Source organism: Elephas maximus, chromosome 16, assembly GCF_024166365.1.
Source record: "Elephas maximus indicus isolate mEleMax1 chromosome 16, mEleMax1 primary haplotype, whole genome shotgun sequence".
NCBI classification, from domain to species: domain Eukaryota; kingdom Metazoa; phylum Chordata; class Mammalia; order Proboscidea; family Elephantidae; genus Elephas; species Elephas maximus.
The window spans coordinates 81,687,915-81,893,116 of record NC_064834.1 but is presented as its reverse complement, the minus strand read 5'-3'; the positions used below and the strand labels follow the sequence as shown (position 1 = coordinate 81,893,116).

The following is a 205,202-nucleotide window of genomic DNA, read 5'->3' as shown; positions in this document are numbered from 1 at the left end:
TGTTACTCACCTGTGTTGGGTCCTCTGCAATAGAGATCCATCACAAAGCATTCTTACTCATTAGCAGAAATTCTGTGGCCTTCTAGATTATTGAATTCCTTCTCTTCAGGTTCACATCTGACAAACAGCTACAGGAGGCCTCACCTGTGGCTGACCTCTGCCAGGTGCTGCGGGCACCTGGAATTTCAGAGTGTGTTCTCCCGGGATGTAGATGCTTCAGGATGAGACTGCACAACAGCGGCACCCCCTCCCAGGGGGCACCTGGGCCCCTTTCTGGTGGGGACAGAGGCATGCTTGTCCTGAGAACAAACACTGGAACACATGAGTGGCTAAACAGAGCCCATACGCCCAGACTCAACACATCACAGGGGAGGAAACTCTGATGTTCTGAGATTTAAAACGATTTTTTATTAAAACTGTACAATGATTTACAAATGAATAAAAATTCTCTGGTATATATCATAGGAATCACAATACAAAAATATGTTTAAAATTCTGTAGTTGACCACCATACAAACCTGTCCCAAGCCCGTGAATACTGTTCGGCACTGACCGGAAGGTCACATGTTCAGAATGCGGTTATTAAGGATTGCTTCAGAGAACACAAATGCCATCATGACTAGACAGTCCTAACGTGTGTCTGCATACATTTACAATAGTTTTGTTTTTTAAAAAATATACAGTATACAAATATATGATTCGATACATATATTCACAATATGATTTTCCTGAGCCTAAACTTAAATCCATTACTGTGTGAAAACACACAACCCAGCATGAGGTGTCAATGACAGACAGTGATGCTAAAGGGTGATTAATGCAGAAATGCCCCCGGCCCACTCTCAGGCCCACCCTCTTCCGTGGCTGCCAGTGTCGATGTTCAGCAGCCGTGTAAGGCACGCGGGGTATCCTGAAGGCCAGAGCACTTTAAACGCCAACCGTGGCCTCACAGCAACTTGAACTCTAGCCTGTGGAACCAAGGCCCATGACACACCAGTGGCAACCACGAAATCTGCTAGTCCAGGGATTTCCAGTCCAGACAGACACGTGTGTCATTGGGCATGTCGTGTACATGGTATGACTAATGTTGACAACCGCTGTGCTGTACAGGCGTCTGCATCTTGGTTACCCGCATACATTTCTGGCACCTCCTCAGGGTCCCTCCCCCCGCTCCACCAGGGTGATGCATTTATATATAGATCCCCCCTGTCTGCAGTGCTAGCAGTCTGAGAGCCCAAATACTTGCAGGAAATTCAACGGAGCCCACTGGTTTTGAATAAAAGGTATGCTCTAGGGGTTTTTTTTTCTAGGGGTTAGGAAACGCACCTCGTTCTAAAACATTTGAATTCTTAAGATGCTCACTGGACTGGCAGGAACCAGGGACAATGGTTCATACTTGCCTCCCCCTTTTCAGAAGCAGCTCAGCTCCGTAATCAGATGAAAAGTAGGTGCATACTATGCATGAATAAAAACAAAGTCCGACATCTACAGAGGGGAAGTGACGTCGCCACGAAGCCTGTGCATCCAGGAAGACGGCAGGGTGTGGACCCAGGCGGCATGTGGGGTGTTGTGGAAACACTGAGCCATTCTCCCTTTCCTGTGAGCACCACGTTCACAGAGAAACAGCAGCAGCTTCGTAGCACTGTACGTATTTACATGCTTAGCGTCCTCATACGGTTGGCTTTTTTTTTTTAATTACAAAGCTATGGTTAAGAGTGTCTGGGGTGGGTGTGAGGGTGTATGAAGACCTCCAGACATCATACAACATGCAAAGTCATGGTGATCCAAATCAACAAGGATGGGAATCCGGGCTCGGTTCAAGCGCACGGGCTGTTTCCATGTGTGTGCACGCCGGGCCTGAGGCTCTGCCAGTGGAGGGCGGCCGCAGGGAGCAGCGTGGAGTTAAGGCATGCTTCCCGGTGGCTGCACAGGGCAGGCCACCCACAGCTCCGAGGAGGCTTTTGTTAACACAAGGCTATTGCTTGGCATTCCATTCTGGATACAGGGAACAGGTCAAGACGACGCAGTCATGGAACAAGACAGAACTACATGTGAAGGAGGGGACAAGGCTGAAGACGTGAGGTACGAGCCCTGATGTCGGGCTCAGCTGGGGAGGCACTGAGCTGGCTCAGCTCTCATCCGTGTGAGTAAGCGGCTGTGGCTTTGATGGCAACAGGAAGGGACAGTCCTACTGATGGTGCGGTTCCCAGCAGAAAACCTGCACCCGCCAGAGAAAAGTGTATCTGTGTGATCCTATAAGCATCCCCCGATTCAACCTCAGGCGTCACCCTGGCAGGCAGCTACTGTGTCCTCTGCACCAGAAGGGACCATTTCTTCCAACACAAACATGAAACGAACCTAACACTTGCAGACGCTGCTGCCGTCCCGCCCTCCTCCAGCTACCATGGAATGCTGCTGGCTTTTCTGTCTACAATGTGGTCCGTTACAGCCACAGCACAGAGCACTGTATACAATGTGGTCCGTTACGGCCACAGCACAGAGCGCTGTATACAATGTGGTCCGTTACGGCCACAGCACAGAGCACTGTATACAATGTGGTCCGTTACGGCCACAGCACAGAGCGCTGTATACAATGTGGTCCGTTACGGCCACAGCACAGAGCGCTGTATACAATGTGGTACGTAACGGCCACAGCACAGAGCGCTGTATACAATGTGGTACGTAACGGCCACAGCACAGAGCGAAGATCCTGTGCTCTGTACACACTCACTCACACGCACACACAGCCCTTGTCAATTCAGCACGAGGAGCACCCGACCACCTTAGACCCCGGAATATGAGCACAGCAGAACCATCTCCATGGTCGAGCCACGTTCCATCCCAGGGGTGGAGACTTCCCTGGCTTGTGGAAACCACACTTAGCACTGGCTTTCTCGAGGCGCTGTTTTCTTTCTGAAAAAGAGTGAAGACAGGCGCTGTTTCAGCATGAGCTCCTGAGGCATTCCCAGGGACAGTGTGCATCATGGCAACACTCAGAGTGGGGGATCTGGAGACGCGCCACGGTGAGACTTCAGCAGGGTCTGGCTCTCCATGTAGACCGTGGGTGGAGGGGACAGGGGTGTTCCCACTGTGGGTCTAGTGCCAACCAAGGCCCCAGTCTGAGCCTCCAGCTTGAAGCCCCCCACTTCCCATGAGCTCAGGAGGTGCAGACATGGGTCTATGCCGACTAAGCTCTCTGTGGTAGTGCCCTGGACCTTTCTGCAGTGCTGGGGCACTTCTTACTTAGAACATGGGCCTCTGCTAGATACTAATCTCCCTTTTAAATTTCTAATGTCTTTGAACAAGTTCTGGAGGAGCGGCAAAGGTTCCTTTAACAAGGCGCCTGGGCCCTGGAGGAGCCCAGAGGCGGCTTCAGCAAGAGGCTGTTAGCTCCAACAGGACAAACAGTAACACAGTGGGATCACACCAGCGCTAACTTCTCCACAGTCACACACAGCAGCTAAACTCCTGCTGCCGTGAAGACAACACACACTCTTTGAGCCTTTGGTTTGATTCACTTCCAAGTAAGCTTCTGTAGAATCACCTGTTTCTGGAACGCCGGAGAGGAAGGTGACCCTCCAACCCAGCCTTCTCACTTTGCATATGGAAATGCTGAAGCCAGAGGAAAAACAGGATTTCCCAAGGCCACACTTCCGAGTGGCAGCAGAAGCCAGGGGTCCTGACCACCTACCCACCACGCCCCACCCCACGTCACTGCCTCTCTGAGTTACGAGGTCCGGGGGCTCGGGTGTGAACCACGCGGGTGCAAGGCGGTTTTTAATAATTATTCCCCAAATTGAAGGGCTAAGACGACAGTGTTGCTTACCTGTGACACCTGGTCCCCTCTCCTTAAACAGCTGTGGCCCCACTTGCTAATGCACTCCATTCACACCCAGGATGGCTGACTTTCTGCCCTCGGCTGTGACCACAGTGCACGCACACATACGTGCACTTCCCACACGCACGCACACACACATGCACGCCCACACCCACGTACACACACTTGAACTTCCCACACGTATGCATACACATGCGCTTCCCACACGCATGCACACACACGTGCACTTCCCACATGCATGCACATGCATGCACACACACGTGCACTCCCCACACATATGCACACACACATGCACTTCCCACACACATGCACACACATGTGCACTTCCCACACGTACGCATACACATGTGCACTTCCCACACATATGCACACACACGTGCACTTCCCATATGCACACACACATGCACACCCACATACACCCACATACACAACCCCCACACAGACGCACACGTGCACACACGTACATTCACACATGCAGTCATTGTTCTATTTCCAGGTTTCCAAGCCTCCCAGACTCTTCTGCCCTCCCATCAGGCCCATCTCCTCTGGGGGTGTGATGTCTCCACCGCCCCTTTCTGGACGCTGCCTGACTTCCTGACTGTCCTGCATGTTCATCAGGTGGAGGTCACAGGAGAGGTGGTGTTCGGTCACTCTGTGTCTGACCAGAGTCTCTGCGACCAGCCAAGTTCCTCAGTGTCCCAGCAGCCCTGGCCCAGTGCTAGGTTGGGGCCCCAAACACCTCTGGTGCCAGTGAGAGTTTGCAGTAGACCTGGAGCTGCTGCTGTTGGCAGGGCCTGCTTACGAGGTCGGCCCCTAACTAGCGTCTGGGAGCTTGGCTTCTGGAACATGCCTGGAGTGATAAGGCTGTTCCTGCTGTGCCAGCGTGCCCAGGGTGTTTGTACAACAGTGGGATTTATGATGAACCCTTGCTTTCCTCCTGGAAGTCTGGAATTCCAGTGGACAGGGGTGTCTATATAAGCGGCCCTGATAGCAGCCCTGAGCTCTGAGTCTCAGATGGACTCCCTGTGCTGTGACAAGTCCGCACCGAGGCAAGTCTAGGGGCTGAGTCCTGAGACTTCTAGTTGATCGCTGAACATGGGGGGGTCTTGAGGACCCTAAAATGCTCTGCTTCCGCTGCTACCAGGAACTGCAAGAGGCCGTGAAGCCGAGAAAGGGGTGAGCCATGCTCCTTGGCCTTAATGTGCTCATTCACTCACTTATTCGCTCATTCATTCAGCAACTATTTATTGGCGTGTGTCTCGGGGCCAGGCACTACGCTGGAATGGAGGGTTCCACAGTGAGCAAGCCAGGCATGTCCCTGCCGTGGGAGGCTCCTTGTGGTTCTACCTGGGTGAGCACCACGTGGCAGAGCCAGACATGGCAGGAGCTGGCAGCACACAGTGGTGACGGTGGGGGCCCACCCTGCGCAGAGCTCCAGAGCAGAGGCTGGTAAACACACGCGGACCTATGATGGCACGATGTGTCACAGCGGAGGTGGCCAAGAGCCAGCCTCACCTTTACACGCGGGTCATGTGATGTAGTTTTTATACTGGGCTGCCTTGAGGGTGGATAATAAAGCGCAGGAGCAAGCTGATAATCAATGTCATAAATCTGGTCAATTTCATGGAACCCACGTGAACGGGTGATCCAACCCATCATGCTTGGTAAAGTAGAGGGTCAGCAAAAAAGAGGAAGACCCTCAACAAGAAGGGAGTGACACAGTGGCTGCAACAATGGGCTCGAGCATAACAATGATTGTGAGGATGGCACAGGACCAGGCAGTGTTTCGTTCTGTCGTACATGGGGTCGCTATGAGTCAGAACCGACTCAATGACACCTAACAACAACAATGTGAACAAGAGCAGGGACAAAAGGGCACAGGCGCGTGACAGGACTGGTCGTGTGGTCGCAGGGGCGTTTGTGCGTGATGGCGCGAGATCCCACGGTGGGATGAGACGCTGCGGCGGCAGAACTCCACCCAGTAACGCCCGTCGGGAAGCATGCCAATGGCACCGTGCATGTGGGTTTGGAAGCAACATTCTGATTCTTGTCAAAACAGAGCCCAGGAAGGGTCCCTGCCAGCTGTGTTTGTGGTGGGGATTCCCCAGGAGATGAAGGCAATGTCTGGAAACACAGAGCTATTGGCAAGCGAGACAAACACCTTCCCGTGAGTCCGAAGTGCCTGCTGGGATTGGAATCCACCACAGATGGTCAGCTCCATCAGAGAGCTCCACGCCAAAACCTGTGGCCTCACTTGGGGCTCCAGGATGCCCACACTCAGGATGCCAGCGGAGGCCTACTGCCTGGCACTTGGGAGGGGCGACAGCCTGGGTCTAGACTTGTGCTCACTGACCCCAGAAAACCCACACAAATATACACGTCACCAGCCTATGGGACAAGCCAAAACAGGACCTTTCCCCATAAGCTCTGATGTTCTCAAACAAAACAGAAACAAGCTAGTAACCACAAAACCTGTTTGGGATAACTGTCCCTTCCTCCAAAGGGAGGACCAATCAAAAAGTGAGACGGACTCATGCAAACCCAGGCATAGCCACCTCTTCTTCCTCCTCCAAGAAGCTGCCCCCACTGCCACTGAGTTAATTCTGCCTCATAGAGACCCTATAGTACAGAGTAGAACTGCTCTATAGGGTTTCCGAGGTTGGTGGATTTGAACTGCTGACCTTTTTGGTTAGCAGCCTGAGCTGTTAACCACTGCATCACCGGGGCTCCAGGAAGCTGTGGACCTAGGCTTTTCATCACCCTGCAGCCAGGTACTGGTGACATCAACTCTGCAGCCCCTGCTCCACCACTGCTTAGCTGGGGAGGAGGGTGGCTGCACCTGTTCCCAAGGCCACCCAGAAGCCTGTGCTGTGGTCCTGGGAGGGCCATTAGAGTGAGGGACTGTGCCCGGTGGGGTGGGGGAGGGGCGGGGCCTCTCTTCCCTCTGCCCCTACTGGCTCTGCCCATACCCTCCACATCTGACTGAACACTCAGGGTCCCACTGGTCCAGAATCGGCCAGTGCCAGGGCCAGGCGCCTAGTTACTGGCTGTGTGGGCATGGAGAAGGCAGTATAGCCCTCCCCCTGGAGAGAAGGTGGGCTTGCACTGAGTGTGGACAATCCCCGTGGCCAGGCAGGAGGTGGTGTACAGAGACGGACCCACTGCCCAGCCCCAGGCCTGAGCACACACACCACCACTTGCACAGATGTGTGCACGAACACACGTAGGTATGCTCAAACATTCACGCATACACTTGCCTGTGCTCCCTGCTTGCACACACCCATGCACACACGTTCACTGCTGTACGTGGTTCTCGGCTTTCATCTGCCTGAGATTCGGCAGCTGCTCCCCCGATCCTACGGGGCTCACTCCCTTTGCTGACACTGACTTCTCCCTTATTAATGGCTTCATGGTCATGCGAAAGACCCATTATTGCTTTAACCAAGATGGTTACATTACGGATGGCAAGACAGCTGGTGCACAGGCCATAGCTGCCAGCTGAGGACAGGAATCAGACAATGGAGCCATAAAAGGGGGGAGGGGCAAGCAGGAGGCGAAGCACTTGGTTTCAAGCCAGATTTACAATTTACGTCTCAGCTTTCATAAAAACCACCCAGTAACATTTGAGAAGCATCTTTGCCGTGAGGTAAAAACAGAAGGATTCTAAACAAAGAGCACAATGAACAGCTCCAGATTTGTGCCCTGGAAAAACGACTGGCCACATCTGCTCAAGCTGACACTCACACCCCACGACCCAGTGTTCCTCGGTGGACACCAAGAGATGCTCGAGCAAGTACCTCAGGAGACCTGGCAAGATGTTCAAGAAGCACTATTCACAAAATAGAAACCTAGCAATAAGCAGAGTGTCCTTCAATGGGGGGGTCGAGCCACTAATGACATCACCATATCAGACAAGTGGATGGCGGCGACCCACACAGCTTGAATGGGCCCTAGCTTGATGGTGTTGGGTAGAAAAAGTACGTCCAAAGGGTCCATGCAGCATGGTACCTCTTTTTACAAAGATTTCAAAAAAACATTAAAAATCACACCTTTTAGAAGCACACCTGTCTGCTATAAAGCTCCACAAAATGGGGGATCTGAGTGGATTTGGGTAACGGTCCTCATGGGGAAGGGGCTGGATGGTCAGAGGCAGAGTTTTGCTGTGGGTGGTGGGATCACAGCCATCAGAAAAGCAGGCCATTTGCAGGCCAGGGCCAGAGTGTGCCACACACGAGAATCAGGACTGACCCAGTTCCGTGCACTGAGAAAATGAAAACAAGCAACGTCCCTCGTCCCTCGAGGGGGTGCCATGAACGGAAGGAGCAAGGCCTGCATGCCATCTCCCAGCCAGTCAGCTCTATAATGGCGAGGGGTGTGACCACTGGCTCCTGGGGACTAGGGTGCTGCAGGGTGTATCACCTGGGATCGACCTGGGCCTCATCATCCCCTCAGCTGGGGCTGAAGGCCAGTCCCTGAGAGCACCCTGCCCAAGCACGCCCCTCGGCGTGGGGTCTGGGAGACCGTACCACCTTCTCCAAGTGGATGCCTGCACTTGGGCTCTGCGGGAGGCCAGGGGAGCTGGGGTGGACAGTCTCAGAGAGCTCACTGCTCACACTTGGATAAACCTTTTCTTCCAGAGAAAACATCCATCTTACCTTTGGTTCCATGTCTTTTTTACAAAATACATAAGCTCAGTAAGAAGCAAACTGCATTGGGCTGTGATGGGGAACATTAAGTTACTAGAAAAAAGAGAGGCTTCTGTTCCCTGTGCGCACGCAGCTCCTTAGCCAGCTGTGTCTGCAGGAGGGCAGCTGGTCCCAAGTCTCAGAGGACAGCGCGGCCGTCACTGCTGCCTGGACCCTGAGGTCACTCTGCCACAGCAGCTGAGCTGGGAGGAGCTGCTAGTCTGAACCCGACAGACAGGGGATGGGCGCTGTCCCTGGAGACAAATGGGAACCGGATACGTCTGTTCTGCATGGCCTGCTCAGGGGACCCAGCAAGCACAGCACTGCCCCCCACCCCGGTTCCCAGTGTGGGGTGACAGGAAGGGGGGGCACTCCAGCCAGGATGAGGCTGACCGCAGAAGGGGGAGTGGTCCAGGCTGGCAGAGGGGTTTTAATCAAACAAAGGAAGAGTTCTTAGAGTGGGCGGGAGGGACAAGGATACTCAGGGAGGGTGTCCGTGTGCCCAAGAATGGACTTCCAGCCACAGCTGGCACCCATACAAAAACTGACTCAGTACACCACGGATCCCATCGCTCTCGGGTAAATGCCTCGTTTTCTGACACTTCTCCAGGCAGAGGAAGCAGTGCACCTTGGGGAAGTGCTTGATTCCAGACTGGAGCACTAAATACATGGGATGCTGCTGGGAAGCGAAAGTGCCCAGAAGAGGAAGGAGGTGTGCTCAGCAACACGACACAGCGCCAACCTGAAGGGGCTCCCGCTGCCGAGGCCGGAACAACTTCAGTGAGAAAATAAATAACAATAGTACTGGATTATAACCCAGGGAATAAATGACAAATCATTAGCCCATACTGCCATAAACACTGAATAAAGAAAGAAATGGGGGGGGGGGGATAGGGAGGAAGGGGTGGGTCTCTTTTTACAGAAAAATCCTAATGAATAAAACAGAAGGAGTGAGGGAGTAGAAAATGAGGGTCAGAAACTTCAGCAATAATTGCTACAGGAAAGCCCACTGACAGAAGCTAAGATCACGGGCAGAAGTTCAAAGGGAACCAGAACCTGCACAGTCTCAAGGTAACCAGCTGCCGTAGAGCCGGCCCCGACTCAGGGCGACCCTGCGCGTCAGAGCAGAACTGTGCTTCACAGGGGTTTCAATGGCTGATTTTTCGGAGGCAGATTGCCAGGCCTTTCTTCTGAGGTGCCTCTGCGTGGACTAAAACCTCCAATCTTTCGGTTAGCAGCTGAGCGCTTAGCCATTTGCACCACCCAGGGACTCCAGTCTCAAAGTATCTCCCCCACCCGCGCTGTTGTTAGGTGCTGTCAAGTCAGTTCCGACTCCTAGCGACCCTAGGTACAACAGTGCAACAGTCCTGTGCCATCCTCACAACCAGTGCTATGTCCGAGCCCATTGTTGCAGCCACTGTGTAAACCCATCTTGTCAAGGGTCTTCCTCTTTTTCGATGACCCTGTACTTTACCAAGCATCATGTCCTTCTCCAGGGACTGGTCCCTCCTGAGATCACGTCCAAAATACAGGAGATGAAGTCTCGTCATCCTCCCTTCCAAGGAGCACTCTGGCTGTATTTCTTCCAAGACAGACTTGTTCATTCTTCTGGCAGTCCATGGTATATTCAATATCCAAAGGCATCAATTCTTCTCTGATCCTCCATATTCATCACCTTTCCCCCGCCGTGCTCAACCCTGATATGTTAATTACAGAGGGAAACTTTTCATTGGAGAAACCTGGTAGAAACCGCCTTAACCAAGTGGCCAAGGCTAACATCACCAGTAATAAGACATGGCAGCATCACATATCCCGTGAGAGGGTGTACCCTTCTGTGGCATTCTCACACAAAATTCACAGTCTCCACCTAATCCTGAGAAAAGATCAGATCAAATTGAGATGCATTTTACAAAACAGCTGACCTGCTCTTATCAAAAGTGCCAAGGTTGAGGATGACACGGACAACTGAGGAAGAGTTATGGACCGGAGGGGGCTGAGGAGACTGGTGTCAGTGGGATCTTGGGTGGAAGAGGACCCCACCATGAGAAACACAGGCAGAATCTCAACACAGCCTTGGCTCAGTGTAACAGTACTGCACCAGTGCTAATTTCTTCGTTTGTAAATTGTACCATGATTATGCAAGACAGTCACACCATGTGATTGTTAAGGGTGTGTGTCAACTTGGCTGGGCCATGATTCCCAGTGGTTTGGCAGATGCAATGTAGTTGGGCAGTCATATAATGATGTGATCACCTCCATGATGAGATCTGATACAATGTGATCACCTCCATGATGAGATCTGATACAATGTGATCACCTCCATGATGAGATCTGATACAATGTGATCACCTCCATGATGAGATCTGATACAATGTGATCACCTCCATGATGGAATCTGATACAATGTGATCACCTCCATGATGGGATCTGATACAATGTGATCACCTCCATGATGGGATCTGATACAATGTGATCACCTCCATGATGGGATCTGATACAATGTGATCACCTCCATGATGGGATCTGATACAATGTGATCACCTCCATGATGGGATCTGATACAATGTGATCACCTCCATGATGGGATCTGATACAATGTGATCACCTCCATGATGGGATCTGATACAATGTGATCACCTCCATGATGGAATCTGCTGTGAGTAGCCAGTCAGTTGAAAGGGAGCTTCCTTGGGGGGTGTGGCCTGCATCCAACGTAGGGGGACTTTCTGGCAAGGCTCCTGGCTTTTGTTCACTCTGGATCCTGCAGCTGGCTCCTGTTCATCTAACCTCCAGTTCTCCGGACTTGAGCTAGCAGCTTACCTACCATCTTGGCTGCCAATCTTGGGATTTGTAGGTCTCTGCAGTCTGTGAGCTGGAGGCCTGCTGTCTGAACTTCCGATCTCAGGTTCACTGCCCCTGCAGCTACGTGAGTCAGGAGAAGCCTCTAGCGTGACCCATGGAGTTGGAACTTTCCAGCCTTTACAACCGTATGAACCATTTTCTTGATACAAATCTCTTTCTACTTATACGCTTCACTGGTTTTGCAACTTTCTGAAAGTCTAAAATTACTTCAATGTAAACAGTAAAAAAAAAAAAAAAAAAGCTAATCAGGGTGAAAAGAGAAGCTTTGTTAGAAGGCACGGTGACTTCGCATATTAGGCTGCAATAAAACTTGTGCTAGACGCCTCTGATACAGAAGGAGCCTGGCCACCTGCACCACCATCCTCTGGACAGGCGCTTGGCTGGTGGGCCCACCTGCAGGTGGCCACCAGTTTCCATCAGAGCTCCTTCCTTGCACCTTCCCATCCATCCTGGAGGCTGACACACGGACACAGTGGGCGCGGGGGTGGGGATAGGGCACTAAAATAGGGCCGAGTATCCTTGGACGGATGGACCCTGGTCTCTGTGGCTGATGGTGCAGCAGCCCCTGACAGGATCCTGAGGGTGCCCTGCTGGCCTCGGCTCACTCGCTGGACACATAACAGAGCCAAGAGAGAGGCAGGGAACAGATCCTCCCTTGGAGCCTGCAGAAACTGCCCACACACTGACTGGGCCCTTCTGGCTTCTGGGCATTTCTGATGCTGTGGTGCTTGTTATGGCCGTCGCAGGAGACACCTGGGGGGCAGGATCTGCTCCCAGCTCAGCACACACAGAAGGGCCCCTGGTTTGCAAGGCCCACCTGGCCTGAGCACTGTCCAGGGGGATGCAGAGTGAGCCCTGGGTTGTCTGGGAGTACAAAGTGTGGAGATGTGGCTGGCAGGGCAAAGTGACCCACTGCCCCAGGTGGCCCTGAGACCCTGGCAGGGCATCCGTCTATTGGCTGTGCCATGGTGCTGGGCAGCATCAAGGCCAGACGGACTGAGCTGCCCCTGGGATGACAGTCTTGACTGTGGACTGTCCTTGCCAAGCACTTAGAAACGCAATCCCAAATGAAGTGCGACACAGCTCACCGGGCGCCCAGCATCAGTGAGGGCTTGTTGGGTTGGAGCGCCCCTGTGTGATCGGCGGGTCATCTCCGGGATGCACAGGTGGGCTTCTCCATTTTAGAGCAAACCCAAGAGTTATCTGTCCAGCTCACACACTGGGGAGGCGATGGGCCACAAACTGCCCTGTGCCCTAGTGACAATGACATGTGCGGGCTGTCCTCTTCAAGGCCACGCGCCTGCACTTATTGTGTGGAATTTGACGAGAACCTGCCCATTGGTCTCTGCCCTGCAGAGTGTTTCCCCTTCCTACACAGATACCCTGTTGTTCTGGAGCTCCCCTCATCCAGTCCTGCTGAACAAGCTATGGGTGCTCTCTGATAGGGCGTGTGACTCAGTGGGGTCAGTGGTTATGGGGTGGCCACCACTGCCTCCACTTCCCCGGAGAACAGCCAGCTTGCTCCCTACCACAAGACTCAAGAGGAGATTCTGGCTGGACCCCACAGTGTGGCATCTGTCCTGCCTTGGCCCCCCACCTGCCCAGCCCACAGCAGGCAGAAGCGGGGTGAGTGCCCCTGTTCAGCTGCACAGAAAGTGGGCAGAGACAGAGAGGAGCCTGGCCCCCAGGAACTTGTGGGCCCTGCTGGGTAGTCCCAGGCCCAGGCAGGGATCTGACTTCTAGTGTGTACAGGACCCCTGCCCTGTGTGCCCCACAGCCCCTCCCCCACCCCTCCAGCAGACCCACCATTCTCCAAGGGGCACACCCCTGGCTTTGCTGGGCCACAAGACAGGTGACCTGACAAGGAGGAACCACAGAACCAGCCGAGCGCCAAGCCTAGAGCCCACAGACACCTGCTGCTGGGCGCCTGGAGACGCCAGAGACCCTACTGCTGGCCAGCCCCTACCCTGCCACTCTGGGGTCCTGGAGGTGGGAGGTGGTTAACCAGAGGGATACTGGTCCCCAAGGTGGGCGACCCCATTCCCTTCTCAATAGGGCAGCTGGAATCTGTCCCACCATCTTTCAAACAAACCCCAGAATGAGGCCTAGGAGAGTTGCCAAGAAACCTCTGTTCTCGGTAACCCCACCCCAAGTGGCAGGGACCCCCCTACACATCACCTGGAGTGGGGCGGGGGTCCTCCCAGCAGACACCTGCATGAACCCTGTCTGTGCAGCATCTGAAGGAAGACGGCTGGTTGACACTCCAGCTGTGCCATCTGCTTTCTCCAGACAGCAGTGAGGGAGGCCCACTTCCTGGGGAAGAAATCTCTGCCCCTTCCTGGCTCTGGATGAAGGAGGTGCGGAGGGCGGCCCGGGACTAGGGGGAGCCCGTCCCTGCACCCAAATGTGCCCAGGGGTCCCGGCTGAGTGTGAGGGTCAGGACTGGAGCAATGGGTTCTCCATGATTGAGAGAGGGGCTTTCTTATTTGGAGTTCTGGGAGCAGCCAGATGGGGGGCAGGAGCCCTGGCATGGTCTCCACCCTGGGAGCTCATCCACATCTCCCTGGATACTCCTGGTGCCCTGGGCAGTGGGTAGAGAGGGGGAAAGAGAGCCTGGGACTGGGCCCGGAGGCAGAGAGCAGGGTCAGCATGGTGGGGGGGCGGTGCATGCAGAAACTCTTCTAGGGGAGCAGGGCATGGTTGGGGTGACAGGGGACACCAGGCTCCCGCTGCGGGGGGACCTCCATGAATTCCGTGATTGCTGTTGACGGCACAAATGGCCACGTCTGACTGAGCAAGACCAGGAGAGAGAGATCCAAAAGGCTCAAAGGAGCAGTGTCTGCTCCCCAACCAGGCACCCATCAGGCAGGAAGGGCGTGAGGCCTCGGTGGTGGGCATCTCCTTACCTGAGGCCAGTGGGCTCGGGCTCCCTCACATCCACAGACCTGCAGGTGCACGGCCAGCCTGCGAGGGTCCCCGGGCCATGCGCTGTGGGCCTCTAGTCCTGGCTGCCCTGTGAGGCAGCCCTGGCCTCCCTTCTCTGAGGGGGCCTGGCTCTTCCTGTCTGCCTCTGGCGTCGAGCTCCTGAGCCCTTCCCCAGCTCCAGGCTGGGGGCGGCTGCGGCACAGCTGACCTCATGAAGACACCCATCTTGATAGTTGGCTGTTGGTTCTCCCTTGCCTGTCTGTCCGTCTGTCCTGCAGGCTCAGGACATTTGGCGAGCTAGCACAGCGATGTCCCCGAGGTCCTGTGGTGTCTTGGGGAGGCCTCCTTGGGGACGTTATGGATGCCCCCACGTCCTCCATGGAGTCACCACCACAGTCACAGCCTTCACCTGGTCATCAGGGACCAGTCTAGTTCTTCCCAAAAACCTTCCTCAGAGACACCATCTACAGTTACTAAGGGCAACCAAGGGGGGTGGGGGGGAATGTGCAGAAACTGAGCTCCTTACAGAAGCGACTTGGCCCCTGCACAGCAGGGAGGCTCCTCTCAGGACAGGGCAGGGCTGCGCTGTGGGGGCTCCTTCTGGGACGGGCTGGGGCTGGGCCGAGGGGGCTCCTCTCTGGATGCCTGTCAGCAGAGTTGGTCCTTGGCTCTCGAGAGGAGCTCTAACTCTGGCTCATCAGACACCGACCACCGATGGCTCACTCAGGGGCTCCAGAAAGTTCCACCATGGTGCGGGCCCCCCTTCCTCCCTCCTCCTCAGAGGGAGGAGGTCCGAATTGGTCAGGTCCTCTCCGGCCTTCAGGGACAAGACGCCAAGCCCTGCTTTTCCACCTGGGTGACCACTTCTCCCTTGTCTGGCTGGTGGAGAGGGATCTGAGCTCTCCGGAGGCTGAAAGGATGGAGATGAGGTGAAGTCAGGGGAGCTACGGTCATGGGAGGTGGAGGGGTGCAGAGCGAGGTCAGGCTAGGCTGTGGGCACAGAAGGCTGGGTTGGGGGACATGGGGAAGGGGATGATCATGGTCTCAGGGAGGAAAGGGCCCCTTGCGAAGCTCAGAGCCCAACCCCGCAGGGTACCCTACAGACCGAGATGGAATCTGAGGCCAGGTCCCACTCCCCCGCCTCGTGGATGGCAGCCAGGATCAGCCTTGGAGGGTGGCCTGGTGTGACAGTGCAGTGGAGATACTGCAGCTCAGCCCCACTATACACTGGTGAGAGCCAGCGCGGCCCCAGCCAGCCCAGCCGTCTCTGGCCGAACACTGTGTCACCCAGCTTGTGCTTGACGCCTACCCAAAAGGAAACCAACCACCGGCTACCAGAACTGCTTCCTGCCAGGCACCTCGGGGGCACGTACCACAAGGAACACACCAGAAAAGCGCCATGTGCACGCGTGTTTTCCTAGGAGGGGTGGGTTGCCACAGGGGGCCTCTGCTCTCCTTCCCCAGGAAACCAGGCCTTTGTGTCTCTAGTTAGGGCAGACTCGCTGTGGACCCTGACCCGGGGCAGGGACTGCAGGTTCTGAAGGGTGCCAGGGTCTTGGACCACCCTGTGGAGCCCTGGGTAGCCAGCACCACCTTCCTGACGCCCTCTAATATGGGACCAGAGGCTGCCCCCTGGGCCCCTAGCGAGGCTGAGGTGGCCTCAAGGACGGAGCAGGCCTGGCTGGGGAGATCAGTCCCTGAGATACTCACCACATCAAGGAGCCAAGACGAGCTATGACCAGAGAATGAAAGCTAGGGAGAAAAATAAAAACAAAAATAGAAACTGAAAAGGAAGGGGAGGAGGGAGAAACGGAAGGAAAGAGAGAAAAGAGAGTTGGTAGTGTTTTTGGTGAGAAATAACGCACGACACAGACAGAATAGGAAGAAGCAGCCAATGGGGGCTCGTGGGGGTTGGTGAGAGGGGGAGGCAGCCAGGGAGTCAGCTGGAGGGGGTGGGTGGCGGTCAGCAGGCGGTTCAGCTAGGAGGTCAGCCACGGAGGAGACCCACGCCACATGTGCTGAGGGGCTGAGGCCCCGTGCTGCTCACTTAGGAGGGGTTTTGGGGAACCGAGTCTGGGTGTGAGTGGGGGGCCACATGCCCGTCCCCAGCACAGTGAGGCGGCTCCAGTCTCTGGGGCTCAGGCAGAGTGGTGACTGACAGTCACGGAGGGCTTGTGGACAGACAGGAGCACAGGGATCCCCGTGCATGACAACACTCTTCTCAGTCCTGCTCAAGGCAATCAAGTGTGCCCCATGCCCGAGAGATTTAGCTCTGCCTCAAAGCTTCCTTCTGGTTGGGGGGTGGGCTCCAGACCAACTTACTAAGAGAAAACCCGGCAATGGTGCGACTGTTTGGAAATGCAGAGCTACTTCAGCTTGATTAATAAAATAAATGCCCAGTTTAAAAATTCCAGTCTTAATACAACAAACAACCACACCTGGAGCTGCAAAATGGAGGGAGGGGGCCCTCAGTCTGGGGGAGACATAGACCCGCCGTGGAGGCCTGAGCCCTGTAAACCTGAGCAAGCCCACGGGACCCCCAGTTGTCCCTGTGTTGCAGGCAGAGCCATCCTGTGGGCTGCCACGGGAGGTGCAGGGCACCTGGGCGTCTGGTCGGCAGTAAGGGGTCCAGTGGGATGGGGACGGGCAGGGCTGGGGGGGCAATGGGGAGGACCAGCTGGGCTGGGGGCTGCTGTGGTCATGGGCCAGAGGAAGGGCAGGGCTCCCCATCCCCCCTGGCAGGAAAGGACCCCTGTGGCGGGGGGCATCTGCTGACCCAGCCTCAGGGAGGGCCAACACTGGGAAGAGCCCAACCACACCAGCCTCCTGCTGTCTCTGAAGGGACAAAACTGGGAGGTGGCACCTGACTGGCCAGTCCGCCCCGTGCCCATTTCAGTGAGACCACCCCACAGTGTGACCCCCAATTCAGAGAGGAAAACCCTCCAAAGCTCAGCAAAGCCCTGCAGGGAGCATTGGGGTTTCCTGAGCTCTGTCTCCTTGACTGGGGCTGGGGGTGGGGGTGGGGAGACTGTGGTATTCATATACACAGCACAGATCCAACAGCCCCCAGACAGGGCCGCCACCTCACAGAGCCCTGGACAAGCCTCTCGGGACAAGGCTCCACCTGACCGGAAGTCAGCCCTCCGAGCTCCCTAAACCTGCAGCAACTGCTTTAGGTGCTCGTTGAACGGGTGGCTCGTTCTCAAGCCGAAGAGTTCAGTCTTTCAGAACGTGCTTTTTAGACCCACAGGCCTGGGGTACTTGGGGGGGTCTAAGGCTTTAGCACAGCCCAGGGCATCAGTACTGAAAAGGCCCAGGACATTGGCCCACAGCACCCGCTACAGATATGGGAACTGGGGCCACGAGAGTGGGACCCCTCTGAGGTTTCCGGGCTGGCCTACCACCACGGGGATGCTCCCAGGCCTGGCTCTCCTGTCTCCCAGCCCCAACTCCACGCAGCCACCACCCTGAAAACTCTTTCTGTTCAACTCCACTCTGAACTTGGGTGTCTTCTGCTGGTGACACGTCCACTTGCTCCCCAGGGACCTGGCTCCGAGTTACTGTGTCCTCTCCTGGCCGCTAAGTGCCATCAGGACACACCAACATGTGCATTGCCTTTACCTTTTCCTCCAGCTCCTTTATTTGCCTCTTCTGAGCTTCTATTCTCTCTTCCAACTCTTTAATTCTCTGCAATATTAAAAGCAGGACAGTCCTCAACAATCGCAGCACTTGGAAAACCAAGTGGGAAAGAGTCTGTTAGGATTTTCTCACGTGCATTTGGTCTCATAGTCACAGAGTGGCAGGCATGCTGGGTGCTGGTCCTGTGACTCACAAGGCGTCTGACGCTTGTCTCTTTCCAAAGCTTGCCTGCACCCCCATGTTCAGAGCATGACAGACAGGCTGCGGTCAGAGGGGGGCCAGAGCCTTCAGCTCGTCCTCTCTCATGGACTTTGAGAACGCTCTGGCTTATGAGAAGGGAGTGGCTGGCTCTGTGTCGCCAGACATAAACCTTTCTCTGCCTACTGTTTAGTTCCAGCAGCTGAGCTGAAGGCTTCGTGGGCACCACTTCACGTGGCTGGGTCAGTACTTGCCAGTCTCCTGCAATCTCAAATCATACACCGTAATGCTGAGGCTAAGGAGATGGTGAGACGTCAACACTCAGCCTTCCCAGCCTCAGAGAGAAGCAGCTCAGAGAGCCACACAGCAGTGAGTCACAGGAGGATGTCCCTGTCAGGGTGGTGCTGCGTTCTGAACCCCAGTCTTTATTTTGGGGCCCTGGTGGTGCAGTGATTAAGAGCAGGGCTGCTAACCAACAGGTCAGCAGTTCGAATTCACCAGTTGCTCCTTGGAAACCCTATGGGGCAGTTCTATTCTGTCTTATAGTGTTGCTGTGAGTTGGAATTGACTCAATGACAATGGGTTTTTTTGTCTTTATTTTTGTACAAAGTGAAATGCCAATTAAATGCAAGTTTTGCGTGTCCACTCTGGACTTGGGCACCCTGCCAGGGGCCCTGGGAACACTGTGAACTTAGTCCAGCTGACAGAGTGCGGTGGCTGAAGGTGACCCTGACGGCCACTGAAGACCTGATGGGCATGTGGGGAAACTCACAATCACAGGAGCCAGGCAGCAGACGTCCTGGTGACTGACCAACTCTTTGGTCAGACATTAACCCACTCACATTAACTTTAAATTTTAGTAACTAGTTATTTGATTTTGCAAGTTGATCATTTTGCATTTGGGGTTTTTGTAACGTAGAGTAACACTTCTACAAAAGTCACTGCCAGGCCAACACGGCCCATACGGAGGTGCTGAAGCACGTCCAGTCAGCCGGGGTTGCCTCACCTCTTGCTGGAAGTGAACCAGCCTGAGATCACGAAGTGTCTCTGAGGCCAAGAAAAGGCTCTGCCACTCCTGCCTGCCTGCATGCACCTGGCCCCAGACTGCGCCCACACCATTGAGGGAAGCAGTAAGGAAGAGTCCAGGCAATCTGGGGACTGAATCCTGAGGCCTCAGGTACATGGCCCAGGAAACTGGTCTGGTGGGCAGGTGCAAGGGTGTGGCACCAGGGCTGGGAGGTCCTGCCATGGGAGGGTCTTGTCATTGAAGGCCCCGGTCATTGGAGAATCCAGGCATTGGAGGCTCTGGCCATTGAAGGGCCTGGTCATTGGATGCCCAGGTCATTGGAGACCCTGGTCATTGGAGGCCCTGGTCATTGAAGGGCCTGGTCATTGAACGGCCTGGTCATTGGAAGCCCTGGTCATCATGGGAGCATGGCTTGGCTCCAGGCAGGCATCTGGCCTGGCCTTGCCCCACTCCTCCCTGTCCTGCCACCCAGCCTGCCCGCGCGCACCTGCTGTGCCAGCTGCAGCAGCTCCATGCGCTCCCGCAGGATCTGGGCATCACGCTCCCGCAGCTCACTCATGACCTGGCGCTTCCACTGCTCCACGGCAACCTTGAGCTTCTCACGCTCCTCCTCTGACAGCATCTGGCACACCTTGGCCCCGGCCTCCTGCTGCAGAGCGTCGTACAGCATGGCTTCCAGCTCCAGGATGTGCTGGGGGGATCCCAGGAGACCGTCGGTCCTCACCCCCTCCCCAGACCTGCCAGCCCTCCCCAAGAGGCACCTGAAACTGACAGGGCAGTGGCCTGAGGTCCCAGGATGACAGCATCCCCCTCACCTGGGCCCACAACGCTCTAAACAGCAGAAAATCAGCACAGGGGCAGGGGTGGGGGGGTGGTCATTTCACTTCCATAGGAGTGCCAATGGCAAAATGCTTGTCATGTCATTAAACTTAGGAAAAACGTGGTCAGCAGGTATTTCCCACTAGAGTGAGATGATAACCAGAAGGGGCAGAGTGGGTGGAGAGGGCTCGCCTCGAGGAAGAAGTAACAGAGGAAGGGCCTCTGCCTTTGCCCCAAATGCCATCTGACCCTCCGGACCCCTGGCTTCATGTATTGTCCTTCATGAGGAGGAGGCACAGCTTTTGCAAAGATTTGCTTGACATTCACAGGAAGAGGGACCCGTCCTTGGCTCTCCACCCAGCCAGGCAATCTACCCACACATCTCACCCGGCCACTGCCCACCCCTCCTCGCCCACCCATCCCTCCACTGTGGTCCTCTCTCTACGGCCCACTCCACCTCCACACAAGGCCTCCACCCTTTCCCCGGCCTCAGCCATCACTCCAGCTTCATTACCTTCCACTCTCCCGGCGATAAACAACAGGATTCCAGTCATTCTATCTCCCACCTCTTCCATGAGGCAGAAGATCTTACTAGCCTAGTTTACAGATGAGGAAACTGAGGCACAGAGAGCACAGAGTGTTTTGCTTGACATCCTGCAGCTAATAGGGGGAGGCCTGGGCCCCCAGTAGGGTCCGGAGAGTGCTCTTCCCACTGCCCATGCGGCCTCCCAGCACTCAGAACCCCCATCATGCTGCCATGGGTCCCCAACAGCGGGCCACCCACATCACATCCCTGTGACCATGACTGTGGTCCTCAAACATCTGCAGTGCCCTTCTCTAAGCTCTCCCGACAGGCCCCTACTGTGTGGACGGCTTGGGGCCGGGCAGTCCTGGCCATTCGGGAAGAGCAATAAGAATGGGAAGAGAAGGGTAGTTAGGGGTCACAGTCCTCATCATGAATGTCTGCGGATGAACTTGAACTGCAAAGACCCTTTCTCTTATGAGAAGACACACAAGAGGCAGAGAAGTTGACTCGCAGAGTAGGGACAGGCCCTTGAATACCCTCACCCATGAGAAGACCTGTGGGAGGCAGAGCAGCTGACAGGGAGTGGGCACAGGACTACGAGGGCACAGGACCCAGCTCATGGATGATGTCATGATGCTGAAGATAAAGGAAGAACTGAGCTACGTACCATCATGGGAGCAGAGCTGGTGTGGATCTGGGGTGGATGGGGGTTCATGGAAGCCACGGCGACACAGGAATGAAGCAGGCCAGGGGTGTAGCTCCCCCTTGACGTTGCTTTTACCCAAAATCCATACAATCAGCAAGGAACTGCCAAGGACAGACACAAGCTGTCCCTTCGCAGTAACTCAGCAGCAAAGACACAGCCCTTTGGATGAATTCCTAACCCAACGAGCTGTCACAGAATTGGCTCTGACTCATGGAGACCCCACGTGTGTCAGAGCAGGACTGTGCTCCACAGGGTTCTCAATGGCTGATCTTTGGGAAATAGATTGCCAGGCTTCTCTTCTGGGGTGCCTCTAGACTTTGGTTAGCAGTCAAGTCTTTGACTATTTGTACCAGCCAGGGACTCCAAAGATTTATCAGTTTGATCTAGGGCAGCTTAAACCTTTCCCTTGGGAAATTTTACTGACCACAATTTATGAAAAAGGGAATTCTCAGGTTACAGGAGAAATCAACGTTCCCTTTCCTTCAGGCAAACAGATCACGAAAACTCCTTCCGGTTTGGTAGGAAGTTTAGGAAATGAAAGACCATGTTTGACGTAACCGACATTTTATCGTTCTGACAGCCACAAAATAAGCTTCCCACAGTGGGCAGGCCCAGCTCACAGGACCCACAACAAAGGCCACTTCTTAGGGCAAATGGTAAGCTTCAGCTCCTAAAAGAGATGTGGTGGACCGCTGGCTTAGACTTAGAATCACAATGGCGTCGCTGAACCAAGGCAGCTGATGCTAATCCGGCCTTTCACACCAAGAGTAAATCCCTAAGGATGGGCGAGGCGACCTCTGGAGGACCACTCCTGCGCTGCTCACGCTGCTCTCCCATTTTATGGACTGGTGGCTCAGTGGTTAAGAGCTCAGCTGCTAATCAAAAGGTTGGCAGTTCGAGTCCACGAATCACTCCTTGGAAACCCTATGGGGCAGTTCTACTGTGTCCTATAGGGTCCCTATGAGCTGAAATCAATTTGATGGCAATGGGTTTGGTTTTTGTTTTCTTGTGCTTAGAAGTCCCTGGGTGGTGCGAACAGTTGAGCACTGAAAGGTTGGAGGTTCGAGTCCACCCAGAAGAACCTAGGAAGGAAGGCCTGGCCATCTACTTTAAAAAAATCAGCCACTGAAAACCCTATACAGCACAGTTCAGACGCACATGGGGTTGCCATGAGTGGGGGTTGAGTCGACAGCAACTGGTTTCTTGTGCTCACAGAGCAGAGAGTGTATGAAGACCCGCAGGTACCCCAGGCTCCTGCTCACCTGGGCCACTTGGGGCCCAGACTGTGCCACCCATCTGGTTGAGCTCATGAAGGACCGATTAAAGGTGCAACAAAGGTTTGTTGTTCAGGGAAAAGTCCAAAGCAAAGACCAGATGAGTTGTGGAATGACTTATTAAGGACATCATACATGAAGAAAGCAAGGGGTCATTACAAAGACAAGAAAGAAAGAAAAGATCAAAATGGATATCCGAAGAGACTTTGAAAGTTGCTCTTAAATGTCGAGCAGCTAAAGTAAAGGGAAGAAATGATGACGTAAAAGAGCTGAACAGAAGATTTCAAAGGGTGGCTCAAGAAGACAAAGTATTATAATGAAATGTGCAAACCCTTAAATAATGACTTAAGAAAACAAGGTGGCAAGACAGAACATGCTGGCCTTCCTCTTGGAATCTGGAGGATGAGACACTGACCAGCCATGGCCCAGTGCTGCCCCCAGAGCCCTGACCTGGAGGGGCACCAGGGCAGGTGAACGCAGAGAGATGTGGCCTAAGTGTGAGCACAGACTCCAGTCTGAAGGCACAGTCCCCCCTGGCCGAGGTGGGGGGTCCCCTGGGGCCCCAGAGGGTCTGCTGGGTGCACATATTGCCCTCACCTTGTGAGCCTGGTCCAGAGTCTGCTTGCGGTAGTCCAGCTCCTCGTCCAGGTAGCCCTTCTGCTTACTGAACAGCTCCTGGGAACAGAGAACCGGCCTTGGTTGGCACCTGGGTGGTGGCGGCACTGTGGGGCACCCACCAAGGCACCCACCTTTTCACTCTCTAGGTCGGCCATCTTCCTCTGCAGGGCCAACTCCGTCTCTTCGATCTGCTGGAGCCACTGGGCACAACAGAACGAGCAAGTCACAGGGACCCTTGGGGCCTTCTCTGTCCTCCAGCTCCTCCTGGGGAGGAGGGCGCTGGGCGGGATCCTGAGCTCCGTGGCCCCAGGGTGTGGCCAGGTCTAAGCTGCCCCTGCCCCAGTGCCCTCCCTCCCCCCCAGGGTAGGAGGATGCTGGCTTGGGGTACAGGGGGCAGAGTTGGCCTGCAGGGCTCTGGCTGGAGACAGAGGGGTGAGCTGTCTTCCTGAGCCACATCCTCCCACCCTCTCTCCTCTGCCCCTTCCTGTTGAAGAGATTGTAGAGGCCGCCCTGACCACAGCCAGACAGGTGGCCCCAGGGTGTGGGGAGGTCAGAAGGGTGGCAGCTATGGGAGCAGGAAGCTGGGGGGTTGGGAGCCTGGGGGGACGGCCCTCAGAGGAGGGTCTTACAGGCCTAACAGACTGTTTTGCAGGCCCAACCTCAACATCCAGCCTTTTGGGGGAAGCATGGCTGAGTTGGCCTGCACCCACATCTCCCAGGGCAGGGGGCTGGAATGACCCTCCCCAGGTGACCCCATCATGGAGTGTGTGCATGGTCACCATTACCTTTTCGGCCAAGGTCAGGACGGTCCTTGCTTGGATGACAACCACTTGCTCATCGTTGGTCAGATTCTGCCCCAAAGCAGAGCACAGTTAGTCAGGGCGACAGCTCCTGGGGTGTGTCGGGGCTGGACCACAGTGAGGGGTGGCTCCTACTGAAGCCCTCCTGGGCTCTGACCCCACACTTCTGGCACTGTTTGCTGGGTGCCCTGACTGCTGGTGACGGGGCAGTCTCGGCTAACAGCTGCACAGGCCCGTCAGAGCCACCGGTGGCTTAGGGAGCAAGCGGCCACGGGCTCTTCAAGAGAGGAGGGCTCCCCACTCTGGCCCAGCCCAGCTCTCCATGGGCAGAAGCCTCTGCACTGTGGGTGGAGGATGCGCTCACAGCTGGGAATGGCCCCAACGCCTGCAGCTGGCCTCCCCTCATTCCCTCCCTGCCTCCCCCAGGAACCCTCAGGCTTTGGGACCAGCACTACCACTCACGGGCTCCCCAGGCCCTGGCACCTGACCCTTGGCCTCACCAGTCCAGTGTTCTCAGGACAGCCAGGCTTAAGACTGGAGGGGGAGGAGTGAGGGGAAGGAGGAAAGAGGGGAGGAGAGAGGAAAGGAGGGAGGGGAGGAGAGGGGAGGAGGGAGGGGAGGAGGAGGGAGGGGAGGAGGGGGGAGGGGAGGAGAGGGGAGGAGGGGGGAGGGGAGGAGGGAGGGGGAGGGGAGGAGGAGGGAGGGGAGGAGGGGGGAGGGGAGGAGGGAGGGGGAGGGGAGGAGGAGGGAGGGGAGGAGGGGGGAGGGGAGGAGAGGGGAGGAGGGGGGAGGGGAGGAGAGGGGAGGGGGGAGGGGAGGAGAGGGGAGGGGGGAGGGGAGGAGAGGGGAGGGGGAGGGGGAGGGGGAGGGGAGGAGAGGGGAGGAGAAGGGAGGAGGGGGGAGGAGGCAGGGGGAGGGGGGAGGGGAGGAGGGGGGAGGAGGGGGAGGGGAGGAGAGGGGAGGGGGGAGGAGGCAGGGGGAGGGGGGAGGGGAGGAGGGGGGAGGAGGGGGGAGGAGAGGGGAGGGGGGAGGGGGAGGGGGGAGGGGAGGAGGGGGGAGGAGAGGGGAGGGGGGAGGGGGAGGGGGGAGGGGAGGAGGGGGGAGGAGAGGGGAGGGGGAGGGGGAGGGGGGAGGGGAGGAGGGGGGAGGGGAGGAGAGGGGAGGAGGCAGGGGGAGGGGGGAGGGGAGGAAGGGGGAGGGGGGAGGGGGGGAGGGGAGGGAGGAGGGAGGGGAGGGAGTGGGAGGGGGAGGGGAGGGAGGACAGGGTAGGAAAGGCACAGAGGACGGAGGCTGGGGCAGGGACTTGGCAGATTGCTGCAGTGGAGTAGGCTCTCACAGCACCCCCAAGCCTGTCAGGCAAGGGGAGCCTTTCGCTGGGACACCCTGCGTCCCTCCACCTTCTGCAGCGCAGCTCCCTGAGGGCTCCTCCTCAATTTTCTCCCCCCACCCCGCGCAGTCAGCACGGGGGTTCCTGCTGTGGGAGCTGCTTCGAAGGCTACAGGTAGAGGTGGTCTGTCTGTGTGGCCTCTGACTCTGGCTCCGCAGGGGACTCTCCCACAGGGCAGGACTACTGGCTAGGGTATGACGCTCCTTGTCCCTCCTGCTCCAGGAACCCGGCCAGGTACCTCACTCCTTGGCCAGGGCTTTGTGTGATGGCCAGGCTCGAGAGGGGGGACTTGGGGGTGGACAGGGGCTGGGAGCTGGCTTCAGGGTGACTGTGGGACTCCCAGACACAGTTAAGCTGGGCTGACACCTGGTGCGGTTAAAGCTCTTCTCCTGCTGCCCATGTGCAGCAGTGGTGGACAGGCGTCCGCTCCGCCCTCGCCAGCCTCTTCTCTCAGCTCCCAGGGCCCTGCCCGCTGGGGGCAGCAGGTCAGGGTTAAAGTGCCCACAAGGCTGTTGTGGGCGCTGCAGCATTCACTGGGGTGGGACTGAGTAGTGAAGGCATCTGTGGACTGGTCTGTCCTGTCACCTGCTGGTGGCCTGTCTGTCCTGTCATCACTGGTGGCCTGTCTGTCCTGTCATTGATGGTGGCCTGTCTGTCCTGTCATCTGCTGGTGGCCAGTCTGTCCTATCACCTTCCTCACCAGCAGCCCGCTCTTGGCTCCCAGATGGGTTTCGTAAGCTTGGACCCTGCACAGCACCGTCCTGGGTTACTGGCATGTGTGGTTTCTGCTTGTGTGCTCAGCAGTGGCCTTGAGGTCAGACCAGGAGGACATCTCCGCTCATCCGAGGAGCTGTTCTGTGTGGCCCTGAGCATAACACACAGAGGTGTGCCCAGTCCCACTCACCTCTGAACTGGGCTAGAAGAAGCTCAGAGCCCATGTGGTGTGGGGTGGCCACGCACACTGGCTGTGCTGGGGGCTCCGAGGGGCCCTGAACCCGTCTGTGGAATGGCTCCACCTGTCCTTGTACTGCCGCTAAATCAGCTCTGTGGCCCTCAGGGCCCCCAGGGCCTCACTTTGTCCAGGTGGGAAATCCTCCCAAAAACCCTGGTGGGGCCAATGCCCAGGGCTGGATCCGGAGCTCACTGCCTGAACGGGTTGGGCCTCCCATCCCCAGGGCTACGATGGAGCCCCATGTCTGAGAGAAGGGTGATGAGGCTGGAAAGCACCCCCACAAGGGTCTCCCTCCTCTTCTCCTAGCTGCTCCCCAAGTGAGGGCAGGCATGGGGGGGGGTCCCATCAACACAGGGCCTGGTATAGGGGTGGGGGTGATGAGTGCAGATGGACAACCCAGGGCAGATGAGGGGCACGGGCCCTCTGCCACTGGGAATTCACACTCCTCCACGGAGTCTGCAGCAAAACCCAGACTCCTGACCAAATGAGGTCTGGGGATTTCTGTGGACTTGGTTTCTCTAGCTGTTGCCCCCCACAAGTATAATCTAAGGTCTGGCAATAGGACGTGCCCCCCCCCCCGCAAGAGCCCCAGGTGTCCTGGACTGCCAGGTGGCAGCAGTACACCCCCACCCAGAGTACGAAGGAGTCTGAAGACTGGGGCAGAGGTGTGTCCCCGGGGTGCTATGGTCCATGAGCAAGTACAGGAGCCACGGGAGGAAGGGGAGAGCCCCTGCATGCAAAGGGGCCATTCCAGGCGCTCCAGGCCGGGCAGGGGCTGGGACTTGGGCTCAGGGCATGGGCATGCACAAGTCAGGAGAGCGACATACACTTACGGCGTTATCTCCCAGGATGTCAAGCTTCTTCATCAGCTCTGAGACCAGTATGTCCTGGGGCAGAGGGGAGAGCGGTGAGTGCAGCCAGGCGACTGCAGGGTGAAGGGGGTGAGCAGAGCTGGGAGACAGGGAGATTGGGAGATGGGTGGTGAGAACAGGGTGAGTGTGGTGGGGTTACTGGTGGGGTGAGCAGGGCTGGGAGATGGGAAGGCGGGGAGGCGGGTGGGGAGAACAGGGTGAGTGTGGTAGGGTGAGTGTAGTGGGGCTACTGGGGGTGGCGAACAGGGCGAGGGTAGCTAGACGGCTGGGAGGGGATCCCAGGGGTGGGATTTACCGTTACGCCCTCGGCCTCACAGTACACCTGCAGAGGGCTCCTCCCGTCGTCCACAAAGGGCACGGGCACGTGGTGGAAGTTGATGGCAGGTGACTTCCTTTCTCTCTCCTGGGACAGGGGAAGAAGCTGGGCACAGGTGGGCTTTGGCCACCCTGTCTCCTCCTCCAGGGGCTGGGCCAGGGTGGGCCAAGGAGCAGGGTAGAGACACAGGCCACCGAGCGTGGGGTCAGCCGGGCGTTCCTAGGAGCTCAGCCCCCTGCGCAGAGCTCTTGAAGGGAGCAGGGCTCCCCTAGGCTAGAAGGGCAGGGTGACCCTGGCATGGGCCTCGCAGGAGCCTGGCACTGTCACCTCAGCCGTGTGGCCTCGGGCAGGTCGCTGAGCTCAAGCCCAGTCCTCGTTGCTCACCCATCAGGGTGGCTCAGGTGACGGGCTCAAGTGGGGGCTCAGATGGGGGGCTCAGGTGGGGTTCAGGTGGGGGGCTTAGGTGGGGGCTACACGAGCCTAGGAATACTCGGGTGTGAGCCCTTCCTGCCCCTGATGTCCGAGGCGTGGAGGTGTGAGCCCTCCCTGCCCCTGATGCCCAAGGTGTGGAGGTGTGAGCCCTCCCCGCCCCTGATGCCTGCAGCGCACGTGCACCTCAAGCTCTAGGATCCGGAACTCCAGCAGCTCGTTTTGGTCTTTCGCATCCTGGACCTCGTGTTTCAGCCGTGCTTCCTCTGTCTCCATCTCTTTTATCTGGGAGATCAGAGGTCACTGGCCTCAGAGCGAGCCAGAGTCTCCTACCCCGAGGAGGCCATTTGTGGCTTTTGGGCAGAGCAGACCACCTGTGTGCAGCTGATCTGCCCCATGGGGATGGAACTAGTCCCTAGAGGCCCCCCAGAGTATTGGACGGAGACCTCACTGCAGACTGTGTCCTTGAATGTGTCCCATGAGGCTGCAGGGACCCCGTCTCCGTCTCTCAGCTGAACTCCAGGGCCAGTACAGGGGGCAGGGAGCCCTAAGGCTGAGGGGCAGCCCTGAGCCTACCCTGGCCATGCAGGAACAGATAGTGGGAGGAGACACCCACTGAGGGCAAAGGCAGGAAAATGTCCTGATCCACTCCAGGCCTCGCTGGACACCAGCGGCCAAGGCAGTGTCTCCATCACTCACGCTGACCCAGCACTGAGGGTGCTCCCACCACCTGGGCCCTGTGCGGGGTACCTGGCTCCCTCGGCACTGCCTTTGCTTAAGGGGCTATTTAATAGGACCATGATGCGCGAGCACCATGTGCGAGGCCCACACTGTCCCACAGTTCCCTGTGGACGGACAGGGAAAATGGCCCCCGAGGGCCCAGCAAAGAGAAGTGGCTCAGCCCACCCCCCTAAAAGGAGGTCAGGTGACAGAGAGGCTGCTCTGATGCTGGAGGGATGACAGGTTGAGATTCGCCTAGGAGCAGAGGCCCCAGGTGGGCAGGTGAGGGCCTTAGGCACAGGCTTCTTGTGCTGAAACACATGTTGGCGGCCCACAGGGAGCCCCAGGTGCTCACAGTTAAGAAGGGGACCGGCCCAGAGCACGACTCCCATCGGGTAAGGGTTTAGGTTGGGGCTGCCGGGCTGAAACTGTAGGCAAGCTGCTTGTGTTCAGAGCTTGGCCATCCTGGCTTCCAGAAGGCTGCTCCCCACCCGCGGCCACCCTGCCCTCTGAGGGTGGGGGCACGGCCTTCCCAGGTTTCTCTGCCAGGGGATGAGGCAACCACCAGCTGCTGGGGAGAGGTGGCAGGGCTGCTGCCGCCTGAGTGACTCTGAGGCCTGGGGCCTTCCTGCCTCTGGACTGTAACCAGCCCTCCCATTTCACATGAACTGCTCAAACAGTTCTGGGGTCTTATTCCCCAAATTGGAAGTGTCATCTCAGTGCTGTGATCACCTGTCTCCACCTTGGCTGAAGGAAGGGCCCCGCTAGAGGAGGCCGTGATGGAGAGGGGACTCTGCTCTACCCTGACTGCACACCCCAGTGAAGACGTGGGGCCTTTGAGGCAGAAGCTGAGGCCATCGGTGAGAACAGCCAGCTGCCCACTATGCTTTCTGACCAGCCAAGCTAGTGTGGGGGTGACAGGGACAATGTCCAGGGGCCGGGAGCCTCTCAGTGAGCTGGCTGCTGGGTATTCCAGAACCATACTCCCAGCTGCCCAGCAGAGATGGAAATGGACACCCAGGCCTTCCTTGTGGACTTTAAAGGACGTCTTCCCTGAGGGCCACGCGGCCTCTGAGAGGGACCTGGTTAGACACAGGCCCCTGACCCAGCCAGGCTTTCAACTTGGACGATTCCAGTGGCTTCAAAAGGCCACTCTTCCCAACGTCACAGTCACCAAACACTTGCCAGCAAACAGCAGGAATCGAGAAGCCTGCAGAGGCAGGGCTGTTCATGGGAGCCAGCCCCCAGGCCCCCTTCCAGCCCATCATCACCCCCAGAGGCAGAGAGGAGAAAAAGTCAACCCAGAGACACTGACAGGCCCTGCAGAGAACAAGGCACAGAAGGGCCTTGGGCAGGGTGGTCAAGAACCCAAGCCCCCACCCCACCTAGCACCACAGGCCCCCACATCTTCATGGGCCCTCAGGGAGCCTGGACCCACTGGGCACCCAGATTCGGACGGGGCCTGGGATATACCTTCTCCACAAGCTCTTGATTTCTCCGGTACAGGGCTTGCTTCTCTTCAATCCACTTCATGTCCTTGAAAATGGAAAATGAAGAAACGAACACACTGCAGAAAAAGTAATCTCAGAGCTCCCGTAGGACCCGCCTGGCACCCCATTGGCTCCCAAGACGAGGTGCCCAGAGCCCACCCGCCCAATGGACATCATGCTCCAGATGGCCCTAACAGTGCCCACCCATGGGAGCCACAACACAGCTGGAAGAGCAAGGATCCTGGGACCAGCAGGAGAGCCACTCTCAGCGCAGGCTTCCTGGTCCACTGCGCATGTGGACCTGAGGTCAGAGGCCAAACCTGCGCTCTTTGGCCCAGTGTGAGGATGCCTCGATGGCCAGCCTCAAGGTCAGGCCTTGGACGGCATCCGCATCCTGAGCACACGCCTCTTCCTCCTGAGCTCTGTGGCCTTCCCACCACCAGCAGCACTTGGAGTACAAAGCACAGTGTCAGGAAGAAAGCTGGCTGCCTCAGACACTGAACTTTGTTCTTTTCATCAATCTACATATCCTTTCCAAGTCTTAAAGACTTGTTTTTCCAGATGAAAGGAAGCTGTATTCTCCTTCCTCTCCTCTTCTTCCTCCTCCTCCCCCCTCTACCTCTTCCTCCTCCACCTAGTTTCCCAACCACCTTGGCCACCTTCTTTTCCAGCATAAACAATGTGATGGCAACATCTGCAAAATGGCCTCAAACACTGAATTAGGCCTCAGGGATTTTGCTCTCCGGGTCAGGGACAGGCTGGGCTCCAAAAGCACCATCCCTGCAGCCCGTGTGTGAGGAGGTTCCAGACAGGCTTCGAGGTAGCCCTGTGGCGTGAATCAAGCCCAGTTACAGGGATTCTGGGAATCACGCATCGGTAAAGGACCTTGGCAATGTGGCCGACACTTGTGTGGTTCTCTGTCCATCCACGAATTAACATGTATTTACTAAGAACTGCTGTGGGCCTCCTGGACAGATAGATGGTGACCCCGAAAGTGCCTGGGCCCCCAGGGCACCTTCCATGTTGAAGCCGTCCACATGGGGGTAAAGTTGGCTCAGTGTGCTGACCTCACAAGTGGAAGCAAATCATGCGTGTCACGTGCATGCCCATGTTCGCTGCCCTCCTCAAGGCAGACACTTTGCAGCCCCCTAGGTCCCCCTGCACCCTTCCCGGTCCTGCTCCAGCCCTCACCTGCCCCTGCTCCGCCAGGGCCTTCTCCAGGTCCTCGATCCGTGTCTGCGCACACAGTACTTCTGCTTGTAGCTGCTCACGGGTCTGTAGGATGGGAGGAGAGACATCAAACTTTCTCTACAAGCCAAGAGGGGACAGACGCTCACGGGTCTGCAGGATGGGAGGGGAGATATCAAACTTTCTCTACAAGCCAGGAGGGGACAGACGCTCACGGGTCTGCAGGATAGGAGGAGAGACATCAAACTTTCTCTACAAGCCAGGAGGGGACAGATGCTCACAGATGGGGACGTCTTAGGAGGACAGATCTGCCTGGGTTTGTCTAATCGAGAAGTGGCCACTAACGGACTCCTCTGGAAGAAATGCTCACAGAAGGGAACCATCTTAAGGCCTACTTGAAGAAAGTGGTCTCACTCAGATTCTAGTGGAAGCTATACATTAATTCTGAGAGATCTTGAGATAAAATTCTAGTTCACAGGATTCAACAGCCAATGAGAACAACCAAGATCCTGTTGTGAGCTCTGCTTGGTGCTGGCCAGGGGCTTTGTCTCTGTCTCTTGTGATAAGGATGAAAACTCAACAGAAATGACACTCACATACCCACTCACATAGACATACAGACACTCATATACATACACTTCACACAGATGTACAGACACACATACATGTACACTCACTCACAGACATAGACACACAGACCCATTCACACAGATATGCACACACACTGAAACACCCATTCACACACAGATACACACACACCCATTAACACTCAAATATACACATACATATACACACACAGATGTACACTCACCCATACATAAACACATGTACAGTCACTCACACATACACACACCCCTCAGACACTCTTACATACATATACACACTCACACACCCATTCACACAGGTATACAGACACACACATACATGTACACACATACACACCCATTCACACAGATATACACAGACTCACAGATGTACATTCACATAAATACACACTCACCCAAAGACACACAGACAAGCCCACATATACTCACACACCCACTCACACACACACATAAAACACACAAACACACACATACATACACTCGCATACACATAAATGTGCACACACATATACATACACTCAGACATGCACACATACATGCTCACACGCACATGCACATACACATTTACACTCACATACACACTCACATGCACACACACACTAGCACACACTAACACACACACACACATACACTTACATGCACACCCACACAGACCACCGACATACACTCTCACACTCAGTTTTGCTCCCTGAATGGTCTGCCCTACAGCGCCTCCAGGGGGCACCATCACTGCGCAGGCGCCTTGGCACCTCTGGGTTCTTTCTATCTGCAGTTTGCTTTCGCTTTGGCTCCTTTCTCCCAGCCCACCAGATGTTCAGAAGAAGGGTAGCCCTGGGGTGTAGAAGGCCCCACCTGGTCACCCTGACTTCCAGTAGGGCTGCATTCATCAGCTCTCATGGAGCCGAGTGGAGGCAGGCACGGCCTGTGAGCTCAATGAGTGCTGAGCGGGGGGATCAATTTAGCAACTTCCAGTACCGCTCGAACAAGCCCTCCCTCCTGTGCATGCAGCAGATTTGCAAGGAAGGTGAGTCCATCTCAAAGGTCTGTGTCCCTGGTCGGGGTGGCCTTCTGGGAGACGGCTCCCCTGGGGACCATCCTTTGCCCGTGTCCAGCCCGCTGTGGTGGATCGTCCTCCCACTGCCCAGGTGGACCCCAGGCGGCCGGTGCACACTGATTTCCGATGCCCGTGAGTGTCCCAAGAGTGGAAAGTGCCCATAGGGGCAGCAGGCCCGTGAGGTGGGCGGCCACGGGAGCGTCCCTGCAAAGTCTGTGGCCGAGAGGGGAAGGCTGTGGCCCCAACATCATGGAATGGAAGTCATTTAGACCTTAACTTCTCGCTCAGCATCCAGAGTCCCTCCGACCTGCTCCTGCAGCAAGGCGTAGGCGCGCTGCAGTGCCTGGTACTCCATGGTGAGCTGTCGGAAGCGCAGCTCTGTCTCCTCCTTGGCCACACCCTGTGTACAGAGACAAGGTGGCATTAGGACTGGGAGGCCAGCTCACAGGATGTCCCCAGTCAGCAGAGAGACGGTGCAGAGTTAGGACTGGGCTTGCACGAGACAGGCACGCAGAACACACCCAGTCAACAGTGACGCCCCTAACCTCCTTTCCCTCCTCATGAAATCCACGGAGCTCTTTCCTCTTCAGAGATCCTTCCCTCCAACTGACTCTCCAAGTGGGTGGTGGTTATTGGGGGGAGATACTGACCTGTGACCCCAGCCCTATTTGGAGGCAGAAGTGAGCCCTGAGCCCCAGGTGAGAGGCTCTGAGTTGAGCTGGCTCCCCGTGGAAGCCTAAATGGCTGGGGTTCCTGGTGCCAACCAGACCACCGTACACCCTCCATTACTATGTCAGCCCCCTCCGTTCCCGCGCCAGCCCCCTCCGTTCCCGCGCCAGCCCCCTCCGTTCCCGCGCCAGCCCCCTCCGTTCCCGCGCCAGCCCCCTCCGTTCCCGCGCCAGCCCCTCCGTTCCCGCGCCAGCCCCCTCCGTTCCCGCGCCAGCCCCTCCGTTCCCGCGCCAGCCCCCTCCTTTCCTGCGCCAGCCCCCAGCAATACTGTGGGCTTGCACAGGCTCATGGAGGCGGCGTGGGCAGAGAGCTGGACTTGGGGACCTGCTCAAAGCTGCCTGCGGTGGGGGGTGTACGTCTCCATTTACAGGCTCACTTCCTGCAGAGTACTTTCCAGAATGCATCCTTCTAGCTGAAATGATGCCTGCTGTGCCCTGGTAGAAGGCCGGCAGTAGCTGGGTCTGGGAAGGCTACTGCTGCCCTCAGCAGGGCTCCATGGACCCTCAAGAGTTTGCTGCCCAGAGGAGAGGCCAAAGGCCTGGCTGTGGAAGGGCAGCTACGTCTCGAGTGGCTGACCTGGGAGCCCTCACATGGCCCGGCCCATCCCTCCCTCTGCCTGGTCCAAGAGACTCTAAGGGGGTCTTTGGCCAGCGCTCAGCCACCAGGACATCCTGGTGGAGGCCTATCCATGGCCTCAACCCACAGTGAGGAGAAATGCACCACATGTAAGCTCCTGCCCCGGGCATCACAGTGGTGGCCTGGGTTCAAGGGCAGCCGTCATTCTGAAGAAGGGCTGGGGTGGGAAGGCCAGCTGTGCTTTCAGCAGGAAGCAAGCTTCTTCTCAGGCCTCTGCTGCCCTTTGCATGTCCTGAGGTAGGTACGTGGCCTTGGTACTGACCTCCACTGACCATTCAGAACTCTCCTCGGCAGCCCTTCAGGAGGGCAGGGTGAGCGCTGTCCCTTCTACAGGAGAGGACACTGACACTCGGGCCCTGCAATGGCTAATTTTATGTGTGAGTTCAGCCAGGACCTGGGGCCCAGGTGTTTGGTCAGATGCTAGTCTAGCTGGTGCTATTCAAGTGTTCTGGAGGTGTGGCTAACACCTACAATCAGCTGACCCTCTGTAACCTGAGCGAGCCTGATCCAATCAGTTGAAGGCCTTAAGGGCCAAAACAGAGGTTTCCAGGAAAGAGAAGGATTCTGCCTCAAGTCTGTAACACAGAAATCCTGCTTGAGTTTCTAAACTGCTACCTGCCCTACAGAGTTAGGACTTGCCAGCCCCAACAAGTGCGTGAGCTAACTGCTTAAATAAATTTCTTTTCATATATATACGTACATACACATATACACACACACATACATATATATATATGTACATACGTATCTCTGTTGCCATTGAGTTGACTCATATGACAGAGTAGAACTACCCCATAGGGTTTCCAAAGAGCAGCTGGTAAATTTGAACTGCCGACATTTTACTTAGCAAATGATATGCATACAGTAAAAGCTGAGAAAGCCGGAACCTATGTAAGGCAGAAATCTGTTAGTGAAGGAAAACTTAAATATTTTCCACTGAAAGGAGTGGTAGAAAAGTGGTAAGACTTGCACCCTGTCAAGGGCAGAAAACTTTTGAGACCTGGAAAAACAAGGCAGTCCCATTGAGTTCCAGCTTTCACAGGTTTCACTATATACATATCTAATCTATATATTTATATATCTGTATCTGTCTATGTAGCCCTGGTGGCATAGTGGTTAAGGGCTTGGCTGCTCCTTGGAAACCCTATGGGGCAGTTCTACTCTGTCCTATAGGGTCGCTATGAGTCGGAATCGACTCGACTGCACCTAACTACAACATACATAAAAAAAAAACAAACAAAAACAACATACATACATATATATCTATATATATCTCCTGTTGGTTCTGTTTCCCCCAGGGGACAAGCCCACTGAGTCACAGTGCCCCCTGGTCCTAGAGGCCCTGGCAGACGCCCCCTCCCCTCTCGCCCCAATGTGGACACCATCAACCAGGAGCTGCATGGCAGGTATGAGCACTAAGGAAGGGTGGCCTTCTTGGTGACAACCCATTGAGCGATGTGAGGCGTGCTCCTCACTGTCCCACGGCTCAAACCATAGACAATTTATTAATGCAGGTAGAAACGTCCACTTTCTGAGAGAACTGAGGCCCTGGGAGGTGGGCCAGGACTTGCACCTGCTCTTTGGCGCCCACTCCAGCCCCAATTCCACGCCCAGCCTGTTAGAAGCGGCGCCCATGCCCTAGCACCCAGGAGCAGCTGAAGGAGCTCTAACATTACCTCCTCCAAATCATCTTCGGGGGTGCACGGGGTTTGGTCCGTTCTGTCTGTTTGATAAGAGATGGATGAACCATCCGACTCCAGGGAAGCTTCTTCGTCATATCCAAAGAAGGTCTCCACGACGACTGGCTTCTGACCAAAAGGCAATGTTAGTACAGACCCAGACCCGGGGCACCCTCAGAGGCCTCTCAGCTTCCTCCTGCCTCCCCTTCCTGTGTCCTGGCTCTGATGCTGTCCTCCTCACAGACCCATGCCCCACTCGGTCCTATCTCCACCCACAGCTGCCTTATCTTAGGCCAGGATGGCGGCCTGGCTGTGAAGGTGGCAATTTTGGTTGTCCTGGAAGCAGGGCTGGCGAAGGCCCAAACGGGAATGGCCTGGATTTCTACAGATGAGCGGTTCTGGACTGGCCTTCATTGTGTGACACAGTCTCTGCAGTTCCCTTTGGGCAGTGGCCCTCAACTGTGGCCAGGTGCCAGAGGAACGATAGGAGCCCTGATGTTTCAGCACGTGGTCAGTGCTCCAGTGGTCCTTCTTTGTTGTGTTTTCAAAGCACCAGTCCCTGACACACTGGAATTAAAGAAAAGCTGGGTCACTTGCCAGCCAGTGTGAGAAGACTTACCGAGGAGCCACTCAAGGTCACCCCAAGATCACCGCCAGCTTCTGCGTCCAGGCTCTCTCTCCCCTGCCTGTCCCTCACTTTCTACCTTCCGACCCGAGACTTTGTCATCTAGTTTTAAAAAATCGTACAAAATCCAAAAGCTTCCTCTTGTCCTGGCCCTGCTCTCAATCACACTCAAGGCCTCCTTCTTCCTTGGTCAAACTCTGTGGATCTGCCATCGGCTGGCACGGCTGGGTCCTCCACCTGCAGGCCTTGGGACCACCCATCGGCCCCACAAACCACTCTCACTGGCCCCTCTCCCACATGCCTCTGTAGAGCAGTGGGGACCCCTGGCCTGGGCACGCTGTGCCCTCTGACAAAGCTCAGTAACCCCTAGGATCCTGGAGAGTAGTGATGGTTAAAGAAACCCCCCACCTTTTGAGTTTTGAAAAGTGGCTTGCTGCAAGGAACTGGGTGGGATGGCCTCAATGGTCTCCTCTGTGTAAATATCCCCCTGTCCGTTCTCTGTCCTTCAGTCTTGAGGATCCCCACTGCCTAACCAGAGGACTTCTCATCTCCCTGGGCCTCTCAGGATCCAGCAGCCTTTTCACAAGGAAAGAAACACTCAGAGCCAAAGGGCCCTGATTGTAAACTTGGTGACTTACTCGCCTGTCCCAGAGACCAGCCTCCTTCAGTTTAAAAACCTCGTGTCTTTGCTTTCAGCTGGGCAGGACCCACTCCCCACTGCAACAGCCTCCTTCCCTTCTCTCTGCCAGGACCCCTCCCCCTGCTTGTCCTCCCTTGCCCACCAACCACCTCTCTCGGGGCCAGAAAAGCTGTTAGCTGCCTGCATCGGTCCCCCACTCACGGCGACCCCACGCACAAGGGAACAAAACAGCACCCATTCCTGCACCACCCCTGGGATTGGTTTGAGTTGGACCACTGTGATTGACCAGGTTTTCACTGGCTGATTTTTGGAAGTAGATTACCAGGCCTTTCTTCCTGATCTGTCTTAGTCTGGAAGCTGTGCTGAAACCTCTTCATCATTATACCAACACGCAAGCCTCCACTGACAGATCGCTGGTGGCTGCACACCAGGTACATTGGCTGGGAATCGAACCCAGGTCTCCTGCATGGGAGGCAAAAGTCTTACCACTGAGCCACCACTGCCCCTGTTTACCACTGAGGAGTATCTAATAACCTGTATGAGTAATACCACTGATTGTTCTTCAGAAATAAAACAACACAGATTTTGCATGAAGTGGGAAATTCCTTTGGGGATTCCTCTAGATTCTTCCTTAATAAACATCAGAGGCTTCTCAAAAGGACTGTGCTGCAGAGAGATTACCGCAGGTCTTCAAATATCCCTGGGGAGAAGACCTGCCTGTGTGGGGCCTGTGTGTGTCAGTGTGTGCAACTGTGTGTGTGTGTGGGGGGCTGTGCATGTGACTGTGTGTGTGTGGGGGGGGCTGTGTGTGTGACTATGTGTGTGTGTGTGTCTGTATGAGTGTGTGTGCCTATGTGTACGTGGGGAGCTGTGTGTGTCAGTGTGTGTGACTATGGGTATGTGTGTGTGTCTGTGTGTCTGTATGAGTATGTGTATGTAGGGGGCTGTGGGTGTCAATGTGTATGTGTGTCTGTGTGTGTGTGTGACTGTGTATGTGTGTGACTGTATGAGTGTGTGTGACTATGGGTATGTGTGTGTGTCTGTGTGTGTATGAGTGTGTCTATGTGTATGTGTGTCTGTGTGTGACTGTGTGTGTATGAGTGTGTCTATGTGTATGTGTGTCTGTGTGTGACTGTGTGTGTATGAGTGTGTGACTGTGTCTGTATGTGTGTGACTATGTGTATGTGTGTCTGTGTGTGTATGACTGTGTGTATGTGTGTGACTGTGTATGGCTGTGTGTGTCTGTGTGTATGAGTGTGTGTGAGTGTGTCTGAGTATGTGTATGTGGGGCTGTGTGTGTGCGTGACTGTGTGTGTCAGTGTGTGTGACTATGTGTATATGTGTGGGCTGTGTGTGTCAGTGTGCGTGTGTGTGCCAGTGTGTATGTGTGTGTGGGGGCTGTGTGTCAGTGTGTGACTATGTGTGTGTGTGTGGGCTGTGTGTGTCAGTGTGTGTGACTATGTGTATGTGCGTGGGCTGTGTGTGTCAGTGTGTGTGACTACGCGTATGTGTATGAGGGCTGTATGTCAGTGTATGACTGTGTGTGTGGGGGCTGTTTGTAAGTGTGTGACTATGCGTATGTGGGGGGCTGTGTGTGTCTATGTGCATCTCTGTGTGTGTATATATGACTGTATGTATGTGTGTATGAGTAGGTGAGTCTTTGTTGGTACATGTGACTCTGTGTGTGTGTGTTAGTATGTATACGTGGGGGGAGCCTGTGTCTGTCCGTGCATGTGTGTGTGTGACTGTGTTTGTGTGTGTGTCAGCCTGCAGGGCAGGATGGAGGCCAGGGAGTTTGGTGGTGGGCAGGTCCACAGGGGGTGTGTGGCACCAGTGAGGGCCTCTCCACTGAAAACAGCCACACTCGGGGCTGCAAGCCGGCTGTCCTTGGAACAGTGCACCACACAGAGGTGGGCAGGAATACCCCCACCACCAGTGCCCTGTGGCTGAGTCCTAATATCGTCATTAATTCACACCTACTCTTGGAGGTTTAAAAGCAATAAGGTTAGATTTTTTAAATTTAAAATCAAACACAGAATATTTCCTTGGGTCCTACTTTGAGTTATTTCACAGTAACAATTCCTAGAAAAAATAAAATCACTTCCTTTCCATTTACAAAGGAGGAGGCTCACCTCAGTTAAAAGTAAAATACAGGTTTTAGGACCACAGACATCACTTTTTCCTTTACCTTGGGGAGTTTTGCCATTTTCTTTCTTTGTTTCCGATATCTTAGAAGCTTATCTCGCTCCTGAAAAAACCAGTTGAACAGATTTTTTAAGTAGCTGAACAGCTCCTCCAGTTGTAAACACACAGCTCACTATTCCTGTATCATCATTTGAGCTGACACAGAAGATGATTTCAAGATTGGTTCGTCGTTCATATCGTTGTGAGTACGCAAAAGTGGAAAGCCCTCACTCAGGCTGTCTCTGTCTGGAAGTCTGGAGGCTCATTGTTTCTGTCGGGCTGGGGCGCAGGTCCCCCATGCACCAGCCTCCCTGCACGGCCCAGGTTTAGGGCTGTCTGAGGGTCAGGCACAGAAATGGGATGCTCCAGAAGAACCGATGGCCCAGCCCTCTCTGGGCAGGGGCCGCAGAGACAGCCTCCACACACATATGTGGAGTTGGGCTCCCTTACACACACTTCCTGGAAGCCATTCACACTTCTGTGGCAGGAGCACCAACTCCCAAAGGGGGAGAAACCCGTGGAGAGGGGAGGCCCCTGGAGGAAGCCCTTGATTCCAGGCCTTGAAGAATAACCAGAGCTGGGCACCCCCCTGCGGGGCTGCACAGGTGACCTGGGTGTTTGCAGGGCCCCAGCACCCATCTGACCCTCATGGAGGCCTCGCCACCCCCATTGCAGCCTGGGGGCACGTGGTGCCATGACAACACAATCCATCCACAGTGCAGGTACAGCTGCTCTGTCCACACTGAGTACACCCTGGTCCACACGGACACCCACACCAGAAGTTCGTGTCAGCACAGGAAGAGAGGATAACAACTGGTACTTACTAACACACTCTTCACATAGCCGGCAGTTTCAAGGGTCTGGGAAAAGAAAACAGCACGTTGCAGCACTTGTAATGTGGATCCTGGCCCTCAGGGGACTGCAGTCCCCTAGGCCGGCCACCCCAGTGTGGGCGCTCGGTAACTGCAGGCCCTCCTGCAGACACTTCCAGGCCAGCACCATCCTGAGACAGGTGTTTCCACTCTGCCCTGGGGCCCCTCCTCCCTTAGCTAGCCCCGCTAAGAGCAGCAAGGGCTTGTAGAAGCGTGGGGCTTCTCTGCACGGCGGCTGGGCTTCCACTCTCTGAGCAGCAGAGAGGGGCCTTGGAAACTGAGGTAATCGCATTTGTAATTGACCAAGGTTTCTTCCTTGTCTTTTTCTCCTTGTTACTCTTAAGGCTGACAATCACTATGCCGTTGAACAAGAGTCATCTGGGGTTAGCTCAGGTAGGGCTGTGTGGGTGAGGCTCATCATGTGGCCCCTGCCTACAGGGCATCTGCTCCTCCCCTCCTGGAGGCTCTGAACGCCACAGGCCAGTTTGTCTGGGTGGGGGGCTGCACCTGTGGTGGGGAGGGTTCTTTCCCCCTCTTCTGCAGCCTTCCTGCAGGTACGGACTGTCCCCGGGGATCCAATCTGTCGAGGTGTAGCTCAGGGTCACAACAGTAAGTGGGTGACACACTCAAATTAGGATCTTTTGAGGAGGCTTTTTTTTTTTTAGTCATAGACTATTTGCAACTCTGTGCTGGGGGGCAGTGAGGGCACAAGGGTAGGGCAGTGCAGAGGACTGAATGGCAGCCCCCAGTAGACAGGTCCCATCCAAATCCCTGGAACCTGTAAGTGTGATCTTATTTGGGGAAAGCATCTTTGCAGATGAAACTAAGTGAAAGATGTTGAGAAGAGATCATCCTGATTTTCCTGGTGGACCCTAAAGCCAGTGACAAGAGTCCTTGTAAGGGACACAGGCAGGAGAAACAGAGGGAGGAGAAGGCTGTGTGGAGACCGAGGCAGAGGCCGGAGATACGCTGGCTCAGAGCCTGCAGAAGGAGGGAGCATGGCTCAGAGCCTTGAGGGGGAACGTGGCCCTGCCAACACCTGGATTTTGGATGCCTGGCCTCAGAGCCATGACAGGATGAATTTCTGTTCCTATAAGCCTTCCAGTCTGTGGCATTTTGTTACAGCAGCCACAGGGGACTACGACAGGCAGTACTGCTGATCTTGAATCCCGAAGTGACGAAGAGGGGTGTGTTTCACAGACCCCAGAGCAGAGAGGGGTATGTGGAGGGCCACTTGACAGGACCATTGCTGGTGTGGGTGAACACAGCCAGCCTGATATAACCCCATGGGGTCCCTCGCTCTCCTCTTCCTCCCATCCATGCCAGGCCGCCACTGACCAGACCAGAGGGCAAGGGGCTGTGGGAGCAAGCTTGATGGGGCAGCAGGGAGCAGGGTGGGAGAGGAGAGGGGGCCTGGTTACCTTGGAAAGTTCATCTATGAGGTTCTGCTGCTCAACAATCTGAAGCTTCAAGAAGTCCACTTCTCTTTCATCCTGACTTTGATCAAGGTCATTTAGGGAACTTGGTCTCTTGATAATCCCGGCTCTTTGTCTCTGAAAAGTCAACCAGGTCATTTTACAGGTGGTGGGCTGGTGGGGGGTCTTCTCACCCAACATGCATCCAGCCAGCAGCCCCATCCCTGCCCACCCCTTGGCTTGGGTGAGGAGGCCTCTCTGCTCAGGCCTGGAGCAGACCACTCAATGCCGAGCCCACGAGGACAAGGCCCGTGTCTTGGCCGCCCTGTAGCAATGGGGCTAAGCTGAGAGCCTCCCCACTCCCCTGCCCCCCTGCTGAGAATGTCACAGGAAGCAGCCTGCTGGCAGGTCTGGCCAGAATAGGACAGTGTTGTGCCCCTGAGTATGCAGCCATTGGCACCACCTGTGCCATGTCACACCCTACCAGACTGTTCCTGAGTTTGAAAAGAAGGGGACTTCTGCAGGGAGGGTGTTTAGGGCACCCTTGCTCCAGGGCCCCCACATCACGCTGACTACTCTTTGGCAAAACTCCCCCTTGGTGGCCTCAGGAGCCCTCAGGATTGGAGGAGCAGACCAGACACTGGCTGTTCAAACGCACTCGCCACCAATGGGGAGCCACCTGAGACAGCAGGGGCTGCCCCATCCGGTGTCTGAGCCCAGGCTGCCTGCTCCTCTCCCTCCCACAGCCGGCCCTCAGGGTAGCCTCAAAGGGCCACTGGCCGAGATCTCGAGTTGGGAGACCACTGTCCAGGCCTCCTGGGACAGGCCCGGAGGCAGGGAGGCCTGGCTGGTCAGTCACCTCGTAGCTTGTCTCTGCTTCTGTGCTGCCACTCAGCACCCTGCCTGCTGTGCCCCTCCTCAACTGGCCTGGCACCTTGTCTAAGCTGTCCTCTCCTGACCAGTAGGCTGGCACCAGCTCCTCCCTGGAGGCTGAGCCAGTTGCATGAGGCCAGAAAGCCAGCCCAGGGACTGTGTCTTGTTATCACACCTTGAGCGTAAGAAGGGGTGAGACTGTGGATGCCCGGGCCTTTTACCATTTCTATGTTCTCCTGGGTGACAAATTTTAGCTTGTTTTCCATCCGTCGTAAAGCGTGCGACAGGTCTTCGTTTTTCCGGGTGAGGCGTTTGTTTCTGTCCAGCAGCGGCTTATACTGGCTTTCAGCCTCTCGTAGACGCTTTAACTGAAAAAGACAGAATCAATTATACAGCACAGTCGAAATGCCGAGTCACACACTGACCAACACAAACTCCAGCCATAACTACACAGCTATCCACCAGCTATCTGGAGCCAGGAGAGTTCAGTTCAAGTCATTGTGGGATACCTGGTCAGCTGCTCCTCCTCCACCCACCCAACACCTGGGTGGACTGGCGGCAGATGGGTGGGCTCCATGTCACAACATGAACGAGGACCAAGTTGGGGCCACACTCTGAGGTCAAAGCTCTATTTTGGAAAAAGAGCTGAAGAAAAATCACTGCCTGGCCCTGCACACTTGACTGTCCGGGACACTCTGAGTAGGCCACCCGCCCACCAGCCCACATTCCAGGAATTTGCAGAATTGAGGATACATTTGCCCCAACAACACAGAGCAGGGCTCAGACAACCAGAGCCGAGGGTCAAATCTGGCCCTCTGCTTGTTGTTATGAATAAAGTTTTATTGGACACAGACACTTTCATTCATTTATACTGTCTGTGGCTGCTTTTGCACTATACCGAAGAGCTGGGTAGTTGCTGCAGAGACCCTGTGTCCTGCAGATATTTACCGTTTGGCCCTTTACAGAAAAGTCTGCTGACCCCTGCTCTATAGAGTTCGCACAACGGTGTTTTTTGCCCTAACGTACACACATAATGCCCATGAGTTCTCATTAAACTTTGAGCACTTTTTAAAGCCACCTTACTGAGGTATCATTTACGTATCACACAATGAGCCTATTTTAAGGGTGTCGTTTGATGATAAAAAGGGCCTCAATGAGCTGGGTGCTGTTTCCAAGGCTGAGCCACTCTAAGCCTGTCAGGAGCCTCAGCTTTTTTTTCCTTTTGACAGGCTTTATTTTCTAAATCAGAAAGTACAGAGTTCCCATATACCCTCCCCTTTTGCTCACTGTTTCTTCTTTTACCAACATCCACCTTCCAGTGGTGCGTTTGTTACAATGCATGAAGCAATGTTGATACACGGTTATTAGCTCAAGTTCCTAGCTCCCATGAGGGCTCACTCTGTGTGGCAGTCCTAGGGCCTTTGACAAACACATGATGTCACATGTTCACCACGTATCACACAGAACAGTTTGCGCTAATAAGGCCCCTACTCATCCCTTCCCCCCCCCCCCGGCACCCACTTTTCGCTCTTTGTAGTTTTGCCTTTTAGATACTTTTTCCTGAATTGTCTGGACAAAGTGACCGGGGTCCCATTCACAGGGAAGCACTTTCCCAGTCCCCAGACGCCCCTCAGCCCCGACACCCCACAGCCCACAGCCACTGAGGCCCTCCCGCACGATGCCTCAGTCCCCAAACCTGTCCCCAAAGCCGGCACTAGCTGTCTTCCTGCCAGTCTGCAGGGTGGGGGGTGGGGCTCAGCTGGCAGCAGGGACCCCCACCCCTCCCCAGCCCAGCTCAGGGACTTCCTCATCAGCCCTCCTTCTGCCATGGCAGGACTGACCATCTAGGGGCTCTCTGACCCCGACGCACTGTGGGAGTCAAGGGGGCAGGAGTCCTCCTTCCACAGGGGTGCCCTGGACCCCTCTGCAGCTGCACCCTCCATAGGAACTCCCCTACCCACCAGCTTGTTCCTCCATGGGGACCCCCAGCTCCCTCTGTGGCTGCACCCTCCATGGGGCCTTCCATTGGCTCGTTCCTGTCCTCCACGGGGACTCCCTAGCCCCCTCAGCAGGTGTACCCTTCACAGGAGCCCCCTCCATTCATCAGTTTGTCCTTCCACTGGGACCTACAGGCCCCTCTGTGGCCACACCCTCCATAGGAGCCCCCCTACCCACCAGCTCGTTTCTCCATGGGGACCCCCAGTCCCCTCTGTGGCTGCACCCTCCATACGGCCCCACATCACTCACCACCTTGTTTCTCCATGGGGAACCCCAGACCCCTCTGTGGCTACCCCTCCATAGAAGCCTCCTGCCCCATCACTCACCAGCTCATTCCTCTCCTCTGAGAGCAGGGCATTGCGGTCTTCCAGCTTTCGGATGATGGCGCTCAGCTCAGCGATTTTCAGCTGGAAGCGCCGGGCATCCTTTTCGTCCAACTGCTGTTCCTGAAACAACAATCAACTGCAAATACCCGTGCACAGAACCAGACACGCCAGCACCCGTGGCCATGGACCCCCTGCCTCACACTCTCCTCTGACCTCTGGTAGGTGGGCAGCATGGCCTGGGGGTAGGGGGGGGCCACGCCCCAGTGCAATGGTCACGCAGATTGCAGGATGGGACAGAAGCCGAGAGGAGCGGAAATGTCCAGAAGGATGCGGATGTGGAGGGTGGGTGTGTGCGATGTGGGTGCCACAGCGCTGGTGGCACTGAAGAAGCTCTGACAACCAACTCCACGTTCTCCTGGTGGCCCCCTGTGCTGCCAGTGGGGCTGCTCTCCTGGGGTTAGTGGGAGCCCAGGAAGACACCCATGCAAGACTCTCAGCAGCTGTCTCCCTGAAAAGTGCGCCCCCAAGTTGGGCTTCTAAAAGGTCGCTTTGGGAACCACTGGAACTTCATTCAAAAGCCAATGGAAACATGTTAATCCAGTGTCGGAATCTCTCTGGGGCTACTGCAGCGGTCTAACATGTTAATCCAGTGTCGGAATCTCTCTGGGGCTACTGCAGCGGTCTACCAAGCACCAGAGCAGGGACGCTGGCTTTAATGCATTCAGACCAGCGGAAGCTTAGTACGGTTACAAATGTCATGCTCTACTCCTGAAACGTCTGGGGGGGACTGGACGTGGCTCTAGCTCCTCATTCAACAGGTGCAGGAGAGGCTTGGAACCAAAGAACCAAGGGTCCAGCACCGAGGGCCCATGGAATTTAGATTTTTTCCCCCAGAATATTCCAGAACCACTGCAGAAGGACCCTGAATGAGGACCAGCAATGAGAAGATGGATGATGTCACAGCACATGCGCTGGGGGCGGACCCCTGCTGTCATTCCCAGCCCAGGGAGGAGGAAAGAGTGGCACGGTCACATGGAAAGCCGGGGGGAAGGTGACTGGGGACATGCATGCCAGGAACCACCGTGCATGATCAAAGCCAGAGAAGCAGGCAGGCAGTGGTCAGCCAAGTGGCCTTCCGGGCAGGAAGGCAGAAGCCCGGGCATGTGGGATGGAAGCAGCAGGTGCTCAGACCGGCCTCCTCTCCTGCTGGCACCAGCAAGTCCCAAGGGCTGCTAGCAGCCGGGGCCTGGCAGCGGGCACACAGACCCCAGTGGGAATCTCAGGGGCCACTGGCTGGGATCAGATGGAGGCCCGTGCTTGCGCTTTGTTAACGAGTAAGGGAGGAAACCAGCATCTATCAGCCCTTTTAGCTGGACGAGCTGAGGGGTCCAGCTGGCTGGCTGCAGACAGGCAGGAGGGTCTAGCTTGACCTGGGCCCAGGGCTCCCGGGAGCTGCCCCGTGCACTTGGTGGGTGGCTGGGAGAAGCGCAGGCGGTGCTTACAGGGCTTCCTGAGTGGTCTGAGGCATCTCCTGCACCGCTTGCATAAGGAAGTTCCCGTCTGGGGCTGCCCAGGTGCCGGTCGGCCTCCCTGGCCTGGGACAGCTGCTCGTCTAGAGCCTCTTTCTGCAGCTGCAGTCTCTGAGCGTGCCCGGCTTGCACCCCTAACTCTCTCTCCAGCACGAAGACTGCTCTGTCTTTAAATTTTATCTCCTCCATCTACAAGGAGAACAGAGCACAATCACGGCAGGCAGGGTACAGACGGAGTTACCATGGAAACAGGCACAAATGTGGGGGGTGCCCAGGACAGCCCTGCTGCAGGCAGGCCTTGAGTCCAGAAGGACAGTGAATCCGTGGGACTGGCCCAGGGAGGAGGTGTGGCAGGCGACAGCAGGACCCCCATCCGCCTTGGCGGAGCCTGCTCAGATCCATTGGGTGCCAGCTAAACCCATCTTCCTGCCAGGCCCTGCGCCCCTGTGAGGCTCCCCGGGCTGCCCGGCAGGACCATCCTTCACAGAGGTGCCACACTGGTCAACAGGAACCATGGGCTGAGAGTCTGTAAGCAGGCTGTGTGGGTGTGGGAAAGTAGAAGCCTGGGCGTGACAGCCCCCTCCTTTCTCCTGGCCCTGGACACGACCCCACCTCAGGGGCAGCTGGGGGGTGGGCCTAAGAGGGTTGAGCAACAGCACTCATCCTATGGCGCCCCTCCTTCCTCAGCACCGCTCCTTTCTTTGATCCCCTAATCCTATCGCCCTCTCTTTCCTCCGAGCCCCTCACTCTTCTGCACCCCTCACCCCCAACTCCCCCCGCCCCGCCCCACAGCCGCCCACGTCCCCCTGTGCTGAGATGGGGCTGCTTTGCTGTAGAGCAGCATTTTCAAAGAAATCTTGCTCCCAGCTGAGGCTTTCGGGTGGGGAGCACCCCTGACTAGCAGGCTCTGTACAGGAGGGGAGCAGTGTGCCCCACCCCTCAGGTCTGCACACTCCCCGCCCTCCCTAAAGCTCTTTCCCCTCAACTTACTACCAGCTTCAAGAAGCCCCTCCAGACACAGCTGCCCCTGCCACCAGCCTCGTCCCCCAGAGGGTGGGCTGCCGCACTTGGGGCGGAGGAGGCAGGCTGAGCCAACCCCTACCTATTCTTCAAAGTACAGGCCCTGGTCTTGGGGCTTGGTTACACACGGCCCTGGTTGACAAGAAGACAGCATCTGTGGGATGAGCGACTTGGCTTGAAAACATACTTTCAAAGGGCAGCGTGACTAGGATATTTCGCTACTTTACGTGCTGTTTCCGGTTAAAAGAAACTAATAAATTAGCCATCTAAAGGGAGCTTGGAAACAAAGAGATTCCAAGTCTAATTAGCTCAGATCACAGAACTCATGGGCAAGCCACAAACTGAGCAGAACAAAGGAAATCCTTAATTGCTAAAATCCCATTTACTGGAGCCCACAGAAACACTGAACGAGGCAACACAGCACATTAGTGGGAACAAAGAGGCCAGAAGACAAAGTCACGCTGATAAGCAGCCCAGTCAGTGATCTAGTACGTACACCTGTGCACACACACATGCGCACACACACACACACACACAGTTTAGAAATACTATTTTTCTTTTGTTGAGAAACAAGAAAACGAGAGTCTCTACACAGAGACCCCACAAAAGTTGGCGCCAAGGAGCTGGTATGGACCACGAAGTGGGACTCCTCCTTGCACACAGTCTGTTCTCGGGGCCTCCAGGCTCCTGCTGGGCTGCAAGCTGAGCCTCGTGACTCACCATGGGGACATGCCAGGGGAGCTGCTGTCACAGAGGTACGGGATGTGAGTTTTACAAGATGGGTAACTCACTCAGAACAAGATCTGAGACAGCAAGACAGTGTCTGAGTGAGTCCTCCCCAAGACAGGGGCGCCTCACAGCGACTCCATTGTGCCAGAAGCGCCAAGACTCCTGGTCAAGTGCTCGGACTGTGCTTCCCCACCTGTGGCTCTAAAAGGAGGGACTGGTTGTGGGGCACGTGGAGGTATGTGTAGGCTGGTAGGACGCCTAGTCATGCTGTGTGGGGTTCCCACTTCATGCACAGTGGGCCGTTCCAACTCGGGGCATCCCCACGTTCGGATCCAGGTAACTGGAGACCACGGACGTGCCCACCAGACCTGGAGAAGCCCAGCGCCAGCACAAAATCTGGAGGCCCCCCCACGTGGATGCAGCACCCCTGGATGCGTCTCTGCCTTCCTGTAATGGAGGCCTCCCTCTGAGGGCCAGACAGCAAGCAGCCAGGCATCTGTTGCCCAAGTCAGAGAACTGAAGCTCTGCAAGCTGGCCCGAGCCACCTGGCTACAGCCTCCTTCCTCCCAGGGCTGGGGATCCTGGAGGGCAGTATACAGACAATTCTGGGCCACCACCCAGGACTTTCAGGGCTAAGACTGGGGGGTCTGGGTGACCAGGATGAGTTGGTCACCCTGCCACCACCTCCCCTGGCCTGGAGCACACAGTGGCTCCCAAAGGCCACCTGCGTCCACTCCTGCAATTGCTCCAATCTGGTTTCCTCACAACCAGCAGTGATCCCTCAAAAAGCATGAACCAGCTCTCATCACTCCTACAACTGAAAACCCTCCACCAGGGATTCTGAATCGTGTTCTGAGTGGAGGGGGACTGGGTGACCGGCGAGCTGCTCACCCCGTGACTGGGACCGCGCTTCTGTTCCTCTGCTTCCCTCATTCAGGAACTCTCTGCCAGTTCCTTTCATGGTGGGAGCCTCAGGGTCCAGCTCAGACACTGTCCTCACATCCTCCCTGGCCAGCTACTGAAAGTTGCAGCCCCTGGCACTGTTCTACCACACACTTTGTCTCCAATGGGCTGCCTCCTGCCTGTCTGCTGGGTGCGGCCTGTCTCCCTCAGCAGGAAGGAGCGTTTGTGGGTAGTGACACCCCCACACTACTTAGCTCCTGGAGCAGGACCTGGTGCGTGGCGATGTCTGCAGGTGCTAAGCAAGACCCACAGCAATTAGGACAGCATGGTGGTGGGTAAGGACAGACACACTGACCAATCAGGACAGCATGGTGTGGGTAAGGACAGACACACTGATCAATCAGGACAGTGTGGTTGTGGGTAAGGACAAACTGATCAATCAGGACAGCGTGGTGGTGGATAAGGACAGTCATATCCATCAATGGAACAAAATGAAGAGTCTGGAAGTAAACCCTTATATTTATGATCAGTTGACTTTTGACAAGGGTGCCAAGGCAACTCAATGGGGAAAACATGATCTTTTCAAAAAATGGTGCTGGGTGAGAAAGATTCATTGAGAGCCTTACCTCACACCATACACAAAATTTATCTCAGAATGACTCATGGACCCGAATGTAAGAGCTAAATTATTAAACATCTCAAAGAAAACACTGGAGAAAGCCTTCACGGAACTGGGCAAGCAAAGGGTTTTTAGCTATGACACCAAAAGTACAATTCTGTGGTGGCGCACACCTGCTTTTCAAGCAGGGACATTCCCCTGGCATTTGGAGCTGGACAGCCTCTGCCTTCTCGATCCAGAGAGTTCTGTAGGCTCCATGGAACCATTTCTTTATGAAGTGTGTGACTCAAGCCATCAAAACATGAACGCCCCCTTGGCTTGAAATCTAACCTGGGACTCTATGAAGGGGGACACCGTTCATAAACCCTTTTTGGGGGAATGGCTAACTTGTAGATTTCTTGTTTTAGCCCAAACTAGGGAAAAAAAAAAAAAGGCATTTGCCCTGGAGTCAGCTCCAGCTCAGGGTGGCCCCAGGTGTCCGAGTGGAACAGTGCTCCATAGGACTCACCGTGGCTGATTTATCAGAAATAGACAGCCAGGCCTTTCTTCTGAGGCACCTCTGGATGGACTTGAACTGCCAACCTTTCGATTAGTAACTGAGCAGTTAACGGTTTGTGCTACCCAGGGACTCCAGCCCAAACTAGGCATGGGGAGTAGAAGAGGGGGTGGCAGATGGGGCAGAGGGCTAGTGTTTCTCTTGCCCCGTGGGCACCTGACTCTTCTGAACTGTATTCTGCTTTTGATAGTCTTGCATCTCTAGAGCCCTGGCAGCCCACAGTGGTGGTGTGCGGTACATGGTGCTGGGAACACAGGCCAAGGGGGAGGCCAGAGGACACCCGCACCCGGCCCAACCGCCCACCGTGCCCAGCGCCACGTACCAGCCTGCGGATGTCACGCTCACACTCCTTCTTGATCCTGGTGATCTCTTCCTGGTGCAGGTGGTAGACGCTCCGGATCTCAGCAGCCTTCATCTTGTCGGCCTGGATGACGATCGTCAGTGCCTCCTCCACCTGCTTCTTGGCTCCTCTGAGCTCAGAGATCTCCTGCTGCATTTTTACCTTCTCCACCTCGAACCCCTTCTTGGCCTCCTCCTTGGCTTCGGAGAGAAGCACGGTCTTGACCTTGTCGGGTGCACCATCGCGCAGGGTGTTGAGCAGGGTCTGCAGCCTCTGGTTCTCGTTGTCCTTGATCTTGATGACCCGCAGCAGCTCAGCCTCGTGCTGCCGCAGCAGTGCCTCCCGCACAGCCTGCAACTCCTTCATCTTCTCCTCGTGCAGCTTGGTTTTCAGCTCGGTGAGCAGGACGGCATTCTTGTGCTGCTCGTGCTCCCGCGCCTGCCGGATCTCCTGGTTCTTCTCCCGCTCCACCCGGCTGACCTGCAACACCAGGAGGACCATTAGTGTCGGGGCAGCCCACCAAATTTATATGCTGGAAAGACGTTTTTTGTCGGGGTGCAAATCAGGCATTAGACAACTTCCGTCAAAATATCCATTAGAAACTGTAATCAAACCGTACTGGTGGTGAAATGAGTGTGCACCTGTGGGAGTTCCACGAGGATGCATGATGTGGAAGAACTGTCAACCTGGAAACGTGGACACACAGGCCCACAGAAATCTGTTCTGCAGGAGGTCACACAGCAAAACTGTTGCCTCTCAGGTAAGTCTGCTGAGGAGAGTGGAAAAGACTCCCCTTGGACGCGCCACGTGGGGAGCAGGCCGCAGGTGCTGCGCTCTCTAGCTAGGTGTCCTCTAGCCAGCCCCTGCCCACACCCTTCATACCCAAACAGCGGGGGTGCTGTGCTCACACCCTGTGACATTCTTGGCAACAATAGGGAAACAAATCTAAGCAGCTGAGCTGTCTCTCGATGGTGTCTAATATCTAGATGTTTGGAAACGCTGAGATTTTTGGACTGAATGTTTGTTTCCATCCAGATGCTTAAGACAACACTGCCAGAGCCTTCAGCTAAATCATCACACTGCCCACAATCTGGCACATAGCAGGTGCTCAAAAAGTGTTTATGGAAGGCAAGAACGGCTAGAATCCAGACCTGCCCTGGGAAGTGTCAGGAGGTGTTCACGCCCCAAGTTCACACCCCTCAGTGCCTTCCCTCCCTCACCACCCGTTCCAGGCTCCTGGTCCTGCCACCCCACTGACCACATGCACACACACAGAGATGAAGAAAATGACTAACTACCTAAACATGGTGTGAGGACAGCATTTGTGATCAGATCTCCAAAGGCAGAATCCATAAAAGACAAGACTGATCAGTTTGATTTGTTTAAATTTTTTTAAAATTTGTAAGCGAAATGAAAAATACTCACCTGTGCGCCGCCCACCTGATGGGCTGCGCCCTCCCACCTTCTCTGCACCCCCATCTTCTAGCCTTTCAATGCTGGGACGCCCACAGCCCATGACCAGCCTCCTCTCACCTCTACCTGGCCACTCCATGGAGCACACAGACATGCTCAGGAGCACTGGGTGAGTACAGCAGGACTCATGTGTCAGCACCAAGATGACGCCCTGACCTGGCGTGAGGTGCGTGTGGCCCCGCCCTGCATGCCCCATTGGCCAGGAAAGGAACTCTGCCTTTGGGTTCCAAGAGCCTTTAAAAAGGAGTTCTTGGAGCACAGACAAACATTTCTCCGCTTTTCCCCGCCCACCTGTCGTAGCCATGAGGACAAGCAACAAGTGAAGTGGCAGGTGGAAAGCTGAGCCCTTGAAGCTGATCATTTGGGGATTTTCAGACTTGCCCTTTTACCTTTCCCATATCCAGAGGATGCCTGAGGAAATGACTGCATGGCTCACAGTTACTGGGCCGACCTGTGTAAATCTGGAGAGGTACAGGGACAAACAGCAGAACCCACTGAATGGAATGACACAAAAGCCAATTAGGATTCTTCAGGAAAACTAAAATGCACTAAAACTGATGAAAAATACAATGGACTATTTCAAAAGGAAATAAAAGACTTTAAGAAAATTACATAAGACATAAATAAAAACTTAAATCAGAATTAGAAAAATTTATAAATAAATGTGCCAGGACATATGAAAAAATTAGAAATAAAAGAAAAAATATTTTAGGAATTAATAGTTAAATAAAAGGAACACTAGAGCATATAAACACAACAAATAATGCCTTAAGAGAAATAGAAGGTAAAAAGGAGGGTAACTTAAAAATAAAAAATCAGAAAATAGATAAAAATAATGTGAGAAAAAAATGATAAATACTGACGATGGGCAAAGATAGTCCGACCTAACGAATAACAGGAGTCCCTGAAGAAGAAAACTGAAGCAATGAAGCAACGAACTCGAAAGACTAAACACCCACTCTTCACTTACCGACATGGTAGTTTTCAAAGACCAGGTTATTATGCAAAAATTGGTGTTAAGCAAAAAGGGAGGATGACCACATCAGATCACAAAATAGAGGATGACTACATCATTACTTAACTGCCAAACCACTGAGCATTATGGCCCAGCCAAGTTGACACATAACCTTAACTATCACAGCCAGTGTTACTCTTCTCGCACTTCAGCGTTTTTTTACTGCCAGACGTACATCGTTCATGTACAAAATAGTCAGATGGTAGGTTTTTTACTATTATCGTAAATGCAAAATGTCAGATTGTGAGATAGTCGGTAGGTGAGGAGTAGGTGCAATTCAAGAAAAATTTCCTAAAGTAAGAAAAAAATTGAAAATACTTATTGAAAGAACTCACTATGTACCTGGGAATATGACCTAGAACAACCAACATCAAAACATTTTATAGTAACTTTAAAGAAAAAGAATATTTGGGGATCAAAGAAAAAACAAGTGCATGACTAAAAATGAAAAGAAAATTAAATTATCACCAGCCATTTTGACAGCAATGGTTTATACCAGAAGACAATGAGTAACATATTTAAGATACTCAAGGAAAGCAAATGTGAGCCAAGGATTTTGCATCTAGTGAAATCAATATTCAGGTGTAAAGGGCATGGACAAGCTGTCATCAATATGCAAGAATTCAGGAAGTATTGCTCCCATGAGGTTTTTGTAAGGCGATTTACTGGAGAATAAGCTTCAGAGAACCAAAATGACCGCAGAGACATACACATAACAACAGCAACAAAAACAAACCAAACCCACTGTCGTCGTTGATTCTGACTGATAGCGACCCTATAGGACAGAGTAGAGTTGCCCCATAGAGTTTCCAAGGAACGCCTGATGGATTTGAACTGCCGGCCTTTTGGTTAGCAGCCATAGCACTTAACCACTGTGCCACCAGGGTTTCCAGGTATAATACAGGAGAGGTTAAATAAAACCCTGTAGTCCTCAATTTGAATTGGAAATTGTAAATGTCAGTACGAAATTAAAGGTATTTTATCCTCACATATATGTATACACACACACACACATATATTACGTGTGCTATTAGGTGCCATTGAGTCAGTTCTGACTCATAGTGACCCAATGTACAACAGAATGAAATAATGCCCGGTCCTGTGCCATCCTCACAATCATTGCTACATTTGAGCTCATTGTTGCAGCCACTGTGTCAATCAATCTCCAGGGTCTTCCTCTTTTTCGCTGACCCTCTATGTTACCAACCATGACGTCCTTCTCCAGGAACTGGTCCCTCCTGACAACGTGTCCAGAGTACAAGACACAAAGTCTCGCCATCCTCCTTCTAAGGAGCATTCTGACTATACTTCTTCCAAGACAGATTTGTTTGTACTTTTGGCAGTCCATGGTATATTCGATATTTTTCACCAATGCCATGATTCAAAGGCATCAATTCTTCTTTGGTCTTCTTTTGAATGCATACGAGGTGACTGAAAACACCGTGACTTGGGTCAGGTGCACCTTAGTCCTCAGAGTGACATCTTCGCTTTTTAATGCTTTAAAGAGGTCTTTTGCAGCAGATTTGCCCAATGCAATACTGTGCTTTAAGTGACAGTTTACAGTTCAAGTTAGTTTCTCATACAAAAATGTATACACACATTGTTATGTGACCCTAGTTGCTTTCCCTGTAATGTGACAGCACACTCCTCCTTTCCACCGAGGATTTCCTGTGTCCATTTAACCAGCTCCTGTCCCTTTTTGCCTTCTCATCTCACCTCCAGACAAGAGCTGCCCATTTAGTCTCATGTATCTACTTCTTTTTTTTTTTTTTTATCTACTTCAGCTAAGAAGCACTCTCTTTACGAGTATCATTTTATGACTTATAGTCCAGTCTATTCTTTGTCTGAAGAGTTGGCTTCAGGAATGGTTTCAGTTCTGGGCTAACAGAGAGTCTGGAGGCCATGTCTTCTGGGGTCTGTCCAGTCTCAGTCAGACCATTAAGTCTGGTCTTTTTACTAAAATTTGAGTTCTTCACCCCACTTTTCTCCTGCTCTGTGAGGGACTCTCTGTTGTGTTCCCTGCCAGGGCGCTCATTGGTGATAGGCAGGCACCATCTAGTTCTTCTGGTCTCAGGCTGATGGAGTCTCTGGTTTATGTGGCTCTTTCTGTCCCTTGGGCTCATATTTTCCTTGTGTCTTTGGTGTTCTTCATTCTCCTTTGCTCCAGGTGGGTTGGGACAAATTGATGCATCTTAGATGGCTGCTTGCTAGCTTTTAAGACCCTAGATACCACTCACCAAAGTGGGATGCATAATGCCTTCTTGATAAACTTTGTTATGCCAATTGAACCCAGATGTCTCTGGAAACCACAGTCCCCAGTCCCCCACCCCTGCTACTCTGTCCCTCGATATATTCGGTTGTATTCAGGGAACTTCTTAGCTTTTGGTTTAGTCCAGTTGTGCTAACTTCCCCTGTATTGTGTGTTGTCCTTCCCTTCACCTAAGATAATTTATCTATCTAGTTAGTGAATGTCCCTCTCTCTCCTTCCCCACACTTGTAACCATCAAAGAATGTTTTTTTCTGTTTCTTGAGTTCTTATAATAGTGGTCTCTTACAATATTTGTCCTCTTGTGACTGACTGATTTCACTCAGCATAATGCCTTCCAGATTCATCCATGTTGTGGGATGTTCTGAGGATTCATCATCGTTCTTTATATCATTGCTTAGTATTCCATTGTGTGACTATACCGTCATTTGTTTATCCATTCGTCCATTGATGGGCATCTAGGTTGTTCCCACTTTTTCCTATTGTGAACAGCGCTGCAATGAACGTGGGTGTGCATGCATCTATTCATGTGATGGTTCTTATTGCTCTAGGGCATATTCCAAGGAGTGGGATTGCTGGATCGTATGGTAGTTCTATTTCCAACTTTTTAAGAGAGTGCCAAATCAATTTTCAAAATTGCTGTAACATTTTGCATTCATTCCCACCAACAGTGTATGTGTTCCAGTCTCTTCACAACCTCTCCAACACTTATTATTTTGTGTTTTCTGGATTAATGCTAGCCTTGTTGGGGTAAGATGGTATTTCATTGTAGTTTTGATTTGCATTTCGCTAATGGCTAATGATTGTAAACATTTCCTCATATATCTGTTAGCTGCCTGAATGTTTTCTTTGGTGAAGTGCCAGCTCTTATCCTTTGCCCATTTTTTAATTGGGTTATCTTTTTGTTGTTAAGGTTTTGCAGTATCTTGTAGATATTAGAGATTAGACACTGATCGGATTTGTCATAGCCAAATTTTTTTTTTCCCAGTCTGTAGATTGTCTTTCTACTCTTTTGCTGAAGTCTTTTGATGAGCATAAGTGTTTGATTTTTAGGCGCTCCCAGTTGTCTACTTTCTCTTCTGGTGTTTGTGCATTGTTAGTTATGTTTTGTATTCTGTTTATGCCATGTATTAGGGTTCCTAGCATTGTCCCTATTTTTTCTTTCATGATCTTTATCATTTTAGATTTTATATTTAGGTCTTTGATCCATTTTGAGTTAGTTTTTCTGCATGGTGTGAGGTACAGGTCTTGTTTCATTTTTTTGCAGATGGATATCCAGTTATGCCAGCACAATTTGTTAAAGAGACTATCTTTTCCCCATTTAATGGACTTTGGGCCTTTGTCAAATATCAGCTGCTCATTAGGTGGATGAATTTACATCTGGATTCTCAATTCTGCTCCCTCAGTCTATGTATCTGTTGTTGTACCAGTACCAGGCTGTTTTGACTACCACAGTGGTATAATAGGTTCTAAAATCAAGTAGTGTGAGGCCTCCCACTTTGTTCTGCTTCTTCAGTAATGCTTTACTTCTCTAGGGCCTCTTCCCTTTCCATATGAAGTTGATGATTTGTTTCTCCATCTCAGTAAAAAATGCCATTGTAATTTGGATTGGGATTGCATTGTATCTGTAGATCACTTTGGGTAGAAAAGACATTTTCATAATGTTGAGTCTTCCTATCCATGAGCAAGGTATGTTTTTCCACTTATGGAGGTCTCTTTTTTTTTCTTGCATATGTGTCTTGTATTTTTCTTCATACAGATATTTTACTGTCTTTGGTTAGATTTATTCCTAAGTACTTTATCTTCTTGGGGGCTATTGTAAATGGTATTGATTTGGTGATTTCCTCCTTGAAGTTCTCTTTGTTGGTGTAGAGGATTCCAAGTGATTTTTGTATGTTTACCTTGTATCCTGATAAAAAACTTTGCTGAAATCTTCTATTAGTTCCAGTAGTTTTCTTGTGGATTCTTTAGGGTTTTCTGTGTATAAGATCATATCATCTGCAAATAGAGATACTTTTACTTCTTCCTTACCAATTTGGATACCCTTTATTTCTTTTTCTAGCCTAATTGCTCTAGCTAGGACCTCCAGCACCATGTCGAATAAGAGTGGTGATAAAGAACATCCTTGTCTGGTTCCCAGTCTCAAGAGGAATGCTTTCAGACTCTCCATTTAGAATGATGTTAGGTGTTGGCTTTGTATAAATGCCCTTTATTATGCTGAGGAATTTCCCTTCTATTCCTATTTTGCTGAGAGTTTTTACCATGAGTGGGTGTTGAACTTTGTCAAATGCCTTTTCTTCGTCAATTCATAAGATCATGTGGTTCTTTTCTTTTGTTTTATTTATGTGATGGATTACATTCATTGTTTTTCTACTGTTGAACTATCCCTGCATACCTGGTATGAATCCCACTTGGTCATGGTGAATTTTTTTTAATATGTTGTTGAATTCTATTGGTTAGAATTTTGTTGAGGATTTTTGTGTCTAAGCTCATGAGGGATATTGGTCTATAATTTTTTTTTTTTTTTTGTGGTATCTTTACCTGGTTTTGGTACCAGGGTTATGTTGGCTTCATAGAATGAGTTTGGGAGTATTCCATCTTTTTTTATGCTCTGAAATACCTTTAGTAGTAGTGGTGTTAACTCTTCTCTGAAAGATTGGTAGCATTCTCCAGTGAAAACATCAGGGCCTGGGCTTTTTTGTGTTGGGAGTTTCTTAATTACCTTTTCAATCTCTTCTTTTGCTATAGGTTTATTTAGTTGTTCTACCTCTGTTTGTGTTAGTTTAGGTAGGTAGCGTGTTTTTAGAAATTTGTCCATTTCCTGTAGGTTTCCTAAAAAAAAAAAAAAAAAAAATTTTTTTTTTTTTAGAGTACAGTTTTTCGTAGTATTTTGATTCTTTTAATTTCAGTTGGGTCTGTTGTGGTATCGCCCATCTCATTTCCTATTCAGGGTATTTGCTCTCTCTACTGTTTTTCTTTTGTCAGTTTGGCCAATGGTTTGTCGATTTTCAAAGAACTAGCTTTTGGTCTCGTTAACTCTTTCAATTGTTTTTCTATTCTCTATTTCTTTTAATTCTGCTGTAATTTTTCTTACTTGGTTTCTTCTGGTGCCCGAGGACTTCTTTTGCTGCTCTGTTTCTATTTGTTTGAGTTGTAGGGTTGTTTTGATTCTGGCCCTTTCATCTTTTTGAATGTGTGCATTTATTGCTATAAATTGACCTCTGAGCACTGCTTTATCTGTGTTCCGAAGGTTCTGGTAGGATGTGTTTTCATTCTCATTTGATTCTGTGGATTTCTTTATTCCGTCCTTAATTTCTTCTATAACCCAGTAGTTTTTGAGCAAGGTGTTGTTCAGTTTCCATGTGTTTGATTTTTTTTTTTTTCCCTTGCTTTTCCTGTTATTAATTTCTACTTTTATGGCTTTATGGTCAGAAAAAATGCTTTATAATATTTTGATGCTTTGGATTCTGTTAAGGCTTTTTTTATGGCCTAATATGTGGTTTATTCTGGAGAATGTTTCATGTGCATTGGAAAAGAAAGTATACTTGGCTGCTGTTGGCTGGAATGTTCTGTATATGTCTATGAGGTCAAGTTGGTTGACTGTGGCATTTAGATCTTCCGTGTCTTTATTGAGGTTCTTTCTGGATGTTCTTTCCTTCACTGAGAGTAGTGTGTTAAAGCCCCCTACTGTAATTGTGGAGCTGTCTATCTCAGTATTCAAAGCTGTCAGAGTTTGTTTCATGTATCTTGCAGCCCTGTCACTGGGTGCATAAATATTTAATATGGTTATAGCCTCCTGGTATACTGTCCCTTTAATCATTATATAGTATCTTTCCTTATCCTTTGTGGTGGATTTAACTTTAAAGTCTATTTTGTCAAAAATCAATATTGCCACTCCTGTTCTTTTTTGATTGTTGTCTGCTTGATTTTTTTCCACCCTTTGAGTTTTTGTTTGTGTCTTTAAGTCTAAGGTGTGTCTCTTGTAGGCAGCATATAGACGGATCATGTTTTTTAATCCATTCTGCCACTCTCTGTCTCTTTATTGGTGCATTTAGTCTGTTTATATTCATTGTAATTATTGATAGGTATATGAATTTAGTGCTGTCATTCCGATGTCTTTTTTGTGTTTGTGTTGTTGACAGTTTCTTTTTTCCACTTAATTTTCTGTGCTGAGTCGTTTTCTTTTACGTATTATCTTTTCATTTTTTTCTTGTTGCTGATTTTGTATTCACTAGTCTTTATGCTTTTCTTGTACTTTATTTTGATGTGTAGGATTGTTAGATTTCTTTGCGGTTACCTTAATATTTACCCCTATTTTTCTAAGTTTAAACCAATCTTTTATTTCTTTATATCACCTTGACTTTCTCTCCATATGAAAGATCTATGACTACATTTTTAGTCCCTCTTTTTTTGTTTTAATGTTGTCATCTTTTACACATTGACATTTCTGCTTCCCTATATTCAAGGTTTTTTTTTTTTATATTCAATGTTTTACCTTTGGTTTATTTTTGTGACTTCCCTATCTGGGTTGATATCTGGTTGCTCTGTTCTGTGTTCTAGTGTCGGATTCTTATCTGATGTTATTGCCTTTCTAACCGGAGGACTCCCTTTAGAATTTCTTGTAATTTTTGCTTGGTTTTTGCAAATTCCCTAAACTTCTGCTAATCTGGAAATGCCCTAATTTCACCATCATATTTGAAAGACAGCTTTGCTGGATATAAAATTCTTGGCTGGCAATTTTTTTTCCTTCAAGGCTTTATATGTCGTCCCACTGCCTTGTTGTCTGTATGGTTTCTGCTGAGTAGTCTGAGTTTAGTCTAATTGACTCTCCTTTGTAGATGTCTTTTCGTTTATCTGTTGTTGTTGTTGTTAGGTGCCATCAAGTCAGTTCCAACTTATAACAACCCTGTGTACAACAGGACAAAACACTGCCTGGTCCTGTGCCATGCCCACAATTATTATGCTTGAGCCCACTGTTGCAGCCACTGTGTCAATCCATCTCGTTGAGGGTCTTCCTCTTTTTTGTGGACCCTGTACTTTACCAAGCATGATGTCCTTCTCCAGGGACTGATTTCTACCGACAACATGTCTAAAGTATGTAAGACCTAGTCTTGCCATCATTGCTTCTAAAGAGCATTCTGGTTGTACTTCTTCCAAGACAGGTTTGTTCCTTCTTTTGGCAGTCCACGGTATATTCAATACTCTTCACCAACACCACAATTCAAAGGAATCAATTCTTCTTCTGTCTTCCTTATTTATTGTCCAGCTTTCACATCCATATGATGCAATTGAAAAATACCATGGCTTGGGTCAGGTTTATCCCTAACCACTCTTAAAATTCTCTCTTTATCTTTGGTTTTGGCAAGTTTGATTATAATATGTCTTGGTGACTTTCTTTTGGGATCTACCTTGTATGGGGTTTGATGAGCATCTTGTATAGCTATCTTCTCAGCCTTCATGATATCAGGGAAGTTTTCTGCCAACAAATCTTCCACAATTCTCTCTGTATTTTCCATTATCCCCCCAGCCCCACCCCCATTCTGGTACTCCAATCACTCATAGGTTATTCCTCTTGATAGAGTCCCACATAATTCTTAGGGTTTCTTCATTTTTCTTTTTAATTCTTTTATCTGATTTTTCCTCAAATAAGTTGGTGTCAAGTGCTTTATCTTCAGTCTCACTAATTCTGACTTCCAGTGCCTCAGTTCTGCTCCTATGACTTTCTTTTGAGTTGTCTAACTCTGAAATTTTATTGTTAATCTTTTGGATTTCTGTTTGCTGTCTCTCTATGGATTCTTGCAGCCTGTTAAATTTGTCATCATGCTATTCTATAATCTTCTTAAGTTCCTCTATTGCTTTGTCTGTGTGTTCCTTGGGTTTTTCTGCATTTTGCCTGATTTCCTTCCTGATCCCTTGATGAGTTCTGTATATTAATCTTTTGTATTCTACCTGTGGTAATTCCAAGAATTTATCTTCCTTCGGAAGGTTTCTTGATTCTTTGTTTTGGGAGCTTGCTGAAACCATCATGGTCTGCCTCTTTGTGTGATTTGATATTGACTGCTGTCTCCGAGCTATCAATAAGTCATTTTTATTTTATGTTTGCTCACTGTGTCCTACCTTCTTGTTTTGTTTTGATGTTGCCAAATAGGCCGCTCATGTGAGCTAGTTTGATTATTTATGCCTTTGAAGCCCTAACATCCTGTCACCAGGTGGTTAGATTTGATGCTAGGTATGTGAGCCCAGGAGTCCATTTATTTTTCTTGTATGGATTCAGCTCAGGTGTCCGGATAGTTGGTCACCAAGTGTGTGGTACAGGCTCTTACCTACAGTCCTAGACAAGCAGGGGCGATTGGAGTAGGCTCAGGTATCTGGCTGAAGTAGGGGGGTCACGTGCTGAGCAAGGCTGGGGGCTGACAGCTGCCCCTGAATGTCTGGGAGGAAAGTGTGTCCCTGTTCCCTAGAGTGTGTAGGTGGGTGGGTCTTGCAGCCAGGCTATGGCCACCAAATCCTGTTGGCTGTAAAGACTGGGAGGCACCACTTAATCTTGGACCCTTGCTGCAGGTGGCTAGTTGTCATGGGTGGAGCCACCAGTCCTCAGGCCCCTGATATGGGTAGGTGAGGACCCTGCTTAATGGGCAGAGTGGTGTCAAATGTCACAAACCTGCTACTCCACCATATAGCTGATACAGTGAAGTTAGTATATACCCTATTGTACTGTGCTAATGAGGGCCTATGCTGTTGAAATGGGCCCCTACAGGTCTATGCAGTGGTGAAAGGCATTCAAAGTCGTTGGACCCCTTATGCCTGTGCCTAGACAAAGGGGCTGTACCTGCCCTGAGTTCTCAGCTTGGGGAGCTGGCAGATTATTTTTTACAGTTTGCTAATTTGTTCCCTCTCCCAGGCCTGGAGAATGGCTCAGGGCACATGATGGGTCCTACTTCTGGCCCAGGGAAAGTGGCAACTGGTAACTGCTGAAGCTGGTCTGGCATAGTGCAAAGTGAGGAGGGAGCAGGGAGTGTTTTTTGATCTGTGCAGTAGGTTAAATGCATGTACTTATGTTTTGCTGAGTGAAGTCTGCTTCTCACTGGTTCTGGAGGGTTGAGCTGACTCTTAGCTGCTCCGTCTCTCCCAGCATGGAAAACTCATCCCTAATGCCACTCCTTGCCTCATTGCGCTCGCAGGGTGCCAGTTCCTGCCAAGTCAGGTCTGGTAACTCCTCACTGCTTCCAAACTGTCTCTCCCTCCTCCTGCCACTCAGTCTGATTCCTCAACTTTGCCTTTGATGTTCAGGGCTTCTAGATTGTCATATATAATTGATTCACTTGTTCTTTTGGGTCTTTGTTGTAAGAGGGACCACCAGAAGCATCTAACTACTTGGCCATTTTGGCCCTGCCTCCACCCTTTGATTTCTTAACTGCTGCTTCCATGGATGTTGATCGTGGACCCAAGTAAAAAGAAATCCTTGACGATGTCAATTTATCTCCTTTTATCATGATGTTGCTTATTGGTCCATCTGTGAGGATTTTTATTTTCTTTAATGAGGTGTAATCCACACTGAAGACTGTGGTCTTTGATCTTTATCAGTAAGTGCTTCAAGTCCTCTTCACTTTCAGCAAGCGAAGTTGTGTCATCTGCATAACGCAGTTTGTTAATGAGTCTTCCTCCAATCCTAATGCCCAATTCTTCTTCATATAGTATAGCTTCTTGGATTATTTGCTTAGCATACAGATTGATTAAGTATGGTGAAATGATTCCTTAGTGTGTGTGTGTGGATATTATCCTATCACTGACAGCTTCGTATTTCAGGATAAATCTTGAAATGTTGTTTTTGATGATGAATGCAAGGCCATTCCTCTTCAATTTATCCTTCTCAGCATAGCAGACCATGAGATTGCTGGATTCAAAATGGCCAACACCAGTCTATTTCAGCTCACTAATGCCTAGGATACCAATTTTTACGTGTTCCATTTCATTTTTGACTACTTCCAACTTTCCTAGACTCATACTTCGTACATTCCATGTTGTGATTATTAATGGATATTTGGAGCTGATTCTTGTTATTTTGAGTTGTGCCACAGCAACAAATGAAGGTCCTAAAAGGATTTCTCCATCCCCATCATTACGGTCGACTCTACTTTGAGGAGGAAGCTCTTCTCCAGTTGTATTTTGTGTGCCTTCCAACTGGAGGGGCTCATCTTCCAGCACTGTATCAGACAATGTTGTGCTGCTATTCATAGGTTTTCACTGGCCAATTTTTTTTTTAGAAGTAGATCGCCAGGTCCTTCTTCCTAGTCTGTCTTACACTGGAAGCTCCACTGAAACCTAACCACCATGGGTGATCCTGCTGGTATTTGAAATACTGGTGGCATAGGTTCCAGCATCACAGCAACATGCAAGCCAGCACAGTACGAAAACCGACAGATGATTGGTGGTTATTATGTGTATGTATATATTGCCCACCTGTCATAGTTTGAGCAAATATATGTGCCTGTGTATATGTATGTGTGGTATGTGTGTGTATACGTAAGTGTACAAACGCTGTGCATATATGTATGTATGCATGTGTGTGGTATGTATATGTATACATGTATGTGTGTGGTTGTATATGTATGTGTGCATGTGTATGTATGTGTGTGTATATGGATGCATGTGTGTGTGGCATTTGTGTGTATGTGTGGTTTCTGTGTATATATTCTTAGCTCTAGCCACTGAAGAGGCCTTAAAACAATGACCGGCCCAGTAGCAGTGCATACCTCTGGTGCCTGATTGTGATCTTGAAATACCATTGACCATTCAAATAAATTGGAGAGAGTGGAGAAGAATGCGAGGCAGGAAATGAGCAGGTCGAGCCTGGAATACCGCAACACACCAGACAGCAAGGAGGGCTGCTAGGTCATGTCAAAGGATTCAGGGACCACCTTGAAGAGGCTCCCACTGGCCAAAAACAGGACACTTTGAGCTTCAATAAAGACAAGATTTGCAATGAATTGAAACTCATCAAACATATTTAAACTCATATAGTCCTGTCCTAAGGAAACAATCAGTCACCTTCTCAGGTTGACAAGGAACCTTGAAAACTGGGTAAATAAAATTAAAGGATCGAGCATTCACCCTGACTTTCTACTGGGCACCCAAATCACAGCTAAGAGGAAGCATCTACCCCTGAAGGAGGAGACCACCAGCCCCATCTTGTCTTTAAGAGCAGGTGGAAGTTGGAGACAGCATGGAAGAAGGAAACACCTCCAAACACCAGTGACACATGGCAGCTGTGCCTTCCCCAGCCGTGGGCCCAAGGGGACTGTATGCTCTAAGAAGTTGGGGACATTTTGCTGCATCAGCCAAAGCTCTTGGCTTTAATAAGGCCCCAGGAGGCTGAGTCTATGAAGGAGGCAGCTGTGGGGCTGTGGAGAGACATCTCTCAAACGCTTTCTTTGTGGAACAATTTTCTCAAGTTACAATAAAGCTGCCTTGTGTTCCTTTGTAAAGGCCTGTGTCATACAGAGTTGTTTGGGCAAAACTCCTTATACGGCTTTGGTTGGCTCATCATTTTCAGTGCTGGTTTGGCGGGGAGGTGGGGGTAGAAAGCTTTGATCCACCCACTCGGTGTGTGTGCTAGTTTGTTCTTTCTCTCTCATCTGACCCATCAGAGTTCACTGGGATAAATGCTCAGTAGGGCACCCTCTGTGGGAGCTTGTCTGGGGACCGTGCAGGAACAGCCGGGAAGCAGGGGCTCCCAGGAAGGGCTGGATGAAGACTTCAATGGAAGGACGATGGTGCTGTTTCCACTCCCTCACCGCCCACACAACTCAAAATAAAAACAAGACTGTCCTCCAATGGGAATGGCCAGAAAAGCTCTGATCTCCCAGCTGGCTATTTCAACATGTTCCTGAAATAGCAAATTCCTTTTCCAGATATTTTTCCCGTTAGTGGGTCATGGAGTCCTGGTGACTGCTTTCAGACAATGTATGATTCTCGCTGTAAGTCATGCCAAAAAGAAAGGTGTGAAGGTCACTGTGTTTCACACAAGCAGGTAGGGGTGCGCTGCTCTAGAAACACGCAGTGTTTTGTCTATTTCATTATGAGAAGCAGGGAACAATGGCAAAGCCAAACAGGGCGGAAAGGAAAGAGAGAGGATTCTGAGGCTGGCAGGTGGGAGGCGTCAAGGCCGCTTCGTGTGGGGCTGGGGGCGGGGAGTGCCGAGACGCCTGTCTTTGCCCATGGAGAGACGTGGCAGTGGATAACAAGGAGGGCTACCTCCAAATCCCCAAATCCCAGTCATTCCCAACACTTCTTATGGGAAATAATGTCAGTCTTTCGGGCACAGGAGCATTAAGCTTCCTCAGGGAAAAGGCTGGAGACGTCCTCTTTAATGGAGACACTGATACAAATCTCTGTGGGAACAGTGACTAGGGATTTTATAAACAAAAGTAGCAAGGACGATAGCACGACTGAACAAAAGAATGGGCCAGAAAAAAAGGGTGCCTTCTCTTAAGGGTTATTCTGTGAAGTACAACCAGCCTTGAAAGAAAAAAAAACCAGATGGGATGCCCAGGAAGCAAGCATAATGGGGATGACCGGCACAGAATTAGAGAGCCTAAGGCTCATGTACAACTAAGGTGTCCCCCACAAGTTCAGGGGAAAAGGGGGTTGCAGACCCGTGCACAGCATGCTGCCTTTTGTGCCTCCCATCTGGGAAGGGGTTCGGGGGGCCAGGGGAGGGAGAAAAGGGACTTTTTTGCACTGTGCCTCTTCTTTTATGCCTTTTGGATTTTGTTCCCAGAGTGCTTACTGCCTCTTCAGAAAGTAAATAAATATGTCCTGTAATGATAACTAGAGGGTCCGAATTGCCTGGCCTCCAACACCAGCCCCAGGGGTCCTGCCTGGTGGGCTCTGACCCGAGGCAGATGCGGGGTGTCTAGATGAGCAAGGGTCCACTCACACCCACGGGATGCTGGAGGAGGACGTGCTTAGATAGAACGGCATGGGAAGTATTGATAAATATCGGTGCTGCTGCTATAACTAGGTGGACAAAAAATCTGGAGACGAAAAAAGCTCTCTGCTCAGCTCTGTCCGTGAGGTGGCACTTGACTCACGATGGTTTTCGCTCAGTGAAGCAGCGGGGTCCTGACCATCACCCTCTTCGCAGGTCATCTCTTCTTTCCCCTCATCCGCAAAATGGGGAGGGAGCAAAGACCTGTCTGGGGCTCCTGCGTGTGAGGTCAGGAGACTATGCCGGGTGCCCCACACACCCAGGGGCCCCCAAAGGGGGCGGGAAGACCTCTGGTCAGCTTCCCGAGCCAGAGTCGCCCTCCGACACACCACGAACCTTCTGGTGAAGAATAAGTCGCCCTCACAGGGCAAGAGCCGGCCGGTTGGGCGGGCCTAGGGGAGGGCCCGAGAGCCCCTTCCTTTGCAGCTGAGGCTGCCAGGAAGGCGCCGACCCCAAATCTTAGTGCCCTGCACGGTCAAAATCCTCCCTGTGCAGGCAGGAGACCGAACTCCGAGAGGTGGGGGCTGCCTGGCCAGACCTCGAACCCGGCTCCTGGTCCTGGTCCAGGCCCCCACGGCTGCAGTGCACACTCATCTCTGGTTTGGGGGGTGATGGCCATTCTGCCCACGGACACGGAGCTGCCACTGCCTGGGCACAGAGCCCCCACTGCCTAAGCACCTGCTCCTGCCCCAGCTGTCCACCCCAAGCCACCTGGAGAACTGTTCCTGGCCCTACACCCCCTGGGAGACCCCAGGCCCAGGAAGGCACTGCCCCAGGCAGGGATGCGGCGCTGGGGGGGGCCCACCTTGCTCTTCTCCTGCTGCAGCTCAATCTGGATGTCGGTGAGCTTGGCCCGCAGCTCCTCATTGGCGGCTTGCAAAGCTGCGAACGCCTCTGCCTTGTCCCCCCGTGTCCGGCTGCTGGGCCCCTTCTTGGACATCGTGAGGCTGGGTGGCTGAAGGCGAAGCCTCGAGGGTGCACTCTGTCGGTGGGTGTCCGCACCAAGCTATGGGTAGGTGGCCTGGGCCGGCTCTGCTACATCTTCTTACTCACCTGGAGGGAAAGCACACCTGTTGAGTGGATGGAGAACAGTGGAGCTGGGTGCCCAACACTGAGGGGTGTGTGCCAGGTGGGGCTCAGGGTCCCTGACACTTGGGGCGTGTGCCAGGTGGGGGCTCAGAGTGTCCAACGCTGGGGGGCATGTGCCAAGTGGGGGCTCAAGGGTGCCCAACACTGGGGAGTGGATTGAGAGCAGCTGGGCACAGGCGCCTGACACTGGGTGGGGTGTGCCAGGCAGGGTTGCAACAGACTTCTCACTGCCTGTCCAGCCCTGTGTTCCCTGACCCAATAGCGCAGGCTGGGGACCAGCCCCAGACCACAGTGGCTGCCCGCCTGTCAACATAGGATGCCTTGCACAGAGCGTGTCTCTGTGCCAGGACAGGTGAGCGCTCGGTAAATGTTCACTCTCCACCATTTCATAAATGGGGGTGCGGCTATCTGACAGCAAGGGCCAGTGTGAAAACAAGCTTCCCAGATTACTGCATGGAGGTCGTGGCCCCTGGGGTCCCCACAGACCCTCAGACCGGCTGGTGAAGAGTGGTGTTGCCCAGGCACACAGAGGCCAATTTGTGCTCTGCAGTACCCAGTGCCACGCTGAGGAGGCCTCATGACCCCCGAGCCACCTCCCCTTCACCATGGACCCTGCACTCCCACCCTTGTATGGAGATGGGGGGACAAGTGTGGATCTCCCCAAGGCACTGGGAACACCCAGGGCTGTGCTTGACCACGCCGAGCTGGGATTCCCACAAGTTCTTACTTCCCACAGGGCCCCTGCAGGTTCTCAAGAAGCGTTTGAGGAGATTGTGGCAGGAGGAGAAAGAAGGGGACCTCCATCTGTCACCCTGTGTCCTTTTTATACCAAATACTGTAGGGAGCAGCTGGCGCTCTCTAAGTTTTGGATAGTTAGAGCTTTGGAGGAAGAGGTGCCACATCTGCAGTCCACCAGGCGGTCTTCGGGGGACCATGGTGACAAAGACAGCTGGAGCAGTGTGTGCTCCGAGGAGGGTGGCTGTCCCACCCCATTTCACATGCTTCCCTAGTTCTGTGGCTTTGCCCAGCACACGTCCACACTGTGAGTAACCAGCCACTGATGATCGCAAGGAGTCCCTGGGCCATACAAAGGGTTAAGTGCCAGGCTACTTGCCGAAAGGTTGGCAGTTCAAAGCCACCCAGAGGTGCCTTGGAAGACAGGCCTGGTGATCTGCTTCTGAAAGATCACAGCCTGGAAAACTCTATGGAAGAGTTCTTCTCTGCACACATGGGGTGGCCAAGAGTTGGCATTGACTTGACGGCAGCTAAAGACGGCAACAAGCCCATCTCAGGACATGGTATATTGAAGGCTGTGTCTCCCCCTCACCCCAGGCTCTCTCCTCTTTACTGTCATGCACACCCTCGCAAGTCCCAAGGTCTTCAGTTTCCCGGTGTCCACTCAGCTCAAAGGACAGTGTCAGGAACGGTCTGTGCTGGGGGATGGGGAAGCTGCAGGGTAGGGGGACTGAGAGAAGCACTGCTCACACATCTGACTCTGTGGAGGCCCTCGGCACATGGGGTACAGGGAGTGGGAGACACACAACACTATGATGCAGGGCCGAGGCGGGGCCGAGGCGTGGGGTGCAGGGACCGGGCGGGGCCCATACAGATGAGCACCACTGAACACCCTGAATGGCACCGCTGTCATGCTCGGAGTCAGCATGCTGGCGCCGGGCCTCTTAGAGATTTGCTGAATTGCATCTGACCCTCCCATAAAAGGGTCACGGGCCTGTTTGTTCAGGAAAACCTGAGTGTGGTGGAGCAAAGTGTTTGCATTCAGCACCTTCTGAGTTCCTCCTCTGAACCTGAGTGTTGCTCCCCCCGAGGGACTCATCTGCTGAGGCGGCCTGCATCTCTCATCTTTGCCTTGGTAGTCATTAAATTAACAGCTCAGATTGCCCACCTCTAGGTTCAGGGTCTCCGAGGAGGTAATAAATTCCACTTGCTGAAGACCCATCTTCACGGCGCCTGCAGCTCGGGCCTGGGTTTATGTGAGAGGCTTAAAGACTGGAAGCGATATTACCACTGATGAATGTCACTGGTAAACCCGCTGCTCACAGGCAGCAGCGTCACTGTGAATGGGGGAGCTGCCCCTCTCCTGGGGTTCCCCATTTACTGAATGTGAAGCCCTGGCTTGGCTCTGGTGCCCCCGTATAAGATGAGGAACCACAAAAGCCAGTGAAAACTGTAACCGTCTGTGGTGTGATTATTTTTGTGTGGCCTTTCTAGCCATGGTCTTGTAACTCCCACCCAGGTGACTGGGCAGGACTATGTGATAGGGTAATTGTGACCCACGAAGGGGACTGGTCTGTTTTGCCTTAAAAGAGAGCCAATTCCAGAGCAGAGAGGAAGAGCCCACCACTGCCAAGGAAGGAGAGATCCAGCAGCAGAGACCCAGCAGCAGGAGAGGGGGCGGTGGGCTTTCCGAATTTTGGGCAGAGGCTGAGGACCAGGGAGAGGCGTGCCTGTGATCACAGGTGGGGAGAGGCTGTCCTGATGACAAGCGTGTATCCTGAGTGTTCCTGAGCCTGAATTGTAACTGGTACTTCCCTTATAATAAACCCCATAACCATGATTATGGTCTTTGAATTCTGTGTGACTGTTGTAATGAATTACTGAACCCAGCAAAGAAGTAGAAAGTGCTGTGTGAGGGATACTTGGTGTCAGAATTGGTAAATATGGCAGAAAGAGGAGGCTTGTCTGGCTTCCACCTCATGGGAGTCAGCCTTGTGCTGTTGATCTTGGTTCTCCTTCCCCTCTGTGGGGTTGGAGGAGGTCAGACATTGCTCCCAAATCGTTTTTACATGGTCTAACAGCTGTCACACGCAGCCCCCTGTAACTCATGAGCACCCCGGGCTGGAAAAGGTCTTGTGTGACTTTGGTGCCTTTATAAAAAACTAAAAAAAAACATATATATATATATATATATATGTTTTTTTTTTGACGTTGTTCCCAGGTTCCATGCTTTATCTGTGGAGAAGAAAGGCTGGCCTCACAAAGGCTTCTGGTTCTTGTCATCTCTGTAAAAATCCAATGTGGCAGCAGAAGGGGGTGGGGGCAGGCAACCCAGGAGGGGCAGCGGCACCCCTGATAGATGGGAGGCCCCCCTGGACCTGTGGAACATGGGATGGCGCCCCTGCGGGCCACAGTGTGACAAAGGCCATCCTGTGCGGCTCTGCCCAGACTGGAATGTAGAGGGAGGGGAGGACAGGGTGTGGGCTGTGGCTGAGCCTTAGGGCAGGACACACAGGCCATCGCCTCCAGGTGCCTGGGGAAGCCAAGTCCCCTCTCCAGAGAGCCTGGTGGCTGAGCTGTTGCAGAGAGGAGAGGCTGCAGAGGGAGGAGCTGTGAGGAGCTGTGGCCTCACAGCTGACTCCTGGCTTTTCTCCAGAGCAGACCAGGTTCAGTCTCCAGCTGATCCCCGCATAGACATACCTCTCCCACTGAAAATTCATTTTCTTGGAAAACACAAATACCACTACTTAGACAGTGGAATCAACTGGCTACCCATGTCTGGGTGCAAATTTTGTCCATCAGAGAATCGGATCCACCGTGAAAAGGGAAGCATGCTGGATTCAGCTCTGTAGACTAGGAATGATGACTCACAGTGGGCGTTTCCAGGTTTACAGTAACAATGCAACTCGACTAAAATCAATGTAAAGATCGTGTGCATGATCCCAAATCACTTTTCAGAACGACACATGCCCAAGTTTTTGACAGCCACTTGAATTGTTGTGAGATGAAGTAGCGTCAAGCATCTTTATCACCCACTGTACCAGCCACCAGGCCTGTTGTAGAAGGCAGTGCCTTGGCTGGCTCCAGGGGTAGTGGGGGAGGGTAGTGTCATCTCACCCAGGAGCCATGTGGCTGCCTGGAGCCCCCTCCTCTCCTCGGGGACCACCATGCCACACCAGGGCATCGTGTGGTCAGTAGAAGCCCCTCTTCCAGAGCCCGATTCCCAGTACTTCCCTGACATCAACCATTTTAAAATTAAAGCTCTTCTTTAATTTTTACAGTATTCCTTTTTCTTGTTGAGATTCTACCAACTCCACAGAATAATGTAATACATACTGCCCCCAGTGTAAGATTTTTTGGGGGGGGGGAGCTGGAAGCCTTTACCTGATCACCGGATCACATCTTTAAAACACAAAACGTACACACATGGAAATTTAATTTTTTTCCTGTGGCCTTCAGTCTCTGAAGTTATAAAAATGTCTTCTAGGTTGACTTATCATTACAACTACTACAGCTACCCAGTTGGTTCAAATAGCACCAATAAACTACAAATCCTGATAAATTATTAAATATGAAAGTGCTGTGTCATTGGAAATGCATCCTGAGGAGGCAGGTGGGCGGGTGGTCCAAGTGCCCTGATCGAGGCTTTCCTGCTCCCTGGGATGGGGCCTGGAGGTCCTGCGCTGGGGTGAAGCACCATGGTAGAAGTTGGGGGGCGTGGGAGGGGCGGCAAAAGGAGAGGCAAGGACGGAAAGCTGGCGAACCTCAGGACGGGCTCAGCAACCTACCTATGGGGCGACCCACACCCCTTACTCCTGGGAGGCAGCCAGAGCAACCCCAGCAGTTGGCAGACTGCAGTTGGCGCCCGCTCGTGTACTCCATTGCAAAGCCTGGGTAACCGGCCTCAGGACAAGTTTCATACACTGCACACAAAAAGGGCCCAGAATGCAGGAGCCCAGAGCAGAAAATGAAAACCTGCTGTCTGCCGAGATCTCACAGACCAAGCACGTCTGGCACCGTGGCTGGTGGAGGACAGCCAGGCCTTGCGAGGAGGCACACCCCCACAGCTGGGTTCTCCCACTTCCTGGGGAAGACCCCAGAAAGTCACAGGGCGTCAAGAGTTTCTAAAAGCCCAGAAGGACAGATCCCAGTATCAAGAGTTAAGAGCAGCAGGAAGAAGAGAATGTTCTGGAAAAGCCATCAGCAGAATCCCCTGTGGCTCCACTCCACAGGAGCAGGACTGATCTCCATGTGGGAAAGAAGGAGCTGGTCTGTAAGTAATGTCCACTCCTGTGAGCCCTGAGGGTCAACGAGCGCAATCAAAGGCACCTGAGAACCTCTGTCAGATCCTGGAGCAATACCAGCCAAACCCTTTAAGGGGCCTTTGCCTGGTTCAGCCCCAGAAACTTTGGCCAGGGAAGATGCCTCCATCTGGCACAGATGGACACGCCAGTTCTCATGTTCTCTTGGCCCTGACTCATTCCTTTTACCGCCTAAATACAGAAAATTGTTTCCTATTTTCAAACCCACATACAGCTTCCCTCTCTAAAGCCCCACAGCCACTGAACTGACACGCAGGGTTTCAAGGCCTGACATTTGGGGTGTGTTTCTGCATGTGTTTTGATTCCCTGGCCTGACTGAGCACGGTGACTGTGGACTTCTGAGGGGTCACCTCGAAGCTCATGTGGACCCCTCAGGAGCCTCGGCTGAGGGTGGGACCCCAGCCTCCAAGCCAGCAGTCCAGGCTTGAGGCCAAGATCAGAGCAACCCAGGTGGGGGCAGGTCCTAATTCAGGAAGACAGCCTGGGAACCAATGAGATTCAAGGTCATTTCTACCCAACTGCTGGGCCAGATGAAACAGAAAGTAGCCAATCAAAACAAATAAGTGGATAGACAGATATATAGATAGGTAGGTAGGTAGATGATTGATAAAAAGGAAGGAAAAGAGGGAGGAATGGGGAAGGAAGAAAGAAAGATGGATGGAAGATTGATAAAAAAAAGAAACAAAGATCGACGATGAATGGATGGATGGACGGATCGAAGCAGTCCTCTGTAGTCTCCTTCCTGAAGATTATTTAAAAAAAAAAAAAAAAGCCCAAACCCATTGCTATTGAGTCAATTCCGACTCATAATGACCCTGTAGGATGGAGTAGAATTGCCCCATGGAGTTTCCAAGGCTGTAATCTTTACAGAAGCAGACTGCCATATCTTTCTCCCCCGGAGTGACTGCTGGGTTCAAACAGCAGACCTTTCAGTTAGCAGCTGAGCACTTAACCACTGTACCACCAGGGTTCGCTCCCTAAATCTCCTAGAAGTTCAGCTGAAGTCTGGGTGAGGATCTATCCACTTCAAAGGGAATTCTGTGTTTTATTACTGAAAAACAAACATCAGGCATGTAGTTTTGCACATATACTCACTCTAGTTAACAAGACACCATGTGGCCTCGATTAAGGCTGCCCTGCGACTGCTGAGATGTGTGATTCTCTGTGCCCTACATGTCAGGAAGGGTCAGACCCACTGAGACTCCTCAGAAATCCAAACAGAAGTGCTCAGTAATTCCAACACTAACCCTAAAACCCGTATGGAAATGCAAAGGGCCAAGGATGACTAAGGCAATATTGAAGGTGAAGAAGGAAGCGGAGGTCTTACGCTCCCAGATAGCAGCACCTTTCACAAGGAGCTGTAGTACAGACCGGGCTACCAGGACAAGGGCAGGCAATGGTCAGAGGCACAGCCTGGGGCATTCAGAACGGATAGCACATTACAGTCACCTGATTACGACAGACTGACACTGCAGTGCACTGGTCTTTTTAATAAATGGTGTTAACTGGACACCCTCAAGGAAACATATATTTTGCCTCCTACCTCACACTATAGACAAAAAATCATTTGCTAACAAAACACAGACACAAATGTGAGAGGTAAAACAATAATCTTTTAGAAAAGATTAGGAGGTCTTCATGGCTTTGATTCTTGATTGAGAAATGGCAAAGATTTCTTAAACAGGACCCAGAAAGCACTACCAAAAAGGAAAGACGTGACAGATTTGTTACAACTTCTTTAGTGAAAGGAGACCACTAAGAACGTGCGAAGGCAAACCACGGAATCAGAAGATATCGGGAACACACATGTCTTAGAAAGGACTTGTGTCCAGAATATATTAAGAACTCTTACAAATCAGTAAGAAAAAGACAACCCAGTAGGAAAATGGGCTCCAGGTTTGAATAAGCCCTTCGCCAAAGAGGGTACCCTAATGGCCACCAACACGTGGCAGGAGGCTCCATTTTACTAGGTGTTAAAGCCACAGTGAGAAACCACTGAACACCCACCAGAGTATTCTGGCTAGAATTAAAACCACGAACAATCCTAAGTCTGGGCACGGATGTGGAACCACTAGAACACTTGTGTAAATTTGAACCACCACTTTGGAAAGCCCTTTGGCAGTATCCACTATAGCTGAACACACGTATAGCTATGGCACAGCAATTTCACTCCTAGGTACATCCAACAGAAATGTGCACACAGATTCACAAAAGACACGTGCAAGGATGTTCACAGCGGCGCCATGGCAACAACCCCAAACAGGAAATGATCCACTTGACTGAGGTTTCTCTTGATTTGGGGTCACACTTTCCTGCTTCTGCACATGTCTCTTAATTCTAGTATTGCGTGCCGGGCACGTGCTTGCTGATGGTGTGATTCATTGTAGGGTGTCTTCTTCTACAGAACATTGCCTTTTGTTCTGGCAGACAGATTTCTGAACTTGTCTGTTGTCCTGAAGGCTTGGCTTTATTTTCTGCTCCCTCTCTCTTCCCCTCCTTCTTCTCCCCATCCTCCTCCTTCTTCTCTTTTCACAACCCTTAAAAAATGTAAAAACTATCCTTAGCCCACAGGCTGTACAAAAATAGGTGGCAGTCCAATGTGGCCTGTGCGCCTGTAGTTTGCCAAGCCCTCCTCCTGAGGACAGTCCTTACCACTATGGCATGGCTGTCTGGGGTCCCAGGCTAGAGCCCAAGGTGTGCAGCCAGGTCTCTGCCCTGGGGGGCCAGGGCAGCAGCACTCCCACTGCTGGACCATCTGAAGCTGTGAGCCCTGCAGCAGGTGGTCTCTCTGGGTCTCCAGGGTCTGCCCAGATGGAGCCCAGCCACAGCCAAGGGCCCATTGTGAATCCCCATTCGGACTGCCAGGGCTCCCCCTCCACACGCCCCCGCCCTCGTCCAGGCCCCATGAACTCCTGCAGCCCCCACAGTGTGGACTCCCACCCCTGCCTCTGCAGCCCCACCTGGGCAGAAAAGCTGCAGGCCAGCTGGTCAGTGCGCCTGTGGGGGCCACCACGCACCCTGTGGAGCCACCTCCTCACTGGGTACCATCCCAGCACTGCCTGCTGGTCAGTGCCGCAAACAACTCACCACTCACGCCCCACTGTCGGCAGTTTCCAGGTGTTGATGGCAGAACAAGCTCAGCTCCGGTTACTCCATCTCTCCTGGGAGACCTGCTGTTCACAGACAGCCTCTGGGCACCAGTGTTTTGTAAACACGATGTGGGGGAATGCTATATAACCAAAAAATGAAACCTGACTCATAGTGACCCAAGAGGACAGAGCAGAACTGCCCCACGGGATTTCCAAGGAGCACCTGGTGGATTCGAAATGGCGGTTGGTAATGAGTACCCTCTGTCTAAAGTAGCAAGAAAAGACATCTGTGTCCCGTTAAAAGCTCTGTCTGCTTATAACACACTGGGTTGTAGGGGGTGGGGGGAGGTCCTTATCGAAGTTGGGAAATCAGAGCTGGAAGTGTGTAGCCAGGACGGGCAGTTCCAGCGTGTCCTGAAGAGCCTCGGCCACGTCAGTGGGGGTGGGGAGGGTGGCGATGCCTGAGTCTACAGGCGTTTCACTCTGGAAATAGCTCCTTAGATGCTTGCTCAGGGTGGCATCTATCAACATCTGATGAATGGCAGACTTCCTCCGGGGGTGCCAGGTGGTCTTTATACTACAAAGTTCCACGTATTTCATGGGTTGGGGATGGACGGGGCTTGCAATGTGTATGCTGCGCTCGGCTCTGAGAATTACTAAGAGCCAACACTCCAAACACAAAACACAGCCAGGAAGACCCGCTGCCCCCAGCTATGGCCGGTGGCTCAGGAAGTTCTGCTTTCTGCTCGCGTCTGGAGGTTGTAAACTGAACTGCAGTTTGCCTTGAAGGTCTGGGGACTTCCCACCATTGATGTGGACTGACATTTTCAGATTTTACTCAACAGAGTTTGTGTTTGATTTTCACTTGTCTTGCTTAACCAGTATACATTTTTTAATTATTGGTTGAAAATAAACTTACAGTTACAAAATGCTTTTATTTGTGAAATTTTGTGGAAAATTAAGTTGCTATAAATCTGAAACTTTTAGTTCCCTGCCATTTTATCCACAGGAACAGTATATTTTGAAGAGTATTTTTTTTAATAAAAGATTTCTTAGAAATACAACTGTACTATCACAGCAAAATGCACTGCATTGATTTAGGGAAGAGGCCAGTGGTCAGGCTGTAGGTACTCGGTGAACACTCAGGGGACACCAGGGAAGCTCAGTGTGGCCGGCAGAATAATGCCCCCCCCATACTGTCTATGCCCCGGAACCTGTGTGCATCTTACCTTACGTGACAAAAGGGACTTTACAGATGTGATTAAGGTTAAGGACCTGGAGATGACCCTGAGTTGTCTGGGTGGGCCCAGTCTGATCACAGGAGTCCTTGAATGCTGAGAACCTGTCCTAGGTGGGGGCAGAACCCCATGATACAAGAAAGACTTGGTCCAAGGTTGTTGGCTTTGAAGACGGAAGAAGACAGCCCCAAGCCAAGGACTGACACAGCCTCTAGAAGCTCAGAGTGGCCTTCAGCTGTTACACAGCAAGAAAGGAGGACTTCAGTCCTGTGGCCACAGGGACTGACATCTGCTAACAACTCAAGTGAGCAAGAATGCAGGTTCCCTTAAGTGAGCGAGGACTCAGCTTCCCCTAAGTGAGCGAGGACACGGGCCTCCACAAGAGCCTCCAGAAAGGGGTGTAACCCTGCCAACACTTTGATTTTAGCCCATCCGAGGCGTGTAACTACGGAACTGTAATGTAAATTTGACTTGTTTGAAGCCCCTAAATCTGTGGTAATTTGCTGTGGCAGCAATAGGAAGCTAACACACATCAGGGCCAGAAGCCAGGCTGCAGCTACAGCTGTCCACTTTCAGGTGGTGCAGCTTCATCTGTAAACTGGGCCTGAGCTTTCTCTTCCTACATCAGTGGTCACAGGGAACACTGCATGAAGCCCTGGGTGCAGGCTGGGAGAGGGAAGGTAACGCAGCTTGAGTAGGGGCTCTGGGAACTTGGGCCACTGCCTCCTGCTACTTAGTTTTTCCTTCAGGGCCTGTTCAAACGGCAAATTTTATTCCTAACAGAAAAACAATTTCTCTAGTCTAAATAATGTAATTTTACCAAATTAAAAAAAAAAAATCACATCGATGGCTAGATGACTGAAAAAGATCACAGAATCCAGAAATAGGCCCTGTATTAGACACAGCAAAACCTGCGAAAGCCAGAGCCTGTGTAACTCGGTATAATGGATTGAATTGTGTCCCCCTAAAATGTGTCAACTTGGTCAAGCCATGACTCCCAGTATTGTGTAACTGTCCACAATTTCGTGATCTGAGGTGTTTGTCCTACATGTTGTGAATCCTAACCTCTATGATGCTAGTGAGGCAGGATTACAGGAAGTTATGTTAGCAAGGCAGGACTCAATCTACAAGATTAGGTTATATCTTGAGTCAATCTCTTTTGAGATATAAAAGAGAGAATCAGGTAGACAGGAGAGGGACCTCAATACCACCAAGCAAGAAGAGCCAGAAGCAGAGCTCATCTTTTGGACCCAGGTTCCTATGCTGAGAGGCTCCTAGAACACGGGAAGACTGATGACAAGGACCTTCCTCCAAAACTGACAGAGAGAGAAAGCCTTCCCTTGGGGCTGGCACCCTGTATTTGGACTTCTAGCCTCCTAGACTATGAGAGAATAAATTTCTGTTTGTTAAAGCCATCCACTTGTGGTACTTCTGTTACAGTTGCCCTAGATGACTAAGACAGGTGGAAACCCGTCAGAGGAAAACTCATGTATTTTCCACTAAAAGGAGAGGGGTAGAAAAGTGGTGGCTGCGACCTGAAAAGGCGGAAAACTTGTGAGATCCAGAAAAACAAGGCAGTTTCAACTCTCATAGGTTTCACTGTATAAGAATATAATACATTACATCCAATGGGAAAGAGGAAAATATTATTCATGAATATTGGGGCAGTTTGTTGACTAATTATGAAAGAAAAATAAAACTATGGAAATACTGGCTTTCTACCATAAAATTTTAAATGGATTAAAGAGAATTAAGGGTGAAAAATCAAAGCATTAAAACTACTGGGAAAAAAGCAGAAACGAGCACTTATCAAATCTCTGGAGGGAGAGGCTTTTCTAGGCTTAAAGAAAATAAACAGAATTCTCAAAAGGCAAGATGAATAGATTGAACCACATTAAAATTTCACATAACTTTATTATAGATATGGGAATCAATCATGACTTGAAAAACAAGTTGAAACAATATTGGCAGTAAATACAACAAAAAGTGCTTTTATTTCATTAAGAGATTGCAAAACAATCATAAAAATAGGAAGATCTCACTAGATAAATGAGTGTGATGGTTAAGATTGTGTGTCAGCTTGGCCGGGCCATGATTCTCAGTGTTTTGGCAGTTGTATAATGTTGTGATCACTTCCCTGGTGAGATATGATATGTGGTCATTCCCATGACGGGATCTGCTGTGAATAGTCAGTCAATCAGTTGAAAGGGAGTTCCCTTGGGCGTGTGGACTGCATCTGAATAGAGGTGCACATTCTGGCAAGGCTCATGGGCTTTTACTCACTCTGGATCCTACAGCTGGCTCCTCTTCCTCTGACCTCTGATTCTTGGGACTTGAGCTAGCAGCTTACCAGCAGTCTTGCCTGCCAATCTTGGGAGTCACTGACGTTCACAGCCTATGAGCAAGAGCCTTGCTCTCTGACCTGCTGATCTTGGGTTTGGCAGGCCTTGCAGCTATATGAATCAGGAGAAGCCTCTATCTTGATCCATGGACTTAAGACATTCCAGCTTCTACAATCGTGTGAGCCATTTCCTTGATGTACATATATTTATATGCTCTACTGGTTTTGCTTCTCTAGAGAACCCAGCCTAAGACAATGGGTAACTATCAAAATGGATAATTTTTTAAAAAAGGAAATAAAAATGATTAAAAATCCTACAAAGGAACCTCCTCTGCTTTGGTATTTGTTATTAGATGCCATTGGGTTAGCTCCAATTCATAGTGATCCTGTGCACAACTGAACGAAATATTGCCCAGTCCTGTGCCCATTGTTGCAGCCACTGTGTCAATCCATCTCCTTGAAGGTCTTCTTCCTTTTCACTGACACTCAACTTTACCACGCATGATGTCCTTCTCCAGGGGACTGGTCACTTCTAATTACATGTCCAAAGTACATGAGACAAAGTCTCGCCATCTTTGCTTCTAAGGAGCATTCTGGCTGTACTTCTTCCAAGACAGATTTGTTTGCTCTTCTGGAAGTCCAGGGTATATTTAATATTCTTCACCAACACCATAATTCAAAGGTATCAATGCTCCTTCAGTCTTCCTTATTCATTGTCCAGCTTTCACATGCATATGAGGTGACTGAAAACACTATGGCTTGGGTCAGGAGCACCTTAGCCTTAAAGTGACATCTTTGCCTTTTAACACTTTAAAGAGGTCTTTTGCAGCAGCTTGCAATATGTCATTTGATTTCTTGACTGCTGCTTCCATGGGTATTGACTGTGGATCCAAGTCAAATGAAATCCTTAACAACGTCAAACTCTTCTCCATTTATCATGATGTTGCTTATTGGTCCATTTGTGAGGATTTTTGTTGTCTTTACGTTGAGGTGCAATCTATACTGAATGCTGTGGTCTTTGATCTTCATTAGTAAGTGCTTCAAAGTCCTCTTCACTTTCAGCAAGCAAGGTTGTGTCATCTGCATATTGCAGATTGTTAATGAGTCTTCCTCCAATCCTAATTCCCCATTCCTCTTCATAAAGTCCATCTTCTCTGATTATCTGCTCAGCATACAGATTGAATAAGCGTGGTGAAAGGATACAACCCTGACACACACCTTTCCTGATTTTAAACCACACTTTTCTGTTTGAACGACTGCCTCTTGATCTATGTACAGGTTCCTCGTGAGCACAATTAAGTGTTCTGGAATTCCCATTCTTCACAATGTTATCCATAATTTGTTATGATCCACACAGTTGAATGCCTTTGCATAGTCAATAAAACACAGGTAAACATCTTTCTGGTATTCTTTCCTTTCAGCCAAGGTCCATCTGACATTAGCAGTGATATCCCTTGTTCCATGCCCTCTTCTGAATTCAGCTTGAACTTCTGGCAATTCCCTGTTGACGTATTGCTACAACCACTTTTGAATGATCTTAAGCAAAATTTTATTTCTGTGTGATATTAATGATATTGTTTGACAATTTCCACGTTCTGTTGGATCCGCTGGATCACCTTTCTTTGGAATGGGCACAAATATGGATCTCTTCCATTTGGGTGGCTAGGCAGCTGCCTTCTAAACTTCTTGACATAGACAAATGAGTACTTCCAGTATTGCATACATTTGTTAAAATATCTCAGTTGGTATTCCGACAATTCCCAGAGTCTTGTGTTTTGCCAATGCCTTCAGTGCAGTTTGGACTTCCTCCGTCAATACCATCGCTTCTTGGTCATATATCACCTCCTGAAATGGCTGAAAGCCGACTTTGTGTATTCCTTCCATCTTTTGTTGCTTTTTGTGTCGTTCAATATTTTGCCCATAGTATCCTTCAGTATTGCAACTAGGAGCTTGAACTTTTTTCTTTAGTTCTTTCAGCTTAAGAAATTCCAAACATGTCTTCCTTTTTGGTTTTCTAACGCCAGGTCTTTGCACATTTTATTACAATACTTTACCTTGTCTTCTTAAGCTGCCCTTTGATATCTTCTGTTCAGCTTTTACTTCTTCATTTCTTCCATGTACTTTATCTACTTTATGTTCAAGAGCAAGTTTCAGAATCTCTTTTGATATTCATTTTGGTCATTTCTTTCCTTTCTTTTTAATGACATCTTGCTTTCTTCATGTATGATGTCCTTCATGTCATCCCACAACTTGTCTGGTCATTAGTGTTCAGTGCATCAAATCTATCCTTGAAATGGTCTCTAAATTCAAGTGGGATACACTCAAGGTTGTACTTTGGCTCTCGTGGACTTGTTTTAACTTTTTTCAGCTTCAACTTGAACTTGCATGTGAACAATTGATGGTCTCTTACATAGGCAGCCCCTGGCCTTGTTCTGACTGATGGTATTCTGCTTCTCCATCATCTCTTTCCTCTGATGTAGTCGATTTGATTCCTGTGTGATCCACCTGGCAAGGTTCATATGTATAGTTGCTGCTTATGTTGCTGAAAAAAGGTACTTGCAATGAAGAAGTTGTTGGTCTTGCTAAATTCTATCATGCAATCTCCAGCATTGTTTCTACGACCAAGGGCATATTTTCCAAGTATTGATCCTTCTTCTGTGTTTCCAAATTTTGCATTCCAAACATCAGTAATTACCAAGGCATCTTGATTGCATGTTTGATCAATTTTAGACTGCAGAAGTTGGTAAAAATCTTCAATTTCTTCACCTTTGGCATGAGTGGTTGGTACATAAATTTGAATAATAATTGTATTAACTGTTCTTCCTTGTAGGTGTATGGATATTATTTTATCACTGACACGGCTGTACTTTAGAATAGATTTGGAAATGTTCTTTTAGATGATGAATGTGACATCATTCCTCTACATTTTGCCATGCCTAGCATAATAAAACATATGATTGTACTATTCAAAATGGTCAGTACCAGTCCATTTAAGCTCACTCCCAAAAAACACCGTTGCTGTCAAGTTGATTTTGACTTACAGGAACTCGATCAGACAGAGTAGAACTGCCCCATAGGGTTTCCAGGGAGCAGCTGGTGGATTCAAACTGCTGACCCTTTGGTTAGCAGCCGAGCTCTTAACCATTGCACTACCAGGGCTCCCAATACCTGGAATATCAATCTTTACCTGTTCCATTTCATTTTTGACAACTTCCAATTTTCCTAGATTCATACTTTGTACATTCCATGTTCTAATTATTAATGGATGTTTGCAGCTGTTTCTTCTCATTTTGAGTCGTGCCACATCAGCAAATGAAGGTCTTGAAATCTTTACTCCATCCACATCATTAAGGTCGACTCTACTTTGAGGTGGCAGCTCTTCTTCAGTTATATTTTGAGTGCCTTTCAATGTGAGGGGCTCAACTTCTGGCACTGTATCAGACAACGTCCCACTGCTATGCATAAGGTTTTCACTGGCCATTTTTTTAGAAGTATGCCACCAGACCTTTTTCCTAGTCTGTCTTAGTCTGGAAGCTCGGCTAAAACCTGTCCACCATGGGTGACCCTGCTGGTTGTTGAAACATCGGTGGCATCACAGCAACACGCAAGCCACCACAGTACGACACTCTGATTTTTTTATCTGCTTAGGATGTAAAAAATCCCAAGAGAATATCACTTCCATCCCGAAAATGAGAAAAAACCACATAATCTAAAAACTCATAACTTTTCTTGAACCCCTGAAAGAGTTGAAGTCACAGGTCACCAAGGGAACTGAATTCCCAAAAATGACAAGCCCTTTGAGGAGAGACAGGCTACCTGAACGACTTGGCCTTTGCCAGAGCACAACAGAAAAAGGGGCCTGTGATAGAGCTGGTTAAGAGGAAATCAGCTAAAATGGCAACAAATTCCTAAGGGTCAAGTTTGGGCTAGCGTAGCAGGAATAACTGGGGGTCCCAGAGACAAGCTCCTCTCCAGGAAGCTCCACCAGGGCCTCACAAGAAGTACTGAGAGCAGGACAGAAGACCGGAGGAGCCCTTCTGGCAGTTGTCAGCTGCCACTGGAGACAGGCATAAAGCACTCCCCTCTTCCCAGAGCCCTCCTTTCACACAAAGCAAAAGCCTTTAGCCACTGGAAGAGAAGGAAAAGTAAAATCCCTCTTTTCTTCCTGCCCCAGGAACCAGACAAAGATCTACCACTTTAGAGAAATAACAGAACCAAAACCATCTGTCCCTGGGGTAGAAAAAAAAAAATTATTTTTTTTGAGGACAGGAAAATGTCTTGGACTCAGGCTCCCGCATCAAGAGGAAGCAGAGGTTGGCTACTGACAGAAGGGTGGAAAACTCCCTCCCACCCCAGACCAGAAACAGAGACAAAGCAGAGTGTGGCTGCTATTGGGAGGAGGAGCAGGGATGCTGAGAAGCCCCTCTGCCCCAAGTTTAGGCACTCACCTTGACTAAATCTAAGGTGGGACCAGGAGAATAAAGGTTCCCCCTTTCCCAGTAACAAGCTAGCACTGAGTAAGAAGCAACAGTAGTCTATCACTGGACAAGGACCAGGAGTGTAGAAAGGCGCCTCTTCTTTGGCACAGGTGTGCAGGGACTATTGAAAGCTGAGGGTGGGACAGGGACACGGAAAAAGGCCCTCCAGGAAGGACACTAAACACAGCTAATGGGAGCCTCCAACTGGAAGAATCTGAAACTTGTGATTCGCTGAGGGTAATCACAGCAACACAAAGAAACCCTAACCCAGTTCAACTACTACCTAGATTGACTCAAACCCACACGTTAAGAGTAAAACAGATGTGCCCATTTCTGGGTATAACTATTTACCACAACTGCTACTGTTTGACACACAATTTCTGATATTCAGTAAAAATTATAAGATGCTGAAAAAAAAAAAAAGCAAGAAAAGCAACCCATAAAATAAAGCAATCAACAGAACTAGATTCCAAAATAATCAGTTGTTGGAACTATCCTAGCGACCCTATAGGACAGAGTAGAACTGCCCATAGGGTTTCCAAGGAGCGGCTGGTAGATTTGAACTGCTGATTTTTTGGTTAGTAGCCAAATGCTTAACCACTGTGCCATCAGACAGAAACTTCCAAATAACTACGATTAATATGTTTAAGGAAAAGTGGACAGCGTGTATGAAAAGATGGATATTACAGCTGAAAAACAGAAACTATAAGAAAGACGTAGAAATGCTGGAAATAATAAAGAAGATGTCAGAGATGAAGAATTCCTTTGAATGGCTCATCAGTAGACTTGACACAGCTGAGGAAAGGCTCAGTAAACCTGGAGATGGGTCAATTGAAATTATCCAAAATGAGACACACGGACACACAGAATATCTAAAATGGCTGGGCAATATTAAGTAACCTAACATTTGTGCAACGGGAGTCCCACAAGTAAAAACAGAGCGAACAGGGAGAAAAATATATGAAGAAATAAAAGGAAGAATTTTTGAAATTAGTGAAACACAAAAAAAACACAGAGATCCTCAAACAGAAAGAAAGAAAAGAAAAAAAAAAAAAACAACTTACATATCATAGTTAAGCTTCTGAAAACCAAAACTAAAGGAAAGGCATGAAAGCAACCAGAGGAGAGGAGTTGGCACATAGCATTCAAAGAAACAGCCAAGAATTACAGAAAACTTCTCATCAGAAAAGGAGCCCTGGTGTGGCAACAGTTAAGCGAAGGGTTGTCAGTTCAAGCTCACCCAGTGGTTCCACGAAAGACCTGGTGATCTGCTTTCATAGGATTATAGCTAAGAAAACCCTATAGGGCAGTTCTGCTCTGTCACATGGGGTCACTATCGGTAAAAAATCAACTCAACGGCACTCAACAAAAACAACATCATCTCATCAGAAACTATGCAAGTTATAAGACAATGGAGTGGTATCTTTAAAGTGTTGGGCTGGTGGGGGCGGGGGGACAGTGGGAAGAGGCTGTCTAGCCAGAAGTCTGTACTCAACAAAAATATCTTTCAAAAATGGGGGTGTCTGGAAACGTGATACACTGATGTCAGGAATGTAAGATAGTATAACCACTTTGGAAAACACTTTGTCAGTTTCTTCCAAAGTTCAGCATGCACCCACCACATGATCCAGTCCAGGTATGTACCCAAGAGAAGTGACAGCAGGTGTCCATACCAAGACTTGAATATCAACGTTCATAGTAGCTTTAATTGTAATAGCAAAAAACTGGAAATAACCCCCAAATCCGTCAGCCTGTGAATGGATAAGCAAACCAGAGTGTGTCCATACAATGAAACACTACTTAGCAAGAAAGGGGAAAAAAGAATTAACTATTGATATATGCAACAATATGGATAAATCTTAAAATAATTCTGCTTTGTGAAAGAAGCCAGGCCAAAACCAAAAAGCACGTACTGTTTGATTCTATTTATGTGCAATTCTAGAAAATGCAAAATAATTTATAGTGACAGAAGGCTGATCAGTGGTTGCCTGTGATGTAGTGGGGTTGTTGGGGGGAACGAAGAACTACAAAGAGAAATGAGAGAAGTTTTGGAAATGATGGATATGTTCACTATCTGGATTGTTGTGGTGGTTTTGCCTATACACACATATGTCAAAATTTATCACATTGTACCATTAAAAAGAAAGCTTTTAAAACACTCATTCGGAAATATGTTAAACCGGTTACTTTTGGTCATCTCTAATGAGAAAGGCCAACTGATACGGTTTTTTTGGAAAACAACACAATAATAGCTATCAAAAGTCTTCAAAGTGCTCCTAACTTTTACCCTAGAAATTCCGTATCTAGAATTCTATTCCAAAGAGGCAATTCTAAATACAGAGAAAACTTTATGCTCAGAGGTGTTCCATGCAATAGCGTTTACAGTGGTGAAAAGCTAGAAACAGCCTAAATAGTTACAAATTAACTAAGTTTCTGCACAATGAAATACAGTGCAACTGTAAAGTGATGCTTAATAAGATTTATTCTAAAATGTAAAATGAGCATCTCATATAAAAGGGAGGAAAGCAGAAAACAAAACTGTAATTGATAGAATGATCTTAACGATGTAAAAAAAAAAACAGAAAAAATGAAAAGAAAAAAATTCTAAAATTTAAAAAATTTATTTTGTGGGTATTGGGAAAATGTGATTGTTTTTATCTTTTCTTTTTTAGAAATTTTCTATAATGAGAATGTATCAGTTTATGAAAGAATAAAAACTATTCTAATAAGAAAACACATCTGATGGTATTCTCAGCACTCTGAATAACCATCGAGTGCCTCCTGTGCCCAGTGCCCAGGAACGATCCTGAGAGGCTGAGAGGGCTGGGAACGTACGTGGACGCCGGGCTGCCTGATGACTGGACCGCCTGATGTGCAGATGGAAGCTGTGCATCTAGTGCCTGTGTTCCTGAGCCCCAGGCCTGTCCATCAGAGAAGACCTGTCTCTTCTTCCTTCCCTGGGTTTGCTCCAGCAAACATTCCCATTGCACCGCCATCTTGCTATGACCCACACCATGATGTGATCTTTGGCATCGTTAGCATGGGACTTTGGAGGCTATTTTAAAAGCTGTGACGATTAATCTCTTCTTAAATCAAACAAACATCCCTGAAAACATGGAAAGGTGGGTGCTGGATTCCCCTCTCCTTTAAACTTACAGAGGGAGAAAAAAGAAGTAAGTGAAAAGGCCTCCTAGGAGCAATCCAGATCTGCTCCACATGGCAACGGTGATCCGTTATCAGTGATGTGAAGAATTTTGAAAGCGGTGGAGTGATTAAAGAGCACTTTTAAAAGGTGACAACACTGTTTAGACAGAGCGGCAAGTTGGGTAGAGACATCCATGACAGTTGGTGTGTGAACCGTCACAGGGAGGGACACTAGGAACAGCACCTTCATCACCGCTTCTATGCGCCATCGGCTACTTGCCTGACGCTGTGTTACCTTCCAAGGCACTAGGGAGCCCGCAGAACTCTCTGTTTGTGTCAGACCCTACTGAAGCTGGGACTGCGACACCTCTACTCCCATGGGGCCTGACACAATGTCCACACGTAGGAGATGCTCAGTGGAAACTTCCTGGATGGATAAATAGTAGCTATGGGCTCGGTAAACTCCTGGTGGCGCAGTGGTAAGAGGTTGGCTGCTAATCAAAACACTGTCAGTTCAAATCCATCAGCTGTTCCTTGGAAACCCCATGGGGCAGTTCTACTCTGTCCTGTAGGGTTGCTCTGAGTCGGAACTGACTTGATGGCAACAGGTTTTTTTTTTTTTTTTTTTTGTATGGGCTCAGTAAAGAACCCAGGGCTACCAACCTTTCCAAACCAATGTCGCCACCAGTCTTTACAGTTGTCCCTTGGTATCCCCAGGCGGTCGGTTACAGGACGCTCCCCCCCGCCACCTTGGATACCAAAATCCGCAGATGCTCAAGTCCCTTATACAAAATAATGCACCGTGTGTGTATAACCTAAGCACATCCTCCTGTATACTTTAAACCATCTCTAGATTACCTGTAATATCTAACATGATGTAAACCCAAACCCAGTGCCCTGGAGTCGATTCCGACTCATAGCGACCCTATAGGATGGAGTAGAACTGCCCCATTGAGTTTCCAACGAGCGCCTGGCAGATTCAAACTGCCGACCCTTTGGTTAGCAGTGATGTAAATGCTATGAAAACAGCTGTTTCATCCCAGTTGGAGACTTGCTCTGGAAGGTATCATTTCTCTTCTGAGTGTCTCGAGCTCTTCTGGGAATGCTGACGCTGCCTGGGCCTCTGGGATGCTAATTCTCCCATGATCTTGAAGTTCTGGAGGCTGCAGCGCTTTCCAGAGCTAACCAGCCATCCTTAAGGGCCTGAAACTCCTTCCTCTTGCTCTCCTCAACCCCCTCACACTTAGCCTTTGAGGGATTGCTTTGGCCACTTAGTTGCTTTTTAGGAACCTTTTTTTTTTTTTCACGGAAACAAAGGGAGTACACAACCCAAGAAATGAACAAATGAGACACGAGGCAAACAACGCTCAACCAACCAGTGCTGGAGAGAGACTCAGATCTGTGAGATGGTGGGAGGCTACAGCAGGGAATACCTACACATCTTGTCATTCACGTGGATTCCTTGTGATGCTCAGCACGCAGCAGTTCAAGTTTTGCTTTTTGGAACTTTGATTTTTTTTTTCCTGAATATTTTCTATTCGTGGTTGGTTGAATCAGTGGATGTGGAACCTGCAGATACAGAGCACCAACTGTAATTCTCTTTTCTAAATTCCACTGGAAGATCCTCCTGGCCTCATATTTTATCTTCTTCCTGATCTAAAATCACAGTCACAGCACAAGCTATCAAGTAGTACACCCCTGCCAATTTTGCTTTCTAATAAAACTCTGGAATTGGTGCGCCAGCTGGCACAACAAATTTGAGGTGAACATCAGATTCAAAAATGTAAAGCCATTTCAACAATTCCTTTGAAACCCATACATCTATGGCCAATTGATTCTCAACAAGGATGCCAAGCCTATTCAACAGTGAAAGAACGGTCTCTTCAACAAATGGTGCTGGAACAACTGGATCTCTACATGCAAAGAATGAAGTTGAACCCTTACCTCACACCATACATGAAAATTAACTCAAAATTGATCAATGACCTAAACATAAGAACTAAAACCATAAAATCTTTAGAAGAAAACATAGGGGTAAAGTTTCAAGACCTTGTTTTTGACAATGGATTCTTAGATATGACACCAAAAGTATGAGCAACAAAAGAAAAAACAGAGAAATTGAACTTCATCAAAATGAAAAATTTTTGTGCACTGAAGGACTTTATGAAGAAAGTGAAGAGACAACCTACAGAATAGGATAAAATATTTGGGGACCATATATCTGTTTAGTGTTTAATATCTAGAATATACTAGAACTCCTATAACTCAACAGCCAAAAGCCAAACAACGCAATTTAAAAAATGTGCAAAAGACTTGAACAAACATTTCTCCAAAGAAGATATACAAATGACCAACAAGCACACGAAAACATGCTCAATATTATTAATCATTAGAGAAATGCAAAACTACTTCACACCCACTAGGATGGCTATTATCAGAAAAACAGAAAATAACAAGCATCTTGGAGGATGTGCGGAAATTGGAACCCTCATGGACCGTTGGTGGAAATATAAAATGATGTAGCCACTATAGAAAAGTTTGGAGGTTCCCTGAAAAGTTAAACATAGAATTCCCATATGACCCAGCAATTCCACTCCTAGGTATGTACCCAAAAGAACTGAAAGCAGGGATGTAAACATGTATACCAAGGTTCACTGCAGCATTATTCACAATAGCCAAAGGATGAAACAAGCAGAGTGTCCATCAACAGACGAATGAATAAACAAAATGTGGTCCATCCATACAATGGAATATTATTCAGCCATAAAGAGAAATGAAATTGATACATGCTTTTTTTTTTTTTATGACATGGGAGGACCTTGAAAACATGATGCTGAGTGAAATAAGCCAGACACAAAAGGACACATATTGTACGACCCCACTCAACGTGCAATATTTAGAATTGGCAAATGCACAGAGACCAAAGTTTATTAGTAGTTACCAGGGGCAGATGGGAAGGGAAAATGGGGAGTTATTCTGAAGGGACATTGAATTTCTGTCTGGGGTGACAGAAGACTCGTGATGGTTGCACAACTTGGTGAATACAATGTCACTAAATAACACACTTGAAAATGGTTAAAATGGCAAACTTTTTGTTATCTATATTTTACCACAATAAAATGAAAAAATTTAATTTAATTCAAAAATTCTTTTGAGATTTAGAAATAATACACACTTTTTAAGTCTTCCTGTTTTGAGTTCATTACAAAAATGCATGAGCCTACTAAGAAGGTGGTCTGAGGTTCCTAAGTGCAGACATGGCAGAATTTAATGTTCTTCCTGTTCTGATCCCTCCCTCATCATCATCAAGTTAATTCTAGATCTCAGCTTAACAGTAAACAACAGACATAGTGAATTTGGGAATACGCGTTCCCGGTGGCATAACACTGCCACAACATTCCTTTTGTGATCGAGCCGTAGCCTCTGGCTCATCAACCTTCCCACCTGGAGGCTGCTCATCCCTCAGCCACCCCACCACTGACCTCTCCACAGGCAGAAAGACCTCGGTGGTTCTTCAAAGTCGAAGTAATGCTATTGCCACCACAAAAGGCAGAGTTCTAGGAAAATCAGCCACTCAGAGAGAATTCCATTACACTCATGGCACACGGAGAACACCACTCAGAATAGGATTCTCCTCACCTAGAATCAAATATCTGATCAGTCCAGCTCTCCCTCTAGCCTCAAAATCAACAGCATGCTAATCACAAAGGTGACCTGAATCTACAACATCTCTTGATCTTGAATCCTGAAACCCAGCATTCACTACCTTTCCCCTTGACTAAACCCTTTATCCTAAGCTGAATAGAATCATATGAGAATTCCTTTCACTAGGCTTGGATTCTGGCTTCACTTTGAGGTCATGCTTTTCTTGAAACCAATTTTCTGTGTCACTAATGAGGTTTCCTATGGCAGCTGTTATGGGTTGAATTGTGTCCCTCAAAAAGATGTGTTGAAGTCCTAACTCCTGGCACCTGTGAAGGTGACTTTGTTTGGAAATACAGTCTTTGAAGATGTTATCAGTTAAATAAATATGAGGTCATACTGGAGTAAGGTGGGCCCCAGTCCAACATGAGTGGTGTCCTTATAAAAGAGGAAAAGAGGCACAGAGAGACAGACACACAGGGAAGACGGCGATGTGAAGGTGGAGGCAGAGATGGGAGTGATGCAGCCACATGCCAAGGAATGGCTGGGGCCACCAGAAGCTGAAAGAGGCATAGAAGGATCCTCCCCTAGAGCCTTCTGAGGGAGTATAGCCCTGCTGACACCTTGATTTCAGACTTCTGACCTCTAGAACTGTGAGAGAATAAATTTCTGTTCTAATAAGCCACCCAATTTGTGGTACTTTGTTACGACAACCCCAGGAAGTCAATACAACACCCCTTCAGCTGTGCCTCCTTGGAAAATGACAACCACAAGTATGTTCTGGTGTCATTTCCTGAAATGTCATGAAGTGCTTACAAAGGCCTTCAAGAGGGACGCCCAATGAAAACAAACATGGTCGCTACCCTCAACGCAGTCCTGTACTCAGTAAATAAGACCCAGTTTGCAGCAATGCCTTGAGTAGACCCCTCTGCAGGGGGAGCAGACCTCGGCAGCACCCAGCTCCCAGATGCAGGAAGAGAGGTGTCTCTTGGTGGGGGCTGTGGCTCCTGGGGCCCATCTCACAGCTGCCTAGAGCTCAACTTGGGGTGCTGAACTGAAAGAGCCATGCTTTGAGACAAGACCCACGTGCGCAAGAGGCTCAGGCAGGAGGGCAGGGTGGCAGACATGGCTTTGTCAAGAAGACATGTTGTCTCTGCAGCCCATGTTCTGTACTTTCTCATCCTGCACGAAGTGGGCTGCCACAGGGTAAAAAAAAAAAAAAAAATTTTTATGGATGGAAAATGACATCTCCACCCACCCCACAGCTGGCTGGCAGGTCTGGAAGCTGAGGAGTCAGGATAATAAAATGATGTGGTGCCTGTCCTTCATGGAATTCCTGGCTCACAGAAGCCATGGTTGAGATCAACCTTCAAAGACCTTCTACAGTATGCTAACACTTATCTTAGTGGGGCTACTTCCTAAATTGGAGGGCTGAAAAATAATTCTTACTTTCTCCTTTATAGGTCCCTAATAACTTAGCAATAACTAAGTTGTCTTACTGATACTTACTGAGACATACCTGAGACTGGCTATGTAAGTGGACTAGGGATGTAACTACTTGTCATTGTTTTGATTCTGCCACTCGCCCTTACCTGTGGGAGAACCACCCAATTATGTAGACATTGTCAGAAAGGATCTAAAACGGTGGGGGCTTACAAGAAGTGCCTGAGTAGTAACAGGAACTGACAGGATCTCTGCTAGGTACATGCCTTGAATTGGAGAGGTGTGCTCTCAAATCATAAGGAGGCCTGGTGGCACAGTGGTCAAGCACTCGGCTGCTAACCCAAAGGTCGGTGGTTCCAACCCGCCGGCTGCTCTGCAGGAGGATGACGTGGCAGCCTGCTCAGGTGAAGACTTACAGCCTCGGAACCTTCGGGGGCAGTTCTACGCTGTCCCACAGGGTCACTGTGAGTCAGAATCGACTCAAGAGCAACTGGTTTGGTTTTGGTTTGGCTCTCAAATCATAACAGAATCAAGGAAAAGGAAACTTAGACACAAATACACACGCCCACATGTTCCTCACCTTAAGCATGAATGCACTGTCTACTTTCTGGAATCCCCAGAGAGCCTCAAACCAACACAGACCCGAGAGCTCTTTATTTGTGATACTATGAATATAAATGAGGCTCATCCTACGGCCTGGTTCACTTTTCTATTGCTCTGCTCCCCTCAGAAACTAAGGTAACACTTTACTACTCATCTGCTCAAAAGGCTGAGATCTACCAAAAATACTCTCTGAGCTAAACTCCGACCTTGATTTTAGCTGAGAAAAATCTTCACTGGAGCTTGTTACTGGTTCTCGCCTGGTATGGACCAAGAGCAGAATCAAAGACAAAAGCAAGTACATATGCCTTTTTTTTTTTTTTTTATGCTGTTAGCCACTCACGCACGGCCAGTCTTGGGCACATCTCAACAGCATCAGTAGAGTGCTTACTCGTTGCCAAGTTCCCTGTGGTATTTTTTTCCACCACAGCCCTGCCCCCAATCTGGGGTCACCGAGGCCCATGTGGTAATGACCGCTTCTTTCAAAGGAAAGTGATGGAAGTCAGCTAATAAGCTCTTGTTTCCCAAAAACACTTGCGTCCCTTGCATAAGAGGTGATGTCAATGGACAGATGTGAGTCCAGGCTAGGTTGTACAGAGAAACACCGTCCAATCAGAGAGCAGCTGGGCGGTGCTGACCGGAGCCACAGACCTGCCCTCTCCTTAAAGACGAAAGCAAGGAGCCAAGGAAGTCAGATCTAGAGCCCCAGCCCAGGGAGGAATCAGGGAGCTGAGGCTACGGGCTATGCAAAGAAGCCCTGGGGTGCTGTGTTTAGCCAGCACCACACCTCGCCCACCCTGCCAGGTGAACAGTTACACGCTTTGAAAATGTGATAAGCATCATGTGATAACAGCTCCACCTTCCACACCGGGGCACGCAGGCCCAGCCTGCTGTAAATGCAGGCAGGAGTGCGAGCATAAAGACAGTGTGCCATCATCCTTACACTCGAAGATGACCTGTCATCCAAACCATCAGCTTGCAGGCTAACATGCATGAACACTAAACACAGGCAAGAATACAAATGCAATGAACCTGTGCAGAAAGACCTCAGCCCCAAATGAAATTAAACAAGCCTCTGCAGTTTCCAAAAAGCACACACTCACATTCCCAAGCCCTGCCTGGCTACGCACTGCTCCCCCGTTTTCCATCCTGACCGTGGGGTTCTGCTCCGTTCCTCCAACCTCTGGGCGTGGATGCCTGCTCCTGAGCTTCTGTGACTCAGCAGAGCACTGGGCTTGTATTTTCAGATGGAATTTACCACGCTGCGGCTGAGCTGGGGGAGGAGACATTCCCTGAGCCGTTTCTAAGCTGAATCCTCTCGCCAGGCTCCCTGGAGCTCTCTCCGTGTGTGGGAGCGCCGAGCACAGAGACGTCCCTAACTCGGTGCTTTGCTCAGTTCATGGCGAGCAGGGCAAGGACTGGGGTGGTGTCTGCAAGCTGCCATGTTTCCCTATATTCAGAAAAGGAGGAAACGTGGCCCCACGGCTTGGCCGTGGCCTCACAGGAGCAGGGGCCGTCTGGGGACAGCTCTTGCCAGCAGGGTCTTCCCATTCCTGGCACTTCAGGATGACCGTCCTGCCCCCTTTCCTCTGGGTCAGGGAGTGCCCCTTGGAGTTTGAGTAGCTTTCAGGTCGACAATATGAATGAATGGTAGTTTTACTTTAAACAGTGAGGTTTTAGAAGGGCTTCTTACTCACTAGACTCAAGAATGGAAACGCACAGATAAAAGGCAGTGAGGACTAGCCCTCTTGTAGCATTGAGAAGCACCTGGCCCAGCGCCCCCCGCTGCAGATCACAGCCGACTCATTAACGAACCTCTTGGAAGGCACAGCCCAACCAAGCCTGCTCGAAAGAGGCGCGGCCATGCAGGATCCCACGAGGGAGGGTGCTCAGGGCCCCTCTGACTCCATCAAGGAGGCTTATGACTCTGGTGCCAGAGGCCTCCATCTCCCTGCTCAGACCCAACTCCCAGCCTGCCCCATCTCCCACCCTCTTCCATCTCCCCACCTTCCCCCATGCCCCACCCTCTCCCATCTCCCACCCTCTCCCATCTCCCCACACTGCCCCATCTCCCACCCTCCCCCATCTCCCACCCTCTCCCATCCCCCACCCTTCCCCATCTCCCACCCTCCCCATCTTCCCACCCTCCCCCATCTCCCACCCTCCCCATCTCCCACCCTGTCCCATCTCTCACCCTCCCCCATCTCCCATCCTCCCCCATCTCCCACCCTGTCCCATCTCTCACCCTCCCCCATCTCCCATCCTCCCCCATCTCCCACCCTGTCCCATCTCTCACCCTCCCCCATCTCCGACCCTGTCCCATCTCCCACCCTCTCCATCTTCCCACCCTGTCCCATCTCCCACCCTCCCTATATTCCACCCTGTCCCAACTCTCACCCTCCCCCATCTCTCATCCTGCCCCATCTCCCCACAAGGCCCTAATTCCTGACCCTGCCAGGGTGCGGCGAATGGAGGCTACACTTGGGTCCAGAACTGATCCTTGTTCTCAGCAGGCCATGCCCCACGGCTGGCTATGAGGACCCTACTTCCCCACTCAGCTTCTGACTGTGCCCTCCGTGACCTTGCCCACGCCCCCTCCAGGTCTCCCAGTCGACCCAAACATTGTCTCACCCCAGGACAGCCTGGCATCACCATTCTGACAGGAGCCCAGAGAAAATGCCAACAACACGACTGTGACACTAACAAGGCAGGAACCTCAGCTCTTGTTGTCCTTGCTGTTCGTCTGGATCTGGTTCATGCTCACAAGTTAGAACAAATCCCAGTTGCGGCCATGGCCGTCCTGGTGATAAAAGGACGACAGTGACATAGAGCACCCTGGTAGCCTGCACACCTAGTCATTCCCTTCACACTCACAACGACCTGTCTGCTGAGCCAGCGGTACTTTTCTATTTCACAGGGGAGGAAACTGAGGCACCAAGAGGAGTCGGAGCAGGATCCAAACGCAGGGGGCTGGCAAGAGGTGGAGGTCTCAGTCACTGCCCCACACTGAAGGCACAGGTGCAGCCACGAGACACAAATGCTTGCACTCGCGAGAAGAGCCCCCATCCGCCACCCGGCCCATCTCAGAGGGCCAGCTCCTCTGTGCGTCTCAACGTCAGGTGCAGACGGCCCTGCGACTGGGAACAGGGGGCCACATTCTGAATGTGCCTGTCCTTGCCCAGCAATTTCACTTCCAGGAGTTTATCCTAAGGACATGACACAGTAAAGTGTGTGCGCACAGCTTTTATCGTGTTTAACAAATACTTTCACAGCACGTACCCTGTGCCAGGCACTGCTCTAAGTACTTTAAATATAACTCATTTAAGGACGATTATGGCAACGTTGCCTATAACGTAAAAGTGAAAAATTGGAAGCCTCCTAAATGGCCAACAAAACAGAGATGATTTACAAAATGAGGGAATGCTCACGTCCCAGGATATCATGTCGCCGTCTGAAACTGTCACAAGTCTACGCTTACTGCTGTGGAAAGATGAGCACACATATTGTTCAATTTTTAAAAACAGGCTGTGTAAGTGAAGTAAGTCAGACACAGAAGGACAAATATTGTCTGATCTCACTTACATGAAGTATCTAGAACAGGCAAATGCATAGAGACAAGCTTATTAGTGGTTACCAGGGGCCAGGGTGGGGGGAGTGGAGAGTCACAGCTTAAGGAGTGCTGGGTTTCCATTTGGGGGTTTCTGTTTGGGGGGAGGAAACGGATACTGGTCACGGCTGCACCACATGGTGAATGGAATTAATGCCACTGATTCTACACTTAAAAATAGTTAAAATGACAAATGTTTTGTTATGTATCTTTTACCACACTAAAAATTGGTTAAAATGGGAACTTTTTGTTATGGATAGTGATATAAAAATACTACCACAATAATTAAAAAAAAAAAAGGCTATAAAATGTGCGTAGTACGATCTCATTTCTGTTTTTAAAAATAAGCGTGCGTGTGTTGCAGTCACAGACACAGGTCTAGGTGTCCACACCAACATGCAGCCGTGGCTCTCTGTGGGTGACAGGGTCTCTGTGGGTGACGACAGGGTCTCTGTGGGTGACAGGGTCTCTGTGGGTGACAGGGTCTCTGTGGGTGGCTGACAGGGTCTCTGTGGGTGGCTGACAGGGTCTCTGTGCGTGATTGACAGGGTCTCTGTGGGTGACTGACAGGGTCTCTGTGGGTGACAGGGTCTCTGTGGGTGATGACAGGGTCTCTGTGGGTGACGACAGGGTCTCTGTGGGTGACAGGCTCTCAGGTGACTCGATGTGTGCTTTAGATCTTTGTGAATTGTCCCAGAGTGTGCGTGTTCTAACAATATGTATTCAGTTTTGGAATCCGAGGAAACTCTGTTTTCATTTTCAAACAAACATACGCATCCTCTCCGTGCCTTTTCTTGTTCTGACCACTGTGTACTTACAGACTCCCCCCCCAGGGAACTCAGGGGGAGCCAGTCGTTGGCAAGGCCTCACGACAACTTGGGGTAAGGGTGGTGTCACCAAGAACCATGTTAATCTACAAAACTTGAGGAGCAGCTTGTTCATTTAAATCACATCTGTACCTTAATTATTAAAATAAAATGTGCTCATTCTAGGAAATTTGGAAAATAAAGGAATATATAAATAAGAAACAAGGTCCTTCACCATCCTTCTTCAGAGGCTGAATGTTGAGTGGGGCTCGTGGGAGGACTGCCAGCTTCAATCCCATTTTTCCAGATCTCAGACACTGAGACCTAGCTCTCAAAGGTGCGCTCAGCCGGGCTCCACAGCACAGCCACCTGAGTGACGAGGACATTCTGAGGGAAGGAGGTTTACAGAGATGTTCCACAGAAGTCCTGGAATCTCTGGGAATCCTCCATTCACTTCACGGTAGAAGTGGGCTTCCGGCCAGGTGCCATCACCCTGAGCCCCTAGTCGCCTCCCTCTTAGCCTTCCTCCTCCACTAGCTCCACCCCCGCTTACCTATGCTCTTCAGGGGAGCTTGGCTGCCACCGTGATCCCCCAATCCACAGCTCTGCCTCCTCTTCTCTGTTATACCCGGGGCCACACATGCTCCTGCTGGCCAGGTATCCATATCGCCTTCAGACCAGCACGTCCAGAAATAATCTGCCCCTTCCCCAAAGCCCCTCCTGTTTCAGTTAGTCACTCCGCAGTCCAACAGTTACCCAATAAAGACCTGGCTGTCAGGTTCCATTCCCACCCAGGGCACCTCATGAGCGGCCACCACTCGCCTGTCAGAGGAGGCTTGTGATTCTGAGCAGGTTTCAGCGGAGCTTCCACACTAAGACAGACTAGGAAGAAAGGCCTGGAGATCTGCTTCTGAAAATAAGTTAGTGAAAACTCTGTGGGTCACAATGGTCTGGCCCACAACTGATCATGGGATGGTGCAGGACCGGGCAGTATTTTGTTCCACTGTGCATGGGATCACCACGAGTCATGGATGGACTCCACAGCAGTTCACAGCAACAATCTGGCTGTCACCCCTGCCCCCCTCCCTCCCTGCTGGACCTGCACTTTCCCTCCTTTCTGGTCATGAGACCCCTGGGTCCCACCCCCATCACTCCAAGCCACCCCCTCCTCTCTGGTCCAGGCCAGGACCCCCTCTGGGGTGACTCCAGCTACCCCCTTCCTCACACACTCCCACCCACCACAGTCTCTTAGGGCTCAGACCTATTTTTATAAGAAATAGAGTGTTATAAACACAGCTAACCACCCACACCCCTCCGGCCCCACCAGGCAACCACTAATCTAAACTTGCTATTATCAGTGGTTGGTTTTATATTTTCACTCTATAAGTGTACATTCGTGATCATATTACTGCTTTATGTGTTCTGAAAAACAGCATACATGGTATCGCACTCTAATACACGCTTTTGCAACGTCCTCTTTCACTCAGCAGCAGTACGTTCTCCAGGTGTATCCAGACTGAGGCTTGCAGGTCTTCGTTCGTTCTCACTGTGCTCCTTTGTATGAATGAATGAAGGAATAAACCGTGTTTATGTATTCATTTCCCACCTCTTCCCCTGCTGGTGGGGAGTTAAACTGTTTCCATGTCCTCATTTTTCCAAACCATGCTACGATGAACAGTTTGCTCGCATCTTGTGCACATCTGCACAGATGTGTTCAGAACGGGTACCTGGGAGCGGGGCACTGGGGCGTAGGCACTGGGGTTTCTGACTGCTCGTTACTGCACCCTGCTCCCCATGGCAGCTGCTAGTCGTGGTGAAATGCCCCCCCATACCTCACCAACTGCTGACAGCGGCCAAGCATGAAGGGTCTCTCCCTGTTGCATTTAGCTGCTTTTCCCGACCACTGACATGGTCCGGCCTCCTGTGGTTTGCTTATTTCACGTTCCCATCTTTGGACTGTCTGGTCCTCCTTCAGCCTTGCTGGGTGAGCTGGGTTACTTGGCATTCATGTCTCTGAAGGAGGCCCTCTCAGGTCCCCGGGATGCATCCTTTGTCAGTGAAATGGGCCCCACACATCTGCTCCCACTCTGCGTAGTCTTTTTCTATTTTGTGTTGTTTTCCGTCATATAAAACCAAACCTGCTGCCGTCGAGTCGATTCCGACTCGTACCATTTTCCATCCTTTCCTTTGTGTTTTATGATTTTCCTATTTCTTGTTTAGGAAATGCTTTGCTGGTATAAAAGGCATTCTCCCGTGTTCTCTTCTCAAGGATTCAGTTTTCTCTTCACCACTGGGTCCTTTCACGTGGGAACCAATGTTCATGCCACACCCTCCTTGTTGAGAGCTGGCTCCTCCCGTGGTCTGTGGGGCCAGCATGGTTGCAGGCATGACCCTGTTTCTAGGGAACGTGATGCTGTCTGTCTGCCGTGCTGGTCTCTCCATCACTCTCTGCCCTCACTCCCACTGCCCTGTCTTAGTTACACGTATTTGCGAGTTGGGGCGGGGAGGGGGGGCGGTTCTCTTCCACCTTGTCATTCTTTAAATTTGGTTTCTCTTGACCATTTATTCATTCTTCCATGTCGGTTTATCAAGTTCAATGAAAACCCTATTTGAATTTTGACTGAAATGCCACTGAATTCAGAGATTAACGAGGGGAGAACCTACATCCCTTTGCCTTATACCTGAACGCAGTACAGTTCTCCATTCATTCAGGTCTTCTTTTATGTCTTTCCATGAAAAGTTGTACGCTTTCTTCCTTTTTAGGATTGCACAATTTTTATATATTTCTGCTCCCTCTCCTCCTCTCTGTCTCCCTCCTGTAAAGCTGAGCTGGAGAGAATGCTACTTACGTTTAATCCAGCATCCTAGCGAGTCTGCGAAGAACGTTGTTCAGGTTATCTAGACAATGATTCTACCCTGACAAGAAAAGCTTTGAAAAATGACAACTTCCCAGTTCCTCTCTGGATTGCTACGGTAAAGTGAACGCACCCTTCCTCTGGACATTCAAATAGCCATGAATCAAAATGACCAGTGAGTCCAGACTGGCCGTCGTGGAGCCTGGCTCCCTGTGGCCAAAGTCCTGCCTCTGTCCCTGAGCTGAAGCTCCGATGTGCCCACCTGCTTCTGTCCCTGCGGACTGGGGCCTCCGCAGCCATCCCTGAGACTTGCTGCTGCCACCTTGATCCCGAGGCTGCCTGACACCCTCTGATGACCAGACAGCTTTGGGGCGTCCCTGAGGCCATACATCCTGCAGGGACACCCCCAGCACCAGGAGTCAAGGAGCAGAGCCGAAGCAGCATCGGGGCTGCCGACCTGTCCCACAGGAGGACCGGTGCTCACTGTGGCTCAGCCGCCACATTAAACCCTTTACTTGGAAACAGATCAGCACTGGCATCTCCGACGTCTCCTCTGACTCTGACAAGTCAGATGCCCGTCCTCCAAGAAAGGTTCTTTCTGGCAAGTATCACATCAAAGGCATCTGTGCCACGCCTGCTACCAGGAGGACAAAGGTCCCCTGGCAGGCATTGCCAAAGATGCTTCGTTGTGATGACCCACATCAGTTGTTCCCCTGAAAGCTGGCACTGCTGTGCCGCTGGGGCAGTACCAGGGACCTCCTGAATGAAAGCTGACCTGAGAAGGGCTTCTCCTCCCAGCCTGCAGGGGCACTAACAAAGGCCAGAGAGTTTCTACCAGGGACGCTGCAGCAGAAAGTCACCACAGGGCAGAAGCCAGGATCTTTTCATCTGTCTGTGAACACCTGTCAGTGTCAGACGAAGAGAACTGTCATCAGAAGGTTGGGTGGTGAGCGGTCACACACCGGGGCCTTTGAAGAACATGCGCCTGCCCTCTGATGTCTCTATTCCACTGGGAGTAAAACGCCTGGAGGCACTGGACAAGAGACCAGAGGAGCCACGGTGGAAAGACGGTCTCAAGGCCCCTGTGGAAGCGAGGGGCAAACAAGGCTGGCTCTCCTGAAAGAGCTAGGGCAATGCGGCTCATCAAGCAGTGCCCCAGAGCAACTAAGGGGAAGAAAGTGGAGCTCAGTCGGGGTCCATCAAGACACCCAACAACCTGGGCGTGCCCCTTACCCTGCTTTGTGAAACCGACTTTATTAGCCTGTACACACGCACGGGTCCATATAAAAGCCAACATGATGTAAGGGATCCATGAGAATTTTAAGAAGAGTCTCTGTTAGCCTTGCTGGGTGGACTACGCGCCTCTGAATTTCACACCCCAGTGTGCATTGTGTGCTCCCTTCTCTGTGACACCAGCACCCCTGCTTCCATCTGGAGGCCACTCCCACCCGCACGCCTGCTGCCAGCCACCCACTTAAGCCTGCTCTGTCGGTTCACACAGTCAACAGTCACTGACTCGTTCTGGGCTCCTGCAAACCGGCTAACCACTCACATCAGAAATTAGTTCCTCTGCCCTCGTTCTGTATTTTCACAAACAAATGAAACAAACACTTCAACCAATGAAAGTCATCTTGTGCCTGAAGTTACCCCACCCTCCCGCACCATACTGGGCACTGAGACCCTGGCTGTGGCCCTGTGCCCCGTTCGTCTGTCTGTCTCACAGGGGTCCAAAGAGCATTATCACCAGAGGGTTTAACACACTCACAGCCACCAGACGCCCGAGTCCAGCCCTCGGTCAGGTGACGGTGAGAAGAACCTGGGATGGCCAGCCTAGCTCTCGGATTTGCAGGTCCTGGCAGAGCCCCTCGTTGGTCCGGGAAGTGGCCTGGTAGCAGGTCTTGCTTGCTTGTCTGTGACCAGAGGCCTCTCCCATCTTATAGTGTCCAGTTGAGAGTGAAACACAGCACCATTGTGTTCACTGCTAAGTGGGGCGTTTGACCCAAACTACAGAAAGAATAAGCTACATTCATGACAGGTAGAGTGACGCGGATGGCTGTCCCAGGCTAGAACTGGAGATGACACGCCTTTCATCTGGGTTAAAACCACAAGGCACAGCTGCTGGCATCCCAGTCCATGAGTGTCTTGCACCAAGAATCTGACAATCCTGCTGCCTGAGGCCTCTCATCCCTTCGGAAATGGAATACATCGCTGCATATGAGGCGAGAGAAAGGCGAGGTAGAAAAAAACGGGAGCAGTGGTGGTTCAGCCATGAATGCAGGAGACCCAGGTTCGATTCCTGGCCAGTGCACCCCATGTGGAGCCACTACCCGTCTGTCAGTGGAAGCTTGTGTGTTGCTATGATGCTTAACAGCCTTCAGTGGTGCTTCTAGACTAAGACAGACTAGGAAGAAAGGTCTGGGTCACATCGGTCCAAACTGCAACGGGTCATGAGGATGTCGCTGGACCAGACAGCGTTTCGTTCCATTGCACACGGGGTCACCATGAGCTGGGGGCCGACTCAGGGGTAGCTAACAACAACAGAAAAACACATGGGCTACTGTTATTAGAATTAGTGACAACTGCCAATGTAATTGTGCTTTGCGGTGTGCTGAGTACAGCCCTAAGACAGACCGACGGACAGGGGCACCCCACCCCCAGGTGCCCTGGAGTTGCAGCACTTAGAACTCAGGTTTGAAGGATGTGCACATGGTATGGAGAGTGGAGGGGTGGAGGCCGCTGAAACCCTGCCTCCGGATGCTTGAACCAGACCCCGAGGGCAGAGGAGCCAGACTAATTACGCCCCGCATCACTGCAGGCTGTCTGGCTGCAGGCGGGAGCAGGGTGAACCCCAGCATGAGTGCACAGCAGGGAGGGCTGGTGCTGGACACCAAAGGCAGCTCATTACTCTCCTGCTGACCAAGTTCAGACAGAATTTAAGATGTCAAAAAAAAAAAAAAAAAAAGGAAGAGGCAGTGAAGTGAGAGAAGACATTAATTAAAGGTGAGCGTTTGGCACTCGCAGGGCTCCTGGCTCCGGGCAGGTTGACCAGCTGCCCCGTCAAGCTCTCTTGCGGGGAGCTCCCTTCCCACTCCTCTTAATTTGATTTCTTCGAGGCCTGCAGTCTTTTTGGCAGAGCCTTCTTTGCTTCAATTTCCTTCCAAATGTTGGCAAAAGGAGAAGCTGAATTTTAGTTTATCCTCACCACTTCTCAGGCCAGTTCCTCCTGGTGACTGTTCTCGAGACAAGTGACTGCAAAAGCAGGGCGTCTACACTGCACTTGACTGTGGGTGGCACTGTGTCCTTGATGTCTGGACGATCCCCTTGACAACACCTGCTTCTGCCTTTCTGAGGCTTAATTTTAAAGATCCTGAGAGGGGTCTACATAGTTCTTTAATGACGCGTTTGCTCCTCCTCCCAGGGAGAGGGACGGCTCCTAGTGGAAGAAGAATTTGCCACCCACCCCACAGCTAAGAACTTTTCGAACTGCCTATCGGGTTCCAGGACAAAACAGACCCCAACCATCCTAAGAAATTTGCCCCTCGCAGAGCCCAAAAAGCAGCCAGTGCCCTTCGGATACACCATAGGGTCCAGCCTGCCTTCTTCTAGCACAGGTGGGAGTGCAGGAGCCTCCCCGACTCCGGCCCCTCCAAGTACCTGGGTAGAGGAAGGCAGAGCTGCCCGTTGGAGGGGCTGCCCCCATCCCAGCAGGGACCGCCTGGCCTTTGGAGGGCTGTCCCTGGTGCTGCCCTTCTCATTCTGTTCCTGACTTCCGCTCACTGCCCGCCCATTAGTCTGCTCTAGCAATGTGTCTGGAACCCTAGTGGTAACCCCACCATAACCTACACTACCAACCAGTCCTGCCCCAACTCTGACCTATGGCCATGCTTTTGGCATCAGCTCTGCTATGGACTCTGTTCAGGTCATTTGTTGGTCTGGAGAGTGGGGGCTCTGGTTGAGACTCAGGCACACCCTCCCTGCACCATGCCCCATCTGGCCCAGTCAGCCTGACCACTCACCTGCCTCATATTTGCCAGCCTAGCCCCCGATGCTGGTCTGTGCCCCTGTGGGTAAGTGGGAGAAAAACTGTAACCCAGAAGTTATTCTGGACCTTGTTCACAGAGAAGGCTGCAATTCTTAGAAAACAGAAACTATTGGGAAAAAGAGAAGGGCATCCAGGCCTTTCCCAGACATGTCCTTTACACAATCAGAACTCTCCCCAGGCTTGCTGGCTTCTCCATGCCATGGTTTACAGGGGCACTAGGCATTGGGATTAGAGGTGACTATATGATATGAACACCTCATTCCACGTCATCTTTGAGGCTCACCCTTGGCCGTCCCAAAAATGAACTTAAAACACAGAAACATCACCTGGAGCTTATAGTCCTGGAGTTTACAGTCTTACTTCAGGCGTCCAGCTTTTGCTCTCACTGCTCCCCCCGGGCAGAAACCCACATCTCCACATTATCTTCCCCTCCCCAAGGAGGCGAAGATGAATCTCAGAACTCCTTGCCAGGTAAGGCTGGGCCAGGTTAGGTCAGAAAGACTCAGCTCCCGCTGAAGGCGGCAGAGGCTGAGAGGCCATATGCTGGTGGTCAGCCTCGACTGCGAGAGGCAGGCACTGGTGAAGGACCAGAGCAATATGGTCCTAAAAGGGCCGAAGTACACATGCTTGGACCTCTGCCCACGGCCTCTTGTAGGGTGGGGGGCACAGGGGACATGTGGTGTCAGCAGCTGCTGTGGGGCAGGAGAGTCCACTTCCACAGGCAGCGACTCGTGGACTCTAGTGTGGCTTCTCATGTGTGATGGTTGTGCTCCTGGAGGGAGCATCCCAGAAGGCCTGGGCAGAAGCTGCAAGGCTTCTTACTACGCAGCCTGGGGAGACTCCCAACATCACAACTAGCTCCTACAACCAAGGCAGCCCAGACTCCAGAGACAGGAATCAGACGCCACCTCTCCAGGGAGGAGGGGCAGAGAGTCTGCTGCCATCTTAAATCTGCCACAAAATACCCAGGGTGGGGCCAAACCACCATCACCAATACCCATGTGGTCTGAGAAACTGCAGGAGCCAGCCAGGGTGAGACAAAGGGGCTTCTGATGGCTCTGGAAGCTAGAGAACTCAGAAATCACTAACGAGTCTTCACCCTGAAAAGGAGGGATCCCCACTTAAAGCAAAGGCGTGGTGCGCCAAGTCAACCTTGATCAAAGGATAAATTTTTATGCAATTTTGCATGAAAAGAGAGAAAAACAAAGAAAATCCCACCATAACCAAAGTTAAAAGATGACAAAACAGGAAAAAAGGTACATGCAACTCAAATCAAAGGTAAAGGGCTAATATTAATATATAAACCAAAACCAAACCCGTTGCTGTTGAGTGGATTCCAACTCACAGCGACCCTACAGGACAGAGTAGAACGGTCCCATAGGGTTTCCAAGGAGTGCCTGGTAGATTCAAACTGCTGACCTCTTGGTCAGCAGCCACAGCCCTTAATCACTACGCCACCAGGGTTTCCAATATTAATATATAAGTAACTTCTAAATATCCAGAAGAAAAAGGCTGAAAAACCCCAGTGCAAAATGGGAAAAAAAGGGCAAGAGATATGAATAAACTGGTCACATAAAATGACATGCAAGCACTGTTTACAATAGCAAAAAGATGGAAGCAACCAAGGTGCCCATCAACGGATGAATGGATAAATAAATTATGGTATATTCACACAATGGAATACTACGCATCAATAAAGAACAGTGACGAATCTGTGAAGCATTTCATAACCTGGAGGAACCTGGAAGGCATTATGCTGAGTGAAATTAGTCAGCTGCAAAAAGACAAATATTGTGTAAGATCGCTATTATAAGAGCTCGAGAAATAGTTTAAACAGAGAGGAGAATATTCTTTGATGGTTACGAGGTGGGGGAGGGAGGGAAGGAGGGCGAGAGTTTTTACTAATTAGATAGCAAATAAGAACTATTTCAGGCGAAGAGAAAGACAACACACAATACAGAAGAGGTCAGCACAACTGGACTAAACCAAAAGCAAAGAAGTTTCCTGAATAAACTGAACACTTTGAAGGCCAGCATAGCAGGGGTGGGGGTTTGGGGACCATGGTTTCAGAGAACATCTAAGTCAATTGGCATAATAAAATCTATTAAGAAAACATTCTGCATTCCACTTTGGAGAGTAGCGTCTGGGGTCTTAAAGGCTAGCAGGCAGCCATCTAAGATACATCAATTGGTCTCAACCCACCTGGAGCAAAGGACAATGAAGAACATCAAAGACACAAGGTAATTATAAGTCCAAGAGACAGAAAGGACCACATAAAGCAGAGACTACATCATCCTGAGACCAGAAGAATTAGATGGTGCCGGCTACAACTGATGACTGCCCTGACTGGGAACACAACAGAGAACCCCTGAGGGAGCAGGAGAGCAGGGGGATGCAGACCCCAAATTCTCATAAAAGACCAGACTTAATGGTCTGACTGAGACTGGAAGGACGCCAGTGGTCATGGTCCCCAGACCTTCTGTTAGACCAAGACAGGAATCATTCCCAAAGCCAACTCTTCAGACAGGGATTGAACTGGACTATGGGATAGAAAAATGATACTGGGGAAGAATGAGCTTCTTGGACCAAGTAGACACATGAGACTTATGTTGGCAACTCCTGTCTGAAGGGGAGATGAGAGGGTAGAGGGGTCAGAAGCTGGCCGAATGGACATGAGGAGAAAGAGTGGAGGGAAGGAGTGTGGTGTCTCATTAGGGGGAGAGCAATTAGGAGTATATAGCAAGGTGTTTATAAATTTTTGTATGAGAGTCTGACTTGTTTTATAAACTTTCACTTGAAGCACGATAAAAAAAAAAATTACAAAAAAAAAAAGACATGCAAACAGCCTTTAAATACAGGAAAAGATGCCTAGCCTTACTCACGTTAAGAGAAATGCAAGTTAAAACTACTCTGAAATTACCATTTTTCCCGTCTCTGGTAGGCACCCAAGAATCTGACAACACTGTCTGCTGGTAAGGTTGTGAAAAGCACATTCTCCATACACCGCTGGTCTAAGTCACAGTAAAACTCCTGTGGAGGGGATTTTGGCAATGTTCAGGAAAATTACAGAGCCATTTTCTTTTTGACCTGGAAATCCCACTTCTAAGAATATATTCTAAGATATGCTGGAAAATATATGAAAGTACGTATGCCCAAGGCTATTCACATGGAACTATTCCTAATAGCAAAAGACTGGAAACAAACCAACTCTTCACCATAGTAAATTAGGTGACTTGGCTAAGAGGTGGCCCCATGATGGAGTGCTATGCAGCTACAAACAAGGAATGGGAAGGTCTCTACACAGTGGTATGGAGTGGTCTCCAGGATATGGTGTGAAGCAGAACAGGGTCAGAGTAGGGTACTTTTCACCTAAGAAAGGGGAGGGGATATGTACACCCATAGGCATTTGCTTAGGTTATCTTTAAATGGAATGATAAATTAAAAACTTTTTAAAAAATAATACCCAAGGGTAGGGAGAACAGGGTTAGTAGAAGGAGGATGAAGAAGTTAGTCTTCCCTGAATGTGCTTTAATTTGTAACTTTGTATATGTTTGAGCATACAACTAAAACAATACTAAACCAAAGGGAAAGAAAAACAACTAAAACAACACTAAACCAAAGGGAAAGAAAAACAACTAAAACAACACTAAACCAAAGGGAAAGAAAAACAACAATCCCTAAACAGTGGAAGAGGAGAGAAGCAAATGAATCCAGTGAATAATGTCCTCAAGATAAAAAGAAATGCAAACTTTTTCATTGAGCAGACTGTTGTAAGACATTGGTATTATTATTCTCATACTATTATGTATATAGTGGAATAAATCAAAGAAGTAATCATAATAATATCATTAAAACAAAACAAAACAAAAAACCGTTGCTGTCAAGTCAATTCCAACCCGTGGCAACTCTATAGGACAGAGTAGAACTGCTCCATAGGGTTTCCGAGGAGCAGCTGCTGGATTCGAACTGCTGACCTTTTGGTTAGCAGCCAAGCTCTTAACCACTGTGCCATCAGGGCTCCATTAATGTCATTAGGAACCAAGAATTTCACCTAAGGGAAAAGACACAGAAACATAAAATCAAACAAGTAACTTCCCTGTAGCCTTAAATTTGAATTGGAAATATCAGTATCCGCTCACGATGTTCTGGCCTCTGAAAATCTTGGAAGTCTTGGCCAATGCAGTAGCAATGAGCTCCCCTGGACCTCAGCTTTGTGGAGCTGTAAACAGCATTTCCCACTAAAAGGAGCTAGAGCTTCTAGAGGAAGGGCTGATTCCAGGTGTACACAGGACATGTATAAGATGATTCTGGGACATCTTGTCAATCAGGAAACAAGGAAACTGTCAAAGACTATTGGGATCCTGTCAAAAGGACAAATGAAGAAAACAGGAGAATATTGTTTTGACTTGGAGGTAGGCAAGGACTTCTTTGACATAATGCAGGAAGTGATAACCATAAAAGATAAAAACTGATTAATCAGACTTTATCAAAATTAAAAACCTCTACTCATCTTTACTCATCAAAAGGTACACTTATTGAAAAGACAAATACTGTATGATCCCACTTGGATAAAATATCTAGAATAGGCAAACGTATAGAGACAGAAGTCTATTAGTGGTTACCAACTGTGGGCAGGAGGGAGGAGGGAAAAGCAAAGAGGGAGCATTGCTTAGGGGTACTGAGCTTCTGTTAAGGGTGATGGAAGTTTCTGGAAATGAAGAATGGTGATGGATGAACATAATACACAGTTATGGATACCTCCTAGACACAACCAAACACCTCACGGGATTGGTCTACGAGGTGAGAAGGATTAGAACCATAGTCTCGTGGGGCAACTCAGTCAACTGGCACAATATAGTCCGTGAAGACAATGTTCTATATCCTAGCCTGGTAAGCAGCATCTACAGTCTTAAAAGATTGTAAGCAGTCATTTAAGGTACAACTACTGGTCTCTACTTGTTCGGAGCAAAAGAAAAAGAAGTAAACCAAAGACTCAAAGAAGTAACTAGTTTATAGCACCAATGGTCTACACCAACAAGGACATCACCTACCTTGAGAATGGAAGAACTAGATAGTGCTTCGCTACCACTAACAACCATTCCAGACAGGGACTCAATAGATGGTCCTGGACAGAATGGGAGAAAATTGTAGAACAAAACTCAAATTTCTTAAAAAGACCAGACTTACTGGATCCACAGACACTAGATGAACCCACAAGACTGTTGCCCTGAGATACTCTTTAAGCTTGAAACTCAAACCACTCCCAGGGGTCACCTTTTAGACAAATGACAGATTGGCCCTTAAAATAAATATCACCCATGAGTACTGTGCTCCTCAAAATAATCATCTAAATGAAACCAAATGGTATACATTTACCCCAGACCAAAGATGAGAAGGCAAGGGGGGGGGTGGGGAGGGGAGACAGGGAAGCTAGAATAATGGAACTAACAAACCCATAGAATGACCAAAATACTGATAATGCTGATAGAGTGTGAAAAATGTAACCAATGCCACTGAACAATCTGTATAGAAATCATTAGATGAGAACCTAATTTACTGTGTAAACTTTCACCAAAATCACAATAAAACATTAAAAAAAACAACATGATAAACATAATTAATGTTGCTGAATTGTACATGGAAAAAATGTTGAAGTGGCAAATGTTTTGTTTTATATTACCACGTTATTTAAAAAAGAAATGTACACTTGAGAAAATGAAGAGCAAGCCACAGACGGGGATAAAATAGTCACAAAACATATATTTGACAAAGGACTGATATCCAGGATATATAAAGAACATTAACAATGCAATAAGGAAAGGCAAACAACCCAAAAACAGACAAACAAAAAAACCCAAAAACCAAGGTTTGAACAGATACTTCACCAAAGAAGATAGATGAATGGCCAACAAATACTAAAAAGTGCTTGACATCATTAGCAATTAGGGAAATGGAAATTAAAACCATAAGGTGATACAACTGCCATTTACGAGAATGGCTAAAATTAAAAAGACTGAACACACCAAATGGTGGCAAGGATGTGGGGCAACTGGAACTTTCCTAAAAAATGGAGCAAAAGCTTTGGGGAGCATTCTGGCAGTTTCTTATAAAACAAAATATACACCTACTCTATGTCTGATACTAGGAATTTACCACAAGAAATGAAAATACTGTCTATGTCACAAAAAGGTGTACAGGAATGTTCACTAAGGAAGATGACGTAGGCTGTGCAGTAACCAGGAGGCCCTGGGTGACTTCCGGTCCCAGGAGGCCCTGGGTGACTTCCGGTCCCAGGAGGCCCTGGGTGACTTCCGGTCCCAGGAGGCCCTGTCTACTTCCGACCTACTGGCGGTCTGCTTGCTAAGAATCAGGCCCTGGAAACCCCGTGGAGCACAGTTCTGCTCGGACACTCACAGGTTGCCATTATTCAGAGTAGACTCCACGGCAACTGGATTTCATGTAGCAATCAACCCCCCAAAATCTGCTTCCCAACCCATATACGATAGCTTAGCTTCACGTGAAGACAGAGAATCCCGAATCATCAAAGTTATTATGAGGAAAAAGAGAAAACTCCTCAAATCCCAGCCCCACCATCCTTCACACTCCCAGTCCACCCTGCTTGGCCACAGGCTTTGTGCAGACCAAGAAGAACAGAGGAATGAGGCTAAGGAAGGCGCAGCAGGACGACCGGCAGAAAGATCAGAGCCACTCTCAACATAAAAGTGCTAAAAAAAAAAAAAAAAAAAAGTATGGAACAGGTCAACACAGTGAGAGCCAGAAAGTAAGTTCAAAGAGCTTAAAGGGCCAGACCCATTTGAAGGGTAGGGGGAGCAATTTAGAGAGACAAAGGCCACGTAAAGGGCTGGTGGGCAACACAAGGAACGTGCTCAACCTCAAGAGGTGAGAGTGGTGCAGAAGGACAGATGAGGTTTAAAGGGAGAGCCTTTCAAACGCACAACTTCGAGGGGCGACAAATGGCAGAAAAGGAAGGGAGAAGCTCCCTTTGGCAATCAAGTACAGCAAGAGAAAAGGAGAAAAAGGGAGACATTCAGGGTCCTGCAAGATAAAAGATAAGGACAAAACTGGAGTACTCACAACTCCCTCCCCATCACCAAAACAAACAAATGAACAAACCCACTAAAGTGCCTGGACTTGGCTGTATGGACAGAAATGGGCGCCGTGGAACCAGGAAGCTTGGGATCTGGGTAATGCCACCATTAAGACAACAAGAACATCAGCAGCTCCGTGAAGCAATACACAACCTCACCTCTGTGGCATTCTTGCCAAAATGTATAACCTCGTTCTAATCATGAGAACACATCAGATAATTCAAACTGAGGGACATTTTGCAAATGACTAATCATTACCGTTCAAAAGTGTCAAGGTCATGAGAGACAGGGAAAGACCAAGGGGCTGACCCAGCCTGGAGGAGGCCAAGGAGAGACGACAACTAGATGCGGCATGGGCTCCCCATGGGGTCCTGCAGCAGAGAGGACATCAGTGGGAAAACTGGGGACATCTGAATGAGGTCTGCTTGGTTCATAGTCCTGGGCCAATGTTTGTGTCTTGGTTTTGATACTATTAACACTGTGACATAAGATGTTAACATTAGGGAACCTGGGTAAGGGGGATATGGAAACTCTGTATTATTCTTGCAACTTTTTTGTTAGTCTAAAATTCACTAAAAATATCAACTTTTAGCAGAAGAATGTTCATAGCTGCATTATTTATGAGAACCTGACACTGTAACATTGGTGGCTCAGGGGTAGAATTCTTGCCTTCCATGCAGGAGACCCAGGTTCAATTCCCGGCTGATGCACCTCACGTGCAGCCACTATCCATTGTCAGTGGAAGCTTAAGTGTTGCTAGGATGCTGAATAGGTCTCAGTGGAGCTTCCAGACTGAGATGGACTAGGAAGAAAGGCCTGGCAATCTACTTCTGAATATCAGCCAATGAAAACCCTATGGATCACAACAGTCCAATCCAAAACCAATCCTGGGGCTGGCACAGGACAGGGCAGTCTGGGGTTGCCCCCTCCCTCTTCACCTGGCTGCTGGCCACTTCCTTGGGAGCCTGCTCTGACCTCCCTGACTGGGTTAAAGTCCCCGTCATGGGCTCTCACAGAGTTCTGAAAACTTCTTAGTGGCGTCTGTCATAGCTTAAACATGACCAGTGTCTGCACGGTGGTTTCACTGCTGGGAGGGCAGTGGCCATGTCTGGTTTGTCCGCCACCACCCCCTGAAGGCCAGCAGTGCCCAGGAGTGTTTGCTAAGTGGGTAACATGACAGGCCATGGCAGGCCATTGGATGTGACCAGGAAAGGAGGGCGGTGGCTGCAGCTTCCCCCCTGCGAGCATCTTCCTCTGGGTCCCAGGAGGCCACCTGGGACATGAGAAGAAAATCTGTGAAAGCATCGTCTGAACTGCCCTGGAAACTCAGAGACCTCCTGGGATCCATTTAGCATGACCCTGAGGTCAAACGCTGCGCCGCTGTCAGAGGACCATGGGTGAGATTTTACTTCCTGGCTGACTCCCAGAACTTCACTGTCCGCCACGGAGAGGATGCGATGATAAGAACTGCGGCTCCGGGTCCCAGGGTGGGGGGAGCAGTCCTGCATGCTCCTGCAGGGAGATTCCACAGAGCTCTGGCTGGTCTGCGGGGGCTGGGCTCGGTGGGCTGGACTCCGGGGGTTGGGCTCCGTGGGATTCTCCTTCCCCGGAGAATCTCAGCCTGTTACAGAAGTGGAGCATGGAGGGGACCCTCACCCCGAGCCTCCTGGTAACTTGTAGCTCCAGCTGAAAACAGTTCCCCCTGCACTTGCCCCAGCTGGTTCAGACTACAGCGCCCCAGGGACTGTAAGGAGCACATGTCCTGTGGGAACCGAGTCTACAAGAGAGCCTTGGGGGTAGCAAAACGCAATCCTGCTTCCTCCGCTGGTCATCTCAAACCTGGGGCAGCTTGGATGAGAAAGGATGAGCCAGCTCCATTTATGATATAAAAGATGGACAGGGCCTAGGACGCTTTCATCAGCAGAGGAAGAAAACATAGCCACGTTAAGAAATAAATTATTATACAGCTTCCCAATGAGGAAGAGCAGGTCATAGGACCAGCCAAGCAAGGTTGACCCACAGGGGCACTTCAAGTACCTGGTTTTATTAATTATTTCTAGTATCTTAACGGTCCATTGTGAATTACAGCTGCAGAAGAACTATAAACCCAGATGGAAGAAAACAGACTCAGCACTAAATGATCTGCCTTATTACGTAGCTGGGGTTTGGCTGTTAAATAGAAATCAGGCCTCATTCCGGTGAACCTCAAGGTGAACCCTGGAAGGTGCCAATGGTTAACAGACTCACTGCTAACTTGGAGGTTGGAGGTGCCTCAGAAGAAAAGCCTGGAGATCTACTTCTGAAAAATCAGCCACTGAAAACCCTGTGGAGCACAGCTCTACTCCAACACACATGCGGCGGCCATGAGTTGGGGTCAACGCGACAGCAGTTGGTTTTGGTTACTGTGACCTCAGATTTGACACCCTGTTTATATTCCTAAGGCCAGTCTGGGTTGGTGAGGACACTAAGGGACACACCCTGGCCTTGCCACAAAGAGGGTGAGGAGGGAAAGATCAGTAAACCAGGGCCCTGAGTAGAAGGAGTCCCAGCAGGACAAGCTCCGGGCTCGGGAACACAGGCACCCATGGGAAATGGACTTGTACACCAAGGCAGGGACTCTGCTTCCTCTGCGGCCAGTCTCCGGCGCAGGAACGCTGCAGTGATAGACAGTTAGGTCATTTCGGCAGCTCAACCATCCCCTCTGCTAGCCCCCGTGCAGCCCAGCTTAATGGCAGCTTCTGTTTCTGTCCATCTCTTCTTGTGCATAAAACACGATTACTACTGTCCACAGGGCGTGTAGAGGTGGAGTCGTGTAGTGAGGCCTTGATGGACAATACTGGATAGAAACACAGAGCACAGAGTCTCAATATGCGAAAGGAGACACCTGACCCGGCTGTGGGCCCAGTGGGGTGGAGGGCCTACCCAGCCCCAGGACCTCAACCGTCTGTTCTGAACTGGAAAAGCAATTCCCAGGACTCAGTCCTCTGTGTGTGGTGGCGCAGCCCCCGCTCCTGCCTCTGCCCTTGAGCTGGCATCTGGCCAGCTGAGGATGGCTGGGCAGGCCCTTCTTTTACAAGCCTTCTTCCCTCCTGGTGGCTTCTCCACTGGCATCACTCAGCCCTGCCCAGGGCCCCAAGTCACCACCTCAATCCCAACACATCTCTTCATTCCCTGAAACACACCCACGCTCCCCAACCACACAGTTCCCCAGGTTCTTGGAAAACACGTGGAGCCAAAGCAGGTGAAGTAAGCAGAGTTGTGCCTGGCATACAACAAGAGCTACGATGGCTGACAGTTTTTGTCTTCAGTATTTTCCCTTTCTTATCTCCACCCCTCCGCCCCCCTTGTTATGCTGTTTCTCATAAACTGAGATCTCACAACTACCCTGAAGGCAAACTTGTGGTGCTAAAAACCTTAGCTCCTAAAACTTGTTGGCTGTGATGCCTCCAAGGAGCACTGGCAAGTTAGAGCCACACTGGCTCCCCTGGGAGTTCAAACGTGAAACCACAGCCCCTGCAGGGCAAGCCTGCCCTGCTGTCTGGTTGTCCCAACTGAACCCCCATTAGTTGGCTTACTCTTCCCTGCCAGCATCTGGTTTTCAGTAGGTGTCATCAGTACTGAGGACAACTGCTGGGATCAAGGATGCATAAATATTTTCAATACGAATAAAGTCCTTTAACAGTAAGCTTATACGTAATGTTTCTGTCCAAAATCCTATTTCATGTTGAAATTACATCTTTAATGAACCCCCAACTGAAACCCATTTTTAAAAGTTACTTTTTTCCAAAACGTTCTCATTTGGGAAAGGCCTGGGGCTCGAGGTAAGGCCTGAGAAGCTGTGCTATTCATTTTCTTCTTATCAGTAGGAAGGGCCCCCACCAACCCCGGCCGCCTGGAGCTGCTGTTACTGCCGGCCTAGGCGGCAGCCCCCCGGGAAGGAGGCACTGTGAAGGGCTGGGCCTGAGCACGGTTCTCCCTCCTGAAAGCATGGTCAACCCGCCTTACATGCTGGAGGCACGTCTGAAAGCTAAACGTTACTGCTCTGAACTTGAGTTTCCAAGGACATAAGCAGACCTCTACTTGCCAGGGACATGGGGTGGGGGTGGGGGGGAATTCTGCAGGTAGTTGCCAAAGCCAAGGCCAACTTAGGGGCCGGTCAGCTTTCAGAAAGCCATCTGAAACAGGCTAGGTGACACCGAAGAAGGAGGACTTGTTCCCCCACTTCAATCCTGAGCCCCCCCTACCCCGTTACCTTCTCCTCCCATCCTCTCACACCCCGCCTGCCCCCCCCCCCGCAGGTCGTTCCAGCACCTTCTCTGGAAAGTGGGAGCCAGGAAGGGCAGAAATGGCATTCCCTACTTCCTGCTGTTCTGCCCGTCTGCAGGGTCACCCTCCGCTTCTCACAGCGACGGACAGCAGGCACTGAGGAAAGCCTTCATCCCGCCGATGCCCGAAGGCGACACTGAATCCAGACGAAGATGCGCTGCAGGAGGATTTGATGCGGGTCCCGCAGCTTCCAGGGGCGGAGGGTCAAAGGGCTTACGTAAGTCTTTCTCCAGGAGCGCTGTCACCGCCGGCACCAGTGATGTGCTCATCAACCTGCCCCTCAAGTCTCCTGGCCCCTCATCACACCCTTCCTTATTCGGTGCTTCCGATATTCTCGCCAGCTTCGCCCACGCAGCCCCGGCAACGGGACCCCGTGACATTAAAACGGAACCCCCCTCAAAAAAATAGCCAGCCGAGGCAGGCCGCGCCTTCCCGACGCCGGCATACTCGGAGCTGCGGGAACGCGGGAGTCCCTGCCTGCGCTGTCGCCGAGCACCTGCGCGCCCAGCCTCACTCACGCGCGGAGCCCGGCGGCGGCGGCGCGCACCTGGCGGCCCCACCCCGCAGCCGGTGCCCGTGTCGCCGCTAGAGCCCTGCGGCCTGCGCCCAGCCCCGGCAGAGGCGAAATGACCGAGCAATGAGCGTAGCTGAAATAACCGGCCTGTGACCCGGCGACGAGGGGGCTCGGAGAGGAGGAAAGGGGCCCCGCCCTAGGCAGGGCACCCGGGCCGCAGGACCCCCGGGATGCCACTGGCAGCCCCGTCACCTGCCACCCCATCCCGTAGTCCCCCATCCCCCAGTCACCCCAATACCCCCCGCCGCCGCCCCGGCGCGGCGCCTGTGCGGATGGGGGCGGCCGCAGACCCGGACGGCTCGGGCGGGGCGGGAGCGCAGAGACCCCGCCGCCGCCCACGGGCAGGGCGTCCCGAACCCCGGGGACCCGCCCGAGCCCGCCGCGCACCTGCATATCCGTTCCTCGCCGGTTGCCGAGCGACGCGCAGGGTGGCACCGCGACGCGGGGAGGCGCGCGGGCTCACCGTACTCCGGCGGCTCCGGGCCCGCGAGCTCCGAGGCGGCGGCCCGCGGCCCCGCGCAGCCATTGCAGTGGCGCTGCGGCGGGCGGGGGGCGCGTCACCGCCGGCGGGGCGCTCCCCGAAAGCCGGGCCCTCCCCTGCACTCCCTGTTGGGGCCGCGCGGCCGGCGACATCCCCGACCCAGCCGCTTATTTCCCTTTTCTTGCTGGTTTTATTCTTCTAGGGAGCGGGTTTGCAGTCAGTTAAAAAAGATAACCCTGAAAATAACCCTGCTGTTACCGGCGGCAGCGGTGGGTGGGGGGCTAGCTGAAGGCCAGACCCGGCTAAATGCGGCGGTGGCTGTCGCCAGGGCCGCGGGCTGACCGGCGACTTACTAATTTGAAGAATTCCTCACCTACGTTTCCTGTCGCATGCTAGCAGCCATGAAGCAGCAAGAAGAGTTGCACTTGTGTATCTAGGCGGTTAACCCTTGGCTTCCCATCTCCAAATGCTGCCTTCCGCCGTCCTGCTGAGAAAAATGCTTTTTGGAGCCCTGCGTTGAACAAGCCTTATGGTTACTCCCCAACACAGACCCACAGTTCAGTCGGACAGACCTTTAACGACTGCACTGGGCAGTCGTTAAAGCTGGTCCCTGGAGACTGTGGGGTTAAAGTCTCCCCCAAACCGCCACATCATCTTAAATGCCCGATGCTCAGTCTTCATGGTAAAATAGGAGGAATGGTAATCACCCAGTGCTTAGGGTTGTTGCAGGGCTGAAATGATAATAAACGTAAACCAGTTAGAATTGTGCCTGGCAGAGAAAGCATTATATTAATAATATCACTTTTTTACTAAGAACTGGAAATACACATAGATGCAAGTTTATTTTGAACAAGAACCTGTATCCAAACTATGGTCTGGGGCCCATTACCAAAACCAAACCCGTTTGCCCTCTAGTTGATTCTGACTCATATCAACCCTATAGGACAGAGTAGAACTGCCCCATAGAGTTTCCAAAGAGCACCTGGTGGATTCAAACCGCCGACATTTTGGTTAGCAGCCTAGCTCTTAACCACTATGCCACCAGGGTTTCCAAGGGGCCCATTCGAGGGGGCAGAAATCAAGTTCCAAACCAACATTTTTTTAAAAAAACAGAATAAAATAGAAAACACTAGAACATGTTGCCCACAGGATGGCTAAGCACTGTTTTATGAAAACATATTGTCTTAGTTCTCCAGGGCTGCTGTAACAGAAATACCACAAGTGGATGGCTTTAACAAACAGAAGTTTATTTTCTCACAGTCTAGGAGGCTAGAAGTCTGAATTCAGGGCACCAGCTCCAGGGGAGAACTTTCTCTCTCTGTCAGCTCTGGAGGAAGGTCCTTGTCAACAATCTTCCCCTAGTCTAGGAGCTTCTCAGCCCGGGAACCCAAGACGCACTGCACTCCTGGAGCTTCTTTCTTGGTGGTATGAAGTCTTTCTCTCTGTGTGTGCTTCTCTCTTCTTTTATCTCTTGTAAGATAAAAGGTGATGCAGGCCACACCTCAGGGAAACTCTCCTTACATCTGATCGGGGCTCTGATCTGAGTAGGGTGTGGAATCCCACCCTAACCCTCTTGAACATAACCTAATCCTTCCTCATTAACCACCGGCAGAGACTTGAATTTACACAATTTAGGACAGTTACATCAGATCACAAAATGGAGGACAATCATACAATACTGGGAGTCATGGTCCAGCCATGTTGACACAGTTTTGGAGGACACAATTCAATCCATGACACATACACACTGCGCAAAATGTTCCCTAGTGGGAAGCACTCCTTCCTGGAACACCAAGACTTAGGAGTCAGCAGAACCCAACACTGTGGGCCTGGAAGGCACGAACTCTGCAAGTGAGTCATGAGTTGTGATAGCAAGAGACCCCTTTCCCAATTTATCCCTTGGTTCTCGGACCTGTGTGTTCTGGCCACAGGAAAACCAGTACCGTTTATTGGTTTTGATTCAAGAACGCATCTGATAATCTCCACCTCCCAAGATGCTATGGTCCCAACTGCCAACCTGAGTTCGGACATAGGCCGTTTCAGTATTCGGCATCGCTCTGGACGATACATACATGGCTGTTGCTGTTGTCGGTAGTTACTGTCGAGTAAGCCGCGACTCATGGCGACTCCATGCACAATGAAACGAAACGCTGCCTGGTCCTGTGCCTTCCCCACGATCAGGAGTGGTTTACTATTGTGATCCATACGTCTTCACTGGCTGGTTTTCAGAAGTAGATGACCAGGCCTTTCTTCCTAGTCCATCTTAGTCTGGAAGCTCCTCTGAAACCTGTTCAGTATCAGAAAAATATACAAGCCCCCACCATCAGACAAGTGGTAGCTGTGTAGGAAGTACCTTGGCCAGGAATCCAACCCAGGTCTCTTGCATTAAGGTAAGAATTCTACCGCTGAACCACCCCTGCCCAGATACATGGTATGATCGTTCTCAGCGGTTTGGCAGTTACGATGCAGTTTGGCAGTCGTATGATGATGTGATCACCTCCATGATGAGATTTGATATAATGTAATCAGTTCCATGATGCGATCTGCTGTAAGCAGCCAATCAGTTGAACGGGAGTTTCCTTGGGGGTGTGGCCCACATCCAATACAAGTGGACTTTCTGGCAAGGCTCATGGGCTTTTGCTCACACTGGATCCTGCTGCTGGCTCCTGGATCATCTGACTTCCAGTTCTTGGGGCTTCACTTAGCAGCCTACCTGCCATCTTGCCTGCTGACCTCTGGATCATTGGTCTTTGCAGCCTATGAGCCAGAGCCCTACTGTCTGACTTGCCAATCTTGGGCTCGCCAGCCCCTGCGGCTGCGTGAATCAGGAGAAGCCTCCAGCCTGATCCAGAGGCTTGGGATGTTCCAGCTTCTACAATCACATGAGCCTTTTCCTTTATATAAATCTCTCTATATATTTACACACTTTACTGGTTTTGCTTCTCTAGAAAACCCAGCCTAAGACACATGGTAAAACTAGTAAATCTCATGGGTGTCAGCCATGCCTCACTTATTTGGCTCCTTGGTCACAGCATTTGTATACAGGATGGTGTGAAAGTGAATAAGGCATTCAGTGGGTATCCAGAGGGCATTACTGGTGGAAGCTTGGAGGGCAGGGAAGGTAAAACCATACCCAGAATAAGCGTCTACTCCAATGAGGACAAATCACTGCCCCCTTTGTGATGGCAAACCCATTGCTGTGGAGTCGATTCCAACTCATAGCGACCCTATAGGACAGAGTAGAACTGCCCCATAGGGTTTCCAAAGAGTGCCTGGTAGATTTGAACTGCCAATCTTTTGGTTAGCAGCCGTAGCTCTTAACCACTATGCCGCCAGGATTTCCTCATGATGGAAGGGGCCCAATATAATCCATTTGCCACCAGGTGGCTGGCTGGTTCCCCCAAGGCATGGTGCCATATCAGGGGTGCCATGTGGTCTCAAATGCTAGTAAAGTGAGCCCTCAGTAGTGGCAGTAGCCAGACCAGCCTTGGTTGGGGAAATCTAGATGTTAGGTCCAGGTATAATTCCCATCCATGCCACAAGAGCCACTTCTTACATAGCCTTTCCCACAAGGGCCAGGATGACTGGAGCAAGCAGCTGGCTGACATCCACCTACAGAATGGGTCATTGTGTCCACCTCATTCTCGAGGGCCTCTTGTGCAGCAGGGGCATTTGGTGGGCATGTACATGGAACACAAATATTTTCACATCTGGGCCCATTCCATGTACACACATCTTCCCAGACCTCTTCAACCTTAATCCTCCAAACCTGTTCCTTCTAAGTTCCTGATCATTGGCCAACCATCAGTGCAGATGGATAACTTAGCTGACTGTCTTTCCAGGCTAAGTGAGTAACCAAATGCACTGCTTAAAGTCTGGCCACTGGGTGGATTTCCTTTCTGCACTGCCCACTAGGGCCAATTTGAGTCAGCTGAACTGCTCTCAGAGGACTCCCAGCACATGCCAGCATATCATACATATATCTGTATACCAGCCTCTATTTTTTATTCCTCAGTCACCTGGTTACAGGGAACTCTCTATGAAACCAAAAATGTGACTGAAGGGACAAGTCATGCAGTAATGTAATTGGTCCCTGGAGCATGCTGGGACCTGATACAGTGATGGCCTAGAATCAGGGAGAAGGTAGTGGGTGAAATGCCATCTTCTTGCCCATAACTACCTCAGGTGAGGTTACAGCAGTGTTCAAGCTAAGCAAGACCAACCTCTCTAGACCAGAGAGGTGTGGGAGGCTCAGTGGGGCTTGGGCATTCAGGTTATTTGGAGTTTATCCAAACCCTCCCAAATGTCACCATTCCAAGTCAAAATCCTTGTATTCCTTGTTCCCATAATGCTGTATGCTATGGAGTTGCCATGTGGTCTTTCAAAGCCATATCTTTAATTGGTACTTCATTTCAGGTCATCACAGGTGATACTTCAAGAACTATTCAACTCAAGGTGTCTTAGACTACTGGTATCTTCACCTCCAATGATAACCAGGTCCTCATTACCTTCAAACCTCAAAGTTAGATAATGTCAACTCTTGAGGGTCTACTGCCTACACCCACTTACAGAAATGAACATTATCAGGTCAGCTGCAAACAATAGAAACTACTCTTTTTTTTTTAGAAGAAAGAAATTTAATACTAGAAATTGAGTGCTTGAAGAGCAGGAAGGACGAGCATTTCCCTGTTCTGGCTTACTTGCGTGTCATTTGCATGGCCTTTCAGGGCAAGGGCACAAAAGTGAAGGACCAGGGTCTACCCAAGTGTAGAGTCCAGATAGGATGCCTTCTTCCTATAATATCCAAAAAACGTAAGGGTGAAGCAAAGGTTATACCCCTGCCCGCACACTTCCAGGGGACTGAAAGAAAAGTTCCCTCGACGCTGAGCACAGCAAAGACTGGAGAAAATCCTTCTTTGAGAAGTCAGAAATTTGACCCAGGCACGTTCAAATCCATATCCCATGGGTGACAGACCTAAAACTCCAAGTCTTATCTTAAGGTGGTCCCAGAAAACTACTGCCAGAAGGTGCCGGCAGAAGCAAATGTAAACCTTTCTGGAGGAATACGTCTTAATTTAGGCCTCACAGAACTTCCACAAATAATCTTTCAAGGACAATGAACATTTCACAGTCAAAAATAATCATGACACAAAAAAATACGGCCATATGGGTTTGAACGAGCAAAAAAGGAGGAGAAGAGGGCAGAAGGAGACAAGAAAAAACAGACCTACAAGGATATTTAACTTTCCAGATAAAGACATTAAAACAAGTATGTATGATACAATTAAAGAAATAAAGAGCAAGATGAAAATTTTCTACAAGGACCACAAAACTGTATAAAATAGCCTAGCACATTTGAAAACCTGACAGTGTAACCTGACCACATGAACCTCCCTATGTAATTTTTCTAGGACTTTCCCCTCCCAGCGCACCTGCGCAGGGAAAATCCCTCTCCCCTGGTGCTCCTGCAGGGCCACCATTTTGCTACCTAAATCACATAAAAGCTCTGCCTCCCTGCCACTCGGGGAGTCGGATCTGAGGAACTTCCTCCTGGCTCCTTGCTCTGCGCATTGCAAATAAAGTTACTTTCTTTTCCTCAAAGGCTGGCGTCCAGATCATTGGCAGGTCTGAGAGTGTCGGACAAGGACCCACCTTGTTTGATAACAATTTTGGTGACCCAGATGGGATGTCAGAGGGTTGCAGAGACCCTCTGTCTGGAGCCTGGAACCCCCTTGACTGCGAGTGGGACCTCCACTGACCCTCAGTGTGCACCAAGCCTCTTGTTCAGGAGGATCAGGTGAATCTCCTAACCGCAACCAAGGTGGCGACCTGCCCGAGGCACTTCTACTTTGAGAACTAGAAACTAGCTCAGGTTTGGACGTCTGCTAGGTAAGTGCCCTTGATATTTCTCTTCTTAAGTAAAAGGGCTTGGGAATTTGAAGTAGGAGGGTACCTGGAGGATTGAAGATGGGACTATGACATCCCCACTAAAGGGGGATTGAGGCCCTATGAAGCCATCCTTATTGCTTGTCCTGCCCCACTCCCCTAGCTGACAGCAGAGAATAGGCACCCTAGTTTCTGGTTGATGACGGTCCTGGTTCCGGTTCTGGTGCAAGTGAGTGTGTGTGTGAATGAGATACGGGAAACAAACTTAGTATTCCAGAGTGTTCCCCTTTAGGCTGTATACTTAAAAACTGGTCCTGTTTTAGTTTTGAGTCTATGGAGGAGAAGAAACTAATTTTCTTCTGTAACACTGCCTGGCCACAATACCAGTTGGGGTTCCACAAAAAATGGCCTGAGAACAGGTTGCTGGGCTATAATACCATCTTACCGTTACATCTGTTTTGCAAAAGAGAGGAAAAGTGGGATGAAATCCCCTATGCATAGACCTTTATGTCTCTCTGGAAAAAAAAAAAACAAAAAACCTACAAAAACAGCATAAGGTGATAGTGCAGACTGCAGGGGAAGAGGGAGGCAGAGATAGGAAACCCTGGTCCCTCCAGACTTGGAGAGTGATCCACACCTCTTCATCCCTTTGCCTGTGCCTGTGCCCCCGCCTCCTTATCCACCTGGAGGTGTAGGACTGGTTCCTGGCCCAGCCCCAGCCCCTACAGCCCCACGGGCCACAATGCTGGGGGCCCCCGCTGCCTCACCAGCAGCAGCCGCTACCCCTTTGGCAGAACCCTCTGCTACCCTTCTGGCGAATTGCTCACCAGCCCTTCATGAGTCAGAAACTCCTGGTTCTGCCCAGGGAAGAGTCTCCCTAGCACACAGTGGGGTGCAATTTGGCCAGGGATCCACCCAAGTCTCCTCAGGGCAATTTCCACTGAGATAAATGCCTGCCAGACTGGATCACAATGGCCAGCCTAGAGGGTCTGTCTGGGTTCACATACTGTTCTCCACCTCTGTGCAACTGGAAGAACAATCTCCCAGCATACACAGATGAACCAAAATGCACTGAAGCTCTGTTTGTGTGCATTTTTGCTACACATCACCCTAATTGGGCTAATTGTCAGTCACTTGTAAATATTCTTTTAACTCCAGAAGAACAGAATATGGTCTTAGAAAAGGCACACCAGCAGGCTGACAGGCTACACAATCTCAACCCTCAGAATGATATTGGGCTCCCAGCTGCCAAAGCTATACTTGCCATTGATCCAAACTGGGACCCAAATGATCAGCTAGAGGTAGGGCAGCTAGAATATTACCAAAACTGTCTAACAGTAGATTTGCAACAAGGGGCCCCAAAACAAAAGAGCCTTAGAAAAGTTCAGGATGTGCAGTAAGACCCCAAAGAAGATCCCTCCAGTTTCCTAGAACAGGTGCAGTAAGACCCCAAAGAAAATCCCTCCAGTTTCCTAGAACAGGTGTCCTAGTGACAGTTTACTGATATAAATCCTGAGGATCCAGAAAGCGCTAGGTTAATAAATATGACTTTCATCAGCCACAGCGCCCCTAACATCAGGCAAAAACCTCACAGGTTAGAAAGAGGTTTGGGAATGAATACTTCACAACTTGTTGAGACTGCCTTTAAGGTCTTCAATAATTGAGACCAGTACTGTGGGGGCTTGTGTGTTGCTGTGATCTGGAAGCTATGCCACCGGTATTCAGATACCAGCAGGGTCACCCATGGAGGACAGGTTTCAGCTGAGCTTCCAGAATAAGACACACTAGGAAGAAGGACCCAGGAGTCTACTTCTGAAAAGCATTAGCCAGTGAAAACCTTACGAATAGCAGCGGAACACTGTCTGATATAGTGCTGGAAGATGAGCCCCCCCAGGTTGGAAGGCACTCAAAAGATGACTGGGGAAGAGCTACCTCCTCAAAGTAGAGTCGACCTTAATGACGTGGATGGAGTAAAGCTTTCAGGACCTTCGTTTGCTGATGTGGCGTAACTCAAAATCAGAAGAAACACCTGCAAACATCCATTAATAATCAAAGTATGAATCTAGAGAAATTGGAAATCATCAAAAATGAAATGGAATGCATAAACATTGATATCCTAGGCATTAGTGAACTGAAATGGACTGGTATTGGCCATTTTGAATCGGAGAATCATATAGTGATTCCTATGCTAGGAATGACAACTTGAAGAAGAATGGTGTTGCATTCATCGTCAAAAAGAATGTTTCACCATCTATCCTGAAGTACAACGCTGTTAGTGATAGGATAATATCCATATGCCTACAAGGAAGACCACTTAATATGACTATTACTCAAATTTACGCACCAACCACTAGGGCCAAAGATAAAGAAATAGAAGATTTTTATCAGCTGCTGCAGTCTGAAATTGATCGAATATGCAATAAGGATGCATTGATAATTACTATCGATTGGAATGCGAAAGTTGGAAACAAAGAAGAAGGATCAGTAGTTGGAAAATAAGGCTTGGGTGACAGAAAGAATGCCAAAGGTCGAATGACAGAATTTTGCAAGACCAATGACTTCTTCATTGCAAATACCTTCTTTCACCAACATAAACGGCGACTATACACATAGACCTTGCCAGATGGAACACACAGAAATCAAATTGACTACATCTGTGGAAAGAGATGATGCAAAAGCTCAATATCATCAGTCAGAACAAGGCCAGGGGCCGACTGTGGAAGAGACCATCAATTACTCATATGAAAGTTCAAGCTAAAACTGAAGAAAATCAGAGCAAGTCCACAAGAGCCAAAGAATGACCTTGAATATATCCCACCTGACTTTAGAGACCATCTGAAGAATAGATTTAACACACTGAATACTAGTGACCAAAGACCAGACGAGTTGTGGAATGCCATCAAGGACATCATCCATGAAGAAAGCAAGAGGTCATTGAAAAGACAGGAAAGAAAGAAAAGACCAAGATGGATGTCAGAAGAGACTCTGAAACTTCCTCTCGAATGTCGAGCAGCTAAAGCAAAAGAAAGAATTGATGAAGTAAAAGAACTGAACAGAAGATTTCAAAGCACACCTCGAGAAGACAAAGTAAAGCATTATAATGACATGTGCAAAGACCTGGAGATGGAAAACCAAAAGGGAAGAACATGCTCGGCATTTCTCAAGCTGAAAGAACTGAGGAAAAAATTCAAGCTTCGAGTTGCAATAGTAAAGGATTCTATGGGGAAAATATTAAATGACACAGGAAGCATTAAAAGAAGATGGAAGGAATACACAGAGCCATTATACCAAAAAGAATTTCATTAATATCACACGCAAACAAAATTTTGCTGAAGATCATTCAAAAACGGCTGCAGCAGTATATCAACAGAGAACTGCCAGAAATTCAGGCTGGTTTCAGAAGAGGACGTGGAACCAGGGATATCATTGCTGATGTCAGATGGATCCTGGCTGAAAGCAGAGACTACCAGAAGGATGTTTACCTGTGTTTTATTGACTACGCAAAGGCATTTGATTGTGTGGATCATAACAAATTATGGATGACGTTGCGAAGAATGGGAATTCCAGAACACTTAATTGTGCTCATGAGGAACCTTTATATAGATCAAGAGGCAGTTGTTCCGACAGAACAAGGGGATACCGATTGGTTTAAAGTCAGGAAACGTGTGTGTCAGGGTTGTATTTTTTCACCATACCTATTCAATCTGTATGCTGAGCAAATAGTCCGAGAAGCTGGACTAAATGAAGAAGAACGGGCATCAGGATTGGAGGAAGACTCATTAGCAACCTGCGTTATGACACAGCCTTGCTTGCTGAAAGTGAAGAGGACTTGAAGCACTTATTAATAAAGATCAAAGACCACAGCCTTCACTATGGATTGCACCTCAACATAAAGAAGACAAAAATCCTCACAACTGGACCAATGAGTAACATCATGATAAATGGAGGAAAGATTGAAGTTGTCAAAGATTTCATTTTACTTGGATCCAAATCAACAGCCATGGAAGGAGCAGCCAAGAAATAAAAAGACGCATTGCACTGGGTAAATCTGCTGCAAAGGACCTCTTTAAAGTGTTGAAGAGTAAAGATGACACCTTGAAGACTAAGGTGCGCCTGACCCAAGCCATGGTATTTTCAATCGCATCATATGCATGTGAAAGCTGGACAATGAATAAGGAAGATCGAAGAATTGACACCTTTGAATTGTGGTGCTGGAGAAGAATATTGAACATACCATGGACTGCCAAAAGAACGAACAAATCTGTCTTGGAAGTACAGCCAGAATGCTCCTTAGAGGCAAGGATGACGAGACTGTGTCTTACATACTTTGGACATGTTGTTAGGAGGGATCAGTCCCTGAAGAAGGACATCATGCTTGGCAGAGTACAGGGTCAGTGGAAAAGAGGAAGACCCTCAATGAGGTAGATTGACACAGTGGCTGCAATGGTGGGCTCAGGCATAACAACGATTGTGAGGATGGCTCAGGACTGGGCAGTGTTTCGTTCTGTTGTGCACAGGGTTGCTATGAGTCAGAATCAATTCGACGGCACCTAACAACAACAACAACAACAGGAGAAGAAGAAAAATCAGAAGATGAAACAACAAGCTGCATTCCTGGCAGTGGCACTCAGAGGTAACCTGCCACTCAGACAAGCCTTGCATGGAATAATCCACAGGGTAAGTCCCTGTGGGCCCCAGAAGGGTGGGTGGCTAAACCAAGCCCCCCAATAGCCAGACCCCCGAGAGTGCACCTACTGCAAACAAGAAGGCCATTGGAAATGGGAGTGCCCCTCACAGCCAACCCAACCAGAGCAGGAACTTAAGAAAAAACCTGTAACACCCTGTCAGCTGAAGATTTAGGCTGATGGGACCCAGGGCCTCCCCTACGGCCCACTCAACCAGTCCTCATTTCCCATGAGGAGCCTCGGGTTACAATGACTGTGGGAAGACAACTTACTGAATTTTTGGTGGACACGGGCACAACCATCTGGAAAACCTGTCAGTAAACCATTCCTTCAACCTATGGTTTGTGAAGTCAGAGGTACAGAATTGACTCACAGCTTTCTGTATGTGCCTGACTGGCCCATTTTCCTTTTGGGGAGGGATGTGTTAACTAAGCTAAGTTTTCAAGTCACCCTTTCAGCAGATCATTTCCAAGTAGGAGTGGAATCGGGTAAGTCCTGTGCTCCACAGGCGGCCTTTTTGCAGCTGACTGCCTTCAGGGGTTCAAGAATAGCCCCACTCTCAAAATTAGTCGGCTGCAAAAGGACAAATATTGTATGAGAACCACTATTATAAGAACTGAAGCAAAGGTTTGAACACAGAAGAAACCATTCTTTTATGGTTACGAGGGTGGGGAGGGAGGGAGAGGGGCATTCACTAATTAGATAGTAGACAAAAATTATTTTAGGTGAATGGAAGAACAACACACAATACAGGGGAAGTCAGCACAACTGGACTAATCCAAAAGCTAAGAAGTTTCCTAAATACAAACAAACACTTCGAGAGACAGAGTAGCAGGGGCAGGGATCTGGGGACCATGGTTTCAGGAGACATCTAGGTCAAACGGCATAACAAAGCGTATTAAAAAATGTTCTGCATTCCACTTTGGTGAATGGCATCTGGGGTCTTAAAAGCTAGCAAGCGGCCACCTAAGATGCATCAATTGGTCCCAACCCATGTGGAGCAAAGGAGAATGAAGAATACCAAAGACACAAGGAAAATATGAGCCCAAGAGAAAGAAAGGGCCCCATAAACCAGAGACTCCATCATCCTGAGACTGGAAGAACTAGATGGTGCCCAGCTACAACCAATGACTGCCCTGACAGGGAACACCACAGAGAGTCCCTGATGGTGCAGGAGAAAAGTGGGATGCAGACCTCGAATTCTAGTAAAAAGACCAAACTTAATGGTCTGACTGAGACTGGAAGGACCCCAGAGGTCATGGCCCCCCCACTCTCTGTTAGCCCAAAACTAAGACCGTTCCCGAAGCCAACTCTTTAGACAAAGATTATACCAGACTATAAGACACAAAATGACACTGGTGAGGAGTGTGCTTCTTAGCTCAAGTAGACACATGAGACTATGTGGGCAGCTCCTTTCTGGAGGCGAGATGAGAAGGCAGATGGGGACAGGAGCAGATTGAATGGACATGGGAAATACAGGGTGGAGAGAAGAAGTGTGCTGTCACATTGCAGGGAGTGCAACTAGGGTCATATAACAATGTGGGCATAAATTTTTGTATGAAAAACTGACTTGAATTGTAAACTTTCACTTAAAGCACAGTAAAAAAAAAATTCACACACACACAAAAAGAACAGCCCCACTCTTTGGGGAGGTACTAGCCAGAGACCTCCGGGACTTGCACCTCAAGAACAGCACAGTCCTCAAGTAGGTAGATGACATTCTGATTGCCAGTCCCACCAAGGAACTCTCCGACAAAAGTACAGTTATGATACTGAACTTTCTGGGAGACTGGGGGTACAGGGTCTTATAGAAAAAGGCCCAGATCTCTGCCCCTAAAGTAAAATACCTAGGGTTCAAAATATCACAAGGGAAAAGAGAGCTGTTTGTTACCTGATCAAAAAGAGGCAATTGCCTGGGTGGCAACCACTAAGAGACAGTTGCAAGTTGGGACGGCAGGGTTTTGTAGAATCTGGTTCCCTAATTTCAGACTCTTCGCCAAACCCTTATACCAGGCTGTCCAAGGGAGTGATTCAGAGCCCTTGGTATGGATTCCAGAACATCAGACAGCTTTACAACAAATCAAAGACAAGCTGATGTCTGCCCACCACCCTAGGGTTGCCAGACCTCAGGAAACCTTGCGAACCATACACTCACAAGAGGCAAGGAGTTGCCCTGGGGGTGCTTACTCAGATTTTAGGGCCATGGAAGTGACAGGTTAGTTGTGTACTTCTCCAAACAACTAGACCCTGTGGCCCAGGGCTGGCCCACCTTCCTTCAGGTGGTTGCAGCTACATATGAACTCCTGATAGAGGTTGAGAAGTTCATTCTTGGCCAACGTACCATGGTCCTAACTCCCCACTGTGTGCTTTCCTTGGTTGAACAGAAAGGTGGTCTGTGGTTAATGGCAGGGAGACTTAGTAGTATCAGGCTATCCTACTCGACAATCCTGCTTTGATGCTGAAGACTGTCTCCACCCTGAACTCTGCAACCCTGCTACCCTCGTCAGATAATGAGAGCCTTGAAGATGATTGCATTCAGGTAATCAAAGAGGTGTATTCCAGAAGGCCGAACTTGTCTGATCAGCCTCTCACTAACCCTGATGTAGAGCTGTTCACAGACGGAAGCAGCTTTGTGGAACGAGAAGTCCGAAAAGCTGGCTACACCATAGTCACCCTTCATGAGACCAAAGAAGCCAAGGCACTGCCCCCTGGAACCTCTGCTTAAAAGGCAGAACTCATTGCCTTGACCAGGACCCTCCAACTGAGATCCGACCAATGAGCAAATGTAGGTACAGATTCCAGGTATGCCTTTTTGGTACTTCATGCCCATGAAGCCATTTGGAAAGAAAGAGGACTCCTAACTTCAGGTAAAAAGGAAATAAAACATGCAGAGGAAATCTTAGCCCTCCTAGAAGCAGTCACCCTACCAACAGAAGTGGCAGTCATGCACTGCCCTGGGCACCAGAAAGGAGAGTCTCACATAATTAAAGGAAATCACCTTGCAGATCAGGCAGCCAAACAAGCCAACAAGGCAAAAACCTCTGCCACCTGTCTTGCTCTGATTCCTGATCTCCAACTGCTAACAAACCCATAGTACACTCAGTGTGATACAAACAGGGCTGATGAATGGAGTTTCCTGGTAAATGACTCATGGTTCCTGAAAGATGAATGGCTTTATAATTCTTATGGGCAGGTGTTAGTGTCTGGACACCTGATGCACCCAGTGATAAAAGCAGCTTACGAGAGTACACACTTTGTCAGATGTGCTATGTTCCAGTGGCTGACCAAAATGATTAAAGGGCCTAATATACAAAGAACTATTCAGAAAGTAGTGCAACAACGTGCCACCTATGCAAAAAACAATTCGAAAGCAGGTCTGCCACCTCCTATGCCAGGGGTACAAGCCCACGGAACTGAACCTGGAGAAGACTGGCAAGTAGACTCTACTGCTATAAAAAAATAAATAAATACCTCTTAGTATTTGTAGGCACTTTTACTGGATGGGTAGAAGCTTTCCTTGGCCAGATGGAAAGGGCATCAGAGGTAAGCAAGGCTTTTCTTAATGAACTTATTCCTAGATTTGGTTTACCTTATTCAATTCAGAGTGATAACGGAGGTGCATTTATACCCAAAGTTACCCAAGCAGTTTTGGGACATTTAAGAATTAGGGGGAGGCTACATGCCCCCTGGAGACCCCAGTCAACTGACAAGACAGAAAAGATGAAACACACTTTGAAAAAGACATTGGCTAAGCTCTGCCAAGAAACCAACTTGCCCTGGATCAAACGACTGCCAACTGTCCTGTTGAGAGTCCGGGTGGCCCCTAGAAGTAGGCTTCAATTGAGCACTTATGAAATGTTATATGGGAGTCCTTTCCATAAGGTGGCCTGGGGGCTCAGTGCTTCATATGATCCTAAGGTAATCCAAAATTTTAGTGTTTCCGGAAATCTCAGGTCACTATATGAAACCTTAAAGGGTACTAGCCAATATACTTCTAGTTGTCTGTTCTTTCCCACAGATATCCCTCTTCATCCTTTTGTACCAGGAGACCAGGTTCTTGGAAAAAGGTAAGACGACCGCCATCCTATCAGCCAGCTCTAGCCCAAGTGGATCAGCCTCTATGAGGCTCTAAAAAAAAACCCAGCGCCGTCGAGTACTAGTCACTTATTCCTTAGAGAAGATAGGTGAAGTAAAGCCTTGGATTCACCACACCAGAGTGAAGCGAGCACCCCTCGATCCAGATGAGCCTTTGAAGACCTCACCTACTGGCACTGGTCATCAGTGTGGTCTTTCCATTCATGGGACTATAAAGACAACCTATCTCCTGAGCCAGAGTGGGAGTGCAAGCCACTAGAGGACTTGAAACTACTCTTCAAAAAGGTAGATAAGTAACATTTTTTTCTGCCATGTCTCCACCTTTGCAGACTGTAGAAGTACTAGGTGTCCTTGTCACATGTGCTCTGTTGATCCTCTCTATCTGTATCTCCTCTTGTATTCTCCCCACTGCGGGCACCACCTATTTGCCATGGTGCTAAAATTAACCCATATGAACCCTGTCGTGGCATTATTGCTTTTGTTCTACCTGCTTCAACCTATCACTTATACCCAAGCTAAGTGGGAAGACAACTGATTCATCCAGCTTTCCAATTCCATTTCCTGGAGAGGTAATCTGAGTAATTGTTGGATCTGTCATCCATTCCCCACCTCCTCTGCTGGTGTGAAAGTTCCCTGGGGAAACCCTATCACCAACTCTTCCTGGGTCTCTAATGCCAGAGCCCAAAAGGGGGAACAGTACCTCTGACCCCTTAGAAGTAAGAGTAAGAGTATTCCCTGTTAAAAAAGACTCACAAGGAACCATGCCATGTTTCAAAGTACTTGACTTGTCACAGTGGACTACGGTGGTCCCCGAAACTGCCTCTTTTAACAGGACCAAGTTTGTAGATTTTGCATATTATCTTGGAAACCTTAGTACTTGGAGACAACTTTCCTCAATGGCTGAACTTGGTGTCTATCCAGGTTGCAATAAAGGCCACCAAGTTTCCACCTGTGGGCTAACCAACTTCTCAACATGGTTCAATACTACCCACCTCCGTAACCACTCAGCAGAAGGTAGTTCTGTTTGTGCACCTCGAGGAATCTATTTTCTCTGCGGGAATTTTACCCCCTGTAGCACCTGATATCACAGGAGCCTAGCTTACCCATACATGCCTAAACCCAAAAGAATCAATTGGCACTTGTATGATAGGAGTTGTCACTTTCCCCATGACGCTTTTGACTTCTGATAACCTCTCCGCCCTTATAAAACTTCCACCTCCCAATAAACACATGTGGGGAAAAAGAGCTGCAAATGATACCAAAGAAGGCTGGGATTTAAGGGGAACAGGATATAAGCCCATCAGAGAGACAGGAATAGGATGGTTCATTTTAAGAATCCTAACTGTTAATCCCACAATTAGCTGCTTTACAGGATGCTGTGCTCAACCTCTCCGACACCATCCATCTTCTATCACGAGCCACTAGGAGAGCCATAAAATCTCAATGACAGTCATTGAACTCTCTGGTCAGAGTAGTACTAGACCACCGCTTGTCTCTAGACTATATTCTAACTAAGGAGGGAGGAGTTTGTCAATAGCCGGCACCTCTTGCTGTGTATGGTTCAACACCTCTCATGAGGTTAAGCTAAATCTACAAGTAATTGACCAAGTGGCGAACTGGACCAGACCAAGGCCTGTAACAGAATCTGAAGGAACAACCTCTTGGTGGGATTAGATTATGTCCTCTTTCCCAGTTTTGGCTGGCTGACTTTGGCCCCAGGTGACTCCACTAATTTTTATCTTCCTGCTATTACTGATTCTACCTTACCTGTTGAAGTGTTTAACCTGATTCTTTTCAAAAGGGGTCCGAGGTGCAGGGATCTTTTTCCTCCTGCCCCTACCAGATCCTAAACAAAAACAAACAAAAGATGGTAGGCAATTCTGTAGCCTCAGTCCCTAACTTCACTCCACGTCAACAGGAAGCAGCCAGGTGAGCTGTCGACCCTCATCCTTTAAGGGAATTGCTACAACTCAAGGGGGGATTGTAACCTTACCCCATGAACATCCCTAAGTATTTTTTCTAGGACTTTCCTCTCCCAGCATGCCTGTGCGGGGGAAACCACCCCCCTCCTGTGCAGCTGCCAGCTTGCTACCTAAATGACATAAAAGCCCTGCCTCTCTGACATTTGGGGAGTTGGATCTGAGGAACTTCTTGGCTCCTTGCTCTGTGCATTGCAAATGAAGTTACTTTCTTTTTCTCAAAGGCCAGTGTCCAGATTACTGGCAGGTCTGAGCGTAAGGGACAAGGACCCACCCTCCCAAGTTCAATAACAATAGAATTTCTGGAAATGAAAAGTATAATAATAAAAAAATAATTAATTATGTTTAATAGCAAATGAGCCACAGGTGGAAGGAATTATCTAGAAAGCAAACCAGAGATACAAAGAAATTAAAAATCAGGAAGAGAGGTTAAGAGGTGTGGAGAACAGAGTGAAAAATGTCTAACATATGTCTAATTAGAGTTCTAGAACAGAGAAAATAAGACAGAGGCAATATTTGAAGAGGTAACAGCTCAGACTTATACTACTGATCCATATATTTTAAAAAATCAATAAATTTTAAGAAGAAAAAATAAAAAGGAAGTCATCCACATTAGACTCAAAGATATTAAAGCAGCCTTTTCTAAAGGGTTGGCAATTAGAATAGCAGCTGACTTCCAAATAGCTACATTGGAAGTCAGAAAGCACTAGGATGATATTTTCAGTGTGCTGAAAGAAAAATGAGTTGCTAAACAAGAATCTTACACCCAATAAATTCAGTTTTCTAGAATAAAGGAAAAAGAAAATAAAGGCATTTTTAGACACACAAAAACTGAGAGTTTGCCATCACACACCCTTACTAAAGGGGGTTATAAACTTCAAATAAGAATAAAGTTATCCCAGATAGATGCTGTGAACGCAAGAAGTTATAAAAAAATGCTGAAAGTAGTTTATGTCTGGGTAGAGATGAGCAAAAATTTATTTGATGAAACAGTAGCAGTGATACCTAGGGAGGTTAAAAAAAAGATACAATTAAAATATATGAAGCAAATAACATATAAGTCAGGAGGCAAGCAGAGGTAATATGTTTGTTCAATGTGCATTTATTGTTTAGGGGGAGGGCAAAGGTATTGTTTAGCTTCCACTTTGATTAGTTGATTATGAGTTTTGCAATATTAGGGTAGCCACAAAAAGACTAGAAACAGAGTGTATAATTTCCAAACTAGCAGAAGGAAAAAATTGAATGTTAAAAAATAAATAATCAGTCCTAATCAATCCTCTTTGACAAGCTGTGTGGAGCAGTGGCATCTGCCAAACAGCATCCAGCCTGATATGCAGAGAAGGCGCCCCACGTAGAAGTGAACACATGCTAGCTTCCCTTACAGATACAACAAGGGCTGAACATTTTATTCACAGACAAGTTTATTTAAAATTAATTGCATTGCATTGTCTGTTCTCTGCATCTTTTAACTGCAGAACCAACTATAATTCTTAAAAAAAAAAAAAAAAGGGATTCTCCAGGTCTTAAAAAAAAATCCAGAATAAAGCAACAAAGAAGAGAGAAACAAACCAAGAAAAATGTGGCACATAAAGAAAGTACAAAATAAGACGGCAGGTTTCTGGTCAGAGAAACTCATAATGCCAGTGTTTCATTTTATCTTTTTTTTTTTTTTTTAATCTCCTCGAATTCACTCATTAAAACAGAGAGTAACTAGACTAGCCAAAGGAACCCACCCATGAACAGAAGGTTCTGGTTCTGGGTAAGATGGGCTGAATACACTCCACCTTTTCTCCACCAAACGCAGCTGTGAAGGACAGGAAGTGTGGCACAGGAATTTGAGGCCTCTGAAAGCAAATAGTAGCAGGTAGGTTGGGAAAGATCATATTTCAAAGTACCACCAGACTGGTGGTGAGTTTACCATTTTTCCCTCTCTTATTCTCCAGCCTGGCTTAGATGGAGTCAGTCCCAAACCTGGAAGTGAGCACTGGTGCAGAAAGAGAGAACTCCGGAGAAGCCTTCTAGCTCTGGCTTGAAGGGCAGGAAAGGGGTCTATCTCCTCACACTCAGAGAGGGCGGAACATACTCCTTTCTGTCCTTCTCGTTTCCCAGCCCCTGCACAACCCAATGGATGTGGCAGCAGCAATAGGGGCCTTCTGGGGCTTACACTCTAAGGGTGGAACCCTTCCTCTGATTGAAGGAGCTGAGCTCCCAAGAGTGTGGGGGCACACCCCTTGTTAGGGATTGAATTCTGTCTCCCCAAAATGTGTATCAACTTGGGTAGGACATGAGTCCCACTATTATGTGATTATCCTCCATTTTGTGATCTGATGTGATTATCCTATGTGTTGTGAACCCTAAACTCTACGATGTTAACGAGGCAGGATTAGAGGTGGTTATGTTAATGAGGCAGGACTCAATCTACAGGATTTGGTTGTATCTTCAGTCAATCCCTTTTGAGATATAAAAGAGAGAAATGAGCAGAGAAGAGAGAGATCTCATACCACCAAAAATGAAGCGCCAGGAGCAGAGTGTGTCCTTTGGACCCAGGGTCCCTGCACTGAGGGGAAGACTGATGACAAGGACCTTCCCCCAGAGCTGACAGAGACAGAAAGCCTTCCCCTAGAGTCAGCGCCCTGAATTCCAACTTCTAGCCTTCTAGACTGTGAGAAATTTCTGTTTGTTAAAGCCATCCACTTGTGGTATTTCTGTCATAGCAGCACTGGATGACTGTCATCTCTGTCACCCCCCCCCCCCGTTTCCCTTCACTCTGTTCTCCTTCCATGCGGCCCAAGATACAGGTGCAGTAACAAGAAGTGTGTGGCAAAGCAGGATAAACAAAGCTCAGCTCTTCAGCAGAATGACCAAAAGGGGAGCCCCTGGAACTGGAAAGTACTGGGGAGATTGAAGAAAGGAAAAAGTTAAGAAAAACTACCCAATAAAGTTGCTTATGAACTTGAGCTCACCCCTGAACTACAAACACATGTATTTGATCCCAAACAGCATACCGCAGACTTTGAGTTAAGGTAGACACACTGTCCAGGTCCTAACAGGGGTGAACACAAGGAACACATTCCAACAGCACTGCATAGTTTCACATCTGTCACTTTGTTATACTATGGGGGTTTGTGTGTTGCTGTGATGTTAGAAGCTATGGCACTGGTATTCAAATACCAGCAGGGTCACTCAGGGAAGACATTTTGAGCTGAGCCTCCAGACTAGGACAGACTAGGAAGAAGGACTTGGCGGTTTAGTTCTGAAAAGAAGTAGCCAGTAAAAATTTAAGAATAGCAGCAGAACACTGTCTGATACAGTGTCGGAAGATGAGCCCTTCAGGTTGGAAGGCACTCAAAAGACGACTGGGGAAGAGCTGCCTCTTCAAAGTAGAGTCGATCTTAATGACGTGGATGGAGTCAAGCTGTCTGGACCTTCATTTGCTGATGTGGCATGACTCAAAATGAGAAGAAACAGCTGCAAACATCCATTAATAATCAGAATGTAGAACGTACGAAGTATGAATCTAGGAGAGCTGGAAATCATCAAAAGTGAAATGGAATGCATAAACATCGATATCCTAGGCATGAATGAGCTGAAATGGACTTATCTGGCCATTTTGAATAGAACAATCGTATGGTCTACTATGCTGGGAATGACAACTTGAAGAGGAATGGCATTGCATTCATTGTCAAAAAGAACATTCAAGATCTGTCCTAAAGTACAGCACTGTCAGTGATAGGATAATATCCATACACCTACAAGGAAGACCAGTTAATACGACTATTATTCAAATTTACTCACCAACCACTAAGGCCAAGACAGGATCCATCTGACATCAACAATGATATCCCTGGTTCCATGTCCTCTTCTGAATCTGGCCTGAATTCCTGGCAGTTCCTTGTCTAAACACTGCTGCAGCCGCTTTTCAAAGATCTTCAGCAAAATTTTACTTGTGTGTGATATTGATGATAAAAAAAAATATTATTCAATAATTTCCGCATTTGGTTGAATCACCTTTCTTGGGAATAGGCATCAATAAAGACGCATAGCATTGGGCAAATCTGCTGCAAAAGACCTCTTTTAAGTGTTGAGAAGCAAAGATGTCACCTTGAAGACTCAGGTGCACCTGACTCAAGCCACGGTGTTTTCAATCACATCATATGTATGTGAAAGCTGGACAATAAATAAGGAAGACCGAAGAAGAATTGATGCCTTTGAATTGTGCTGTTGGCAAAGTATGTTGAATATACCATGGACTTCCAGAAGAATGAACCAATCTGTCTTGAAAGAAGTACAACCAGAAGGCTCCTTAAAAGCAAAGATGTTGAGACTTTGTCTCACATACTTTGGACATGTTCTCAGGAGGCCCAGTTCCTAAAGAAGGACATCATGCTTAGTAAAGTAGAGGGTCAGGGAAAAAGAGGAAGACCCTCAATGAGATAGATTGACACAGTGGCTGCAACAATGGGCTCGAGCATAACAATGATTGTGGGTGTGGCACAGGACCTGGCAATGTTTCGTTCTGTAGTACATAGTGTCACTATGAGTTGAAACAGACTCGACGGCACCTAACAACAACAACACTAAGGCCAAAGATGAAGAAACTGAAGATTTTTACCAACTTCTGCAGTCTGAAATTGATTGAACATACAATCAAGATGCATCGGTAATTACTGGTGACTGGAATGCCAAAGTTGGAAACAAAGAAGGATTGGAAAATATGGCCTTGGTGACAGAAACAATGCCGGAGCTCACACGATAGAATTTTGCAAGACCAATGACTTCTTCATTGCAAATACCTTTTTTCAACAACATAAACAGCAACTATACACGTAGACCTCACCAGACAGAATACACAGGAATCAGGTCGACTACATCTGTGGAAAGAGACAATGGAAAAGCTCAATATCATCAGCAGAACAAGGCCAGAGGCCGACTACGCAACAGACCATCAATTGCTCTTATGCAAGTTCAAGTTGAAGATTAAGAAAGTTAGAACGAGTCTACAAGAGCCAAAGTATGACCTTGAGTATATCCCACCTGAATTTAGAGACAATTGCAAGAATAGATATGAAGCTTTGAAACACTGATGACCGAAGACCAGTAGAGTTATGGAATGCCATCAGGGACATCATACATGAAGAAAGCAAGAGGTCATTAAAAAAGACAGGAAAGAAAGAAAAGACCAAAATGGATGTCAGAAGAGACCCTGAAACTTGCTCTTGAACATCGAATAGCTAAAGCAAATGGAAGAAATGATGAAGTAAAAGCTGAACAGAAGATTTCAAATGGTGGCTCCAGAAGACAAAGTAAAGTGCCATAATGACATGTGCAAAGACCTGGAGTTAGAAAACCAAAAGGAAAGAACATACTTGGCATTTCTTAAGCTGAAAGAACTGAAGAAAAAATTCAAGCCTCGAGTTGCAATATTGAAGGATTCAACAGTGAAAATATTAAATGATGCAGGAAGCATCAAAAGAAGATGGAGGGAATAAACAGAGTCACTATACCAAAAAGAATTGGTCGACATTCAGCCATTTCAGAGGTATCGTAAGATCAGGGAATGATGGTACTGATGGAAGAGGTTCAAGCTGCACTGAAGGCATTGTGAAAAACAAGCCTCCAGCAATTGACGGGATACCAGTTGAGATGTTTTAACAAACGGATGCAGTGCTGGAAGTGCTCACTCGTCTATGCCAAGAAATTTGGAAGACAGCTAGTTGGCCAAGTGACTGGGAGAGATCCATATTTATGTCTACTCCAAAGAAAAGTGATCCAACTGAATGCGGAAATTATCAAACAATATCATTAATATCAAACACAAGTAAAATTTTGTTAAAGGTCAATTCAAAAGCAGTTGCAGCAGTAGATCGACAGAGAACTGCCAGAAATTCAAGCCTGATTCAGAAGAGGACATGGAATAAGAGATATCATTCCTGATGTCAAATGGATTTTGGCTGAAAGCAGAGAATACCAGAAAGATGTTTACATATGTTTTATTGACTGTGAAAAAGCATTTGACTGTGTGGATCATAACAAGTTATGGATAACATTGTGAAGAATGGGAATTCCAGAACACTTAATTGTACTCATGAGGAACCTGTACATAGACCAAGAGGCAGTTATTTGAACAGAACGAGGAGACGCTGTATGGTTTAAAGCCAGGAAAGGTATGCACCAGGGTCATATCCTTTCACTATATTTATTCAATCTGTGTGTTGAGCAAACAATGCAAGAAGCTGGACTGTATGAAGAACACAGCATCAGGACTAGAGGAAGACTGATTAACAACCTGCGTTATGCAGATGACACAACTTTGCTTGCTGAAAGAGAAGCACTCACTGATGAAGATCCAAGACCACAGCCTTCAGTATGGATTACACCTCAACATAAAAAAAAGAAAACAAAAATCCTCAAAACTGGACCAGTAAGCAACAACATGATAAAAAAAAGAAAAAAAAAATGTAGAAAATATTGAAGTTGTCAAGAATTTCATTTTACTTGAATTTACCATCAACACCCATGGAAGCAGCAGTCAGGAAATCAAATGACATATTGCCTTAGGCAAATCTGCTGCAAAAGACCTCTTTAAAGTGTTAAAAATTAAGATGTCACTTTGAGGATTAAGGTGCACCTGACCCAAGCCAGGATTTTTTCAATCGCCTCATATGCATGTGAAAGCTGGACAATGAATAAGGAAGACCGAAGAATTGATACCTTTGAATTATGGTGCCTTCCAGATTTTTTTTTTTTTTTTTTTCCAGAAGAAGGAGCAAGTCTGTCTCGGAAGAAGTACGACCAGAATTCTCCTTAGAAGCAAGGATGGTGAAATTTCATTTCAAGTACTTTGGATACGTTATCAGGAGGCCCAGTCCCTAAAGAAGGATATCATACTTGGTAAAGTGAAGGGTCAGCGAAAAAGAGGAAGACCCTCAAAGAGATGGATTGATGCTGTGGCTGCAACAATGGGCTCACGCATAATAATTGTGAGGATGGTGCAAGACCAGGCAGTATTTAGTTCTGTTGTACATAGGGTCGCTGTGAGTCAGAACAGACTCGACAGCACCTAACATAACATATTTAATTTTTAAGATAGATGAGATTTCTTAACAGAGCCTCTTTGCTCTGTCATCTTCACTCTTCTAATGAGCTCATCCCCCAAAACAGTGAGGGTTTTATCTTGGTTATTATAGTTTCTTAGTTCTAAAATTTCCATTTGATTCTTCTTTATAATTTCTAGTTCTTTGCTGAGATTTTCTATCTTTCCGTTTTTTTTTTTTTTCCAAGAGTGTTCACTCTTACCTGTTGGAGCATTTTTAAAATAATTGCTTTGTCAAATAATCCCAACATCTCTGTTTTCTCGGCAATGGTAACTGTTGATTGTCATTTCACATTCTAGTTGAGATTTTCATGGTTCTTTGTATGATGGGCGGAGCCCTGGTGGCACAGTGGTTAAGAGCTTGGCTGCTAACCAAAACCTCAGCAGTTCTAACCCACCAGTCACTCCTTGGAAACCCTAGGGGGCAGTTTTACTCTGTCTTATAGGGTCACTATGAGTTGGAATCGACTCAGCAGCAACAAATTTTGTATGGTAGGTAATATTGGATTCTGTTCTGGTTATTTTCAATATTATGTTATAAGACTCTGTGCCTTGTTTAAGTCCTATATAGAGAATGTTGATTATTTTTTATTTTAGTAGGCAATCAACCCTATTGACTTCAGGGTGATGTTTCTGTTGTTGTTAGGTGTCGCAGAGTTGGTTCCCACTCACAGGAAACCTATGTACAACAAAACAAAACACTGCTTGATCCCGTGCCATCCTCATAATCGATGTTATGCTTGAGCCTGTTGCTGCAGCCACTGTGTCAGTCCATCTCGTTGAGGGTCTTCCTCTTTTTCCCTGACCCTCTACCAGGCATGATGCCCTTCTCCAGGGGCTGGGCCTCCTGATAACATGTCCAAAGTGTGTGAGACGAAGTCTTGCCATTCTTGCTTTTAAGGAGCATTCTGGTTATACTTCTTTCAAGGCAGATTGGTTCGTTCTTCTGGCAGTCCATGGTATATTCAATATTGTTCACCAACACCATAATTCAAAGGTATCAATTCTTCGGTCTTCCTTATTCATTGTTCAGCTTTCACACACATATGAGGTGATTGAAAAAATCCTGGCTTGGGTCAGGTGCACCTTAATCCTCAAAGTGACATCTTTACTTTTTAACACTTTAAAGAGGTCTTTTGCAGCAGATTTGCCTAAGGCAATATGTCATTTGATTTCCTGACTGCTGCTTCCATGGGTGTTGATGGTAAATTCAAGTAAAATGAAATTCTTGACAACTTCAATATTTTCTCCATTTATCATGTTGTTGCTTACTGGTCCAGTTTTGAGGATTTTTCTTTTCTTTATGTTGAGGTGTAATCCATACTGAAGGCTGTGGTCTTGGATCTTCATCAGTAAGTGCTTCAAGTCCTCTTCAATTTCAGCAAGGGAAGTTATGTCATTTGCACATCACAGGTTGTTAATGAGTCTTCCTCCAAACCTGATGCTGCATTGTTCTTCATATAGTCCAGCTTCTTGCATTATTTGCCAAGCATACAGATTGAATAAGTATGGTGAAAGGATACAATTCTGACACACACCTTTCCTGACTTTAAACCACGCAGTATCCCCTTGTTCTGTTTGAACGACTGCCTCTTGGTCTATGTACAGGTTTCACATGAACACAATTAAGTGTTCTGGAGTTCCCATTCTTCACAATGTTATCCGTAATTTGTTATGATCCACACAGTTGAATGTCTTTGCATAGTCAATAAAACATATGTAAACATCTTTCTGGTATTCTCTGATTTCACCAAGATCCCTTTGACTTCAGCAACGATATCCCTTATTCCACGTCCTCTTCTGAATCCAGCTTGAATTTCTGGCAGTTCCCTGCCGATGTACTGCTGCAACTGCTTTTGAATGATCTTTAGCAGAATTTTACTTGTGTGTGATATTAATGACACTGTTTGATAATTTCCATACTCTGCTGAATCACCTTACTTTGGAATGGGCACAAATATGGATCTCTTCCAGTTGGTTGGCCAGGTAGCTGCTTCCATATTTCTTGGCATAGACAAGTGAGCACCTCCAGGGCTGTAACTGTTTGTTGAAACATCTCAACTGATATTCCTTCAACTCCTGGGCCTTGTTTTTCATCGATACCTTTGGTGCGCCTTGGACTTCTTTCTTTAGCACCATTTGTTGTTGATCACATGCTACCTCCTCAAATGGTTGAATGTCGACCAATTCTTTTTGTTTCGGTGATTCTGTGTATTCCTTCCATCTTCTTTTGGTGCTTCCTGCATTGTTCAATATTTTCCCTGTTGAATTCTTCACTATTGCAATTCGAGGCTTACATTTTTCTTCAGTTCTTTCAGCTTAAGAAATGCCAAGTGTGTTCTTCCCTTTTGGTTTTCTAACTCTAGGTCTTTGGCTATTTCATTATAATACTTTACTTTGTCTTCTCGATCTGCCTTTTGAAATCTTCTGTCCAGCTCTTCTTTATTTTTTCCATTCACTTTAGCTACTCTATGTTCAAGAGCAAGTTTCAGAGTTTCTTCTGACATCCATTTTGGTCTTTTCTTTCTTTCCTGTCTATTTAATGACCTTTTGCTTTCTTCATGTATGATGTCCTTGATGTTGGAAACAAGAAAGATCAGTAGTTGTACATTATGGCCTTGGTGATAGAAACAATGCTCTAGATCTCATGATAGTATTCTGCAAGACCAATGATTTCTTCATTGCAAATACCATTTTTCAACAACATAAATGGCGACTATATACGTAGACCTCACCAGATGGAATACACACAAATCAAATTGACTACATCTGTGGAAAAAGACAATGGAGAAGCCCAATATCATTAGTTAGAACAAGGCCAGGGGCCAACTGTGGATCAGACCATCAATTGCTCATATGTAAGTTCAAGTTGAAGCTGAAGAAAATTACAGGAAGTCCAGGAGAGCCAAAATGCAACCTTGAGTATACCCTACCTGAGTTTAGAGACCATCTCAGGAATAAATTGACGCACTGAACACTAATGACCAAAGGCCACACGAGTTGTGGGATGGCATTAAGGCCATCATACATGAAGAAAAAGTTAAATATACATCTACTGTATGACTCAGCAATTTGAATTTTAGGTATTTACCCAAGAGAAATAACATATTTTCAAAAAGACTTGTACAAGAATGTTCATATCAGCTTTATTCACAACGAAAGGCTGCACACAGCCCTGGTGTCCATCAACAGAAGAGTGAAAGTCTTGGACCACTACTGATGGAGCACTACTCAGCAATAAAAAGGAGTGGAGTACTGCTATATGCAGCAACATAGATGGATCTCAGATACACTGTGCTGAGGGAAAGAATGCAGACAGTGAAGAGAACTGGAATCATTCATATGACATTCTAAACTGCTGTTGAGTCGATTCCGACTCATAGCGACCCTATAGGACAGAGTAGAACAAGTTAAACTACGTAGTGAGAACAAATCAGAACAAGTGTTCCTTCCTACTGGGGGAGGTAGAGGGTTGTGGACACCTAGGAGGGCAGAGGGAGCCTCCTGAGGTGATAGGATTGTTTACTGTTTTGACAGGAGTACTATACATGAGTGTAGGCCGAAATGACAGACATGCAATCTGGGTAAATGTGAGGACAGCTGCAAGCACGTTCTTGCGTCTGCTCCAAAACCAGGTTTCGATGGCTTTGGATTATCCCCATTTTCAACATAATGCACCTTAATCAACACAGAGAAGAGTCAAAAGAATCAGCCGTTCCTGCCAGCTTTGGAAGCTCCATCCCAGCACCCTACAGGGACCTGCACCTGTAGCTTGTATACTCAGTGGCTGACTTTCGATGAATACTTGTGGAGGATCCGCTAGATGCCAGGCACTGTTCTAGATTCTGGACAAACACTGCAGAGATAGACAGTGAGACATTTTTAAAACATCAGCTGATAAGAGCTTTGGGGAAAAATAAACGCAGGGTTAAAGGGGTTATAAAATGCATGCAATTGCAGAAGGGAGTGAAGCTTCTATCTTCTCTAAGGTAACCAGGGAAGGCCTTACTGGTCAGGTGACATCTGAGTAGCGACCTGAGGAAGGAGGAGATGGAACCGCAATTCCTCCAGGGTCTACGTTTCATTCCATTTTGAATCCTCCCCCTTCACCAAAGCCACACCTCAGCTAGGTTTGGGATCTAAAGAAGAGTGGAATTTCAAAAAGGTGAACTGAGGAAATGACTGAAACACATGAAGGAACGAACAACAAACTAACAAGTCAGGGTCTCCAGACAATGTCTCCAAGTCTCATCACCTAGGAAAAGTTTCCTAAAAGTCAGCCAGGAACCCCACTAAGTATGAGCAAAGCCACTGGTTCCTTCTACACCTCTTGGTGGCCAGTGCATACTCTCATTACTCCTTTGCCCCCAGAAAAGCTCTGTGCAGTCTCCACATCTCCAGTGTGGTTTCTTACAACATCTTACAAGTGGCATGCCCAGGAGACGAACCTCCCTTCCTTCCCTTTAGAACAGGGTTGACTATTACACCAGTTCTGCCTTCCCTGTACCCATTGTTCTTTTTCCTTTTTTCTGACATTATGAAAATCTTCAAATACAAGAAAATTTAAGGAATTGTATGTGAACCCCTACATTTTCACCACCTAGATTCTATGATTAATATAGTATGGTTGCTTCATCACCATTCTCTCCACCCCTCTATTCATCTGTGATGGTTAGTTTTATGTACCAACTTGGCTAGGCCAGTTATTCAATCAAACTCTAACCTTGATGTGGCTGTGAAGGTATTTTGTAGATGTGGTTAACATTTAAATTCCCTAGGTGGTGAAAATGGTTGGCAATCAACTACTAACCTAAAGATTTGTAGTTCAAAACCATCCAGCCGCACCATGGAAGAAAGTCTGGTGATCCGCGTCTGTAAAGGTCACAGTCAAGAAAACCCTATGTAGAAAGACAACACACAATACAGGAGAGGTCAACACAACTGCATTAAACCAAAAGCGAAGAAGTTTCCTGAATAAACTGAACATTTCGAAGGCCAGCGTAGCAGGGGCAGGGGTTTGGGGACCATGGTTTCAGGGAACATCTAGGTCAATTAACATAATAAAATCTATTAAGACAACATTCTGCATCCCACTTTGGAGAGTGGCGTCTGGGGTCTTAAATGCTAGCAAGCAGCCATCTGAGATGTATCACTTAGTCTCAACCCACCGGGGGCGAGGAAGAATGAAGAACACCAAAGACATAAGGTAATTATGAGCCCAAGAGACAGAAAGGACCACATAAACCAGAAATTACATCAGCCTGAGACCAGAAGAACTAGACGGTGCCCGGCTACAACCAATGACTACCCTGACAGGGAACGTAACAGAGAACCCCTGAGGAAGCAGGAGAGCAGTGGGATGCAGACCTCAAATTCTCATAAAAAGACCAGACTTAATGGTCAGACTGAGACTAGAAGGACCCCGGAGGTCATGGTCCCCAGACCTTCTGTTAGCCCAAGACAGGAACCATTCCCAAAACCAACTCTTCAGACAGGGATTGGACTGGACTATGGGATGGAAAATGATACTGGTGAAGAACGAGCTTCTTGGATCAAGTAGACACATGAGACTATGTTGGCACCTCCTGCCTGGAGGGGAGATGAGAGGGCAGAGGGGGCCAGAAGCTGGCTGAATGGACACGAGGAGAGAGAGTAGAGGGAAGAAGTGTGCTGTCTCATTAGGGGGAGAGCAATTAGGAGTGTATAGCAAGGTGTATATAAATTTTTGTATGAGAGACTGACATGATTTGTAAACTTTCACTTAAAAAAGCACAATTAGGAAGGTCAGCTCAACTGGACTGGACCAAAAGCAAAGAAGTCTCTGGGATAAACTGAATGCTTCGAAGGTCAGCGGAGCAAGGGCCAGGGTTTGGGGACTATGGCTTAAGGGGACTTCTAAGTCAACTGGCATAATAAACTCTATTATGACAACATTCTGCATCCCACTTAGAAGTGTGGTGTCTCGGGCCTTAAATGCTAACAAGCGGCCATCTAAGATGCATCAATTGGTCTCAACCCACATGGATCAAAGGAGAATGAAGAACACCAAGGCCACACGATAAGTATGAGCCCGAGACAGAAAGGGCCACATGAACTAGAGACTTACATCATTCTGAGACCAGAAGAACTAGATGGTGCCTGGCCACAACTGATGACTGCCCTGACAGGGAACACAACAGAGAACTCCTGAGAGAGCAGGAGAACAGTGGGATGCAGACCCCAAATTCTCATAAGAAGACCAGACTTAATGGTCTGACTGAGACTAGAAGAATCCCGGTGGTCATGGTCCCCAAACCTTCTGTTGGCCCAGGACAGGAACCATTCCCGAAGACAACTCATCAGACATGGAAGGGACTGGACAATGGGTAGGAGAGAGATGCTGATGAAGAGTGATCTACTTGTATCAGGTGGACACTTGAGACTGTATTGGCATCTCCTGTCTGGAGGAGAGATGGGAGAGTAGAGAGAGTTAGAAACTGGCAAAAGGGTCACGAAAGGAGAGACCGGAAGAAGGGAGTGGGCTGACTCATTAGGGGGAGAGTAAATGGGAGTATGTAGTAAGGTGTATATAAGCTTACATGTGACAGACTGACTTGATTTGTAAACTTTCACTTAAAGCACAATAAAAATTATTAATAATAATAAAAAAGCACAATTAAAAAAAAAAGATTAAAGAGAAAACCCTATGCAGCAGTTCTACTCTGTAATACATGAGGTCACCATGAGTTGGAATTGACTGGGAGGCAATGGGTTTTTGGTGGTTTTTTTTCTTTTGGTTAACATTTATAGTCAGCTGACTTTAAATAAAGGAGATGACCCTCAACAATGTGGGGGGACCTCATTCAATGAGCTGAAGGCCTTAGGGCAAAAACTGAGGTTTCCAGAGAAGAAGGAATTCTGCTTCAAGACCACAGCACCAACTCTCTGAGTTTCTACCCTGCTGGCTAGCCTACAGATACAAAGTAAGTTGCAGATCTCAGCACACTTCAGCCCTAAACACTGCCACTTGCTTATCAGTAACTGGAGTTTAGCATTTTTTCCTAGTTTCTTTCTCCGGAGGGAGAGAGAAAGCTGACACTCTGTGAAAGGCAACGGTGACACCCGTGTAACCCAAACCCCTACCAAAGTCCAGAACACACCCCCCACCTCAGGGAGTTCCCTCCTGCCCCTCCCGGCCAGCCCCTCCCCCACACTTCAAGAGGCAACACCCCTGGTTCTGATTTTCCACCATAGACTAGCTTAGCCCGGAACTTCACATAAATGGATTTACATAGCCTACCATTTTGTGTGAGTCTTCCAGGGTGTTGCATGTGTCAGTAGTTTGTTCCTACTCATTGCTGAGTGTTATTCTGGAGCCCTGGCTGTGCACTGCTTAGGCATTCCAATGCTAACCAAAAGGCTGGCAGGTGGAACTTACCAGCAGCTCTTCGGAAATCCTATGGGGCTGTTCTATTCTGTACTATAGTGTCACCATGAGTTGGAATCGACTAGATGGCAAAGGGTTTTTTTTATTGTCATTATTCCTTCGTGTAAATCTGACGCTGTTTGTCTCTCCATTCTGTTGAGGAGCACCTAGGCTCTTTCCAGTTTGGACCTGTTATGAATAAAACTGCTATAAAAAAAAAAAACAAAAAAAAAACCGGGGCTTTATTTGCTGATTTAGAGTTCCACATCGTGGACTGCAGAGGGCGCCAGCGAGCTGGTGCATGGAAGTGATGAGTAACTGCTCCAGGATTTTCAGGAAGCAGGAAGAATCTGTGCACTCTTTCTTTACTCCCATCTCAACAACAGACCTTATGCCAAACGTTGAGGAATGTTTTCAGATGTGACAACTCTTATTTGTCACTGAGCCAGTATCCAGTGGGTCACTATGAATGACCAGACATGTCAGGTATTATCCCTGGCTGGGGAAGGCCACAGAAGACCATGGGATAGGGGCAGAGGGTGGAGAAAACAGGTGAGGCCTCAGCACCAGGCCCACGTGGGGTGCAGGAGGAGCTGCTGTGTTGCCTGGTTCCAGTGGCCTTCTTCCCCGTGGATTTGATTCGGATGCTGTCCTGCACTGGCATTCCAAGGCCTGGTCTCCTTGAGCATGCTCTGTGTTGAAGCTCCGCTGTTTGATGCTTGGTGCTCTTGGAGTCCTGGTATTTCTCACGCCCAATCTCGTCGAGGCATGGTGCCCTGGGGGTGCCTGTGGAGCTCTCCCAAGTGACCTGACATGGGTTCAAAGCCCCTTAGAGGCAACTTCTCTCAGGAAAGCAGTTAGGTGTCAGTGATGAGACGCGGGCAGGGCTGGCTTTGATGGGCAAGAAAGTGGATGCCCGTTCCTCTCGGCTGTTTCCAGGATCACCTGGACAGCTTGTTGAAGACACGTTTCCTCACGCTGTCCCCACAGTCAGCAGGTCTGGTGGCGCCTGGGGTGTGTATCTTCACAGGTGATGCTGTTGTGTACCCACTAGTCTAGGTAGCTGGCTGCAGGTGTAAGTGTGTGTGGAGGGGGTACGGGGGGCTGCAGTGTCAGGTGCTGGGTGACCACAAGGATCTGGGTGGGCAACAGGAGTATGGTTTCCATGGAAGCCATCGGGAACTCTCCTGGCCAGTGTGTTGCTGGTGATGGTGGGTCTGAGCTGAGAGGAGGCCAAGGAGCCCTGTGCAAGGTGAGGGGTGGGGGCCCAGTGTCAGAGCAGCCGGGGGCACGGGCTGCCCTTGTCCGACCCCCTTGTCCTCAGTGGTGAGGCTGCGCGGCGCTCGGTGTGAGCTGCACATCTGTCTCTTTCCTGCACCGTCCTGCAGGCCCTGCCCGGCCAGCTCCTCTGCGGCGCTCTTGCCAGGCACGGGGTCTCTCCGTGAGCCTGTCTCCCTCCTTCCTCCGAAGCGGCAGGGAGCAGTGGCAATGGCAGCTACTGCACCACAGCACCCAGTGAGTTCTGGGTGCTGCACTGGGGAAAGGATGCCCAGCGGGGTGGACTGGGAAGAAGTCAGACTTGGCATTTTCATATTATTTTCATTATCCTCATCCCGAAGTACCAGCCAGCACATCGTGCAGTGCAAACTCCATCATCAGAATCACTTATCAAGTCTGGTAAGTTCCTGGCTCTGAGGGGAGTTGCAGGGGACACATAGGTCCTCTAGACTGCGGTCTACTTGAGAGACCACACAGACACACACCTGAAGGAAAAGCGTCAGAGTGAACAGGTGCCACGTGAGGACGGCACAGTGGTGCTGTTGGCACAGAGGAGGGGAGAGCCAGGGACAGCGAGGGGGCCTGGGGCTAGGGACTGTGGCTTGGAAGCCTTGGAAAGGCTGCTGGGAGGAGCAAGGACACTGGGAACCAGGCTTGAAGCAGGCAGGACCAGGGCAGGTCCGCAGGAAGCGTGTGTCAGGCCTGAGGAAGGCTGGTGTGGCCCATCACAGATACGGAGAGGTGGTCCCCTTCTAAGGCAGTCTTCTACTGCTGCCTGGCCACATCGTCCGCCGAGTCTCTTTAGGTAGCTTCTCCACAGCGATGTCAGGTGTCATAGTCTCCAAGGGGCCCGCAGTAATAGCACCCATTTCCTTGCTTGGGTATTGAATGGGGAAATGAAACAAAGGCAATAGAGCCCAAAATATTGCCCTCATTACTGACAGTACCGAGTGGAGGGTATAGTTCAATCCCAGAGTCACACTGGTTGGCAAACCCCCGAGAGTGCTGAATCCCCGCCTGTGCCAGCAGGCTGCCTGTGGGCTGACTCTGACATGCAGGCAGGTGGCCAAGGAAGGCCGTGAGCTGTGCTTTGTGTGAGTGCTCACGTCTCTTCCCAGTTTTACCCCTCAGGCCAGGCCCTTCACCCCACAAGTGGAAGGTTAAGTCCAAAGTGAAGGAGCAGCAACAGTGCCTCTCCAGGATCCCGGCAGAGCTGAGGCTCCACATCGTGCTGGGTGCTCCCTGTGATGGCTGTGCATGGTAGCCCATCCCCGGGGGCTGTCAGATGGAAGCTGCCGTTTGCCAGGAAGGCTGTCCAGGAAGGGGAGGGAGCCTGGAACCTTCCATGTGCTGCTGGGGCAAAGGCTGCCATCGAGGAGGGGTGGACAGTCATTTCGGGAATACTTGTGTGTGGCACATGGACGACTGGCCAGTGGAGGCCACTCAGGGCCACCTGCACAGACAGAACAGTTCCCTGGAACCATACCCATGAGTGCTGGCCTGTCACGCACGGACAGGCACCTTTTACACCATCACTTTGCCCAGTTTCTCCAAAGGCAGCAAGCGAGATGTGAAGGGCCTGGGCAGTTACACTTGCGATGCTGTGTCTTTGAGACCTTCTGTTTCCTAAGCAACGTGTTAGACGCTGTACATACAGACCTGGTATCACACAGCAAAGTCAGCCTGAGGGGCCTCCTCCTCAGAGCTCAGAAGTGCTGCGCCTCATACCTAAGACCACCCCGAAAACGCGGGCTCACTGGGCCCAGACGTACACAGAACCAGGATGGGCTAATCCAGAGGGACGCAGGGATGATATTGTCATGACTGCCACTGACGATGTTTCTGCTCTTCACACGCGTCGCTCTCTCTAACCCTCACTAACACTGTGGAGTAGGTATTATTTTATATCCCCATTTTATGGATGGGAAAAAATGAGGAACAGTGGGGGCAAGCCTACAACGCTGTTCTCTCTCTCCCCTTCCCTTCCCTCCTTTTTCTTCTCCCCCCCATCCTCTCTCCCTCCCCCTCTCCGGGACTGGGTGCATCGGGCCAGAAGGCAAGGAAGAGAGAAGAACCAGAGGCCAAGCCTGGGTATGCAGGCAGCGGCACATCAGCGGACCAGTCAGAACCAGGGCTGACTGGTGGAGGGAGGTGTGCAGGGCCAGGAGTGAAAGTATCATTTTCAGCAGCCACAGGGAGGGGGGAGGCAGAAGGCCCAGGCCTCGGTCCAGGGCATCTCTCCTGTAGGCACAAAGCTTGATCTGGGTCCACTCCAGTGCACCCCTAAAAAGAGCCCACTACTTTCCTTTGATCCAGGGACCAGGCTTGGCTAAGCAAGGGAGACTCCTGGGGACCATGTCTCAGGGTTTTTGCTAAGAGCTCTGTTCCCCGGTGCACCTAGTGGCCTTCTTGAGGTGCACTCCACTCCTGTGGTTGGGGGCTCCTGCGCAGACCCTGCTTCGCCTGCTGGCTCAGCCGATCTTACCAGCCTCCCCCTTCTCAGCCAGGGGCCTAGGCTTTTCATACTGGCATTGGCTGGGCCATCACGGTTGCACCCAGCCAATACCCCACCCCTTGGCCCAGCACTGGCTCCCTGTCTTTTTTAGGGACACAGGATGAGGTGAGCTCAGGCCATGGAGCCCAAAGGCCTGTACTTAACCCCCTAGAGATTATGTGGCTGTGGGCAAGTCATTCAGCCCCTCTGAGCTCAGTCCCTCCTCTTTGGTTATTAGAAGAATTAGAGATGACAAGACAGAAAAGAGCTTCCTGCAGGACTACTGCCCCCCCAAGCGGCAGACTTCACTCGCAGTTTTCTATCTACGTGAACGCACGCGAACCCACAGCCACTGTGAAGGAGCACGCTAGAACTGAGGCAGCTGATGGAACTAAAATGGTTGACACAGGCCTGCATTGGACTCCATTTTGTCCTAGGCCATTGCTTCTGCTTTTTAGAGTATGTGACCCAGGACCACACTCTTGACCAAGGTCATTCTGAGGGGGCCCACCCAGAATGCTGCAGGACACAGAAGGAGGCAGTTCTGGGAAGCAGAAAGCTGTGGCTGAGGCTGATTGCCCAGCCAAGAGAAATTCTTTTTTTTTTTTTTTTTTTTAATTTTTCTTGTGCTTTAAGTGGAAGTTTACAAATCAAGCCAGTCTCTCATACAAAAATTTATATACACCTTGCTATATACTCCTAATTGCTCTCCCCCTAATGAGACAGCCCACTCCTTCCCTCACTCTCTCTTTTCATGACCATTCTGCCAGCTTCTGACCCCCTCTGCCCTCTCATCTCCCCTCCAGACAGAAGTCAACATAGTCTCAAGCATCTTCTTGATCGAAGAAGCTCATTTTTCACCAGCATCTTTTTCTATCCCATTGTCCAGTCCAATCCCTGTCTGAAGGGATTTTATTTCTGAAGAGTTTAGCCAACAGAAATTCTTGGTGAATGAGAGCATGTGGAATATCACCCAATCCAATGTACCTCCTACTCTTCCCAACTCTGTACAAGGTTCTGCAAAATTGAGTATAATGCCATTTCATTTTGGCACTTCCTGATCTGCAAATCTTTGAATCTGAATAAAACTCTTACCTGACAGAAAACTTTGCGTTTTTAATAAGCCCTGTAAGTCCTAACCCCTGTACCTTTGAACATGACCTTGTTTGGGGAAATAGGGCTCTTCTTTTCTTGTGTTTATGAGGTCATACTGGAATAGGATGGTCTTAAACCTTATCACTTCTGAGCGGTGTCTTACGAAGGGGGGCACAGCCATGGAGAGTCACACACACAGGGAGACCAGGTGTGTGACAATGCAGGCAGGTGCATCTACAAAGCCCAGGAAAACCAAGGGCTGCCGGCAGCTACTAGAAGCTGAGACGTCTACATTTGGACTTCCAGAGTGCAGAACTGTGAGAAAAAAATTTGTCCTTTAAAGCCTCCCGCGATGTGGTATTACTGTTACAGCAGCACTAGGGATCTTAGCCCCTTCCAAAGTTCAACCGGTGCCCACTGAGCTGCTGCCAGACTCACCGCTCCCAAATGCACGGATGCCTATGCCCTCTCTCTGAAAGGCCTGAAGACGCAGGGACTACGCACATCACATCATCTACGAACTCTCCAGGTAAGAGAGGCCCTGCGTGTGCTCATCCCAAGCAGTGCGGAGCTCAGCCTATCAGAGGGAAGCCAGCTCAGCCCCCCAAGAGCCTCTTCCTCAAGGGGTCCGGACATGGCATGGGGGCTAAGCTACAAGACCAGAAGCTGATGCTAAATGCCCGCTTGTCTGCTCGCATGTGGCTATGCAGCTCTGCTCCCTGGCAGGCTGTCCCCACTGCCACCACGTGCTGACAAAGCTGTGGGGTTTTGCTCTGAGAGAGGCAGGGGCTACACGGCAGACAGGCCTGGTCAGCACGTCTGTCCCCGGCTGCCTGAACTAGTTACTGTGCACAGTGCCTCCTGTGGTCTTCCGCGGGGGAGCCAGCCTGGCAAATGCTGTGTGGACTCCAAGGGCAAGTAAACAAACACGCCACCACAGCCCTGGGGCTCCGTCAGCTGGCTAGCAGGAATGGTCTCCGCTCTCCTAACTACTTCCTGTTTTGAAAATGTTCAGGCAAGTCCCGTCCAGGCTCCTGTCAAAAACAACCTTTTATTTTAAAAGGCGCCTGTTTTTTAAACAACTGGGGCATTGAGCAAGCACAAGCCTGGGACATAAGGTAAAAGCACACAGTGTTTACACTTCTAAATATTTCATCACAGCAGCTCCTAAACACAGCCCGGCGTAGTGCAGACATCACTCTGAGATCAGAGAGAAGTTACTGTTTTCCGCCAGCGGGGGCAAGGAACAGCATTCCCAGGATGGTGTTCACACCAGGGCAGTGTGAGTTCCTGGGGACGTACAAGCCTCTCACCGACAGTCACTCCATTGACAGAGATGGGATTCTGTCTGCATGCATGTCATGTATGCATTTGGCACGTCTGTGTCATGTATGTATTGAAAGATGGAGTGTTGCCCTCATTTAAATAGCCTTACCACACAATTTTACAGCTGGCAGGTTACGTGTTATTCCTTACCCCACTGTGCCTGCTGACCTTTTCTGTGGGCCACTGCCTCTGCCATGTGGTGAAATCCCGCCAGGACTCACACACAATGCCCTCCATTGGCTGTAATTCCTCCAAGGGTCTCAGACCATCCAAACGCTCAACTTCGTTCAGAGTGAAAGCTTCTCACTCCTCCTCTCAGCTGCCACACACGGGAAAGCTGCAGTGCGAGCGGGAATGGCCACTGCTTTTCTGTTCTCGGCCATCTCTTCCCACTTCACTCCCTAGCTGCAGCTTCTGACCTCTGGGGGGTCACAACAGAATAAGTAAGAGCATGTGCACTGCTTGAGCTGGCACATGAGCAAAGCTATCTTTCTTGGGTCCTGGGAAAACTCCAGCAGGTAGACGCCAGCGCCTCTCACCTTTGGTTCCAACTCTGCATGCTGAGACTCCTCCAGCTGCTCCTTGCGATGCGTACCTCCAGCCTCCTTCTGCTTGTCTTTCCAGGTGGCCCTTCACCCAGATCCAACACAACCCTGGCCCGCTCACAATCACACAGGGCTGTATCCGGTCCACAGGAAATTTGCATCTTGGACCTGGTGGCGATGGAAGTGCTGGCCTTTCTCGGTCTCGGCCCTCTCTTTATTGAATGTGCAGCAGGCAGCAACCCCCCAACTCTTCCCTGTGGGTGCCATGACATGCAGAGAAAGTCTGGGAACTATCGAGCTAGGAAATGTCATAGTGTTCCCTGGCACCAAATGCCCACTGGAGGTGAGGGGTCAAGCATTTACAAAAAGCCAGTCAGCACGGTCATGCCTTTCTCTCTCGCCTTTTTCAGATGCTTGGAGCGGGTATGGTGCACAGATGGTGTTTTGCCAGGTAGGTACCGTGACAGGAGAGGGGACAGGGGGTCAAAGGTGTCCACAGGTAATGACGAGGACAGATTGTGGTAAAAACAGAAGCAAGGAGGTAAAAGGAGTGAGTAGTCAAGATGTAGAGGATCAGTGGCTGGGAGGAAAGGAGGTGGCAAGACAGGAAGTGGCCTGAGAGTGGGATGCTTGACGTTGAGACCAGAGAGGGCGTCAGTTATCAGCAATAATCACAGCTGATTAAAGGGCCTGCTACTGTTTCGGCTTGAGTTCCCTGGTTACTAATAAGGCTAAGCATCTCGTCATATGTTCACTGGCCATTTGAGTTTTGGCTTTCGTGAGGTGCCTGTTCAAGTTTTTTCTCCATTTATCCACTGGGTCGTTTGTACTTTTATTGTGATTTATAGGATTCATTTATAGTCTACATAATAATCCTTTGTATTTAGCAGCCAAAAATATTAGTAAATGTCCTCTACAGATTGTTTAATAAACTGAGGATGTTTCTTTCTCTTTCTAGTTTACTAAACTTGGTTTTGGTATGTTATAAGTCATGAATGGATATTAATCATTTTTGCATCTAAAATGATGATTCTTAGTCTTTGATCTCTTAAAATGATCAAGTTTTTTTTTTTCTGTTTTGATCTATATAGGTTTTTAAATATTAAACCATCCTTATATTTGCAGGAGAGGCTTGCTGTGATTGTGATGTATTAAATTTCTTTAGAATTTAATTTGCTAAATTTTTATTTTTGCATGTATATTTCTAAGTGAAACTGGCCCAATGTTTTATTGCTTATATCATTAGCTGATATAACAACCTCACAGAGTAAGCTGGTAAAAGTTCCATGTTTGACTATACCCGAGAATTAAAAGAAATTATCCATATCTTAAAAGTCGCACAGAATTCATCTACAAGACTGTCTGAGCCTGAAGTCTTTGGGGGGAGTAGATATTTAACTATGTTTTCATTTTTTCTATTTAGGTTTTCTACCCCCTGATGGGTCAGTTTTGGTAATATATAATTTCATTGTGTCTTACACTGGGTTCTCCAGATAAACAAAACTGGTAAAGTGTATAGATATAGAGACAGAGAGAGATTTATACAAGGAAATGGCTCACGGGGTTTTTTGAGGTTGTAGTATCCCAAGTCCGTGCGGGCAAGAAAGAGGATTCTCCTGATTCACGTAGACGCAGGGGCTGGTGAACGCAAGATCGGCAGGCCAGAGAGCACGGCTATGGCAGGCTGTGAAGACTGACGAATCTCAAGATCTGCAGGCAAGACCACAGGTAAGCTGCTAGCTCAGGTGCAAGAACTGGAGGTCAAACGAAAAAGAGCCAGCTGCAGGATCTAGAACAAGCAAAAGCCCCAACAGGGACAGCAGGAAGGACTAGGTGGCAGAAGGCAGAGAGATGAAGGCTGAGGAGGTGGTGAACCGCCACAGGGCCCGCTCCCACCAGAACCACTCACAGCAGAGTCCATTGTGGGGGTAATCACGTATCAGATCTCAACAGGGAAGTGATCACAACATTATATGACTGCCAAAACACTGAGAATCATGACCCAGCCAAGCTGACACACAATCGTAACCATCACACATTGAACATAATTTTATTTAGTTTTTAGTAGTACAAAGTTGCACGTGATATTTCTATCATGTTTTAAAATTTTCTCTGAAATTGTAACTAATCTTTATCATTTAAAATATCATTTACTGATAAAATAAATTTTGGATTTAATGGAAGACAATTCTGTTTCCTAATTCATTCATTTTGTTGTAATTTTTATTGATTTATTTTTTCTATATTACTTAGCTTTATTTTTCTAGCTTTTTATGTAAATATCTAGTTCATTAATTTTTCATATAAGCAGCACTTAGAATATTATTTTTAAGAAACTTAATTTTTTTAGAAGGTTTAGATTTAGAGAAAAGTTGTGAAGATAGTGGTTTCCATACCCCAGCACCCAGTTTCCCCATTATTAACGTTTTACGTTAGTATGATACAATCACTATAATTGTTGTTGGGTGACTCATAGTGACCCTATGTACAACAGAATGAAACGCTGCCCAGTCCTCATTACACTTAGTGAACCAATACTGATGCATTATCATTAACCCAAGGCCACACTTAGGATCTCCTTGGTTTTTACCTGTATGTCCCTCTTCTGTCCAGGATCCCGTCAGGACCCAACGTCACATTCAGTCATCATGCTTTCTTAGGCTCTTTGTGGCTGTGACTGTTCCTCAGACTTTCCTCGTTTTTGATAACCTTGACAGTTTTGAGGAGCACTGGTCAGGAATTTGGTAGAATATTCCTCAATTAGGACTTGCCCGATATTTTCCTTATGATTAGAATGGGGTTATAGGTGTTTGGGAAGAAGACCACAGAGGCAAAAGTGCCATTTTCAATATGTCATCAAGGGTGCAACGTGACATATCACTGTTGATGCTGACCTTGACCACCTGGTTGAGGTAGTGTTGGTCAGCTTTCTCACCTATAAAGTTGCTCTTCTCCCCCCTTTCCATGCTGTGCTCTTTCGAAGGAAGTCATTATGCTCATTCCACACTTTAAGAATGGGGACTTAGGATCCCCTCATTGAGGGTGGAGTATCCACAGAAATTATTCGGAATTTTTAGGTCTGAGAGATTCGTATGGACTTGTTGGTATTTATTTTATACTTTGGGTTATGCTACTTTATTTTGTTGTTCAAATTGTTCCAGCTTGGCCACTGAGAGCTTTCAGTTGGCTACTGTGTCCTTTAGAGAAAGCCCCTGCCATTGTTGTTGTTGTTAGGTGCCATCGAGTCAGCTCCGACTCATAGCGACCCTATGCACAACAGAACGAAACACTGCCCGGTCCTGCACCATCCTTACAATCGTTGTTATGCTTGAGCTCACTGTTGCAGCCACTGTGTCAATCCACCTCGTTGAGGGTCTTCCTCTCTTCCACTGACGCTGTACTTTGCCAAGCATGATGTCCTTCTCCAGAGACTGATCTCTCCTGACGACATGTCCAAAGTATGTAAGACGCAGTCTTCTATGGAGCATTCTGGTTGTACTTCTTCTAAGACAGATTTATTCATTCTTCTGGCAGTCCATGGCATATTCAATATTCTTCGCCAACACCACAATTCAAAGGCATCAATTCTTCTTCAGTCTTCCTTATTCATTGGCCAGCTTTCACATGCATATGATGCGATTGAAAATACCATGGCTTGGGTCAGGGACACCTTAGTCTTCAAGGTGAAATCTTTGCTCTTCAACACTTTAAAGGGGTCCTTTGCAGCAGATTTACCCAGTGCAATGCGTCTTTTGATTTCGGCTTCCATGGGTGTTGATTGCGGATCCAAGTAAAATGAAACCCTTGACAACTTCAATCTTTTCTCCATTTATCATGATGTTGCTCATTGGTCCAGTTGTGAGGATTTTTGTTTTCTTTATGTTGAGGTGCAATCCATACTGAAGGCTGTGGTCTTTGATCTTCATTAGTAAGTGCTTCAAGTCCTCTTCACTTTCAGCAAGCAAGGTTGTGTCATCTGCATAATGCAGGTTGTTAATGAGTCTTCCTCCAATCCTGATGCCCCGTTCTTCTTCATGCAGTCCAGCTTCTCAGATTATTTGCTCAGCATACAGATTGAATAGGTATGGTGAAAAAATACAATTCTGACACACACTTTTCCTGACTTTAAACCAATCAGTATCCCTTGTTCTGTCCGAACAACTGCCTCTTGATCTATGTAAAGGTTCCTCATGAGCACAATTAAGTGTTCTGGAATTCCCATTCTTCGCAATGTTATCTATAATTTGTTATGATCCACACAGTTGAATGCCTTTGGATAGTCAATAAAACACAGGTAAACACCCTTCTGGTATTCTCTCCTTTCAGCCAGGATCCACCTGACATCAGCAATTATATCCCTGGTTCCACGTCCTCTTCTGAAACCAGCCTGAATTTCTGGCAGTTCCCTGTCGATACACTGCTGCAGCCATTTTTGAATGATCTTCAGCAAAATTTTGCTTACGTGTGATATTAATGATATTGTTCTATAATTTCCACATTCAGTTGGATCACCTTTCTTGGGAATAGGCATAGATATGGATCTCTTCCAGTCAGTTGGCCAGGAAGCTGTCTTCCATATTTCTTGGCATAGACGAGTGAGCACCTCCAGCGCTGCATCTGTTTGTTGGAACATCTCAACTGATATTCCATCAATTCCTGGAGCCTTGTTTTTCGCCAATGCCATCAGAGCAGCTTGGACTTCTTCCTTCAGTACCATCAGTTCCAGATCATATGCTACCTCTTGAAATGGTTGAACATCAACTAATTATTTTTGGTATAATGACTCTGTGCATTCCTTCCATCTTCTTTTGATGCTTCCTGTGTCATTTAATATTTTCCCCATAGAATCCTTCACTGTTGCAACTTGAGGCTTGAATTTTTTTCTTCAGTTCTTTCAGCTTGGGAAACACCGAGCGTGTTCTTCCCTTTTGGTTTTCTAACTCCAGGTCTTTGCACATGTCATTATAATACTTTGTCTTCTCGAGACGCCCTTTGAAATCTGCTGTTCTTTTACTTCATCAATTCTTCCTTTTACTTTAGCTGCTCGACATTCGAGAGCAAGTTTCAGAGTCTCCTCTGACATCCATCTTGGTCTTTTCTTTCTTTCCTGTCTTTTCAGTGACCTCTTGCTTTCTTCATGGATGATGTCCTTGCACAACTCGTCTCGTCTACGGTCACCAGTGTTCAATGCATCAAATCTATTTTTCAGATGGTCTCTAAATTCAGGTGGGATATACTCAAGGTCATATTTTGGCTCTCGTGGACTTGCTCTGATTTTCTTCAGTTTCAGCTTGAACTTGCATATGAGCAATTGATGGTATGTTCCACAGTCGGCCCCTGGCCTTGTTCTGACTGATGATATTGAGCTTTTCCATCGTCTCTTTCCACAGATGTAGTCAATTTGATTTCTGTGTGTTCCATCTGGCGAGGTCCATGTGTATAGTCGCTGTTTACGTTGGTGAAAGAAGGTATTTGCAATGAAGAAGTCGTTGGCCTTGCAAAATTCTATCATTCAATCTCCAGCACTGTTTCTACCACCAAGGCCATATTTTCTAACTACTGTTCCTTCTTCTTTGTTTCCAACTGTCGCATTAAAATCACCAGTAATTATCAATTCATCTTGATTGCATGTTCGATCAATTTCAGACTTCAGCAGCTGATAAAAATCTTCTATTTTTTCATCTTTGGCCCTAGTGGCTGATGCGTATTTCGAATAATAGCTGTATTAACTGGTCTTCCTTGTAGGTGTATGGATATTATCCTATCACTGACAGCATTGTACTTGATAGAGCCTGAAATGTTCTTTTTGACGATGAATGCAACACCATTCCTCTTCAAGCTGTCATTCCTAGCATAGTAGACTATATGACTGTCCGATTCAAAGTGGCCAATACCAGTCCATTTCAGTTTATTAATGCCTAGGATATCGATGTTTACGCATTCCATTTCATTTTTGACGATTTCGAATTTTCCTAGATTCACACTTCATACATTCTAGGTTCTGATTATTAATGGATGTTTGCAGCTGTTTCTTCTCATTTTGAGTCGTGCCATGTCAGCAAATGAAGGTCCTGAAAGCTTTACTCCATCCAGGTCATTAAGGTCGACTCTACTTTGAGGAGGCAGCTCTTCCCACTCGTCTTTTGAGTGCTTTCCAACCTGGGGGGGCTTATCTTACAGCACTATATCAGACAATGTTCTGCTGCTAATCATAAGGTTTTCACTGACTAATGCTTTTCAGAAGTAGACTGCCGGGTCCTTCTTCCTAGTGTGTCTTATTCTGGAAGCTCAGCTGAAACCTGTCCTCCATGGGTGACCCTGTTGGTATCTGAATACCAGTGGCATAGCTTCCAGCATCATAGCAACATGCAAGCCCCCACAGTAGGACAAACTGACAGACACGTGGGGTCCTGCCATTGTAGGCTTACATATATATTTTAAATCAAAATAATATATGCATATGATAAAAAATCCAAATAATATAGAAGGCCACAAAATGAAAAGTGAAGATTTCTTAACTTACTCCTAAAAAAAAAAGAGGCAACAATTTTTAATCATGTGCTTAGTTCTTTAGGTGGTTGTTGTTGTTACGTGGTGTTGAATCAGTTCCACCTCATAGCGACGCTATGTAGAACAGAACAAAACACTACCCCGTCCTGCACCATCGTTGCAATTGTTATGCTTGAGCCTACTGTTGCAGCCACTGTGTAAATCCATCCCATTGAGGGTCTTCCTCTTTTTCACTGACCCTCTACCAAGCATGATGCCCTTCTCCAGGGACTGGTCCGTCTTGATAACATGTCCAAAGTATGTGAGACGAAGTTTTGCCATCCTTGCTTCTAATGAGCATTCTGACTATACTCCAAGACACTTTTTTTTTTTAATTGGGCTTTAGGTGAAAGTTTACAGCTCAAGTTAGTTTCTCATACAAAAATTTATACACATTGTTATGTGACCCTAGTTGCTATCCCTATAATGTGACTGTACATTCCTCCTTTCCACTCCAGAATTCCTGTGTCCTTTCAACCAGCTCCTGACCCTTTCTACCTTCTTATCTTGCCTCCACACAGGAGCTGCCCATGCAGTCTCATGAATATAGTTGAACTAAGAAGCACACTCTTCACCAGTATCATTTTGTGTCTTATAGTCCAGTCTATTCTCTGTCTGAAGAGTTGGCTTTGGGAATGGTTTTAGTTCTGGGTTACCAGAGAGTCTGGGGGCCATGTCTTCTGGGGTTCCTCCAGTCTCAGACTATTAAGTCTGGCCTTTTTACTAGAATTTGAGTTTTGCACCCCATTTTTGTTCTGCACCGTCAGGGAGTCTCTGTTGTGTTCCCTGTCAGGGCGGCCATTAGTGATAGCCAGGCACCATCTAGTTCTCCTGGTCTCAGGCTGATGGAGTCTCTGGTTTATGTGGCCCCTTTTGTCCAAGACAGAGTTGTTTGTTCTTCTGGAAGTTCACCTGTACCACAATTAAAAGGCATCAATTCTTCTTCAGTCTTCCTTATTCATTGTCCAGCTTTTGCATGCATGTAATGTGACCGAAAACACCATGGCTTGGGTCACGCACACCTTAGTCCTCAAAGTGGCATCTTTGCTTTTTAACACTTAGAGGTCTTTTGCAGCAGATTTGCTCAATGCAATACATCCTTGATTTCTTGACTGCTGTTTCCATGGGTGTTGACTGTGGATCCAAGTAAAATGAAATCCTTGACAACTTCAGTCTTTTCTCGGTTTATCATGATGTGGCTTATTGGTCCAGTGGTGAGGATTTTTGTGTTCTTTATGTTGTGGTATAATCCATACTGAAGGTTGTAGTCTCAGATCTTCATCAGTAAGTACTTCAAGTCCTCTTCATTTTCAGCAAGCAAACGTTGTGTCATCTGCATACTGCAGACTGTTAAGGAGTCCTAATTCAATCCTGATCCCTGTTCTTCTTGATACTGTCCAGACTCTCAGATTATTTGCTCAGCATAGAGATTGAATAAGTATGGTGAAGGGATACAACCCTGATGCACACCTTTCTAGACTTTAAACCACTCTGTATCCCCTTGTCCTGTTCAAATGACTACCTCTTGGTCTTTGTACAGGTTCCTCAGGGTCACGATTAAGTGTTCTGGAATTTCCATTCTTCTCAATGTTATCCATAACTTGTTATGATCCACACAGTCAAATGCCTTTGCATAGTCAATGAAACACAGGTAAATATCTTACTGGTATTCTCCGATTTCAGCCAAGATCCATCTGCCATCAGCAATGATGTCCTTTGTTCCACGTCCTCTTCTGAACCCAGCTTGAATTTCTGGCAGTTCCTTGTCAATGTAATGCTGCAACGGCTTTTGAATGATCTTCAGCAAAATTTTACTTGCATGTGATGTTAATGATATTGTCCGATAATTGCCGCTTTCGGTTGGGTCGCCTTTCTTTGGAATAGGCATAAATATGGACCTCTTCCAGTCTGTTGGCCAGGTAGCTGTCTTCCAAATTTCTTGGCATAGATGAGTGAGCATCTCCAGTGCTGTGTGTGTTTGCTGAAATATCTCAATCGGTATTCTTTCAACTCCTGGAGCCTTGTTTTTCACTAAAGCCTTCAGTGCAGCTTGGACTTCTTCCTTCCGTACCATCGGTTCTTGTTCACATGCTACCTCCTGAAACGGTTGAACGTCGACCAATTCTTTTTGTTACAGTGATTCTGTGTATTCCTTCCATCTTCTTTTGATATTTCCTGTATCATTCAATATTTTCCCTGTAGAATCCTTCAACATTGTAATTCAAGGCTTCCTTTTTTTTCAGTTCTTTCAGCTTGAGAAATGCCAAACGTGTTCTTCCCTTTTGGTTTTCTAACTCCAGGTCTTTGCACATGTCATTATAATAGTTTACTTTGTCTTCTTGAGTCACCCTTTGAAATCTTCTGTTCAGCTCTTTTACTTCATCGTTTCTTCCATTTGCTTTAGCAGTAGAGCAACTTGCAGAGCCTTTTCTGATATCCATTTTGGTCTTTTATTTCTTTCCTTTCTTTTTAATGACCTCTTGCTTAGATAGTGATCAAAATAACTTAAAAAATGCTAATAAGTTTTTTTTTCAACTTTAGACAGTATCTACTGATTCCTAATGGAAAAATAAAAAGAATTAGCTTATTTCCCTATCTACTTATCCTTATTTTTGATAGTAAAATTATTTTAAAAGTTTTTTTTTTTTTTTAAATTACATACCTAAATATGTATTTCTTGTTGTGTAAACTTTAGAGAGCATCTCTTGGTGCTCACTCTCACAGATGAGAAAACAGTGCCTCTACATGTTCCATCATCTCTTCTCCCCACTCCCCTTGTTATCTGTTGAATTGTGTCCCCCTAAAATATGAAAACAGGCATTTCTTTGTTATGTTAATTAGGCCATGCGTGAGTAGGTTGGAACCCTGGTGGTGCACTGGTTAAGAGCTATGGTAAGCTATGGCTGCTAACCAGAAGTTTCTAAGTTTGAATCTACCAGCTGCTCCTTGAAAACCCTACAGGGCAGTTCTACTTTGTCCTATATGGTCGCTATGAGTCGGAATCAACTTGATGGCAGCAGGTTTGGTTTGAGTGGGTTGGGTTCTAAATCTAATCACTTCTTCGTTATAAACAGACACACACGGGGGTGGGCAGATGGTGAGGCGCACCAGGGCTACAGAAGCTGAAAGAGACAACAATCTTCTCCTTGAGCTGACGTCCTGGACTTCTAGCCTCCTGAACTGTGAGAAAATAAATTTCTATACTTGAAAGCCACCCACTTGTGGTATTTGTTATGGCAGAACTAGGTAACTAAGACACCGCTAGTTTTCCTCACCCTTTTTAGTGTGTAGGGTGGGGAGGGACTGCCCTGCTCACCTCTTCTTCCTCTCCACAAATGCCAGAAGGAAAAGAGCTTTTCTACATTAATTCCAAGTCCTCAGCACAGTGGTCTCAAACCAGGGTGCACTCACCCTTGGTACACACGAAGACTTTCCAAGTTGGGAGGGAGGCCAGGATAGTTTTAAAGGAACCAATTTCCAGGGCCTCAAGTTCTGTAAGCATTCTTTCCTAAAACTGATCCACCTGTGAACAGGTCCTTCCTCAGCTCCCTTTTCACAATCACCCTTCTCCCACTTTACAAAAGAAAGGAACTCTCACCCAATATGATTCTGTGACACACAGCCCTGGGGTATGTAGACCTGCAGAAGCACCCAAAACACAATTTTAAATGCTAGTGTTTCAAGGGTGAGAATGTGAATAACTAATAACTGACAACAAATCTTTCTGCAAGTCAGTTAAGTTGTAAATCTTTGCTTTCAACATATTTGAAAAAAGGCTTACTTGTCAGCTAGTTGATTGTTAAAAAATTTTTGGTGAAAGATTATCTTGTGATTTTTGGCACGTAACTCACGAGTTCAGAGAATTGTCATAGCTATTAAAATACACACAAACATACAACACCTTCCATTTCCATCTGGTAATTGATGTGAACAAGGTTTCTTAGCATTCACATCTATAAAAAGAAATAAATAAAACGATGCTGTATCTTGTCTTGTTCTTAATCATTACTTTAAAAATTTTGAAATATTTTGATGAATTCTGAAATACTAATTATCAGAATTGGCCAGTGAAAATGTTAGGAATAGCAGTGAAACATTGTCTAATATAGTGCCAGAAGATAAGCCCCCTCAGGTTGGAAGGCACTCAAAAGACGACTGGGCAAGAGCTGCCTCCTCAAAGTAGAGTCGACCTTAAGGATGTGGATGGAGTCAAGCTTTCGGGATCTTCATCTGCTGATACGGCATGACTCAAAAGGGGAAGAAACAGATGCAAGAATCCATTAATAATCAGAACGTGGAATGTACAAAGCTTAAATCTAGGAAAATTGGAAATCGTCAAAAAAATGAAATGGAACGCATAAACATCAATATCCTAGGCATTAGTGAGCTGAAATGGACTAGTATTGGCCATTTTGAATCAGACATTCACATGGTCTACAAAGCTGGGAATGACAAATTGAAGAAGAATGGTAGTGCTTTCATTGTTAAAAATAACATTTCAAGATCTACCCTGAAGTACAATACTGTCAGTGATAGGATAATATTCATACACCTACAAGGAAGACCAGTTAATACGACTATTCAAATTTACCCATGAACCACTAATGCCAAAGATGAAGAAATTGAAAATTTTTTTACTAACTTCTGCAGTCTGAAATTGATCAGACATGCAATCAAGATGCATTGATAACTACTGGTGACTGGAATACAAAACTTGGAAACAAAGAAGGATCAGTAGTTAGAAAATATGGCTTTGGTGATAGAAAAGATGTGGGAGATCGCATGATAGAATTCTGCAAGACTAATGACTTATTCATTGTAAATACCTTTTTCAACAACATAAACGGCAACTACACAGGCAGACTTTTTGGATGGAATACACAGGAATCAAATCGACTATATTTGTGGAAAGAGATGATGGAGAAGTTCAATACCATTGGTCAGAACAAGGCCAGGGGTCAACTGCAGAACAGAACATCAACTGCTCATACGCAAGTTCAAGTTGAAGCTGAAGTAAATTGGAACAAGTCCACTAAAGCCAAGACATGACCTTGAGTATATCCTACCTGAATTTAGAGACCACCTCAAGTACAGATTTGACACAGTGAACACTAATGACCGAAGGAAAACAAGTTGTGGAATGACATCAAGGACAAGAGAGCAAAAAGTCATAAAAAGACAGGAGAGAAAGAAAAGACCAAAGTGGATGTTAGAAAAGACTCAAACTTGCCCTTGAACATACAGTAGCTAAAGTGAACAGAAGAAATGATAAAGTAAAAGAGATGAACAGAAGATTTCAAAGGGCGACTTGAGAAGATAAAGTATTACAAAGAAAGACCTGGAGTTAGAAAACCAAAAGAGAAGAACACACTCAGCACTTCTCAAGCTGAAAGAACTGAGAAAAATATTCAAGCCTCAAGTTGCAACACTGAAGGGTTCTACAGGGAAAATACTGAATGACGCAGGAAGCATCAAGAGAAGATGGAACTACTGTAAGAACTCATGAAAAGGTTTACATACAAAAAGAAACAAGACTAAAGGGGTGCATAAGCCCTGGGGCGGGACTGAAAAGTAGGAGGGAACAGGGAAGTTGGTAATAGGGGGCCCAGGGTTGAGAAGGGAGAGTGTTGACATGTTGTGAGGTTGTTAACCAATGTCATATACAACAATGTGTGTACTATCTGTTTGATGAGAAACCAGTTTTTTCTGTAAACCTTCATCTAAAATTCAATAAAAATAAAAATATAAAAAGAAGATGGAAGGAATACACAGAATCACTGTACCAAAAAGAGTTGGTCAACGTTCAGCCGTTTCAGGAGGTAGCATATGATCAAGAGAAATGGTACTGAGGGAAGAAGTCCAAGCTGTACTGAAGGCAATGGTGAAAAACAAGTCTCCAGGAATTGACGGAATACTAATGGAGATGTTCCAACAAAAGGATGCAACACTGGAAGCACTCTCATTTAAGCCAAGAAATTTGGAAGACAGCTACCTGGCCAACCAAATGGAAGAGATCCATATTCGTGCCCATTCCAAAGACAAGTGATCCAATACATTACAGAAATTATTGAATAATATCATTCATATTACATGCACGTAAAATTTTGCTGAAGATAATTCAAAAAACAGTTGCATTAGTACATCAACAGGGAACTGCCAGAAATTTAAGCTGGATTCAGAAGAAGACGTGGAACGAGGGATATCATTGGTGATGTCAGGTGGATTTTGACTGACAGCAGAGAATAACAGAAAGATGTTTACCTGTATTTCATTGACGATGCAAAGGCATTTGACTGTGTGGATCACAACAAGTTATGGATAACATTGCAAAGAATAGAAATTCCAGAACACTTAATTGCACTCATGAGGAACCTGTACATAGACCAAGAAGCAGTCATTTGAACAGAACAAGGGAATAATGCATGGTTGAAATTCAGGAAAGGTGTGCATCAGGGTTGTATCCTTTCACCATACTTAATCTGTATGCTGAGCACGTAATCTGAAAAGCTGCACTATATGAAGAATGGGACATCAGGAGTGGAGGAAGACTCATTAACAACCTGCACTATGCAGGCTGATGACACAACCTTGCTTGCTGAAAATGAAGAGGACTTGAAGTACTTACTGTTGAAGGTCAAAGACTACAGACTTCAGTATGGATTACACCTCAACATAAAGAAAACAAAAATCTTCACAACTGAACCAATAAGCAACATCCTGATAAACGAAGATTGAAGTTGTCAAGGATTTTATTTTACTTGGATCCACAATCAACACTCCTGGAAGCAGCAGTCAAGAAATCAAAGGATGTATGGCATTGGGCAAATCTGCTGCAAAGGGCCTTTTCAAATGTTAAAAAAGATGTCACTTTGAGGACTAGGTTTTGCCTGACCAAGCCATGGTATTTTCAATTGCCTCACATGCATGTGAAAGCCGGACAATAAATAAGAAGGACTGAAGAACTGACGCCTTTGAATTTTGGTGTTGGTGAAGAACATTGAATAAATATACTATGGACTGCCAGAAGAAAGAACAAATCTGTCTTGGAAGAAGTACAGCCAGAATGCTCCTTAGAAGCAAGGATAGTAAGGCTTTGTTTCACATACTTTGGACATTATCAAGAGGGACCATTCCCTGGAGAAAAATATCATGCTTGGTAAAGTAGAGGGTCAGCGAAAAAGAGGAAGACCCTCAACGAGATGGATAGAGTCGCTGCAATGACAGGCTCAAGCATAATGATTGTGAGGATGGCCCAGGACTAGGCAGTGTTTCGTTCTGTTGTATATAGGGTTGCTATGCGTCAGAATTGACTTGAAAGCACCAAACAACAATTATCAGAATAATAAGCCTATCAAAAAGAAATTTTTAAAGACCCTTAGGGTCCCAGGAAATACTTTTACTATTTTGAAATGTATATGCAAACTTCTGTGACAGAGAGGTAGGATAGGATAATCAATACTGGACTTTCAAAAAGAAAAACATATTGTGATACATTTTATATGGAGAAAGTAGAATCAAGAAGATGAAAGATATAACATTTCATAGAGTTGAAGAAGAAATTTTACTCATGGATATCAAATCGCTCTGATATTTAGCAGCCATTGGATACATGTAAGTGCTATAAGAAAAAAGAAAAAAAAAAACAAACCATTGCCATTGAGTCGATTCCGACCCATAGTGACCCTAGAGGGCAGAGCAGAACTGCCCCATAAGGTTTCCAAAGAGCGGCTGGTGGATTTGAACTGCAGACTTTTTGGTTAGCAGTCATATCACTTAACCACTGGGTCACCAGGGTTCCAAGTGATATAAGAGTTAGATTAAAATGCTAATAATTATAAAATGGTAGAAATAACATCCTTTGCAACTATTTATATTTTTGATGAGAAACACGTTTCCTAAAATATGGAAGGGGGGGTTTTCAAAATTCTTTCAAGGTGACAGCAGCAAAAAAGTTTGATGATGAATGCCTTAAAAAACACCCCCTTTTTTTTTCCCCTCAGGGTAGGGATGATGAGAGTAGAGAAGGTCACCTGCACAGTTCTTCAACAAATAACCGAGTTTTCTTTTCCATTTCCCACTTCCATTTTCTTTGGTTCCCCAAATCTGACTTGGGGCTTTCTGGGCTTCCCCTAAGAAGACTGACTTCCACTTCTGCTAAAACCTTCATCTGGGCCCAAGGAGGATTTACAGCAAAGCTGTTTGAAGCTTATGTCTCCCTTGCATGAGGTTCGCAGAGTGATGGAAGATGCTGGGAGTTGGAAAGGTTCTACATTAGGAGGAAACCCAGGTTGTAATCAATAAACAAATACATCTCCATTTCAACATTTTTGGGTAATTGCCTAAGAGACCTCAGAAGAAGCTGAATCTCCAAAGCCCTAATAATTTTTCTTAAATATGAATTTTCATAATTCTGTATTGTTTTTTTAAAAAGAGGACTTACAGAATTGTATAAGCTTCAGTGATGCAGGATGCAATGACAATATACGAAAATCAACAATTATTTTTATACATTAACAATACACAGGAGTCCCTGGGTGGTGGAAAGAGTTAAGTGCTCGCTTACTAACTGAAAAGTTGGCTGTTTGAACCCACCCAGAGATGCCTTGGAACAAAGGCCTGGCGATGTACTACCAAAGGTCACTTGAAAACCCTATGAAGCACAGTTCTGCTCTGCAATATGTGGGGTAATCATGAACTATAATTGACTCAACAGCAGCTGGTTTTATTCTTTTGTAATAATATGCAATCAGAAATCAAAACAAAAAAAATGCCATTTATAACAAAAAATGAGTATTTAGGGATAAATCTAACAGCTATTTAAGAACTGTACATAAAAAACTACAAGATATTGCTGAGAGAAATTAAAGAAGGCTTAAATAAATGGAGAAGTATACTGTGTTCATGGATTGGAAGACTCAATACTATTAAAATGTCAATTTTCTCCAAATTGACCTAATGAATTAACACCATATCATTCAAAATCTGACCACTTTTTTTTTTGGTAGAGAATGGAGAGCTGATTCTAAAATTTGGAAAGTGCAAAAGATCTAGAAGAGCCAATTGAAAAAGAAGATTTATGCTAAATTGGAGGACTTATACTAATTGAGTTCAAGGCTTGTAATGCTACAGTAATCAAGACAGTGTGAAATGGTGTAAAAATAGACATACAGATGAATGGAGCAGACTTGAGTCCAGAAGTAGCCCCACACATATATGATCAACCGATTTTTGACAAAGATGCCATGGTATTTCAATATAGAAAAGATAATCTTTTCAACAAATGATGCTGAATAATTGGATATACGTATGAAAGGAATGAACCTTGACCCTTACCTTTCATCATATACAATAATTAACTTGAAATGGACCATAAGCCTATATGTAAGAGCTACAATTATAGGAGAGAATATTAGTGACAATGGGTTTGGAAAAGATGTTTTAACCAAGTGTAGTATGCTGAATAATGGCCACACAAAGATACCTGGTCCTAATCCCTGGAAACTGTAAATTTTGCCTTATAAGAAAAAAAGGGACTTAAGAGATGAAAATAAATTAAGGATCTTCACATGGCAAAGTTATCCTAGATCATTCAGATGAGCTTTAAATCCAATCACAAGTGTTCTTATAAAACCGAGGCAGAGGGAGGTTTGAGACACAGAAAAGGAGGAGGTGATATGATCATACAGACAGGCTGATGTGGCCACAAGCAAATAAAGGTCAGCAGCCACCAGAAGCAAATGAAGCAAGGAACAGATTCTCCCCTAGAGCCTCTGGAGGCAGTACAGCCCTGCTTGCACTTGAATTTTGGGCTAGAGAAACTGACGTTGAACTTCCCGCCTCCAGAGCTGTGAAAAAATAAATTTCTGTTGTTTTAAGCCACCAAGTTTGTGGAGATTTGTTACAGCAGCCACAGGAAACTAAATGACTAGGACACAGGAAGCATGAACTAGAAAAGAAAAAAAGCAGTAAACTGAACTTTGTCAAAAATGAAAACGTTGCTCTTCAAAACACTCACGGAAAAGAAAAGGCAAATCACAGACTAGGAGAAAATATTTGCAAACACTGTCTGACAAAGGACTTGTATATAGAATACAAGAAGGACCCTTACAACTAAATAAGACAACCTAATTAAAATATTGGCAAAAGATTTGAAAAGATGCTTCACTAAAGAAGATACACAGTTGGCAAAATAACCTAAACATACACTATCATATGTTCTAACCATTTCAGTTCTACCTATTTATCTACGAAAAATGAAAAAACATGTCTACACAATGACTTGCACATGAATGTTCACAGCAGTTTTACTTGTAATAGGTAAAAACTAGAAACACCCCAAATGTCTATCATCAAGTGAACAGATAAACAAATTTTAAGTACATCCAGACACCCAATAAAAAAGAACAAACTATTGATACATGTGACATTTGCTGAATCTCAAAATAATTACGCTGAGAGAAGAGAAACTTTTAAAGGTAATGGATATGATTGATCTAATGACTCAACACGATCCCATTCAAAATCTCATCACTTTTTAAAAACATTATCTTTATTGTAGTGATGGTTTCATGGGTGTATACATATGACAAAGTCACCCAGCTGTACACTTTAATGTTTTTTGCATACAGTTATAAAATCAGGAAAGCTTTTTTTAAAAACTGTGTACACTTAAGGTCTCACAACGCCTCTGCCTTCTAGTCGCTGCATCTCTTGTTCTCTTCTGTCATTTTTTTCTTCCAGGTTGCTAGTAACTCTGGTCCACTGAGAAACCAACTCCAGTTCTGCTGTGAGTTTATTCTCGTTTATATTTCTTTACTGTCATTTCAATAGGATTTTGAGACGCTAAATAAATGTGTTCAGTCAGCCATCTTCCTTCTCATTTAGGTTTTGGTACACATCAAACTTTATTACCTCCATTTCTTTTTTAAAAAAATTGTGAAAAATATCAAACATAAACAAAAGTTGATGCAATAAAATTAACCACTATGTACTTATTACTCAGCTTCAACAATACTCAACTCATGGTTTCACCTATACCTTCATCTACTACCCCTGTCCTGTGTTATTCTGAGGCAAATTCCAGATATAATATTTTACCCATAAATATTTCTGCATGTACCCCTAAAGCGTAAGAACTCTCAAAAAAAAAAAAAACCCATGACAAACAATGAAATGCAAAATAGTGATATTTTAATTCTTACATTCAATCTTAATTTATTAGCTGAAATACTCCGATAAAGAGAAACTTCCCCTCATTTACAAACTGGTTACTCAGTGACCTTTATTTCTAAATTGACTGCAAGTTCTTTGGATTTTTTTCTTTTACAAAAGGGTACAAAATATAGAAGAGGTTCCTAAGTGGCAATTAGAATGATTTTTTGGGGGCGACGAGAGCTTTCCTTTTGTAGCTAATGTCTAGAATTATTGTAGCGTACACTCATTTGCACAGTGTGTAATTTCCACTTTTGAGAATTCATTTTTTTAAGTGACTCAATACACAGTCCATACAGAAAACAAGACCCATGGGTGACCAAAATAAACGTGTATTCTGTGTATTGCTATGAAAGCTCACATATAGACATGCAATCAAGTTTGTTAACTATATTATTCAAACCTTTTATATCCTTTTTTATATCCTTGCTATTTACCTTTTCTTATTATTTTTCATTTTCTTCTCAAGTTGTTTGAAAGTGAAGGGCCTATGTCTAGTCTTCTAGGGCTCATCATTATACTTTAAATTTATGGTTAAGCTTATACTTTTTCTATGTACACATCAATATCTAGAACCTTCCCTTCCTAAACAAACCAAGACCTGTAATGCATACATTGACTCTCCCGCACCCGATGTCTAATTGAAATCCTCTGGTATATTAGTGTAAGATTATATTTTAGTTTATTTGGTTTTCTCAGGAATAACTTATTAATAATTGCCTTAGAATTCTAAGCAATACTGCAACAATTATTTTATATTTAGCTATGATGGAAAGAGGTGGATGGGAGACACCTGGCCAGGAAGCTGAAGGGTATGCGAACACATTGCTAGGTGCAGGGACTCCTCTCCCCTGAAGAAGCCTTAAATTAATTACTCTCTGAGCCCTACTGCTTACTCCAGGACAAAGTCTCTCTTACTGAGGAATTTCAAGTTGGAGGTTGGTAGGGTACCTTTCCTTTTCACTTAAAGGCAGAGGAATCATGAGATCTGGTAGCATTTCAAGTTATCCTTCAAGTTCACATTTTCAATCTCCTCTTAGTAGACCAGCTGGTTTAGTGAGAGAATTCTAGGGCCCTCTTCCCCTTTCCCCTCATCTGTCACTAAACCAAAAGAAAAAAAAAAAAAACCAGTTGCCATTGAATCAATTCCAATTGATGGCAACCCCATGTGTGCAGAGTTGTTGGAACAGCACTCCACTGGGTTTTCCAGTCTGTGACCTTTTGGAAACAAATCACCAGGCCTTTCTTCTGAGGTGCCTGCGGGTGGGTTTGCAGCCAATCTTTTTGCTACTAATCCAGTGCTTAACCGTTTCTACCACCCAAGGACTCCTTATCTGTCATTAGGGCACTTCTAGCTCCCTCTGCTCAACCCTTTCTTAATTACTCTGAGCCTTTCAGTGACTGGGTGTCCTTCCGCTGCAGCTGCACCTGTTTACCTGTGTTTCATTTGGTTCAGCTAGTTTCTTTCTTAGGAAGGGCCAGATCCCCTGGTAGCTTATAATGTAACAGCACTTGTGATGCCCCCTGTGAACCTGCAGCAGAGATTCCTTTAAGTATCATCATCAGGGAACATTTTTTGGTGTACTGCCCTTCCTTATTTACCCTTGCGTTCACTCCAAACTGGAAGTAACTTCTTGTGTCTTCTGGCTGCCCCCACACTACCCACTGTTTACAACCTATTCTTCCAAGTTGGAGCCCTGGTGGCACAGTCGTTGAACATTCAGGTGCTAACCAAAAGGCTGGCAGTTCAAATCTACCAGCCGCTTCTTGGAAGTTCTATGGGACAGTTCTACTCTCTCCTGTAGTCACTATGAGTTGGAATCAAGTTGATGGCAATGGGTTTGGTTTTTGGTTTTGGTTCTTCCAAGTTAGCTCCTTTTCAGGTCCCTACACCCTACCTCCCTACACCATAGCTCTGCCAAAAGTTAAATTCCAACCCTCAAGAAAATCAGCACCTCTGGGGACTCCCTGCCTTCGAACCCAGTTCAATAATGAAAATATTTGGCGACTTACATGGACCAAGCACAGACTCCTCCCAAATACTGGACCAACTCTATTCCTGCTTCTAAATGCCTGGTTCTTCACCAACTACCTGCTCTCTATTGCCCCATCATATAGTGACAGTCCTATTCTCCACTGTTGCTATATAAAATAAAATCTCAAATTCATTTCTTAAAAAAACCTGCATATATGAGGTAAAGGGCAACAGAGATAATGAAAAGGGGTTAGTGAATCCTAAATTTAGGGACAGAGAACAGATTTACTTCAATGAAAGAGTCATAAAATGGGGTACATGTTACTCACAGATTGCTGGAGGGAATTGAGGAGGCACTGTTGTGCACGCTGGCATCAATTCTGACTCATAGGCAGGCACTATAGGACAGAGTGGAACTGCCCTATAGAGTCTCCTCGGCTGTAATCTTTACAGAAGCAGACCACCAGGTCTTTTCTCCTGGATGGGTTCCACAGGCCCACCTTTCCTTAGCAGCCCCAGCGCTGAAGCACTGGGCCACCAGGGCTCCAGGGGAGGGGCTGACAGATGGGAAATGGCCTGGGGGTGGACACAAGTGAAGGACTTCCAGAGGAGAGGGAGAGGAGACTGAGTGGAGAGGCATACATTTGAGGACGGGGGGCTAATGGGTACTCCCCAGTCCTGCTCGGCTGGGACATTCCAAAGTCCCTGTGCCGCAGACAGGGGTGTGTGTTGCGGTGGGGGTTAGGAAAGGCCCCGCGCAGGAGGCATTCCCAGGGAAGGCAGCTTTCCCAGTAGGGGAACCTGGGGGCACTGGGGGAGGCACCAGCCAGGAGTTGGTGTGTGCAAGGGGCTTCCTGGGAGGGACTCTACAATTCGTGTCTGTGTGAGCAAGCTGCTTTCTGTCCACGCAGCGCTGGATCGCGGCCTTCCAGAACACTCCGGGAACGGCCGGAGTACTCGAATGGAGACCCGCAGGCTGCGACCGATGGTCGGAGAGGAACGGCGGCTCCCGGACACCTCTCTCCACAGCCCCTTTCCTCCCCGCCTGATAGCTGGGGACAAGCCCTTTCAGGCGACACTTACAGCTCCGCTCCTGACAGGCTGGCAGAAGCCGCCGGGTGACCTGGGCCTCACCTCTGGGCCTCCTTCCTCCCCGGTGAACGAGGGTGGGCTGTCGGGGCCCTGCGCGGTCGGCAGCGCACCCTGGGACTCAGCTGCAGTCACTACCAGGTTGCTCGCCCTACCTGTGCCTCAGTTTCCACACTCTTAACACGGGAAACGGCTAGTTCTGGCCCAGAGAGGGCGGTGGGAGTCAGCGCGGCCATTACCGCGGCGGCGAGCGTTTGCTGCCCTGCTGCCGCTTTCCTTGGGGAGCAGGGACCCCAAACAGCTCGAGGCCCGCCTCGCGCACCGCCTGCGGCCCCACACGCCCCAACCACGCGCCCCAACCACGCGCCCGACCCTCCGCTCAGGCGCCGGCGTCGCAGCCCAAACCGAACGGGCGCGGCCACGAGGTCACGTGGCTCCGCGGCGCTCCGTCCGGCCCCGCCCCGCCCCGCCCCCGTCGGGAGCCGCGCCGCCCGTCCGCCTGTTTACCTCAGGCTGTCGCAATCGCGGGCGCAGGACCCGGATAGAGGCCGCCCGCGCCTCAGACTGCCGCCCCGCCCCCGCCCCCGCGCACGCGCCGCACGCGCCGCACGCGCGCAGGCCCCGCCCCGCGGCCAATCAGCGACGCAGCCGCTGAGTCCGTGGCAGCCCTGCCCCGCGCACTCAGTCCGTCAGTCCGTCAGTCCGTCAGCTGGCGGCGCAACAGGAACCTGCGAGACGCGCTGTGCAAGCGGCCAGGCCGACTCCCACTCCCCCGGCTCCAGCCCATCGGCCTAAGGCGCCGTCGCGACCCGCAGCCCGGCTCGTGGACCCGACCGGCCACAGCCGCTCTCCGGCGCCATGTCGCAGAGCGGTGTCCCCGGGCTGCAGGAGGAGAACCTGCAGGGTGAGGCCGCGTGGCGCGGAAGTCGGGGCGCAGTGTGTGTGGGGGCGTCGGGGGAGTCGGCCGAGGGGGCGGGGAAGTGGGGCTCGGGGGAGGCTCGGCAGAGGGCCGGGGCAGCGGGGCTCGGGGGAGGCTCGGCCGAGGGGGCCGGGGAGTGCGGCCCGGGGCCGCCCGGTTTCTGCAGGAGTTAAGGACTTGCAGCCCTCGGGGGCGCGGGGTTCTGGTGGGGTTTGTGTCCTGGAGCTTCCGAGCCGGGCAGGGACGGCTAGCGAAAGGCAAACCCCGCAGGTTTGCCGCTCGAGGAGATGCCGTGGTGCGCAGTGGGCTTTGCTAACGAGTGGACGTAGTTGCCATCTGGTGCTCCGGGGTGGGCTTCGGTTGTGGCTCGTCGAAGGGCAGGAACGAGCTGTGCTTCAGTGCCAGGCGGCGTGTTATCAGCCCAGCGCCCCCAGTTACGAACTGTGTCCGGCGCGTTCAAAAGAGGCCCTGCTGGAAACCGCCTTGGCGGGTGGGCGGCCCGTCCTGACCCCCCCCCGGGCGTCGCTGGCGGAGCCCCGCGGCGGGCGGTGTGGCTGGAGTTGCCTCTGGGGCGCCAGGGGCCTGATTGGCGACCGAGTCTGCAGGGTGGGTCCAAAGCTTGCTCGGCCTCCAAGAAGGCGGGGGTGGGGGGGACGGAATGAATCTGGGGTCAGGAGCTGACCACAAGTCTAAATTCTCCAGCTCAGGCCAACTTAAAATTTCTCCTTAAAGTAAAATCACCATTTAACGGATGAACCTAATAGTTTTAACATTTAATAGTTTAGGCCAATATTGGGTTAAAAAAAATAATAAACCTGTTGCCTGTGAGTTCATTCCGACTCACAGCGACCCTATAGGACAGAGCAGAACTGCCCCATAGGGTTTCCAAGGCTGTAAATCTTTACGGAAGCAGACTGCCCCTATCTGTCTGCCACGGAGCAGCTGGTGGGTTCCAACGGTTGACCTTTCAGTTAACCACCGCGCCACCAGGGCAACGCTGGGGCAACTGGCCTCTTTCCTTCTGGCCCTGTTGACATGATCCTGGGGGCCCCAGAGTTGGACTAGGAGACTGGTGTCTGCTGACCCTTGTACTCTCTGAAGCAAGAGTTGTCTAAACAAAACGAGCATGTAAATAAGCTTTGGAGAGGACTGTTGAAACCTCTGATCAAACCCTTCGGTTATTCATATAAATTACTGAGCTGCTAATTAAATTTTCATTTGTTCTGAAAACAAGAATTTACTGGGCAACACTTAATTAGCCTAATGCATTGTATGGTATGTATCTAAAAACTACAACCACACTTTAAAAAAATCTTGTAATTCATAGTATTGTTTTTAAAGTTAAATATTGACTAATTCCTTCTTTGAAACAGATGGAGTTTGTTTTTTTCTCTCTGTATTTTCTCATAAGATCCCAGGGATGTTTGCCTTCATCTTTTGCCCAGAAATCACCGATTTTCTAACCATCAAACTATTTTATTTCTGACATTGAATCTTTTACTTACTGATTCAGACCATCAGACCCCAAATTTACAGTCTCTGGAAGAGTCGCATGGGGGGTGGGTAGGGGCAGTTAGCTTGCCTGTTGGCTGTCTTATAAACCACACTGCTGAGTCTTTGGTGACACAGGATGGCCAGTTCAGGAGTTAAAAGGTTTTTGTTCTGCTTATTCTATAAAAAGATGGTTACATACAGTGGAAACTCATGTAAAGATTTTTTCGGCTGTTCCCTGAGTGTACGTGCAGCGGGACACTTGCTGGCCATCCAGCCCAGTGAGTCACGTGGGAATATAGAGCTGCCCTAACAAATGGGAATCTGGGCTTGAATCAGGTGCAGCTGAGGCAGCGCTTGTCCTGCTCTGTTCTGATTGGATTACCTCTTGTTTACCTCTCAGAAGCCCTGGTGGCACAGCAGTTAAGGTGCTCGGCTGCTAACCGAAATGTTGGAGGTTCAAAACCCACCAGTTGCTCCTGTAAAGATTTACAGCCTATGGGTTATTTCTACTCTGTTCTATAGGGTCACTCTGAGTCAGAATCGACTCAATGGCAGTGGGTTGGGGTGTTTTTGATGTTTACCTCTGAAGGGACAACGGAGGAACTTAGTAGCCAAACCCATAGACAGAACAGCAAACATCTCCCCCTAGGCTTATATCTTCCCAGAGGAGTGAATAGATAATAAAACTGATTGATCCATTCCCATTTTACCCCTTGGTCCTTTCCAGTCAAAGCTTTTGACTCGGGGGATATTTGAATTTGCATTTCTTTTTCTCCTTAGGTATATTACTATGCACAAAGGAGACAGAATTTTGTGACAATATTGTGCCCCAGTAGCATTTAGGGCAGGGTGGGGGTAGCCGTGGTGCATGACTTACTCCCCAGAAAAACCCACACATTTCAAAGCAGAGCTTCTCGAGAGAACATTTGCTCTGAGAAAGCAGAATTTAATGCCACAAGCTCCCAGCTTTTCACTTAATGCTGTATCTGCAGCTAGTCGGATGGTTCTGTTGTCATAGGCAACCCATCATGGGTGAACCTGTATGACAAGAAATAGAATTTGTATCTCTCTTGGAGAGAAATTATGGCATCTTGCAGTTTTAGAGCTGGAAGGGATTTCAAAGGTCTAGATTCTAACCCAACCTACATTTTACATATGGTCAAAATGAGACCCAGAGATTAAGTGACAGATAAATTTAGGAGGAAATTTACAAATAAGGCAGGCAACAATAATTAAGGGCACATCAAGGACTCTCCATGAAATGCCAGCACAGTGCTTTTGGAGCCTTCCACAGCACTAGCCCAACAAAATGAAGGTTGAGATGAACCAACTCCTGTTTGAAGCCAGTCACCTGAATCATTTACCAGTTGGGTTTATGTTCAAAAGTATTTGTCAGTTGAGTCTCTTTTGTACCTCTTCCAGATAACGTGAGAAGCTTTTAAATATAAAAAGAGCAATTTCCTAGAGCCTACTTTTCCTAGGGAAGAAGCCTTCTGTGTGATTTTGGTAGCTTTGGTTCTCTCCAGTCTTAGCCGCCCTTCTGCCTCAAGCTTTTCTTCTGTAATGCCACACAACATCATGGACATCCCTCTGTTCTGACATTTACCCCACTGTTTTGTAAATTGTTGGTGTGCTTGTCATTTCCCTAGTGGATCGTTTTCAACCCTGGCCTACATCGCTGTTAGCTTCTTCAGAATCTGTTTGCCTGGGCTCTACCCCAGCATTCCAAATCAGAATTTTCAGAGGAGGGTGGGGCCGGGCTTCTGAAAAATTTTGAAAAAGCACCACAGGCTAGTCCTCCTTCATAGCCAGGGTTGAGAAGTATCACTGCAGAGTTTGGTAGCCTTGAGAGCTGGGGCCCTGAGTTTACCCTGCACACAGGGCTGTGCCAGCTCTAGGCGCTTAACCAGTGTGTGCTGAGGACAGACTTCTGCCTTGGGATATATAGTGGACAGCGATGCTAGTATATTCCTGGAATTGGTCACAATAGAGGTAGGAACTGTTCTGAGCACTTAGATCACACACACACACACACACACACACACACAGCACTTAGATCACACACACACACACACACGTACGTCCCTGTGTGGTGCAGTGCTTAAGTGATCGGCTACTAACTGAAAGGTTGGTAGTTTGAACCCAACCAGAGGCTCCTTTGAAGAGAGGCCTGGCAATCTGATTCTGAAAGGTCACAACCAGGGAGCACGGTTCTGCTTTACAACACATGAGGTCGACAACTGGTTTCATTTACACACACCATAAAAAAAAAAATGCTTACTAACAAATAGGATAAATAAAACTATGAAATGGGTTGAGAACCCAGAAGTGAGGGGAAAGAAGAAAACAAGAAGACTATAAAATGATACCAGGAATGAGGATTTGCCTTGGAGAACAAACATTCCTTTCAAATAACCAAAGTTATTTGGAATATTGTGATCATGAGGAAGTTTTCTGGAGTTGTTAAGCAACTTTATACCCTGTCTTTCTTGCTAGAAAAGATTAACAATCTTAATAATTGTAAGATATAAGTAGATTGACAGCATACATTTTCATCTTCCAGTAAGTGTACTTTCTGTACATAGTAGAAGTAAGTCAACAATCAAACTCTTGTTCCGTATTAAATCATTCCTTGGAATAAAGCTTGTAAATCATTTTATGAGACAGCTTTAAAAGGCATGTACTTCTCTTCATGTAGATGGAGTTTTCCCCAAACTCCATTTATGCCAGGCAGCCCCATTATAGGGAACACTTTGGCTTAGGCAACTAAAGAGATCCAGGCCCAGAATCAAGTAACAAAGACTGAGCTTAGAAATATGGAACGGTGCCCAAAGCAGGGACTGTGTCATTGGTTCAGGCAACTAGGTCAGAGCTGGCTTGCTTGGGTGTCATCTTGAACTCCCAAGAAAGGAGGGGGGCTAGCAAAGGACTCATGTTTGAGCTTTTTGATGAGGGGCATCAATGTCAGGGTCCTTGGAAATGTAGTCAGCAGCCTTGGTGAAGATGTAATCAGATGTGCGGTTTCAGGAATGGTTTTGTGTATAAATAGCTCTGGAGTCATTTTAGCCTCTGCCGAGGTACAGAAGTGGAGTGGCTGGGCTTTCTTGTCCAGTGAGTTGCAGGCTCCAAGACAAACACACACTTTTCCTGGGCATTTATGATGCATGCTTGGGTAGGTCCAGGCCAATGTGGAGCAATTTGAGAGCTTAAGAAAAAAATCACGCATCGTTGGAAAACTTGGGGGTCATTTTGTTAGCAGTTAACTAGGAGGCTACTGATGATGTAAACTGCAAATCCACATTTCATACCTGGGCCTCGGTTAGCTTTTTTCTGACTCGTGACACATTCTGTGTGTGACTTACTGAGGCTGGGCTAGGACTCTGAGAAGAGACGCCTAGTGTGTTGGAGAACTGTGCAGTCTGCCTTGGCTCTCCAGCTAACAATGGAGTGATTAATAGTCTGCTTCCTTTTCCCCTGATTGCACAGCGTTGTATCATGCCATGTTGGTTTAAGGACGGAGTAGCAGCTCAGGGTGATTATTATTGTACTTAATAAAATTATAGTGACTACAAAATTAGTTTATTTTGTTTTTAAATTTTCAGCCTTTTGTAGTCTGCCCTTTCCCTCTCCCTACTGCAGTCCATCCTCCACGTGCCTCCAGATTGGTCTTTTTCAGACAGATTTGCTGTAGATAAACAGACTTGGGACACGAAGTAGAGAAACCATGGTAGGCCCAGAAATGAACCTATGACAAAGAGGCAGCACGGAGCAGAGTGGTAAAGACAGGCTCTTCAGTAAACAGTGCTGGGCAGCTTGATATCTGTACAGAAATACTTAATCTCTGTTTCAGATGGTACACAAAAACTAATTCCCAGTTGAGTTTTAGATCTCAATGTGAAAGTCAAAACAATAAAGGCTTTTAAAGGTAATATAGTAGATGCTGTGGTTAAGAGCTTGTCTGCTAACCAAAAGGTCAGCAGTTTGAATCCACCAGCTGCTCCTTGGAGATTCTACTCTGTCCTATAGGATAGCTATGAGTCAGAATTGACTCAATGGCAACAGGTTTTTACAGTAGATTATCTTCGTGACCTCAGTTTAGCAAAAGATTTCTTAAATAGGATCCAAAAAAAGCACTGAAACAAAAAGGAAGAGATGATAAACTTGACTGAATTAAAATCAAGAACTTCTGTTCATCAGGCCATTATTAAGAGAGTGAAAAGATAAGCCACAGGGTGCATGTTTATGCCGTAACACATGTAATTGAAGTAAGGCTTATATTTGGAATAGAGAACTCTTAGAAGGTAGTAACAGAAAGAATGACAACCCACCAGGAAAAAGAGTAAGAGATTTTAACAGCGTGTTCACAAAAGATGATATCCAAATGGCCAGTAAACTTCTGAAAAATCTGAGAAATATAAAATAAACCACACGATGCCACTGCACACCCACTAAGATGGCTAAAATTAGACTGATGATGCCAAGTGTTGGCATGGATGTGAAGCAGCAGACATTCACTCACTGGTTTGTAATTGGAGGTATTGTAAATTGGCACAACCGCATTGGATAACTTGCCACTTTCCAATGCCGTTAGAAAGCAGTGGTGGTTTCTAATAACACTGAACATAGATGTATTACTTTTAATCCAGCAGACCCAGTACTAGGAACATGCGACAGAAATGTGTGCACATTGTGGTAGGCCAAAAAATGTCCTCCCAAAAACATCCATGTCAGATCCCTGGACGTTGCGAATGTTACATTTGGAAAAAGGGTCTTTGCAGACGTGATTAAGTTAAGATCTTGAGAGCCATAATCCTGGATTATCCAGGTGGCCCTAACTGCCATCACAGGTGTCCTCCTAAGACAGAGGCAGAGGGAGCCCCCCCGCCCCCCCACACACACGGGATAAGGCAACGTGAAGATGGAGGCAGAGACTGGAGACGTGAAGCCTCAGTTGCGAGTCCTGCAGCCACCAGAAGATGGAAGAGGCAGAAGCAGATTCTTCCTCTGGAGGGAATGTGGCCCTGCTGACCCCTCGATTTCAGACTCTGGGCCTCCCCAGCTGTGAGAGAATACATTTCTCTCGTTTTAAGCCATCAATTTTGTGTAATGTTGGAGCAGCCACAGGAAGTGAATGTACACATGTATGCCACGAGACAAGAATGTTTATATAAGCATTATCTGGAGGTAGTAGCTACAAACTGGAAGCAACCCAAGTATCTCACGGTTGGATGGGTAAATCATGGCGTAGTCGTACAGTGAAATTCTATATAGTAGCAACAACCACCACAAAAAGATAAGTATGACAACATGGATGAAGCCCATAGACATTTTGTGGCCCCCTGTGGTACATAAGATTGTGGGAACCTTTGAGTTTTGTCCCTGGCCCTACCAGCCTTCTCAGCCTCACTGCCCCCACCTCAGCCCCTCGGAACCTTATTCTTGCAGCACCTCCTGGACATCTCTCCGGTTAGGGTTTGTGTCTGTCCCACTCTGTGCGAATTGTCTGTTCTCCCTTTCTCTTCATCTTTCAGCCCCACCCCTACAGAGGCCATGCCACAGCCCCTCCTCCCCCTGCATTGTAGCTCCGTGTGTCCCCTGTGGAAGGTCTCCCTTAAGCAGGCAGGCCCCTCTGTCTTCTGCGTAGCACATCTATACAACATCATTAATGGCAGGACCAGAGTAACTCCAGATAGCGGTGCTCAGAGACAAGGCTGGCTTCCTGTAGTGATGGCTTTCACTGTAGGTTTTTTGGAGGGGTGGCTTTTTCTTGTGTGTTATATTTAAGTGGATGGCCTGATGGTAAGACAGTTCTCTGAATCTATAAATCTATCTGGACAGAATCAATTTGGGATACCTAGTAACAAGTATCAATTTTTAATATAATAAAAAATGTTGATTTTAACTTTCTATAAAGAATTGGCTAAATGAATGCCCTGCTTGAGCTATAGATTGCTGTGGTTAATCAAGTTATCTGATTGCAGCGTAGTCAGAAATTACTTTTGTTCTAGTCAATGTATTAATCTGATTTCCTGTCTCAATAAAAACAGAAGAGCAGTCACAGATGTGAATTTTGGAGGGCGTCAGGGTCAGTGTGTGATGCTAGTATGTAAAATAATGTGGTAAAATAGAGTTTAAACCTTTTTTTTTTTTTAACTCCCTTAAGCTTTTGTATAAGGTCACTATGAGTCGGAATCGACTCGACAGCATTGGGTTGACATGAGGCTTTTTCTTCTAAAAGTTTAGTGCAGAAAAATCTGAGTAACTGGATTCTGATCGATCCAGTACATTACTGAACATCTGCCTGGTATCAAGGAATCATAAGAGATAAACAGATGAATTGTTTCAGCACCAAAGGGGCTTGCCCCCGTACCTAGGAAGGGGAGGACAAGTGTTCCAGTTACCGTAGTACAAGGTACCAGAAGTGGCCAAGCAGTGTGTTACGGTGTGGTTAAAAGAGATGGCTCACGGTGTGCTCTGCTGCTGGTGCCTCTTGGGAATGGGAGGGTGGGCCAGACTTCAAAGTGGACACAGGTGATTCCAGCCATGCCTTTCATCTTATCCTCAACAGGCTCTTGGGTGGAACTGCACTTCAGCAACAACGGGAATGGGAGCAGTGTCCCAGCCTCGGTTTCTGTTTATAATGGTGACATGGAAAAAATACTGCTGGACGCCCAGCACGAGTCTGGAAGGAGCAGCTCCAAGAGCTCCCACTGTGACAGGTAGGGTGGGCAGCAGCCTGTGTGGCGGCACTGGCTTTCTGAGTAGACAGGCAGCGCCCTTTGAGTGCATGCTGAAGCCGTACAGATGGGTGGGTTTCTTCTCCGTGCAGGCCAGATTAGAGTCGTTCTTGCACACAGGGACCCCTGCCCTCTAGTGGGAGAAGGTGACCTGGGGCTTAGTCTATGCAGGGGTCATGCTCAGGCTCAGGAGCAAGCAGCACAGTCCACCTCCTAGTGCCCCATCACATCAGCTAGCTTTCTGACATTGGGTGTCCTGACCTCAAGTTAGACATTACTTTGCGCACCTCAGCAGTGATGGTTTGCACCGGCTGGGGTAGGGATCTGGGGGGCAGCCCTCCAAGTGACGCGAACTCAGGCAGGATGGCTGAGTCAAGGCCAGAGGCCAGACTCTCAGAGGCTGTGTAATAGTAACACGTGGCTGAGAATGCCAGCCTTCCGCCGGTAGTGCCTTTCCCCTGCAAGATGAGCCTGCAGACTCCAGTCATGCATAACTGCAGACGGTCAGAACCTGAGAAATAGACTGGTCCTTGCCTGGTGCTGGGTGGAAGGGGATACACGTCCTCTTCCCTGAGGGGACATTTCCCTGCCTTTGGGGCTTTTGCTTTCTAATGCTAGAAAGCCCACTAACTGAGGTGTTCTGCTCTTCCCACTCTTATCCACACCATTATCAAGCCCACCTCGCTCACAGACACCGCAAGATACGAACAGAGCTTCTGAGGCAGATACACATAGCATTGGGGAAAAGAACAGCTCTCAGGTAAGCCAGGTGTAAATGTCTGTGATCTGTTTGTACAGTAATGTTTTAAATGTAGTGGGGTAACAGCTGGGTTTTAGAGTCTCTCCTTTTTTAAATAAATATGTGGGGTGGGGACATCCCCACAGCATGGGCTTCACATTGAGCTTGGAGCAGGACATGTAGTGGGGACCTTCTCTGCTCCCTAGGGGTACGTGGAGGGGAGAGAAGGGGGAGCCTGGAGAGGCGGTGAGCTGCCACAGGCAGGTGACTGTGAACAGGGGAGAGAAGGGGGAGCCCGGAGAGGCGGTGAGCTGCCACAGGCAGGTGACTGTGAACAGGGGAGAGAAGGGGGAGCCTGGAGAGGCGGTGAGCTGCCACAGGCAGGTGACTGTGAACAGGGGAGAGAAGGGGGAGCCTGGAGAGGCGGTGAGCTGCCACAGGCAGGTGACTGTGAACAGGGGAGAGAAGGGGGAGCCTGGAGAGGCGGTGAGCTGCCACAGGCAGGTGACTGTGAACAGGGGAGAGAAGGGGGAGCCTGGAGAGGCGGTGAGCTGCCACAGGCAGGTGACTGTGAACAGGGGAGAGAAGGGGGAGCCTGGAGAGGCGGTGAGCTGCCACAGGCAGGTGACTGTGAACAGGGGAGAGAAGGGGGAGCCTGGAGAGGCGGTGAGCTGCCACAGGCAGGTGACTGTGAACAGGGGAGAGAAGGGGGAGCCTGGAGAGGCGGTGAGCTGCCACAGGCAGGTGACTGTGAACAGGGGAGAGAAGGGGGAGCCTGGAGAGGCGGTGAGCTGCCACAGGCAGGTGACTGAACAGGCTACTGGTGCCACTTTCCTCCGAGTATCTGAAGGCTCTTGGGAGAGCACGGCATTACCTACATGGCCATTCAGGGCCACTCCATCATTGTGATTGGGGTTCTGATTCCTGGGCTCTTTCCTCGTTAGACATTGTAGTTGCTTGCCAGAAATTAGATCCGAGGCTTTTCCTAACATCCAGTTGCTAGCTGGTACCTGGGCAGTTAAGCACTAGTAGCTAATTGCGACACTGGACACCATTTTTCTAACATTCGCTCAACAGACGTTGACTGGAGGGTTCATGTCAAGCTGTTGGCTAGTTGTGGGGCCACGAAACCTTCTGTTGGCTGGAGTTTATGACAGTGCACCTGGGGCTGTTGCCTTGATTTATCGTGTTTCTTTTCCATTGTACTCCTGCGTAGATGTTGAGCAGTGACCAGTATCTTGCTCAGTTTAGCAACAGTGCTCAGCGTGATATTTTAGATGCACAGTACCTTTTCCTGGGCATCTTGTAATAATCATGATAACATGAACAGCCGAATTTTCCCTCCTATTTATTGAAAGCCATCCTAGCAAAGTCTGGTCTCACAGTCGGTACCTCACAGTCACTCTGCCTCCTCTGCTTGTGTCCCATGAGGCCTGTGAACGAGTCACTTCATGAACCAGGATCAGCAAAAAGCTGATTGCCGTGAGGCGGAGGCCAGGTCAGGTATATCTCCACCTTCCCATTTCCCGCTTCTCCATCAGTTCCGACACCAGTCGCTCCCCTCACGGTACTCTGTGCTTCTCTGCAAGTGCTTTTCTGCAGGGTTTGGTTCCTTGCAACAGCCACACCGAACTCCCACAACCCAGAGTGGTATGGTTTGTTAGGGAAATAACAGGCTGCAAGTGAGGATCAGCATTAGGAAGCACACAAGCCAGGTCTGGAAGGTCCCTGGATTGGAAAGCACATTCCTCCATTCTTCAGGCTAGGTCAGCTTCTGACCAGGAGAGCTGTCGGAGCAAAAAGGCTCATGGAGTAGATAAGCTCTCCATTGGAACAGCTCTGGGACTGCTCTCAACCAGCTCCGTTGCCTTCTTCCAGTGACCAGTGGGCAAGGCTTCTCTGCTGGGTAGCTGCCTTCCCTGTCATGCAGGCCTCAGCTTTTGGCCTCTCTGCTGCTTACTGGCCCAGCTCATGGCCAGTGTAGCAGCTTCACGACCACTTGGCTCTTATAGGGCTCTCTTCCTCTGCCTTCCCAGCCCTTAGCCAGTAAACTAGATCTCTAAAACCTTTGCATTTCATCCATTTACATATTCTGGTCCTCAGATCCTGCTCAGTTATAAGGTGGGGCCTCTTTCACCAGACCAGAGTTCAGCCAATCCTCAATTACCCATAAAGTCCATCTACTCAGGCTTTGTTAATTATCAAACAAAAGGATCAAGCCCTCAGGTTGTTTACAGCTTACCCAGGAAAAGTTCCTCAACCCTAGGACTCCACTGGGTAAAAGTAACAAACCCTCTGGAGTAGAAAACAGCCTGGGCGCCCCCTCCCCACAAGTTGTTTTGCCAAAGAAGTAGGGCAAAGGTAACAACTGCACAGGCCTCCAGCACTTCTCTCCCACCCAAAGAGCCCAGCGCTCCCGAAGCATCCAGAGCATACCTGGCTGTTGGGAGGCCTTTGTGCTGGAGACCTGGCCATGGGCATGCTCCAAGACCAGCCTGGTGCATATGCTTAGCTGGTTTCGTACTATATTCTAGAATGTTTCCTTTTTTTTTTTTTTTTTTAAGTTTTTTTCCCCCCTTGATTTTAAGAGTAATTATTTGCTCAGGTAAAGAGTTTTGAAAATGCAAAAACGTAAAAAGGTAAAAACCCTTACAATCCCACTTTCTAAAGAGAGTCCCTTGAATTAGTGTGTTAGGTTGTCTCTATTATTAGATTGTCTCTATTATACAACTTTTAAAATCTGAGGTCATATGCTTTTTTTCTCTTACTGTACCATGAAAGCAGTTTTGTTTCTAAACATGCTTGATATACAGTATTCCGTTTACTTAGCTGGTGCTGTTCGCTGCCCCTGAGTCTGTTCCAACTCACAGTGACCCCATGTACAACAGAACAGAACACTGCCCGGGTCCAATACCATCCTCTCAATCACTGCTGGGTTTGAGACCATTGTTGCAGCTACTGTGTCAGTCCATCTCATTGAGGGTCCTTCTCTTTTTTGCTGACCCTCTACCAAGCATAATGTCCTTCTGTAGGGGTTGGTCCCTCCTGATAACATGTCCAAGTATGTGAGATGAAGTCTCCCCATTCTTGCTTCTAAGGAGCATTCTGGCTGGACCTCTTCTAAGACAGATTTGTTCGTTCTTTTGGCAGTCAAAATGTTCAGTATCTTCACCAACACCATAATTCAAAGGCGTCAGTCCTTCTTTGGTGTTCCGTATTCATTGTCCAGCTTTTGCACGCATATGAGGCAATTGAAAACACCATGGCTTAGGTCAGGCACACCTTAGTCCTCAAGGTGACATCTTTGCTTTTGAACACTTAAAAGAGGTCTTTCGCGGCAAATTTGTCCAATACAGTGCATTGATTTCTTGAATGCTGCTTCCATGGGTGTTGATTGCAGATCCAAGTAAAATGAAATCCTTGACAACTTCAGTCTTTTCTCTGTTTATCATGATGTTGTTTATTGGTCCGCTTCTGAGGATTTTTGTTTTCTTTACGTTGAGATGTAATCCATACTGAAGACTGTGGTCTTTGATCTTCATCAGTAAGTGCTTCAAGCCTTCTTCACTTTCAGCAAACAAAGTTGTGTCATCTGCATATTGCAGGTTGTTAATAAGTCTTCTTCCAATCCTGATGCTGCATTGTTCTTCATATAGTGCAGCTTCTCAGATAATTTGCTCGAAATGCAGACTGAATAAGTATGGTGAAAAGATATAACCCTGACACATACCTTTATTGATTTTTAAAATCCCCTTGTTCTGTTCAAACGACTGCTTCTTGATCTATGTACAGGTTCCTCATGAGCACAATAAAGTGTTCTGGAATTCCCATTCTTCGCAGTGTTACCCATAACTTGTTACGATCCACACAGTTGAATGCCTTTTCATAGTCAATAAAACACAGGTAAATATCTTTCTGGTATTCTCTGCTTTCAGCCAAGATCCATCTGACATCAGTAGTGATATTCCTCATTCCCTGTCCTGAATGTGGCCTGAATTTCTGGCAGTTCCCAGCAGTGCACAGCTGCAACTGTTTTTGAATTCAGGAAAATTTACTTGTGTGTGATATTGACGCCATTGTTGGATGATTTCTGCATTCCACTGGATCACTTTGCTTTGGAGTGGACACATCTGTGAATCTCATCCAGGAGCTGTCTTCCAAATTTCTTGGCATAGACGAGTTAAGTGCTTCCAGCACTGCATCCATTTGCTGAAATATCTCAGCTGGTATTCCATCAGTTCCTGGAGCCTTGTTATTTTGCCAACACCTTCTTCCTTCAGTACCGTTGGTCCTTGATCATATGCTACCTCCTGAAATGGTTGAACATCTACCAATTCTTTTTGGTACTGTGACTCTGTATTCCTTCCATCTTCTTTTGATGCTTCCTGGGTAGTTCAGTATTTTGCCCATAGAATCCTTCAATATTGTAACTCAAGGCTTGAATTTTTTCTTCAGTTCTTTCAGCTTGAGAAGTATCAAGCGTGTTCTTCCCAGTTGGTTTAAGTCTAGGCGTTTGCACATTTCCTTATAATGCTTTGTCTTCTTGAGTCACCCTTTGAAATTTTCTGTTCAGCTCTTTTACTTCATCATTTCTTCCATTTGGTTTAGCTACTCTGTGTTCAAGAGCAAGTTTGAGAGTCTTTTCTGAATCCATTTTGGTCTTTTTTTCCTTTCCTGTCTTTTAGTGACCTTTTGCTTTCTTCATGGTCTTTGGTCATTAGTATTGAATATGTCAAATCTATTCTTGAGATGGTCTTCTAAATTCAGGTGGGGTATACTCAAGGTTGTATTTTGGCTCTTGTGGACTTGCTTTAATTTTCTTCAGCTTCAGTTTGAACTCGCATGTGAGCAACTGATGGTCTGTTCTGTAGTCAGCCCCTGGCCTTGTTCTGACTGATGATAGCGAGCTTTTCCATTGTCTCTTTCCACAGATGTAGTTGATTTGATTCCGTGTATTCCATTTAGTAAAGTCCACGTGTGTAAGTCACCATTTATGTTGTTGAGAAGAGGTATTTAAGAGGTTGTTTTGCAAAATTCTGTCATGCAATCTTGGGGATCATTTCTATCGTTCGACTTTTGATCCTTCTTTGTTACCAACTCTCGCATTCCAGTCACTAGCAATTATCAATGCATCTTGATTCCATGTTTGATCAATTTCAGACTGTAGAAATTAGTAAAAAGTCTTCAATTTCTTCATCTTTGGCATTAGTGGTTGGTGCGTAAATGTGAATAATAGTCATATTAACTGGTCTTCCTTGTGGGTGTACAGATATTATCCTGTCACTGACAGCATCTTATTACAGGATAGATCTTGAAATGTTCTTTTCGACGATGAATGCGATGCCATTCCTCTTCAATTTGCCATTCCTGGCATAGTAGACCATATGATTGTCCGGTTCAAAATGGCCAATACCAGTCCATTTCAGCTCACTAAGGCCTAGGATATTGACCTTCAAGTGTTCTATTTCATTTTTGATTGCTTCTAATTTGCCTCGTCTCATACTTCGTACATTCATGTTCTGATTATTAATGGATGTTTGCAGCTGTTTATTCTCATTTTGAGCTTTGCTACATCAGCAGATGAAGGAGGTCCAGAAAGCTTTGCTCCATCCACGTCATTCAGGCTGTCTTTACTTGGAGGAGGCAGCTCTTCCCCATCCGTATTTTGCGTGTCTTCCAACCTGGTGGGCTCGTCTTCTGGTACTGTATCAGACAGCGTTCTGCTGCTATTCATAAGGTTTTCACTGGCCAGTTTTTTCAGAAGTGGACCGCCAAGTCCTTCTTCCTAGTCTTAGTCTGGAAGCTCCATGGAAACCTGTCCACCAAGGGTGTCCCTGCTGGTATTTGAAATACCGGTGGTACAGCTTCCAGTGTCACAGCAACACACAAGCCCCCACGGTGTGACAGACCAACAGATAAGCGGTACTTCTTCCCTGTTTTGGGCCCCTTAGAATGTTCTCATTTTAATCTGTTGTAGCCAGCACTGCCCCAACATCTTTGCTCCCCCTTCAGATTATGTCCTTGGGCAAAGACAGATGTGCACAGGGAGAACAGTACTCCAAGGGCTCCGTGTCCTCAAGGGGACCCCAGTGAAGCCTCCACTCCCTGCTGCCCTGCAGCCTGAGCCAGAGAGCGGGGTACATCTGTGGACTCAGCTCACTAACAGTGTCATCCCATGCCCGGCTGAAGGCACAGATGCAGTAGGTTGATCTACTTTTAACTTCACATGCACTTTTCCGTAGTCTGAAGAAGACTATATTGAGAGAAGGAAAGAAGTGGAAAGCATCCTGAAGAAAAACTCAGACTGGATATGGGACTGGTCAAGTCGGCCCGAAAACGTCCCCCCCAAGTGAGTCTGTTTCTCACATCACGATCTTGCTTTGACACAGGAAACTCAGACTAAAATGCTCGTCCCTTCTGCCCTAGGGAATTCCTCTTCAAGCACCCAAAGCGCACAGCCACTCTCAGCATGAGAAACACGAGCGTTATGAAGAAAGGGGGCATCTTTTCGGCAGAATTTCTGAAGGTTTTTCTTCCATCTCTGCTGCTCTCGCATCTGCTGGCCATTGGCCTCGGGTCAGTGACATGTCACCACACAACCACTGCATGCCACACCTGGGGGTAATCCCACCAGCTGCCGTCGCATCGACCCAACTCATGGTGCCCCCACGTGGCAGAGTAGAACTCTGCTCCGTAGGGTTTTTGGTGGCTGATTTTTTGGAAGTAAATCACCAGGCATTTCTTTCAAGGGGCTTCTGGGTGGACTTGAACCTCCAACCTTTTGATTAGCAGCCAAGCACGTCAGCTGTGTGCACCACACGGGGACTCAAAAAGTAGGAAAGGAACACGTTCCCCATGGCAATGATGCTTAGGTGGGCTAGTCTCCTGCCTTGTACAGGTATTTGGTGCGCTGTACTGTGAAAACCAGAGCACAGTTGGGTGTCTCTAAATTAGATTAAAATACGCATTGATGAAGCATAAAAAGCTTGTTAAAAGACTGCAGATAGGTTCATTACAAAAATTTTAAAAATAGGTATTTTTAAAATTAGCCCCTAAGCTGTTAAATGCTTTCCCATAAGCTGTCAGCAGTCAGCTGCCATCTCAGCTCTGGGAATACTCAGTAATCTGAGAGACCACGCTAACTGCTCCTTGCTTTTTCTCTGAAGGATCTACATTGGAAGGCGCCTGACCACCTCAACCAGCACCTTCTGATGAAGACAGGAATCAGCTTTGTTCACAAGTGGGGATTCTGAATTTACCACAGAGCCAACTGAAGAGAGCTTGATCCTGGGTGGCTGCACAACGGGTGTTTGTCTGTCCTGGAAACGCTGTGTTCTCAGTTAGTGCTACTGAAGAGTGACACCAGAACCACACTAACCCGTGATCACGCCTGTGGGTCAGGGAATGAGCATGTCAGACTGGTTGTATCTACTGCAATAGCTGGTAGTAAAATTTTCTTTGGATGTTATACCTGAATATAAATAGTTTTAACATATGAGTCACGATGTATGTAGTACTTTAACAAATTATCTGGGACTGTAGTTCAGTTCAAGCTGTATTTCAGAAGAACGAATGATGTCGATAGGAAAACTACTACATTACGGGGCTTGTCCAGAGTTAAGTATTGTGGCCTTATGTTCGTACGGTAGTGCAGAAAACACCTTATGCTTAGTAATTTAAGTGGATGCAGGCTGTGGACTGCAGACTGCAGTTAGCTATGCTGATTGTTCTTTGTTAAGCAAGAAATCGAAAACCGAGGTGGGAACTCCTGTACAGCTCACACGCTAAACTGCTCTGGCTCTGGCGGTATGCTGACTTAAACCTCGGACTATAAGTAACCACCCTGGACCATCGGTTTTCTGTCCAGGGTCCCTGCTCAGTAGATTCTCTCCTCTTCACTCTAGATCCCCCATTTCACCTCACCCTTCCTGCTGACCTTTGTGTGCTCTGAGAATCGGCTTCATGCTAAGTAAGCCAATCTGTGTGTCTACCCTGAACGACTGGAAAGAGAAAAATAAACCTTTGCCAAACCCTTCACAGATTAACTGTACTGACATATGGTTTAAAGCCAAATGTCATAAACGCTTTTTGATTAAACCAGGCCTGTTCCCCACTGTTGCACTGTTTATCTTTTCTACGGCAGGGTTTTTTAAAGGCCACCTCTTTGATGTACTGTGTATATGCTAGCCTGTATTTGTCTCACTTTTCCACATTTAATTTAGTATTTGTGTTAAAAATAAACCTTAACGTTTCATTTTTAAAATCTTTGTTTATATTTAAACGATTACCCTGGAAGCAGCAGCTCTTTCATTGGTAGAAGCCCGGTGGAGCGGCACCACCTGCTGCTTGTAATTCAGCTGGGAGGAGAGCACTGAAGTCACGGGGAGCGCGCTGGTCAAGCGGAACGCCTTTTTATTTGAGAGCAAATAGGAAGTAGTTTGTCTTACATCAGAAATGGTGTTTTGCTCCTGTACAGTTGCTGAGCCGTATCATGGTGATGGGGCTGTACTTGGCCATCCGAGCAGGTGACGGGCCATCGAGGTTTCATCCCTCTGTGCTCCCTGTTTGAATATCACTCAGGTGCCTGGGCTGCAGGGCAAGGCCAGTCACATCTGTCTCTCTTTGACAGCGTCAGCTGAGTGCTTGGTGGAACCAGCTGGGGGTACTAAGCTCTATCACTACCCAAGTACTTTACAGACATGTGATGTGAAGACCAGTACTCTCGAGGCTTTTCCCACCAGGCCGTAATACTACAGTGGACTACATATATATAATACACTTACATCCTTCAGGTGCAGTAATGGTAATGCATGGAGTTGAGGCTTTTTAAACAGCTTTTGCAAATAGCCCTTGTTTCTATTCTTGATACAAATAACTGCCCACACCATCATACTAAAACCCAAAACCCAGTGCTGTCGAGTCGATTCCGACTCATAGCGACCCTACAGGACAGAGTAGAACTGCCCCCAAAGAGTTTCCAAGGAGTGCCTGGTGGATTTGAACTGCCGACCCTTTGGTTAGCAGCCGTAGCACTTAACCACTACGCCACCAGGGTTTCCAAAACCAAAGCTGTTGCGGTTGAGTCGATTCCAACTCATAGCGACTATCATACTAAGTACAAAATGCTTAACACGATCCAAATAATTTGGACTTTTAGAAGAAATTGGCACTTGGCTCCTACTTGTAATGTGGTTTCCTGTTCCTGACGCAATTTGTGCTAAGCACTGACAGTGGGGTGTGGGTAGTAGGCATTTATTTCCCTCCCCGCCCAGAAATGCTGTGTGCCACTCAATCAGCAGCAAACATTTATTCAGACATTCTGACTAGAGTGTCTTTTTCTGAAGCACTGATGCATTTCAGGAGCAGAACTTTAAAAACGAAATTTTAGCCCCTGCTCTTGAGAGAAGCAGCCCTGGTGCCCCAGGGCTGACTGAGAGGTCGGCGGTTTGAACCCACCAGGCGCTCCACAGGAGAAAGACCTGTCGATCTGCTGTCTTAGAGGCCGCAGGCTACAAGACCCTACGGGGCAGTTCTACTCCACAACGTGGGGTCGCTGTGAATTGGAACCCGTGGTATCAATGACAGCCTTGGGATCAAGACTGAATATACTACTGCCAGGAGGCTGGCCATGTCCTGCGGCCTCCAGCACTCCCCTGTGTCTGCTGTGGCCATGCTGGCCTTTCGCTCCCTTGTCCCTTGCCCCCAGGTGATGCTGATAGTGATCTGCGAGCCATACTTTGAGTAGCAAAGACAGAAGCACTGAGACTAACACTCCTTGGCTCTCAGATTAAATGAAATGTTTTAACGGCCAAAGAATGAGACTGCCGTTAAACATTTCAAAAACAGCGCAGGCAAGGCAACAGTGGGCCAGCACTGGATTTTACATGCAGCCAGGCTCTCATGCAGGTATCAGCGTGATAGAAACATTTTCAGCAGAAAAGAAATGATGGAATTCTGCAACCATGAACCCTTCCGGTGGAATCTACTAAAGGCTGAGCTTCATCCAGACAACAGCTGGGAAAGTGTTGGCTAAAGGACTCGGGGTGGACACTGAATATCTGTACATGTAGATCTAGGATCAAAAGGTGAGAAAGGGATGGAAGGAAATGTACAAATGTTCTGTTACAACAAAGTAGAAACAATGCCACTAAAGAGTGGGAAGCAATGACAGTTATAAAAAGTAACGATAAAGCCATTACATATCAGAACCTATAGGATAGATTTAAAGCAGTATTCAGAGAAAATAAAGATAATAAAAGGGGAAAAAAAATGAACTACCCCACTCAAGAAAGGCGATCCAACCGAATGCAGAAATTATAGAACAATATCATTAATATCACACGCAAGCAAAGTTTTGCTGAAGACCATTCAAAAACGGCTGCAGCAGGATATTGACAGGGAACTGGCAGAAATTCAGGCCGGTTTCAAAAGAGGACGTGGAACCAGGGGTATTACTGCTGATGTCAGACGGATCCTGGCTGAAAGCAGAGGATACCAGAAGGATGTTTACCTGTGTTTTACTGACTATGCAAAGGCATTCAACTATGTGGACCGTAACAAATTACAGATAACTTTGCGAAGAATGGGAATTCCAGAACACTTAATTGTGCTCATGAGGAACCTTTACGTAGATCAGGAGAGAGTTGTTAGGACAGAACAAGGGATACTGATTGGTTTAAAGTCAGGAAAGGTGTGCGTCAGGGTTGTATTCTTTCACCATACCTACTCAATCTGTATGCTGAGCAAATAATCTGAGAAGCTGGACTATATGAAGAAGAATGAAGCATCAGGATTGCAGGAAGACTCTGTAACAACCTGCGTTATGCAGATGACACAACCTTGCTTGCTGATAGTGAAGAGGACTTGAAGCATTTACTAATGAAGATCAAAGACCACAGCCTTCAGAATGGATTACACCTCAACATAAAACAAAGATCCTCACATCTGGACCAATGAGCAACACTGCGATAAGCGGAGAAAAGACTGAAGTTGTCAAGGATTTCATTTTACTTGGATCCACAATCAACAGCCATGGAAGCAGCAGTCAAGAAATCAAAAGACGCATTGCATTGGGTAAATCTGCTGCAAAGGACCTCTTCAAAGTGTTGAAAAACAAAGAAGTCAACTTGAAGACTAAGGTATGCCTGACCCAAGACATGCATGTGAAAGCTGGACAATGAATAAGGAAGACCGAAGAAGGATCGATGCCTTTGAATTGTGGTGTTGGCGATGAATACTGAATACACCACAGACTGCCAAAGAATGAACAAATCTGTCTTGGAAGAAATACAACCAGAATGCTCCTTAGAAGCAAGGATGGGGAGACTGTGTCTTACCTACTTTGGACACGTTGTCAGGAGGGATCAATCCCTGGAGAAGGACATCATGGTTGGCAAAGTACAGGGTCAGCGGAAAAGAGGAAGACCCTCAACGAGGTGGACTGACACAGTGGCTGCAACAGTGAGCTCGAGCATAACAACGATTGTGAGGATGGTGAAACCGGGCAGTGTTTCATCCTGTTGTGCACAGGGTCTCTATGATTCAGAAATGACTGACACCTAACAGCAACAACCCCGCTCAAAAGCTAGAAAACGAACGACGCAGATCAAAAGAAAGCTCAAGGACAGGAATAGCAGACAAGAGTAGAAATTAAAGAAGTAGATACTAAAAAGACATAATAAACTTGTTATTTTTTTGAAAATAAACACCATTAGCTAACTTAATCAAGAAAAGACCGAACATAAAATTAGGCAATGCCAAGGGGGAAATAACCATTGAAATAAGGGTCTCAAAAAACATCACAAGATTCCTTTGTAGATTTCTTTGCAAATACTTTACCCAGGTGAAATGGATAGTTTCCTACAGAAAGAAAGAAAGACAGAATTGACCCCATTGAAGACAGAAAGCTGAAACAGACCAATTTCCACAGAATAAATAGAGGTTAATAAGGAGCTACCCCAGAAATAAATGCCTTAGGTTCTATGAAACTTTCCAGCCCCCGAGAGTGGTATAAATTGTTCCTGAGCGCTGAAAATCAAAGTTTCCTAACTCTTTATATTGTTATAAGTATCTATATAACAATTGATACTTAAACTAATAAAGACTGTACCAAAAAAAAAAAAAAGGACCAGTATCACTCATGAATATTGATGCAATTATATTTAAAAAGAGAACCAATTCCACAGGAAAATAATGTACAATGATCAAATGGGATTTCTTCCAGGAATATAAGGTTGCTTCAATATTAGGAAATCTGACAGACTAAGGAAAAATATGATCATTGCCATAGATGCTGAAAGGCCTCTGACAAATCAACACCTATTCTGTACAGGTACACACACACACACACACACACACACACACACACACACACAATGCTGGCTATTTATAAAGGCCAGCACATTACATTATAAAGAACATCAGAAGCATGTCCATTAAGATCGGAACAAGACGCAGGTGCCCACTACTTCTGCTACTATTTAACATTATACAAAAGGCAGTGGCCAAGTCAATTAGACAAGAGAAATCAGTCAGGGGGGCTAACAATTGGTGAAGAAGAAATAAAACTATTTCTATTTGCAAATGGTACATGGTCGCTGTGAGTCAGAACTGACTTGATGGCAACAAGTTTTGCTATTTTCAGCTGATAGTATTTTTGAAGAACCCTAGAGAATCAGTGATAAAACCAATCCAAACAATAAAAGATTTCAGCAAGGTAGCAAGATACTAATGTACAAACTCAACAGACATGACGAAATAGCCAGTTAGAACACAGTCTTTGGAGTTAGAACACAGTATTCAGAGAAAACTCATTTACAACAGCAACAGAGAAGACTGATTTCTTAGGAATTTTTCAACGTGAAATGTGCAAAATCTATAAAGAAAAAAATTAAAACTCTCCTGGAAAACACAAAAATAGATCTGAACAAACAGAAAGGCATCCCATTCTTGGATATGCTGGCTCGACGTTATAAAGATGGTAGTTCTCCCTAACTTAATAAATTTAATTCAGTCCCAGTAAAAACAAGAAGATTTTTTTTTGGAGTTAGACAGTAAGTATTAAGTTTATATGGAAACAATATATGCAAAATAAAAACGATAAGGGAGGACTAACCCTACCAGATTTTAAAATATACCATAAAACCTCAAAGTTGAAACTGTCGTACTAACACGTGAATAGACAAACGGAAGAGAAAGCTCAGAAATGGGTTCAGATAATGTGGAAATTGACTGTATACCAGTGGCGGCATCTCAATCAGAGGTGAAGCTGGGTCTCTTAGGAAGTGGTAGAGAAGCCGTCTGGGACGACAGTCAGGTCCGTGTCACACACACAAGAATCAACTCCAAACGCATTAAGGATCTAACTGTAAAAATAGAAGAGTGCAAGTATTAGAAGAAAGCATGGGCTAGTTCCTCTTTAACCTCAGCGCAGGGGAAAGCTTTCTAATCACAGCTCAAAATTCAGAGGCAATAAGAGATTGATAAATCTGACTACATAAAAATGGAAAATGTTTGCATGGTTAAAAAACAAAAAACACCAAAATCAAAGTTAAAAGACAACTGAGAAACCGAAAGGAAATATTTGTAACATATATCACAGACAAAGGCTGCTATGCCTAAAAAAACAAAACAAAAAAACCAAACTCAGCGCCGTCGAGTCGATTCTGACTCATAGCAACCCGACAGGACAGAGTAGAACCGCCCCATAGAGTTTCCAAGGAGCGCCTGACAGATAAAACCAAAACCAAACCTGTTGCCACTGAGTGGACTCTTGACTCATAACGACTCTACAGGACAGGGCAGAACTGCCCCATAGGATTTCCAAGGAATGGCTGGTGGACTTGAACTGCTGACCTTTTGGTTAAAATTTGAGCTCTTAACTGCTTAAAAATTGAGAGACAAAGGACTAAAACTGATAGAAAATTGGGGAAAAGCTATAAAACAACCAATTCACAAAAGAGATAAATACTGCCCCAAAGCATTTGAAAAAATGTTCAAACTCATAACTGGAGAAGTGTAAATTAAAAGAGGACCGAGACACTAATTCTTACCTATCAGATGGGAGGTAGGAAGGGCAACACGCTCTGTCCCGGCTGTGGGGCAGGACACTAGGTGCTGGCGGGAATGCAGATTCCTGGGGAATCTGGTGACAGCTAAAGAAACCATATCCACACTCCTGTGGTACGCCCAAAACCCACTGTATCCTGAAGATTAACCTCTAAAAATTTTAAAACACGTATGTAAAAAATCATATTATTTACATTTTTTTCATAACATTAATATTAAACGTGAAATATTTGAAACAACCAAAATGCCTGTATGTAGGAGACTGATTCACTAAGTGTACGTCCATACCATGGAGTACTATGTGGCTGGAAAAAAAAAAAAAAAAGAATGAGGACCATCTCAGTGAACTAAGTGATTTTCAGGAGATACTGTTAAGTAAAAAAAAGCAAAGCGCAGAAGAGTATATGTGTCCCCAACAGAAAGGAAATAACAGATTTGATGACAGATGGTTGAGATGAGAAACCTGGGCCCATTTTAAAACATGACCCCCAAATCCTTTGACAGTCCTCCCATGGGAGGACTTGAGGGTGGGTTCTGTGACTTCTGAATGATGGAATAAGGAGGGACAGGCACTGTGCCAGGCTCCAGGCCCAGGCCTCACAAAACCAGCAACTTCTGCTTCCCGTCTCAGGCACTTGCACCTGGACCCAGCCACCATGCTATGAGGAAGCCACACTGCCCACGGCAGAAGCCACCGAAGGGAACTGGCACCCAGCAAACCTGCCAACTGTGCGGTGACCCATCTTTGAAGTGGAACATCCAGCCCCAGGCACACAGCTGGGTAGATGCCACATGGAGCAGAAATGAGCCACCCCGCTGAGCCCTGCCCAAACTGGGGGGCGGGGGGGCAGCAGGATAACGGACTGCCGAAAAAAAGTGCTACAGTGTGCTGTCCTTCACATGAGAGGAGGGGCTACAGAATGCACACACACGGACCTGCTCATTAGTGCAAAAAAGAAACTGGGTTGAATAAGCCAGAAATGAATGAGGCTGGTTCCTGGGGGGGGGGGGGGGGGGTGGGGGCAGGTAGGATAACAGGTGGGAAGAGGAAGAAGGAATGAAAGTGTGCCCTTTCTCTGGGTATTCCTTTTCATACAGCTGACTCTTGGTGATGCTGCACATACAGCCAAAATCTTTAATAATTAAAATCATCCATTTTGGGGTATGAGGATAAATAATCATCAAATATCTACTTTTCCACTTCTTTGCTCAGTTCTGAGCCCAGCCACCAATGTGGTACTTCTTTCCCTGACTGGAGCCACCCAGAGCTAGGTCAGATCTCACAAGTTAAAAGGACACCGTCCTTCAGATGCCAAGTAGGCAGACACCAGCCGCAAACTCCTGAGTCCCCCCTGGGCTCCCTCACTTCTGACCTGCTGGCTCCCACTACTCCCTCAGGTTTGATAATTCACCAGAACGACTCAGAGCTCACAGAAAGTGCTATATCTACAATTACCATTTCTTTGTAGGAAACATGGATACAAACAAGATGCACAGCTCGAGGTGTGGGACAATTCCCAACACGGAGCTTCTGTGTCCCAGGAAGGAATGTGCCACGCTTTCACGTGCATGGATGTCTTTCACCAACCAGGATGCCCAAAAAGCTTCCATGTCCAGAGCTTGCTGGGGGGTCTCATTACGTACTACAAACTGTAAATCCCCTCCCTGAAGTCGGTCAACATCACGAGGTGATCAAGAGCTATCGCAAGGTGGGTCTGTCTGGACTCACAAGCCTCCACCTGAGTCACCTCATTGCCTCACTGGCATAACCTGCTAGGTAGGTGTGTTCTGGAGTCAGAGGCACTTAAGGTTTTTTAGAGAACATCCCTCAGAAGCTGAGGGCAAAGACCAAATTCTTTGGGTAAGGATAATTCTAAATCCCACAGGGGGAACCCAAAATGGGATACAAACAATAACAAGGGAACCCAACTCTTTTACAATGGATAATATAACCACCTTGAAGGGATGGAGAAAAAGCTTTGGAAAACAGTATTTAGATTAAATTCTGTAAGGCTAAAATAAAAAAAGAACGTTCTTGGTAGTAAATGTTTCTCACAAGGTATGGGTTAGCAGTTTTGGAATTGCTCTGTGCGTACACCAGTGTGAGCAAGTATACAAGCACATGATGGGCAATGACAGCCAGGTTCCTCCCTGACGGAGAAGAGTCACAAATAATAAAAGGGGGAGGACGCTAGCATGAATCCTTTGGTGTAGGTGTGGAATTGGAAGTATTAGTATTAACTCATGGTTTTAATAATAAACTCAAAAATACCAAACCCATGGCTGTCCAGTCGATTCCAATTCATAGTGATCCTACAGGACAGAGTAGAGCTGCCCCATAGGGTTTCTAAGGCTGTAAATCTTTATTTACAGAAGCAGATTGCCACAACTTTCTCGCATGGAGCGGCTTGTGGGTTTGAACTGCCTACCTTCCAGTTAGCAGCAGAGTTCTTAATCACTGCACTACCAGGGCTCCTTGGTTTTAAGAATAAAAAGACTTATATAAATATAAAAGCGTGTGTGAGTACATACATATTTCCTAGTTCTGTTCAACGAAAGGGCCTAAAAGCAGTGACATTCCAATAGCAATGAGCACAACCAACCCCCAGATGCTGGTGTCTAAAACCATTCTCCAAGAAAAGGAACCAGGGCTCCTTGGAGAACCAGCTGATTGCAGGGTAAGATAAGCCTGGAACATCTGTGGAACCAGAAAGTGCTTGGAGTGCTGGGGGTCCTACTGACAGGACACAAGCCATGGGAAGGAGTGTCCAGTGGCCATCCTGGGCGGTCTGAGTAAAAAATACCTGGCACACAGGTAACAGCCCACAGCATTCAGACACACCCATGAGTCCACACCGATACACAAGAACCGCCAAATAGATAAATTCAGGAGGAAAGAGACATTTCTCTTTCAACAGAATTCCAGTGAATCAATATAGAAGGAGCAGTGGAAGTAGAGTTACCATCAGGCAAAGTCCACACAGTTACAACTGGCTACTCATCAATGGATGCAAAAGGCAGTGAGCGGACGGATGATGAAAAAAAGGTATTTTCCTACCTTGGAAAAAGTACAGCCAGAATTCTCCTTAGGAGGGATGATAGTGAGACTTTGTCTCACATACTTTGGGCATGTTATCAAGAGGGATCAGTCCCTTGAGAAGGACATCATGCTTGGTAGAGGGTCAGTGAAAAAGAGGAAGACCTTTTGTGAGATGGGCTAACACAGTGGCTGCAACAATGGGCACTGTGACAGTTAAGACTGTGTGTCAGCTTGGCTGGGCCATGATTCTCAGTGTTTATAAGTGATCACTGCCATGATGGGATCTGCTGTGAGTGGCGTTTTCTTGGGCACGTGGCCTGCATCTGAATATAGGCAGACGTGGCTTTTGCCTGCACTGGATCCTGCAGCTGGCTCCTGTTCATCTGACCTCCAGTTCTTGGGACTTGGGCTAGCTTATTACTTGCTGATCTTGTGATTCGTCGATCTTCACAGCCTGTGAGCAGGGGCACTGCTCTCCAACCTGTGGCCACATCAATCAGGGGAAGCCTCTATCCTGATCCACGGACCTGGGATGTTCCCGCTTCTAAAATCACCTGAGCCATTTCCTTGCTATAAATCTGTCTCTGTATATATTTATACATTTTACTGGCTTCGCTTCTCTAGAGAACCCAGCCTAAGACAGGCTCAAACACAGCAATGATTGTGAGAATGGTGGAGGACCAGGGAGTATTTTGTTCTGTTGTACATGGGATCGCTATGGGTTGGAACTGACTTGACAGCACCTAACATGTACAATGGCACGGTGGTTAACAGCTACGGTGACCTACGGCTGCTAACCAGAAGGTCAGCAGTTCGAATTGAACAGCTGCTCCTTGGAAACCCTATGGGACAGTTCAACCCTGTCCTATGAGGCCACTATGAGTCAGAATCAACTCGACAGCAACGGATTTTTTTTTTTTTTCTGGATGCAGAGTAAATGCGAACTCTACAATTTTTACAACCTTCCTCTTGATGTTGGTTCAAAATAAGGCATTAAATAAGTAAAATAAATAGACAATACCTTTTTACTCAAGAGTGCAGTCCTGGTGATCTACTTCTGAAAAATCAACCCTTGGAAATGCTATGGAGCACAGTTCTACTCTTGACATGCACAGGGTCGCCCTGAAGTCCGAATGGGCTCCACAGCAACTAGTTGGTTGAGTGACAGTTTCCGTTCTATCAAAACTAGCACTAGTACGGTTCCACTGCAGAGATTCATGCAGAGCCGTCTGGCGGTCCACTTCGGCGGCTGAGTTCAGGCACCCCAGCTCTCCCTGGATGACCGGAAGTGCTTCCCCCCAGTCCCTCTCTCTCTCCTGAAATCCTCCCAGTGTGCCTCAGTGTGGTACACAGGCGTGCACTCAGGGAACCAGAGGGCAGGCCCTAGGGCAGAGGCAGAAGGTGACGCTGAAGACAGGTGAGATCAGACAAGTAGGGGGTCCTTCAGTCTTCATACCTCCTAGTGTGGTTTCTAGTGTGTGTCCTGGTCTGGGACTCGCTGCTGCCTGGACACTGGATCCATGGCCCAGTGGCTGCACTCAGGTCATGGTGACGGCTGCCAGAGCCAGTGGTACCGCAGACTCACTGCACAACTTCAGGCCCCTGGGTCCCAGGGATCAACATCAGGCTCCAGGTGCTCAGCACCCCACATCCTGTGATCACCCTGCTTGTCTCCAGTGCTCCATAGACTGCAGTCGTGGGGGAGATACCACCTTGCACAGCCGTGTGACCCTGCTGGTCTCCAGCGCTCCACAGAGTGTGGTCATAGGGGAGATGCCACCTTGCACAGCCATGTGACCCTGCTGGTCTCCACCACTCCACAGTCGTCAGGGAGATGCCACCTTGCACAGCCATGTGACCCTGCTCGTCTCCAGCGCTCCACAGAGTGTGGTCATAGGGGAGATGCCACCTTGCATGGCCGTGTGACCCTGCTGGTCTCCACCACTCCACAGTCATTAGGGAGATGCCACCTTGCACAGCCGTGTGACCCTGCTGGTCTCCAGCACTCCACAGAGTGTGGTCATAGGGGAGATGCCACCTTGCAAAGCCGTGTGACCCTGCTGGTCTCCACCACTCCACAGTCGTCAGGGAGATGCCACTTTGCACAGCCATGTGACCTTGCTCGTCTCCAGCACTCCACTGAGTAGTCATGGGGGAGATGCCACCTTGTGTAGCCATGTGACCTTTGCCAGTGACGCAAGCTGCACCAGCGTGTCCATCTGTGACTGACCACCAGGTTGGCTTTAAGGAAAGCAAGACTTACAACAGCACTCAGCCTGGGGCCTGTGGGCAATGAGTGCCCAGTGGGCAATGAGTGCCCAGTGTCACCGTCTCCTTCGTCAACCTCTCCAGTTGGCCTCCACTCCTCCCACGGCCCGACCTATAGGAGCTCTGGGGGGGGGTACTAGTCTACACCCCAGACACCTGCCACCATTGTGTGAAGAAGCCTGTGGGTGACAGGTCACCCCTGGGCCAGGTTGCACAGTCGGCCTTGCTCAGGCAGCCCTGCCATGAGCACAGCACGCGCCTCTGATGCCAGGGGAGGACCAAGGAAAAGGCAGACCTGAGCTGACCCCCCAGCAGGCCTGAGCTAACCCCCAAGCAGGCCATCCACTGGTGGCAGGGACCGAAGCTCCTTGTTCCACCCAGAAGGGGTGCAGCTGGGGCACTTACCCACCAGCTCCTGGGCTGCCCTGCCTCTGGCTGACTCCGTCCCCAAGACTCGGGGCTGTTCTGTACCCACTTCAAGCCCCACTCCATCCTAGCAGCCACCTCAGACACTGTTCTTTGACACAGACATTGCCCTACACATATGGCATGGAGAGGCCCCAGCCAAGGCCCCACAGTATGGGCTGTCCCCACCCCCCTGACCCCATCCCTGCCACTCCCCTGGTGAGGCCGAGGCTACAGGCTGTGGAGATAAAACACATTAAAAAAAGACCCACAACTGCTGACTCTGAGGTCCTTCTCGGCCCCTCATGTGCGCTTGCTGACAACCCCTCCTACGTGAAAAGGCCACGCCACTGGGGGGCCCTGGGGTCCAGGTGGGGTCTGCTGCAGCCACCAGGAATGAGCCACCTGGCACCAACCACAGGCCAACAGCTCTGCATGTAACCAGAGGCCTGGGGGTGGCTCTCAGGCTTTGAAAATTACTCTCCTCGGTTTTGCAGGAAGTCAGGGCCCTGGCAAACCAACACTTGTGAGCACTTTAAAACTAGACTTTCCGTCATAAC

General features: G+C 48.2%; 2 protein-coding genes across 22 annotated transcripts; one reads left to right on the top strand and one right to left on the bottom strand.

The window, feature by feature from the left end:
• Positions 1-394: 394 nt before the first annotated feature.
• On the bottom strand, positions 395-116,719 carry JAKMIP3 (Janus kinase and microtubule interacting protein 3). 21 transcript variants are annotated; one of them, XR_007513466.1, is made up of 24 exons: positions 75,581-75,891; positions 67,153-67,400; positions 50,586-51,083; positions 46,410-46,625; positions 44,908-45,027; positions 42,805-42,951; positions 41,717-41,848; positions 40,248-40,283; positions 39,428-39,487; positions 35,972-36,103; positions 33,202-33,330; positions 31,275-31,358; positions 30,067-30,129; positions 28,060-28,158; positions 27,424-27,531; positions 27,084-27,143; positions 23,903-23,968; positions 23,249-23,317; positions 23,097-23,174; positions 19,662-19,865; positions 17,932-17,997; positions 16,021-16,062; positions 14,292-15,220; positions 395-2,913 (listed from the first exon to the last, which is right to left on the bottom strand). XR_007513466.1 is itself a non-coding variant. In XM_049855485.1 (23 exons), exons 3-23 carry the CDS (start codon positions 67,285-67,287, stop codon positions 15,799-15,801), a joined length of 2,766 nt encoding a protein of 921 aa, XP_049711442.1. In that variant the 5' UTR covers positions 67,288-67,400; positions 100,512-100,638; positions 101,502-102,261; the 3' UTR covers positions 15,129-15,798. The 21 variants fall into 21 exon arrangements, 19 of the variants coding, with proteins under 19 accessions (XP_049711442.1, XP_049711443.1, XP_049711447.1 ...); XR_007513467.1 differs by lacking the exon at positions 16,021-16,062; XM_049855485.1 differs by lacking the exons at positions 395-2,913; positions 75,581-75,891 and adding exons at positions 100,512-100,638; positions 101,502-102,261 and having other exon boundaries at positions 15,129-16,062.
• Positions 116,720-175,629: 58,910 nt separating this feature from the next.
• On the top strand, positions 175,630-193,136 carry BNIP3 (BCL2 interacting protein 3). Its single transcript, XM_049854734.1, has 6 exons — positions 175,630-175,877; positions 183,955-184,105; positions 184,799-184,883; positions 191,105-191,211; positions 191,289-191,438; positions 192,029-193,136. Exons 1-6 carry the CDS (start codon positions 175,832-175,834, stop codon positions 192,072-192,074), a joined length of 585 nt encoding a protein of 194 aa, XP_049710691.1. The 5' UTR covers positions 175,630-175,831; the 3' UTR covers positions 192,075-193,136.
• The last annotated feature ends 12,066 nt before the right edge of the window (positions 193,137-205,202 follow it).

Excerpts from the sequence above, each read along its gene's own strand:
- JAKMIP3 (XM_049855486.1), bottom strand. The coding sequence starts at position 67,287 with ATGTCCAAGAAGGGGCCCAGCAGCCGGACACGGGGGGACAAGGCAGAG. Across the intron at positions 33,331-35,971 it reads CCGAAGATGATTTGGAGGAG|GGTGTGGCCAAGGAGGAGAC; the intron begins GTAATGTTAGAG and ends CTCTGTACACAG. Across the intron at positions 17,998-19,661 it reads TGCTGCAGCTGGCACAGCAG|AGAATTAAAGAGTTGGAAGA; the intron begins GTGCGCGCGGGC and ends TTAATATTGCAG.
- BNIP3 (XM_049854734.1), top strand. The coding sequence starts at position 175,832 with ATGTCGCAGAGCGGTGTCCCCGGGCTGCAGGAGGAGAACCTGCAGG. Across the intron at positions 184,106-184,798 it reads AAGAGCTCCCACTGTGACAG|CCCACCTCGCTCACAGACAC; the intron begins GTAGGGTGGGCA and ends ACCATTATCAAG. Across the intron at positions 191,212-191,288 it reads CCCGAAAACGTCCCCCCCAA|GGAATTCCTCTTCAAGCACC; the intron begins GTGAGTCTGTTT and ends CTTCTGCCCTAG.